General features: G+C 45.8%; 2 protein-coding genes across 5 annotated transcripts in view; both read right to left on the bottom strand.

The window, feature by feature from the left end:
* Positions 1–84,237: 84,237 nt before the first annotated feature.
* On the bottom strand, positions 84,238–201,215 carry Nrp2 (neuropilin 2). Of its 4 annotated transcripts, none has more exons than XM_057753703.1 (17): positions 200,319–201,215; positions 185,905–186,082; positions 165,873–166,054; positions 159,677–159,907; positions 158,562–158,717; positions 156,851–157,020; positions 154,149–154,304; positions 141,802–141,946; positions 139,223–139,572; positions 136,649–136,793; positions 132,725–132,841; positions 129,895–130,035; positions 118,845–119,107; positions 117,241–117,337; positions 116,091–116,111; positions 90,717–90,767; positions 84,238–87,509 (listed from the first exon to the last, which is right to left on the bottom strand). In XM_057753703.1, exons 1-17 carry the CDS (start codon positions 200,389–200,391, stop codon positions 87,205–87,207), a joined length of 2,781 nt encoding a protein of 926 aa, XP_057609686.1. In that variant the 5' UTR covers positions 200,392–201,215; the 3' UTR covers positions 84,238–87,204. The 4 variants fall into 4 exon arrangements, with proteins under 4 accessions (XP_057609686.1, XP_057609676.1, XP_057609694.1 ...); XM_057753693.1 differs by having other exon boundaries at positions 116,076–116,111; XM_057753711.1 differs by lacking the exon at positions 90,717–90,767.
* Positions 201,216–259,033: 57,818 nt separating this feature from the next.
* The window catches only part of Pard3b (par-3 family cell polarity regulator beta), a 1,010,698-nt gene continuing 981,373 nt past the window's right edge, over positions 259,034–288,358 (bottom strand). Inside the window, exon 23 of the mRNA XM_057761958.1 lies at positions 259,034–263,606. Coding sequence (XP_057617941.1) covers positions 263,249–263,606 — 358 coding nt within the window. The 3' untranslated portion in view covers positions 259,034–263,248. The remainder of the gene's footprint in view (positions 263,607–288,358) is intronic.

Genomic DNA, 288,358 nt, shown 5'->3' on the forward strand with positions numbered 1-288,358 from the left:
AACAGCAAATTTAAATTTATTAATTATAAAGTATCATCCTTACAGCACATATTGTACATGGAGCATGCCCTGCTGTCTTTCCTTACCATTCCCCATTAACGTCCCTAGACAAATCTGCTTCTTCTTCCACGCCACATGAGTTTATGTGTTTATGTAGAATCTAGGGACCACAAACGAGAAGAAACATATGACATTTGTCTTCCAGAGACCAGCTTAAATTCATGTAATATAATTGTCTCCAGTTGGATCTATTTTCCTGCAAATGGCACAGCTTCATTTTTTATGGGCAGACAGCATTCCAGTGTGCGTAAGTACCGCATTCTCTCTGTGTGCTCCTCTGCTGTTGGATACCTGGGCTGGTTCCACAAACTAGCTGCTATCAATAGTGCTGCAGGAAACACTGAGGGGCAAGCGTCTCTGTGCTGTGTTGACTTGGAGTTCACTGGGTATATTATGGGGCGTGCTACGGCAGGGTCATATGGTAGACCTGTTCACTGGGTATGACGGCAGGGTCATAGGGTAGACTTGTTCACTGGGTATGACAGCAAGGTCGTAGGGTAGACCTATTTTAGCATCTGGAGGAGCTTCCACACTGGTTTGTGTAGTGGGCACCTCTGTTTGCCCTCCCACCAGCAGGGAATAAGGGCTCCCTGTCTTTCACATCTCCCCAGCACCTAACTGTTTGCTTTTCTGATGACTGCCATTCTGACTGCAGTGAGATGGGATCTCAGTATTGTTTTGAACTGCATTTCTTTGGTGACGAGTGAAGTTGACCTTTTTAACACATTTATTGACTATTGGCATTTCATCTTTTGAGACCTGTCTGTTCATTTCAGTAGCCAATTTAATGGATATTTTTTTATTTCTTGTTTTCTGGTGGAAAACCATGATTTCTGTCCTCCCATGGAGCCCCCAGTCTTCCTGTGCCCCCCCCCCAGGCCTCCTCTAGATCATTCGTATTTCTAAGTATCAACTCCCAATACCAAAAAACCAAAATTTTATGTGGAACCTCCAGTGGCCACGCATATCAGGATGTCAGAAGAACTTCACACCAGGAAACACACAGCCACTACACTCTCCTAAGAACCAGAAAGGGCAGCAGAAAACCAAGGAACAAAATACCCACCCAACAAAGACAAAGAGTCAAAAGCAGGGTTAGGAGTCAACAAACACTGCTCATTGAACCCTATCAATATCAATAGACTTAATTTCTCATCATAAAGACACAGGTGATCAGAATGGATGTGAAAACAGGGTTCATCCTCCTGCTGTATCCAAGAAGCACACCTTATATCAAAGATAGATATCATATCAGGGTAAAAGTATAAAAAAGATATTCCAAGAGAATGGACTTAAGAAGCAAACTGATGTAGCCATTTTAATATCTGACAAAATAGACTCTTAACCAAAACTCATTAGAAAAGATAGGGAAGGAGACTGCACTGACACACAGTATTAGCAAGTTGGCAAGAAAAGCAAGATCTATCCCAGTCCATCAGGTGCAGTCATGCAGAAAGGATACCACCAAAGTCCAACTTGGTGAACCAGTGAGTTTTAGTAGGATTACTCATCAAAGGAAAAATCTACCAAGAGGACATTGCAATTCTTAACATCTATACACCAAACACAAAGGCACTCAAATTTGTATAAGAAGCATCACTGAAACTTAAATCACATATTGACTTTCACACACTGATAGTGGGAGACTTCAATACTCCACTCTCACCAATAGACAAATCATCCAGACAAAATTAAACAGAAAAATGTCGAAGCTAAATGACTTCATAAACCAGATGGACCTAACATATATTTACAGAACATTTCACCCAAACACAAAGAAATATACCTTCTTCTCAGTGTCTCATGGAACATTCCTCCAAAGTTGACCATATATTCTGACACAGAAAAAATCTCAACAGATACAAGAAAATAGGAATAATACTCTGCATCCTATCTGGCCACCGGTTAAAACTTGCTATTAACAACAACAGAAACAACAGAAAGTTTACAGATGCATAGAAACCGAACAATGTACTGCCAGATGAAACAATGCATTACGATAGAATTTAAGAAAGACATTAAAGTCTTTCTAGAATTAAATGAAAATAAATGCACGGCATACTCAAACTTATGGGTCACAATGAAGGTGGTTCTGAGAGGCAAGTTCATAGCACTGAGTGCCTGCATTAAAAATTACATAGATCTTATGCTAGCAACTTGGCAGCATGTAGAAGGAGTGGCGGGCCACTTCCTGCCTCCCAACTCCCTGCCACCTGCTAGCTTTACCCAAAATAATTACACGGAAACTGTATTCTTTTAAATACTGCTTAGCCCATTACTTCCAGCCTCTTATTGGCTAATTCTCACGTTTTGATTAACCCATTTCTATTAATGTGTGTAGCACCACGAGGTGGTGGCTTACCAGGAAGGATCTTAACCTGCATCCATCTTGGAGAGGAGAGCTATAGCATCTGCTTCACTGCCTTCTTCCTCCCTGCATTCAGTGCTGTTTACTCCGCCTACCTAATTTTCTGTCCTATCAAAGGGCCAAGCCAGTTTCTTTATTAACCAATGAAAGTAACACATAGACAGATGACCCTCCTCCATCAGCAGCACACCTGACAGATCTAGAATAGAAAGATGAAATAAGATCCATAACAAGTAGCTATATCAAAGCAATGATCAAATTCAGGGTTAAGTCCAGATAAGATAAGCAATTTAAACATACCTATAAACCCTAGAGAAACAGAAGCAGTAATTAAAAGTCTCCCAGCCCCCTCTCCACCCCACAAAAGCCCAAGACCAGATAGTTTTAGCTCAGAATGCTACTGAATATTCAAAGAAGAGTTTCTCAAATTATTCCACAAAATAGAAACAGAAGGAGCATTGCCAAATTTGTTTTATGATTCCATAGTTACTCTGAATGATACCCAAACCACATAAAGACCAACAAAGAAAAAGAATTACCTTAAGAGATGCACACATGGATCTAATCTACATGGGAAGTAGAAAAAGGCAATATCTCCTGAGTAGATTTGGAGCATGGGGATTATGGGAAAGGGTAGAAGGGGAAGGGGAGGAAGGGAGGGGAGTGGAGATAAAAATAAAAACAATTAAAAATTTAAAAAATGAAACCATGAAATTTGCAGGTAAATTGAAAGGCATAGAAAAAAAAAATCATCCTGAATGAGGTATCTTAGACCCAGAAAGACAAACATGATATATATTTGCTTATATGTAGATATTAGCTATTAAGCAAGCTATAGTCTGTAGAACTAGAGGTTAAGCAAAGAGTAAGGGACTGAGTGGGGGACACATAGATCTCATATGGAAAGTGAAATTGAAAAGATAGTTTTGGATGGATGGAGGTGGCAGTGATGGTAGCTGGAGCAGGAAGATCAAGTTGGGAGAGGGAGAGAAGAAGGGAATAAGGGAGGAAATAGGGGGTGAGACAGCTAAAATTAAGGGCCATCTAGTGGTAATATGGAAGCCTAATACAGCAGAGGCTTCATAAAACATATGCATATATAAAGGTAATTGAAATGAAACAGTGGAGGAGACAGAGTCCCAAGTGGCCATCACTCATCGCCAAATGCAGTTTCCTGTATCAGGATTGGGTTACATCTAATGGAGTTGTTGGCCAAGGGGGTCCCATGGGAATACCTAAACAATCTAGGCTGTTGCCAGTATTCTAGGCTGCTCTCCACAAACTGACAGCAAGGACCTATTGCTGAAGACAGCACCTACACAACTCATTAAGCAAGGAGATGTTGAGCTGGTGCCTACATAGAGCCTTCACTCCTGTGTTTCAGTGTCTTTGATACAGGAAGATGCTCCATGCTCGAAAGGGGAGAAACATAAACACCAGCCCAGTCACGAACCCTCTGAATCACAATAGTGTCCTGCCTTCAAGATATGCTAGTGTCATGGTGGCATAAAGCTTGTAGGAGTAGCCAACCAATATCTGATTTGACTTAAGACCCATTCCACTGGGTGGGACCCATTCCTGACACTGCTTGGGTGATTAAGAATCTGAGACTAGATAGCCCAAGGACCTAGGGTGAAACTACTGTCCTACTAGAAGAATATAGCAATAAAATGACTCCAAATGATATTCTGCTATACTCATAGATTAGTGCCTTATCCAGTCATTGTTGGAGAATCTTCCCCCTGCATCAGATGGGAACAGATGCAGAGATCCAGAGTCAGACATCATGCAGAGGGTAAAAGAGCTTGAAACATCCAGCTCTAAAAATGGTGTGTCTCATCAAATCCCTCTCCTCAGGACTCAGAGAACCCCACAAGAGAGGAGGCAGAAAAAGTGGAAGAGCCAGTGAGGATGGAGGACACCAGGGAAGCAAGGGCCTCTGAATCAACAAAATGAACACACATATGAACTCACAGAGACCGAGGTGGTATGCACAGGACCTGCATGAGTCTGCACCAGACAGGGTCCTAGAGCTGCGAGTAGAAGACACATGCCCTCATCCTAACCCAGAAACAATCTCCAATTAATAACCACTTGCAAATGAAAGATTAGTTTCTCCAAGGGATTCTCACTGGGGAAATAAACTGCTCTTACGTGTGGGCTGCGTGTCCAGCAGTAGATGGCCAATAGAAAGTGAGCTCAGTGGAGCTTGGAGGTTCCTTGTCTCATAATGTCATTAAAATGATATTTAAAAGTTATCTTATTATTTTAAATTTTTATTTTATTTATATGTCATTTTCTTTTCTCTTTTTATTATGGCTTCCAGTCTAATGCATCTGTGGGATACCTGAGTGTGTAAATGAGTGAGGCTCTGCTTCTTGTACCTTCTCTAGGGCTCTTTTCTTTCTGTTTGTTTTGTCCTATTCCAATACATTGGTTTTTGTTTTACTTTATTATATTTTATTATCATCCTTTATAACCCTGTTTGTTTTCTAGTGAGAAAGGGGGTGGATTTAGATGGGAAGGGATATGGGAAGAAACTGGAAAGAGAAAAAGGAGGGAAAGCATAATAGGACATATTATGTGAGAAAAAGGTTTATTTTCAATCAAAGGGGAAAAAACACTCATTTTAACATGAAGGTCTTGTTTAACATGAAACTCACTGGTAGAGGAGGTGGTTAGTATGTATTGGTTTCTAGGTTCTGTCTGTATTACCAAAACATTTTTTATTATAAAATTAAGGATTGCATTTCTCAAAAAAGATTGATTTTTATGTAGGACAAAAGATGGGGGTCTTCTTTTATGCACCCTCATTGAATATTAGGTTGCTGTGCTTGTGTGGGTCTAGAGCTGGGCTCTTATTCTAGACTAACAATCAGTGCCTCTGTGTTTGTTCCAGGGCCATGCTGTTTTTTGTTGCTGTGGCTTAATTAATTGAAATCAGGTATGTTGACACCCCTGGCATTATTATTTTTGCTGAGGATTGCTTAAGCTATTCTGAGTCTTTTGTGTTTCCATGTGGATTTAAAGATTACTTTTCTATTTTTTCTGAAGAATGATGTTATAATTTTTCAGGAATGTTGAATTGAATATGTAGACTGCTTTTGGCAGTATGACCATTTTTATAATATTAATTTTCCAATCCATGAGTATGGGAGGTCTTTGAAATCTCTTGACATTGTCTTCTATTTATTTCTTCAGTGTCAAACAATAACTTTTAAAACCCAGAATTCTAACGCAATGCAATTCAAAGATACACTAATTTGATACTTACATGCTAAGGAATGATGACCATAGGAAAATAATAAGTCTTTGTTTTCTGTAATTAAACCATTGTGCTTCACTAAAAGCAAGAAACTGCATGTGTTCAGTAAAACCACACAGTGTTTGGTGGACAGTTGTCTTGAACTTCAAGGAGGTGTTTCAGGCAGAACTCTTTGGCATTGCATGGTACCGTGAAATACTCTGTGCAAAGTGTGCATGTTACTTGCTTAGAATGAAGGCTGCAGAGGCAGGCCCGGGCAGCGGAGGCACCAGCACGCAGGCAAGTCCTGGCGGCAGAGGCACCGGCGTGCAGGCAGGCCCGGGTGGCGGAGGCACCGGCAGTCAGGCCCGGCAGGCAGGCCTAGGCAGCGGAAGCACCGGCGCACAGACAGGCCCGGGCGGCGGAGGCACCAGCACGCAGGCAAGTCCGGGCGGCAGAGGCACCGGCGTGCAGGCAGGCCCGGGTGGCGGAGACACCGGCAGTCAGGCCCGGCAGGCAGGCCTAGGCAGCGGAAGCACCGGCGCACAGACAGTTCCGGGTGGCGGAGGCACCGGCAGGCAGGCCTAGGCGGCGGAAGCACCGGCGCGCAGGCAGGCCCGGGCGGCAGAGGCACCAGCACGCAGGCAAGTCCGGGCGGCAGAGGCACCAGCGTGCAGGCAGGCCCGGGTGGCGGAGGCACCGGCAGTCAGGCCCGGCAGGCAGGCCTAGGCGGCGGAAGCACCGGCGCACAGACAGTTCCGGGTGGCGGAGGCACCAGCAGGCAGGCCTAGGCGGCGGAAGCACCAGCGCGCAGGCAGGCCCAGGCGGCGGAGGCACCAGCACGCAGGCAAGTCCAGGCGGCAGAGGCACCAGCGTGCAGGCAGGCCCGGGTGGCGGAGGCACCGGCAGGCAGGCCCGGCAGGCAGGCCTAGGCGGTGGAAGCACCGGCGCGCAGGCAGGCACAGGTGGCGGAGGCACCGGCAGGCAGGCCTAGGCGGCGGAAGCACCGGCGCACAGACAGTGCCGGGCGGCGGAGGCACCGGCAGGCAGGCCCGGGCGGCAGAGGCACTGGATGCAGGATAGTGCGGGCAAGAAACAGTGAAGCCTGCACTGAGAACAGATTGCCCCGCTACAATTAAATCAAACCCAATAGATAGCATCGGTAAGAGGAGATGGGCAGACGCCAAGGCAAGAATTCACCCAACAATCTGAAAAACAACATGAAAACACCAGAACCCAATGATCTTACAACACAAGGACTTGAACACCCTATCACAGGAGAAGAGGAAAAAACTGACTTTTTGAAAGCAATAGAGTCCCTTAAACAACATGTAAAAAACGCCCTCATAGAAATGGATGAGAAGTATAACAAAAAGTTTGAAGAAATGAGTAAATACGTAAATGATACCCTGGGAAGCCAAGAAAAAACGATCAAACAGGTAATGGAAACAGTCCAAGAATTGAAAACTGAAATGGAAGCAAGGAAGAAAACACAAACTGAGGACCAGCTGGATATGGCAAATATAGGTCAACGAGCAGAGACTACAGAAACAAGCATAATCAATAGAATACAAGAGATAGAAGAAAGAATCTCAGATTCTGAAGACAACATAGAGAAAATAAACGGACTGATCAAAGAAAACACCAAAACCAACAAATTCTCATCAGAAAACATTCAGGAAATATGGGACACAATAAAAAGACCAAACCTAAGAATAATAGGGATAGAAGAAGGAGAAGAGTCACAGCTCAAAGGTCCAGAAAACATTTTTAACAAAATTATGGAAGAAAACTTCCCCAACATAAAGAAAGATATTCCTTTGAATATTCAAGAAGCATACAGAACACCAAACAGACTGGATCAAAAAAAAAATCCCCTCGCCATATAATAATCAAAACACAAAATATACAGATTAAAGAAAGAATATTAAGAGCTGCAAAGGAAAAAGGCCAAGTAACTTATAAAGGTAAACCGATCAGACTTACACCTGACTTCTCTATGGAAACCATGAAAGCCAGAAGGTCCTGGATAGAGGTACTACAGAAACTAAGAGACCATGGATGCAAACCCAAACTACTATACCCAGCCAAGCTATCGTTCACTATCAATGGAGAAAACAAGACATTCCAGGATAAGAACAAATTTAAACAATACGTTGCCACAAATCCAGCCCTACAGAAAGTAATAGAAGGAAAATCACAACCCAAGGAATCCAACATTGCCAACACTGCCTACAATAACCCAGGCAACTAGTGACCCTTCAACAGCACAACTCAAAGAAGGGAGACACACAAACTCTTCTACCAAAAGCAGTAAGAATAACCGGAGTTAACAACCACTGGTCATTAATATCACTTAATATTAATGGTCTCAATTCACCAATAAAAAGGCACAGGCTAAGAGATTGGATACGGAAACAGGATCCAACAGTCTGCTGTTTGCAAGAAACTCATCTCAACCACAAAGACAGGCATCTACTCAGAGTAAAGGGTTGGAAAAAGGTTTTTCAAGCAAATGGTCCTAAGAAAAAAGCAGGTGTGGCCATACTAATTTCTAACAAAACTGACTTCAAACTAAAATCAATCAGAAGAGATCGACAGGGACACTTTATACTCATAACAGGAACGATTCAGCAGGATGAAGTCTCAATCCTGAATATCTATGCCCCTAATATAAAAGCACCCACTTATGTAAAAGAAATATTGCTAAAACTCAAGGCAGACATCAAATCACACACACTAGTAGTAGGAGACTTCAACACACCTCTCTCACCAATGGACAGGTCAATCAGACAGAAAACTAATAGAGAATTAAGAGAATTGTTGGAGGTAATGAATCAAATGGACTTAACAGACATCTATAGAACACTCCACCCAAATAGGAAAGAATACACCTTCTTCTCTGCAGCTCATGGAACCTTCTCGAAAATTGACCACATACTTGGAAACAAAGGAAACCTCCACAGATACAAAAAAATATCAGTGTCCACCTGTGTCTTATCAGATCACCACGGATTAAAGTTAGAAGCCACCAACAAAGCTACCCCCAGATAGCTGACAAACTCATGGAAACTGAACAGTCAACTACTGAACCACACCTGGGTCAAGGAAGAAATTAAGAAAGAAATTAAAGTCTTCCTTGAATTTAATGAAAACAAAGAGACAACATACTCAAACCTATGGGACACGATGAAAGCAGTGCTAAGAGGAAAGTTCATAGCACTAAGTGCCCACTTAAAGAAAACGGAGAAAGCATACATTGGGGACTTAACAGCACACCTGAAAGCTCTAGAAAAAAAAGAAGCAGACGCACCCAGGAGGAGTAGAAGACTGGAAATAATCAAACTGAGGGCAGAAATCAACAAAATAGAAACACAGAAAACAGTCCAAAGAATCAATGAAACAAAAAGTTGGTTCTTGGAGAAAATCAACAAGATTGACAAACCCCTATCCAAACTAATTAAACGACAGAGAGAGAACACGCAAATAAATAAGATCAGAAATGAAAAGGGGGACATAACCACAGACACAGAGGAAATTCAGAGAATCATTAGATCTTACTACAAAAGCCTGTATGCCACAAAACTGGAAAATGCAAAAGAAATGGACACTTTTTTAGATAAGTACCATATACCAAACCTAAACCAAGACCAGGTGAACGATCTAAATAGACCTGTTAGTCGCGAAGAATTAGAAACAGTTATCAAAAATCTCCCTTCCAAAAAAAGCCCAGGGCCAGATGGTTTCAATGCAGAATTCTACCAGAACTTCCAAGAAGAGCTAATACCTATACTTCTTAATGTATTTCACAATATAGAAACAGAAGAGTCATTGCCAAATTCCTTTTATGAAGCTACAGTTACCCTGATACCAAAACCACACAAAGACCCAACCAAGAAAGAGAATTACAGGCCTATCTCACTCATGAACATCGACGCAAAAATTCTCAATAAAATACTGGCAAACCGAATCCAAGAACACATTAGAAAAGTTATCCATTATGATCAAGTAGGCTTCATTCCAGAGATGCAGGGCTGGTTCAACATACGCAAATCTATCAATGTAATCAACCATATAAATAAACTGAAAGAAAAAAACCATATGATCATTTCATTAGATGCTGAAAAAGCATTCGACAAAATTCAACACTCCTTTATGATAAAGGTCTTGGAGAGATTAGGGATACAAGGGGCATACCTAAATATAATAAAAGCTATTTACAGCAAGCCGACAGCTAACATTAAATTAAATGGAGAAAAACTCAAAGCCATCCCACTAAAATCAGGAACACGACAAGGATGTCCACTCTCTCCATACCTCTTCAATATAGTGCTTGAAGTTCTAGCAATAGCAATAAGACAACATAAGGGGATCAAGGGGATCCGTATTGGAAAGGAAGAAGTTAAGCTTTCATTATTTGCAGATGATATGATAGTATACATAACCGACCCCAAAAACTCTACCAAAGAACTCCTACAGCTGATAAACACCTTTGGTAATGTGGCAGGATACAAAATCAACTCCAAAAAATCAGTTGCCTTCCTATACACTAAGGATAAGGAAGCAGAGAGGGAAATCAGAGAAGCATCACCTTTCACGATAGCCACAAATAGCATAAAATACCTTGGGGTAACTCTGACCAAGGAAGTGAAAGATCTATTTGGCAAGAACTTTAAGTCTTTGAAGAAAGAAATTGAAGAGGACACCAGAAAATGGAAGGACCTCCCTTGCTCTTGGATTGGGAGGATCAACATAGTAAAAATGGCAATTCTACCAAAAGCAATCTATAGATTCAACGCAATCCCCATCAAAATCCCATCAAAATTCTTCACAGATCTGGAGAAGACAATAATCAACTTTATATGGAAAAACAAAAAACCCAGGATAGCCAAAACAATCTTATACAATAAAGGATTGTCTGGAGGCATTACCATCCCTGACTTCAAACTCTATTACAGAGCTACAGTACTGAAAACGGCTTGGTACTGGCATAAAAACAGAGAAGTCGACCAATGGAATAGAATAGAAGACCCTGACTTTAGCCCACAAACCTATGAACACCTGATTTTCGATAAAGGAGCTAAAAGTATACAATGGAAAAAAGAGAGCATCTTCAACAAATTGTGCTGGCAAAACTGGAAGTCAATCTGTAGAAGAATGAAAATAGATCCATATATATCACCATGCACAAAACTCAAGTCCAAATGGATTAAAGACCTCAATATCAGTCCAAACACACTGAATCTGATAGAAGAGAAAGTGGGAAGTACTCTACAACACATGGGCACAGGAGAACACTTCCTACGTACAACCCCAGCAGCACAAACACTAAGGACATCATTGAATAAATGGGACCTCCTGAGACTGAGAAGCTTCTGTAAAGCAAAGGACACTGTCACTAAGACAGAAAGGCAACCCACTGACTGGGAGAAGATCTTCACCAACCCCGCAACTGACAAAGGTCTGATATCCAAAATATACAAAGAACTCAAGAAATTAGACCGTAAAAGGTTAATCAATCCAATTATAAAATGGGGCACTGAGCTGAACAGAGACTTTTCAACAGAAGAAGTTCAAATGGCCAAAAGTCACTTAAGATCATGCTCAACTTCCTTAGCAATCAGGGAAATGCAAATCAAGACAACATTAAGATACCATCTTACACCGGTCAGAATGGCTAAAATCAAAAACACCAATGATAGCCTCTGCTGGAGAGGTTGTGGAGAAAGGGGCACTCTCATCCATTGCTGGTGGGAATGCAAACTTGTGCAACCACTTTGGAAAGCAGTGTGGCGGTTTCTCAGGAAAGTCGGGTTCAACCTACCTCTTGACCCAGCAATACCACTATTGGGAATATACCCAAGAGATGCCCAAACATACAACAAAAGTATATGCTCAACTATGTTCATAGCAGCATTGTTTGTAATTGCCAGAACCTGGAAACAACCTAGATGTCCTTCAATGGAAGAATGGATGAAGAAAGTATGGAATATATACATATTAGAGTACTACTCAGCAGAAAAAAACAATGACTTCTTGAATTTTGCATACAAATGGACGGAAATAGAAAACACTATCCTGAGTGAGATAAGCCAGACCCAAAAAGAGGAACATGGGATGTACTCACTCATATTTGGTTTCTAGCCATAAATAAAGGACATTGAGACTATAAATCGTGACTCTAGAGAAGCTAAATAAGAAGGTGAACCCAAAGAAAAACATATAAGCATCCCCCTGAATATTAACCTTCATCAGGCGATGAAAGAAGACAGAGACAGAGACCAACATTGGAGCACTGGACTGAAGTCTCACGATCCAAAGGAGGAGCAGAAGGAGAGTGAGCACGAGCAAAGAACTCAGGACGGCGAGGGGTGCACCCACACACTGAGGCAATGGGGATGTTCTATCGGGAACTCACCAAGGCCAGCTGGCCGGGGACTGAAAAAGCATGGGACAAAACCGGTCTCGCTGAACATAATGGACAATGAGGACTACTGAGAACTGAAGAACAATGGCAATGGGTTCTTGATCCTATTGCATGTAATGGCTTTGTGGGAGCCCAGGTAGTTTGGATGCTCACCTTAATAGACCTGGATGGAGGTGGGTGGTCCTTGGACCTCCCACAGGGCAGAGAAACCTGCTTGCTCTTTGGGCTGAGGAGGAAGGAAGACTTGATTGGGGGAGGGGGAGGGAATGGGAGGTGGTGGCGGGGAAGAGGCAGAAATCTTTAATAATTAAATTAATTAATTAATAAAAAAAATCAGCAAGAAAAAAAAAAAAAAGAATGAAGGCTGCAGAGAAACGGTGTGATGCAACACTTGGTTGCATGCTGCCAGGAACATTTTGGATTCATTATCTGCTTGACTTTGAATTAAATCTTTGTTGTTGCATACCCCAAAACTTTTAAATTCTTTCTTTCTTCTTTTTTGTGCAACTCTCACATTCAGTATGTGATCCCATGGAGGTTACAATCAATAGTTTAAGACGGTCTCTATGGCCAGAAGATGCTGAAAGATGCTATGGAGGCTGCTGGGGAAGACACCAACAGTCTTATTCAGCTCTACTATTTCCTACCAGTCAAGGTATGTCCCCTGGTGCAATAGAGGCACAACTCTTATGGGGAAACCAAGCACTTCCTTAGAGGATTTAAGATTCATTCCACAGGCAGAGGATTCACGTCTGGCTCTGTAAACCCGTTCAAAAGCCTGTGACTGGAACAGTCATAGTTTCTAGTGGAGAAGATAATTGCTTTTGTTTTGGACAAGTGGACATGTCATTCCTGTCAAATTACTTTCAAAATGTTTATGTTTGCGCACTTAGAGCAGTTCTACTTTCGGCTCTGGTCAGAGAAACGTCTTTCTGCCATGGGCTGTGGAAACAACAGGATGTTTGTCAATGCTGAGAACAAGTAGCTGTCAGTGCTCAATCCTAAATGCTCGTCTCTATCACACCTTTGATGTGCAGAAAGTATCACAAAAGAGAGGGAAGAGAAAACGTAAGAGCTGGAGGGAGGGGAGGGGAGTTGTGGAAGACTGTCTTTGTAGAACATCAACACTGCAACCATGAACTCACAGTATCTGTAATCATGTGGGATCCTAAGGTCGGCCTCTTCAACATCTCATCATGAATAGAGGAGGGGATAAGTAAGACCCCACCTGTAACATGAGGGCCTGCTTGTTGGGGTTTCCATCCTGCCCAGTTAACACAGCCGGCAAGCCCCAAAGAAATTCACACAGAGGTCTCCATAAGATATAATCTGATTGGCCCATTAGCTCAGGCTTCTTATTAACTCTTGTAACTTATATTAACACATTATTCTTATCTATGTTAGCCACATGGCTCAGTACCTTTTTCAGCAGGGCAGGTCATATTCTGCTTCTTTGGTGTCTGGACAGGACTGGGGAGGAATGGGCTTCTTTCTTCCCAGAATTCTCCTGTTCTCATTGATCCGCCTCTACTTCCTGTCTGATTGTCCCGCCTATACTTCCTGGTTGGCTACTGGCCAATCAGCATTTATTTAAAACATAATTGACAGAATATAGACAATTCTCTCACACCACCCACCTACCCCCAAGGATTATAGACAACTAACAGTTACGAGGGTTTGGGCCCCATGATGCAGCACTTCTCCCTGAGCAGCTATTAGCAACTGTTACTAAGGCAGGAGGCAACATTTTCTTCGGTGAGTGTCCCATGCTCCTACAGATAACCTCTTGTTCACACTCATGCTAGCACTCTAATGAACTCGTTAGGTCACAAACTTTGTATGCACACGTACAAAGGCATGAAAGTCAAAGGGTTGGGAAGAGGAAGGGGATCAGAAGAGTATGAAAAAGAAAGAGTATATGTACATGAGATGTCATAATAAAGCCCATTATTATATTAATGCATGCCAATAAAAGTTATAAAGGATGCTAGTTCTAGACAGTGGATGGCAGACACTTGCCCTTGAGGCAAGGTTGAAGTATGCCAAGCTAGATTCTGATAGCTTTTCCCTAGCTTCCCACCAAACTCGAAGTGGGTTCCTGGTGTCTTTGTACTGCTTGCCAGCTATGTGCTCCCTACCATGATTTTCAAACAAAACCTTCAAGCTTTGGGCCATTCTTCTGGCTTGTATTTCCGTAAACTCCTTCTCTGTGTTGGGGTGGATGTGTACGAAGAAGTCAAGCTCATGGCAACCCTTGTCTCATACCCCTTATCCCATCTGCAGCCTCACAAGTAGTTCCCATGGTATTGCTTTCTTCTGGCGCAGGTGTGGTCTCAGAGCGTCTCAGGATAGACCTCCAGCAGCCCCATGAATCTGTCAGCACTGGTTGCTGGATTGAAGTCCTTTTGCAGTCCTGGATGAAGGGGATAGACCACAGTACCTTCATCAGGTATCCTACCTAGACAGTGTTTGCCTTTCAACAAAGTCTTCATTACTCCATTATTCCAGAAAAGAAATTTGGAAATTTCCAATGCTTGGGCAATCCCAGCTGGAGAGAGATGTGAGGTTGGAGACTTTTTCCATTGCTTCTCAAAGGACACCTGGAACCCACTTCTTATTCCTAAAGCTCTACCACCAGCAAGGCTTTATTAAGCACCCACTGTACGTGTGGTGACAAACGAGGTGTTTGGGATTTCTCCTGGGATTATGTTGATTTACAGTCACATGTAGAGAATCCACTCCCTCTTTTTCACTCCTCTCTGTGAGGTTCTCATTCCCCTTGACCACCAGGTTGAGAGGAGAAAGAGTCAGGAAGGGTGACAGAAAGCTTTGGTGGCTCATGAGCATGAATGGAGACAGCCCTCTGGGAGACAGGTTTCGGTGAATCAGCTCAATTTTATTCCAGAATATAAGGAATACGTGGGATTGGGAAGCCTGAGAACCAACTCCAATTTCCATTAAGTGGCATGCTGCTCCTACCACAAGGCCTAGTATGTGGCAGCAGGGTCTATAACAGAGCTTCTAGTGCATTTTCTCTGCAGGAATTGATGTCAAGGGTCAAGCTAAGGATGAATCAGGCATCTGGTTTAGAGAGAGCTTGGGACATTCTCCAGATAAGGGCAGGTAGAGAGGAAGCTTTGCTGGAGGGACGGAGCTCTATGTTGCTGAGCTGCTGAGATTAGTTGCTAGGCCATGGGGAGGCTGCGACCTCTGATCAGCCAGCAATGTCTCACAAGCCCTCCCCTATCTCCATTCTGTTGTATTAGCTCACACTCTGTTTCTTGGGAACAGAATCCTTGATATTGGGTGCTTTACAGAGAAGGAAATGTTTCTTTTGTCTAGAGTTTCAGACTCGGAGCATCGAAGACCTGACGACTGTACCTGTTTGGCCCTGTGGGAGTTGTTCTGGCCGCATCACAGAACCACGGGGAAGGGGAAAAGGAATCAGCTGTGTGCAGGAAAGGACCTCGCAAATGGTGGCCTCATTCTGAGTCAACCAACTCTCATGAGAGTCAAGTGGAGTCCCCCAGGAATCAGACTGTTCTCTTTCAGAGTCATGGAGCTCTCACTTCCCCAGTCAGGATGGCTATTGTCATGCCAGCAAAGAATAAAGACTGCAGCCAGGGACCTAGGGAACAGAAAGCTCAAACTCCGCTAGTGGGGTGTAATGAGCACAGCTATTACACAGACAGTATGAGAACACTTCAAAAGATGGCAGCTGTATCTGCTGTAGGCTCCACGGTCCCATTCTGGGGGTGTGCCCAAAGAAAGTGGACCCACACCTCAGGGCTATCTGCCCTCCTGGGTTGGTTGCAGCACTTTCCACAATAGCCAAGGCATGGGATGAACCTCCGTGACTGCTCCTGCATGCACATTCACACACCCACACACGACGGAGCATCATCGAGCCATAACAATGCATTCTGTCATCTGTGACAAAAATGAATGGGTTAGGGGCTCTTACATTAGGTGAAATGAGCCAGGCACAGAAAGATGTGTTCTCGCCTGTATTTGGAAGCTAAGCAAATTGATGTTAATGTAGAATAATAGAATAGTAAGCTGCTAGAGGCTAAGATGGGGCAGGTCGTGGTGTGCGGATAGAGAGAGGGCAGACACTGGGCACAACCAGACAGGAAGAATGTCCCAGAAGGGAGACTTCAGTTCACAATAACTCATTGTCCATTTTATGAAGAAGTAGAAGAGAGCTCAAAGACAGCTAAAACAAAGAGATTATAAGGAGACAAAAGTACTAATTGGCCCAGGCTGGTGAGCACCGAGTCAGTGAATTGAAACCACCCTGCCATTCCAAATAAGCAGGATTATCATATTTATGAAAAACATCTCATCTGAGGGCAATGTCCTTAGGAACCTCCCGTCATCTGCCCTTAGCCTGAAAGATAGCACCACCTCCCAGCTCTGGGGACCAAGTTTCCAGAATGTGAACCTTCTGGGAGCACTCCTCTCCCTCCTCCCAAAGGGAACTGGCTTTCTTGTCCCCTTGTCTAGGTACCTGGGACGTTTTGGCGATAGTCACTTCCTTATTCCTGCCTGTCCCCAGTTATGCTGAATGAGAGCAGGTCACCGCTGTAGAGTTGGCCTCACTCTCTCCTGTCCACTCCCCGTAGGCTGCAGTGTCCCGGCTGGGCTGCAGACTCCCTCTGCAGGGAGTCCCTCCAGAGGCGCCACTTTCTGCAGATGCTCAGGGAAACACTGCTGGGGCCGAGGAGCAGGAAGATTTATTTGCTTATATTTTATTTCTTTTTAGGGGTAGGGACTTCAGTGGTAGAATGTCTCTTCTGTTTCGTATCCTGCTCTAGATTGAATGGGCAGGTTCATCTGTCAGCTCCTGTAAAACGTGTCTAGTTAGGTGAGTATGGTTGCCACAGCAGAGATGTGGGAGAAAATGATGTGGGTGGGGTGGGGCAGCCTCTGTGACTCAGGGCTGGACACATGTCTCTAGGAGATGAGTGCATGCATGGCTGTCTCTGGACTTGGGAATGCAGTTAGAGAGGTCTGGCGAGGCAGGCAGGCAGGGGGAAATTGCAGCTGTCCAGTGTGGACTACCTGTTGGGTGCTGGAGTCCATATGGCTGTGCTTTAGAGAGAGCAGGGGCTTTGCTGCCTACTGCGCTGGCTGTGGGCACAGTAGGGAGGCTTGCAAATGTATGATTAGCTAATGAAAAGTTGCGTTTTGCAGAAAGCAGCCAAATCTGTGGGAGACTGGCAGCTGCTTCTGTAAGCAGATGCCCTAGGAAGGGTCCCCAAACCTGCAGGATCTGCACATTTTCTTCACTTCTGTCTGGGAGGCCAGCACCGAGCAGTCACTACTGGACTTTCCAGAAGGCATCAGGAAGCCAGGGGCTGTGATTTGTTTAGATTTGTCCGAATCGTTGTGGGCTGCCAAATCACACAGATGGCCGCAGTCAGTTGCTTTGTCCACGCTGCTCAATCGGTGGCCCACACTTTATCAGAGGCATCTCTCCTCCACCCTGGACGTCTTGGGAAATTGTCATGACTTAGCAGAGAGTTGGCCAGGAGTCTGTTTCTTTTTCCGCAACATTGCTGCATTTGCTCAATTGCGTCATTAGCTGGGAGGTGATAGCCGACCACAGCTCCATCCTTTTCTCTGACTTTGACCATTGTTTTCTGAATCCGTGCTGGAGGAGAGCAATAGGTTCCACCCTCTCGCGCTCTCCTTCCAGGACTAATGGTGATGGAAGAGGGGAAATTCAATTTGATATGGATTGGGAATTCACCATAATGGGGATTCTGTAGGCAGCCTGGCTTTGCCTGTCAAGAATTCCTTTGGATAAAGGGGGAGCCCTTTCTCTCCATGAGTCAGGGCGCGAGTGCATGTGTGCATGTATCAACATGATTTCTTCCACGCAGAGCTGTGGGAAAACCTAGGCTCTTGTCTTCGTTCCATCTTTTCCATTCTTGTCAACCTCTTATTAGCATTTTTAGGAGGTTATGAAGTTGGTGGATGGTAGAGTTTGTAAGTTAGACTAGAGGAATGTGCTTTGTGGGTTTTCCATTGTCTGACCAACAAGTTAGCCCAAATCGAATCATTGAATCATACCACGAAATGGAGACTAGAAAATAATCTCCAATCTTCTCCTATTGTGGTTAAGGAAACTGAGCTGTGCAGAGATGACTCCTCTTCTTAAAGATACAGGTCGGGGCAATGGTCTCCAGGTGTGCCAGCCGCCAGGTGTGTGTGCTCAGGTGTGCCAGGTTACATGGAATCTAGATGGACACAACAGAAGCCAACTTTGGAAGAGTCACCCGGAAATTTATTGCAAATATTGGATGATGCAAATTCTCAGAAATCCCAGATGTTGTGAAGGACTAGATCTGGAGATAAGTTGGAAAGAAGACCTTTCTAGAAGGTTAGAGAGGTTGTGTGAGGATGACCCGCTGGCCAGTCTGCCAGGGCAGAAATAGATACCAACACTTTCTGTCTCCGTGCACCTCTGCTGACTGTTGGTGCCCTGGCACTGAGCACCCAGCACTTCTCTCTGCTGTGAGCCCATCACGAGCCCTCAGAGGTCACTGCAGACAGTCCCTGACTCTGGGAGATCCCTAAATCTGCCTGCCTGAGGAAAGTCTGTTCCTGAAATGTGATTGGCTCATGGCAGAGGAGGTTACAGTAATGATGACTCAACGCTCAAGAAAGCACCTCAGTGAGGGGCGGGAGCTGAGGTATAAACACCCAGGCCGCTTCCCTTAGAGCATGTATTTGCCTGAACGACGTTCCAGGACATCCGCAGGGTTCCGAGCAGACTGAGCTTAGCTCATCAGTGTGCGCCTTTTCCCCTCAGGTTTTATTGTTTTTCTGCTTCCACATTACTTCCTAGGATATTGCTGTCATAGTCAGTCTTGAAACCACAAGTGCAAATAAACCCTTCCTTAAGTTGTGGTATTTTATCACAACAGGAAGAAAATAAATCCGTACATCTTCCAAATGCAACACATTCAAATGTTTTAGAGTCTCCTTTTGGGAACCCTAAATTAAGAAAAGTCTCCGGCTGGGTGTGGTGGGACATACATTAGTTCCAGCAGAGGACTGCAGAGATCCCAGGGGCAGGCAGATCCCTGTGGGTTCGAGGCCAGCCTGGTCTACAAAGCGAGTTCTGGGGTTGGGGGACTTTGATGCTTCTCCAAAGGCGCTTTTAGGGAGAAGTCAGGACACATGCCTGCAACCCAACTTACCAACCTTCATGCATTAGCTCTGAGGTGTCTTCTGTGTTCATTTTAGAGCCTTTTCTTTCTTCAAAATACCCCGTGAAGCTATTGTTTCCACCGTCCCCACCTGAGGCAAAGCCTGCCCCATTATTTAACAGCAGCCTTGATTCTTTTGTTCCCAAGTTAGCCACGAACCATCTTGAAGTCATCCAGACACACGACAGTCCCATTGGAGACATTTCGTCTCCCAGCTGAATGAGGCAGGAAACTATGCTTGTGTCCATGGAGTTGGAGAGACAAGTGAAAGTGGCTACGGCTTCGAACGTAAGTCTCTTTAGCAGAAATTGTCTGCTTTCATGCTCGCTTATCCTCTTTTTCTTCATTCTTTCTCTACTCAACCTGACTGAAGTTTACATAATTAGAGTATTTGTAATCCTTCACTGACCCATAAAATGGCAGTCTACCCAGCTATGTTTTTGTGCAATGAACTTACCAGTTGCCTTAGTTACTTTTCTATTGTGATGAAGTAGCACGACCTAAACGATTTATAAAAGAAAGCATTTAATTTTGCTTATGATTTCAGAGAGCTAAAGACCATGACTGAAACAATACCTAAGAGCTCACATCTTGATCCACAATCATGAAGCAAAGAGAGAGAAAGCACTTGAAATCTCAGGAATCTTTTGAAGCCTCAAAGCCTCCTCAGTGATACACCCCCTCAAGCAAGGCCACGCCTCCTACTCCTTCCCAAACAGTTCCACTTACTGGGAACCAAACATTCAAACACAGGAGTGTGGGGGCATTCTTAATCAAACCACTCAATACAAAGGCTAGATTCATGAATAGATTCTACCTACTCTTTGGGACTTTGCCAGTCTAACATGCCTTCTCCTACCTCAAGAACCAGTATCCTGGACCTTATTGTCACATTCCTTTTGTTTTATATTATTTGATCTCCTATCTTTGAGCATAGATACATAATGCCAGGAAAGGTCTATACTATGGTATTTATTAAAGGTTTATTAAGGAGTTTATTAAAGGGAAATAGATCTACCCCACAGTCTCCACACAGTTAAACAGTTGCATGGCTAGTGCCTGCTTGGTTACTGATCCCAGCCTTAGTATCAAAGAGACTGAAGGAGGAGGACCCGCCAGAGCTGAGGAGCTATGAGCCCTAGGAGCTGCACCTACTGGGTCAGAATTGTGAGCTGCCGAATGAGAATGCGAGCTGCTTTGTGTCGGCCCTTGTGTGGCAGGGATCAGCTCCCTGGATTAGCCAGCGGTGTAACCGGTACACAAGTTGTGGCAGGGATCAATTCCCTGGCATCCACCTTCTGAACACACTGCTGAGTACAGTTGCGGTTTGTTCTCCGTTACATCCTGCCCTGTGAATGAAGCATCGTTTATTCAGGTGTTCTCCTGTTGATGGACGTCTGGGTGGCTTCCAGACCTCACTGCTGGGAATAATGCTTCTCTGAGCATTCTTGTAGGTGTCTCCGGGTGTACCGGGGCAAAAGTCCCAGATGGCATTACACCAGGGAAGAAAGGCCCCAGCTCCCAGGAGTGATCAGTAGATCGCCCATCCTCTCTCCACTACAGCTTGTTCACACTTTTCTTTTACAAATAGAAGCCTTAAATTTGGGCAAACTTGTCAGGTTTTAAAATCGTACTTCTCAGTTTAAGAAATTCTATTCTATTTCAAAGCCTAAAAGATATCTGCCTCTGAGTTTAGCTGAGAGTTTTCAAGTTTTATTATTATTATTTATTATTTTTTTTATTGTAGTTTAGCCCTTGATGCATCTGGAAGGAATTTTGGTGTACAGGGCGATGCATGGATCCAGTTTCGTATTTTTCTGTATGGATAACCCCTTTTACCCAGCTGTATTTATTTTCCCACTGATTTGGAAGGCCATTCCTGTCATATACCACAGTTCAATCACGCAAAGGTCTGTTCTGAGCTCTCTATTCTAGTCCATGGTCTGTTTGCCTGTTCCCATGCCAGGACCATCCTGTCTTCATTACTGCAGTTTCACAAAAAAGCATGTTTTCTGGTGGAGCGAGTCTTCCCTCGATGCTCATCCTGGCTAAGTTTCTCCCTTTTACTATTTTAAATGAATTTTAGAGTCAGCTTCGTTGAGTGCCATGAAAACACATTAGCGTTGGCTGGAGATGGGGAGATGCGTGTACCGAGCTGTGGTCTTCTTATTTGCATTGTGCTGAAACCTCCAATTAACTTGGGTCATGCTAGTTTCTATTAATATAGTGCTGTAATTATTTCTGGAGAGGTCAGGAATGCATTTTTATGGTTCTTGATATCTCTCTCAGCCACGATTTTTCTGTTTAATTTTACTTTCTGATTGTTTATCCCAGGCGCACAGAAATGCGACAGAGTTCTGCTTTTTTTTTATCTTGTTCTAATTTGCTTAGCGATCCTTTTTGCTTTTCTGTGCAACGTAACATCATCTAAAAATAATGACAATTTTAATTTTTCCTTCCCTTTCCTTCATTTTTTAAAAAAATCAGTTATTTTAGTTACTGGATGAAATGACAGGCTTCATTCTGACATGGTCATAGACGGACATCATTGCACCTTGTTCCTGTTCACAAGACAATCTCCTCCCTTGCGCCTTCTTGCTAGTGTCTCTTCTCCCCGTTGCTCCCCCTACATCCCCTTGGGGCCATCAATACTGTGCCAGACAAAACTAAGAGCTAACCCTGTCTTCCCAGTCACTGAGTCTGGCCAGGGAGCTCCCTGCGTCCTCCTGTCTCTGTCTTTTAGAGCTGGAATTCCACCAGGCTTTTCATGTGAGTGCTGAGGATTTGAACTCGGGTCCTTATGCTTACTCAGCATGTGTTCTTACCCATGGAGCCATTCCCTAGCTTAGGCTATTAACTACAGACAAAAGAGAAGACACACGCAGCCAACGAGCTAGAGCCCATGCCCCTCTGTAAACAGCCTCCAGCCAACAATAGCTACAAGCACAGACTGTTAGTCTACCAAAATTGTGATGTACTCTAGCAATTCTGGGTGTGAGAGTGAAGAGTGTGCATGTATCACAGAGGTGGAGGTGTTTGGTAGGATAGAGTTACCTTGGTGGAGGTCCAAGGATAATAAATAAATTCCATATTCAATATGGGTCATATAAATCAATAGTAAATAAATTCTAGTAGGACCAGGAATTTAAAATACACGTTATCTACTCATGTGAAAAAAAACTTTAAATATCCAGGAGAAGGAATTTACACTAGCTGCCCTTGGAGAGGTTCTTTAAATTAGTTGCTTTTAAAACAGATGTATTTATGTTTGTTTTTTAAGTTATGTGCATATGTGTGCTTTGTGTAGAGGAATGCCACTTGTGTGTAGGTTCCTGTAGAGGTCAGGAGAGTGTGTCAGAGCCTCTGGAGTGATTTACATGTGTGTTTGTGAGCCTGTCTGGTGATGGGTGTGGGAATCGGTTCTCTGGAAGAGCAGGAAAGACTTTTAACTATTGAGCCTCTGCTCTAGCACCACGCAGCCCCTTTTCATGTTTGACAGACTCAACTAAGAAAAGAAAGGAAGCATCCTCCATCGGACTCCCCAACTTCTAGAGCATACTTGAAGACTCCAGGTAGAAGGATCAGAAGATGGGGTCTCCGAGTTTGGAAAGGAACCGGCAGGAGTGGCAGTGGTGCCGGGGTATCTTGTGACGGGTGAGATAAGGGCCCCTTTTAGGACTCAGCAAGAATTTGGAACTGAGCCCAAGATCTTGGAGGGTTGTCAACATTCGTTGTATTAGTCTATATTTATTCCACAACCCAAACACTGGACCATTCCCCAGTTCTTTTTCTAGAAAGTTTTTTTTTCTCTAGGCCACCTTGCTAAAGTCAAGGAACATTTAAACAGTGTAACACACAATTTAATTTACTTAGTCCCAGACACCCTTTTAGACACTGCAGATATGCCTCTCAGCACCAGGTGACCCTGCTGACTTCTGTTCTTGAAGTATTTGCTTCCCCCGATTTTATTCTTTTCTCTTACTTCTGTGGTTGTCCTTCGTCCTCTTAAGGTTTTTCTGCCCACTCATTAAAGCTGGTGTGAGTTCCCTATGCCACCTTCTCGCTGTATTAAATAGTTTAGTTTCTCGGAATTTCTCGGCTCCCCTCTGGTAGATTGTGTTCCCCCTTCTGTCTTGAATGCTTCCTGTTCAGTACCCCACTTCAGCGGTGAAGTCCACGAAGAAGTGAGTTCCTTCTGGGGGTCCATTAGCAAGGGTGATACTGGTGCTTCTGAAAGCACACAGGCATCCTGAACTCCCAGATGTGATCCCAGCATCCACATGTCTCTCCCAAGCTCCAGAGGCACACGTTCATCTACCAGCAAGCCCACCTCCCTCCAGTTCTCACTTACTAACCCCCATGTGCAGACCAAGTTTATCTTCCATCCAAATGCCCCTCTCTGGAGTGTTCGTATCTGTGAACCATGGAAGTGCGCACTTAGATTTCATGAGTTCACTCTCCCTCAATCCTCATCTCTTTTCCTTCACTGCAGCTGTGCTCTCCTGACTTCTTTTTTATAGAGAACTAGGCTGCAGCTCTATCGCCGTCAGATTGTCTGTCCCCAGTCCAGTGCCTGGCAATGGGTAGCATACAATAAATACTTCTTCATGGACTAGCTGGATGTGCTACTCAATATCCTTTGGGGTATGGGACTCATTTTCAGAAGTGAGCAGGGGCGATGAATGTTGGAATCCCATTTGTGGTTGCTCATTGATTTAAAAACCCGCCTGTGGCCTTTGATTGCTTTAGAGCCTTCAAACGCTAGTATTCAAGAACCTGGTTGCTCCACACAGTCTCAGACCAAGACATGTGTAAGCGAGGAACCACATCAGAAGAGGAGGAAGGCGGTGCCAACTGACAGAGGCAGGGCTGCTGAGTGGCCCACGGTGGGGCTGACTGTGCTCATGCTTGAAAATGATGCTAACTTAACTGGCTTTGGCCCCAACTGGAACCACAATAATAGAGCTGGGGAGGTATCAGGAAATGCCTGCACCCTTTCAGAGAGATGCTCTTGAGGTGTGGTCTAGGTTTCTTGGTGGTCGGTGAGACTGGCCTCCTTTAGGATGAATATATAAATGCTACCCTTCTGTGTCTGGCAAGCATCTACGGTTGCTTCTGAAGATCTTCATGTGGTGTCTCTGTTAAAGAGGGGGCATTCTTTTGAGATTGTGAGCAGGGACTAGAAGGCAGGGTTTTTTTTTTTTTTGTCTCAATAAAGAACACGGGTGTGGATTGAAGTCTGAGAATGGCTGCTCCAAGGGTGGCTTGGCCAACAGAAGAGAAGCTTGGAAATTGTTGCCCTGCAATCACTCCCCATGCGCTGGCTTCCAACCTTTAGCTCCCGGCTGCCTGGAGTGAAAATTGGAGGAGGAAAACTGGAATTACCCAGAAAGAGTGTTTTTTTTCCCAAGGTTGTGCGATGTAGTTAGGTCAGCAGGGAGTTACTGCTGATGACAGTGGCGAAGATGAGGGCAAATGAGAGCTTACATCCATCTCAACAACTCTGGATTAGACTCTAATAGCAGGTGGAGGAGGTGCCTTTCCCCACCTCTTTCTGTCTGGGAAGTTTATTTAATCACTCACTCATCAGAGCTTTTGAGCATCTTTTAAATGGTAGGCACATGGCTAGTCTCTGAGATGACAGCTCTGCCAATGTGGGTTTCGATCTGGCCTCACTGATCATCCAGTCCAGTATGTGTGAGACAGAGATTCCAAAGGGGGCTCAATTGCAATTTGTGACTTGTGCGATGAAGTGGCAATAGTGGCCTCTGGAAACCTTCCTCTGAGGAAAACAGAGATGAGGAGTGCACGCACACGTGCAGGCTCCATGGCAGGAAAGGATTTGAAGTGGACCAAGGGAAGATAAAGCTGCAGTGATGGCTGAAGGAGCCAGAGGTCAGGTAATACATCCATCAAAGGTCATGTAAAGGGCCCAGGAGATGGCTCAGGGGACAGAGGACTTCCACACCAGGATGAGTGCAGAGTTTGGATCTTTAGAATCCACATAAAAGCTGGGCAGGCATGGTGGCTTGTCTGCAATCTCCATGCGTGGGAGGCAGAAGTGGGGGATCCCTAAGGCAAGCTGGGCTAAACTAGCTGAATCTGGCAAGCTCAAAGTTCAGCTGTAGACCTTGCCTCAGTAAATAAAGTGGGGAGTGGCTGAGGGAAACGTCTAACTTCAAACTCTGCCCCCCCCCCACATGTACACATGCTCATATACATCTGCATGGGACTGACCAACACATGAGCATAAAAGTGGTCGTGTATGCACTAGTGCACACAGACACACAATTTTGTTACATTAAGCACTTCTTGCTGTCTTAAGTACAATGAACAGATGATGAAAGTTTTAAATAGGAGATAACTTTTTTTAAACAAGATCACGTTGGGGTCTTTGTAATCCTAGGAGGAGCAAAAGCAGGGGGACAGAGAGGACGGCTGAATATGGGGATCTTGAAGGGATTAGGCTACAGAAGAAAGAAAAATGCCACACACAAGCCTCATATTGAGGATTCCCATTTCTATGGAATGTCTACAATAACAAGGTTTCTAGACACAGGAAGCCAACTAGTGGTCAGCTGTGGCTAGGATAAAGGAGCAGGGGAGTGTCTGCTTTGTGGGTATCAGGTATCATTTAGGAGTGATGAAAACGTTCAACTGCATAGTGTTGATGATGTCACTTGTCTTAGTTAGGGTTTCTATTGCTGTGAAGAAACACCATGACCATGGCAACTCTTATAAAGGAGAAAAACATTTAATTGAGGGTGATTTGCATTTTCAGAGGTTTAGTCCATTATCATCATAGTGCAACATGGTGGCATTCAGGCAGACATGGTGCTGGAGAAGTAGCTAAGTCATCTTGACTTGCAGATAACAGGAAGTGGTCTAAGATACTGGATGTGGCTTGAGCATATATGAGACCTTTTGGGAGTCTGAGGAGCTGGGAACCAAACAAGCAGCCTGCTGCTACAAATGGCACCAAGGTGGAGAACCAAATCCACATAAAACCTGAGAGGGCTTGGAAAGGAATTCAAGACACTATAAAACAAAGTTTAGCTGCATTAATTTTCATGAATGGGCTTTGCTTGTTGGAGGCATGCTGTGGCTCCTTTAAGAGAAGTTTCCCTGACTCAGCAGTAGCAGAAAAACTATGCCATTTTGAAATGTTGGCTTTCTGGTACAACCTCTGGCTCTTTCAGAAGACTGAGAATTTGGATGGGGTTTGTGAGCAGCATGCTACAGCTTACTTGACAGCAATGTGGACAAGCTATGTGCCTGGAAGTGAGGCGGTGTGCATGACTCTTGGAAGCTGAGAGCAGCTCTGCCACGTTGGAATGGGCAAGGCAAGCAGGAGGTGCCATATATACCCTAGCAATGTTGCAGCTTAGATTCTCAAGTACTTAGCATTTTAAGAAGTGCTTCTGGTCAGAAAATAATTACAGATATGCAATAAAGACAAATCCAGATAAGCAGGCCTATAGATGGGTTACAGTATTAGATAAATATATGTAGACTTGGGAGAGAGAAGGGAAAAAAAGGTAAAGTCTTTAAGGAGACAGAGTACAGAAGTCATAGATTAAAAGGAGTAAAGATAAATAAGCCATGTAAAGATGGAAAATTTACAGAGAGTCTGCATTATGTATATTATTGTGTCTTCTTTGAATTTTTTGTATGTGAAGGATCTAAGTACAGAGAGACTTTAATTGTATGGGCTGCTAAGCTAAACCAACATATATATCTTAAAGGTATCTTGATTTCAAAATGTGGATCTAAGCATATGTTGCTTTAGAAAAGAAGTTCTTCTTTTGTTTCCACAGAAGATGAGAACCTGTGGATTGTTTCCAGACTAATATTGTTTGATGTATCAAGAGCCCCTAAAAGGTCACCTTGAACACCCCTCAAAAAATTACTTTGCACAATAAACAGCAGGAAACAGTTTGGAGAAACTATGCCCATATTCCCAATTATTGTTTATAAATATTTCTTTACATTTAAAGGGGGATATGCTATAGAGATTTGCATTGGTATGGATCTTGGTTTATTGGTACATAGTTAAGGTCACATACTGTGTATATATGTTTTTACTCTTGATTAAGGTATTGTGACTGTGCAGTTCATTTTAAAATGTAATGTATCATTAAGAAATATAGGTAAATAGAGAGTCATCTATAATAGTCAAGCTTGTAGTAATGTTAGTTAGGTTTTCTTGAATATAGAGATAAATTTCAGTTAGATTATTCTTCAAATAATCTTTCAGAGATCTTCAGAATATAGCATTTAAAATGTTTTAAAAACTTAGGACTTTTCATGACAGTGAGACACATCTGCTCTTGGCAGCACCAATTACTTCAAGAGGAAGATGGGCAACAAAGAGGCTCCTTATGGAGCTGGCTAGCCATTTGGGCAAGAAATTTCTCTTGCCTGTACTGCCTCATGAACTGGACATGCAGGACCCACAAAGAAATGACTGCTAAACTTGCGTAAAGGTGAGTCCATCCTTCAGGGTTCCTGCTTCATGAAAGAGTCTGCTAGACATTTTGCAGGACACAGAAGAAAGTGACTGACAAACTGCCAATATAGGCAGAACTGTCTCTGAAGTTTCCTATTTCATGGAAAAGTATGCTGGATGCTATGGGCCTGAGGGCTGAAGATTGAATGCCCCAATGGTATAAAAAAACCTTGGGTGATTGTTGAGGTAGTGAGATGCCTCTGTCAAGTCTAGAGATTTGGAAGTTGCTTACAATGAACTTATTGTTTACTTAGGTAATATTATCTCCTTCTGGAGTCTTTGATGGAGATGAAGATTTTATAGTTACAGTTTTCCTTAGTTATGATAAAAGATAAAGTAGCTATAAATATTGTAACTGTAATTCTTGCTTGGTACCTGCTTTGTTATGTGTAATTTTACTATGTTAAAGTTAAAACTTTTTTTCTTATTTAAACAGAAAAGGGAAGGTGATGTGAGATTTCCCTCTGTATGCTGTGATTAATGAATTATGATTAATTATGATTAATGAATAAAGAAACTGCCTTAGCCTATTGATAGGGCAGAACTTAGGTAGGAGGGATAACTAATGGCATGCTGGGAGAAAGGAGGCAGAGGCAGAGAGAAGCCATGGAGCCCCACTGGACCTGGACGGACTTTTACCTGGTAAGCCATAGCTTTGTGGCAATACACAGATTACTAGAAATGGGTTAAATGAAGATGTAAGAATTAGCCAATAAGAAGCTAGAGCTAATGGGCCAAACAGTATTTTATATAATACAGTTTCTGTGTGATTATTTTGGGAGTCTGAGCAGCCAGGAAATAAACAAGCAGCCTGCTGCTACAGAGACCTCAAAGTTCACCTCTACAGTGATCACTTCCTCCAACAGGACCATACCCATACCAACAAAGCCACACCTCCTCGTAGTGCCACTCCCTATGAGCTTATGGGGGGCCAATTACTTTCAAACTACAGACCACCCCGTTATAATTGTATTGTGTGCTGCCAAGTTCCAAGTGACTAGCTTTATGTTATGTGAATTTTGACATACAGAAAGTATGAAGAGTAGATTGTCACCAAGGACCCAATCTAGGTCTATTGCAAAGCGTCTGCACTCTGTAAGAGTTCAGGATGGCATGGTCCTGTGGGAATCCTGCTGTGGAAAATACTGAATGATTACTTAACAATTTGACAATAGAACTAAGAGCGCTCGGGGATGGACTAATGGGAGAGGGGTTGAGGGAGATAGGTGTAGAGGGTCTTTTCCAAGTTTTTAGTTCAAACAACTGACTGGGCTGGAGGCTGGATAGATGGGGGGGATGGAGAAGAGATGTGGGCTTGGTTGCTTGTATTTAGAACTATTGAGGGGTTCAGTGCGAGAGGTCCATGAACCACCGAAGGAGATATGACGTCATCAGCCAGTCTGTCAGGAGAGTCTGGGCTAGAGCTGTGTATTTAGGAGCTTGCAGATGCTTATTAAAATGTTGAGGATGAGAACAGCCAGAGAGACTGGAGGAGAGAAAGCCAAGGACTGGAACAATGCTGAGCAATCCAGAAAAGGAGGAATGCCAAGGAGGTGATTAAAGAGAGGCCAGAGACGAGAGCAGGAAAGCAAGGAGAGTGGAGACAAGTGTGTTGACAAGAACCCATATCTAGGTTGTTTCTGAGCAGAGTTAGTGGGGAGAACAGGATTGCAGTTAAGGACCCAGCGTTTGCCTGATGCCTGCTAATTGTCTTACATGGGTATTCTTGGTTCATCTTTGGAAGGACCCTATACCTGCCTCGTTTTGCAAATGATGAAACTAAGCAGTGTAATAGATGAAATGGCTCAGGGTCACACAGCTGGGAAGGAGTGGAGCCTGGACCCACACCTTCCTCTCATAGGCTCTGGCATCTAACTGCTGCCTTTCCAAACTTGACTCTTGGCCTACACAGACAAGGCTGGGTGTGAGGAGCCTCATCCTAGAGCATCGGAGTTTAGATGGAGAGATCTTACCCTGTGTGCAAATAATGTCTACCTGCTGTGCTCTGTTGACTGTGAACTGATCCTTTCCTGCTGGGGTAACAAGTTCCCTTAGGAACTTCTCGATCAGAGCCCATAATTTTTTCAATCATTTATGCTTGTTAGAACACTTTCATTCTGGTTATTTGAATTCAATCTCATTTATTTTTAAACTTCAACCTCAGAGTCCACCAGAAGCTGTTTGCTCCTTCTGGCTCTGGGGTATTGGTGGCTCCATTGACTTAAGGCAGAGACAGAACATGGGCTTTCTTTGCTGCTCTTTGTCCTCTTTGCTGAGAAGTGCCAGGCTCTGTGTGCATGCGTGCATGTGTGTGTGTGTGTGTGGTGTCTTCCTGTGATTTCCACTGACAAGTTTCTTGTCTCCTTTTGAAAGACCATAACACTGCTGTACCTTGGTCACCTTGAATTTGACCTAGGATGGAAGCCCCAGTGTGTTCATTTCTTTAGTCTCTGTGACACAATGCCTTAAGGGAGAAAGGGCTTATTTTGGTGCCTTATGTCAAGCGTCTCAGTCCATGTTCCCTTGACCTGATGGATTATGAGTCCATGTATGGTGAGGTAGACTGCATGACAGGGAGAATATGGTTGGGCAGGTTTTCACATTGTGGTAGATGAGAGGCAGAGAAATAGACTGGAAGAAGTCAGGGACAAGATACACCCTACTTCCTCCATCCATTTCCCAGCCTACAAATAGTTTTGGCTACTGTTCACATCTTGATTTGAAATTTCTCCCATCTCATCATCGTGAGTTGGTAACCCCAGTCTCTACATTCCACAGCTTTCTTAAGACCCATAGCCAGAAGCAGACCTCTCTAGGCCCACCCTTCACCAGAACATCCCTCCTCCATTCTCGCTAGCTGGGTAGGCTGGGGGCCCAAGAACAAAGACGCCCGTCAGACAAACTTCAGCATTTTTTTGAGTTTCTTCCCCCCAAACTTGAAGAGTGAGTTTTTGAGGGGCCCAGTTGCCCGGCTTTGAGGAAGATACCCTGTCTGTCCTAAGAGCTCCCTTGTATTCCATGGCTTCTTTCTATCACTCATGAGGAACATGCATGGGAAGCCTCTCTATTTCTCCACCAAGTCCCAGTACCTTCTTTGAACTCACTTGTGAAGAAGGCAGATGCATTTGGGTGGTGTGATTTATGTAACCTGCAAAGTCAAGAGGAGACCCCAGCCTGCAGTTCCTATCAGCTTGCTATGGCATACTACATTCCTAGAAGAAAGCAGGTTACCCAGAATCTCATGATGGGTTTTACATTTAGATCAAAACATCCTTTGAGCAATGGAAAGAGCCTGGGAGTTGACCTCTGAGTTTCTTAATTGTTATAACGTTAGCACTTTAAAAAAATATTTTTGCTTAAATTTGGGGATTAGATTAGCTGAAAGATACAAATGCTTAATGCATGTTAGCTTTTATAATTTTACTATTAAGAATATAATTTCCAAGCAGGGCAGCATTCTCTATAACCAAACGAATTAATTTAATTTTTTCTCACATCTCCTCTTTAGAGATGGTATCAGAGTAAAAAGAACTATATCATGTCTCTATCTGCAAAGGGAAATTAACACATAAAATGGTTATATGTTAATAAACTTTGGGAAAGCCACTCACAGTTGATCAGTAGTCAACTATTTAAGGACTTATGCACGCATTTTTAATACATTACCAAGTTAAAAGCCTTTCCTGGTACTCCTCCATTAAGACAACAAAGATTATAGATGGTAAGACAGTAGAAGCCAGTCTGAAACCCCATGCCCTGCAAGCAGCTCTGCCACAGATGTGGAACAGGAGAGGACCCAAGCCTGCTCTGTTCTGAGACTACACATCAGGAAACAACACGAAATAATAATCTCTCTGTCTGCCGCCTCTCTCTCTTATGCCATTTCACGTGGGTTTTTACTCTCCTTTCCTGCCACTGGCAGTCAGCTTGATGTGTGTACATGAGGAAACTAAAGACCTGCAGTAAAGTCTCCAGATTGTGCCAAGCTGAGCTATAAGAACCAACCTAAGGACCAGATTTGTCAAAACTGCAGAAGAACTTCGACCATTTGTTATCATTCAAAAACAAAACAAACAGAATGCACCAAAATGCATCCTCTGCATGGATGGATATTTAGCCAAAGCTTTGCTTTTCTTTCTTTTCTCTTAACTGTAGATGCACTTTTGTTTTTGATGGGACAAAAACCATTAGCAGGATCCTAATGCTCCTTGTGCTCAGGAGGTAAATTACACATTTGACTAGCACAGTGGAACACAGCACCCATACCTGGCTGTCATCAGTGCCTTGAAATTCCTTAGCTGGACTGCACCCAGGTGTGTTAGCTGGAACTCCTGCCGAGTGACAAGAACCTGGGAGAATGCCTTGCAGGAAAGGTCGGTTTACTTCGGTTCACAGTTTCAGACGCTCCACACAGTCTTCATCGTATGCCATCGCTGTGGGACCCAGAGGGAGAGGGAACAGTGTGGATGCCAGAGCGTTGGGGTGGAGCAGTCGCTCAGCTCATGGTGGCTAGGAAGTGGGGAGTGACTGGAAGGGGCTGAAGATAAACAGCATCTTCCCAGGGCCCAGCCCCCAGGATCGGAGTCCTGCAGTTTCCACACCCTGCTCAGTCGCATCACTCTCTAGTAGTCTGTGCAGATTCTGAGTCCATCACTACGTTAACTGTTCGATGAAGTCAGAACTGCACTGATGCCATCACTGCTCCTGAGCCAGCTCCACCTCCGAACCATGTTTGTATCATCTGTGTCCTTTTGGGAGACGCTGCATGTCTAAACTAAACCTGAGACCTAGGAGAGGTTGGCCATCACCACCTGGATGTGAGCCACCAGCAGCAGTCACTTCCCCAGGGGTTCAGTGGTGGCAACAGCTTCAGTTAAGTCATTGAGAGGCCATCTGGAGTTGGTACCTGTTCCTTGGCAAGTGGGGAGGTGGGAGGTAGTGTGTTGTTGGTCTGTGGCATGTTTTGGCTAGTGTGTGTCTGTTATCATGAATGTTTTATACAACTTTTTACATTGATATTGGTTTTCATGTCTCTCAGCAGTATCTCTTCAACTATTTGAAGAACTATGAAAAGTTTTTTTTTTTTTTTAAAGTGGAAATTATTTTACCTTTCCACCAAAAATGCCAGGCTTAAAAATTTTCCACATCCTTGCCAACACTTGTTATAGTCTTGCTTTTTTAGCTTAGTCATCCTAGTGAGAGGGAGGTGGTACTTCATTGTAACTTATCCTGACTGACGAATTTTTATACACTTGTCAATCATTTGTAGACCTCCTTTGGAGGACTGTCTAGTCACATTCTTTCTTCTTAGGTGGGGTTTTTGAGTTGCAAGTGAACCTACTTTTGCCAATTTTTTAAAAGTACAAACATTTTATCAGATGTATAACTTGAAGTTCTTCCTCCAATTCTGTGGATCACCCTGGTAGTATCATTTTTAGCTCAAAATTCTTTTTTAATTGATTTTATTGAGCTCTACATTTTTCTCTGCTCCCCTCCCTGCCTCTTCCCTCCCCTTTAACCCTCTTCAATGATCTCCATGCTCCCAATTTACTCAGGAGATCTTGTCTGTTTCTACTTTCTATGTAGATTAGATCCATGTATCTCTCTCTCTTAGGGTCTTCATTGTTGTCTAGGTTCTCTGGGATTGTGATTTGTGGGTTGATTTTCTTTACTTTATGTTTAAAAGCCACTTATGAGTGAGAATATATAATTGTCTTTCTGGGTCTGGGTTACCTCACTTAATATGATGTTTTCTAGCTCCATCCATTTTCCTGCAAAATTCAAGATGTTGTTATTTTTTTTTCTGCTGTGTAGTACTCCATTGTGTAAATGTACCACATTTTTCTTATCCATTCTTTGGTTGAGGGCCATTTAGGTTGTTTCCAGGTCCTGGCTATGACAAACAATGCTGCTATGAACATAGTTGAGCACATGTCCTTGTGGTAGGATTGAGCATCCTTTGGATATATACCCTAAAGTAGTATTGCTGGGTCTTGAGGCAGGTTGTTTCCTAATTTTCTGAGAAATTGTCACACTGACATCCAAAGTGGCTGTACCAGCTTGCACTCCCACCAGCAATGCAGAAGTGTTCCCTTTACCTCTCCAGCATAAGTTATTAGTGGTTTTGATCTTGGCCATTTTTGCATACACTTTGATATTTTAATAGTTATAAAAGACCCCTATTTGTCTCTAGGAACATCATTAGTTTGTTAGTGTTTTCACAGGTATTGATGTAAACAGTCTTTCATGGCTGCTATCTTCTGAGTATACCTGCTTTGATCCTTTCACTTTTAACCTGGTTGTGAATGTGAATCTTTTCAGTACTTCCTGATGACACCATTGGCTGAGTCTTATTTTCTTAACTAGTGTGCTAATCTCTTTTTTTTTAATTGGCTGGTATAATCCACTCATATTTAGTGTATAACCCAGGCCTATTTAGTGAATCTCCTATAATTTCAGTAGTTAAACGGCACTGGTTTGGAGAGGAAAGTCTGTCGTGTTCCCCACATCTCCATTCAGCACTCAGACTCTATCCGATCGCTTTTTAATCCATTTCATGCAGCAATATTCATTCTCCGAGCACCTCGGGAGCATTTTGAACTGTTTTCTGGCTGAAAAAAAATAGCCAGAAAAGGTAAGTCATTTAATGCTCCACACAGCGGAGTCTCTCTTTCTTTATCTTGTGCCAGCCACTTCAAACAAAATATTTAGAAGCCCAGCCAATATGACATGATGATGCGTGGGTCTGATGGCGCCTTTATGACCACGGCTCTGCAGCGCTACCTGTGTTATGTTCAAAGGCACTGATTTAGCCCTGCTTTGATCTTTGAAATCCATTTTAAAGAACGTTCTGTGATTACTCCTAGCTTTGTGAGTGTTGAGAGGGCTTTTGTCCAACTGCATTAAGGCTCACATTGATGACAAAATTCACATGCGAGGAACAATTAAGAACAACAGCGATCCTCAGCGCGCTGAGGCTCCGCACAGTGAAGATTAGCGAGAAGTCAATGCGGCTGTTGGAGGAGCTGGTTGACATTCCAAACGGATGTGAGCCAGGCCTTGAGGATTTTAGGTTTAGTTCAGCAATGAAAGAGGTAGGAGGATAAATATCCACGCCTGGGGACCACAAAGTCCTTTCTTACATGCCTGGAGAAAATTAATTTCCAATGTATCCCATTGTCAGCTTGATTTAAACAAAAGAAAATCTTGCTGATGCCCGGCAGCCCTTCCTTGTGCCACAGTGGCTTCCTTAAAGGGCCATTTGAAGACCACCAACAGTGGCAGTCTATTCTTAGAATCGTAGCTTCTTGTTATCCAAGACATACTGAATCAAAGTCTCAAGGGGGGGGGCAGAACGTGTTTTTTCATTCTGTTGTTCTTCTGAAGCTGAAGCTGGAGAGCCCTGTTCCTAGGTGTTTTGTCTGGCCACCCTTGTCCCAGGAATCTGGAACCGAGTAGCCAATCTCTACTTCTAGGGCCTTTCAAGATGGGCAGGTACTGAAGCCCACTTAGCAGATCCTGTAAATGGAAATGGCGGGACTGTCCCCAGGCCAGCAGACTAGTTAAACAAACAAACGGAGGGACGGCTGGCTCTCCCAGGCACTGGGCAGCAGAAGTTGTGGGGGTGGTGCCGGCTCCTTCTCTGGCATAAGCAGCCTGGCTATCTGGGGAGAAGGAGTCGCCTGCTAAAGCGCCCTCATGAAAATAACTCACTATCAGCAAGGTTATTAGGCAGTGCATACTCCCCTGACAGGAAATCAGAGCCATAGCCGCACTTGCCAGCGTCCTGTCAGCCTCATTTCATATGCCCCCCAATTCTGTTAGCTCTAGTTTGGGGGAAATTCTCCCCATTCACTGAACCTCCAAACCCACAAGTCATGAAATCTTTGCTCTCACTCCAGATAAGGCCTGGGTGCATAATGAGAACTTCTCGGATACTCTCAAGCTAATATAGAGTTTTTGACAGTCTTCAATGCAATAATGCTAGGAGGAGCTTGGAACAGAAGGCGTCCAGGGAAGGTCGGGTCCCTTTGAGAAAGACCCATCCAGATGGATGGGGTGGACTTTCCAAAGCCTGGCAATTTGGTTTCCAGTGGTGGATGTCAGCTGCCAAGGACTCAAATTAGGGAGGGTTCTGTTGACGGCTCGTAAGAGTACACTCCAAAGCCCTGATTGCCAGCCCCTCACAGAAACAGACATGTTTGCATCCTAGAGAACAGACTTGCGCATGTGAGTGTGTGTGCATACATATGTGTGTGTATATATATATGTATATATGCTGTGTGTTACCAAAATAAATGTGTTTCTCACAATCTCTGCCATGGATCAAATGATCAAAACCAGCTGCTCTATTTAACTCTTCATTGAAAGGAAAGGGGGTGGGGCAGGTGGAGAAGGAGGACCTGCAGGCACACTTTGGCATCAGATTGACTTACCACTTCTCTGCAAACAATTAACACTCCTGGCTCAAGCCGCCAGTCACGTGGAGATGATGTACCTCGGAGCAGCCCTGTGGGCGACAGGTATTGACCTCACCCTCAAATCCGAGGGGTGAAGAATCACATCCTAGAGGAGCTGGTTTATGTCTGAGTCAGTTCATTTGCATTTCTCATTAACCCAGGCTAGACCCTTTTTCAGGTCCCTGTCATAATCTATTCAAAACAGTTCAAATGTTTGACTTGGTTTTGGTTGTGCATTCTCTAATGTGGTCTCTCTTTTATGGTAATCAAATGTTCTGCCAACATTTCTCCCGCTATGTGCACCAGTTAAGAAAACCAGATGCTTTGGGTTGGTCCTTTTCAATGGATCTGAGTATTGTTTTTGTTTAGTATTTCAGAGGCTGGGCTAAAGAGCACTGCTTTATAAATCTGACCTTTAATGCACCCCATTTCCCAGCCTACAAATAGTTTTGGCTACTGTTCACATCTTGATTTGAAATTTCTCCCATCTCATCATCGTGCAGATTAGCATGTGGAGAGACAAGACAAGGTCATTTAACTTACCGGGTTTGATTTCTTTAATTTTCCTGTTGATCATTAATTCCATTCTGCAGGTTAAGGAGGTTGAGAGAACAAATAACAGATTGTATAACCACGCCCTGTATTGTGACTCAACCAATCACAGACAGAGCTGGAATTTTCTTTGATGTGCAAAGTGTTTTTTTCTCCCTCACACCATCAGTGTGGAAAGGAAACAGGCCAGCTCTCGTGGGAGTGTTGGCTTATAATGGCAGGCTGAAAGTGTTTTAGAAAAGTAACTTGGCATTGACTCAAACTAATAAGTGGAACTGCTTGTCTGTATGGGTTGAAAGAAGGCCTGAAGGGCTTGTGGGAAAGAGGAGGGAAGATGACGAAGGCACACTAAGTACACTGTGAGAGAAGGCGCTTTGTGAAATGGGCATCTTGGAATGACCATGCTAGCAAGCATGCCTAAGAGAGTGGACGTGAAAGACGGAAACAAGCTGGGGGCTTTACACTGCTCTAATCGTGGTCCTGTGTTCCTCACAGCTGTTATGATCCTCTGCTCTCCTAGCCTCTCTCATGCTACAGGAAGAAAAACCAGAGACCTGTTTCATCCATCCCAAGGAAACCAAGTAGGACCAGTGTTGCCCCAGGAGTGAGCCTGCCTTCCTGGAGTAGGCAAATGTGGCCAGCATTTGTGATGTGACTGCGCTGAGGGAAACTGAGGAGAAAGGACTGCATCAGTGGCATGAATACCTGGCTCCCTCTCAAGGACCCTTATGATGATCCTGAGACTTGGAATTTAAGGTTTTACAAGAGTCAGAGTGAATAAAATAATAATAAATTGGATCCCATGTCTCCAATGAAGACTGAGGGTCAACTGCTAATGGGTTAAAGCTATTTTAAGACTTTAAGTGTGAAGTCTGGAGAAGTAACTCCAGACACCAGATTTCAGAACAATAGCTACAATCACACACATACACACACACACACACACCCAGAAGAAAGGCAAATTTGAAATCTCCAGGGAAAATGGTTCAAACCAAAGTCTTGGTATTTATTCCAGATGTTCAAAAGACTGTGTGTTCCCACTGAAAGGCTGAGCCTTTGCAAAGCCCATTAGCAAAGGGGTGGCCCACTTGAAATGGCACTCATAACACTACTGTAAAGAACAAATGCTTATTGAATTCCCACTGTGCGCCAGAACGATGTGGGAAAGCCTGGGGAAGAGGAGAACAGTGGGGACGGAGTCCTTGTACTCTAGAAACTGGGTAAACGAGACATAGGGCAGGAGCATGGGCAGAACAGCAAGCGAGGATTAGAAGTTGCTATGGTTTCAGAAGGGGAACAGTTTTGAAGGAGGCAGGGAATCAACCAGAGGAGGTGAGGAGGGATAAGAGAGGACAAAGAAAAGCTAAAGACGAGTGAATACTGTGACGGATATTTATCAACGTGTCTTTAACACATTATTTCGCATGCTAACTGAAATCAATGGATAAAATAAACAATTTGTTATGGTTTAAATATGGGTTGGCACCACCGAAACTCCTGCTGAAGTCTGACTACCAGTGTAACAACGGTGAGAGGCTGTGAGGACATTTAGGGAACACTTAAGTTGTGGTGTCGCCACCAGTAGGAAGAAGCCAACACCTTTGGAAAGAGGCTCGGTTGTGTATGAAGGCACCGAGTCTAGCCTTTTGGGACGAGGTTGGCTACAAGATGGTAGGATGTGTGGATGTCTTTTGTGCTAACCCACTCAGCACTCTTCTACCCTCTTCCGCCGTGATCCTCTCATCATGACGCCCTTCAGACTGGTGCCATGCTTTTAAGAGCCCAGGTCTGTCAGCCTAAACAAACCCTTGGTTCCCCATAGAGATCACCCATCCTCAGATATTCTTGCTGTAGGAATGCAATATAGAATAATACAAGAATAAAAATGAGCAAATTCGTGAAAAATGACTCTATATTTCAGCCCAACTAGGACTTATATCTCAACTGCAAGCCTTTGTTTTAGAAATTACTAAGTTTGAATCTCACAATTTTCATAACATACTTTTGAAAATCCAGGTGCATTTTATTTTAAGCCATAGGCCCTAATTAATTTAACAAGGAGAAAATGATCTTGCTTGAGAAGAGATGATTAATTTTGGCTGTGGCCATATCAACAAGACCTAGATTAATGAGCTTTCCAAGAATTCTGTATGTTTATTTTAAATAGTCAGAGATGAGTGAATACACACAGGAGCGAATGGATGGAAGACATTATTGTGTCGTTTTTAGAGATTTTCAGGATTTGGCTTGATTACAGGGTGTAGTTCAACTGGATTTCAACTATTGAGGCATTTCATTTTGTCTCTCCTTTTCACTCATTTCAGTTTTTAGTACCCACCTTCTGCCTATTCTTTTCTACGGTGAGTATTTAAGATGCAGCCACCAGCCCACGCCTACTCGCAGCGCTTACCGGGGGATATACCCAGAGCAATGAGCTTTGCAAGACGGAGGCGCTGAGTAGGGCATGATGGATCGATGGAAATGCAGCCGTTAGTAGGAGGGTGATCTAAAGTGCTCAGGAAGGATGCAGCAATGCCAGACAATGATGATATTTTGAAGAAGGCTTGAATAATAATTTTAAAGTTTATTGATATGGAGTATAGGGTCTTACATTGTTAATAGTACCAGGAACAAGGACAAGAATGTGGATAGCCTTAGTTGGTTATATATGATGGTAGTGATATTTACATGATGTGGATAGCCTTAGTTGGTTATATATGATGGCAGTGATATTTACATGTTTATTTCAATTATTCTCCTCCTTAAGCATGCATGTGTACAACACATATGCATCCCCCTCTGTCTCTGTGTGTGCTTGTGAACATGTGCACATGTGTGTGGAGGAAAGAGTCCAACCTTGGGTGTTGCTCCTCATGTACAATCTTCCTTGCTATTTTTGATATAGGGTTTCTTGCTGTGGCCTGTGGCTTGTCAACTAGGTTATGCTGGCTAGCCAGAGAGCTCCAGACATCTGCCTGTCTCTGCCTCCTCCGAGCTAGGATTATAACTGCACTCCCCCATGTCTGCCTTTTTACATTGTTGCTGAGGATAGGTCCCAGATCTTCACAGCTGTGTAGCCCCCACTTCACTGGCTAAGCTGCCCCCACAGCCTCGCCTCCCCAAGCGATTGTATTTTTTGAAATATACTTTTGCATCTCCTTCCCTCAGGAAGAAAACCTTTTCCTTAACTCCTTGGATCTGGGTTTATTGTGTGCCTAGGTTTGGTGGGGTAGAAGGACATGCTGGAAGTAGCGGTGTTCCAATTCTGAGGCTGGGCACTGTGTTTATCCTTGTAACCCTGTCATTAGTAAGAGAGTTGGCCCAGGACTACCTGCTGGAAGATAAAGCAGTTCCATGAAGAGGGTCCAGTCATCACACGTGTCCCTGCTGAGGCCATCTGAGATGGCCCCTCCTTCAAATCTACCAAACAGCATAGACACTTGAATACTTACATACCCACAGGCAATAAAAGTTGGTTGCAGCTTTAAATCATTGAATTAGAAGTTAATGTGTTATGCATTATTGTTGTGATAATGGATAACTGGCACAAGAATCTTGGACAGACTCTGCAGTAGAGATCTAAAGGGAATAAGGAATAGATGCTGGAAAGTGTACGCTTAGTGACAGGAAATCTGTGAGTAGATGAGTCACAATCGGGGAAGAGTTAGAAGGATGTCGCTGGGAAGGAAAAGAAATAAGGCTCTGTCAAGGAGTTATCAGGAAGGCTGCTGGTGATCTACTATGTGGAGACATCTCCGATGCTTCACACATAAACCATCACGGCACTAGACAAGGCAGGGAAAGAGCGCTCCTCTGTAGAAAGATTTGTATGTGAGGGAAATATTGAGTTTGACGAACAAAACCTTAAGGGGTGATAGACAGAAGCCAGGATGTGAAGGAGAAGGAAAAGAAGGGTCAAAGCTAACAAGAATCATTTAGCAGCTGTGCTCAGGGTGCTAATGGATGCTGGGCTGGTGTCCTTCATCACGGGTCACAGCAGATGGAAGAGTAATGACCTGGGAGAGAGTGGTGATACCTGGGTTATTAATGGTGGCATGATGACAATGAGGACACAGTTACCCTCTGACTCAAGGTCTCACTGCGCTGCAGATATTCATAACGCTGTAAAATTCCTCTGCGAGATTCAGTTACATGGTCTTGGTTGGAGCTGCCTGAGCGCCAGAAATAACACGGCTATCATATTGTGTTACTCAGGGTACAGATGAGTAACTTTAGATATCCCCAAGTTAAATAACTTGCCCAAAGTCAAACAGGAAGCCTGCTATTGAGCTGTTGAAAGACCAAGTTCTGCAAATAAACTTCTAGCCCACTAACTTTTCACCAAATCAGTTAGAAATAAGGTTAAACCCATTTATATATGGATTAAGGGTCTTAACACCCCCATCACATACACACATAGACACACGGGCACACAGACAGACAGAAACACACACACACATACACATAAACATACACATACACATGGGGGGAGGTAGGCTGGAGCCAGTGCCGGACTTTCCTTATGTCTGAGATTGGAGGTGATGTTTTCTCTTTTGTCTTGTAACTTAATTTTTGCTTTCTGTGCACCTTTGATCTTTGACACAACTTTTTGACTTTTTCACCTATGTTGAGAGGGGCAAGCTGGGATTGAGTCAGAATGGCCAGTTACTCTTGATTTACATGACTTACAAAGACTACAGGGAATACTTAGAAGCATTTACTGAGTTTCAGGGTCTATGAGTCTTCCAGGGAAAGCCCTTAGATTAGCCGGTGAGTCTAGGATGTATGAGTAGCCTCATTTTGGGGAATGCCCTCAGGTGAATTTGCTACTGAAGGCTATAGTGATGTTTTTAACCCAGAAGCTTAAATTTCTCCTGCAAGATCACCTCTCAGCTTCACTCATTCCCATCTCCTTCGTTGGTCCAAGTTGAAAGTTATCAACCACCCGCTGGCTCGATCTACCAGTTTTCAGCGACAGAGAGCTTGATTCTTTAAAATGGGATCTGCTCATCAGTCTGACACATGGGAAGGTAGCATTTCCCACCACTTGTCTTTTACTAGAAGGGAAAGGAGAGAGAGATGACGGGAGCTAATGAATATTAATGGCCATATGTATTCACCTATGAAACAACACTGCACATGAACAAATTTCCTAGGTTCCCAAGCTAGTGGAGAGGTGAGAAATGGCCCAGAATGATGGGGAAGAGGGAGAAGATGAAGTGAGGAAATGGAAGTGAATGGAGATTTGATAAGAAGAGAAAGGCAGCTAGAAAAGGGAAGGAAAGCCGAATATGGAAAGTGAGTAGGGTGGGAAGGAACGAAGACAGACAGAGAAGGTGACTTGGCGTGGCTTCTGCAGCAAGCCGACAGGCTGCATGCAGCTCCCGAGTGGGGTAGAGAACTGCAGTGTGTCAGTACACCGTTGGTGACACGCCATCTCTAGGGACACATATGCAACTACATCAATCTCTGGGCTTTGAAATGTATTGTGATGATAACAATTCAATTAATCCTTTCTTGTTAACTTCTTTTTGACTGAGAGAAACTGAGGCAGAGAAAACCATGTCTCACCCCAGGACTCAGGGTAAGTGGTAAGAACCTTGGCAATCTTGTCCTTCTTCTTGGGTTTGCCCCAGGGAAAGGGCAGTTGAGTCTGGCATTTTAATGATAACTCAAGGTCTGTTATTTCTACTTGCCATTGTTTCGTGTATTTAACATTAATTTTTAACGTATTTCACATGTACCCTGGTGGGGGAAAACTCGAAATCCATAGACAGGAAAAATGATAGAGAAAACCCACCCTGGATGTCCTTGGATGTTTATTTATAGTCTAACCGCTGCATGTTACTGCCTTTCTCAGACCTTGAGTTTCCTGGAGCCTTTTCCACTCTTCCATTTTTTCCTGACCAGGGCCACCTGACATTCGCTGTTGCTTCTAATGTTAGTTTGTACTCTGTGCCTAGCACCCAGCAAGCAAGGTGCTGTTGCCTTTGCAGGGCAGGTTTCAAACCAACCCCCCAGCCGCCGCCAGCCAAAAACGTACTTCTGTGTCTTTGTTGCCGGCCTCTGATAGCCAGGCTCCGCTCTCTCCCACCCCACGATCTGTTGCTCTTTCATTCTTTATTTGCAGCCCCCAGTTTGCCTCTCACCCCCCCCCGCCATGCCTCAGCGGCCTTGCTTCTCTTTTAGTCTAGGTTGGAATTTTTTCATCCCATTGCCTCACCCTGAAAGACACCCCCTCCCCTTGGCTTAGATTTATGGCTCCTGTCAAGCCTTCCTGCCCTGGCCTCTGACAGCCTCTGCCTTTCCCAACGTCAGATTCATTGCCGTTCCTAAGGTCCTTTAAGAGTTTAATGCTAAGTCTATAAATTTGGGTTCTTTTCTGCCTTAACCTTTCTTCAGACCTTCCCATTGTCTGATAGGATGTCCCCAGGCGTTGATTTGCAGCACCAATGAGGCTCTCCAGGCAGTTGGAGGAGGGGGGGTCGGCTGGAAGGATGGAGGGGAGACGGGGAGCAGCCGAGGCATTTAGATTGCCATCAGCTCCAGCGATTTTTCAGGGTTTGATAGGGATTGACATTTTTCCTTCAAAACTGTGATTTGCTGAGGAGTTGTGCTGGCTTTTCATTAAAACAGCATCCAAGAGTGTGTGTATGCATGTGTGTGTGTGTGTGTGTGTTGTGAAGGGTGTTTGTGAGCAGATATTCAGCTTCTCTTAATAAATGCCTCCGAGCTTGCATTTTTCCTCTTGGATGTGTCTGCTGGGGATATTCTTCCATTTTTAACGCACATGGGCACTGCGTAAATCACTCTGATTTCTCCCCTGGGCAGACTTCAACTGGAGAAACTTTTCACACTTTAGGATAATAAAGGCCCCAGTAGAGAGGGGTGGAAATGGCAAGCACCTCGAAATTTCAAGGGAAAAGGTCATCATCATAGGCAAACAGAGAGCTTGCTAGCTCGGGGATGTTAAGGTTTGGAAGTCTGATGCTGGAATCCATTTTGCCTTCTGTTGACTTTTCCTCTGCTGTGGTCCAGGCACAGGTTGTCTTAAGGATGGGGAGAAGAAGGGAAGGAGGTCTTTGTGTCTGAACCACTTTGTTTTCACTGCTTGTTCAATCTTAAATTTATTCCACGTGGCTGTGGATGTTCAGGGAAGAAGTTATTAATGGGACCCTGAAATCTATAGCATCCATGGATGTCTCACTTCCTCAGGCTAGACTTCAGTGAGGTCAAGACTTTCGTCATTTGATGTCACTTGTCTCCATCCCCACCTCCATATAGGAATGGAAGTCATCGGGTCATTGATGTCTCACAGGCCATATTTTTTAAGGTCATGAGTAGCTTTCCATACATTTAAGCTGATTCTAATGATTCTGTCTCCATTGTCCTCAGCCATACTCCTGGGCTCTCTTCTCTCCCTCTATCCTTGAGAGAGGAGTGCTCCAAGTCACCACAAGTCACCACCGACTTCCACCTTTCACTTTTGGAACATGCTGGGAACTAAATCCAGGACCTCAGTCCTGCTAGATAATCCCTGAAGCACTGAGCTGTACCCTTGGCTATCGTACTTAAAAAAAAAAAAAAAGCCACCTTTAGATGGTTTGTCACTCAAGCAATGACAGCTTAGTCTAGAGGGAGGCAGAAGCTGGCAAGCAGCCCTTTTACTGATCTTCTCTTCATGGATGCATTTCCCAGTTTCATTTGGAGCACTGAAAATTGCAATTGCAATGACTGAGTTCCAACCAATAGAACGTAAGTAGGAACGGTGCACACTGCTTCTAGGACTGGCCCGTATAATCCCACATGATCCCCCATTTCCGCTTGCTTCTCTTGACCGGTGTGGTGGGGGAGATAAAAGGCAGCTGGGATGTTGTATGTTAAGGCCTTGTAAATTTCTGGAAACCCATGCACTGCATCGCTCATTTTGATGTGTCTTTTCTTTAATACAATCAACAGTTACCTTGAATGCATCATGCCCCGATCCTAGAAGACCCAAAAAAGTATAATGGAAAGGGTATGGAGGGAATCCTTTCCTGGGGGTTTCAACAGTGCAGAGGCAGAAGAGGCCATCTGTGTGGAGAGAGAGACGAGGAAGGCTGTCTACATCCCAGCAGCTCCTCTCTCCCTTTATCTTTATTCTCTCCCGCCCAGGTGTGCAGCAGCTCTCGGCAGTATTCGGGAGCACTTCCCAACCTTCACTTGGGCCCAGCTGTGTGTCTTGTCCAGGCCAATGAGCTGTTAGAAGACCCATGCAAACCAGGTTATAAATACACTTGTATACTGACCCACCATCTTGCCTTTGGGGTCACCATGAGAAGACCATGCCCTGTAAAGTCTCTTGGCTAAGATGATGACAGGCATGTGAGGTGGCCCTGGGTCAGCTCAGGGTCTTACTATTTGTTTTGGTAACCTTATGCCCACTTAATCCAAGGGTAATTTAAGCAAGTATACTTTTTTCAGTTAAAGGTGTTGGATTAAATGGGAAAAAAAAGGTAGAATTTACATAAAAGTCAACCTTCAAGCCATTTTAAAGGGTACTGTTCATTAGTACTTAGTTAAAATGCTATAAAACCACCAGTACTATCTAGTTCCATAATATTATCTCTACCTCAAAAGGCTACCCCAAACAACTAAGCTGGCAGCCTTCTTATCTCTCTTTCCTGACCCAAGGAACCATCAGCTTTTTGTCTCAAAGGATTTGCCCATTCTGCTGGATCTTTCATATAAATTGAATCACATTTACTTAGTCATTCTTTAAAAAATGTGTGTGTGTGTGTGTGTGTGTATGTGTGTGTTGGGGTGCTATATGCTGTGTGATAATGCTCTTGTAAACTGTAAAGATTTTTCACTTGCCGGGTGGTGGTGGCGCACGCCTTTAATCCCAGCACTTGGGAGGCAGAGGCAGGCAGATCTCTGTGAGTTCGAGACCAGCCTGGTCTACAAGAGCTAGTTCCAGGACAGGCTCCAAAACCACAGAGAAACCCTGTCTCGAAAAACCAAAAAAAAAAAAAAAAAAAAAAAAAAAAAGATTTTTCACTTGTATTGATTTAATAAAACACTGATTAGCCAGTAGCCGGGCAGGAAGAATAGGTGGGGTAACCAACGTAGGAGAATTCTGGGAAGAGGAAAAGCAGAGACAAAGCAGAGATACAGTCACCAGCCAGAGGCAGAGGAAGCAACATGCAAATGCCTTATTGAGAAAAGGTACCAAGCCATGTAGCTAAACATAGGTAAGAATTATGGGTTAATTTAAGTTGTAAGAGCTAGTTAGTAATAAGCCTGAACAATAAGCCGAACCGTTTATAATTGATATAAGCCTCTGTGTGTTTATTTGGGACTGAATGGCTATGGAACCAGGCATGACAGAAACTTCTGTCTATAACTACATGACAGTGCAGAGGTCAGAGGTTGACACCGGGTTTCTTCCTTTAGCCTTCTCTACTTGACTGTTTGAGACAGGGTCTTTCATTTAACCAGACGCTCTCCATTGTGGCTAGACTTGCTAGCCAACAGTCTCCAGGGATACACCTGTCTCTGTTGTGGAGCAGTAGTTGAAGATGTGTTACATTTGTTCATGCTGTGGAACATTTGTTTAATGATGTAAACATGTATTGCATTTTTTTATGTTGTATTTGTTTAAGTCTGTGAAGCTGTGTCATTTTGCCTGTCTAAAACACCCAATTGGTCTAATAAAGAGCTGAACAGCCAATAGCAAGGCAGGAAAAAGGATAGGCAGGGATGGCAGACAGAATAAATAGGAGGAGAAATCTGGAAGGAGAGGATCAAGGAGAAAAAGAAGGAGAAGGAAAAGAGGCTCCAGGAGTCAGCCACCTAGCTACACAGCAAGTCATAGAGTAAGAAGTAAAGAAAGGTATATGGAGAAGAGAAAGATAAAAGACCAGAGGCAAAAGGTAGATAGGATATTTAAGTTAAGAAAAACTGAATAGAAACAAGCCAAAGCCAGGCATTCATAAGAAAAAAAGAATCAGACTCTGTGTATTAATTTGGGAGCTAGGTGGTGGGCCCCCAAAGCAAAAGAGCAAACAGAAAACTGCATGTCTCTCCTTCCTTTTGTTGGAGTCACAGATGTGTGTCTGGCTTACAGGGCGCTGGGGCGCAAGCTCAGGTCGTCATGTCTGCATAGGAGGCATTTAACTAATGAACCCGTCTGCCTTGCTCCAATCGTTTGTGTGTCAGTTATCACCTGGTTTTGAGGTTCACGTATGTTCTTAATTCCATTTCATGCCTGAATAGCATGCCATTATATGGACTTAGCACATTTGTTACCCAGTCAACAGATGTTATAGTTTTTCTATTTTTTTTTTTGCCTGTTGTGAATAGAACTATTATGAACACATTTTGTTTGAACATGTGTCTTCAATTATTTGGGATATATACCTTGGAGTAGAATTTCAAAGTTTTATGAAATTTTTCTATTTAATTTTTGGGCTGCTGACAAACTATTTTTATTTGATTTTACTGAGCTCTACATTTTTCTCTACTCCCCTCCCTGCCTCTCACCTCCCCTTCAACACTCTCCCATGGTCCCCATATTCCCAATTTACTCAGGAGATCTTGTCTTTTTCCACTTCCCATGTAGATTAGATCCATGTATGTCTCTCTTAGAGTCCTCATTGTTGTCTAGGCTCTCTGGGATTGTGATTTGTAGGCTAATTTTCTTTGCTTAATGTTTAGAATCCACTTATGAGTGAGTACATATGATATTTGTCCTTCTGGGTCTGGGTTACCTCATTTAATATGATGTTTTCTAGATCCATCCATTTGCCTACAAATTTCAAGATGTCATTTTTTTCTGCTGTGTAATACTCCATTGTGTAAATGTACCACATTTTCCTTTTCCATTCTTCAGTCGAGGGACATTTAGGTGGTTTCCAGGTTCTGGCTATGACAAACAATGCTGCTATGAACATAGTTGAGCACATGTACTTGTGTACAATTGAGCATCCTTTGGGTATATACCCAAAAGTGGCATTACTGGGTCTTGAGAAAGTTTGTTTCCTAATTTTCTGAGAAATCCCCACACTGACATCCAAAAGGGTTGTACCAGCTTACACTCCCATGAGCAATGCAGGAGTGTTCCCTTTTCCCCACCACCTCTCCAGCATAAGTTATCATCAGTGTCTTTGATCTTGGCCATTCTTACAGGTGTAAGATGGAATCTCAGAGTTGTTTTGATTTGCATTTCTCTGATGACTAAACATGTTGAGCATTGCCTTATGTGTCTTTCAGGCATTTTAGATTCCTCTGTTGAGAGTTTTCTGTTTGGGTCTTACTCTGTTTTTTGTTTTTATTGGATTATTAGCTGTTTTGATGACCAATTTCTTGGGTTCTTTGTATATTTTGGAGATCAGTCCTCAGTCTGATGGCTAACAAACTGTCTCACCCAGGGCTACAGTGTATTCTCTGCCTGTAGCTGTCTAGGCGGCTCCAGTTTCTCCACAGCCTCAGCATCATTTGTTGTTCATTCAGGTTGTCATTCAGTTTCAATTTGCCTTGTCTAAAGACACTAATGTTTGAGATATTTTTCATGTGCTTATTATTAATTTGCATATCTTTGGAGAAAATCTGTTCAAGTTATTGTCCCCTGTAAACAAACAAACAAAAAGTAGAAATTGGTGGGTTATTTGTTTTACTATTGTTAAATTGAAAAAATTCTTTTTATATTTTGACTTTTTGATACTTTATCACGTATATAATTTGCAAATATCCTCTCCCACTCAGTAGGCTGCTATACTAGTGTTTTTCCCCTCCTTTGTTTTGTTTTGTTTTGTTTTGTTTTTGTCTCTATGAAACAATTATCTGCCAAGAAGAAATTTGGGGAAGGAAGAATTGCGTTTGGCTCATGGTTTGAATGGACACAGTTCATCATTGGGAAGAAAGACGTGGTAGAAGGCGGCTCCACAGTGGCATGAGCTGTGGTAGCTGCTTACTCAAATCTCCAAAGATTAGAGAGCAGAGACGAAACAGGAAGTAGGGCCAGGCAAGGGATCTCAAAGCCCACTGTAAGTACTTCCTCCAGCTACACTGCATCTCAAAGTTTCGACATCCTGCCAGAACAGCACCTCCATCTGGGCACTAAGTTTCCAACACATGAGCTTGTTGGGGTCATTTTACATATAAATCATTATAGTTGCCTTAGAACAAAATCTTAAACTTATTGAAATTACTTTTTGATAAATATTTTTTAAGTTTTTTAGTGGAGTCGAACTTAACTTTAAAATCTTATCTTGGTGATCTTTATGAAGTCCAATTATTTTTAAAATATTATCTTCTGTGCCTCTGGTGTATTTAAGACTCCATAGTCAAATTCAGGATTATAAGGAATTGTTCTGTGTTAGTTAGTTAGTTCTGGCAGTGATGAAATACTTGGCATAACTTGAAGGAATGAATTCTTGGTAAGGACTCACAGTGCAGAGACTTTAGCCAATGTTTCTATGCTGTGTGGGAGCAACACATCATGACAAAATGGCATGGTGGGACAAAGTTGCTCACATTATAGAGCCCAGGATGCAGAGAAAGGCAGGTAGGGGGTGGGAGAAAGGATATCTTGTCCCCGGCATGCCATGAAGCCAGTGACCTACTTCCTCCAACTAGGCCCTATTACCCAAGATTGTCATCATAAAACAAATGAATTCATAAAGGGGTTCAACCACTTGTTAGGTCAGAACCCTCAAGATGCAATCACTTTTGTTTCTTTTGCAGAATGTCTTGAGACAGGGTATCTCTACATAGCTCTGGCTGTCCTGGAACTCATGATGTAGACCAGGCTGGCTTTAAACACACAGGTCCCATTTGCCTCTACTTCATGAGTTATAGGATCAAAAGTCTGCTATGCCCAGCAACTTTTCAATAATTGACTCTACTATCTAAGGACTAAGTCTTTGACCCATGAATCCTTTAAGGAATATTTCATATCCAAACCTTAATATACCTACATTTTCCCCTTAAAGTTTTACAGTTTTAGCTCACATCGGCAGGCCTTTGGCCCAACTTGAGTTAATATTTGTAAAGAATGAGACAAGACCATTTTTGTATGGCTACTTGTAGTTGTCTTAACAAAAGCCCTTGAGGTTTGAAGTTTGTGTTGTCATTTCTGAGTTTCTTCCTCATATTGTGTAAATCCTCACTATTAGTCTCTATGGTCTAAAGGACCATGCTGAGTCAGGATTCTGGGGAGCTCATCTCAGCAAAGGAAGGAGAATGTGGTTGTATTGAGAATGATGCCACATTCCCCCTGATAGGTTTTATTAATTGGCATTGAAGAAGACTATTAACTATTTTTTCACTGTGGTTCTCAGTTGGATAAGGTTGAGGTTTGCATGCTAAGCAAATCAAGTCCATCAGAAACCTCAATGCTTCTTATCTAACAAGTTGTTAGGATTTGAAAGCATCTTGGTTCACCCGTAGGCTCAATTTGTAGCTTGTGGCTCTTCCTATACAGTCCTTGCTGAGTCCAGAACAGAACTGAAGAGGTAGCAGCATGAGAAGTTGGCGATGAGCTGAATTCTCCACAGACTTCCTTCACTATAGCTGAGAGAGGCTGGCGTGTTTCTTCATCATTCTGCCTTGGTCCCCTCATCAGAGAGGTGAAGATGTTATATTCAAACTTATTTCCAAAATATGTGAAGATATAAAAATTAATTTTTGATGCCCTTAGGAGAGCAGTTGGCAAAAGCAAACACAATGTAAATGTTTTTAAACTAAGTGATAAAGAAGCTCGCTGTCCAGGGCTATCTCTGTTGGAGCAGCTGAATTGAGCTGAGCCTTGTTCTTTGGGTAAGACTTTTCCCATCTTTAAACTTCTTCCACAGCTATCCTGGATGCTCACAGGAGTGTGGAACAGCTCCTCACCTGGGCTTGAGTCTGGAAACCCTGAGGGTAGAGATTGAATATAGAATGAGCTCTCTGTTTCTTGCCCAAAAGGTTCTTTCTTTTCCTTAGCTTTAGGGTGCCAAGATGGCAGCCTCTTTTCTTTTGATCCCTCCATTGAGCAGGGCAAGTTTGAGAAGGTGCCTGGGTCACACCTGAGAATTGGCAGGTGGCCTTGCAGGAATCCTTAATGGACAAATCAGAAGCACCACGAAGACTGTGCCTGAGGTGAAAGTGAAGATCAGAAACGGAACCGCATCACTGGTCCCTCCGGCCCCTTTCTATTGTGATCTGTTTTGAGAACGACATGGAAGTAAAGTAAATGTTTCATCCAGAGTCTTTCTGTCCCCTTTCAAAGATTGCCTAAGTTTAATTCATCTACTTTGTTTCCATATGCCATCAATGGCATTTGATAACCGCATAGCTGATTTATGGGGGGGGGGGCCTTGAGGTGAATTACCATTCTCCCCTTGTAAAGGATTAGCTATTTCTATTTTAATGGATTTCATTGCAGTGTGTTTACATATTTTAGATGGATTGAGAAGTCCTCTGACCTTTACTATCATATCACATAAGGCTATTTGCAAACCACATGAAATGCCTGTGTTTGAACTGATTAAAGGAAAGAAATGAAGATTTATATTAGTGAATGTGACCCAAGACATTTTTCTTGATGTATAATCTTGTGCCCCAGTAGGAATACATTCATGTAAGAACAGGGCCATAAGTCAACAGGCTACATTAGGCTGGCTAGTCCAAGGCCTAACTCTCAAAGTACCTAAAGGTAGCAGGAAGCCAAGGGGATGGGGGATGAAGCCCCAAGGAGGGAGAAGAGATGTTTGACGTTCAGGAGCATCACAAACAGCTGCACAACACGGATCCCTGAATGAGCTCCTTAGATGATCAGAGGCTATGTTTTTTCTTTCTTGATATGTATCTTCTATCATCTATCTATGAGTCTATCTATTTATTTCTCTATCATCTATCTATCTATCTATCTATCTATCTATCTATCTATCTATCATCTATCTATCTATCATCTATCTATCTATCTATCTATCTATCTATTTATCTATGTATCTATCATCTATCTATCTATTTCTCTATGTATATATGTATGTATGTATGTATGTATGTATCTATCTATCTATCTATCTATCTATCTATCTATCTATCTATCATCATCATTTACCTATTTATATCTACCTATCATCTATCTATCTACCATCTGTCACCTATCTATTTGCCATTTCTTTGACTATCTAAACTCTATTCTCTCCCTCCTCTCTATGTGATCTCTTCTGAGCTGATAATTAGAAATTTCATGGTAAAAGGTATTTCCTTCAACCTTGCCATCCCCTCTCCCCCTGCCTAACTCTCCATTCCCTCCATGATAACCACCTCTCTTAGCCTCTACCATATCTGCTGGAAATTTCTCTCGTTTTTTGTATTTATTTATTTATTAAAGATGTCTGCCTCCTCCCCACCACCGTCTCCCATTTCCCTCCCCCTCCCCCAATCACTTATACATGAAACCTTGTGCTGTTCTTCCAGATTATTTAGGGAACAATTGTAAGAAAACATTTTCACATGCACAGCATAAGCATAACTTTTTTCAAATATTTTGCTCTTTGGCTGACGAATTATTGGTAGGAAAGATCAACTGTATATTCTCAACTGTATTTGACTCCACCCTTTTACATAAAATTTAGAATTCTTTATACATTGTCTTTTGGTACCTAGTTTTTCAACTTAGCCAAACATTTGGGGGGTCACCTCATATAAGAACATAGGGATGTTAACAAAATTCTTTGCTATATCAAATTTGATTCTATGTCGTGGCAATACTTAGTGAGTTCCCCACCCACACACACATTGACACTTCCTTTTGGCTGTTTTGGACAGCAATGTATGGAGGAATGACCTTGTACATGTTGAAGGTCATTTGAGTGTGTGCTGAACTTTAGGGTAGCCTCTCCAGCATGATATGTCAGAATGGAAAGCTTATATGCATGTAATTTGATTAGTTTTGAGTTTTCCTTTGTGAGATTGTGCCCACTCCCATCAGCAATGCATGATAGTTTCATGCCCTGTGTGCTTGTGGGTATGTGTATCTAGGGAGGAGGAGCAAAAAGAGAAAATGAGAGAGTATAAATTTCTTTGAAAGTTGTGATAGGACTTAAGAAAGAGGGACAGAGGGATGAAGTCTAGAAAAGGCTCTTCTGGATTCCTGAACATGAATGAGGAGTGTCAGTGACTCTGGACAATCGTAATACAACAGCTAACAGCTATACAGTCCTTCCTGTGTGCCTACAATGAAAGCCTATTGACAGTTATCAGATTAGATATGGTTTGTCTTCATTTGGTTTTCTTCATATTTTAGAAAACACAAATGTTGAATATTTGCTATGTACTGGACACTACACAAGGTATTGGTTGATGAAGTTTTTGTTGATAAAAATCCTGCCAAATGTCAACAGAATAGGAATTTTTGAAGTAAGCTCTTATACCAACCAAGATCCTGCAGAAAACACCGATAGATTTAACTGCGGTTTTGCTTCCAGTGCTGTATAATGCCCACTGGGGAATGTTTGCCTTGGCAGCTGCCAGGCAAGGTGAATGGCAGACTCAGCTGGTGAGTGCGGAAGCACAAGAGCTCATCACTACACGCATGGTGATGGTGTGCCTGTATTTCATGACTCTTGGTTTAACTATTATAGTTTAAGTTTGACATGGGGTAAGGGAGGAACTTAATTGATTGTGGGGTGTGTGTGTGTGGTGTACTGTAATACTAAGCTAAGAAATAAATCTAACTTAATTACGTATCAAACTTAATCAATAGCTGGCAATCATACTTAGGACATACAATGTTGTACAATGGAGGGATACAGATAAAAGTCTTCCCAAATCTAAAGGATTGTAATGAAAAGTGTCTCTTAGACCTTCAAGTAAATATGCCAGTATCAAGAAGAAAGAGAAATTAGAGGTTAAAACTCTTTGCGCCTGACAATTAGTTTCTCCTATTTCTTCTTTTTCTCCTATGCTTTCTTCTGCCTTAGGCTACCTTCAATTTATTCTAAAATCCTGCAGTCCTTACTACTTCAGTGACTTCTAGAGACTTTCTCTTTACTTAAGATGGCCTTCTATTTGTGTCCCTAATAGTGCTACTGGGACACAATAACTCTTGACATATCTACTCAATTATCCTGGCTCCTATACCATGGAGTCAGAATACGAGCTTCCATTTGAGCTGTTCCCAGGGCTCGTGTGTGGGGGGCTTTGCTGTAGAATATTAGTTGAAGATGTGTTACATTTGTTTATGTTGTGGAGCATTTGTTCAGTGATACAAAGATGTATGGCATACTTTAATGCTGCATTTATTTAACTCTGTGAAACTGTGTTTATAGTAGTGCCTGTCTAAAACACCTTATTTGCCTAAAAAGGAGGTGAAGAGCCAATAGCTAGGCAGGAGAAAGGATAGGTGGGGCTGGCAGGCAAAGGAGAAATCTGGGAAGAGAGATCAAGGAACAAGTAAAGGAGAAGAGGAGAACATAAGGGGCCAGCTACCCAGCTACACAACTATACAACCAGCCATAAAGTAAGAAGTAAAGAAAAGTATATAGAACAGAGAAAGATAAAAGCCCAGAGGCAAAAGGTTCATGAGATAAATTAAGAAAAGCCAGATAGAAACAAGCCAAGCTAAGGCCAGGTCTTCATAAGTAAGATTAAGACTCCTTTTGATTTATTTGGAAGTTGGATGATAAGGTTCCCCAAAAGAGCCAAAGAGCAAAGAATTAAAAAAGAAATAAACAAACAAAGCCCAAAACAACCAACAACAGGGCTGAGTTACCAACTGATATGGTTGGAGGGTGTGATTGGATCCTGAGAGCTCTCACATAATCAATGGATTAATTCCTACTTGGATTCATAATATGCTGTCATTATTGGATATATTAATTATTTTTAACATTGTTGTGAAAAAATACTTGACAAAATCAAGTATTTAAGGAAGGAGAGGTCTATTTGGCTCACGGTTTGAGGGAACAGTCCTTCACGGCAGGAGAGGTCTATTTGGCTCACAGTTTAGGTTTGAGGGAACAATCCTTCACGGCAGGAGAGGTCTATTTGGCTCATGGTTTGAGGGAACAGTCCTTCGTGCAGGAAAGACTAGCAGCAGGAGGGTGAGGCATTCACAGCTGGAAAGCAAAGAGACACAGGTGTGCTCAGCTCACTTCTGCCCTTGTCACTCAATCCAGGCGCCACCCACATTTAACGTGGGTTTCCCCACCTTACTGAATGAAGTCAAGACAAACCCTAGCAGGCATGTCCACCAGCCCTCAGGTCATTCTAGACTCTTCATAGCTGATAATCAACACCACCCATTACCTACTCATTCACACCTTCAGCCACTTCTCTGTTCTGGGTCGCAGTCACATTACATAGTGCCACTCTCTCTGGTGCTTTGAGGGAGGCTTATCTACCATGCCAGCGATGAAGCCAAACAATAGTTCCACGACTTGATTTTCTTTCAGTGTTCCTATTTCTTTTTAATATTCAACTTTTTTAGACAGGTCTAAGTATTTACCCCTGGCTGGCCTGGATTTTGCCATGTAGCCCAGGCTAGCTTTGAATTCATGAACCGTCCTCCTGCCTCTGTATCCAGAGTGCTGGGATTATAGGCACGTGCCACGATGCCCTGTCCTAATAATTCAAGTCAGAAGCCTGCGGGTCACTTGTAAGAAATCACATTTCTTCATGTTGAGTCTGTCGCCTGAACTCTTGATCCCCAAGGTACGCCTCTTTAAACGCGTGACTTCTCTGTTTTATTTCTTAATGCAAGCTGCTGCTCTTGAATTACTAACTTGCCTCCCACCTGGTCTCTCTTCTTTCAGTCTGCCTTCCTTCCCGTATTTCTGTGAAATCTAGAGTGCTCTTGTCAAGGTCTTGTCTCATTGTAACACACCACTCACTCAGGAATGCCTTCTCTGTGCTTATTATCACTTGTCGTGGTGACAATTTTGCATTTTTCTGTGTGATTTCTCAATTATTTCCTGCTTGACCCTATAGATACCAAGTTAGTAGGAGTGGTGATATCATTTATGCTTGCTCATTTTTTTTCACATCTCTCAGCTCTATAACACATAAAGAGGCTGGAAAGTGGTGGCACACACCTTTAATCCCAGCACTTGGAAGGCAGAGGCAGGCGGATCTCTGTGAGTTCAAGGCCAGCCTGGTCTATAAGCTAGTTCCATGACAGGCTCCAAAGCTACACAAAGAAACCCTGTCTCAAACACACACACACACACACACACACGAGAATTTAGCAGATATTGTCTACAATAGTTTTCATAGTGTTTTGCACTTCTATGGTATTAAATAATACTGAACATATTTATCTATTAAGTATTGAGTTAATTGACATTCAGTCTTAGCTAGGGAGTGATAATCAGTTGCTATCCATCTAAATTCACCAAAGGAAGGTTGTGACTTATTTTTCATGGATATAGGTTAACAGCTGCCTAGAATTTTAGTCATAAATGGCAGAAGCTAATTTTGATTTTGTAGAAAATTTTCTTAAAAATAAATGGGAGGGTTTATAAAATTCACTGACAGTGTCGCTACCATGAACTTGACCCTACAGTTTGCTCTGCTGCAATATCTGCACTAGTGTTTAGACTTGGTGACCTGGCAGTGCAGTGGGGTGAGGCTGCAAGGGAGCCCTGTAATATCAGCACAGTGCTTAGACTTGGTGACCCGGCAGTGCAGTGGGGTGAGGCTGCAAGGGAGCCCTGTAATATCAGCACAATGCTTAGGTGTGGTGATCTTTTGGGGACAAAGATTCCAATGGCTGACAGACACGGGAGTTGACAGGATGGTCCTCGGAAAGAAAGAGGTCCCGATAAGCTGGGATCTCATAACTGGGCCGCCTGTCATGGGGTTTGGGGAAAGGTCTGTGTCCCAAAAAACAGTCAGTTCCATAAATTGGGTGGGACTGGATGGAGGCAAAGGAAAGTTCAGGCTTCTGATCCTCCCAGGGTTGTCTGCAAACCTCCTGGGCCAAAATTTGTTAGGACAAATAAATGTCCTTATTACCACTGACCACCTAGCCTTTTATGATTATAAAACTGAGCAAGGTGTCATCAGGCAGACCCCTGACACCTGGATTCACTGCCCTCAGGGTCCCCCCCCCATTAGGTAGACACCTGGTAGGGCCAGTATGGGTGGAGCAGAGACCATTACCTGAACTTAAACTTAAGATACTCAAGGAAATCACCAGAAATCTACTTAAAGAAGGACAGATAAGGCCCTCGATGAGTCCCTGGAATTGCCCTGTGTTTGTGATACATAAGCCTAATGGGACCTGGAGGATGTTACAGGATCTATGAGTAATCAATGTTCATATGGGGCTAGTAGGGACCCCTTTAAGGTGCTTACCTTGGGTCCCAGAAATCCCCTCCCAGTTTCACCTCACTGTAATTGATCTAAAGGACTGCTTCTTCTTAATTCCTCTTCATGAGGAGGATTGCAAAAAGTTCACCTTTTCCATTCCTACAGTTAACTCCTCTTGACCTGATGGGAGATACGAATGGGCTATTCTCCCACAAGGGATGGCCAATAGTCTGGCCTTTTGCCAACAATATTTGTATAGTATCCTCGCTCCTTATTTTGACAAAGACAATACACTCCTATATGTTTATATGGATGATCTAATCATTGGGCATTTGGAAGAATCAGGGCTAGCTCCCTGGGTAACTACTATTGTTGATATCCTCCAACAACATGGCTTTAAAATAGTTCCCAACAAAACACTCCCATTTTATATATTGGGATCCCAACTAACACTTACTCAAGCCAAAATGAATGAACCCAAATTAGTCCTGCCTGAGCCTCTCACTTTATTGGAGTTACAAAAGATACTGGGGGAAATGAACTGGGTAAGGCCCTATGTGGAGATTGGGAAACTAGATGTGTTATATGATCTCCTAAAAGGGGGTAACCTTATGAGATCATTTTCTTGCCCTCTGAAGATTGTCAGGCATTCATTGAATTTGTCAACGAGCTCCATCAGGCTTCTTTGGAGAGATATAATCCTAATATTCCAATCCAAGGCTGGATATTATCAGGGAAAAAGACCATTTGGCTCCCCTTGTTCTGCAGTCACAACCACTAGAATGGGTACATACCACCCTGGGGGACACTCCCAGAGTGTACTCTCTAGTCAATCAAATAGCTGATATGATCATAAAAATCAGGGACATGTCCCTCTGACATTATGGAAAAGATTCATCTAAATTAATAATTCCATTCAAAATTAAGGATTTAGAATGGGCAGCCAGACATTGTTCTTGATTAAGCCTTACCCTGGAGGGATTTTGGGGGACCCTGAATACCCACTTTGGGGAGTCCCAGTTAGGGAAGCTATATCAAGAACTATACTAGAGAGTCCCCTAACTTTTCCTCTAGGCCCCTGTTCCTAGCGTTCACTGTTTGCACGGACGGCAGGAAGAATGGGGCTGCCTTTGTAGTTTTCCCTGCAGGGAGGACCAAGACAGAGATGTAACATGAGGGCTTGCTCGTTGGGGTTTCTGTCCTGCCCGGTTCCCACAGTTGTTAGGTCCCTAAGAATCACACAGAAGGTCTACATAAATTATAAAACTGATTGGCCCATTAGCTCAGGCTTCTTATTAACTCTTATAACTTATATTAACCCATTATTCTTATCTATGTTAGCCACATGGCTCGGTACCTTTTTCAGCAGGGTAGGTCACATCCTGCTTCTTCCATGTCTGGACAGGACTGTGGAGGAATGGGCTTCCTCCTTCCTAGAATTCTCCTGTTCTCATTACCCTACTCTACTTCCTGTCTGGTTGTCCCGCCTATACTTCCTGCCTGTCTACTGGCCAATCAACGTTTATTTAAAACATAATTGTATATAGACAATTCTTCCGTACCACAAAGATTACCAAAATTCTCCCTTGTGGGGGATCTGCTCAATATAAGGAAATGATGGCCACATTTATTGCCCTACAAGAGGTCCCAGAACCCTGCAACCTCTATTCAGACAGCTCTTATGTGGTGAACCTACTGCCACACTTACCCTATGTCTACATCAGATTGGATGCTAATCCTATTTCTGCCTTGATGATACAACTCAGATTGCTCTTAGAAGGTGGAAAAAAATCCCAAATATATATATTTTGGTTTTTCGAGACAGGGTTTCTCTGTAGCTTTGGTGCCTGTCCTGGAACTAGCTCTTGTAGACCAGGCTGGAACTCCCAGAGATCCGCCTGCCTCTGCCTCCCAAGTGCTGGGATTAAAGGCGTGCGCCACCACCACCCGGCTCCAAATATATTTAATATCTCAGAGGTCATCCAAACCTCCCTGGCCTCATTTCCCAAGGGAATGCTGCTGCGGATGCTGCAGCTTCAGGGGCCTGTCTCATAGAGGTCTCAATTCTACCCATACAAAATGCTACCCAAATGTATGACTTAACTCATGTCATCTGGAGAGGACTCAAATACTGATACCCCCAGATCCCTGCATCTGAATTAAAGAGAATTGTTCATACATGCAAGACTTGCCAACAGTTTCTCCACACTTCCCTTTACAAGGGCCAGGGGTGAACCCAAGAGAGTTAGGATCCAATATCATCTGGCAAACAGATGTAACATATTACCCTCCATTTGTCAATTTAAAATATGTGTTTGTGACCATAGACACGTATTCTAAGGCATGCTGGGCTACCACCCACTCAGGGGAAAAGGCAACCCATGCTAAAAGCCACTTCTTACAATATTTTGTTACATTGGGACTACCACAACAGGTCAAGACTAACAATGTCCCCTGTTTTATAAGTAAAACTCTAAAAGAATTCTTCAGAGATGGAATATATCCCATACCACCAGGATCCCATACAACCTTCAGGGTCAAGTGATTGTTGAAAGACATCACCAATATCTCAAAGAGGTCCTTATAAAACAAAAAGGGGGAGAAGTCTCCCCCCATCTACAACTGCAAAAGGCATTATTAACCATAAATATTTTAAATTCTTCAAAAATCATAAGGACAAAATAGATTCTAGAAACTCTGGGGATCCTTATCAACAAGGCCCTGCCTAAAGGTTAGGTGGAAGGATCCTCTCACTAACCAATGGAGGTGCCGAGATCCCTTGTTGACACAGGGCCTAGGGTATGGATGTGTCTTCCCAAACAGAGGGGAAATGCCTATATGGCTACCTGCTCATAACTTTAAATTTCTCCCATCCCCTCAGGACCATGGGGAAGACCAAGAAAGAAAGAAAGAAAGAAAGAAAGAAAGAAAGAAAGAAAGAAAGAAAGAAAGAAGGAAGGAAGGAAGGAAGGAAGGAAGGAAGGAAGGAAGGAAGGAAAGAAAGAAAGAAAGAAAGAAAGAAAGAAAGAAAGAAAGAAAGAAAGAGATTATGGTGGACGACGCTTAAATTCAAACACAAGATAAAAAAAATCACCACTGCCCAAGGGAACTGACTTTTGAGGAAAGTGTTGCCTGTTTATCTATCTAAGATGGCCGGCCAACAGTAATTATGTTAACTCTTCTCATGGGGATCAAGGTCTAGGCAGTAAGCCCTCACCAACCGCAGAAGGTGATGTGGATCTTGTCAAGTGCGGGCACTGAAGGGATCCTATACCAGGCTCCTCAGATGATGACACCCTGGACATGGTGGCCTGACCTGATATTTGACCTCTTTGATTTGGCACATGGGATCTGGGATATGGGAGACTAGATTCTGGGGATCGAAGGGAGACCTAAATGTGGAGGCTCTTGGGTGTGCACCCTACCCCAGGCATCTTACCCTAATGAGCTTGGGTGTTCTCATGTCCTTAGGAGACATGCCCTCCTGCAGACACCCTTTTATGTCTGCCCAGGAAGCAACCAGACTGTCTCCCCTATTAGAAACTGTGTGTGGAGCTCCTGATTACTATTGTTCTTCCTGGGGATGTGAGCAGACTGGGACTGGACATTGGATAAAACAATATGGAGATATAGTGATCGTCAGGGTCTTCCAGGCACCTCTATCCCAGAACCCCCTATATGGAAGATGCACTTGATTTAGATGTAACCCTCTGATATTAAGGTTTACAGATCAGGGGAATAAAAAGAACCCATACTGCTTATCTGAGAAGATGTGGGGATTAAGGCAATACCAAAAAGGGGCATGATCATGGCCTTATATGCATGCTTCGAATGGAGATACTTCCTGAGGACACTCCACGGATGCTGGGGCCTGCTTTCAAGCTAATGCCCATGGGGGACATGTCTGTATACACCTCAACTTTACATACATAAACTTTACATACCTCAATATCCCCATCATCTACCCCTAAGGTATCCTTCACCAAGCCATCTAGAGATGTAGGGGGATTAGAAGCATCATTTTGTTTGATGGAGACTATTAAGATGGTCTTTACAGCCTTAAACCTTACCCACCCTGAAGCCACTGAGGTCTGTTGGCTTTGCTTACAGCCACTACTCCCCTACTTTGAAGCCTTTGGGGTAAATGACTCTTATGAAATACTAGATAAAGCTGATATTTGTAGATGGGAAACGCCCCCAAATGGGGGAGATGTCCAGATTGACTATCCCCTTTTGGCAGATGTTGAACACAACTTGTGTCTTGTACACCAGATATCCTCTTTTTAACCTCACTTGTGATGTGAGTGATGGGTCTATAGCTTCATGAAGGGTGCCCAAAGATTACGGGTATTTTTGAATCTGCCAAGAGATGGGCGTTATTCCCTGCCTGTCTGACCCATTGATCATTCAGTATAATGATACTTGCCTGCTTGTGTTAATTTTCCTTCATGTGTTTTACCACATGGGCAAGAAGAATTCCTGGCCTGAAGGCATAAGACAGAGCCCCTAACAGCCCTGGCTGTCACCACATTGATGGGGCTGGGGTGGCCAGGACTGCCCTGGACACCTCATCCCTGGTGATTTCACAATGAGAAATGGGAATGATTTGCTCACAATTGACAGTGACCTTAGAAAAGACAGAGACTGCATTACATTATTTACAAAAGTCTTTGGATTCCTTAGTAAGGGTAACCTTACAAAATAGGAGAGTTTGCACTTGCTGTTTATGAAACAGGGAGGAATTTTCAGGGCACTTGGGGGAAGAATGTTGCTTCTATGTGGACCATTCTGGGATAGTTACAAGAACCCTAGATGAGTTAAGAACAAATATTAATTCATTTAAGTCAAGGACTCCATATGAGACCTGACTTAATTGGTCCCCATGGCTTACCACATTCATCTCTTCCCTAATTGGGTCAATGGCTATTTGTTTATTGATCTGTCTTTTTGGACCATGTGTTCTCCAAAGGCTGAAACAAGCATTCTAAAAACAAATACAACAGGTACAGCTCATGGCCCTTTGAGTAGTTATGATAGGCTCCGTACATCTTGCCCCATGGATGAACTCTCAATTTGAGGATATCTAGGCTGAAACTCCAGATAGGGGTGGTTCTGACCCATACTCTCTCCCCAGTGGGCTATTCTGGCTTGGTGACCAGGGTAGGGGGTGGGATATAAAACAAAAAAGGGGAGATTTTGGGCAAAAATTATCTCAGAGCCTGTACCTCAAGGCCTGTAAGACAGAGAAAAGCCTGGATCAAGTTTGAAGGATACTCTCAAAGCTACCAAGTGAGGATGAGACAGCAAAACCTAGATAGATGTCCCACCAGTCAGAGGGACGGCTTGGCTGTCTCTCATTGGCTGTGGGTACTCCCACATCACACGATGTCACTTAACCTATATAAGCTGATGTTTGCAGTAATTAACCGTGTTTCTGCTTTGACTTGACTCCCTATTGTGTCTGATTGCCCTGTGTCCTGGGGCTGCAGAATGAGCAGATAATGTACTCAACTTTCCCTGGGGAATAAGGCTAAGGAGGCCTGGCAGACTGGTTGGCCTATTAGCTCAGGCTTTCTTATTAACTAACTCTTACATTTTAAATTAGCTCATAATTCTTGTCTGTGTTAGCTACCTGGCTTGGTACCTTTTATCAGTGGGTCATTCTCACCTTGTTTCCTCTTGGTCTAGGCGAACCTTTCTTCATTCCAGAATTCTCCTATTCTTGTCGCCCCACCTATACTTCCTGCCTGACTACTGGCCAATCAACATTTTATTAAACCAGTACAAGTGACAGATCTCTACAGGGCACAAGACCATTGTACCACAGAAGATGGAGCTGCAAGGGAGCCCTGTAATATCTGCACTTGTGGTTAGGCTTTCCTGGCTCTGACAGTGCAGTGGGATGAAGCTGCAAGGGAGCCTGGGAAGATGAACCCTCAAAATAGAGCAAGCAGATGCAAAAAATAAAAAATAAAAACCAGGAAGCCCCCAACATGATGTCCTCTACAAATAGATAGCCAGAAAGCTGTATTTGTTCTTTGCTCATTCTGCAATTAGGTCTTGACACATACACACTAAGTCTAGCAGTGTGGGTCTAAGGCTCCACCCCCAGTTCTCAAAACAATTTCCCCGACTTTGTGGTTGATTGTTACACTTCATCATCAGATACTTTAACAATCTAGAAAATTAATAGAATGTCATCTACCAAATGCTGAGAATCAGCAGCCAGTCAATAATAATGTATTTCGAAGTCCTTAGATAAAAGGCAATCTCTAAATGCACTGTATTGCTGTTTAAAATAGATGGTTTTTAATGCAAACACTAAGTTCAAAGGGTTTGATGACTTCTCAGGATGCAAAAATGGGCAATGCCTAGAAGATGAGCTTAATAAAACCATCATGAGTTCCTGCCCCATTCTGCTGTGGGCTTTAGAAGGCAGAAATATGCAGATGCGGCAATGGGGGCAATCAGTCAAGGCATGTGATCTTTTTATATCGGCTGCCTTTCACAGTTGGAGTCATCTGAAGCCAATCACAGCCCTTTTGCAGAGTTCACTGGGTTAGCCTGTCTAATCCATCCTCACCCTAGGTAGGGACTCGGAGACACAGAAGAGGAGACCCCCCCAACGGCACCACTTTGCCCCTGAATTTTTCAGGTGAGAGAATCCCTTCTCTGAGTTGTGAGTCCTGCCATTTTGCCCATCAGGGCGAGTATCCCCAAAGGTCCCCACTCATCTCCCTTTACACCTTTCTCTTCTGGCTGATTTCTTTTCCCATACCGGGCTTGGCATTCTTCTGCAATTCTGCCAGTCTATCATTTGTCACTGACTCTCTTGTAGAGGTCTAACCTCAGCCTCTCTTGGAGCTCTCGTCCTCCCAGTACCATCCTCCAGTCCAGGAATGCCTTGTGGACCGTTGCCTTCCCCACAGTATCCCCTTCTCAATTCCATAGCCATTTATCGAGACTCAGGATGCCCGTATCCTTGAGTGGACACCCAAGGATCATTAAAATATGGTCACAAGGCAGCTATGTATGCGACTCTCTCTTTCTGCCTGTTGCTCCCTCTTTTTTCCTCTTTATCAACCAAGACAGATGCTGTCTGCTCTGTGAGCAAGAAACTGCAGTTATGCAAGCAAAATGAGCCATGTGGGTCTCTCTTTAGGTGATCCACATGGACTCCAATGGGGTCTCTCTGTCTGCCAATAAAATGGGCACAGGGAGGGCCAAAGCCTCAGGAAGAGCATCATACTCTACAGTGGATGAGAATTAGCTTGGAAATAATTTTGAAAGTTTCTACTAGCCCTGGGTGCTCAGGCTTGTTTTGTGGCCAGCTTATTGGAAGGGGGGAAGGCGCTAGAAGTCCATGTTTTGAAGGAGTCACTAGATACAGGTCCCTAGAAAGGATTTTTAAAAGCATAATCTGTCTTATGATCACCCAGTGATTGACAGAGAGAGAAAGGGGGGGCATAAAAGCCTCCTGGGACAGCAGACAACTGGGAACAGGTTGGAGGGAGACAGTATTTATTAAAACATCTTTTGTCAGTCAGATTTGTTTTCATCTTTCTTCATAAGGTGTGGTAGTTTTACATCAGTGCATCTAAATGAAATAATTTGCTAAAGGTCACATGCAATTCCCTCCAGCCAGTTTTCATTTACCTTCTAATTAATAACTAAATGTTCATACATACATTAGTCCAAGGCTCATGCATAAAATAATAACTAAGATTTATTGACCATTTATTATATTCCAGGCCTTTTGCAAACCTTCACAAACCTGGAAGGTAGGAATGCCTCTGATAGCTCTGTAATTTGCCCTTGGTCATGCAAATTACCGACTCATGCCAAATGCTCTGAGCTGTCTCATGTCCGGCTGTGAGGCAGCTGCTACTTACAAAGGTTAGATGCCTGGTGCCATCTGCGGCTGTGCTGAGGAAGGAAGTGAGAGTCAGGTGGATGTTAGGTCTCCGGCCTCCCTAGTCAAACATGTCGCAGCGAGGGGATGAGGGGACAGTGAGCTACCCAAAGCTTGTCCCCCTTGATTGTTACGATGTGCATTCTGGGGGATGGGAGGATGGAAGGCTGTCTGAGGTAGGGGTCCGCTTTAGTTCAATCTTCTTCCATAGCTTCCTCATTGCCAGTGAACTGCAGAACATGGTTTGAACTGTTTGACAGATTAGACACAACTTACTCGGCAAGGTGGTGAATGGGGCAGAGATCAGCAGTCACGTGATGACTTCTGGGTCCAGGCATTACACATGGGCTTCAAGTCTGTTGACAGGCATTATTTCCAGAGAGATGCAGTAGAAGACATTAAATATGTTTCTGAGGCCAGATGTGGTGCCACACAGCTGCAACCCTATAACTAGGACGCTGGAGGCAGGAAGACCAGGAGTTCAAGGTTATTCTTAGCTAGATAGAGCATTGGAGCCTAGCCTGGGCTTCATAAAACATTTCAATAGCTTATTGACTCATGACTTGAGTTGTCATGATGAGATATGACTTGTGTAGTATGGCCACTAAGGAGTAGGTTTTGTCTCAATTGACTGATGATTCATGGATTCATCATTTCAACAAGCATTTATTAAAGACTCATTTTTGTGTCTTATAGCTTGGTTTTAGGTTCTGAGACAGAAAGAAATACTGCATCTTTATTAATTGGAAGTGGACATTTCCAATTAATAAAGGACAAGTATAAGACAATGTAGATGGCACTACAATGATATCGATTCTCTTATGTGGTTACTCTTCCTGGTGTTCAGGGCAGCCCTGGAAGAGAGTCACTCAAGGGATCATTGAGATTTGCTTCTACACTTTAAATTTACCTCTGGCCGGTTTGAACCCCATCGTTTTCTTAGTCAAACAATACCAATGTATGCAGCTGAACGTGGACATCTGTGATTTTGTGAGGCTTACTGTGCATGTGTGTATGTATGTTCACATGTGTGGGTTTGCATATAAGTTTGTGTGCACTCGTATGGAGGCCTGAGGTTTAAACTGGTGTCTTCATTCTCCACTTTATATATTGAGGCAGTGTGTTGGCCAGGGTTTTTTTTTTGTTTTGTTTTGTTTTGTTTTGTTTTGTTTTTGGCAGGGAGTCAACTTGACATAATCTGGAGTCATCTGTGAAGAGGGAATGTCAACTGAGAGAATGCCACCATAAGGCTGGTCAGTAGATAAAAGTATGGGAGGGGTTTTCTTGATTGCTAATTGATGAGGAAGGGCCCAGACCACTGTGGGTGGTACCACCCCTGGGCAGGTGGTCCTGAACAGGCCATGGAAAATGGCCAGCAAGCAATGTTCTTCATGGACTTTGCTTCAATGCCTACCTCCATTTCCCCTGATGATGGATTGTAAGTCAAACAAACCCTTTCCTCCCCAAGATGCTTTTGGTCATGATGTTTTGTCACAGCACTAGAAAAGAAAACTAAAATAGGAAGGTTCTTTTGCTAGACTCAGAACTCACAATTGTCAGCTCATCTGGTTGGTTAGCTCGTTTGGGGTTCCCTGTTTTAGCTCTCCACTTACTGGGATTACAGGAGACTATCACATGTACCTGGCTTTATACATGGTTTTTGTGGATTTGAACTCTGGTACTCACGCTTGCCCACAGTAAACACTCTACCCACCAGACCATCTCCCCAGGCCCTGAATTTTCTATTTATTTTATTTTGTTTATTTATTTATTTTGGTGTTTTGAGACAGGGTTTCTCCATGTAGCCTTGGCTGTCCTGGAACTTGCTCTGTAGCCCAGACTGTCCTGTAACTCACAGAGATCCGCCTGCCTCTGCCTCCTGAGTGCTGGGATTAAAGGCATTTGCCACCCCCTCCTGAATTATTTTTTCATTAAAAATTGTGTATGGACGTTTAGCCCATTTGTACGTCTATGCATGATGTGTATGCCTAATGCCGCCAGAGGCCAGAGGCGGGCACTGACTCCCGTGGAACTGCAGTTACAGATGATTGTGAGCTGTCGTGTGGGTGGGAAGTGAACACTGGTCCTCTGGAGAGCAACACACGCCCTCTCCAGACCCTCGATTGCTGTTTTGACTTTTGTACTTTTGGATGTAAACACCCCTAATACTCCTTAACTGGTTTAACCTCTTATTTCCGAGAGCTGTGAAATTGCCATAGTTTTAGAGATATTGTCAAGGAAAAGAGGATTTCGGGCCACACAGAGCGTTTTTGTGGGCCTCAAACAATGGTGAGCTCAGCATTCATCTGACTTGATAGCACAAAAGAATTCATAACTGTGTCTAATCAAGTGAAAATAACCTTACTTCCAAATCAACCCTATTGTGTTCTAGAATGCAGGAGGTTCTGTGCAGTGGAATAGCTGAGAAGACATATTGCATAGCTTGATATTATACCAATTATTTGCATTAAAATAAGGGCTTTGTGGTAAGCTGTTAAGGATGTGGACTTGGCACTAGATATTTTGTTTCAATCTGCCTTTGTCTTCACTTGATGTTGAGCAAGCTTCTCTTCCTCTTTGGGCTTGTTTCCTTAGGGTCTGTGTGGTGGATTGTATTACCTTGTCTCAGGTATTTGAACTGATTCCCAGTTGGTGGCTGTTTACAAAGGATTACAATGTGTGGCCTTATTGGAGAAGGTGTGACACTGGGGGTGACCTTATGGTTTCAAAAGCCTCCATTTATCCCCAGTGAGCTTTCTCTTCCTGTTTGTGGACCACAATGTGAGCTTTTAGCATTATGGCTGCCTCCTGCCTCACTTCTTGCTATAATGATGATGGACTCCTATCCCTCTGGAACTGTAAGCCCCAAATAAACCCTTTCTTCTATTAGTTGCCTTGATCATGGAGTTTTATCACAGGAATAGAAAAGTAACTAACACCGTCAGCCTTTCTGGGGGCTGATGCTTAAACGGGTAATTCTTTTAGCACGTAGTGGATGTTTAGCACAAATACTATGCAGGCTGCTTGCTGTGGTTTATGGGCATGGCCTGTCCAAGTCCTCTTTCCTGGGTTGCACTGTGCTGGAAATGCAGGGGAGTATGTTGACAGTGTAAGCTTGAAGCATCTTATTGTTTCTGAAACGTCCACCCAGTTCCTGCATTTCCTATGAATACAAGTGCAGCCCCTGGGTCCTGAGCCTAGTGAAGTTCATAGGGTGAAGGAAACTTTGTAGACAACAGGGACTAGAGGGAAGGGCAGCACTTTTACTACATCTGCTTCCCAGAAATCTGCATCCATTGGCGAGTGAGTGCTTCCAGGAGAGAGGGCAGTTCTTGCTTTAGCTGCTATAACCTGATGCTCTGTGTTGGGCTTTGTCCGCCCCAGTATATAATCACAGGTAAATGTGACTCTGAGTTCACATATTGTCTAGGGCCTGAGTTGGGTTCTTTGGAGGCCTGGCGACATTTTCTTATTTAGCTTTTCTTTCTTTCTTTCTTTCTTTCTTTCTTGGAATAGCTAATTCATTCACATGGTATAAATGCAAAAAATAAAAAATAAAAAGCAAGTAGCTGTTCAGTGGAAATTCTTCCCCTTTTTGTTGTCATAATCCAAAACTCATTGGTAAACCTTATTATTTATTATTTACATAACAGCTCAGATTTGAAGTAATGAAAGCCAGGAGGCACAGCTTTATAGGAGCTTGAAATGTACTGCTTGGTTAATATTGTCTCCTGAAATTCTCTCTTCCTCTTTCTGAGACAGAATCTGGCTGTATAGATCCCAGGCTGGCCAGGATCTATGTTCTTCCTGTTACCACTTCCCTTGTGCTGGGATTGCAGGAGGATGCCATCACATCTGACTATTAAAATTCTGGATAATTTTAAACATCACAATTTCATTTTGCCTTGAACCGTGCAAATGCATGGCCTATTCTTCCTTTGGATTTTTTGCCTAAGCATGAACCTTAAGAATTCTTTTAATGCACATACATAAAGGATTTTCTTATAATTTGTACTGCTACACAGTCGTCTGTCCTGAGGAATTTGAAAAGCTCCATTCCTAGTTAACTTAGGAATTCATTAGAGATCTCTACCCCAACTTTCAAGCCTTTTGATGCTTCCAAACTTGGGTGAGAGAAAATAAGAGAAAAATAAGGGCTGAATGCCTCATGTGACCTGAAGGGATTGAGATGTCCTCAAATGCCATCTCATCCCCTTTCCAGCTAACTGACTGGCCACACCCCTGCAGGCCATGTCTCTTTCTCCATTGTTCTGCACTGTGGCACTTCTGTCCCCATACTGTGATGCTGGCATGATGTCATCTGGGCTCCGTCACTCACAGCACTGTGATGATGCTGGCATGATGTCATCTGGGCTCTGTCACTCACAGCACTGTGATGATGCTGGCATGATGTCATCTGGGCTCTGTCACTCACAGCACTGTGATGATGCTGGCATGATGTCATCTGGGCTCTGTCACTCACAGCACTGTGATGATGCTGACATGATGTCATCTGGGCTCTGTCACTCACAGCACTTCACTTCTGTCTGCTCCAATCTGGGGGAAAATGCTACAATGGCCACTGGAGACCATCTTAAAGACTCCTTTTTCGTTGCTGTTCATTCCTGCAAATCATCTTTTCTGGGTGAATCTGTGGTCTTCGAGAAGATAGTGGAGCACCTCCCTCCTAAGGAATTTCTGGACTGCTCAGCAGCAGCAGGATAACAATTCTGAAACCTGAAACTCATTTCGAAGCAGCCCCCTCTCTGGCTCTATTACAAAGTCCCTCTTTGTGACATTGGTTCACTCACTCAGGAATCAGTCCTGTTTATTGCGTGCTTGATGGCACCATGGTGTTCTGGGCAGCATTCTTTTGGGAAGGCTAGAACAGATAGTACACATTCCCTAAGAGACTGGTGTTGCATGCCTTAGCATGGGCATGTGACTTGACATGTGACCATGTGCTTAGATTTGGGTGCATACATGCAGAATTTTTGCCCTGACACAGTTGCAGCTGGGGCATGCTTCAGCTAGCAGACCTGACCATTCAACAGCTAAGCTAGGCACCCACAATACTGTGCAGCAGCGCGCGCACACACACACACACACACGCGGTGAGTGAAGTGAACGGAGAGATCAACAGCCCTGTTATGTTAGCGCCTCTGTTCTTTTGCAGGCAAGAGAAACCACAAACCACTCAATGGCTTACATTTCCTTGATTCAATCAAGCCATGCCCTTGGCACCTGAAAAGAAGATTAACTAGATGCTAAAAATGCACTTCTCGAGTCCAATTCCGTTGCCAGGGAAAACTTTCAGGTACCAAGAAAACACTGGGGGAAACAGGCTACAATTCCAATTAAATACCATATTGAGTACTTTGGTCTCAGTACACTCTATTTGTTTAGTTTCTAAGAATATTTGATAAGAGAAGTGCTAGGGTGGCAAAAAATTAATTAAAGTTAGAAAGAATGATCTTAAGAGAGAAAGGGAGGGGGAAGTTAAGAATCTGTAGATGGCTTTGTCCCACACCTGTCAGCAATTAATTAATCACTAATTCTTTCATTATTTGCAACTTAAGAATCTCTGTATCTTGGTCAAAGAAAAAAACCCACACAAACTAGAGTTATTGTTTTTATTTTTTAAATGTCTTCCCACTTCACTATTTGTTCCATGCTGCTCAAGCCAGAGCATCCACTACCTGGATGGAGTGGGCGGGAGCAGTGAGGGAAGAAAGCTACCTGCACAGCCATCCTGGGCGCTGGCCGGTCTATAAATCTGTCATCTATCTATCTATCTATCTATCTATCTATCTATCTATCTATCTATCTATCTATTATCTATCTCTATCTCTCTATCTATCTATCATCTATCTATCTGTCATCTATCTATCTCTATCATCTATCTATCGATCTATCATCTAACTATATATCTATCATCTATCTATCATCTATCTGTCATCTATCTATCATCTATCTATCTATCTATCATCTATCTATCTATCTATCTATCTATCTATCTATCTATCTATATCAATCCATCATTCATCTATCTTACAATGTAATAAATGGTGCATTATATGGATCTTATCTCATTTTAAAATTTATTATAATTATCTTGTGAATATATGATGCATGCGTGCGTGCATGTGTGTGTGTGTGTACTTATTCACCATGGTGTATGTATGGAAGTCAGAGGATAGCTTTCATGGGTTCAGAGATCAAACTCAGGTGACTAGGCTTGCCCAGTAAACACTTTTAGCTGATTAGTCAGAGAACGGATAGGCAAAACTCTAACAGTGTGCCCCGGCCCCAGGTGGAGACCAACACGCTGCCTGCTTGCAGAGTCATGCACTCCTGTTCCACTCTTCCCAGCTTGCCCTTCTCCAAGTGAGAAGCTGAGCATCTTAGCCAAAGTGATTTGTGGTTGTGCTGTGCTGGGCCTGGCCTGACACTGACGGCGTCCCTCATCTCCCGCCCAGGTCCTCCCTGATGATAGCCACCCTCTTAAGTATCAGTCAGAGCATTAGCTCTCTATTACTGGGTGAGGCTGGTGTGTGGGGAGGGGGTGTTGTCACAAATGCATCCTGACTGTCAGCTTCATCTGAGCTTCCTCCTGCCTTGCACAGCTTGACTGGACTTTTCACAACACAGAGGGGAGAAAGGAGCCCCAGGAGACTCACACTACACCTCCAAGCATGCCTTCCATGGCCACAGAGAGTCTGTGTGCTTTCAATAAATTTGGGGAATACGGTTTCTAAAAGGCAGCACAACCTCCCAGTCCCTGTCAGGATTCGATGGGTGTAGTGACAGCCAACCGCGAGGTCCCCTCTCCCTCCAACCCTGTCCCTATAAACATCAATGTATTTTCCTCTTTGCTGGTGCTGTGGCCACACAGAGGTCCAAAGAAGAGGCTGGTGAAGAACACAGTCCTGGAAAGGCACATGAACACAGGGACAGGGGGCTCCTTGGGAGATAAAAACATGGGGGAACCCAGGAGAACGGGACAGAACTCCGTCTGAGCCTGGCTTTTGAACTGGCCCCAGATGAAGTGACATTTTCATTTCTGGCTGCTTTGAAAAAGGAAGAGAGGAGAAAATGTAGCCTGTGACATTAAAGATGGATGGGGCTCAGACAAATGGAACAGCTTTGAAGGCTTCCCCAGCACTGAGCAGGCAGAGGGCAGGTCTCCACGCTTCGCTTCTGGGAGACACAGGCTGTCCTCCCAAGCCCGTGAAAGCCTCGTAATGAAACAGCAGCTTTCGGGCCGGCCCGCTACCGAGGATGTTTAATATTTAACATTGCTCTGGCTGGTGAACGTTCCCGGCCTGGCTCATCTACTTTAGGTTGACATTTCTAGCAGCGATTGGAGGTGAAAGGTTGGGCACCAGGCAAGGCCAGCTCCCGGGCTTTTGGGTCTACTGGGGTCTACCGGCCGAGTCAAGGCATTGTGTCCTGGGCCTAGCTGTGCACCCAGCTTCAGAGAAGGTTGCTACAATTGGCCTCACCGTGTGTGAAAGGCAACCCGAAGGGGTAGAAAATGGTTTAGGAAGAACGGTTGCACTTTCATTTCCCATGGGACCTCTTGGCTAACTGTCTGGGATTCCAGGGTGGAGAGCAGAGGAGAGAAACTCTAAAGAGAGACTAGAATTGAAGACGGGCTCTCAGAAGCAAGGATGTGAAACCCCTTAAACCTTCCAGCTACCTCCAAGATGAAGGTTCTCTCTCCATCACCTTCAAACTTGGTCCAGAACAGAGCCAAGTTTAGTGTGTCTTCCTCATCTTTGACATTCCCCACTTCTCAGCTCAATTTCCATGTTGTGCCTGCTGGGATCTACATCCATGTCGGAGGGGAAAAAGCAACCCCCTGCCCTACATCCCTACAAGAATGGTATCCTCTTGTCCAGATTTAACAGCGAAGAGGTCTCTGCCCTGTGGATGGGAAAGCAAGTTATACAAACAGTTAAAAAAATGTCACTCTGGGGCTGGAGAGATGGCTCAGTGGTTAAGAGCATTGCTTGCTCTTCCAAAGGTCCTGAGTTCAATTCCCGGCAACCACATGGTGGCTCAGAACCATCTGTAATGAGGTCTGGTGCCCTCTTCTGGCCTGCAGGAATACACACAGACAGAACATTGTATACATAATAAATAAATAAATATTTTTTAAAAAGTCACTCTGTGCCTGAAGCTAAGCACGAATGGTTGACTTTAGTGGTCATAGCTGGTACTAGTCAGCAGAAAGATTCCACCTAGTTATAGGTTACATTGCCTTCAAATTGGTGATGGCTACCAGTGACCCCCTATTGACTAATTGACTTCTCTTGTCTGTGGACTCAGATCCCCACAAAGCACCAGAAATTGAAACAGTGGGAAGTAGGGTGGAAAGCAGTGGCATTGGGGTCTGCATTGGGGAGGGAACTTCAGGGACTTTCCTTCTTGTTCATGCAACAACACATCCTTACATGATGGGAGCCAAGAGCTCCCACATAATGAATTTTTCCCTTGGTAATCATTTACCAGTAAGCATTAAGACCTGTGTAGTTTTGCTGTGCATTTCCAGACTTCCACAGTGACTTGTCAGCACCTAGGAAAAAAGAAATGGATGTGACCCATCTCTTTAAGACATGCCCTCCCCAGCTGCCTTTCATATCTTGGTGGAGAGAAAGAGTAGGTGGGACTGGTATGACAATGGGGTGGGGGCGGGCAGTGATGTGACTTTAGGTCCGTCTCCCAGGCAGATTGGCATGGGCTTGCTAAGCCTGTCACATTCTTGTTGTGTTAAGCCCCAGCGTTGGGTTCAATGGCTCCACAGTGGCCTCTGCCTTCTGCACCTGTTGTTTCCTGTAGCAGAGTGAGCTGTGCAGCAGTTCTTTCCTTCTTGAAGGCATGGGTGCAAATGAGGGTACCATTAGACATCTGGACACTCCATGGGCTCCTGCCGACTCCGGGGTGATGGCAGGGCAGAAGACTATCGTCTGAGTCACGTGTCTGAGTGTCGCCATCTGCAGCTGTAATTCTAACCACATGGTCAATTGTAAGAAGGGTTTCTCACCAGCTTTTACTGCATTTGCGGATCACGATGACTGAACAACAGATGGGAAAACAACCGAGATTTCCGATCTCTACTTCTTCACTGAGAGAGTTGCTGGGTGGCCTCTCTGCGGTTGTCTATAATTAGGGCAAACACTACCCGCCCCGTTTTCTGCTCTGGTTTTATGCATTTATTCTACACAAACGCTATTTTGTTTGTTTGTTTGAATACTATGGATCTTGAATTCAAGAGAAATCCTTGGCAGAACAGAAACTCCTTAACCAACGCTGCCAGATAAAATGCAGAATACTCAGTTAAATACGAATTTTCCATAGTCAAGGAATACGATTAACTGAGATACATCTAAGTGTTACAGTTTTTGAGGTAAGATGCTTAGAGAAAATGTGAGGGGCTGGCTTGGCAGCTCGTGGGTAACAGAGCCTGACCATCTGAGTGTCTTCTCTGTCCTCCGATTTCCAACCTGCATTGTGCCACACAGGCATGAATGTACACATGCACACGCACACACACACACACACAATACATGTATGCAATACACTGTATACATACACAACAATAATAAAAAGACTTAAATGTGATAAAATGTACATGATGCATTATTTTTGCATTGTTTTAACCATTTTGAAATAAACAATTCAATTGTACTAAGTACCCTCCCCGTGTTGGGTAACCACTACCCATTTCCAGAACTTTCTCATAGCAAAACCTATATCTTTAACAGTAACTGCAAGTTCGTCTCTCCTTCTTGCCTTTGGAGGTCTCTAACCGACTTTCTGTCTGTATGAATTTGTCTATTCTACATACTTTATATAAGTGAACTCATTGACATTTGTCCTATTGTGTCTGGCACAATTTTACTTAGCACAATGCTTTAAAAACCCATTCATGTGATTAATGTGTGTCAGAATATGTCATTGCATATAGTAGACATTTTTGTTTACCTTTAAACTGGTTACGGGCATCTGTGTGTCCCCCCCCCCTTTGCCCATAGAGAATGATCCTGTTCTGAGCAGAGCTGCCAAGGGATCTGCTTGAGTCTGGACTTTCAATTGCCCTGGGTCGACAGACCCAGGAGGGGAACTGCTGAATCGTATGGTGACTCTATTTACCATCTTGAGGAACTGCTGTAGTGTTTTCCTTAGTGGTTGGGTTCATCATTTAAAAATATTAATTAAAATATAATTATACCATTAAGCCCCCCTTTTCTTCTTGCCCCTCACAAGTCTCCTCCTCAAATTACCTCCCTAATTCATGGTCGCCTCTTCTTTAACCATTGACACAAATACATGTAAGTGAATAAATACAGATAGAATCCTCTGAGTCTGCTCAGTGCTGTCTGCATGTGTATGCTTCTGGGGGTGACCACTTGATATTGAATAACCAACCAGGAAGACTCACTGGTTTGGCAGTTGTTAATTGCTTGTACTTCTTCATCTATGGTTGGCTCCTATGGGTTTTTCTCCACCTTTTTGGGGGATGCCAACTAATGTTGGACTTGTGAAGGTCTTGTTTAGGCAGCCATGTTGTCGAGATTTCATTGGTATAGCTTCCCTGTCATAGCTACAAAGACTTCCTGGTCCTCTGGCTCTCACGGTCTTCCGGCCCCCTCTTCCTTGACCTTTCCTGAGCCGTACATGAAGGAAGTGTCTAGGAAGTGTCGTAGATGTCCCAGCTGGAGTCGGGCACCCCACTGTCCATTGTTCTCCGCACTTTGACTAGTAGTGGTTTTCCGTGATCCTTTCCTTCTGCAGCACAAAAAGGTTTGCTGATGAGGGTGAGGTCTGCATTTGTCTGTGTGTGCTGACTAGGTCCCTGGAAAGAAGCAAGTCTGGGCCGTAGGACAATTTTATTGGCTAACTCTGAAAACATTCCAACCATTTCAATAGAATTTTAATTTGAATTTTTTATTTAACCTAAAATACCAAAGTTAAATAGAAGCCAGGAGTGCCAACATCCTCGTTGGGACTTGTGAACATGGTTTCTCTGCCCAGACAATTAGAGGTTATAGGCAGTGTCATTGGAGCTTGGTCCTCACTATTTGTATAGCACAGAACAGAAGTCAGAGATCAAAATGCACTTAGCCAGAGTCACGGCTTCCCAAGGTCACAGAATTTGAGGAAGAACTGTATCTTGAACCCTGGTCTCTTAAGATCCCAGGAACATCATTTTTCTTTTTTACCCTCTCAGCATGTCCAAGTTCAAGGAAAGTGGAGGACTGGGAACTTCAAAACCTTATGAATGTCCTTTGAACTGCCACGGGTCTTAAATACAGTTGGCTCCAAAGAGAAGCAGGAACTCTCAAGGAGGGCTGAGGTGAGGAGGGCAGGGAGAAGAGAAGGGGAAGGCAAGCCCAGGTGGCCAAGCTGAATTGCCTGGGTAACAGTGCTGACGATGGCCACCTGCACACCAAGTCAGCAAGGCAGAGAAGAGAGAAGGGCAAAACTGTGGTTCAAGGCAGAAGCAGTCGAGGCTTCTTTCTGCAGAAAGTTCTGGGAGGCGTGTGGAGCTGTGGAGCTCACAGGCTGCCTCACAGACAGAACCACATTTCCGGGCTAGGCTGAACCTGGGAGTGGAGGTGTGGTCACAGTCCGTGCCTGCTGGTTCAACGGGGAGCACGGTGAAGCCCTTCCAAGGGGTCACTGTCCAGATTCTCACGTCTTCAATGCCTGACCAAGGGCTTTCTGCAGATGCCTGAGCTCCTGTGTGTGCATGGAATCAGACACGGCCTGAGTCTGGGCTCGTGGACTCTGGCGCTGCCCTGTGGGGTCTCTCTTGAAAGTTGAATGTGAGCATTGCTGTACCTGGGGCCCTAGAAGGAGGGAATGGCTCCACCCACATTTCTTTAGCAAAGTAGCCTCTTTTTTTGTTTGTTTGTTTACTTGTATGGCCCTTGAAAACTGGTGGGGACTGGAAAAATGCTCCTCTACTCACGCACATGCACACATACACACACTTGCACACACATGATCTCCAGGTTTGTTCCTAGCAGGGAAGGGAGAGGAAGCAGGTGCCTCTCTGGATAAACTACAGAAGCAATTTGGATCATGGCTCCCCCTGGGGTTTGTTGCTGGGGTCTCCAGGGAGGGCTTGGAAGGAATATCCTTCTTCCAAGAGCATCTTCTCATAGTCACAGAGAGAGCCCGGAATAAGGGAGGACTAGCCTAGTTCATGTGGTGGGACCCGTGTGCGCGCGCCTGTGCGCGCGCGCGCGTGTGTGTGTGTGTGTGTGTGTGTGTGTGTGTGTGTGTGTTTCAGCGGTGCTGAGCAGCAAAGCTCAGGGCCAAGCTCTGCTTCCTCTCAGCTCTTAGGACCCTATCCAATAAGTTGCTGATGCTAATGGGGTCTGAAATTACTGCGAGGCCCTAGGGGGAGCAGGGTAGCTCTGAGGACCCAGGACAGGTAGCAGGTTCTCGGCTGCCCTGTTCCTAATCCCACCTCACACAGGTAGCCTGAGGCCTGAGAGAATGGAAACACAGTCAGGGCTCTGCTGTTTCTAGGTCCCCTCCCCCACCCCATCCCCACCATCATGTGGTAGGAAAGAGACAGCCTCAGCCTCCAGATGGGCCCTGTTCCCTGAAGCATAGGCCTTTCCAACTGCATTTCACTGGCCTGCCTCCTCTGAGGAGCTCATAAACATTTCCAGAAGGATACAGATAAGAAAAAAATAAAAAATAAAATGTTCTTATGTAAACATTAGATGGCTAGCAACCAGGAGATGTTATTAGTTTATTAAGATTTTAAAAATACCCAAAGCTCAACAAGAGGAAGGAAGAGATGCTCTCTCCTTTCCCCCTGTTCCTGCTGCGGAGTCAGTAACACGCTAGAAGCCCATGACTCAGGAGACTTGTGAAGTCCACGAAGATTACAGGAGGGGCCAAGAGCAAAGTTGTAGATTTGACTATGGTGACCTTCTAAGGCCTGGGAGGACTGTGACGTAGCTGCTCTTTCTGAAAATAAAGGGAAGCCACAGACCCGTGCAGATGAGAGCGAGCCTCCTCACACTGACCTTCAGGCACAAGTGTGACCTTTGCCCTCTGTGGCCGCAGTCTTAATGGCTGCTTTGTGTCCTGGGAAGGCATGACCTCTTTTTTGCAGGATCTACAGATCTTCCTTGGGCGCATCTTTCTTAGCACCTCCGGCTCCTGTCAGGGGATAGAGCAAACAGCATTATCTTGGAGACTCTTCCTTGATGAGTTGTTTAGAGACCACCGTAATCCTGATGGCTCCTGCTAGAGGCAACTGCTAATTGCCACACTGCATTTCCAGTAACCAGCCCTGATCCATGTGTTTGGCTATTGGTTTTCTGTTCTCCCACTGGAGTGTAAGAAGTCAGGAAGTGCTCAAAAACATTTCTCAAATGAAACAATGTGGTCAAATTTCCTTTTTGGGGTGTAAGTAAAGTCCCAGGATGAAGCAAAATCAGCTCTGGTTTGTAGCTTCCGCAGGGAGGGGGTCATCTTAAGGTTCTACCTGGCTTTCCTTGATGGAAAGTCCCCTGTGGGAACTTAGCAGTACTTCCTTGGAGTGTATCTGGCTTCCTTTTGCCTTCATCGTCCAGAAAGCAAAGAATCCTGAATCCATTCGTGAAGGCAGGCATTTGCCTGTGGTAAACAAAGAAATGTGACGTCTGCCTGACTGGAAGTTGACATGGAGGAACAGACAATCTAGCAGTTGGTTGGAGAGCCCTTAGTTCAAGGGCAGGGCCAGGTCCACCACCTGAATGTGGACCATACTAACCTTGAGGTAAAGCCTCTTTGCTGGTCACATGTTCTTCCTTTGCTGCAGACTGTGGCTCCCCACAAGGGATGCCCTGTGGACCCATTTGAATAAAGTGTCTTCTGTCTGAAAACGGGATGCAGGGGTTAGAAACCCAAGGACCAGATCAAGGTTCAGACAGCATGGTGCTGTCCAGGATGATGTAGTTAAGATGACATCTGCTGAATATGTAGAACAGCAAGTAATCAATACCCATGGCTGTTATGTCATTAGTTCTGGTAATAAGTCACTTTTGGTCTATATAAATGTCCTTGGGGTGAAGGGTGTGTGCTCCTGTCCAGAATGAACAAAGGATGCCACCACATCTGCCCTTGGGTCTGAGCTGCTTCTCTAATTCCCTACCTCCACAACCCTCCTCCATCTCTAGACTCATGGTGTTCATTTCCCTTTGGTCTTTTTTCCCCCCATATATTGGTATTTTATTCCCCTTTTGGCCAAGCCATATGCCATTGCATGAATTTTTAACATAACTTTTATTGATTTCTTTGGGAATTTCACATCTTGTACTCCAATCCCACTCACTTCCCAGTCCCTCCAGATCCTCCCCTTGCTCCCATAGCCTCTTCCCAAAAAAAAAATTTAAAAAATATTACCCACTTCACTCCTCCATCTTTCCCGCCTCTCGACACCTCTTCATTCATCTTGGTGGCACTGGAAGCTGCAGAGTGTCACACAGTAGATACCTTTGTCTACCCTCGTTGGCCTGGTGCAAGGCTTCTGGCTTCTGGCACACCATCCTCACTGGATCCTTACCAAAACTCATCCTGGATATCCTGCTCTCTTAGTTAGGGTTTCTATTGCTATGAAAAGACACCATGACCACAGCAACTCTTTTTTTTTATTATTATTATTTTAATTAATTGATTTTATTAAAGATTTCTGCCTCCTCCCCGCCACCACCTCCCAATTCCCTCCCCCTCTCTCAATCAAGTCCCCCTCCATCGTCAGCCCGAAGAGCAATCAGGGTTCCCTGCCCTGTGGGAAGTTCAAGGACCACCCACCTACATTCCGGTCTAGTAAGGTGAGCATCCAAACTGCCCAGGCTCCCACAAAGCCAGTACGGACCACAGCAACTCTTATAAAGGAAAACATTTAATTGGGGCTGGCTTACAGTTTCAGAGTTTCAGTCCATCATCATCATGATGGGGAACATGGAGACATGCAGGCAGACATGGCTACATCTTGATCAGAAGGCAGAAAGAAGTGGACTGAGAGTCACACTGAGGGAAGCTTGAGCAAAAGAGACCTCAAAGCCTACTCCTACAGTGACTCACTTTCTCCAACAAGGCCACAATTTCTAAAACTGCCATTCCCTTTTGGGGCCATTTTCTTTCAAACTACCACACCTGCCATTGCCCCTAGTCATGGAGATCCCAGGGCTCTGGTTCCACAGGACCAGTCAGTCCCTTCATGCATTCTAGCAGGTCATAGATGGTGTAGATGCTGGAGTAGCCAACTCAAAGTCCTGGAAGTGGGTCTGAGTGTGTCTGGTTGGTCAGTCTGGACCCCTGAGGATCCCCTCTCAGGTAAGGGGCAGAGCTAGCTCTTCTACACTCATGGTTAGGGATGGGACCAACTCTGCAGGGTGTGTGTCCAGCTCTCCCATGAGGGCTGGGGCCAGTTCTTTTGCTACAGTGGCCAGTGAAGGGCAGGCCCAGCTCTCCCAGGGCCAGCATAGTGTGGTGCTGGCTCAGCATGGCCCCTAGAGTTCAACAAACATGGCTTTCTGTGATCCCCTGTGGTACCTTGGATCACAGAGATCAACACAGACCCCAACTGCAGCAGGACCATGGACCCAAACATGGTTTTCTCTAGCAGTTTGGGCCTGGATGTCACCATGGCCCCAAGGTCACTGCAGGCCATCCAGGTCAGTATGACTCCAGGGGGCAGTAAGACCCTAGGACACCATCATGACCTCAGATGGCTGACCAGACTCCAGGCATCTGCATGTTCCTTGGTGGTAACCAGAACCATGGACATAAAATCAGACCCTGACTGCTACAGGACCACAGACACAGACAAGGCCCGGATGACACCATGACCCCAGGTGGCAGCACAGGACACTAAGATCTGCATGGCCCCAGCTGCTCATGACCCTCAGACACCAACACGTCCACAGTCAGTGGCCCAGATCCCGAGCATCTGTGGAACCATTGGTGGGAACATGGGCTGCATCAATGCAGACCCCAAATGCAGTAGGACCACGGACCCAAACCTGGCCCTTGGCAGCAGTCTGGGCTCAGACAACACCGTGGCCTCACGTAGCAGTACAGGTCACTCAGATTAGCTTGGCCCCAGTGACAGCAGAGCTTTGGGACACCAACATAGACTCATATAGGTGTCCAGACCCCAGGCATCCACGTCAGGGGTAACTGAAGCCATGCAAATCAACACAGACCCTGGCTGAGGTAGGACCACGAACAGATATGGCCCTCGATGACGTCACCATGTCCCCTGGTGGCAGCACAGGTTACTCACATCAGTACGGTACAGCGTGGCTCTTGGACACCAGCATGGCCTCGGGTGGCAGGTCAGACTCCAGGTATCTGCGTGGCCTCTGGTGGTAACAGGAGTAACGGATATCAACACAGATCCTGTCTGCGGTAGGGCCTTGAACTCAGACATGACCCTTAGGTGCAGCTCAGGGCACCTTGTGGCACCGCAGGCCATTCAGATCCAAGTGGCCTCTGCAGCGGCACAGCCCTTGGACACCAATACAGCCACAGGTGACGGCCCAGACCCTGCTGGAATAGGACCACAGACCCAGACGTGGCCCTCAGCGTGGCCCTGGTGATGGGCAGGCCTCCCACATCAGCCTGCTTGCTTTTTCAGCTCCGCCTCTCTCCACAGCACACGGACCTCTCTGTTTCTCTTTCTCTTCCATTTCTCCACGACATATTTGCTGATCTTAATGGTGTCTACCTGCCTGGTGCTACAAGGTACCAAGCAGACGGGTAGCTGTCCTCAGCCAGCCTGGGCTGTGAAAACTCAGGTGGCCTGTGGCTGTCTTTACCCCTCTTGCACCGTGAGTTCCATTGTATGAATATTTCTATTTATTCAATTGAACATCAGGATTTCATTCGCTTTTAAAGATTTGTTTTTATTATTTTATGTGTATGGGGATATGTCTCTGTATAGTCATACATGCAGGTGTCTGTGGATGCCCGAAGAGGAAGTGTCAACACCTCATCAAAGAAACATCTCTGAGCTCTTAAGGTCCAAATGAGGAGCAGAAGGAGGGAGAACATGAGCAAGGAAATCAGGACCACGAGGCGTGCACCCACCCACTGTGACAGTGGAACTGATCTATTGGGAGCTCTTCAAGGCCAGCTGGACTGGGACTGAATAAGCATGGGTTGAAACTGGACTCTCTGAACATGGCGGACAATGAAGGCTGATGAGAAGCCAAGGACAATGGCACTAGGTTTCGATCCTAATACATGAACTGGCTTTGTGGGAGCTTAGCCTGTTTGGATGCTCACCTTCCTGGACCTAGATAGAAGTGGGAGGACCTTGGTCATCCTGTAGGGCAGGGAATTTGGACTGCTCTTCAGTATCGAGAGGGAGGGGGAATGGACTGGGGGGAGGAGAAGAGGAGTGGGGATGGGGGAGGGGAGTGGGGGGAGGGGGCAATGTGTGGGAGGAGGGGAGGGAAATGGGAAACGGGGAGCAGTTGGAAATTTTAATTAAAAAAGAATAAAAAAAATAATAAAAAAAAAGAATAGAAAAAAAAAAAAGAAACATCTCTTTGTAACTGACAGACACCATTATAGAAAACCACAATCAGAGCTGTAAGTCGAGGGCTTAGAAAACACTCCTGCTCCTAAAGCTCAGGAACACTGTGCAAAAGTTGGCAGAAAGACTGTATGAGCCAGAGGGGTAAGGGTTTGCTGGGAGACTGTGCTCCTAGCGATGTCAGAAGCTACATCCATTGAGCCTCACCAACGTGGCTTCCTAAAAATGACGTCAGCAAGGACAACACCAATAGACATGTTAAAGAGGACAGGGTAAAGAATACAAGGCCTAGAGCCTATGCAGAGAGAGCTACAGGCAACCTAGGAATGTTGAGAGCAGAAGAAAAGAGCTTCACCAGGGAAGAGCACACCAACTGGTTATCCTGTACCAAACAGTCAGCCCTGAAAACATACATACAAGTCACAGTATACAGACAGGCAATTATATTTGGTAGCATATATGTACAAACATATACACATAGGCATATAACAACAATTAATGAAAAAAGAGACCATAAATTTAAAAGTGAGCTAGAGGGGTATATGGGAGGGTTTGGGGGGAGGAAAGGGAAGGAGGAGATGATGGAGCTATAATCTCAAAAATAAAAGAAACAATCGGAAAGATAAAAAATTAAATGAAAACATAACTGAAATAATGGAAGAAAACATCTGGAAATCACATATCAACTTAGGGACTAATACTCAGACTATAGACTTCAGTGATTCTTAGAACAGAAAAACAACCCGGTTCTCTGGTGGGCCTTTTTGAAACAGAAAACCCTCTGCCCTGTCCCCAGAGCTTCTGATTTAGTAGATCTGGGATGGAACCCAAAATATGCATCTCCAGCAAGCTCCCAACTGATGCCAGTGCTCCTCGCCTGGGACCATGCCTGGAGCACTCTCCCAGGCCTTGAAGCCACTGGAGAGGTGGAGAAGCAAGAGTCGGAGAAAACAGCAAACAGCAAGGAATCTGAAGCGGCAGAGGCAAGAGAGAAGAGACAGTGAGAGGGGTCCCAGCTTCTGAGGACTGTCAGGTAAGGTCTACAGGTAGTCAGGTATTCCACCCAGCCAGATGAGCCATTGCTGACTTCAGGATATAAATGCCATAAAATGCCAACAAGTTGTACAAGCTCCAAAGCTGAGTCATATGGTCTCAAGAGAATGACAAACCACCTCAGTTGATTCAGAATGAAGGGTATTTGGTATTCTCTCCAAATTCATATGTTGAAAGTCTATACCTCTGAGATGGTATAGAGGCCATGGGGTCTTTGGGCAGTAACTAGGTTTATGTTAGACTGCAAGGATGAGGTTAATACTCTCACAGGAAGAGACAGTCAAAGAAACTCACCCAGGAAAGGCGAGACAGCGCATGGAGGGAAAGAAGTTGTCTACAAACTAAAACATTGCCAAATGTGCTGGCTCCTTGATATTGGACTTCTCAGCTTCCAGAATAAAAAGCATTAAATGGTTAAGTCACCTGACCAATGTATCCTGTTGCAGCAGTCCAAGATGGCTAACATGGAGTATTTCCCGGGACACACAAGTGTGAGTGGTAAAATCCGGAAAAGTTCCCAAGACATGGAACAATCTGGTTACTGAAATCCCAGTTTTTTTGTCTCCAATAAAGACAATGCAGTTCTGGCATAATGTTTATTTAAATAGTAATCTTAAAAAGGCTTTATACAAATAATATAAACACAGTTTGACATTGTTTATTTTTTACATTGTAGAATCACAGTAAAATCTCTCGAGTTTCCATGATCTGGCTCAGCCAGCAAATGGTCAAAAACTGCACATCCTGGAAAAGCTTAACTTCCCCCCCGCCCGCTTTCTTGTCATTCATGCTCATTCCTTGGACCCTCATCCCTGTGAACTCCCCATCCCCACCAAAGAGAGAAAGCAACCCTGTGGTCCTGTGGACCGCCTAGTCCGGGAGAGCGTGGAGGTAATGTGTCATTCAGTACAAGGCAAAAAGGACATCAATACTGTGAGTTAGGTTTCCCAAAGGGAACAATTCAAGGAGATGGGCCAGTTAGCCTATCTGCAGATAAAGATAACCAATGCACCAAGGGGTCCCCTGGTCAAGCCAGAATCAGACCCAGCCATCTTTCTTTGCATCTTATGACAGATCAGCCTCCAGCCTTGGTGAGGTATCTACTTGTAGCCCTGGGGACCCTGTTTCTGTTTAGCCCTCAGGGACCACTCAGAGCCTCAAATCAGCCAACGTGAAATGGATGCAGGACTTGTAGAGGGATGCAGGTTAAGTTGCACATAACTTAGAACTGCAGGCTTTAAACAGGGCTGGTCTTTGGGGAATTAGAGTAAAATGGTCACGAGAGGGCCAGGGCTCCCAGAGTGGGCCTTTGAACTTCTCTTCTCCCCACAGCTCTCAATGTTCTGAATTCTAGCTGCATTGGGGGCAGCGGGGGTAAAGAGGAGAATGAGCTAACACAGACTTTCTTCTACTGTGTGCCCAGCTCAGAGGGCATCTAACACTAAGCCCCCAGGGCTTAAAAGCTTCACTTTTCACCTCTACCACTGTGCCAATGAGTGCCAAGATCAGCGGTGACACTCAGGCTCTGGGTCAAAGTCACAACACCATCACTGAGATCCACGTGACCATTCACATAAACAGTAGATACAGAGAACCCAAAGGCGCGCACAGACACACACATGTGGATAAATAGCTGTCGCTATGACTGTTCCCTCTCTGCATACAAAACACTGTGACATCACCATCTGAACTAGCATTTTCATAAGTTAACATTTAAAGGAACCAGCCAGTCCCATCCACCCTTCTTCATTTGTGTGGGTTCGAGACAAATGAAATCGTGGGTGACCACAGCAGCAGAAATAGTGAGACAGTTTCCCACTTATATGCAACAGTCTGGGCAGGCTGGCAGGGCCTGCAATGTATTTCTAGGGCACAGACACTCTTTAGGCATTTGAACACAAAGTTAAGATTTGGATCTTGAGGACAATCTTTTCTTTCACACAGTTCCATTCTGTTCTTCATACCTCCCTTTCAGGAGTCATCTAGGGTCTGATTTTCCCCAGGTAGCAGGATTCATCCCGCTGTGGGTCAGCGGTGGGTAGGGGAGCTGGGAATGGAGTCACCGGGGTGAGAGAGAGGAATGCCTTAACTTGTGAGAGAGTCGTCATTCCTACCCAGAGGGAAAATAGGTTTGTCTTCATTGTTTTTCAAGGCACTTAATAAAAAACATATAAACTGCTGTGTGTATATATGTGTGTGTGTGAGTGCGTGCACGTGTGTGTGTCTGTATTCATGGCACGTTACGTGTACGAATAAGAACTGGTCTTTCTGAGGCTGAAGCAGTGTGGTGACAAATTCATCCACAGCACTTGTGGACTTGTGGGTAGCAGTGACTCATGGTGCCGCTGAGCTCACACCCCTGCCAGGATGGAGTCTCCCCACAAGAAATCAGTGCCATCAACCTAGCAAGGAGACCGAGTTGACAAAAGCTCTCTGTCCACATTGCTCAGTCTTCCCAACACAGCTGGGGTTCTCGTTCCTTCTCCTTTGCTCTTATGTCCGTCTAGTGGCCAGGAGGAGACAACTGACAGCTTGATTTCCCACCCCGCTCTGAGGCCAGAGAATAGAGAAAAATCTCTCTCCATCTCTCACTCTGTGTGTGTGTGCTGTGCGTGTGTGTGTGTGCTGTGCGTGTGTGTGTGTGCTGTGTGCATATGTGAATATACGTATATGTTGTAGAAGAACTAATAGGAAAAAGAAAAGGCAAAGCCACCAGCAGAGGCCCCACAAAGGGACACCCCACAGTCACAAACTCTGGGTCTAGATTAAGGAATGGCCCCCAGTCATCAAAGCATTTTAAGGCTTGTCTGTGTCTAACCATAGAGGTGTGTCTATGGATTCTGGCGTGTGAAGTTTCGGTTCTGGTTTATTTTAAATTGTATATAAGAAAGAATTGTTCAGGCTGACCCTAAAATGGCAATCTTCCCCTGGATTAAAAAAAGCTAAAGGCAATAACATCCTACTTCAATATGCTAGGACTGGACATGGCAGCTCCTTGGGCGGTTGGCAGAATCTGAAAACAGCCCAACAAGTCTCTTCAACTGTGAGACCATCGGAGGACGAGCTAAACTGATGGCTTTTGTTTAAGTTTCCTTTCTCAAGATGGAAGGGCTGGAAAGGTCTTTCGCTTTTCAGGTGTTGATTAGAGAGAGGAGGGGATCCCAACCCTCTCTCCACTTCCCCACTGGATAAGTCATTCTCTTCTGCCTCTTTGAGTTGCTCACAAACCAAAAAGATAAAATGTAACAATGCAATCATAATCATAATGAACCCACAAATGAATAGCACTGTGACTCCAAAGAGATGCGTTCCTGTCCGTCCCCACAGCGGACCCAGCCCGATTCCTGCATTAACTTGGCCACCACAGTCCCTGGTGGGCGACAATCTCCCTCCTGGCTGCATCTCACTCACTCCTTAGTCTGTCCTGTCCATACCTTCAGTATTCTGCATCAGTTTGATTGAAATTATGGCATTCAGTTTCCAAATGGGGAAAAATGTACTCTTCCCTAGCTCCTCTCACTGGGACGAAGCGTCAGACGCGGTTCAGGTGCCGTCCGTCAAGCCTCAGAGCAGCACTTCTGGTGGTTCATCTTGACCTTGTGCTTGAGGCCGTCGTAGAGCTCAAAGTTGTAGTTCTCCAGTGTGGTGCAGCTGCGCGAGCTCAGGCCCGAGTAGGAGCAGGTGCAGTACAGCAGGAGCCCTGCGCAGGTGGCCCCTAGCAGGACGCCCAGCGAGCTCATGGCGATGATGGTGATGAGGATGGGATCCAGGGTGTACAGCCAGCTCTTCTCTTTGCCGGATGAAGGGCCACCAGCCCCTGAGGTAGGGGAAGAAGAGTTGCTCCAGTCTCCCTCATACTCGTCTATGGCACAAAACACACAAGATTATAGGCATGGAGACATCGTAACTGAGGTTCCCCAACCCCGAGTCTCTTTGGGGCTTAGCAGTGAGCAGCAGGCACTTGGGAAGCTTCTACGTCCCTGCTGTATCTTTTGGGACCTGGGACCTAACCTCTTCCCTGGCTCCATTCTCTTATCTATAAAATGGAGACATTAATAAAACAAATCTGGGTTTTAGGATTTAGTGAACCAATAATTTGCCAAGTGCTTGCAGCCTGGCACATGGTAACTACAGCCTCACCCTATCTATCTATCTATCTATCTATCTATCTATCTATCTATCTATCTATCTATCTATCTATCTATCTATCATCTATCTGTGTGTATGTATGTATGTATCTACATGTATGTATGTATCTGTCTATGTGTATGTATGTATGTATCTATCTGTATGAATGTATGTATCTATCTATATGTATGTATGATCTATCTAGGTGTATGTATGAATGTTTGTATCTGTCTGTCTGTCTGGATCTATCTATCTATCTATTTATCTATCTATCATCTACCTATTTATGTGTATGTATGTATGTTTGTATCTGTCTGCCTGTCTGTCTGGATCTATCTATCTATCTATCTATCTATCTATCTATCTATCTATCTATCTATCTACCTACCTACCTACCTATGTATATGTAGTGTATGTATGTATGTTTGTATCTGTCTGCCTGTCTGTCTGGATCTATCTATCTGTCTATCTATCTACCTACCTACCTATGTATATGTATGGTTCTATCTATCTATCTATCTATCTATCTATCTATCTATCTATCTATCTATCTATCTATGTGTATGGATGTATGTTTGTATCTATCTACCTACCTATCTATCTTTCTTTCTATGGTATCATTGTATTTATTTATAAAGGGCCTACCAGGCTGACCTTGAACCTGCCTCTACTTCATGAGATTACAGGCATGTACCACCACGCCCAGTTTTATGTATGTTAGGGATCAAACTCAGGGCTTCCCACAGCTAGGAAAGTTCTTTGCCAACTGAGCTAGAGTCTCAGCTCCTACATGTTTGTTCTTTAAGGACTGGTGATATATTTGGTGATAGAGCACTTGCCTCAGATGCCTGAGGTTTTAAATTCAATCCCTAATACTACAGAAGAAAGAAAGAAATAGATACATAGCGGATGTTTAAGTAAACCGACTTCCATTACTTAGTTCAGGTTTTTTTTTTTTTTTTTTTTTTTTGGTTTTTCGAGACAGGGTTTCTCTGTGGCTTTGGAGCCTGTCCTGGAACTAGCTCTTGTAGACCAGGCTGGTCTCGAACTCACAGAGATCCGCCTGCCTCTGCCTCCCGAGTGCTGGGATTAAAGGCGTGCGCCACCATCGCCCGGCTAGTTCAGGTTTTGTTGTCTTGTTTGTTTTGCTGGTGACAATCAAACCCAGGGCACCATGCACACTAGGCAGGTGTGTCGCCCCTTCGTTGTGTCTCCAGCACTCAGGGTTTAGCAGACTACTTGGGGGACAGTGCAATGCCCAGGATGGATCATGTGCTGTGGGCTCATTTCTTTATCTATCTCATGCCTCACTTCCAACTTCCTCAAGTTAAATCAAAGCACAGCCTGAGACTGTTTTTATATCCTGAGTTTCCCCACTTAGCATTCCTGGCCATGTAAGTAGCACACTTCCTTTCTAGCCCTCAGCCCTCCCTTGACAGCTAAACTACATTGGTACAGGTTAAACTGGCTGACTGTTCATGTTTAAGCTCAAACCCTTAGCACATTATTAGGATTCGATCTTACTGGGAGTCAAGGCCTTTGCTGAGGCAACAAGAAGAGGCCATTAGGTTGAGCCCTAACCCAATCTGACTGGTACTTCACAGAAAGGAGGAATGTAGACATAAGCAAATTCAGAAATGGTCATGTACAAACCAGGGAGAGAGAGGGAGATGGGGGAGTGATGGGGGAGAGAACCTCACAGCTTTCAGAAAGAACCAGCCTTGTCCATACCTTCACCTAGGACAAGCCTCCAAAGTGGGAAGAAAATAAATTCTGTAGGTGAAATACACAGTTTGTGGCCTTGCCATCAACTCAGGAAAAGACGTCCTTAGGAACTGCGTGCAGGACCCAGCTCCTCAGGGTCCCCCAAAAAGTCCACGAGGGAAGAGAGAGGTAGTACATTTTTGTTAGTAGGTGCTGCAACCAAGGTTTAAAGGACCTGAGTGACCAGGTAACTCACTCCGGTTTGCCACAGAGGAGTTAAAGGGCCAGGAGACAGCTCCCTGCACACACCTCCTCTCGCTTTAGACTATAGCGCTTCTCCTTGATCTACTCAGACTCCCATGTCAGCCACTTGAGCTCTTTTGCCCATAAAAGGAGAGTTGGAGTGGTTTGTGCAGGGAGCTCCCGCAGCCAGCTGACAAGGTGCTGTTTGGGTTTGTCGCTCCAGTTTCTACAACTATGCTTGACGTTTCTGACTAAGGTCAAGTTAAAAGCAACTGCTCTAGAAACTTCTAAATGTTCAGTCTTGACCTGACGTTGTTCTGTGAGTGTGGAGGCTCCGGGTCATCAGACTTGGCGCTCACAAAAGTCCTGGAGGACCTCACTACTGAGTTCAAGGTAGAAATTACATCTACGTGTTTGCCTCCCCTTCCCCAGGACTCTTGAATTAGCCTCTAGAAGTATGTGCATTTGAAATGCCAAGATAGAGCTTGGAATAAGTGTGAAAAAAAAAATGAGGTGGCCAGCGTGAAGCAAAGCCTTAAGTCTTCAATAAGCAATACCTGGCATCTTGAACAAGATTCCCTGTAAGTGGTGGAGTGCACTGCCCATGCTAGCTGGAGAGGTTCACGGTCAGACAACTCACTCAGGCCTCTCTGTGGAGGATGTCATTGGGGTCAGGCACTGACAGCAAAGAGGAGCGCACTTTACACCTCTAAAGGGTTTATCCAGACTTGAAGTCCACCGATAAAGGAAGTTGCCTGACATGGGGCCTATTTCGGATTAGGCCAAGAAAATCTGATAAACTTTCTAAACCTAGAGATTTGACCTTGGCAAGTAATTAGTGGTTTCTTTGTTCTCCTCTGGGCTCTTTTCACTTATATTTCTGACTGATAGTTCTAAATGCTGGTCTTCCAATAGCCAGAACATTATTTTTTTGTTGGTGTTTTAAGCAAAAGTTGAATTTCATGATTATCTGTTAAATCATAGTGATACCCACCATCAATTTCATCTTCATAGCCCTCTCCCCCATGGATTTCTGGAATGTCCACTATTAAAATAAAGAAAAAAAAAAACAAACACACCAAATTATCAGTTCTGTCATTGCAACCAAAAGGCAAAGACTCAACCATTTTTGAGCCTGGTTCCCCATTGTGGTGGGCTTCTAGAGAACCCCACGCTTTTAGATCATTTAGCATGCATGTTGCTAGGGTATTTCTCCTGCAAAAGAGCTTTCTTCCTACAATAACGAGAAAAACAAAGAAAGATCACATCTTCAGTAATAAGTAACCTCTGTCCCTTGTGTTTTCATGACTGCCCTTCATTACTAGCTGAGTGTGGGTTTCAGTGAAGTCCCTTGACTTCTATGTGTATCCCCAGCCGCCATTGCAATGACAAATACTTAACGTAGCAAACTAAATCTCCCCATGTGCAGGAATCTCAGTAGACACAAAGTGCTAAGTCATAGATTCGGTAACCACAGGGCAGCTGAAGGAGGTCATGCATCATCATCAGATGCCTCAATGTAAAAGGATTGGAAAGATGGTCTTGATGTCTTCTTCCCTTCCACCTGTGCTGCTGTTTCTTACCTTCCCCACCCCAGGCTATTTTTATGGTTTGTTTGTTTACTGCTTAGACTAGATCAAACATAGGCACCCAACCTAACTAGTTCAGGCTTGAATAGAGCTACTAAATTCATTTACCCTGAAATTTTCCAGTATTATCAATGCCTATCTTTTTCTTTTATATGATAATTTGAAGGTGTTTTATGCACAACACTGTCCAATTTACAGAAATCCGAACCAAAGAAAATTACCTGTCTAAAATGTTAAACCATTTAAAAAGAGATTCAAATGTGTGATAGTAAACAGAGTCTTCTCATTTCTGCCCATGTCTCCAGCTAATTAGGACACTCAAAACCTCAAACAGCTGAAGTAACAAGAAAGAACTTTAGACCACACGCAATGTCTTGCTCGTCAGCATTTGTGTATCTGGGGACCATCACCTTGACCATGGACTGAACTGAGAGATCTATCACTGTCATTCTTTAAAAAAATCTACTCATTTCTAATCATATTAAAAGTCTCCTTCTCTCCTGGCTGAGTGCTAAAGCGTCTCCACATCCCACAGCCTCTAGAAAAGGCCGCACAGAACAACCTGCCAAGATCCACTCAAAGGACCACTGCCTTGTGGCACTGGTCCTCTACGTCTCCAGCCCAGTCCCAGCATGCTTTAGCGTAGCAACTGGCATCTGCAGGCCATGCCAGCTTTCCTACCTTGATGCCCATCTCCTGCATTACCCTCCAGGCCCCCACAAAGCAGGCTGTTTCTTTGAAATGAAGATGTGAACATGATTCTACAAGAGGCAGGTGGTGTCTGTCACAGGGATCACACTGAGCTTGTGAAAGTCAACCCAGACTTTTGTAAAAATAGGATATGTATTTTTAAAAATAAGAACCTGGAAAAAGCTCACATTTCTGACAATTAATTAGTTTGATGGGATGCTCAAATGTCTTAGCATCTTCAAGGCTAGAAGATACAGAATATTGTATATATGTAATATGTGAGTCACACTACGGCAAGAACCACGGGCTCTTAACAGTGACCTCTGGGTAAAACCCTGCACTTGCTTTAGGTATTTGGTCTTTATCAAAGATAAGAAAATTTCTCAGAGGCTGGAGTGTTCCCTTGCTCCATCTCACACTCCAGAGAAGAAGACCGAGTTCACCACTGATCACTGACTAGAGAGGGAAGGCTGTGCCTTTGATCTTGAAAGGAAAGGGGTAAATGGATGGCAGTGACTGTGGGGACTTTTTTCCTAGGCCTGCTGGCTCTAGAAGCAATGAACTGGACAAGATGGCTTCCTAAGAATTGGCCCGTTGCTAAGTTTCAGTGGAATTGATTGCTCAGGCCCAGCTGAGATTCTGCACCTGGACAATCAAAGGCCACTTAAGGTAAGGAACACTTCAGTGGCTCCGGTCCGCTCTTGGAATAAACACTGATCCCAGGAATTTGTGTGAGTGGGAAGGGGTCAAGAAAAGAATAAGTTAATCAACCTTTTCAAAAGCGCATCTGCTCGCCAAGCCTGAAGAGAGAATAGCACACTGGGGAAAACCCAAATAAAAGGAACATTTGTGCAAAAAGCAATTCACTTTGATAGCAATTTCTCTAGTCCCTTTGCTCATGTTCTTGATATCTGTATTTGATTAAGAGATTTTTCTCTTGGAAGCTCCTTTGCTTTTCACTGGCCTCTTGTTTTTTCAGTTGAGCCCACAAGATAAACCTAAGGATGCTTTTATTTGTTTGTTTCTTTCTTTTTAGGATGCAGGCAAGAAGGTAGTTGATACCTGGGGAGGGAGGTGTTCTGGAGTTCTGGCAAAGACAAGTAAGAAAGGGAGGGGCAGTTGCTACCATGAAGTCCAGAAGGAGGGGTCCTGGCTCCCATATGAGACAGGAAGAAGGATGAGTTGGAGCTCCAGGCAGGGAGTGAGGTGGCAGCTGTGTGGGAGGGGAAATGTCAGCCTGAAGATGCTGTGCCAGCTGGGGAACCGAGGACAGGTTGGCGATGACAGAATTCAACTGCAGCGGGGGCAACACTGGGAGAGGAGGACTCAAAATTGTGTTAGTGGTAAGGTGTGTTTGTGAGTGTGAGCGAGGCTGGGGCGTGAAATGAGTCAACCTCACAGCAGTCCAGGTCAGGAAGAGACCTCAACACCCACAGGACTCCTACTTGACCCTTTGTGCTCCCATGACCCCGTTTTCTTCTTGGTCCTTGTGTGAATTCAGTCTCAGACCAGTCTGACTACAAAGCCTGACTACTGATCCTCAGGGCCTAATGCAATAGCTTCCCTGCCCGCTTGGTTACTCAGACTGTACTGGACTCAGTGGGCTGCTGAGATTTGTTCACTTCCATTGGGTATGCAGGACACTGCACTGCAACCACATCTCCATTACGCTGTCCTTATGTGTGTGTGTGTGTGTGTGTGTGTGTGTGTGTGAGAGAGAGAGAGAGAGAGAGAGAGAGAGAGAGAGAGAGAAGTCTGTGGTGTGTGGTGTGTGTGTGAGAGAGAAGTGTGTGGTGGTGTGGTGTGTATGGTGTGTGTGTGAGAGAGAGGTGTGTGGTATGTGTGAAGTGTATATGTGTGTGTGAGAGGTGTATGTGGTGTGTGTGATGTATGTGTGTGAGGTATGTATATGAGAGGTGTGTGTGGTATGTGTGAAGTACGTGTGTGTGTGAGAAAGAGAGGTATGTGTTTGTGGTGTATGGTGTGTGTATATATGGTGTGTGTGGGGGGGGTATGGTGTGGTGTGTATGTGGTGTGTATGATGTGTGTGGTGTGTGTGCATGGTGTGTTGTGTTGTGTGTGTATTGTGTGTGTATGCATAGGGAAGCAAAAGGACAACATGAAATATTGTCCTCAGATGCTATCTATCCACCTTATTTTTTTGTTTCTGTTTTTTCAGACAGTTGGTCTAGAACTTGCCAATTCAGCAAGCCTGGCTGGCCCTATGGCTGGCCAGTGAGCCCTATAGCTGGCCAGTGAACCCTACGGTTGGCCAGTGAGCCCTACGGTTGGCCAGTGAGCCCTACGGTTGGCCAGTGAGCTGTATGGCTGGCCAGAGAGCCCCAGAGATCTGCTACTACCCATCCAGGCAGCAGGATGGGCATCCTCTACCACTTGACTGGATCACTGACTCATCACTTTGCTGGTAGCTTCTAAACACTTCTTATTTGTCACCTGAAGTTTGGAGTTTCAAGATTTCCCTGGTAGGCATTACCAAGAAAGGGGAGGCTGTATCACATCATGCTTCAAAGCAGTCTTGACTAACAAGTTAAGCAAATGTCACTTATAAAGAGGGTGTACTTGGTGCCCAGAGAACACACTGGAATTTGGGTAATACAGGTGCATAGAATTGGGTGTCTACCATTGAGACTCTCAGCCCCAGAACAGCATAGGGGAAAAGAAAGCATGTATAAAGGGGACTCCACAGTGCAGCCGGAGTCCAGGGAGGGAATTAGGCAAAATAAAGCTGGGCAACTGTCAGCAAGGAAGACGCAGGCATAGGAAAGGGGATACTTCAGCATCCCGCCTACTGTGAGGTGGGCTTGGGGACATTCTTCTGTTCCCCATCTGCTCGACTGTCAGGATCAGCAGCTGAGCCTTTTCCCCACACTCTCATCTCTTGGCTTTTTGGCCTGTATCCCCAATGACTCACAAATATCCTACTGTGTCTTCCTCTACCTGTGAGGCAGACTGGTACCTGCTGTCAGCTGCTGAAGACCAGGCCAGTGAGTGGCTGAGACGAGCTCAGGTGCCTGAAAGGGGTTAGCTGTAGCTTGAACAACTGAGCCAGCAGAGTTGCCCCCATCCCAAAATGAAAACCAGTAACTAACAAAACCCTGGCCACTTTCATGTGGAAACGGTAATCTGAGGTCCAAGAGTCACCTTGTTCCCTCAGGCGTCCCTTTCTTTTTGCAGGATCAAGAGACAGTAGGCACAAGAAGTGTCTCAGGTTGTTGCCTGTCTCCTGCTATGCTGTGTTTTCGGAATGAGAGACACAGAAGCTAGTTACACAAACATCTCTGGACGTCTCCATAACTCCCTCACCCTAGAAGCATCAACATGGTGGTGTCCTGGTCAGCAGATCATAGCACTGTAGCACCAATGGTGAGTATCCACGCCTACTCACTAATGTGAGTGCTTCTCCCCTAAGGGGCCTGGAATACTGCCTGGGACTGCCGGACCACACATGCTAATGAGGGGAAACACCCCTTGACATGACAACCTGCAGCTGGGAAACCCCACCAACCTTGATTTTCAGCTCTCCAGATAGAATTCTTGCTCTGGCTTTCTTCCTATCCCTGGCCCCTCCCCTTTCTGCAGTCTCTGTCAGGAGATTCTCAGCCTTCACTCTCCCCACTTGGTATGCTGTGGTCTACTGTGAGTGCGGTGGCCTTGCCAGTGTACTATGTACTCTCTGCATTGTAAGAGAACTTCACAAGCTTGCCAGGGTAATGGGCAGTCTGCTTCAAACCACTGGCTGCTTTTAAATAATTTAAGACAGCCCATCCCCGGGTCACTTGCGTGTGATCATTTCAGAACACTGATGCGCTGATTTTTTCCGATGAGCCCCTCCCGTGGCAACACTGAGCAGGGGTGTGAGAGACCAAGCTTGCCACTCAGAGCATAGGGAAGACACTCAGAGGGACGCTTGGCTTAGCGTTGCTCTGATCCTGAGCAGAGGCGGCACAGGGCATAGAGGAGCGCAGGCTCAGTAGCAGGCGTCCATTTCTCAGTTTGGTCCTAGACATCAGAGCCCTGCCTGTCCTGGGTCCAGTCTGAGCTTCTCTGCTCTGGAACCCATCTTAGCATTTACCGTTTCTTCCTTACAAAACACTGATTCTATTTTGTTCTAAAGTGTGTTTGTGTGAGTGTGCATGTCCTGCGTGAGTGCCCACAGAAGCCAGAAGAGGGTGCTGGAGTCCCTGGAGCTGGAGTTACAGGTGGCTGTGAGCTGGTTGTCTACAAGAATAGTATACAATCTTAACAGCTGAGCTGTCTCTCCATGCTCCACCAATCTGCTCTTCTGATGAGGGCTGACATACAGAAGGAGACTTCTAAACACAAGGGCCCTGCCATCCCATAGTACTCACCGACCATCCCTCACCCTAGCCCTGTCCTCTCTGAAGTCAGTGAGAAGAACATGAAAAGCATGGAGCCTTGTGAGTCACAAAGTTCCACTTTTTCAACACTTGCATGTTCAACTTAGAAACCAGTGCTGTTAATTGTAGACTCGGTGACAAAATGGCTACTGTGTGGCCCTCGCCTCACAACTTAACTGGAACTGGGCTAATAACATCTCAGAGAAAGCTAGTCTCCATGCCTACAGAAACCACTAAAATTTAACCACCTTTGAAAGAAGTCAAGAGCCTATTACAGGGAACCTCTGACCGCGTTCGTTTCTGCAGGTGCCAAGTGTCTTCACTTCTCTTGTGGAGAGGAAGTTGAGGGAGGGAGGTCGAACGCAGGAAGACACTGAACTCAAGCTACAGATTTTCAGCACCTTGTTCACAGCCCGTGACTGATTTGGGATATGCTCTTGGCTGCTTAGAACCGTTATTGGATTTGATTCCACGTTCTGGAAGCCCCCAAGCCAGCTGAATCTACGGGTCACCCAGGTGGAAGTCGCCTTCAGAAAATTCTCTCAGCCATTCTGTTTTCTTTTATTTTCCCAGCAGGAGACACGACACTGAGATCTCAATAAACCAGAAATAATGGAGGGCTAAGGAGATATTTCTTGGCACTTCAAAATGTTTAATTTGGTTTAGCGTTTAGTACTGGCTGAGGATTCTTCCTCCCAACCACACTTAATTTCCCTAATTCAGCTTGTTCATCCCCAGCTACAGAGAGGAGCCAGCAGTTCAGATGTTGATATAGACCCTGCCAAGTCTGCATTTGAGAGTCAGGCTACTTGAGAGCTGTTCTCCCTTGCTGGGTTTGGCCTGAGTTTTGCAGCCCCCCAGAAGATCCTTTAGCATGGATTTCTCCCTTTCAGGGGATAATCAAATGGATGGAGGGGCATGGAAAAAACAATTTTTGGAATTTTTCCATGTGGCTTCCATTAGGAAAAGACAAAGAAGGTTGGTATGAGATTACTGGGGGAGTCTGATCTTGCATGCAGTCATTATTTTCTATTATTTTTAGTTAAAAACTAGGAAGAACCCCTAAAAACATGTGGAAACATTAACGGCAAACAAGAAGGCTGTAAGATGACCTAGTAATATGTTCAAGCATGGAGGGAGGGGAGCAGCTGGGACCAGGAATTCTGCACTGAGCCTCATCTATTGCATGAAAGGAAGAACACAGCCAGAGACATGTTTAGCTATGATATAGATGAGCTTACAAGGCAGGGCAGAAAGTTATGGGATCTCTCCATCTCCCAAAGTAGGTGTGTCAACAAGCAACTGGCTCTCTGTCCTTTCTGTTGGCTAGCTTTTATTAAGGAGTGATGGAGGGGACGACACAGAGACTCTCCAGAGAAGGCACTCTACCTCTCTCCCTGCATTCCCAGAGATGTAAAGAAAAAGGGAATTCTTCTAAATGTATATGCCAGAGATTCTTCTTTTCCTGGTGGGACTTTTGCCATTTCTTCCATCCTAAAGTCCCAGTAATCAAGCAGACTGTGCCAGTACGTTTGTCATCACAGGGACCAAAATGCCTGAGGGGACAAACAAAGGGGGGCTGTTCGCTTTGCCAGAGGTTTCATAGTCAGCATCACGTAGTCCCCTTACTGCGGGCTCTCACGGAGGCAGAGCAAGAAGGGAAGGGCAGAGCAAAACTGTTCCCTTCACGGTGAGCTTTGGGAAGGAGGGAGAGAAAAGGGGGGATGACAAGGCGCACCCTCAGTGCCACGCTTTCTCCAGCCACATCCCACATTCTGCTAGGCTGTTTCATGTTTATCTATCAATGTCTTGACCCACTGATTAAGCCAGTGCCCTTGGGACACAGTCAGATCTCTACCAACTCTGGATTAAGTCTTTGGGGACATTTTATTACCCAAGCCATAAAAGTTACAAGAAACATCCCTCCGAAGCAGGGTTTTGCACAACCTTGATCAACAAGAGGGAAGACAGACTTGAAGAATCAAAACGGACACTAACTTCTCGTGTGAAAGTGGGCATTTTCTAGAAGGCTAAAAAACTCCACCACTCTGTTCCCATTAATGGCACCAAGAAAATTCACAATACTTAGGAGTGGGCTCTGCTTATACATTGTGATAAGAACGGGTTTCTAATAATATAATTAATTTTACCGAGGCCAGAATGGTATCATTCTCAATCCATTCACAAGATAAATTTCTCCTGCTTCTTGCTGGTGGTTGAGGATTATAATTCCAATAGAAAGGTTCTGTTGGCTTTAGATTTCTCTTCTCACAAGAGCTTTCTTTTTGGAGGAAATATCAAGCATTGAGTGAAGGACCCTTCTCTTTGATTTTTTTCCAAGAGAAGGCATTGGCAAAGGATGGTAGAGAGAATGTAAAGACACCAGAAAAGGAAAGAGACTACCCAGAGGGAGCGGGTGAACTCTGAAGATGAACTGTACCTGACACAAGGGTAGAGGTGATGATTTGGTCTTCCTTGAGCGAATGCAGGACAGACAGGTGCAGTGGCCCCATCTGGAATCTCAGACCCTGGAAATGATGCTGGGCCCAACGCTTCCCATGAACATTATTGATTGGATCACACTTTTTGTCCACACTTTGCTCGGGCTATGGTGACCCCTCTGAGCTCTTAGGACATACCCATGTTAGCTTTGATTTATCTTCTCGTTCTCAATTCCATATGATGAGCTATTCCTAGAGAAGCAATTGAGAGGCACAATAGCCTCTCCAAATCATTATAATACTCCTTCTAGCCTTTGATAGTATGAGGAAATACAAAAGACAAAAAGGTCCTTGGGGCTAAAATGTGTTTCCATGGCTAGCAGACACTCAGCAAATAGGATTTTGGTCAGGGACATGTCAGTTCAAAGTGCTTTGCACACTCCTGTTATGACTGGATCTAAAAGATACCCGCAAGTTGCCGAAGGTACTTAAGTCAGACTGGAGTCTTTGTCTTGGGTAGCGATACTAAAAGGGATCAAGTGTGTAACACTGAACAGAGAAGACAAGAGAATACTGTGTGCAAGGCTTGGCATGTTGGCATTTGGAACCTGCCAGGTCTCACTCTGGGCCTTCTTTATTTCCAGAGTCATGTGCACAGTTTGAAGGCCCAAGAGGAAGGGACCCTAGTTCTTTTGCAGATTAAGAGAAAGCCCACAAGGCACATACATGGCCCTAGACGCTCTTCCCTGTGCTCAGAGCTAATGTGCTAATACTGTGACCCTCTTGTCTCACATACAATGGAGCACAAGGCAGTGCTCTTCTTAGAAATAGTGTATTAGACTCAGGACTCTTTGTTTCTCCTCCTGCCGCCATTCCTTGCTTGAGTTCTGTGGGATAAATAGATTTGCCTACATTTTGAGACATCCCATCAAACAACAGCCCTGCTGCCAATGTCTTTCCTTTATTGCCAAAGCCCCAAGCCTCCTTGGAAGAAAGATTGGTGCCCCCTCTCAGCCCACAAACACTGTTTCTCTCCAGGTCCTCCTTTGGGGGCCTCTAGCATTTCAGACTTCCTCTTGGCACATGGGTCTACCTGAAGTTGCTGGAATCATCTGGTCTGCAGTACAATGCTGTGCAATGGCCTTGAAGGATATTTTTACATAAATTTTTTAGTAGAAAACATAAATAAATAACAACAAGGCACAGCACAGTCGCTCTTTGCAGAAACCAAGCAGAACTCATTAATCACGGACAACAGGACTCCTTGCTGAACCCAGGGACAAAATCAACCTGGGCTACAGATGCCACTTTCAGACAGGACTGTATTCTCTACAAACCTGGCAGTTAAAAAATATTTTCAGGTTCTAGAGAAGAACTGCCTGAGTTGTAAATTTTCTAAAACTGTCCAGAGTCTTCTGTGGCAAGGGCTGTGCCTACTTTAGAGAGTGTCACAGAGATTGTTTTTTGAAAATGCACAAAGGGATCCATACCCAGGGGTTCCCCTAGTTTCTACAATTCTCCCACATGAAAACAAGTTCCTTCATGGTAAACCTTTGCTATTTATTTGCATTGTTTATTAAAAATGCAAACAGAAAAAGAAGCAAACTTCAACAGTGTTCATTGTAGTATCAGCTGCAACAGTGGAAAACACAACAAAAGGAACAACAGAGGAAAACTAGGTGCAGTCCACACAGCCACAAATGGGGGGGGGGGGTTAATAAACCACGACATAGCCACACAATATGGCCGAAACAGGGGAGGGGTAAAACCTGGCCATGGGTACTGAAGAATCTTCAGGAGGTCACATGAAAAGAAGTAGATTATCCAGGCAAGAGAAGAAGTACCATGATAGCACGGCGGAAAACAAAAGGAACTCCAGCTAAACCAAACTACATAATCTGACATGAACTTGTGTGCTTATAAAGATATAAAGAGATGGCTTCAAATCATCTTTGTGGTCACTTCTGGGGAGGAGATGGGGTGGGTCAAGCCAAAAGGGAATAATTGCTTTTTCTGTAGTATTGTACTTCTTTTTGAAATGTAATCATATACACTTGCAAACTGAGAGAGAGAGAGAGAGAGAGAGAGAGAGAGAGAGAGAGAGAGAGAGAGAAGGTGTTTTCCCACCCAACGCCCAGCCCTCCCTCCAGGCCTTCTGTTCTTAGTCCGTCTGGAGATGTTTCTCATTTCGCGGTCCAATGCCCATGGGAATTTACATTAGATTATCATTAACTATTTATAATTACTTCTTGTGGCTCTTTAAGGTCATGGCAGGCAATTCCCAAGAGCAATGACATTACCCAGAAGAGAGATATTTGTGGGTCCTTTGTCCATAGGATTTGGGGCAGAAATGACTTCTGCAGGTTATCCCCCACATCTTGCTAACTAGGGCTCTGCTCTGTGGAGAGCTCTGAAATCTGTAGCATTCCAGTTAGCAGGGCTCCAGGGGTCAGCGCACACTTACTCCAGCTGCAGCGATGGCCCCTGACTCCTAAGGGAGCAGTTTCTGGTTCCAGTTGACCTCAGCAAACTCCTGTGCACCTGACCTAGGTGAAGCTTAATTAAATCCTCCACCACCTCCAGCTTCTAACTTCTTTGTATAGGACAATCCCCACCCCCTACCCCCCTCTCTCTTCCTTTTTCTCTGGCTGGAGTTGGTTTGTGTTGTCTTTGGGCCATCAGTGAAGTGGATGAAAGGCAAATTACAGCTGCTCCAGAGCCCCAGCATTCTGCACAATTAAGGAGAAAAACAACAGCAGCAACCAAACCAAGCCCACACCTATGGGTCTGCAGTTGGCCTCAGATGTGCGGCCACAATGCAGACAAATCAAAACTTCAAAATGAGCTTCTTTTCATCACAGATTTTAAAAAGACCGCAATGTCTGTGTGGAACAACCACACAGTTGGTGAAGAGCAGAGGGGAAAACAAGCTCCACGCACGCTGGCTTGGCTAGGCTTTGGTGGTCTGGGCTAGGATCCTAGGGCAGTGTTGAAGCAAGAATGTGCCTTTAAGTCATAGGAAAAGCCAGGTAGGAGTAAGCACAGAGTAAGCTGGGCTTTCACATCTGCACTCTGTGATTCATGGAAACATAATTTACACTTGGGTTAAATCTGAAATACATGCAGGAATGTTTACTGGTCAAAATGTTGTGAATGACGGGTAAAATTGACTCCTGGTGGCTGTTACCCTTCTTGGGGAGAAAGAGTACCCCCTAAATAAGTCTTGGCCCCAGTGTCAAGGTAGAATACTCCCCAAAAGTTGCCCCAAAACTGTGATCAATGCCAACAAAACATGCGCTCTGACTAATTCAATTCATCCTGGCATGTGTGGTTCTAGGTCATGGCAAGTGAATGTGGACCGAGTCTGGGTCTTTGCTAGAAATAAACACGTTGAGATGCTTCCATTTTGCCCTTTGTTAGCGGTAACAAACAGTTTTAGGCTAGCCAAATGTTACTTAGACAGAATGGGTAATTGCGCTTGGCACAGGAAAAACAGGCCCTGCTCTAATCATGGACGTTCAGCTTTGCGTTCCTGCAGAAGACAGATAATGACATCTGCCCTGAGCCATCTGTACTGACAGTTTCCTGTGCGATCTGAAAAGCCAGGCTCCCTTGTGCAGTGTTAGGACAGCCTTCAGATTTGAGAAGTGCCCAAGGAAAGTGCCCAAGGAAGTGCCTTGGGTCTAGTACCCAAGGAAAATCAGGACCCTGGCAGACACAGGGTCCGCTGGGCAGGTCTCTCTCTGCAAGACCATCTAGAATGAACATTCCGCCTCTTAGAGAGGACTCTGGGGTGATGTGAATCCTCTTGTGACCAATTCTTGCCTCCTGCTGAGGGACTCAAAGCCACTAGGAAGTTACCTTTCCTATGTATTTTTTTCCCTCGGGAATCACCTTCAGATTCAGCTGTCTCCCACAACCATATCATTAACTATTCACGGAGGTGGACCAAGCCAAACCAAACCATGCAAAAACCACTTGTTGAAGAAGATCAGACTCTCGAGTAAGTCTCTTTCAGCTTACACCTTTTATAGACTGCTCATTTTATGAATGTCCACTCAGACAACCTCAGGTACACGTCTATCCCATAATCTTCATCATCTCTCCAAAATCTAGACCATCTCTGAGCCCTGAACACGCTAGACGTTCCTGTTCTTCTTGCTCCAGGAAAATCACTCATAAATTGGAGATCAATGTCCCCCAGAAAGTAATAATTTGATAGGCGTGGGACAAAAGGTCATCATTTCTTTTCCAGAAGAAGGACTGTATGTCTTCGGAGCTGAGTGCAGCATACACAAGAGCTGCACCCACTCCCCTAGGGCAGTTTGAAAGGAGATGCCAGTCTCCATGGATTTGCCATCGAGACACATTTTGTGGAATTACATTGAGCAATTTAGCACTTAGCAACTTTCACAAAAATCCCATACCAATCATAAAAGTTGGCTCAGCTGCACAAATTGGATAAAACTCCTAACAAGCAGCGATGAAAATTGAAAGAAAGGAGTGCTGGCCTTCAGCTTCAAGGAGAGTATATCTCTCCCTTCCACACGAATGCCCCATAGCTCAGAAGGCAAAGTGTAAACTTTGGAGACATCAATTTTTTTCAAGGCTTATACGTCAAACTTTGTTCTTACAGGCAAAGGATGGGGGAAAGAAACCCAGATGTTTGTATAAAAATATCATCATTTTATTACATTCCACACAATACATTTTCAAATAGTTTTCAACATCCACAAGTTATTTTGACACACAGGCAACTGAGCAATGCAGGGGACATCACAGTTATAGGGAGAGGGGATAAGAACAGGAAGTAAAAATCTTTAGGTTTTCTTGTTTTGTTATTCTTTGGTAATTTTTGACCTTTTAAGTGTTTGCTTGCCTGCTCGTTTTTATTTTAAAGATGGAGTCTTTTAAAAGATGGGATATCAACCTCAAAAATATCACTGGATTGCCTATTCTGGTTTTAATCAAGAGGAGTGGGACAAGGGAAAGGAGGAGTTTATTTTCGGGATCGTGTTTTGTCAATGGCAATGCTACATTTGTTTTGTTTTTCTTTTTCTGCGTTTGCCAGCAATAGGCAGGGCAGCTGCTAGCGTGCTCTCAAGGAAGGGTTCTTGTGAGACCTCTCGTAAGGCAAATGCTTTCCAGCCCCAGCTGGCCCTTCACCTCCTTCATGCCCTCTTTCACATTTTAACAGTCGGTATCAGCGCTCTGTCCTCTGGGAGGCAATGCTACACTGGAGCATGCGTTCATCTGTCCAGTCCAGTTTCCTTAGAAGAGAGTGACACTTTCCTCCCCAACCGGATAGGGAGTTTTGCTTTTTAAAGCAGCGCATGGCATTTTACATGAGCTACCCTTTTAGAAAATACTATCAAAGATGCTGGAGTGGGGGAGCAGGAAAGAGAGAGAGAGGGGAAGTGAGAAAGCAAAAGAGAGGAGAGAGAACACTTAAGCACGAATCACAGCTGATGGGTATCATGGGATTCACCGTCTATAACATGTACATGAAGATGGTGCTGCCTGCCTAGAGCATTGGATGAGCATAGAACAAGCTCACAAAGTGTCTGCCATCTTGCTTTTGCTACATTGGATAGATTTTCTAGCTATGGTCTTCTGATGCCTCCACAGGATACCTGTAGGAATGTCAATCATTTGCAAAGAATGCCTGTCCCTAAGTACTCAGCTAGAGGTGAACAATCTTAAAAAAATAAATAAATAAACCTTTAGTGACTGGCAGAATTTTCTTAGCGCCCAGGGCTGCTGCCCACCTCCTGCTCATGCTTCCTTCCTTCTCCATCTTCAGTTGAGGTCGGACAACTCAAAGCAGCCACACTCTAGCCTTTCATCTTTTCTTATTATTTAAGACTTGAGACAGAATAGGTCTTTGAAACAAAGTAAGAGTGGGAGACCACATCCTTTAAGCAAGATGAAAGGAACCAGATACAGAAGCTGAGAATCTGCTTGAGGGACCTCTCTGGCTACTCTGCAAGAATGTCTTGTGGCTCTAGCCCAAGCAATTAAAAAAAAAGAATCATTAGTATTTTGTTCTTAGAGGGTGTCTGGAGATGTTCTGATCAGTAAAGCATCCTGAGAGAATTTTACACTTCCCAAAAGACTTTCTGGGGGGGAGCAGAAAACAAACACCTCCAAACTGAGCCCTGGTATATCCAAATTTTCAAATACACACTTTCTTACAATGAAGCTGACCTTGTCATTTCATCCATCCTTTGCACAGCATCATTGGGCACAGCTCACTAACATCCCTCCCTGTCCGTTGTTGGGGAGGAAGAGCAGGCAGTGATGGGTGTGCTTTTTACATGCACCTTCTCTTTGCCCATGCTGTGGCATCTGCAGATGTCAGCCAGTCCACCAGCCTAGATGCCGTAAATGCTTTAAGAGGCAGCACACTGGTACATTTCAGCGAATGATTCCTTTTTGTGTTCTCATAGTATCTGAATAAGTCAGGTGGACAGCCTTATGCTTCACACATTAACACCACAAAAAGAAAGCAATAACACCCTCTCCCTCGTAGTTTACAAATGCTGTTACAATGGCCAAAATAATACCAAAGAATACCTTTCTAACCAACCCCATCCCATGCTAGGCTCAATGCAGTGATGCCCCGGGCTGAGGAGACTTTGCCAAGACAACATTTGAATCCTTCCATCTTCTCTCTCTCTCTTCCCCTCTTGCTCTCAGTTTAAACAGATGACTGCACTGCCATCACCCCAGGTGCGTTAGTCGTTAGGACCTAGTCCATGGCTGAACCACCAGAGCTAAACATTCAATATAAACTTTCTTTTTCTTCTTTTCCTTTTATAAGGCAACGTGAGACACATTTGCTTCAGGACTGGAAGTGAGGATGGCTCCATGAACCCAATGGCTGTTATCTTGTGATTTCAAAGACACAGGAGACATAACAAAAGGGACCAGGTCTGAGTGCCCTGGAGGAAACATCCTCTTGGGTCAGGTGGGTTGGGGATGGGGGTACTGATGGGTACAGCCACATTGTATTCCATGTGGCCTCTAGTTTTCTAGGTACCTAGAGATGACAATGACAGCCAACAAAACCCCAGCCAGACAGAGCTAGATAAGGCAACAAAAAAGCTTCAGTTTCTTCTCCAAGTAAACAAAATGTGTACAGTATATTATTTTCTTGTAAAATGTCCCCCAGGAGAAGTAACGCAAGAGAGAAGGGCCCTCTCTACACACACCCACACTCGCCCCCACAGTGAGTCAGTCTCTCCCTCGCACACCCACCACACACATACACACACACACACACCTCTTCACATGGGAGTGTACTGTGTACATACATACAGAACCAGGCTCCCTTCAAGACACCTGGCAACCTGCCCAGGAGAGGAGGGATGGGATAAGGCAAGGAGAGGAGAAAACAAGAGGGCCTGTCTCTGGAACAAAACCAACTGAGCCGTGGGTTGTGGAGTGCTTAGGGGTGATCTCTTCTGGGGTTCCAGATGCAGCATTAGAGTTGGGTTTTGTTGGTTTAGAATCATGAAAAAAAGAAAGAACAAAAGAAGAAAGAAGGAAAGAAAGAAAGACAGAAGAAAGGAAGGAAGAAAGAAAGAAGGAAGAAAGGTAAGAAAAGAGGGAAGAAGAAAGGAAAGAAAAGCATGAAGATTAAAAGGAAAGAAGAAAAGGAAAAATGATAAGGAAAACAAAAATATCAGAGCAAAGAAACAGGAACCAAGGACCACAGAGAACGGTTGGGGCAGATAAGAGCGCTCAGGGTTGGGGACCCTGGAGAGAGCTGTCTGCGGGTTCACGCAGAGACTAGGCGAGGAGAAAAAAGTGCAAAATCGAGGCAACATGTTTGCAGTCTTTCTTGTTTGTTTGGGCGCTGTTCCTGCTTCGGCCCTCAGCAGTGTGAGCCCCGCTCTTGCTCTAGCTTAATGGTTAGGGTGGGCTCCACCGCCAGAGGGGCCCCGTTGGAGTAGTGGGAGGTTTTGTAGGTGATGGAGTGATCGGTCTTCTTGGCCGCATAGCGGAACCGGTGGTAGTGGAGCACCAAGGCCAGCACGACGGAGACCAGCACCAGCACTGCGCCCCCGGCTGCCATAACGTAATACCAGTAGGCTGGGATGGGCTGCACGGGCACCGTGTCCACTGTGGGCTCGGTCCCTGGCGGGAGGGTGCCCCCTGGGGGAAAGACACAGAGAGTGTTGCTAGGGCTGAGAGCATGCGGACTCATAAAAAAAAAAATCAATTTAAAAAATAAATAACGAAAAAAGAAAAGAAAGAAATTGAGAAACACACATGCTTTGGAATATACAGCACTCCGCCTTCATATATACCAAGCAGTTTATAATGCTGCAATTTCTCCATTGGTCCCTGTATATGTCAGGTACCCATCCCACAGACGAGGAAACAGGCTCAGAGACGGTCAGTCAGCAAATAAGCTTCAGCCAAGCGTGCTACCCTTACAAATCTTTCTTTGCTATTTAACCAGAATTATTTTATTATGTGTAAAAGTGTTAATTTTCTCTCTCATCTGTCCTCTCTCTTCTCTCTCTCTTCTTCTCTCTCTCTCTCTCTCTCTCTCTCTCCCCTCTTTCGCTCATGTGCACGCGCGCGTGCACACACACACACACACACACACAATGATGCTACAGTGACTGCTGGGATTTAGCTAGGTGAATTCTCCAAGTGAGTGGAAATGCCATATTTGGTGTGGCTGGCCAGAATTCTCAAACAATGTATTAATTAGGCTGGCTAGACTTGAAGGTAAATTCCACTTAGGTTTGCCAAGGCTTCTGTGCCCATTGAAATCAGCTTGGTCTTGTCTAAACAGGTCAATTACTACTGTCAAGCAATGACTAACCCGTCTAATTTTTTTTTAATTGGATGGAGGATTTTAAAAGCAGGTTGGATGAGTACTTGTAAGAAAAAAAATCTGAGTAGAAAACGCTAAAGGAATGTGAGAGCGAGGGACGTTGAGCGAGCGAGTGAGGGCAAAAGAGGCTCCTTCTTAACTGTGGAAAAAAGGAGGGAGGAGAAGCTGGGGTGGGAGATTTAGAAGGCATCTGAGTTTACTGGCCAGCCTCTGGTTGCCATGGAGACACTGTAGTAGAGTTAAGCTTAGGGTAACTCAGGGGAAAGACTGGCTTGACTCCCACTCCATGCAAAACAGTGCTACAACTTGATTCTCCCAAAGATTTACATCAGATGAGAATCTGGCCCAGAAAGGGACTAAGGCGCTTTAGAGCTTGCCAAAGGCAGACATGATCTTTACTTCTGAAAGATGATATATGCTTAACCTATGAGAAAAGCTTCCCAAGCTGCTTGTGTCCCGTGCTGGTGACCACAAAGATGCTTCCTGTACTTACAGGGTGTGGGGGGGAGGGGTGCTGCATATCCCCTGCTTCCGCTCTGTGGCAGCACCTCTGCGGCGGCTCAGGCTGGACCTGGCTACCCTTCTTGTTTTCCCCGTGAGACTTCAAGCTGCCCGACATGGACCCCACCGAAGAGCGAGCAGAGAGGTGTCCCGCAAATGCCTTAGCAAGCGACTGCTGACCCTACATCAGTTCTCAGTGTTTGCCGGTTCCCACAGCCTGATCCCCAGACTGCCCTTTTCCATTTGGGGAATAGCCCAGAGGTGGTCAGACCTTCTCGCATATTCTCAGAAATGAGAGAAAAATTAGAGAATTTTTCTTGGAAAATCTAATGAAGCCTGCCCATCTTGGTAGCTGGGAGTCATTGCTTCCTTCAGTTTGGGGGTCCCCTTCTATCGGGGTGCAGTTTTACAGGTCCATGTAGGTCTCCGGAAGTCTCACAGTGTTGGAGCGGCTTTGACAAAGGCTTACAGCTTGATGACTGCATCTATATTCTTGGGGTGAAAATTATTCCAGGACCCCTCAAGGCTGCTTCCTGTATCCTTCCCACATGACTACCTACTTTTCCTTTTCGGTTAACCATTCCCATCTTGTTTTGTTTGTTTGTTGTCTCGAGACAGGTTTTCACTTTGTGGCAGAGGCTAATCTGAAACTCATCATTTAGCCAAGGCTAGACTTGACCAGCGCCTCCCCCATCCCACCTTAGCAAGTGGTTGGATTACAGGTGTGAGGCACCACACCCAGCTTTGACTTGCATCTTTAATACCTTCATTCCTATGACTTAAGAGAAAAATATTTGTCTCCTCCCTTTTTCTCTTTATCTCTCAGTAGTCAAACTGAGAATTTTGCATAGAAACCAAGATACAAAGAATGCAAGGTGCTCAAAGAGGCCAGCTTGCCAGTAAGGGCCAGTTGATATCAGCTCGTGATTGCAGTCCATGAGCATCTGCTGCTTGGCAACGGCTCCGATTCTGGATTTTCATGTGAGCTCAAGGCGATGCTGAGAAATGCCTAAGAGTACCAGTGGGCCCAGAGTTCACCACAGCCACCTTTCTTTCTCCTGTTCCGTTGCTGTGCCTTAGATTCTGTCTGCTGCATTATGAGAGCCATCCTCGAATGAGGTTGCAGCTCACCCATCAGAGAAAAGGCAGGTGGCAAATTCAGTGATTAAGGCCTCCCTGAAGTGCCAGAGCACAGTGGCAGCCGCTTTGTTCCCTCTACCACCTCCTGGCCTCAGTACAGAAGTTCACTGCTCAGGGAGCTAGGAGTGGGGAAGAAGGAAGCCTTAACACCACCTGGAAAGTGTGTCTGATGATAGAAATAACTTGGGACACAGCAGGAAGATCTTTCTTCCTGCCAGAAGAGGTTAACTGTAATGTGGGGTTTAGTATTCAGTATCTGATATGTGAGCCATCACCTCAGAGTTAGCCTTTGGAAGATAGACTGCTCTGTATGTTAAAAACTGCCCCCTCCCACTAAAGCCCTCCTGGCTGAAGTTATCAACATGTAGAACATGTGTTAATGTGAGTGACATGAGTCATTTGGAGACATTGTCTTGACCTCTCAAACATTTTTTTCTTAGAAAAATGAGAAAACATACTACACAAATGTGTGCTTTTAATGATAAAGGAGTTAGGAAAAAGGTTAACAATACCTTCCCTATGCCCCACCAAGCAATTTAGGGGTGGCTTGTAAGGACTAGAAGTTTCTCAGAACTTCCTCCAGCTTGAGGTTTGATTCCAAAGAGCAGTGATTGCGCAGGTTTGGAATCTACCTCCGCCACAGCCTTGAAGGGTTGTGTGCTCACTAGACTGTGGTTTGCAAGTTACAGAAAAGGAAGGCAGTAAATTAGTCAGGCTTAAATCTCTACTCAAAAAGTTTTCCTAGGGGGCTGGAGAGATGGCTCAGCGGTTAAGAGCATTGCCTGCTCTTCCAAAGGTCCTGAATTCAATTCCCAGCAACCACATGGTGGCTCACAACCATCTGTAATGAGGTCTGGTGCCCTCTTCTGGCCTGTAGGCATACATGTAGACAGAATATTGTATACATAATAAATAAATAAATATTTTTTAAAAAGTTTTCCTAGCAAAGCAGAAATCCAATAAATACTAGATGGATGGGTGGGTGGGTAGGTGGATGTATGTATGTTTGTATGTATGTATGTATGTATGTACTGACGGATGGATAGACAGACAGACAGACAATAGATGAGGGGTAGAGGAATGCATTCTGGATCAATGTTCAGGCTTCCTGGGAAATGCTGATTTCCCACTGGGCCTCACAGAACTGCTCTGAGAAAGTTACTAGAACCACTTCCCACTCACAATGCTTCTACAGGAAGGGAAAAAGAGCCTTGTAACACAAGCAGCTAGATAACAACCTTATTCAGCACCTTTTTCTGATGGGTGACTGGGCCATTACTTCACAAATAAAATGTCTTGGGCCAGCTACATCAATGTGGGAGCAAAAATTGGAGGTGAGACATCAGCCTTGCCCAGAGCTGACGATGTCTGTCCCTATTTCCCCTCGACTATTCTCTTACCACTCAGTCACAGATCTTTTTTTCTTTTCAGTTGGAAAAATGTTTTCAATTCCTCAACCATTTTTTTATTAATTTCCACCCCCAATTCTCCACAAAGTTTTCTCATTGTTCAAGATAATGAGAAACAGATACTTAAAAAGTCAATAACTCCAAAGTGTATTTCCAAGGTTGAGCAGGCTCCCATCTGCAAAAGTTCTGAACTCCCTGGGGAAGAGACATGTGGATGCAAAGAATTCAGATTTTGAGAAACCAGTTCTGAGAAGTCACATATGGGAAAAATGAAAAGAAATTACCTGTTAGGTAGCAAGCCTTCTATGCCTGTTAATAGTGTCACCGATTTAATGAATTAGGTTTTAATGATTTAGGAAGTGTGGCTGTAAGAGCAGTGATAGAGTAGCTGTGTTCAGTGTGGTAGCCCTTGATCCATGGCTGCACCTGAGCTGCCTGACATGGGGGATGCGAGGGCCTAAGAGGACGAGCAGTCGGAAAGCAAAGGAAGAGGGCAAGGCAGCAAACACATAGGGAAACCCAAGGGATGACTCAGCGCTCGGAAGAATTGCTTACTGCTGCTTAGTGATGAAGTCAGACGTGAAACCAGGCATACAGAATTCTCAGCTAACTGCAGTACATTGTCTTTTTAAGTAAAGTTTTATTTGAACACTGCCATCCTCATTGTTTACACACTACTGTGGTTGCCTCTTTGCTTCAGTGGCAGAGCAGAGAGCTTTCCGAAAGGCTGTATGTCCTCCAAAGCCTGGGATATTTATTATGTGGTCTTTCATAGCACAATTTTGCAGATTTTGCTCTAAAAAAAAGTAAGGCAGGAACAGAAAGCAGCCCTCTCTCCCTTCCTGCCTTCCACGCTGTCTGAAGCTGTCAGAGAATCGGCATGGCAGCGTCTCACCATGAACACAGCAAGCATCTTTCACTGTCATGTTTATAAAACCTGGAATGTCTCTCTTTGTACCTAAAGGTTGTTTTAGGTGCTGGCATGGGGCCTTTCTATCCAGCTCAGAATGAGCACAGCTGAAGGGACAGCGTGGGGGGGGGGGATGGTTTGTTTCATTTGTGGGATTAAGCAAACAAAAGAAAAGGCTTGGATCCACTAGAAAAATTTATGGAAGGTGGGTGGAAGGATGTGGCCAGGTCTCCTGTGCTGTTTAAAGGTTGCTGAAATCCAAAGCACCCCGAGAATAACTTTCCTCTTGTTGGACGAGTAAGTACATAGAGGTAGATTCATCAGAGGTGAATGGGCAGAAACCTGGGGGACTCCCCACTCTTCCCCTTCCCCGTGTCTATCTGAAATACCTCTAAATTCAGCCCCTCATCTGACTGAAGCAGGCATTTCTCATCTCCTTCTGGAGCTTAGGCTACATCATAAAACTGAAGCCTGCCACTTTGTGCTGTTGGAGAGAGGGGCTGGGGAGGAGCATTTTCTCCTGCCCTTTCTCAGGTTGTCCTGGCAGCTAGCTGCCTTAGATGCAGGTATGGGAAGGGGACTGCATCTAGCTTCGGTGACAGGAGAGGCTGAGTAAGCACGTAAACTTCATAAACAACGTCTCGGGGTCCTGTGGACAGAGATGGCAGTGGAGCATCACATGTTTCACACATTTCTCTGCATCCTCTCTGCTTGCAATACCCCAGCCTCTACTTGGCAGCTGGAGATGGGGGCGGGGCTACAGAGGCAGGGAAACCCAATGAGAAAGGCACTCAAATGGGGCCATCCTGTCTCTTGCCCAGGGACTGGGGTGCTGTATTGGCAGAGCTTCTGGGTGGGAGGCGGGTCATGGGAGTGAGGGTGGGAATGGAAAAAGAGATGCGGCTATAAATTGGCAGATTGTCCTGTAGGGCCCAAATAAATTGGCTCCAAATCTGAGACATGGAGTCGGGTGCCAGTCACCTCAGATTTCACCCTTAAAATGGTTCCCAGCCATGCCCAGGGGACAACCTTTGATCATCATTTTCTCCTGGTTATACCCTGATGGAAATTGTGGGGGGGCAGCAGGAAGGCAAAAGATGGAGTACAACACCCTTAGAAATGGTTGGAGACACAGTCACAACCATTGGACTCTCAGGACATACATAGACTCCTTTTAGGGCGCTTAGTAAGAAGGCAGTTCAGGGTACCTCAGTTCAAGATCACCTTCACAGTGTGACCCTGACTGGGTCTCTATCTCTCGCCAGGTACAGCCTGCTCCTGCCTGGGTCTCCATCTCTCGCCAGGTACAGCCTGCTCCTGCCTGGGTCTCCATCTCTCACCAGGTACAGCCTGCTCCTGCCTGGGTCTCCATCTCTCGCCAGGTACAGCCTGCTCCTGCCTGGGTCTCCATCTCTCGCCAGGTACAGCCTGCTCCTGCCTGGGTCTCCATCTCTCGCCAGGTACAGCCTGCTCCTGCCTGGGTCTCCATCTCTCGCCAGGTACAGCCTGCTCCTGCCTGGGTCTCCATCTCTCGCCAGGTACAGCCTGCTCCTGCCTGGGTCTCCATCTCTCGCCAGGTACAGCCCGCTCCTGCTGCAGGAGCAGCAACAGTTCTTGCCTCCGCTACAAGCTGCTCAAAATATCCAGCTGGTCAACAGGCACAGGACTCTGAATATGGGCATTATATATTTTTACTGGCTCCTTGCTTGATTTTTTTTCTCTTATTGAGCACTGATTTTGAGGAAACAACCCATCACCTTAATTATAGCACTTTTCAGTCTCCCCGCTTCCCTTTGTAAGCAGTTTTTCATTTTTTAAAGCTCAAGCCTTAAGAACAAAGATACACAACCATACCATGTTTATAGCCACTGCTTATGCAAGCAAGCGAGCACACTCATGTTACATTGTTTAAAATACGACTTGCGTCAACAACAAAAGAATCTTTTTAAGAATGGCATGCCGATACAGTGTTTCCCATCTCCTGGTTTCCTTTTTCTCTACACAGTTTATCTTCAACACTAACTCACAGGCAGGTACACAACCCACGTGCAGGTAATGAGGCAGAAAGCACAATGCAATTAGAATAAAAAGACAGAGGTTCGTGGCAAGAAACCAGCTAAAGGCAGAAAATAAAAAACCCTTCAAACTGAGAAAGATCAAGAGCAGCCACCAGCACAGGTCCAAAGACCACTTTTTATTGCACTTCCCTAAAGATCCACCAAGAGCACACCGATCTCCCCGAATGAATGGGATAACTTCTGCTGCATGGAAAAGAAAACAGCCTCATTCTAAAGGCCCAGAAGCAATGCAAATGGCAGCTGTAAGCAGTGTTCCCACATCTCCTCTCTGTACCTTGCTTGCCCAAATCCCATTTCATTCTGCTTCTCTGCTTTGAGGAAAATGACTGATTTTCCGTCGTAAGCAAGAGGCCCCTACTTTCCTGCCCAGAAAGAGAACAAAAGGCATGTCTTCCAAATGGAGAGGCATTTGTTTGAGTAAAGACAGAGGCCTGAGGGAAGGTCCTAACGCCTGCTTCCAGGTTCATCACAACCAGGAGCATCAAGGAACATGTCAATGTGGTTGAAACTTCCAAGTCACGCTCTCAACTCTATGTTCTTAAGCCAAGTCTCGACCCACTAAGACTTGGTTGCCTCTTTGCCATCATCAACGCTTGCAACTCGAGGCTTGTCTGCACAGCCCCAAAGTATCATAAGCTACTGGAAAGTCTTCCCTTCCAGTCACAAGCCCTGTGTTTATTTAGCCTGGGTGCACATTTGCCACTCAAATGAGACTTTATTTATACATCTTTGTGCAGGCGAACAGGCCTAGGGTGTGCAGCCTCGTGCTGCACATGACTTCAAGGAAAGTGCATGTGCTTGGTTTGTTTATTCTCTTACAGAAGTGAAGCCCTCAGCCACTCTACTTGTCAGTCATGACCAGACAGGGTATGTGCACAGCTGTTAGAGCAGTTATTGACCAGGCTTGAACTGGCCTTTCTGAGAGCTTGGAGGCTCAACAAGCCACTGAGAGTCAGGAATGGGATGCACAAGAATTATCCTGCATCCTGGAGGTTAGACCCCAACTGTGATCCGGGCTGTTCAGTCTGGACCTCGGTTTTCCTTACAGTGCCTTACATTTGCAGCCCCGTCCCCAGGGAGCAGTAAAATATGCACACGGAAATTCAATACTTTCAAATGCGGGGACACGGCAGAGAGGGTAAGAAAGAAAACATATACTGGCCCTCTGTTCTACCTCTTCCCCAGTGCTGCTCGTCCTAGAGCAGGGACAAATGGCAAATTAGGCAGGATGACTTGTATTCAGGAAGACTGTCTAGGTGTCAAGGCAAGAATTCATCTCTTTCTAGTCGGGAGCTGGACAGATTAATGAGAGCGAGGATAGCAAGTGGAGACGTGGGGTGTGAAGTGGTGAAGCTTATCTCTAAAATGCTATCACCTAGAAGGGTACGTCTAGCCAGCACAAACAGGGCATGACAGCTCTCACATGGCTGGCACCAAGCAGGCCCCCGAGACCCCGCATCAGGTGAGGATCTGTGAACATGCTGCGGTCGGGTGGCTGCAGGGGGGCACTTAGCCTTTGCAGCACCACTGAGTGCTCAGTATTAGAAACCTGTGTGGAAACTGAGGTGGCCGCATCAGCAGCCAGGCTGGAGAGAGAGTAAACCGGCTGCATCTGAGCAGCGCAAGCAGAACCTTTGCTCTGGGAGGGCATTCCTTTCTTCTTTCCTGGGATGAGACGAGCATCCCAATTTCCCTCTGCTTTGCTTTGTTCTCCACTTGCTTTCTTAGGAAGAAAGTGACCCTTCCTGCTCCCAGCCTTCCAATGCAAGGGCTCGGCCTTCAGTCAGGGAAGACACTCCCTGGTTTCTATTTCTAGCTTCTGAATCCAGCACCACTCCTCCCATCACAGCCGTCCTCCCTAGAACGCCTGCCTCCACACCTCACTGTGGTATAATTGACACCTCGGCCTTGTCTCCCTGGAGCAGGAAAAACACCATCTTCAGTCTAAAACCAAGCATTGCCACTTTGTTTCACTTTTAATTTACTATGGATTTTTTCCCCTCACAGGTTTTGTGTGTGTGTGTGTGGGGGGGGGGGGTGTTGATCTTCCCACCGCCTCTCCTTTCTCACCACTCCTGAATTTTCAACCTCATTGCTCCCGGTTGGACAATGCAAGGCTCAAAGGTTTATCTGTAACCTATTTGTCTCTATTACAGGTTTCTAAACTTTAATTAAGTGAGAGACATTGACAATCTCAATCCCCAGTAACTATGGGTGTCGCTGCCGCCACCTAGTGGTGAGAAAGTGGAGCATCCTTTTTTTTCTTCTGCAAGCTTTGTCAAACTGGGCATTGCTCCCTTCACCAAATTCACATCACATGGAAAGAGAAAAAGCCATACAAAACGAGCATATTTTTTTTTACCTTTAAAATCCTCACCTGCAAAAGCTGAGATGGGTTCTGAAAGAAAAAAAGACAACTTTGAGTTAGAGAAAGGGAAGAAATACTTGAACAAACAAAGATGGCGTCTGTAAGGTCACTTGGTAACTACAGAAAGTGGCCCATTTCTTGTATGTTTTCTAGACTGTGTCCAATATCACTGGGCAAGGGTGACTAGAGAGGATTCTCAAGTTGCTTTGGATCAAAAAAATCCTCATAGAACAACGGGTCCCAACGGCATTGTTGTAATCAGTAACTTAGTACTGATTACTTTCTCAGACCTGGGATTACTTTTAGATGCCCAAGCCCTGAGAGTTGCCTGGAGGACTGGGGAAGTCTCAGTTGCTTCTTACATCACTAGGAACAGGCACCTAGGACCCAAGGTCCAAGAAAAGCACTTGGTAATTTACTACAGCAACTCTGCTGGCTGGAGTCAAGCCTTTTCCTTCTCGGGATCCTTTTCTGTTTGGGGGAAAATCCGTGGCTCTGATGGGAGGTGGTCAGTGTCCCCTTAGGGAAACCCCTGCTTCAGGATGAAGCCTTGAGCAAAACTATGTGCATTTCAGAAGGGCTGGTTCGTAGGACTTCTGACCAGAAAGCTAGTTAGGGGTGTCCTTTCTAAACAGGTCCCGTGGTATGTCACACTTAACCCTACAACTCCAGACTCTTGGGCATTAGAATTAACTTAAAAGCAAAATGTAACATTTTATTTCTTATGCCATAATTTTCCCTGCAGTTCATTCAGGTGAAAGAACGACGTGGGTAATTGTGTTATCATTCTTATATAGCATGTGTACCATTTTTTGTCCACCACTGAAGGCTTCCATTAAGTCCATCAACCCTTTCCAGCATGTAATTCTGACTGGCAGGTACTCTTGGCCTGTAGCATTTTCTTTGTTAAAAACTGGAGTCTGATGAAACTCTGAGTTTTCATATATTTAATGCACATCTATTTCTGATTGGGAGATGGATATAAACCTTCACTTCATATCATACCCCTCGCAGCCTCAGCCCAAGACACAACCGTGTCCACCCTTCACCTCCTCTACAGACAAGCGCAGCCCTACCTACTACTGTTTTAAGCCCTACCTACTGTGTTTAAAAAAAGCAGTTGCTGCCTTTTGCCACCAAGAGAGAGGTAGTCACATACCCATGCAGTTCTCCAGCGGGACATCAGTGCTTATCCGAATGTCATCGATGGCAATCTCTCCCGATCGTCCTTTCCCTATCACTCCCTCGAACACAATCTAGAGTCAGAAGGACAAGAGCCATGGTTAGTGTAAAGACTCCCAGTTTCTGCTAAGAGCCGTGTGTGTGTGTGTGTGTGTGTGTGTGTGCGTGAGTCATTGCACCTGGTACACATCTGTGGACCACATGGCTAGATCTCTTGAGATCTTAATTTAAAAAGAGTTGGTTCAAATCAAGTGCATATTTGAGAGGATAAGAAAATATAGCAAGTTGATGGATATTGCTGTCCAATAACAAGAATATACTGATTAAAAGGACCACAATTGGAGCACACATAAGAGGGGGGGATGTTAAAATTTCCCTAGTTATTTCTGAGGTTCCTTTCTCATAAATCCTTCAAATTCTCAACCTAGGTTATTTGAAAACTTAGAGGCCATGAGCAGGTGAGGGTAAAGAGGAACATGAGACACCTAGGTTTGCATTGCCTTCTAAGTGACTTCTCCCTGCACACTGACTTAGAGATCCATTAATACAACAAGAAAACTGCTTTCTGAACATCTACTATGTTTTAGGCACACAGGTGAGAGAGTAACAAAATCTATTAAGACAAGAGCTCTGCCTGGAGAAGCCCATCCTACAGGGGGTGAGACAAAAACTCCAAGGGTCTTCTAATCCCAGCACTGATGTTAGCAAGTAGGGACCCAGGTTGCAAACCGAGGGTCTCAGGATGCTTCAGCCTGCGCATGGAAGCCCCTCAGCTCTGTGGTCTTTAATCATTCCTCATTCTCACCCTCCCCAGGTTCTTTCTGCAAACGAGCACATGTCCTCTGGCAAGCTGAAGGAGCAGTTGGCTGCCTGACCAGCCATCTGTTGCTGCTCTTCATCGGGGGAGGAGCAGGTTAATGCCTTGGCTGCTTCTCAGTCACCTCATCCACAGTGTGTCTGTCTACCCCTGCCCAAGATGCGGCTACAGATGTGTGTGCCCATCGGGGCCACAGTCTCCTGTTCCATGGGATAGAGATAACAGAAAGCAATTCCTGGAGCTGAGACAGACAGAGAGTGAGAGAAGCCACTTGTTTTGGGCTCTCCCGGGTCCACTGGCCACAGAGTTTAATGTTTATCCATCTGAGGCCCTTCCTGGATTCCTGCTCTCTGGAGCAGGTATGGGGGGGGGCACGGTCCAGCCTCCCCCATTCTGAAAGCCTCACTGCCGCGGATGTAGAGAGGCTGTTTGTGTTTATTTCCCTGGCCTGTGAATCCCTTTGTCAGTCCACCTGATAGCAGTCTAAAATAAAATGAAGAGAAGAAACATTTGTCGGAGAAAATTTCAGCAATATAAAAGGCAATAGGAGGAACAAAGAACCAAGTCTGGGTGTTGAGATAGGCTCATTCTGAATAACAAATAAGAGTGTCATTTAGTTGCCATAGCAACATAGGAAACACAATGAAAACAGTGGAGCTTAACCGCGTCCCTTAATGATGAATGGGCAAGGCTCTTTGAAATACTGAAAGAGGAATCACAATGATTCCCTTGCGTCTTGAGCCCTTTTCTTTCCCCTGATTCACCTGATACTCCATGTCATAGCTGGGCAGGATAATGCGGCCATGTTTCCACTCACTGCCCTGGTCCTCACGGATGACCCAGAGGAGTTTGCTTTCCTGGCTGGCTTCCCGAACCACCTGCAGCGCCACCCCGTGGCCGCCTGTAGCTTGGTACTGGAACTCCATGCACACAGGGTTTCGGGGCAAGTGCACTGGTGGGCTGATGAGCCGCCCATACTGGCCCTCTTGCCGGCTGTCACTCTGTAGTCTCAAGAAGTTCTTGTCATCTGAGGAAGACAAATCCAAATACAGGTGGTAAGTGCTTGGGAAACACACCACTTTGTAACTGCGGCCCCTCCATCAGAAGGTCGGGCTGGAGTTGGGGTGTTTTTGGTGTTTTGAAACGTGTTGGGTCTTGCTATGTAGGTCAGATTGGCCTTGAACTTACAACCTTCCTGCTTCTGCCTCTTGAGTGCTCTTACTACAGGTGTGTGCCACCATGTGGGGCCTGCTGAGCTTTTTTCTAAGGCTCCCTCAGAGTCCTGATTCAAATGTTGCGTCTCCTTGAAGCTCTTTCTTCCTTCTTCAAGTCACATGGGTCCCTGTTCCCGTTCTCTGGATCATTTGGGTCACGTCTTTTTCATATATAGTCCCTGCCAGGGTCAACTTGAAACCTTGCCTGTGTACAAGCTTGTCTCTTCTCTCTAGATTCTAAGAGGCCTGACCCATGTCTTATCCATCTCTGGCTTACCCAAAGGGTCAATGCTGTCTATTGAACTGAATTATAAGGGGACAGTTTATAGGGGTGAAGCGGCTGCTGGATTGGAGGGTGACTCTGGCCAGGTGGCTTATGCTTCGAGCCTTTGTTGTCTGGCTGGGCACTGTCCAAATGGAAGACATTAAAAACCTTCTGCCTCTGCCAGATGATGCCAAGGCCTCAGTAACTGTCACCCAGACACTCATTTCAACCTAAAGCAGATCGGGGTGGGGGTGGCCGGACATCCCACTTTCTTCCTGAACTTGGCTTTTCCCATGCACACACAGCACCAGCGGTTTAAGAGGTATGGCCATTTTCATAACGAAGGCTGTGTGTTTAGCAGAGAATATACATGTCCCGGGAAATTAAGGTTCACTGTCCAAATGCTTCAAGAATGGCCTTTTTGGCAAATTGGTTTTAAACCCATCTGAACTTATGCAGAAGGCTGAGCTCTCGTTACGGTTGGCAGCCCCTAGGCCTTGCAGACACGTGTGCAGAGATGGGCAACTCCAGCCTGCGAGCAGAGAGCAAATGTGCAGAGGAGAAAGGGGAGGTCTCACAATCTGCCTTGGGCACTGAGACATGCATGGGTCATGGTCTGCTAAATTCCTCTGCCAGGCGGGCAAGGGGGGCAGGGACATATTTCCAGTATGTAACCAGCTTGGGTTGTGAGTGGGTCAGACACTTCCGGTTCTTCTTAACATGATGTCACATTAGCCTGAGACGTGGGCACAGAGCTTTTCCAGTCAATATTGATGGTGGGACCTTTGGTTTGCTGTGGAAGGACAGGCTCTCATCCCAGAAGCCTGGGCGAGCACCCTCTCTGGGATGGGGATGTCTGATTTGCGGCTGTCACATCTGGGGGCATCATCTTGCTAGGTGAGGACTAAGCCTATAGCAGACCTTCCAGCAGCAGGCCTGTTCCAGGTACAGATAAGGGAGAGGGGCCGCCTCCAGAGCGCGACGTTAATGGTGGGGTCTGCCGAGGAAGGGTTGCTGATAGCATCACCAGACACTCAGTGGTCCCCCAGCCCTCTGTTTCCCCATCAGATCTTTCTGCTACCAATATTAATGATAATAATTACAACTCAAGACTGCTTTGCAGGTTACAAAGCACACGAGCGTATATTATCCCATCTCATGCTCGCTCTACGCTTGCAAGCTAAGACATCTAATTTTACTTTGCACACAATGGAGAAACCAAGAAAGGTTAACGGATCTGGCCAAGGAGGAAATGATTGTCCATAGGTAGAGCCCGGACTTAACTGAGGGATACCCCACTTTTCTGCAGTAAACTCTTTATTTCAGCTGTCTGCATGGCTCTTGCCCCAAATCCTTTCAGTCACTCTCTGTTTGAGGAAAACCAGCTTCCCCCTAGGTCTGCTGCCTCGCTGTCTCAGCCTGCCTACACCTCTTGGTTCTTCCTCTTCTCCACATGGCCCAGCTCTTGGCACATGTAATACTCACCCCCACTTTTTCAGCAACTCAAGTATTTGTTGGCTATACCATTGATCTTGCACCTTTAAAAGGAGCTGAGGTCACTTTCCATGGTAACTACCCACCACCTGATACTCTTAACTGGGTCATATGTGTCTTTGTACCATCTAAGATTTTTTTTTAAATATTTTTTATTTACGTAATGTATATGTATGTGCATATGTTTACATGTGTGCATGTGTTTGTGCATATGAGCATACCTCAGTGCACACATGGAGGTCAGAGGAGTATTTGCGGGAGTTGGTTCCTTCTTTCTACAATGTGGGTTCAAGGGCTGAAGTCCAGCCATTAGGTTTGGTGGACAGAGGAGTATTTGTGGGAGCTGGTTCTTTCTTTCTATCATGTGGGTACAGGGGCTGAAGTCCAGCCATCAGGTTTGGGGCAAGCCCATTCTCCTGCTGGGTCACTCCACACTCTCCCGTCCCAGATTGTCTTGCACATATAAGGTTTAATACTGTGTGCCTCGCCTTTTCTTAGTCCATGTATATCACACTACTCAGGGAAATTTGATTTCATGAATGAATAAATGAATGAATGAGAAACACACAGAGGAAGAAAGAATGAGGACAGAGGGAGAATCTGCTAGACTCTGCCAAGCCTTCAGATTCACGCAATCCTTTTGCCATTGCCTCTGTTTTCTTGAGCCAACAGCCCCCTTTTAAAGGTGAGGCAACCTCACACCAGGGTAACCTGTGTAGGCACCCAGTAGACTGGCAGGCCAGTGAGGGTCCCCCGATCCTCTGTGCTCCAGTAACTTCTAAGTCCTTCCTTTCCCCACCCCATCTACAAAGGAAAGCACGTTTGAGAGACTTCTAATTCAGCCTTCTCCCTTCACAGTTTCACAAATAAGACCCGCTTGCTGCCTGAGAATTGCTTGGCGGAAATTCTGTCACTTGTGTGAATTTGCATTCTTAAGCAAAGGAATCATAGCAGAATGCTTACAACTGGGAAAGCCAAGAGCTTGCGGGATGTGGAATGGCTGGCTGCGAGGATTTATCCGGGTCTATCTTAGCTAGCCACCCTGTCATTAGAACTGAGCCAGGCCAAAGGCTTCCCAGTCAGCTGGTCCGGAGCCTCCGAGCCCCCTCCTTTCTTCTCCCCCCTCCCCTCACAGTAGGCTGATAATCAGTATGCATGATTTACAGGACCACGGCAAGAACCGAGTTAATGCTAGTGGCGTGCTAAGCACGAGCAGCCGAAGGATCATAATTCAGCGCTGACGTCTGAGCTAATCCACGCATTTGTAGAGTCTCCAGACAAGCAGGCCTCTGGATTTCACTCGGTTAAATCATTTGTGCCCCACTTGTCTGTTAAGTGCTATGAGCTCCAGGGAAGAAAGATGATATGTAAATTTAAGGAATTAACAGGCGACATCAGTCAGAGGGACGCTGAGCTGCAAAACATCCCTGCCTGTCATGAAGAGAGGCTTGATTAGAACCAGGGACACTGTGAAGGGAGAGGCTCCGACCAGGAAAAGCTCAAGGAACGGGAGAGAGAGAGAAAAAGGTAGAGACTGGGGATGATGGAACTGAACAGATACTGTGTGAGACTGGAGTTTCTCCCTCAGGTACCATCCCTGCGCAACAGAAGTCAGTATTCCCAACTCCTGCTCAGGTCCTGCAAAGGAGCTCAGACTGGCCCTGAACTCAAGATCCTCCTGCCTGCTCCTCTCAAATCCTGGCATTGGAAATGTGTCTCCCACTCCATAGCAAGCTTATCTTCTCCATTTCTAGAAGGAAACTGAGGCTCGGAGATGTGAGGCCATATTTCCAGGACTGATGAAAACAGGATCTGAACGGAGATGGGCCTGAGGAAACTCGCTGGCTCGTCGTCACCTGGGGTGGAATCCTGGCCTGAGGCTCTAAACCTTTGAAAGCCTTAGTCTTCCCATCTGTACAATGGATATAAAAGGGTTGTAAGAATGGAGCCTGTACAGCTCTTGAGTGGTAACAAGGCTGTAGCAAGAGATTAGCTGAGCTACTGATACCTCTTCACACACTGTTGCCCGCAGGCCAAAGACCAGCAACCTGGGGAAGCCAGTGCAAGATGCAAAGGTATGGGTTATCTCAAAGAGGGCTTTGACATTCTTTGAAATAAGATGATTTCTCAGACTGTCTCAACTATGGGAGCCAGCCAACTCCCTTCTGTGAGCATCTATAGAAGATGGGACAAAATGGGATACTGTCTTAGATCTTGACTGGGGACACCCCCCTCTCTCTTTCTCTCTCTTACACACACACACACACACACACACACACACACACACGACTACTAGCATAGGCCAGAGGAAGTATGCAGGGACATCCTGACACCATGCCATCCATCCATCCCTTCAGAAAGGTCTTTTCCAGCCACAGCCCCAACTGTCAGGAACATCTCAAATTCAGCTTACACTTCCTGCTGTCCTGTGGACACACTTCCTCCATCCAGTGGAGGATGCAGCCAGTTTCTATCCTCTGACTTAGAAATATCTTCACTCATAAAGTATTAAGAAGTCCAGGGGACTGGGAATATGGCTAAATAAATAAGGTATTTGACTCACAAGCTTGATGGCCCACGTTCAGGTGCCCAGAACTGAGGCAAAATCTCTCTATAATGTACCTCTACGTGGAAATGGGTGGAAGACATAGGGAAAGCAAAGGAAGCTTCTTGGCTGGTCTGAGGTGTATTAGTGAACAAACACGCACTGTTCAAACAAGACGCAAGGTAAAGACTGACACCAGAAGGCACACACACACTCATGGGGGGAGGGAGGGCAAAGAGAGGGGGGAGGGTGGAAAGAGAGAGGGAGAGTTAGAGAGAGAGAGAATTAAGACCTTTAGTCTGTGCTTCTCCAGGAAACACAACCTTAGCTCCTTTTAACGTCTCCTCTCTGGGTCTTCATGGGTCTCCTTGACCCCTCTTTGGAGTTAAATGCTTCATCTCTCATTCAGTTCTGGCACTCCTGCATTCTCAAAGTGAAGACCGTTCTGAAATATTCCTTGTGGCCTACCTCTGCTAGATGCTAAGCAAGTTCCCAGAGGCTGGCAGTTACCTGGTAGAAAGAAGGGTTGGCATGGCATGGGACAGGGTTGCTTTATGACTTGCCTTGCCATTAGGGAGAACCCTTTGAACTGTCAAGGATTTGCTCTAATATGACAAGTGGCTAGCTAGGACCCGACCCTGCCTTCCGGAAGTTTCCTTCTTGCTCTGTGTTTGATGGCTAGGAAACTGGCAATGGATAGCATCCAACAAAAAGACAATGGAAAGGAAGTGCACTCAGTTGTCCAAAGAGAAGGAAGAAATAAGGTCCCCGAGATTCAGTTCCTGTCCTCCTGAAGGACATATTTGGGAGGCATTTGCTGCATTCTTGACTCAGTTGTCACCAACGACACAGAGCAAGCGACCACATGGGAATGAACAACACAAATTCAATAGGGCAGCGAGGAAGTGCAGAGGTCAGTCATTCAGGCACTTCTCCCGATGCTGTCTAAAGAAGGGTCGCTTGATATTTCACCTGGCGATTTATGACCCCATCTGGCTTCAGCAGCTTAAGTGTCCTATGGCCACGTGACTGAGGCTGCGCCAATCGCAATGAATTCAATTGTGTCTACTCCCCTTTAACAAACCCGGGAATAAATCACCAGCTTGATCCTCCTGGCTATCGCAAAGCCAAACACGCCATCTGTCCCTCACACACATCTCCTGGCTAGCATCTTGCCCTCCTACTAGAACAGCCATCTGAAAGAATATTTGGCAAAGCAGGAGACAGAGCCTCTTAGTATAGGTCATACTGAAAACATGAGTCAGCCCCTCAGCCGGCCTCCCAAGGTCAGCCTATCTCTGCTAAGGTCCTCAAATTAACAAGCAGTTAAGGGAAACATTGACTTTGGATGAACTCGGCAGGATGTTTTCAAGGTTTATGATAGAACATTCCACGGACATTTAAGTCTTCAGCCTGGCCAGTCCTTGCAGGCAGCTACCTGGAGATACTTTTTGGATGTGTCAGCTTCCACAGAAAGTTCTGCCGTGTAGATAGCTCTGTTCTCATTCTGACACTTGCTTATCAAGTCGGTCCTTCGTGGTTTTCAGGAAACGGGGATAGCAGCTTCTCTCTCGTCATCTTTTCCACACAAGGAATGTATTTCTCCCATCGTACAAGAGGCCTCTATTCTTTGTCTAGCTGAAATTATCCCTTGACTATTGTTTATTTTTAGCTCATCTCTCCCTGTCCTTTAGTAATCTATTACGGGTCCATAGCCCCAGTTTTCTGTCCTCCAGCAACCCCCTTTGAAGGTGATTCAATCGGAGGTAGTGGTTCTCAACTTGTTGACCCATTTGTGTGTGTGTGTGGGGGGGGGGAGTCAAATGATCCTATCACAGGGTGGCAAATCAGATATTTACATTGCGATTCATAACAGTAGCAAAATTACAGTTATGAAGTAACAACGAAATAATTTTATGATTGGGGCTCGTCACAACATGAGAAACTGTATTAAGGGGTTGCTGCTTTGGGAAGATTGAGAACCACTGTACTGAGGCCATTCAAGGGTCTGAATTTGCCAGCTGATACCTGATTTTTTTGAGCTCAGAGAGAGATTTTTAGATTCAGAATTTCAAATGCATGGCTAGCTTACTGTCAAAACTCAAGCTTACTGTGAGCTCATCCTTCCGCTGTTTCCTTTGATTTCTGCATAAACTTGTACCAGCCACATTCAGGCACAGTTCCCTTTTATCCTCTCCCTTGCACATACACGGTGCATCAGAGCTCTGGTCCCCCACTCTGCTGGAGCTCATAGCAACCAAATCTGCATCCAAACAACTCCAGTGAGCAATCAGCAGGGTCTACTTCTGATATTTGAAGGGCAGCCAACATGTGTAAACTCGAACGTTTGGATTCTTGGCTTACTCCCACTAGAGCTTTCTTCGAACCCGAGCGGAGGCACAGTTGCCTCGGCTCCTTCCCTGAGCTGGGCAGAGATCCTTCATAAGGGTGTCCTAGTCCAAGCAGGCTTTGCCTGTTTTCTTTAGATGCTTTCATGGCTCTTGGTCCGTGAAGCAAAGTAACATTGTAATCGCACTTCACAAGGTCAAACAGTGTTTAAAAGAGCATACATTCCAGATCCCAGTGGATCACCCAGGAAGCTGTGGGGGAGGATCCTGTAATCTATGGTCTTACCTCCTCTCCTCTCGCTCCCTTTCCCCCCAGTGGAGCTGGGAATTGAACCCAGATACTCCCAGACATGAGGCAAACACTCTGGCCACTGAGCGACAACCTCAGCTCTCCTTTTTTTTTCTCCTTTTCAGACAGGGTCTTGCAAAACTTCCTAAACTGGTTTTGAACGCTGCAGCCCAGGCGAACCTTAAACTTTCAGTCTTGCTACCTCAGTTTCTCAAGTAGCTGAGATTACACGACAACACCACAACTCCCAGGTCTTACCTCATTCTTGACAGTCATAATGATCACAGAAACAACAACTATCAATACTATTGGTATTACTGTTTACTTAGAATACTGTTTCTGTGTGACCCCCAAATAGTCCTTAATGCTATGTCCCTTGGAAATTTCCCACGGCTGCGGAGGGAGACAGAGTGGCATACATAGGAAAGTCAAAATAGTGGCTACCAAGTACAACACTTCAAGAACCAGCTCAGGCAAATTCATCCCCCTAACTCATTGCTTCTTGGTTTTCACTAAACCAACTTACAGAAGCAACAACAAGGATGTTGCCCTGCTTATGTCCAAGGTGCTGGAGCAGTACTGTTTAATACAGTATTGATGATGACGTGGTTCACGTATAGACAATGTAGTCCCTGCATCCCTGAAAAAGGACCAGCGCCACGGCAGGACTGAAGAGTCAGCAGAAACCATTTTAAAATTATGAAACTCTTTAAACTTATGATATAAATAGCCACAAACAGTCGGGGACTCCTTACCCAACACTGGAGAACTGGATACCAGACCCACCCTATCACCTCAAGGGGTGCTTGTATCCTTCCTTATAGACCCAGCTCTCATCATTCTTGGAACTGTTTATATCAAAGCGTCAGAGCATGTCTGTAGAAAATACGTCTGTTCTGCTAAGCACACGCTGCCGCTGCCTTTGTAGCTTCAGAGGAAGGCAAATGACTTGTCAGAGAGGCTGGACAGGCTCCTCGGCTACCACCAGGGGGGTCACTGAGTTTGGAACACATCCTCCCCCCCCTCAGCGGGAGGGGCATTGGTATGAACACACTTTAGGGAGCTCAGCCACAAGAGCTAAAAAAAGAAATTCTGAGTGGCTTGAAAGACTGATGTTGGAAAACAAAAACAGTGGAATGAAACCAGTGAGTGTCTTGTCAGCCTGGAGCAACCATTACCACTAGACAAAGGGACAGAGCTAACTGCGGGCTTAAAAGGGAGCAGAAAAAGGAAAGAGACCGAGAAGACAACTCAATCAGAAAACATCTGAGCAATGTAAGTAGTTTCCACGGACACTTGTGTAGTGTTTCAACATGGCCATACTGCCCCGCCCCGTTTCCCTTCATCCTTCCTTCTCTCAGCCATGGCGTCTGTTTACCTCCTTATGAAGTGAAGCCTGTTGTGCGCATCCAGAGAACAATGGCTCTGGCCTCTCTTTGTGGAATAGCACAGGCGGGTGACACTGTGGCTCTCAGGTTTGGGGACAGGCGCCAGGCCTTCTGCACCCATCAGCGTCGTCCCCGCCCTGAGCCCAGCACAGCTGTTTCCTTTCTCACTGCTAGAAAGGGTTCTATCGTCTGCTTACAGTGTGATTTGGAGTTTTGTAAGCAGGACAGTCGGAAACAGAGAAGATGGGTGTTCTAATCATCCGAGGATAAAGGGAAGGATTCCGAAAACAAAACTGTGACTTTGTTTCCTGGGGTCAGGTCACAAGTCGCTTTCCTAAACTCCAGTGGTTCCTCTACAGGAGAACAAGCGTTTTCCTTCTCAACGTTAGATCCAGCACTTCCGTATCGCCCTACTTTTCTTTCTGTCCCCATCTATCCTATTCATCAAAGGTTGGAACATTGCCCATTCCTTAGCCTGCTCCCAGAAGCCCTCTCCAACTGCAGGGCGGAATGAATCAGCTAAAACGAAGACAAAGACTATAATTTCCCAACCAGTAGTGAAGCAAGGGTCAAGGGACCAGGTACTGAGGTGAGGGTGGGGTCTAAGAAAGTGGGTAGAGGTGCAGACTATGGCAGAGGGGAGGCGACAGAACTGCTGCCTGCTTGCTGGTGGCCTTGTAGTCTAGGGCTAGCCTCAGGCCTCAGACATTCCCAGAGGAAACCTTTTTAGAAGTATGCGGGGGGGGGGGGGGGGGGGGGGGGGGGGGGGAGTCAGAGGATTAGAAAGGACTAAAAGCAGGGCCTGGATAAGAAATGATCAATCCTCCTACTACACAGAGTCCATGTGTACAACCTTAGTCAGAGTGCCCCAGCCAAGCTGCACCTTAGAACCCTCCCCTCCTCAATCCCTATCTCGCCTTCAGACAAAATATAAACACATGCACACATATACCTCATTCACCTTCCTTACATTCAGATAAAGATGGGGGCTGGGAAAAACCACCAATTAATTGGACCCAGTCTCAAAGGAGAGGAAATGAAACGAAAAATCCTGGTTGGGTTATAAAAATAAGTATTTTTCTTCCCGACATGCAGGAGGCTCATTATATTAATTAAACATTATTGCCGAGAACAGGACCGGGAGGGGAGTAGAGCTGGGGCTGGGGTAAGTGCTCTCTCTCCTGTGCCTGAGGCTGTGGTGATCCTCAGATACAATCTCTCTGAGCCGGCACTCAAAGGCTGAAGAGATAAACACTTGAAATAGGAAAATGTTTTTCTTCAGAGCAGATGCTGTGACCCTCTGGGAAAGCAACTGTGGGCTATGGTGGAAGACTGGCCCCAAGTGTTCTTCTAAGCCTTCCTCCCTCCTGGAACTCCTAGGGACCGGGCACCATCAGCGCTTGGGTGAGGGCAGCTCTGAAGAAGCCGGGAGAGGGGAGCCCCTCCCCTTCTCATTTTCTAGTCTTTTCCCAGTGATCCTCATCAACATTTAGCCTGCTAAGTTTCCAGAATTAACCCCCTTTTCTCCCAAAGGCTTGTTTATGGGCATCTGAGAGCCAGGCAGGAGGTGGATGAAAATTGAAAGCTAATCAGAGTGTTTTGGACCAACGCATACTGGCTTGTGAACACTACTTGTTAAATTTTCTGAAACTTTACTAGCCAATTAAATATAATCATTATTAAAAATTACATAAGCTATATTAAATTATATTAAAAAGGAGAATAATAAATACCCTCAACTCAATATCTCCTGATCATTTCAGTATATTCGTCTCCAGAGGTAACTTAGGTTCCTTGCATCTGTAGAGTGAAAATACACTCCCTGAGCCCCGTCATTGCATGTCCCGGCCCCACCCCGTGTTTGTGACCCATGAACTGTGGGGAGAGTATTTTTACCACTGAATGTGTGTGCACCTTATCATACAAGTTTGGGGTTTTGTTTCAATCCCTGGAAAGCCTATTATTAAGACATTTCCAGAAGGCACCAGAGCTGGCTGAGGGAACAAGAGGACACTGGAGGATGTCTACCATCTCCTCAGAATCTCCCAAGGCTGTTTTCTCTCACTTATCCTGGTTTCTCTTTCTCTTTAGCAACTTCAGACTGGCCTGAAATCCTGAGTAGGCTAGGAGCCATCGACCAGCCAGGCATGTGCGGATGGATGTCTGTGGGAAAACTACCCCGTGGTGGGAAGCTAGGAAGCTTGCAAGGGAGTCAGGATGATGATGGAAGGCTGGCCTTCCATCTTTCATAGGATGTCTCAGCTGCCTTACCTGGAAATGTTCGGTCATTGGGGCTGGCACTGCCGATCCAGGTGCTTCTGAGCCACTTGGCATGGTCGTACATCCAACCACAGGGCTCCTCGGGGAAATCAAAGTTGCAGTTGAATCCAGAAGGGAGTTGTAAATCTTTGTCTAAAAGGAGAATAAAAGTAACCAAAAGGCCAGCAAGCAAAGGGGCCCAGCATGCAGCCACAGCGACACCCTTCAATGGTTGGCAAGGCCTCAACATGAAGCACAGAGAGAAGGGGTTCTCTTTGCTCATTTATTTCTCTCGTCTTGGCGATTGCTGACTTTTGGGTTAGGCTTTGGTCTCATCCTTCCCAGCATGAAAACCAAGTCGGCCAGTGGTTCCCATAGTAGGCAATTATAAAGAGACCCCCAAATGGCTTCAGGGTCTAATCAGCCCCATCTGTCTACCTCATACAGGTGACAAGTGGGGAAATTGCTACTCCCTACGATGCCAGGGAAGAATGTCTTCAGCGGACTGCTGGCTCCTGAGAGGATCATCTCAAGTCCTGCCAGTCGGGCTCTCAGAAGTGATGGGGAGACCTCAATGCCAGGGAACTTCTGGCTGAGACAAAGACACAGCCCTTATTCCGGAGGGATGGGATAGTTTGGCGTTGTCAGGAGGGAAATCTAATATGTTAGGAGTGAGAATGATGGGCTGGGGCACCCTTGGAGCCGCCCAGCTCAGAGCTGAGTAGGATGGGGCGTGTTTTTATCTGCTAGGTTGGGGGCTCAGGCCTGTCATGCCAGTTACTGCACAGTACACGTGGGGAGCCCCTGAGAGCTGAGAGGGAAGAAAGTGTTCTCTTGCAGCCCCACAAAGTGACCACAATAGCTCACCCTGGCTGCTCTAGAGAGTTACCTACTTGAGTCCAAAGGTGGAACCAAGTGGGTTTTCTCTGGGGTTCCACCCAGATCTATAAACCCAGTATGAGTTAATGCTAACCTTGGAATTAATAGGGGGTGGTACAAAGGTGGTGAAAGAGAAAATGGGAACCCAAACCTGGATACTTGCCAGGACAGGGGATGGGGGGTCTTTGGCCTTCTCACTTCCCTTCCTAAGTTCCCAGAGAAGAATTTCCTTGGGGAAGGTTAAGAATGGTCCAAAGGCAACAGCAGCTGGGTAGAGACAAATTTGCCCACCATGGGGTGGAGGATGCTGGGCTTTAGAGGCAAGGGTACTGCTGATCTCAGCAGCAGGACGCAGATTGCCCGCAGACCCTACCGTGTCCCGCCTGCCCACGAGGGAACATTTAATGTTGGCCCACCCTTAGCCAAAGTCAGCTGGCGTGGAAAGGAAACACATGGAACCCATCACAGAAACATCAACCTGTGGCTTGGGAAAGTCAGGCTCTAGCCCTCACCACTCCTTCTCTCCAAACTTCTCCACATGCCTATTTTTCCATTCAAAAATACAGGGTAATTCAATATACCATAATTCCTCTGCAATGTTTATATGCATACTATATCTTAGGAACTAAATTCCACAAAAAGATCTTTTACTAAAAAGAAGGGAGGGACCATCAAAGAAACCTCAAATCAAACAAACCACTGTAAACGGTAAAATTATATTAAAAATAAACTTCTGAAATTTTGCAGCAGAACCCTTAAATTTTCCTTTGGATTGCCGTTCAGCTAGACTCCCCATTCCCGTGCTCCTGCCACGCTAACTCTGAATCTAATACCATGCGTTAACTCCATGTGTTTCTTTTTCAGCTCTCTGTCTTGAACATATCTTGGAAGATTCTCCACTTCTCATTATGAAACTAAAAAAGTTCATTAAAATGTCAAGGTTTTGTGTTCAGCTAACCCTGACCAACGGTGTCCCCTACCCACACAATATACCAGAGCACACTCCCTAAAACACATGCATTCGATTCTCAGTTTTCAGCCCCACAGTTTCAGCATTAATTTTTGGCTTTCACCCCACTCTTCTTCCTGAATAATTTCTGGAGCCCTGCATACCATCCGGGTAGCTCCCCATGCTGCCCTCCGGCTGTGAGCAGGTTCCCTGGCTCCATCAGCTAAGGACATCTTTAAGTCCCTTCTCAAGCTTCTTTGCTAATCTTTCCTCATTATGTTTAATGAACATTTAATAATAAGCAGCAATTTAATGTAAACTGAATTTGTCAAACTTAAAAAGTGCAACCCCAAATGCCAGGTGCTATAATAAGTTGTGACTTATTCGGAGTGTCCTAATCCATGGTGACCTGAACAGTAGGAATAAAAACAGCACTTGCTTTTCAGATCTTCCAATCATTGGCTTTATCTACCTTGGATATGTTTCGAAGACAAAAAGCAAAAAGGGGAATAAAGATTTCCCATGTGAAAAGATGATCCAAATACTAGCATCTTGGGTTTTTGAGAACTGGCTGAGGGTCCCTCACATCCTGCCTTTGTCCCAGGCCTGTGAGATGTGACACGCAGTCTGGCAGAATCATCCTGCTACAGTTTTGTAAATCAAGGCTATTGCAAGACACAGGGAAGTGCCTTGGTTCTGGCTAATTGGTGGGCTAAGGACACCAGGTCTTCATACGGCTGAGACACAAGCTAACAGGAGAAGCTCTTCCTGCTCTTAATTCTTGGGCTGGGGCTGCTTTTACTTTAATCAAGGCAGCGAGGACGCGAGCCTTTGCCTTAGCAGCAGGTTTGTATCTATAGGGCTATACCAGTTGGTACAACATCTGAGTGTTCCTAGCAGCCACGGCCTCAGGCCTGTGAGTGTTTGCACCTCCGTGAACCCTCTTGTAAGTCCAAGCTCTTGCTGGATCCCGGGCCACTCCAGGCGAACTGTGAGGAGCATGGCCGTGCTTACCGTCCTCAAAGCTGCAGCTCTCCCCACACTCCGTGACGTCCTCGTCCATGGGGTATGGAGTGGTAGTCTCCTCAGTCTTCATGGTGGGGCCCAGTGTCTCCACCGTGGGCTTTGAGTCTGCGCGAAGGGGAAGGGAGAAAAGAAAAATGTTCCAGCAGGATGTTCTGTGACCCGGCAGGGGAAGAAGCCAAAAACTAAAATCTTCTTTCTAGGTGTGAACTTGTGAGCAGGAAAGGGAAGACACAGATGTGCACACAACCTGAGCTCACCCTTGGGAACTGTCAGCGGAGCCATGACGGTCACTGCAGTTGATAACAGTCCAGAACTCCTGGAGAAGCTGCAACAGGCGTGGGCACAGAGCCATGGGCTCCTGACCCCACTGTGGAGGCTCTAAGGGCGGCACAATAGTGGCAGCCATGGGGGCGGATGACACTGACCCCAAAGTGGCGTAGGGCACACGATCAAAATGCTGCACACCAAAATCGATTGAAAAATCTCCATGCTTACTGAGATTACATGAGAAATGGGCCCCAAGCTCTCTGCTGTTTCATGACTGCTGGTGGGCCTCGCTGCTTGGCTCTGCTTTCTTACAAAACACATTTTCACTATGCTAGACAGGATTTATTTGGACTCAAAACTAACTCCATAAAACAATTTGGCCTGTGGGGCCCACCTACAATAAAATAATCAGAAGCACTTGTCACCAAAGTTGTAAGCAAAATAGCAGCTTAGGAAGCCCAAATCCAGGCTCTGGTGGTGTTTCATGGCCATGGACAGATGGGAAAATAGATTTAAAGAGACTCGGGCTAGGTGAAGTAATTTGGGCTACACCTTCTTGTCAAGGTATGGCAAGTTAAAACACCCACTGGATACAGTTACTGTTCTGCAGGGAGCTGACTGGGGTGGGAAGAGTCGGGTGTGGTGCAGATAGTGGCTGCAGGCAAAGGGACACCAAGGCACCACGACTTGATTCAAAAGACAGAGGCCCAAAGAAGAGATAACCAAGTCTGTCTAGTTCTTCTAAAATCCCCCACCCCCACCGCCAGAGAAGCCTACCAACCCTTAGTAAAATCTCCAGGCTTCCAAATGCTGGCAACTTATAACAAATGTTATAATAAGGAGCACACAATTACCCTGACTAGGTCAGAGCATGCTGTAGGCCGCGGGTTTTCACCTGGGCCAGAGGTGACTCACACACCCATCCGATCACTTGTTTATTTGCTCACCCGGCGGTCATTCATCAACTATTTCGGGAATGAATGAGGTTGTGAGTCAGGTCATGGGTGGGGCGGGAGGGCCTGGAAACCTGTGTGTTGTGCAGTGGTGGTGAGTATACCCAAGAGTTCCTCTAAGTAGATGCCCTGAAGAAGTGAGGGCATTGTTCCTCCTGCCTTTGTACAAGCTCCTTAGTGCTAGTGCATGTGATTAGGTGTCTTTGTGGTGTACCCTTCAGGATACTATTTAATAAAGTCAGGAGCTGAGGGAATGGGTAAAAATCCTGAAAAGACTTTTCACGGTCGACTTCCCACCTTTCTGCTATTAAATACTACGCACGTAACCTTTCCAGTTCCCCACTACCGTGTCTGCCTTTTGCTCAAAGTAAATAGCAAATAGCCTCGAAGTGTCCTAATTCGTGAGTTCAAATTTGTCACCATGTCACTGAATCTCAGACTCAATTGTAAAGCAAACTATGAGTGGCAGGGTGAGAAGTGATCATTTGAAACCCAAACGCACTGGCTAACAGGTGGAGCAGCCCTGTCAAACTATTTACCAAACCCGCTCAGTCAAGCCCTTCAGTTTTTCTGTTTTCCTTTGGGGGGATAAAAGAAAAACAAGAAGTGAAACAAGGGCCAGTTGCAGGCAGAGATGGAAATGTTAAAAACAAGAAGAATATGTATTAAGAACTATTTCAGAGTCAGCTGGTGGGGAGAGATAAAGTGAAACCCAGGGGCAGTGAGGGGCCAGTGAGATGACCGGAGGGCAGGGTGTGTGAGGGAAAGTGGAGAAACAGGGGACAGCTTCTGTGCCCACTGTTTCTACTGGGTGCTCCGAGGTAACTGCCCACAAACAGCAGCGTTCCTCCAAAATTAAAACCAGATGTCAGAGACTTCAAAGACTCAGAGCCTGGGCAGAAGCTAACACGCCTCTACTCTGATCTTCCAAGAGCAGGGCTGGACTTTGAAATGGGAAACCTGCGGTTGTCACCAGGGCAATCTGGGGCAAGTTGTGGCTGGAGGGACAATCAGAGGAGGAGGACATTAGCAAATGTCCAGCTGGCCATAAGTCTAGGAGGCGCATGGGACAGGAGAGAAGGGGCCAGAGAGAAATGGGACTTAGTTCCCAACTGGCTGGGTGACCTTCCTGGGACTCTTTCCCAGTCTGTGAAAGGGCGGTAGGTCATGGAATGGGTTTAATGGGTTACGACGCCTTTGAGAAGTCTGAGCTGCAATCTATCAGGGTGTCTTGCCTAGTAAGGTTGAGTACCGCCTGGTGTGTGAGAGAAACTCCTTCCGTTGTGTTTGCCAGTGTTGGGCAGCAGTCTAAATGTCCTGCCACCCTCACGACAGCTGTGGGGCTTCGAGACGGACCGGTGCCATCCCCGCTTTCCAGGCAAGAGAGGAAGGAATTTGTCCTAGGTTCTGCACCTACTGCCAGGGAAGGACTTGAGCTTAGTAATCTGTTTCTGGCATCCAAGAAAACTTTCCACGTGTGCACATGTATGTGCGTGCTTGTCAATGAAGGTGATGTTTCAGTGGAAATTCAGCTTAACTTGAGGCACATGGTCAAACATGTTTGGAAACCACTATCCTAGACGTTTCTGGATCCTCTGTAGCTTTAATTCTGGAGTCTCAGGTAGGTAAAGGAAACTAGTTTGTGTCTGAGGTAGGTTTTTAGTATCTACGAGGCAAAGGTGATAAGCATTCAGGCTTTGGGGGGCCTAGTCTTACCCTTACAGGTGTGTGTGTGTGTGTGTGTGTGTATGGAACTGGAAGACAATGAGTCTTCCTCCTAGTATGGATTCCAAGCCTAGAGGTGAACTGGGGCCCCACTCCTGGCCTGCGCTTCTGCACAGGATTCCCCTGTGTGTTTGCAGCCGGCACACAGGCAGCACTTTTCTCCCCGGGAGCCAAAAGCACTCCCCTGATATGCCCTTATTAATCCTTCACGCCTTCCTGTCGCCTGAGCCAGTGACAGGTACAGCAGACAGGAAAATGGGAATACCTGGGGCCCTGGTGAGGAGAAGCAGGAGAGCCATGGCCTGCTAGGGGTTCCTGATTGTACTGGGTGGGGCCTGAGCTCATTTTGCCAGGCTGTCAGTAGCCAGAGGCAAGGTAGGACCTGACTCAGAAGGGTAGGTAAGGTCTTCCATCCTTCAGCAACCAGCAGGGGTAAGGGTGAGCTCTGGGGCCTCACCCTCACAGGGAGAAGTCATGGAGGCATGTGCCCCAGCCTGTGCTACCTAGCAGGGTTACATACTGGGAAGATACACCGTGCACCAGTGTCTTTCCTGAGCAAACAAGCCTTTTACAGATGTAGCTTTGAAAGGAAAATGCAGTCTGAGTCTCTGACATCTGGAGGCCAGATTCAGACATAAACGATTACTTTATTGTCATGAGAGGGTTTTTCTTTCCTAAATCAACAGCCACTGTCCCCGGCCTGAAGAGCTGGGGTCTAATTGAATTTGGGTAGGCGGTGGGTAGTTAAGACTTGTCTTCCTAGAGACTCCTGTTGAGGAACTGAAGTGATCCTTGACAAAGGACAAAACGCTTCCCTTGAGGGATTTCTCCAAGTTCAGAGGTGGCCCGAGAATGCAGCAGGGACCAGACAGTAGGTATGCAGTGAAGACTGACTGCCCTGTCCCCTGCCAAGATGCCAAGACCACAAGACCAAGTGAGCAAGACATGAAGAAGAAATCCCCCTTACCTGTCCAGTCACAGCCCAGGACCTCCAGCCTCATCCCAATGCCTGCTGGTGACCATCTCTCTGGGTACACCCGCACATACTGCGCAGGAACTGGATCGAACCTTCTGATGTCGGGAGTGTCATAGTGCATGTTCCCTTCAAACAGCTGCAGGGAGACAGGTTGCTCAGCCCTCCTCCTGGGGGTTTCCTCTCCACTCACCTCTCCCCACCACCGCAGCTAACCCAAAAGTCAGCTTTCTGGTTGATTCATGGAGCATTACCATGTGACTTCATTTCAAACCAAGGTCTTTGTTCATTTGGAAAGTCCAGGAGGGACCTTGCAATATGGAAATTGGGGAGCATTAGAGTGGCCGTAGTCAGGGGAGGTCTAAGCTCCAAATGTGATTTAAGCTGACCTTGGCCAGGAAGAACAGAAGGCAGGAATGGCTGTGTTTAACAGTCCAGATTCCTTGCCTTATTTTTAAAAAAAGTGTTTTCTTTTTCTAATGCTTTGAAGAATGAGATGGGAATATAGCTCTAGATGGAGACTGAGCTTTTTGTTTTGGCCCAGATCCAAATAATCACACAGAAACTATATTAATGACAACACTATTTGGCTTATTAGCTCAGGCTTATTAGTAACTTGCTCTTACAATTGAAATTAACCCATAAATTTAATCTGTGTTTAGCCATGTGGCTTGGTAGCTTTCCCCAGTAAGGCATTCTCATCTTGCTTCCTCTGTTTCTGGCTGGTGACTACATCTCTGCCTTTCCTTTTCCCAGAATTCTCTTAGTCTGGTCTCCCCGCCTATACTTCCTGCCTGGCTATTGGCCAATCAGTGTTTTATTAAACCAGTATGAGTGACAAATCTTTACAGTGTACAAAAGAACTATCCCATGGCATTTCCCTTTCAAAACAAGACTTTGAGTCTAATCTCCTTTGTTAAGCTTCTTCTTCTGACCATTGTCCATAACAATTTGCAACCAACACACTGGATAAAGACAAGATCCATAATCCACTTTTTGGGATTGTGGGCGTGGTTTTCTAGGCTACTTCCTGATGATTTGGGGGCCATGATAATCTTATGGGGACCCAAAGAAAATTTAGGATTATGATCAAGTCCTGACTGGGATATTCTCTGAAGCTGGATCATCTCAGCTCGCAGTCTTGAGGCTGTTCTGGATGTAGAACTCAGAGGAAACTCCAACATGTAGCTCATGCTTGCCTGCATGAATGAGGCCCTATGGGTTATTTAATCCCCAGAAGCATGAGGACAAAAGGATCCCAGTGACCAATAGTTCCCAACTCGCTGATAGTCTGAAAGATAAATGAGCACTGCCTCTTTAGGGTAATAACACCATTCTCTTGGTTACAAATTGATGGCCCGAGATTGTCTTCTAGACCTCGATTTATCAGAAGCAATTTTACCAAAAGAAACCTCTCCTAGATTGACAATGCATAAAATTGCTGATAGAAATTGGAACTGTGTGGGAACTCCACTTAGAACCACCTCAGAGTCCTTCACATAGGAAGAGTCCAGGTGCTGAGGTGGCTATGTCCAGGAATGCCTGGGGAATCAAGACATCTGCAGGTACTCAGGATGCATCATCTGCCTTAGGCAGGACGTGCTCTGAAACTGCCCCAAATCATTTCTTTCCCCAAAAGAGCCACGATTAGCTGTCACCAGGGAACTTGTGGTCCAGTTTCTGCTCTATTGGTTGGAGGTTCTGGTTTCCAAACCCCAAGTCTTTCCAAGTCCCTAGATTTGTGAGCTGGAAGTACACATCAGTACTGTAAAACCTCCAACCTAGCCCTAGTCTCTGCATTCAAAAAGCAAAGCCTTGCTTATCACAGGGATGACTCCTTCCCTTGTTAAAAATACTGTACTTCTACAGAAATGAGGACCAGGTAGCCTGGCCTACCAGAAGATGAATTGGAAAAGGGAAGAGACAGGAAGTGCTCTTCCTTCTGGGACTCCTAGTGTGCTAAGGTGAAGAAGGCCAGCCTTCCCTTCTCTCATGGCAGGGGTAGGCTGCACTGGCCTGGTACTTCTGGCTCACCATCATTCTCTTTCTTTCTTTTATACTCAGGGTAAGTGGCACGAAAGATCTGAGCAATCAAGACTAAGAAAATTCAAAGGAAAAAACAGTTATTTTTGGAAGTAACTCGCAGTTTCTATAGCTTGGCCTCCAAGAACCACATCCCCTTGGGACGTCTGGCCCATTTCAAAGAAACTCTATCCAGAAGAGGATGAGAAGAGCACCAGACTTCATAAGCAGGCAGTGTTGAGCACTGGTTAAGTGTCTGGGTTTTGAAGACTGACTTTTTGGTTTCAGGCACTAGTAAACAATGTGGACCTGGATAGAACATAAGCCTCAGTTCTGTCATCTCCAAAATGTGAATGACCAAATAATAAACTTTGTAGAAAATTAAAAAACCAGGTCTGGCACAACATAGTCTCTTGGTTGATACTTGTTTTATTGGGCTGATGGGGTTTGATGGTGACTGCTAGAAGGGAAATCAGCTCCCTAACTCCCTGCACCCTACTTAACGCCCCTTTAGAATGGCATTAGAGTTCTCTGAGAATGGCCTACCTTTGGCTGCTGAGTCCTGGGATCCTGGATGTATTCCCAATCCTTGCCATTTAGGCTGTACGAGACTTTGAACTTTCGAACAAATGCCCTGGCTTCCATGGCAGAGATGCTGTCCCCTCCACGGGCTCCCTGGATGATGACACCTTTCACTGTCTTGGGTGTCCCCAAGTCCACCTGAAGCCACTCTTCACCTGGTTGGGCTTGAGGGTTCCGCGGGAACCAGCCAGAACGGCTGCTAACCAGGCGGGCAGCACTGGAAGTCCAGAGGTACTCTCGGGTGGAGGAGGCGGAGATCTGGGTATCAGCGATGAGGCCTGAGAGCATCCCCAGCATGTCGGAGCAGGGAGCATCTAGGAGAGACAAGGAAAAGACCACAAGTCATGGCTGAGGCCCACTCATTAAACAGATCATCAGATCTCAGGCCACGTGCTTACTGTTTTAGTTTGCATTCTGAAGCTGTATAGCATTGTGACTCAGAGTCTGAACTTGGACCCCAAATGCCTGGTTTTGTGTTCACTCTGCTTGTTGACCTTGGTCAGGTGATTTAATTACTCCGTGCATCAAGTTTCCCAAGTCTAAATGGGCTCCCTCAACAGTGCCTACCTCTTGAGGGCTATGGTGGGGACTCTGTTAGTCACCTCAGAGCAGGTCTTAGGCTAGAGCCTGGTGTGCCTAAGGACTCTGTGACTGTTAGCCGTTTGCACTCACTGCTCTGACCAGGGCTTCTGAGAATGTATGTCGCCAAGTCCATCTGTGACACCAGTTTTGACCGACCCTCAATGAGTGCAGTGGCGCTCAGGAGGAAAGAATCGAATTATTTCCTGGAAGATTATTTTACCTAAAAGATGGGAACCTTCCTGGGCTCAGAAACAAGTCCTCCACGTGTGTGACCAGAGCTTTTTACTGCCTTGGATTCTCCCTAAACCCTCTCCATCACCGTATTCACTATCAGACTAACCTCTGCTCACCTGGGGTATAAGGCCCACATTCGGCTCTGGCAAATCTTTCATTCCACTCCTCAGAGCACCTGTAAGCTAGCTCATAATTATGCCTTCTTGTATTGGTTTTCTATCCATCTTGGCCACTAACTTGAAAGTTCTTTGACACCTGAGACCTCATTCTGTTCACTTCTCTATCTCAAGTCTCAGTGCAGGGTCTTTATAGAGTGACTGAGGGAACAGGGAATGAGTGGATCACAAGTGCTAAGTAAATCCTTGCTCATTGTCGCCAACAGCACAGAAGGGACAGAAGACTATCCTTTTGGGATAACATGTCTCCACAAGGAGAAAGCCAGGTCTTTGTCTGAACGTGACAAGGGATTTGTACTGAGGAACAATGGATACAGATCGTGACTCTGTTGCCTCAGGAATGGATGATGGTCTGGGTCAAACTGTTGCCTTTCTAACTTCTTCACCAGCATCACCTTAGGCGTTATGAAGATCTGCCCGTCCTTTCTAACTGCAGGTAAATTACAGGGCAGAGTCATGAGAGATGGAGAGAAAGTGCAGCCACGGGGTACGTGAACCAGAAACCATAAGCAGCATTACACCATGGTGCAGGGGCAGAGATGGGATGGCAAGTAGGCAGGTAGGAGATGGGCAATGAAGACCCTTGCAGGTCAAAGGAGCAACTGCCTTCCTAGATGGAGTTCAAAGAGTGGAAATGACCTGTATACAGTCATACTATTGCCAGTCCAACTGCCAAGGTGCTAGACCATGGTACCAGCCTACAAAGGCTCCGTCTCCCACTCCGGGGATCACCAACACACAGTCCTTGGGTTACAACCATTCGAGCACCATTTTTCCTTCAGATACTATCCTCAAACACTGTTCTCAGTTCTCTTGCTACAATGCCAACAAACAAGCAGGGATTTGCTTTCCAATCTTTCTTCAGGAAGTAGTGTCTCGTTTGCCTTTGACCTCAGTATGACCCATCCTCAAGGAAGTCTTTCTTGACCTGCCAGGCAAGCACACTGTAGAACACTTTGAGGGCCACAAGGCCCTGTCCTCAGATAGTCTTCAGAGTTTTTTTAATTTATATTTATTTATCATCTTTCTGGTTATTAATTTGTCCATCCAACTTTTCAATAAGGCCACACAGGACTGGGTCTGTCACGCCCCCATTGTGTCTACAGTACCATGTCTAGACCTTGGTCTCCACATGAGACAGGAGAGGGCACTATTTGAGACGCAAGTTATCTAGGTTCAAACCCTGGTGCCATCACTTGCTGGGATTTAGTTCCTTAACTCTGGTTTCCTATTGTGTAAAGTGAGGAAAATGACAAGACTTATGCCACTGAGTTCTACTAAGAATAATCGATAGCACACTTATAGTAGGACGAGAGTTGGGTATCAAATTATCCTTCAGTTTATTTTATTAAGCAGAACTAGCTCTAGCATAATAAAAACACATTAGATGAATGGAGGGTTGAATAAATGAATGAAAGGATTAAGTCTGATGGGAGTTGACCTTTTAGGCATTCCTTTTGGGAAGGTCACACGGTACAATCTTGTCGATTCAGAAAGAGGCGGAGAAGCTTAGAATTGTTTCTCCGGTCTCACCGGAACCCCTCAACTCACCTGTGACTCGGCAGCCAAAAAGTTCCAGTCGGAGGGCGATGCCCAGGTGCCATGTCTGTGGGCGGATCCTGACGAACCTTGTCAGCAGGGGCGTGTGGAGCTTGTTTAGAACCACCTCAGTCGCATCATTGTTAGCTTGGAACACCTGCAAGGTGAGATGAAGAGCGGAACCAGTGAAACTCCTGTTTCTGAGGGCCACGCTGCAGCAGTCAGAGAGGGCCACGCTGCAGCAGTCAGAGAGGGCCACGCTGCAGCAGTCAGAGAGGGCCACGCTGCAGCAGTCAGAGAGGGCCACGCTGCAGCAGTCAGAGAGCCACCAGCCTGGAAACCACCAGGGGCTTTGTCACGTTGAGCTTTTTAGAATAGCTGTGGGAAAAAAAAGTCCATTTCTCATTCTGCTCTAACTTGAAAACAAAAAAAGCAAACTTTGCAAAAAGTTTTGGAAGGAAGGAATATTTTGCTTCTGGGCTGAGAGCAAACAGAGGAAGGAGCTTTCAAAAAGCAAACACTTCAGAAGCTAAGAAAGAGAAAAAAGAGCATTCACTACAAAGGAGGTAGACTTGTCATCTGTCAGGGCCGCAGACCTCACACTCCAGCCTGAACTTGACACTCCCTCGTCCTCACGGTGTGGGCACACGGGGGTGGGGGCTTGCAGGGACTTTTCTAACTGCACAACACTTCACTGTTGTTTTTGTTAACTCCTTAGACACTTCCCCATTCTGAGTGGGCGAGGGGTGAGGGGTGCCGTCTACCCTGTACCTTCTGTCAGTCAACACTTTTCTGGGTTCTCTCTCCTCTTTGTTGGAGGCAGCCTCTTAAGAGTCATGCTCCAGCTTCCTCCTACTTTAGCCTGCAGTCTGTAATGAAATCCATCCCTGTCCCCAGCTGACCGGGGCCTCTCGTATGGGCGGAAAGGCTTTTGGGAGTGGCTTCTGACCTAACATGGTAGGCACAAGCCCCAGCTTACCAGATGGCCCACATCAACAGTGGCCATATGGACTCTTATGTATTTGTGTGTTTCCCCTTAAAAATAAGTAACTCGAGCGAGAGTATGGGGGTTTCTTTCCTTTCCCTGGATAATGGTGGATGGAAGAAACAAGCAGCCAACTGTCATTTCCAATTCATGCCTGTCATACATATAGCAACCACAGGACCTTGTAGATTTGCTCATGGCCAGTCTTCCTGGTCCAACATTGCTTCCTGCACAGGGAAACTATGCTCTCTAGTTCTTAACACTCAGTACCCTCCAGGTGTTTAGGCCACAGACAGATAGAGGGACAAGAGAAATGGAAACCTAGTGTATTTGAACACCTATGAAGCCAGCCACTGTCAACATGATGTCTGAATACCACACTCACAACCTCTACTTTACTGATGGGAAAACTGAGGCTCACACATCCCTGTGTGGACCCATGACATTCAAGTCTGTTTTCCTTTGTGAACTCTTATCTCTTCTGACGAATTTACAACAGTCTAGCTGGCAGTTAGAAGTCCTACCGCGGGCTAAAGAGAAGTAAAGTCACAGGAGTGATGTGATCCCATGTGGAGTTTACAGTCCCACTACAGAATGGTTTTGGGAACAGTGGAGACGGGGGCAAGCTTACAGGCAGCCAACAATGCAGGCTTTTCTTCTCGATAAACTGTGAGCCCTGCCATTTGGCAACCCCGAACTCTCCATATTTTCCATTTGTTGAGGCCAAAAGTAGAGGCAGTTAAGAACACTCCACAGAGGACAGGAGAAAGGGCAAGAGGCCTCACACCTTCTGCAACCAAATGAAGTGGGGAAGAAGCTTGTTTCACGTGGGAAAAAAGGAAACAAATGTCGTCAGTCCGCTGAGCTTAACCCACAGTGCGAAACCCTGTCTGACAGAACCCTACTCAACCATCCTGCTCGCTGGTCTCTCTACCCCTTAGGTAGTTCTCCCATGCAGGATCCTAATGCAACTGGGGTTCCCTCTGCAGCTTTGTGACCCAGGGACAGAAGAAGAACCACTCCTCTTGCCCAGGCTTACCCCTGCTGCTGCTCCTACATTGCCTGCAGACAGGGGATGGGGGGGGGGAGGCGAGAAGAGCAGGCTAGAGAAGGGAGAGGAAGGATTTAGAGGGAGATGCGCCAGAGTCAGCACCTGGAAGAGGCCTGTGAGGAGAGCTGCCTGACCCCTTGATATTCTAATCTTTGAGAGGAGCATGCGGTCCAGGGAAGAGCTAGCCTCGCCTTTCCCATTTCTTGCTTCCTGGGTCTGACAATGATTCTACATCACTGGGGAAAGGGCTGGAGAAATGGAACCCATGTTCAAACCATGAGTCAGTCCTTCTAGGGTTCAGCATGCAACAGAGGCAATTTTGGGTTTTTTTGTTTTGGCAAGGGAGCAGCAAATGACACACTTTGCTGATTTCGGGCGGGTGTTGTGAGCATTGGGGACCACCTCTGGATCTTCCCTGTGGATTGTGATGGTGACTGTGTGTGGCCTCCATCAGGAGACACCAAGCAGTTCCTACTGGAGGTGGCTTCCGTTGGCACATAAATACATAATTGGAGAGCTGAAAGGATTTGAACTCACACACAGCTGTTAATCCACTACACATACACCATGCTGGTACCATTTAGGAACACAGCATGCTCTATGTGTTTTTAATATCCAATTTTATCCTATCTGACCCCCTTCATTTCTCAGCCTTGGCAGACAGTCCTAGGAAGCCTTTTCTTTCCTCCTCCTTCTCCCTCTGCCTTTTCTGGTACAGGGTCTTACTTTATAGCCCAAGTTGGCCCAGAACTCCTGATGTAGTTTAGTCTGGCTTTGAACTTGAAATCTTCCTGCCTTAGCTGCATGAGTGATGGGATCACAGGCACATACTACTCTCACATACCGCCGTGCCTGACTCCCGAGCATCCCTTCTTAAGGAAGTGATTGCATAGCTGGAGTATCCTTGGGAGTGGGCAGCACAGGAGTAAGTGTGCCGCATGTGGGCACTGGGGTGAACATGTCCAGACGCACCAGTCAGAGAGGGGTTTTCTCCCTATGAATGCACGTGACCACGAACTTTGGGTGGAGGGCCTCATGCTCCACCTATCGTAGCGTCAGGCAGGATGGGAGACAAGCAAACCATCTCCCATGGAATTCTATTCTGCTGTTCAGTTTTGCTCATTCTTCTCCAGTTTCAGGGAGCAAACAATGCCTCTTTTGAACTTAGGTTCAAATTATTCTCCATGTTTCCAAGTTTAGGTCCTTACTGCTTATGTTTTGGCTTTTGACCGTGTATCTGTGTCTGCCCCATTTCCAGACTCTCTGCAGAAAAAAAAACAAAAAAACCCAGCACCTTTCTGGAACTTTCTGCACGCCTCTCACTCTGAGTGCAGCAGAGAAAACAAAACGGACCCCACCACTTCGTCAGAACCCTGGAGCCATACTCTGTTGCCATTGGAGCACAAGGTGGGCAAATGTCTCTGTCTCCCTCGGGCCACATTGTCCTTCACTGTGAGTGAGGACTCTGCAGAAGTCGACTTGTTGGTTCCCTCTCTGGCCCACAAACTCTAAGCTTTCTCCACAAGAGTCTTCACGGTTTGAGCTCCTCTAAGAACATCCACTTTGTAAAAGGGCACTTGAATGACCCATTGTTCCTTATAATCTAAGTGCTGTTGTGGGCAATTGCTGCGGCTATTTAATTCACTTCAGATGGTGCCCAGAACACATGGTGAGTGTTCCATTCATAGGCAGGATATACCTTGTTGATGTGTTGGTTCAATAACAGTTCAAATTATTAATAACCAAGAGTAATGAATAAGAACACCCTAGTCCTTATCTACTGTGTTTTGTCCAAAGATGTCAAAGTGCAATTTATGAAAATCCATTTTAATGAAATATTAAGCAGTTTCTATTTCTCCTGACCCAGTAGATTTACAAGGTCTCTATTTTTCTCCCTGCATCTCCCATCTCTCCTATTTATAGCTGGTAAATGCTATCATATATTATACATCTTTATGACTTTCTCAATGCTCTGTGGTTTTAGAATCACCTGTCATTTATTTTCTGATCAAATTCCCTAAGATGGATTTTTGGCTTGCAGTTCAGGCATCACAAGGCAGTATGCCTGGGAAATAATGCCAGGAAATTGGTTTTATTCCCCATTCTCTGCCGACTCACTAAATCACAATAGGCTGATCAATAAACCTTAGATACTTTAATTTTCCTTTAGGAAGATAAAGTCATTGTAAGCTTGTGGGTAGACACTGCACCCCAGCAGCCCTTGTGACCTGCTCCAGTGCCTGAGACCTGACCTGCTCCTAGGCCAGATGTTGGAGTGGGAACTAAGTTCCAAGTCATCACTGGGCCTTTGGGCAATCAGGAGAGTTCCAGTTTGGAAGGCCATTCACTTCTAGGTCCTGCTGTGGTTAAAAACGTCAAGCCGAACTTTGGCAGTGAGGTGTCCGAAATGGTGGGGAAAATCAATAGATTGCTCATATGTCTTATGCCAAGATGGGAACATACCAAACACAGTGATAGAATTTTCACAATTGCTTTAAAAGCTAGATGTCGAAGAGGATATACATTTTATTCTTTTTAAAAGAAAAATAGGATACAGCTACTTTACTACCCGAAAGAAGGCCAGGAGTGTGTTCAAACTGACCTTAGCTTTCTGGGGGTCATTGATTAAATATGTATATGTATATTATATTTTAAAAAGCTATGATGAACAAAGAGCTTTCTTTGAGTGCGTCTGTTCTGTGCAAATTAGGTTCAAAAACCAATTCAGGGCTCAGAGTGACTTGGTAACCACTTGGTGTCTTGCTGAATTCTGAACATAATCCAACATTTTCCCATTGATTCTCGAGGCCTTTGCTTTATTTTCAGTAGGACAGAATCGGAAACTGGGCAGCATAAAATGGATTTCTGATTCTCACCTCTGCCATGTGAGTCAGCTGCTGTCCAGCGCCTCAGTCCCTTGTCATCTAACACCCCCAGGAAGAAACAGTCTGCACAGGTTCACCAGGCCCATGACCCCCAGGCTTGGGTTTTATGGACTATATAATATCATGCAGAAGAAAAAAATCCATTTATCTAGCAAGATGAGATCACTGATGATTTTTTAAGCTCCTTTCCCTGTTTCTTGCCCATTCCTAGTCTTGGCCACATTGCCTTTGCTGGCCTTCCTTATGTATTTTTTAAAGTACAGATAGGAGCTTTGGCCTGGCTTGGATGGTACACTCTTCCCGGCCCCTACAAGTGAGATGTGCTGCCTACTCTAAGACCCTCTCCTATGTCCTATTCATCTGTTGCTACATCCATATGTCTGGGATAATGTAGATGCTATAGGTCATTATGCCTGCTTCAAGGACTAAGGAAAATATTCTGGAAAAGTTGTGGAGCTCTTGAGAGCAGAGACCTTTTCAGGCCTAGTAGCTGTGTGAGCTTCCTAAGTTTGGAAAGCCCTTTGATAGGCAAGCTGCTTGTCACATGAATGTGGTGTCCAAGGAGGGAAAAATTCAGAATCTACCTATCTCTTTTCTACATATGGATCGAGTCTGCTGTTTACTTCTAGGTGGCTGTAAACATCTGAACTCTATCAGCTCCAGGGACTGCAAAGAAAGCAGAAGCAAGTTTCAAAGATGATTCTATGCTCGACTCTGAGGTAGAATTTATACAGATGACTTCTTTCTTAAAAATGATTTCTCCCCATTAATAAATGTTTCATTGCATCCAAAGTTCTCCTTTTCACTATGTTTGGTGCAGATCTAAGAGAAGAGCAGAGCAGGCCAGGAAAGAAGAGTGGGGGAACTGGGAAGCCACTGCCACCTCAGGAAGTGCAGCAACTTATCCTGATGTGGGGCCAGGAGCCTTCCTCCTCTCTTGTCCTGTTGTCTCGCATTTTCTCCTAAACCACTCATCACATCTGCACATAAAACTAAATGGTTATTCAATGAATGGCATTCTATTTAATTAATTTGCTGTACCAAACAGGCAAGGTGGAAGGAGGGGCCGTGGCACTGAGGGAAGTAATGGTAAAGCTTTGTTGTTTCCCTTTCTGTTTGCAGATCACAGCCTTGACATTTCTCTCTTAAGACTCCTCCTTAAAGACCATAACCAAAATTTTAAAACAAGCTGCCTTAATTCCAATGGACGTGGGAACTTAGCCAGATGCAGTCAAAAGGAATGTGCTTGTGTGTGTATGTGTGTTGCGCGCGTACATGTGTGTGCAGACATTGTCTGTCTATCTATCATCTATCTATTATCTAACTATCAATCTATCATCTATCTATTATCTATCTATTATCTATCTATCATCCATCTATCTATCATCTATCTACCATCTATCTATCTATCTATCTATCTATCTATCTATCTATCTATCATCCATCTATCTATCTATCTATCATCTATCTATCTATCTATCTATCTATCTATCTATCATCTATCTACCATCTATCTATCTATCATCTATCTATCTATCTATCTATCTATCTATCTATCTATCTATCTATTTATCTACTATCCATCCATCTATCTATCTATTCCATCTAAGGGAGGGCTGGGAAGGCTGGGAGTGGGAGGGTAAAGGAGCTCTTTAATAACCAAATGTTCATTTGTGACTGTGATGACCTCTGCTCTCCTCCTCCCCTACTGTAAGGCTGTTTTTGTCATCAGACTGCTTTCTTCTGGGGGTGAGTGGAGGTGGGTGGTTTGTGCACATCCCCATCTGTGTGTGCCTTGTGGGGCCTCTGCATTTAATGCAAGATCATGTTACTCCCATGGAGACGCTGAGCCCTGGAACACAGCCTACTAACAGGATTAAGGTTTCAGGATTTGAGACAGGAAAGCATCAGAGAAAAGAGGACAGGAGAGGAGAGGAGGACACATGGGGACCCAGGCTGGAGGAATGATTTGAGGAACAGGCTGGAAAAGAATCATACACCTTTATGAAAGATGCAGGGAGGGACGAAGGCAGACACTTCATCAGGGGTGAAGTCCCTCAACATCTGAGAGCGTTCTGACACCACCAGTCATTGTGTCCATTCTTTCTTTAAAGTGGGCAGGAGAAAGTCACACACATACACACACATACACATGAGAGAGAGAGAAAGAGAGAGAGAGAGAGAGAGAGAGAGAGAGAGCCCAAAACAAAAACAATCAAAAACAAAACAAAAACAAAGCAAAATAAACAAACAACCCAAACCTTACCAAGGACTGAGCTCAAACAGCAATCACTACCCACATGTCACTTCCAGGACCAGTTTCCACAGCCACAGAGCAGTGAACAGAGGGCAAAGAATCCACCAGATGAAGCCTTCCCCTTCCTGCCTATGTAGGTTCACCAGAAATGGCCAACTACAGTCAGTCCCAGATCCCAGGCACTTCTTTCCCAGAACCTGTGTGCACATTCTTGGCCTAGGAGCACAAGGAAGCCAGCAGCAAGTCTGGCAGTGTCCGGGAGGCTGGCCTCAGCTCTGAGACAGTTCAGCACCCAGGGGACCTGGATGAAGTTGGCTAGTAGCAGCCTGACAGAGAACCGTTCCAGCGCATGTATAATGAAATTTTCCCTTGAGCTTCCTAAGTAGAGAGGCTAAAGGTCTGAGCTCATCCCCTGACAAATGGATGAAGGACAAACTGAATTATCAAGCACACTGGACTCCTCTCAGCCGTAATGGAGGGGACGCACAAATTGGGGACCTGAACTCGGAGAGGGCACCTGCCTCTTCAGAGTACATATCACCGACCGTGTTTAGATCATGCACTCAGACCCACAGTTTCTGGAAGCTGATGTTCTTAGCTTGAGGTTTGAGTCACAGTCTTGTCTTTATAGAAGAACAACATCAAGAAGACAAACCACAAAAGGAATAAAGACAAGTATTCATGAAGAGGCTTTTTAAAAAAATCCTCAAAATTATTAATTGGAGGAAATAATTGCAACCCAGATAAAGAACGAAGCTGGGAGGAGACATTTATTTGAGGCAGCAAGGCCTGGATGACTTCTCGCGGCCCTTCCCGTCTGTGTTTTAAAAGAGGCAGAGATATATCCCATGGGAATCTGTTACATTTTAAATTGACAGCTTGCTCAAGGGAGCTCTGTGTTCTGATTGCATCTGTGGTGCACCTTCCCTCTGCAGATGGTCAGGTGCTCCTCCTATACCAGTGCCTCTGCCACTGCATGGGGCGGCTGTGAACACTAAGACAGCCAAGGCCCACTGCCCACCACCTCAGAGATCCACGGCAGATGCCCTGAGCTTGGGGTGTGACCTTCGAACACTCCCCTTTCCAAGTCTCTGATTTACAAAATGATTTGTTTTCATTAAGAAAATAATACAGGACAGAAGAGTTTAGAAGCGGCAGCACTTGTTTTGAAGGGAAGTGGCCAAATCAAATAAATAGCAACTTCTTTAAACTCCATCTTCAGGATCCTGTGGTGGAGCCCCAATTCTCCACACAATGCTTAGCTTTGAATCCTGAACTGCACAGACTAGTTTTAGACTCTGTTAGTCAACAGGGACTCCAGGCTGCGCATATCTCTTGGGCCTCCTGGCTGCCAGGAACGGACGGAAGGCAAGGACAAGTCCTGGGACAGACTGCGAGAGCATCTGCTTCCATGCCGAAGCCTGGTGACCAGGACTGCCTTTCCTGGGGACTCCAAGATCCTCCTGTCCCTGGGGCAAGCTGCTTAGGTTCAGAGCTACAACTTCACCTGGGAAACGTCATGAACTTCTGAGCAACTAAGTCGGTGCCTGAGCGTTTGCAGAACCTCCTAGCATTTGTTCTTGCATTAATGTGAATTTGGCGTGTCTCTGCCACTTATTACTGGGTCATTCTGCAGAACCGCAGGCCCAAGGCTTATTCTACCTTATCTTTTCTATCGTCAAACCTGGACATCAGGGATTAGAACATCTCTTTTGTGTTGCTTCCCCACCTCCAAATAGAAAAAAGCTGCCGAGCATACATAAGGGGATGGTAACCAAAACTATGACAATATGAGCTGCCTACACTGGCAATAGAAAGGGCAGCTAAAAGGACAGTCACGACTCCACCCCTTCCACAGGCTTAGCTTTCTGGTAAATTTGTGGGTTCAGAGTCCTAGCGGAGGGAAGGACGATGACCAAACATTGATGCCTTTGAGCTGTTCCCGCCGTTCTCTGTGCACCTTTCTTGTTGTGTATGCATGAAACTGCGCCTGTAATTATACACACTTGCACATGGACACACGAAGTTTCTTACCACTGTATTGACAGCTCTGTGCCTGTATCTGGGATGCTACTCACACAGCTGGGAAAACTAAAGGCGGTAGTTTCTGCTGTGGTTTCTGAAGGGACATATGTGAAGTAATTTGTATAATCTGAAGGAGCACACGGGTTGGTTGTGGGCTCTCTGCTTTGTGGTTGCACCCTAAATATGCATAAGGAGGACCTGCCTATATAAAGTCCTGGGTTCCTTACTTCTGGCATGTGGAGCAGGGTGAGGATGGGGGGGGGGGGGGTTCTGCACTTGGTCTGCGTAAGCAGGCTGCATTTTGCCAGCAACATGGACCAGACATTTTGTGGTGAGCCTCCTGAATACCTGTTGAACATAAAGAGACAGAAAAGAGGCTGCTCGCCGCCGACTAGGGAGGCTGGAAGAGGGTTCTTTGGTCTTCTGCACCTCCCGGCAGGCAGAAGAAAGGCACCACGCATCCGTTTAGACCCTGCCTTGCCCCGGCAGGGTGAAAATCGCAGTGACACAGCACAGCCTTCTGCCACCAACTGGAGGGCTCATTAATCTTGTTTTTCTCTGCTTTGTCCAGTTCCCTGGTCTTTGATATGCTGCATTGGTGTTGACGGTGGTCAGGGAACTGAAACTGAGCTTCCAAATTTGTGCCCTCTCTACTTCCTACGCACAGAGAAGGGAGGTGGTGTCCAACCCTCCTTCTGCACTCTCAAGCCCAGCTCGCTGCAGCATCCTTCCCTGTTCTGCTTTTCTGTTAAGTCCTGCTGTCTGAATTGTACTTTCAAACCCACCACAGAACACCAGAGGGCTTGGCACAGTGCCCAGCATCCAGAAACCACAAAGAGAAACTCGGTGGTAATACCAGCCGTGGATGAGCTCCTCCCTGCAGCCTCCCTGCTCTCCGGGCCCCGCCTTCCTCCTGCCTCCCTGTCATGGCATCAAATCAAACTACGGCAGACTTGACAAATCTATTTGGCATGGTTCACTCCACTATTTCAACCCCAGCAGCCCAGGGAACTGCACAGTAAACACAGCTATCTGGGGGAGACCTGCTAATGCAGAGGCTGCTGAGAGCACCCTTGCCGGGGAAGAGGAGGGAAAGGCCTCCTGGCCTCCCACTACAGGCACAATGGGGTGAGCCTAACTGGCAGGCTTTCCGTTTCCTTCCTCATTTTAAGTACCAGGAGAATGTGTTTCTAATGGAAAGAGAAAGGGCTTTTCCTCTGCCCCAACTCCTTTTATGTGGGCAAAACTGATCCTCTAACGCAAAACCAAAAACAAGACCCTCAAGTTACCCACTGCCTACTGGGGAGAGACATTTTGCCAAAGGTGGGAGGAGGATGTAGAAGATAGTGAGAATGTATTCAACCTGGAAACATTGAAAAGGATGAGTCTGAAGAACTTGAAGGCTCAATTCAGGCTCAGGAATATCTTCCCTGCAAAATTGAATAGCCGGGATAAAGCCAGGAGGATGGCATCCTATCAAAATGTGCAGTGCTAAGGTATTTCCAAAAGCAGATTTCCTACAAATGGTGTTTTAAATAGCATCTCGGTCCATCTGTGTGCTTTTAAAATCAGCTTATGCTACAGCGTCCCTCTGGCCAGCACTGCTTAGTCATTGAACCTGGCCAAGGAGACTGTCAGGGAGCCTCATGCCTCTCCCCTGGACCCACTCCTACCTGGCTGCTGGCCCTCACCTGCTAGCTGAATTCCCAGGTTTTAGCATTCTCTTATTGAAAATGTGGGTGGAGAGAGAGAAAGTGGGAGGAAAGGAATGGGGTGAGATGAGGACTCAGCTCTGGGCTCCTGTGGCCTCCAGTGCTGACTCAGTCCCTTCTGACTGGTACCCAGCCTCTGCAAGCTACAGACCTAGCTCACAGGTAAGGAGAGGGTGTCTTTCCAGTGCTAAATGTTTCACTTTCCTTACTAGTCACATGAAGTATGAGGTCACATGCAGTCTGTATGTAAGAGAGATAGCCGGAAATGTCTAGAAACCATGCTTTCATATGAATGGTGCCATGTTACTATGGCGATTTTTGATTTTAAAAAAAGCCAACAAAAACTACTCCTTTAAAAACTCACATTTCCTGTGTGAGAGATCGCAACATCATAGGGCTGAATTTTCTGGGTCCGAGGATTCTAGTTGTATGTGTAAGTTGGAGAGCATGGTGCTTTGGGACAGTGACAGGGACCAAAGAGATGCCCTTTTGGTCGCAGATGCCTTATTTTGATATTTTATACCTTTGCAGACCTGCACCTGGCGGGACTGCAGCAAAGGCTGAGAAACAGACCTGTGTTTTCAGCACTCTGATTCCCTTCCGTGGGAGGGTCAGCCATCTCTGGGAGTTCCCAGTATGCCTCCCCCACCTGCCTGATGTGAGACTCAACCAGCCGACAGGGATCACCTGAGCTCACTTCCAGTACAGAGGCTCCTGACCCCTCTTAGGTGAAGACAGAGCGTTTCCACTAAGCCCTCCGTATGCCAAATGTAGCTCATTTGCCAGCTGCAGACACAGAATGCCACGTGTTTTCAGAGTGCCGAGTACCAGACACTCATCCCCACTACAACAAAAGCCTCATCTTGGTCACACGGACAGCATGCCTGGGAGCCCCAGACACTGAAGGCACCAGCAGGGAGGGTTCAATGCTTCCCCGATAATCACAATTGCCAGTTCAGATCCAAACCCCAACAAATAGGATTTCTCCTCATTATTTATTGTCCTGGTTCTTCTCAGGGACACGGGGACTCCCTCTTAGAGCTTCGTGTCCTTTCATTTTCAGACCCCAGTAACTCCTGAACTGTAGGTTCATGCAGCTTTGTGGTTGTTAGCCCAGCGTGTGGAAGAGACTCAGGCCGTAAATGCTCACTGAGTACTGTGCAGTGTGGGGAAGCTTGAGCGGGGGAGGCGTTTTCTCCTTCATTTGCACTTAGGTAACATTCTATAGGTCCCCCTCCTCTCTCCCTCTCTGCTGTGCAAAACGCAACAGCAGCCAGGCTGCTGGAGAAATGGAGTTTTCCAATCACTTTAACATAAAAAAGGAAAATCTCAGGAACAGTGTATCCTTTGCCTCCATGAGTTCTCTGAGCCTCACTAAGCCAAAGCTCCTCATGGGGTCAGCCTGAAACTCCCCGGAGGCCCACTCTGGGGGAAGCCGACCTACCTTGTGGTTTTTGCCATGCCGGTAGACCATCCAGTCCTCCCCATTCGTGCTGACCTCCAGCTTGTACGATTTGACATAGTAGCCTCTCTGGGTCTCTCTGGAAATAGCTCCCTGTGTTGCAATGGCAGTGAGCATGGTTAGGAAGCGCAGGTCCACCTGGAAAGAGAAGTCAGAAGGTAAGGGGCCCAGTACTCCCAAACACATTGGCTTTTCCTGCAGAGGACGTGGTTGTCATGCTAAGTTCACAAACCGGTCTGTATTTGGAACGGCAATTATGTACTTCCACGGGACAATTAAAGTCAATTGACTCTTACCAGGGTAGATGTTTTTCCTTGAAAAATAGTACTTGACTTTTTTCCACTTGCAAAACTGATTGGATAATATTCATTTTCTTCTAACTAGCGGACACTTAGACTTATGACCCCTTCATTAACTAACCGACAGTCTGTTTCAGACCATGAAGGCAAAAGAGTCCTATAGGAACCTTGAATGGCAAAAAACTACACTACTCCTGTTGACAGATGTTTCTGTCCCTCCAGGTCCCACAGCCATTTAGTCCCAAATAAACACACAGAGGTCTACATTAATCATAAACTGATTGGCCCAGTAGCTCAGGCTTCTTATTGATTAATTCTTATAACTTATATTAGCCCATAACTCTTGTCTGTGTTAGCCATGTGGTTTGGTACCTTTTTTTCATGAGTCAGTCACATCTTGTGTTTTCTGTGGCTGCGTCACAACTGCAGATTTAAACTTCCCTCTTCCCGGAATTCTCATTGCCCTGCCTCTACTTCCTGCCTGGTCGTCCTGCCTATACTTCCTACCTAGCTACTGGCCAATCAATGTTTTATTAAGAATAATAGAAATGACAGGATAAAAGGCCATTGTCCCACAGCATACTCCAAAGCAGTCGACTGTAACTCTCTAGAAGTGACAATCCATAGCAGTCTTCTCTCCCTTTATTCCCACACTCCGTTGTGTCTGTAATCACTCAGGTCACCAAGGGGTCAAAGGGCATGCAGAGTCTGCCCAACTAATTAGGCTTATGCACCAAGTCTTGACCTTTTACCCTGTGAGGAGGTAGTTCCCCTCTGACAATGCCAAAACCACTTGGAAATTACTGGATGTTGTCAGTGTGGTCTTTGGTGTTTCTTAGTGGCAGTCTCTATGTGCGTTAGTGTTTGTGAACTGATGAAAGACAATTTAGTAAGCACTTCTTGGCTACTCAGTGTGTGCAAGGCATCATGAAACATTCAAGAGACATGTGCAGGAACTTTTTTGTACATAGAAAAGGTAGATTGCTATAATGAAAACCTAGACGATTAAAGGGGTGAAAACAGGAGTATAGTATATAGACTGTAACAACAAAGAACTTGCTAGAAGCTTTGCAGGATGAAAGGATTTTTTGAGAGGCAGAAGGAGAGACAGTGACAAATGACCCGAGAGTTGTGTTGTTAGAGCCCCGTGGCCCCCTGGAGTTTCTAAGTGCTCTTCCTCCCTTCCCTGCTATCTGCACTGCAGTATCTGTCTCAGAGCAGAGGTTACCGAGTCGCATCAGAGCTAGGACAGGCTTGTCCCTGGGTCACAAGGCTGTCTCTGTGTGTCATAAATGCAGACGTCGCTCTGGTATAGAACTGGCAGTTTGTTCTCCCCCTGTTTACTTCTTCCCAGGGGATCAGAGCTGAGCCCGTGTGCAGGGCAGGAAGATTACTCAACATGAGCTGCAAGACTTTCTCAGGAAGACAGCAAACAATAGTCTGAAAAGACGCTGCCGAGCATCTGGGGAGCGAGTTCTCGTTCTCCATAGTGACATTTTCCCATGTGTTCTCTGATAGCTATGTGTAAAACCTCCCTGGCAGTCTCCCTCCAGATAGCAAAGATCAGAAGAAGTTGCCATATTCAGCTAGCGCCCAACAAACCTGCCTTTAGGAAAATGCTCTTCCCACATCTCTGATGCCTTCCTGTGCCAAGAATGAGGAAGATCTGGAACTATTTTGGGAACATTCCTTTGATGCTGATAGGGTAAGCAGTATCATGGCCAAACAACTCTCCTCGGGCCCATTAATCCGCACAAGGGCAAGTGCAGTGGTCCTCTTAAACTTATCCCAGCACACAGCACAATGCTTGGCATAGCACAGGGCCATTGGGACAGGTGACTGAACAGATGGATGGATGCAATTCTCGTACATTCTGTGTTTATTTTTTAGCATCCTCTTTTGACTCTAGCTGAGGGGACCACACCACCGTCCCATCAACACACACATCACATTCTCTCTCACCCCCAACACACACGCATGCACACACACACCACACACATACACCACACACACACACATACACACATGCACGCACGCATGCACACACACCACACACGCACACACACGCACGCACACACGTACACACACTCACACACACCACACACACGCACACACACACGCATGCACGCACGCACGCATGCATACACCACACACACACACCACACACACATGCACACACACCACACACACGCACATACACACACACACGCACACATGCACGCACACATGCACACACACCACACACACGCACACATGCACACACGCATGCACACACACCACACACACGCACGCACACACGTACACACTCACACACACACCACACACACGTGCACACACACACACGCACGCACACATGCACACACACACCAGTATCTGGGTAAGCACCTGGAGATATTCCTTGTTGGAATCCAAGTTGGGTGTCCAGCCATTGTCATCACCATGGAGCCGGCTCTGTTGAGGAGTCCACCTCCCGTCAGAGAAAGTGGATGAGGCACTGATTTGTTCATTAGCAATCCGTCCGGACTCCATTCCCAGAGGAACATTGCACTGAAAGTCTGGGGAGTGGAGATTGGTCAAGGGCAGAGTTAGGTATCTTAACCTCAGATGCCGCCGCCTCACCCCCCCCCCACTGTCTCCTTCTAGGGACAAGTCCTTGCAGGCACTCCCTCATCCTGAATCTAATTACACGCTCACATTTGAAAAACAACTACACCAAGTCACAGAGTTAACAACCCCTCTGGGTCTTCAAGGAACTAAATTGGACCTAAAAGAAATTAGGCGATAGATAAATAAGAATCATCATATAAATTAAAAATACCATCTCAAACACAAGTGCTGCAGGCTATGGAAGCTCTCGGGTGCCAGATGCACCAGCCATGGGGTACAGGTGAACACGGCAATTTGGGTGGGCTCAGCCATCGTGGGAAGCCTGCACACACCCAGAGGCACTTTCGCACGTCTCTCTCTTTCACACAAGTGTTTTCTGATTTCTGGCATGGAAGACAGACACTACAAAGTATAAACACCCGTCTTTAGGAAACTTCTCTGTGAGCACATACAAGCCCCCGTCTGGGCTGACAGACCTAGGAGACTCGGATTCTGGTCTTGTGCTATCAGCAAAACTGCCGTCCTTCACCTGGATGCCGTGGACACTGATCAGTGCTTGCCCAGACACGGGTTCAATAAATACTGGACACTCTTCTGAGGTACCAGAGTTTTCTGAGGCTGCACTGGCCATTTGCTGAACCTGCTACAGCTGGCTGCACTCTTTCTCGTGCAGCCCTCCGGACCTCTGAAGAAGAAACCAAGACTAGGGCAGAGCAGAGCCCGCTTGTTTTCAGGCAGGCCAGGCTGCTGCACCCGCAGTGAACATAGGCTGTAAGCTGTCCACGGCAGAGACACGGGTTTCTCAGTCTCATCATCTCAGAGTGCTTCTCTTTGTCCTCCAGGAGACCATTTGGATCTCTAAGTGTAGGGCCAAGAAGTAGATAGTTTGAAAATGGGCCTCAGGATGAGAGACCAGTGGTTTAGGTGGCAGGTTCCAAACAGGCCCTCAGCAGAATTTTATAATGCTATGCACAGTGCCCAGCACTCAGTCTCTCAAAGCTGTATTTCTTGCCTGTGTGAAGTTGAAGTCTAACCAGGGAATCTCTACTGAGAGCTACAGGACTTTTGTCAAGATACATACGGCTGTTTCGCCATGATGGTCTTGATACTTTTGAGGTCTGGGGACAAAAGGACTGGTGCAGGTCTGAGGAGGGTTAGCCTCCACAAACATCATTCCACCGTTATCCTAACAACCCTTTTCCATCCATAGATGGGCGGAAGGAGGCTTGAGATGGTCCACAGTTTTCTCCGGGAACAACACATACTTGTTTATTTGTTTGTTTTTTCCTAAGGAAAAGAGCACCAGATGGACACTGGTCCTTCCTCGTTCATCTCGGCTGGGAAAGAAGGCATGGCTCTTGAACTCAGAAGCCACCACAAAGTCTGAAGCCTCTCTGTCTACTGTTTTCACAGAGGTCAGCCCTTCACCTGTACCCTCTCATGTCCCTAGTGAGAAGACAGGACAGGGACTCCCAAATGACCAACTCACTCTCAGGAGGCTCTTGGTGGACCAAGTAGTAGCGCGCAGAGAAGCCATCCTTAGCCACTGCCATGTCCGTGTGAAAGGTCAGGGAGAGGACCCCTGTGGATGAGCGGAGTTTCGAGGGGGTTTTGGTCCCGCAGTACTTGCCAATCAGAGGGCCAACTAGATACGGAGGAAAAATGTGGACAGAGGAAGTGAAAATCTAAAACTGGCTTTCAATGCTTTCTCTCTTCTCACCATTGTGAACCTCACTGCCAATACATTGACATAAAAACCAAAGGAGTGCTTCAAGAATAATGTCTGATATTTTCCCTGTACATTAAAAAGTGCTTTCCCTAAGCTGGCTACATTCTCCCATCCCCGAGTGATGAACCAGAATACATCCTACAGTTGCTGCTCTACAGAGGAAAAAACGGAGTTTCAGCATGTCAGGAGTCCCAGTACAGGGTTCCGGTTCACACTACTAGGAAATTGCAGAGCTGGCACCCAGACCCTACTTGCCTGCCTAAGTTTTATGCTTTTCCCAAGATGAAATTGCTCCTGCAGAGCTACCAAGTATACTTTATATCAGAAAACACTTAGAACAACCACAAAGATGAACAAATTATTTCCTTTCCAATACTGATTACACCTAAGCTCTGTGTGGTCTTCACCCCATCTATATCGGCTCTTCTTGGCTGTGAATGGCTGCCTTTTCAACATCTATGACTATATTAATAGTATGAATGAAATAATGGAACTCATGATAACAGTGATGACAGATCATTTCAAAGCCAAGATACTGAGAGGATGAATAACTCGCCAGGATTGCACAGCAGAGACATTCAAGTAGTCAGCCTGGCTTTAAGTCCTTCTATGTGGTCACAGCATTTGACTTTTATCCCAATAACTTGGTTGGAATGGGACATCACCTCGAGTTTTGTCACCTCTGAGGGTTAATGTCGATCATCAACTTGATGAAATCTGGAATCACCTCGGAGACAGCGCTCTGTGTTTATCTGTGGGTGATTACCTTGGTTAGTTAACTGAAGGGGGAAGACCTTGGGTGCTACCATTCCCTGGACTAGGATCCTGAACTTTTTAAAAACGAGAAAGTGAGCTGAGCAGAAGCACTCACTCACCGTGTGGAATGCCGTCCCAAATGTCCAGCCAGTCATATTTGCAGTCTCCTTCTCCCACTTGTAGAGGGTCATGCTCCAGGTCAAAGGTCAGGAACTGCAGGATGATCTCCATCCTGGGTTTGGCCAGGATGGTGAAGGTGCAGTCCAGATTGTGCGGATACTTCTCTGGAAAGCCAGGAGATTCGATGGTCCCATTGGGGCTTGTGAAGTTCTTGGAACAATCTTCAGAGCCTATGTACCAGAGAGAGGAGTAGGGAGGGAGTGGGGAAGGAAAGAGATGGAGCATTAGGGAGCAGCTTCTCCCTGCTGCCTCCTCTGCTTCTGGGTTATTTAAATGTTTGGGTCCATATTCCTCTATTCACAAGGTTTTTGTTTCTGCTCAAGTGGCCCTTGGAGCAACACACCCGTCCCATCTATGTTTCAAACCCTCAAGCTAGCCTCCCTTTTAAACAGAAATTAGGGAGCTGAGGCTGATTGCTTTGTATACCAGAATGAGACCAGCCATCGAGGGACTGGAGGCTAAGAGATAGAGGGAGAGAGAAAGTGAAAAGAGAGAGAAAGAACAGAGTCTTCTTTCAATTACTCAGCTGCTCACTCCAGAAATGTAAGTTATTTCAATCCTTAAGGAAGGCTTGCTGGTTGCCATCAGGGAAAACAATGTTATCCCTTATTTATGGCTGACCTCAACACTAGCCTCTATTGTACCCCAGCCAGCTAAATGCCCCTTCTCCCTCAGAGCTCCAAGGTGCCTCAGGGGAGGGGCAAAGGGGAGCCCAAGCCTCATTCATGTCCTGACTGTATTAAAACGGGCTGCTCTGTAGTAGCGGGACAATTAACAATTGAGGTTTTTAGCCGGTGGATCACAGTGGGGCGTTGAGGATGTTAAAGGCCGCTTGGACGGCGAGTTTGGAAAAATGCAGCAGTGTATTGACATTTGGAAGGCTTCTGGTGCCTTTGTGGTGGGATGGCCTTGTGTTTCTCTCCTAAGCTCTTGGGTTTGCTTTCTGGGGATGTGTCCTGATGAACCGTGACACACAGCACAGCCTGCTGCAAGCTGGGACGGCAGCAGGAGCACTAAGAGGATTACAGCGCCAGTCTCCTGCTGCCTCTAGGTAGAGTCCTCTCAGAAGAGCCCTGGTGCCTTAACCCAGCAACTGCTCCTCTGGGCAGAGCCAGCAAAGGAGCCTGGAAGCTAGAGACCCCGCATATACAGAGAAAGCAAGGAGAGCTACAAGTTAATGACAGGGAGGTAAATGCTGGTAATTACAATAGATTTCCCTCACCGCATTTGGATTCTAAAATAAGAAAAGGAAGCAGGATTTATGAAGGGGATAATAGACACTCTTAAGCATGAAGAAAAACACCACCACCAACACAGAAATCCTCAATAAACCAGGTGTTTACTGGCAAGAAGTGTCCTCTGGGGATCACACTGATATAGAACTATGGGATGTCAATATGCCGTTCTTAGCCTGCAGCGATATCTTTATCTGCGGCTCCCATAGCAGTGCCCTCTGCAAGTCTCCCGATCGATAGCTACAAAAATGTGATTTGGAAAAGGTACCATGCAAATAAGTATGCGTACATTTGGGGTAGGCTCGTAACTTCCTGTAGCTCAGGCGACAAAGAAAATTCCAGAATCTCCACCTACCCATCGGAGATCTTCTCACTGCTGGCAGTGCTTCCCCTTGGGGCTGGGTTGTGCGTAGAATGAGGACCAGAAGCAAGAGCAAATTTCCCTGCCTTATTTGGAGGTCTGGGTACCACATCTCAGAGGCTTTGCACTTCACTCCCTGATCCAGCTGCAGCAGGGCAGGGCTGGAGCTGCCGGTGGGCAACAGGGTTGGACGGGAGGAGCTGGGGTGGCCTCCCCTCCCCCCTCAGCTTTGTTTACCATCAGGCCTCCAACTCCTGAGGGCTTCCTCAGTGGCCTGGGGTGATGCAATTTGGGAAAGCCAGGCCAGCTGGCCCTCTGTCTTCAGGGGGCCAAGAAGAATTTTGAAAAGGTTAGAGTTTAAGGATGCTAAGCAGGCTTCTTCACGGGGTTCTCAGGGAGCCTCTCGGGGCGCTGGCTGGAAATCAATTCTCTATTCACAAGGGACTTGGGAGTCAGCCGAGGCCTCTTGAGAGCCCCTTCCTAGAGTGGGCACCATTGTCACCCTGGGAGTGGGGAATTACGGTAGTATCTTTGATCCTTCTCATCCAGGGGGACAAGTGTTTCAACAATGGACATTTAGAGCCCAAGATGGGCCCCAGAGAACATGAGATCCTAAACTATTCAGTTTCAGGATCCCCAGGTCTTGCATGAAACCGAAAGGAATTTTTCAGCTTTAAGTACTTACAGCCAAACAAACAAACAAAGAAACCAACAACGTGTACGTCTGATAAATGGTTAGAAATGAGTACATTCTCTGGCTTATTTTGAAGGAGGTGAGAAAGCATTACTGTTTTATCCTTTGCAAGCAGAAAAATCTGGTACCTATTAAAATTATGTATTTGTCTCCTCTACTGCAATGGTCCAAGCACCAGAATGACAACTGAATAAAGGGATCCTGGAAACAGACACAAAATTTGCATCTTCTAGAATTCGACTGATCCACAACCCATTTCTGCATCAGGTTAAAAGGACAAAAAAATTAAAATACCAGTTGACAAATATTCCTGTCAATTCACTATTGAGATTACTCATACAAGCTAGAGGTTTGGAAGTGGTTTATACCTGTCATCACCCACTGTAATCTAGGAGACTGAGGCAGGGGGACTACCAGGAGTTCCAGGCAAGCCTGAGTTACATATTGAATTCTAGGACAACTATCTCATAAAACTGCAAAACAACACAAAACTGAAATGGCGGGGGAGGGGGAAGGCTGTAGTAACCAATTCCATTCTCAAGGACTTTGGCACACAGGATGCCAACCCCAGGTGCTCAGACTTTGGCATGCAGGATGTCAACTCCATGTCCCTGGACGGTCTGGTCTATAACCTGCAAGTTGAAGAGGACCCTATACATACGAAGATACAAAAATACAATGGCCTTATCTGAAGTCGAGTTTGACTTGACCACAGGCGAGGGAATCAGGCCTTTATTTAGGGGCTCAGAGTTTCCTCTGCCTGTGAGCAAGTCCTACAATTTTACTATCAGAAATGCCACCAAGTAATTGACACAGGAGAGAAATGTGGATCTTGAATTTCTGCTAAAAACATCACAAAAAAAAGAGAAGAAAAATAAACATGATTCTGCTTCCCATGCCCCTTTCCTTTAAAGTTTTTCTTTCTCTAATCTGCTTTGAATTTGGCGACTTTGGGTTGCTTAGGTTTGCAATCTTTTTCTGCCTTACCCTATTCCAGGTGAGACAGTTTGGTGATGTCAACAATATTTTGTCCTTGCTGTAGGGCAGCCAAGACCTTCCACTCCAGCCGTGTGCTCTGTTTGCCTTAGCCCTGTGGGAGTGTGCCCCTAGGTGTAATTCTGCGGGACTGTGCCCCTCGGTGTAACTCTGCGGGAGTGTGCCCCTCGGTGTAACTCTGCGGGAGTGTGCCCCTCGGTGTAACTCTGCGGACTGTGCCCCTCGGTGTAACTCTGCGGACTGTGCCCCTCGGTGTAACTCTGCGGGAGTGTGCCCCTCGGTGTAACTCTGCGGGAGTGTGCCCCTCGGTGTAACTCTGTGGGACTGTGCCCCTCGGTGTAACTCTGCGGGAGTGTGCCTCTCGGTGTAACTCTGCGGGACTGTGCCTGTAGGTGTAACTGCAGGACTGTGCCCCTCGGTGTAACTCTGCAGGAGTGTGCCCCTCGGTGTACCCTGTGGCGGAGCCTGGGGAAAGCCAAGCTTCCAGGGCCTTCTGTGTGGTTGTTTGTGTATCTGTGTTTACAGTTTCCCGCTTTCTTTTTATGAATCTAACTGGCAAACATGGCTGTGTGTGTTTGGATTTCTTTCATGTTCTGTGGATGATGTAAACTGTGTATTTCCTCCCAGGACTGCAGCTCTGGAAACTGGGACAGGAGACAAGGCTCCTACCTGGAAGAACGTCTACCGTCCTAAGCATCTCACTTGTGACGCTTTGCTCCCTTGTGTATTCCTGTGTTTTATTTTTACTGGACTGACCTTCATACCAATAGCCAACCTTGCTGATGGGCCAGATGGCCCCAAGGAGGCTCTTGGGCTCTCTCCTTTTATCCACTCCCAGCCATGTGGTTTTTGGCAGGGCTGTCCCTAGAGCATCTCTTCCAGGGGTGATCCTAATCCTGAAAATTGGCTGCCCCACTGCTCCACGATCAAGCAACCCATGTTTCCTGATGGGTACAATTGTTTAAGGCTCTTCACAAACTTGCTGCCTTATTTAAAATTCTCCTTCTGCATGCCTCTAAACAGCAGGCTGAATCATGCTACCCTCATGTGTTTTATCTCTTAATGCTCACATCTGTATGATGGATGGAGTGAACGTTCTCCATTTCTGTCACTTTCTGGAGAGTGTGGCTTCATGCTTTGGGAAACACTGCGGTAAGAGCCATGAGACCAGAGATGAGTTTAAGGGCCTTGCTCACTCTTGTTCTGACTCCCTTGGCCAGCTCCCTGGAAGGTCTTGTGTGAACTGATTTCCTTCTGAGGTTGAGGCAGTAGAACTGAGTAGTGGGTTCAGCACTTAGGCCTGTTTTTTTGTTAGGTTACAGAGTTCCTCAATTGCATTTCCAGAACAGTAACAATTGACATGTGTCTTCACATAACATTTAGTCATAGTACAATCTTCCTTTAAATATCGCCAATAATACTGATGGAGCACCTGTGTGGGGAGGATTTGTATGCCTGCATTTCCCACAAGCCAAGGACAAGGAAAGCTTCTCATCCCTTCTTTCCAGAACAGCAGAGAATGCTCCCTGGAGCTGGTGCATTGGTCTGCATCTTGCACTGGGACTCAAAGAGCTGTGGATCCAGATATGCAGGGGGCTCACACCAGCCCCAGCCAAGGACACACAGATCAGTTCCTGAGTCCTTACTGTGGCCAGAAACATGAAAATGCATGGCAGATGGGCCATCATAGACCATAGCGTAGGGCCCCCACCCTGGCACAATACAGTTCTGCTAACCACACCCCTTCATTTGATTCTTCCTTCGAAGGCAGAGAAGTCCATCAAATATTTAGACAGAGTAGATATAAAAAGTACTTTCAACAGGCACCACTTCCTTCCAAGAACTATTTAATGAAAAAAAAGAAAAAAAATACAGATGAATGTCTCCCTTTGCACTGAATTTAACAGGTGCCAGACTTGGGTTTCTCAGTGGCAGGGTGACAACATCACCTGGACTCAGACACCACGTAGGAGTTATACAATTTGGACTCCTAAAGAAAGAAAATGCGCAAAGATGGGGGCAGAGCTGTTGAGGTAAGGAGTGGTCAGAAATGGAGGACATTCCGTCCTCAGCCATTGTGGGAAATAACACGAGACAGAAGCCAAGGGAGAGGGAAGTGGGCCTAATGTGGCACCTTCAGGTGAGAGCAGTCCTAGCGACCCGCAGAAGTTAGGACTGCCCATAGCGGACGGCCTTGAGACAGATTGGGTCCAGCAGTCAACCCCAAGCAGTGTTATGTTTTCTGCCCCGATTTCCAATATCTTTCATTAGCTCTTCAGACTCCCTGGCATATGGAAAAAATAGGAGTTCAGTGTATAGGGGAGGTAAATGGATGGCCAAGGAGAATGTCTTGGAATCATAATTTAAAAGCAATGACTGACCTCATTCTAGGGGTCATGGTGAGATCTTCAGAAACCCTAAACAGTGAAAAGATTATGTCCTCCTGCACCATGTAACTCCAAATAAAGACAGTATTAAACCATGAAGGAGTTGGAATAAAGTTCAACCAAGTTCAGCCATGAAGAACAGCCTGATTTTAAAAACACAAAAATCCAATTCTTTCAAGAGATGTTCTTGTATTTACCCCTCCCCGCCTCCAGTACCCTCTGGATTGGTGCCTCATCTCTCCCCTCAAGTTGGAAGTCACCTGACCTGCCTTTTCATACGAGGCATTTCCAGGTTCTTGTCAGACCTTCCTAGGTTCACCTTAGACATCTCTTCACCGGCTACTTAGTGAAGCCAGATGTCTGAAGTCCTCCCACGTGATGCCGTCCGCAGACCAGGTCTCCCCGCTATGTCCCACCTTCCCGAGATGCCCATCTCTGACCTCTATTCCCGACCCCACTGACCTGTTTTGAAGATCTCGTAGCGTAGGGAGAAACCTGCCCCCTGCCGGGCATAGTCTGACGTGAACTTGATATATAACACGGAGCCAGAGGAGATGATGGTGGGCGGGGCGATGTTCCCACAGTGTTTGCCTAGGAGGTCAGCTGACTCACTGTCCCCATCCCGAATCTCAATGAAGTCATACCTAGGTGGGGACAGATGAACAAAAAGATCATTCTGAAGATCTGGGAAGGACCATTATCCCCATTCTTTCAGCCACTCAGGTGCTGCAGTGATTCACAAAGGGCACGCTGCTTGCTTTGGTACACTGGCAAACACAGACGCGGGAAGTTGCTTTCAAGCTACACCGAGTGAGTGCATGGGTGGGAGGCCTTATCTCTTGTTCACGGAAGAGCATTGCCTCGTTCTCTCAGGATCTCAGAGCAAGCATTGTTTGTCCCAGCACATACTTTTATTTCCATTGTGACCTCTCTAAATCTTTGTCTCTCCTTAACTCTGTCATTGCCTTGAACGTGAGAGTCGATGAGTGTGGCAGGCAGAGGAAACAGCTGCTGCTCCAGCGTGCGAGAGAAGATGGGATGGAAATTGCACATCAGGACCGGCACCCTGGGGATGCTTCAGCGGTGTTTTCTCTCCTGCCCCCTGCCCTGATTTCGTGTTCTCCTGGGCCATCGCCTCCTGTTCTTATTTGGCAGTGTCCCCATCTGCAGGCTACCTCCTTCCCTGAGATATGCCTACAAAGGTCCTGTCAACACTATCTAGTCAACATGGTTTCAAAGAAGATTGGAGCTAACTCAGATAAAAACTTCCCCCAAAGTCGGCAACTCTCTAGCGACTGTGTCTGTGCACCCACAATGCCTGGCTGGTCTTCCCCAATCAGTGGCCTGTGCTCCTTTCAGACTGAGTCAGATGGGCCTGGTGTGGACATAGATGCCTCACAGTCTTTCTTGGCCAGGTTCATAGACCGATGCCCATCTTGACCGACACATTTTTCCAGCTGGGGTGCATGGCCAGCAAAGATCCTCCAGCTTCTCTGCACTTGTACGTTTCCAGTTACTACTTAACTCCCACAGCCCAAGTGGGACTCTTCTTCAAAACCCGGCTCCCCCTCTTCCCCTCCCCCCCATCAACACATAAGAAATTCCCTCCGTGTGGGTAAGGAAAGATGCTGACAATGAAGCCCTTCTGGGGTGTGGCCTACAGCTCTCCTGTCACACAGATCTGTGGGAGCTGGTGGCCTGCACAAGGGGTTGGAACCTCAGCCTCCAGGGGCCATACTTCAGGTTGCTCAGCCGTTTCTGAAAGAATAGGGCTGTAAAGGAGGAAGAAGGAGTCTGTTACCAGGGCCAGTTTCTCCTGAGGCCCTGGAGGGATGGACTCCTGCAACCACAGCAAGGCTGGTGCTGGGTTCCTCCAAAGAGGTGGAGCTGGTGAGGTAGGGGCGTCCACCTGAGCTGTGGTGAGACAGCCAGATTTCAAAGGCCCCAGGGTGTGGTGAGGTGGAGGAGCTACTCAAATCTGGGATTTTTTTCAATGTGGGAGATAGTACTGATTTTGAAAGTAAGCTTCCTCAATTCCAAAACAAAAGCGAAAAGACACTTGTTTGCTCTTAGGGGAAATTCCCAACCCCTCTGGAAAATCCCTCCTTGCTGTTCCTCTCCTAGTTAAGCCAGAGGTGTCAGCTGAGCAGAGGCGCACCAAGCTGTGTGAACACAAGTCAAGCAGCCCTTACTGCTCACGAACTCCCTCTCTGGGTGCCAGGTCCCAGACCTGGGGTCAGACTTGGGGGGATGGGGGGGTTGCATTCCATTTCTTAGCCCAAATTACAGTTCTTTAATAAGCCATCCTTTTGTAAAATAAAGCTATATCCACTAAAAACTTCTTTTTCAAAGCAGAAGAACTGAATCTTTCTGAGCCTCAAAAAAATAGGGGGAATAGGGCTGAGGAGACGGCTTAGAGGGAAAAGTGCTTGGGGTCCAAGCATGAGGACCTGACCAGGAGCCTCTTAAACCAGCTAAGTCTGGATACAGTGGAGCCCAAGATTGCCCTCTGGCTTCACAAGGTACCCGGACACTGGCACACACACTGAGCAGATACTTTTCAAATGAAGGCTGCAACCGTAAAAGAGAGCTATTAGGAGCCATCTCCTTCAGTCCTGAGCTTTGCCTGACTGAACCTAATCTGCATGAAGAATGGCTGTGTGGTCCGGCACTCTGCTTAAGAAAGCTAACCAGTCTGTCGAATTCTCCCACCGATTGCCCAGGAGCAGAGAGGTTGAGGCCTATACATAGACGCCGCCTGTGTGAAGAGAAAGAGGTCTTGGGGATATTGGCACAGTGAAGGTGGAGATCTAAATCGCTTTAAACATCTGGAAAGTACTTTTGGGGCAAATGCTACGAAAGTTACTTTATTTGTAGCCTTTAAACCAGAATCCTTAGGACATTTTTCCGCCAAGAAAACAATCAAAGGGTCATGTATGGATGTATAGGCATCGTCGTGAATTTTTTAAAGTATATTATAAATGAGAAGATACTCCTTTATAGATAGCATTGTGTTGAAAAATCCAACCAGACAGGGAGATTAAACTAATTCTGCTATATTTATAAGGTGAAATATTCAGTTGCTATAGAAAATAGTATGGCAGGACTGGGTTGTTTTTTATACAAAGATTGCATTATATACTATTAATGCAAAAAGAACAGATTTTTAAAGTCCATTTTAAAATGTACACATTATCTTCTTGCATAAGAATGCAGAAAGCATTTGAAAAACTACACTAAAATACTGGCAGAGACACGTCATTGACAGGCTGATTGAGCCTTCTTTGTTTCCTTCTGTTATCTGAATTATTACAAGTTCACATTTCTTTAATAAGACACATAAAAATAAAGCTACATTCCTTACGTTTTTAAAGCAGAAATGTTGAGAAAAACAAGCCATTAGGATTTAGCAGGGATGAACATAATGGAATTTGTCAAAAATCCCGGCACTTGGGGGCTGAAGCAGGAGGATCAGAGTTCAAGGTCAATGTGGACCACATAACAGTCTGTCTCAAAGACCCAATAAGTGGAAACGAAGTTAGCAGACACAGGTGTGGGTTCTTTTCCACTGTCGCCTTATTGCCCTTCTCTCAGAGTTGGGGTGTGCAGAATGAGGGCCTTGTGAGACGTGGCATGTCCCAAAACCCAGGAATAGAATTTCACATAGCCTACTCAGTAAATAATATTTAAAAATAGAATAAAAAACATAAACAAAAGTCTGGTTTTGTGTTGGTGGTTTTTCTACAAAGGACAGAGAGGCCCTGCCACCATACTGGCTAGTCCTTAGAAGTGGGTGGGGTCATTTATTGACAGAATCAGCCAGGAGGCAGGGCTACCAACAACCAACAGCCATTGCTCAGAGCTTGCCTCAATTTACTTAGTGATCAGGCCTCCCTCAGGCTTTGTGTGTGTGTGTGTGTGAGTGTGTGTGTGTGTGTGCGCGAGAGAGACTTGCCCAGCAACAACTCCATGTTTACACACACACACACACAACAACAACAACACCTACCTACAGTGAAGGCCATACAATTTGAATAAAGGTTCCTCTAAGCCAGTAACTAATTCTCTGTGTGTGTGTGCTTGTGAATTAAAGGGAACCCCTCATCTCCCCCCCACCTCCTCCTCTATGAGTCTCTTTGTGAAGCAAATAACCTTGAACTTGAACTTCTTAGGAAACTGGATTTTTCTATCAAGTACACAGGAGAGAGAGACAGGAGTTACAAGTCGGCAGGCAAGTTTCTTCTCCCTCCAGGGTCCTGGCTGCACCCTGTGGACAAGTCCACTTAACCATGTGACCTTCTGGCTGGTCTTTTGCTATAAAGGGCACACTTCAAGTGACACGCTGACTTCATCCAGAATATCTCATTTACCTCCCATGTGACAGACCCATTTGGGGAAATTTTTTATTATTGGGGATTTGCTGCAGCTGGAGCAAATCTCCTCAGAAATTTCCATGTTGTCAGGTTCTTTTGTGAAGGGCTCTGAGGAGGCTCAGGAAGTTTGTGGCTTTGGAATAAATACAAGCTTTGTGCGCAGCCTTGAATCTCCAGTGTTTGTTTGAGCAAGAAATCTGGGGTACAGACTTGAGCTTCACCCCAAGGACAGTGAAACGGGCCGACTTGAAAGCTGCCCTCTCACCCAGCCCATTACTGCCTCCCAGAAGCCAACACGAGCAGCTAACAGACATCTTAACTACAGTGTTTGTATTTCATTATCCATAATCTCTCTCAAATGAAAAAATTCCTTTCGAAGCTTTAACACTACCTCTTATTATTTTGGTTATTTATTTCTTCCCCTGAGCCAAAGTAGCCACCTCTACCTCACTCTTGATCTTTCTCTATGGTCCTCGAGTCCTTTCTTGTTCTGTACAGCTGCTGACATCTGCACGGGCGGGGCTTGTCTAGAGAATGCCTCCTCTGCTTTCTCCTTTAGCCTCGAAGTCTTCATTGTGACTCCTCAAATCCACATGGGTGGGGGGTGGCATGGAAATCTAGACAGTGGAATTAATTTTCTGAGTCCAAGGGGAGAGAGAAAAAGGGAGAGAGAAGGGAAACAGCAGCTTCATCTCTCCCACCCATCCCTGGCAAACATGGAAACAGGTTCTCTGGCATCCATCTCTCATTCTCCCAGGTTGTCACCCTTGGAGACCACTGCTGAGGGTGTCAAAGATCTCCCTGGCAAAGGCCCTTGTTCAGAGTCGTTTAAGGTCTAGCCTGGGTCTTGTCTGCCTTTCTGGGTACACAGATGTCTGTGGGGGAATGGAGTATACCAAAGGCAGAATTCTTAGGTCCTATAAGGGTGTCACACCCAACTTCGGGATTTGGATCTGAACACAGGTATGCCTGCACCAAGAGAAATTGGATTCTTTGGTAGGCAGGTCCTTCCTCCCTTCATGCTGCTGATGTTTATGACACAGATCGAGGGTGTTCCCAATCTTCGGGCCCTTGCCCCTTTTTTTCTTGTGTCTGCCATACTCATTACTCTGCCTGTGGCCCATTCCCTTCTCTCAGGCCTGCCCTGCCCTTCTCTTTCAGGTGGCGGACCCTTCCTCTGCTTATCTCCTTATGGAAAGGTTTACCTGCATCTTGTCTATTTCTTTAACTCTGTCTCTTGCACAAGGGAGGAAGCAGGGGAAGGCTACAGTGGGATATTTTGGGGTCCGCGACACAAACAGGGATCCCACATATTGAAGAAGGGATTTGCAGTCGGTGCTGTATCAGAATATGCTTTCTCCGGGCGTGGTGGGTCTGCCCCTGCTGTATCTTCTGACTTTGCACCCCAGCGCGTCTCCTGAGCTATTCTGGTGGTATGTGGAAACCTAAATGCTGCTTCGTGCCACAAAGACACGAAATATAACATTTTGTGGAGAAGAAACATCTCAAATCCTGCTGACAGCATTTTCACTATTAGCGGCAAACAAATCAACTATAATTAAAATGCTGTCAAAGTGATTGGAGATTTTTCTCACACTTTCAAAGTTCCATATTTCATGAGTGGATTATCCAGGCCAGAGAATTTGCCACCTCCCGGAGTGCCTTTCTTCCAGAAAGCTCAAAGACAGCTACAAACACTGTCTTATTAATCCTTACATTAAAACCTGCAGGGAAAATCGGAGGAAATGCCATCACAGCCGCTTGCAGCGCCTAAAAACTCCCAACAAAGAAGCCGCCCGAGACACATGGAGCTGCCGGGTGGGTCGGCACAGTGTCGAGGTCTCTGGCCAACACAGGCCCAGAGCCAGGCCACCTGCTTCTTGGTTCCAGCCTATACGGAGAAATCGCCTTGCTGTAGGACTAACTCTTTATAAAGAAATACATTTCATTTCCTTGAATTTCTGCTTTCTATTGTTGCTCATTTAGTAAGCATATCAATGGAATGTCAGCATATTTTTGTTGAGTAGTTACTATGGGGAAAGACCCATCAGTTTAAATATTATTTCATTTAATCCTAACTTGATACAGACTAGGCTGGTCATGGTTACCACTCATCTACAGAAGCAAAAATGGATACTCAGGTTGACAACCCAAACTCAAAATGAGGAAGGGTCAGAGGTGAGATTTGAACCCTTGGCACACAGACCTCACTTCCTTTCCTTTGCTTCGTTGTCTGGATACATCAGATTGCTGCAGCACAAAGGCATGAGAGAAGCCTTCTATCCTTAGGTTTCTATAAAGTGGGCAGAAGTAGAAAGCAACTTCACAGAACCTTGCTCTTTTTACTTAGCCATCCCTATTAAACTAAGCCTGCAGGACGTGCCAAAATTAATAGACAGGTCACCAGTGAGAACAGCGACAGACAGGTCACCAGTGAGAACAGCGATCAATAGACAGGTCCCCAGTGAGAACAGCAACAGACAGGTCCCCAGTGAGAACAGCGACAGACAGGTCACCAGTGAAAACAGCGATAGACAGGTCACCAGTGAGAACAGCAACAGACAGGTCCCCAGTGAGAACAGCGATGATAGACAGGTCCCCAGTGAGAACAGCAACAGACAGGTCCCCAGTGAGAACAGCAACAGACAGGTCACCAGTGAGAACAGCGATAGACAGGTCTCCAGTGAGAACAGCAACAGACAGGTCACCAGTGAGAACAGCGATAGACAGGTCACCAGTGAGAACAGCGATAGACAGGTCTCCAGTGAGAACAGCGATAGACAGACAGGTCACCAGTGAGAACAGCGACAGACAGGTCCCCAGTGAGAACAGCGACAGACAGGTCCCCAGTGAGAACAGCGACAGACAGGTCACCAGTGAGAACAGCGATAGACAGGTCACCAGTGAGAACAGCAACAGACAGGTCCCCAGTGAGAACAGCGACAGACAGGTCCCCAGTGAGAACAGCGACAGACAGGTCCCCAGTGAGAACAGCGACAGACAGGTCACCAGTGAGAACAGCGACAGACAGGTCACCAGTGAGAACAGCAATAGACAGACAGGTCCCCAGTGAGAACAGCGACAGACAGGTCACCAGTGAGAACAGCGACAGACAGGTCCCCAGTGAGAACAGCGACAGACAGGTCACCAGTGAGAACAGCGACAGACAGGTCACCAGTGAGAACAGCAATAGACAGGTCACCAGTGAGAACAGCGATAGACAGGTCACCAGTGAGAACAGCGATAGACAGACAGGTCACCAGTGAGAACAGCAATAGACAGGTCTCCAGTGAGAACAGCGAGCAGGTTTGAAATGTGTGGCTGTAAGATTTGCCCAGTGGTAATGGTGGAAATATAGCTCCAGTGTTCAGATGGAATAACATATTAATTTCTGTAAGCGCAGTATTTTTATAAGCACGTGTACACTCGAATGCAAACATATGGCCCAGCGAGTGAGAAAATAGGATGCAGTGTATTTAGAAGAGCTTCAAGTGCCATCCACATATTCTAAGTCCACAAATCTCCAATATGGTCCATGCAGGAATTTCAATGGGCTGGGGAGCCCTTACAATCACACACTGAAGCTTTGTGTCTTCCCATGCAGGTGTATTTTTCTAGGGACGGGATCTGTGACAAGACCAAGGTGAAATAACTATTACACAGATCCATGTCTAAGAAGCCATGATGTACTCTGGGGAAAAGGCACAAGAAGTGGACTTTGTGAACAGTTCGTCTGTGATTAGCCACTGGCAAAGCTGGAGATAAGACACCCACCTTCACCCGGTCTCAGTTGTTCATCTACAAAATGAGATAACAACAGCCCCACTCAGGTCCAGCAAAGCCCCCATGCCTGAGAGAGAGCATATTACAGCCACCATGTTAACAAGACACGGTGGTAAGGGTGGGTGAGAGATGAGCTGCGTTTGTGTACACACACACACACACACACAGCAGCCGAAAGGTAGAAAAGATACCATGAACAACCCTAGCTACAGCATAGCTAACAGTCCCAGCGCTGCCAACCTTGGGGGTGGATTTCCACAGATTTACCTTTTGCACAAATCCATGTACTTGAGTTTGGAGATTTATTTCAGTCTTGAAGTTCTGAGCCTGGGATTTGGGTCCAGGCTGCCAGGGACGGGTTCAAAGCTACTTATTTCCCATTTGCTGGGTTTTGTTTGTTTTTAAACAGGGTTGTAGGTAGCTTAGGTTGACCTTTCTTTGTTATTGAGAATGGCCTTGAACTCCTGCCTGCTCTCTTTTATCTCCTGAGCGTGTGTGTGTGTGTGTGTGTGTGTGTGTGTGTGTGTGGTGGATGGGGGATGGGGATTGGAGCAGTGGAGGGCTGGTAGAGAGGTATATACCGTGTCTACTTTATGTAGCACTGGGAAGTGAACCCAGGGATTTGTGTATTCTGGGCAAACATTCTATCAACTGGGCTACATTTCCAGTCTGGAAAGTTCTTTAATCTATCTGTCTGTCTGTCTGTCTGTCTGTCTGTCTGTCTGTCTGTCTGTCTATCTATCTATCTATCTATCTATCTATCTATCTATCTATCTTTCTATCTATAAATCTCTCTGTCTTTAAATGGTGCTGGGTTGAACCTAGGGCCTGAGGGCCTGTATGCTAAGACACCCCACTGCCACTGGTTCATACTTCCAGTCTCTTTTGCTGTGTTTTGAGCAATGGGGCTCCCATTCTGCCCTCAGTCAACTGAGCTGAGGCGCACGAGTAGCTCAGTATCCCAGTTGACATACAGTCCATCCTCACTGAGTAGAAGTGGCCACCACTGCTGGTATCATCATCATTATTCATGCATCTCTGCTTCCCAGCACTCTAGGATTGTTTGTGTGTTTGCATCAGGACCCAGTGCTGTTTCCACAGCAGCTGTTTGCAGTTCATTCTCTTCCTTCATTTCTTCAAAGCACAAATCTCTGATGTTTGCAGGTTTTCGTTTGCAGTCCCTCCCAGCCAGGGTCACCATGCTTGTTAGAAAAGAGGAAATCTGACCACCCAGCAAAGGAAGTATGCACAGAGAATAACCCAAAACAAACTGGAGGAATTATTCTAAAAAACCTTGAAGGCAAGAAAGTGGAAACTGCAAATACCATCTATTTATAATTGCTGCTTGTTTTTCCGCAGAAGCCCTGGGATGATGTAGAGGCCGCAGAATCTCATTGTTCCTCAGGTTGCAGGCTGCCAAGAACACTCTCAACGTGAGGAAGCAGGCTGCTCCAGATGCAGCTCTGAGAAGCCTTGCTGTGGATAACTTTCAGAAAGTGAAGGGTGCACAACAAAGCCTTCAACACTTCTGCCCTGACCCCGTAGGTGCATACTATTTCCCTCTGCTCTGGCTTCCCAGCAAAGTGCATTCCTGAGGCCACAAAGCTACTCCTCTGCTGGACTTCTGCACTCAGGAGGCTGCTGGGATGGAACACTTACGTAAGGGATGGTTTTTAGGCAACTGGTGAAGCTGAAGGATGGAGGCTCACTCTTTTGGGCACGATTGCTCAGACTTCCTTTAGTCTGTTCCTTTAGTCTGTTCTGTGACTATAGAACCTCTGTCCTTTGGTGTCAACTTCAAGAATCCCTTGCTAGCATTTTATAATAATGCCAGAGTACTTACTAAGAAGATAAGAAGAGCCCCCACGGTTCACAGTCACTTCTTTCTTTTGAGACGCAGCAGTAACAACTCATGCTCTGATGTTGAAAGTGGTACCCGACAGAGTCAAGACTTGTTGAGTTGTCTCATGCTAGCCCGGGGCCAACATGTTGTTCTGCCTTGGTTTGCCTCACCTCATAAATGGGCACAGGGCTCGTACCTCATCACCTCTTGGGACTGACTAGGGGCATAAGGCAACTGGTAGTCATTGAGGGGAAATGAGAGCACGTCACCCTGGGGCCCTGGTGTGCTGGCAGCACCCCTTCACTTGGCTGAGAGAACAGCTCCCTCTGGGTAAGTAGTTCACTCACTCTGCCTCCCGGTGGAGCCAATTGTAAGAGAGAAATCATAACCTCCCATCTGTCCGAAAAATGGAAGCCTGCTGGGAACAAGAGAGCTAGGCACCAGGGAACCAATCACCGTGTCAGAGTTCATTTGCATTTTCTGGGGATGGGTTTCCAGTTATTTTAATATCCTCCTAGGCTCTGTGTAACAAAACTTGGGAGACTTAAAACTTGTCTGAAAAATGTGCTCTGAAGAATTCCAGAACAGGGGCACCCTGGCCTCTGGGAGCGGGTGGCAGGTGTGCCAGCCTGCTTTGGGATCCTGTTCTCTTGGCGCTTCAGGTTGCAGAGGTGTGGAAATAACAGTCACACACTAATGTCCAGGAGGAAGCGGCTGTCGTCACGCCAGGGTGCAGATTCTGAATGTAGCCCTTGGTGGCCAGTCATCTGGAACTACTTCCTCCTCGGGAAGAGCCACTTGGACCCTGCGCCCTGATGTGTGTCCTGACTGCACTGGGTAAAGTCAGTCTGGTCAGGAATGTACGACACAGCCCTGGCCTTGCTCCTCTGGATTGAAGCCCAGGGTTGGTTGGACATGGACAGCACTCTGGACCGTGGGTGCTGTGAGACAGTCCCACTGAACCATCAAGAATATGTCTGGAGGCCGGGCGGTGGTGGCACACGCCTTTAATCCCAGCACTTGGGAGGCAGAGGCAGGCAGATCTCTGTGAGTTCGAGACCAGCCTGGTCTACAAGAGCTAGTTCCAGGACAGGCTCCAAAACCACAGAGAAACCCTGTCTCGAAAAACCAAAAAAAAAAAAAAAAAAAAAAAAAATGTCTAGAAAGTACACAGCTTCTATCTACAAGAGAAGCAGGTTACTGGAAGTCTCCGAGCTGGATGGAAAGAAACAGTATGGGTTGGACTTAATGGACTTGTATTTATCCCAAAGTTATAAACAGGTCATTTGTGCATGGATCTGTTGGCTGTCTGGGCACCATATTAGAGCGACCAGTGGGAATCCCATGGCATAGGGAAGGCACTGAGCTGCATGTTGATAAGAGGCCCGCTGGGAGGGTGTCATAGTGGAGACCCCAGAAGAGAAGTTCATTTCCCAGCACTTAACCCAGCTGCTGTTCTAAGGTTGGGCAGAGTCTTGTATCTGGCAGGATCTCAGTTTCCTGAGGAGACCCCCCCAAATAATAATAATAATGATAGTAATAGTAATAATAGTAATGATAATAATAATACTTTCTCACCCTCCTACAGTTCTCAGAGGCTGACACACAGATAAATCACTTTGAACTTTCAGATGAAAGGTGCTCCGTAAACCAGAGGGCTCATCAACTGTAATTGTTACGGTAATTATTTTAATGATGATAATGGGAGAATGGGGGTGGGGCAGGAAGGAAACCTCCCACCTTGAGACAAAGAAAACCTCTTCCAGTCAAACCTGGGCCGCGCTTCCTTCTGTCCCTACTGTCTTCATCCCTCTTGAACGGCCAATCCCTGGGTTGAAATATTATTTACTGCTTTCTTTCCCAATAAAACAATTATGTGTTCCGGGGTTCCCCTCCCACTCACTCTCCGCGGTGTTGGGCTCGGCCCTGACAGCTCAGCCATGAACTGTTTACACGGCTCTCTCACCCGCCCAGAACCTGGTTCAGCTCCACTGACACTAAAGTCAGGAGCATTCTCTGTGTGTGAGGAATCAATTACTTCCGCTGACACTCCATTACTGGCCTTCACATCTTCAGATTCCAGATGGAAAGAAAAGGTGGTGGTGGAGACCCAAAGAGGGTGGTGAGCATGTGTGCTTATGCGTGGGGGTGTGCCTGTCAGGGGTGGGTTTATGGTGTGTGTTGTATACGGTGTATGTGTGCTGTGTGTGTTGTACGTGTGCATGTGAGTATGTGTGGTGTATGTGTGTATGTGCATAGTATGTGGTGTGTGGGTGTGTGTGTGTGAGAAAGAGAGAGAGTGCGAGAGAGAGCATGTGTGTGCCTGTGTGAGGTGTGTGTATGGTGTATGTATGTGTGTGTGGTATGGGTATGGTGCGTATATGTGTGGTGTGTGTGCCTGTGTGGCGTATGTGTATGGTGTGTGTATATTGTGTGCAGATGTGTGGTGCGTATGGTATGGTACATGGTGTGTGTATATTGTGTGCAGATGTGTGGTGCGTATGGTATGGTACATGGTATGTGTATATTGTGTAAGATGTGTGGTGCGTATGGTATGGTACATGGTGTGTGTATATTGTGTGCAGATGTGTGGTGCGTATGGTATGGTACATGGTGTGTGTATATTGTGTGCAGATGTGTGGTGCGTATGGTATGGTACATGGTGTGTGTATATTGTGTGCAGATGTGTGGTGCGTATGGTGTAGGAATTCAGAGGAGTAGGAGGCAGATGGAGACTATTGACTGAATCTGGTTTCCAGCTTGTCCTTTAAGCTCTAGAAAGACTTCTCTTTCCTCGAGTGCCTTGCGGCATCCACAAGTGACCAAGCAGCAGGAAGAGACTGAGCAAGGCTATAAAAAGAGGACAGTATCTAAAGGAGTCAGGCCAGCGTTGACAAAGGCACACAGAAGCAGCGCAGGGTGTACAGGGTGTGCTCTCCCAAGGCCTCAGTATTTCTTTCTGGTCAGTGGGACTAATACCGGTGCTGGGTGCAGAGCTTGCTCTGGGAGGTAACGTGGACACTGATGTCTCCGGGAACGCCATCGGTGTTTGCTGTCGTTTTACTGATCATCTTCCCCCACGACCGTATGTCTGGGCCTCTAACGTACAGAGCTGAAAGAGTCAGAAAACTGCCGAGATGCCAGGTACAAAGCCACGAAAACAGGACATTAAGGAATCGTGTGCTTTTTCTTTTATCATGGGATCCCTTCAAACCTAAGTCAAACCTGGATCTATTTCTTTCTCCTTTTTCTTAGTTTCTTAGAATTTAATTTTGACCCCTCTAACTTTTTTTCATGAATTTTTCCTTCTAGGAAAAAATTTTGATTATGTAAATTGAATACAGCCATTTATTCTGCAATCAACTGGGGTGGGTTGTGAGCCAAAAGGTCTCATAATGAAGGGCGATTATGAAGTTCTTTTTCTACTCTGAAAGGCAAGACAAGGCCTGTGTGTGCATGGTGATTTATCTAGGCAGAATTAGAAAAATGGAATTAAGTTATCTCTTGAGGGTCTCCCATCGAGGTCTAGATTCCTTACTTCTAAAACAAACAAAAAGAGCAGATTTTCCCCCTATGGGACTCATGGTCATAGGGAAGCACAAATCCCTCTGTCGAGAAGTCTGAGGTCTTGATGTGTTATCTTCCTCCCCTGCCTTACCGCCTCCACACCTTTATCGGCTCCCTGTCCCTCTGAATTTCTTGAGACAGCCTGCGCTGTAATTAGATAGGAGAATTACATGGAGTTACATGGGGCGAGGTGCTGTTCCTCTGGGATCTCCAGCTTTCAAGAAAGTGCCAAGGTTGAGAGGCAGAGCAAGGGGGATCGTGTATGACAAAATCTCAAGTGATTTTCTCAATCAGAAGATAAAACACATTGTTAAGAAAGACAGCCATAGTGAAGATCGCTTGCATGGAGAGAGTTAGGATTGCAACATCAAATGTTTAAAAACAAACAGCCAAAAATAACTCTTGTCCCAACTGCTCCTTAACCTTGGTGAGAGAAGGAGAACAGTCTGTGTGTTGCTGTTTTCCCCTTCTTGAGTGAGCTGAAGTTGCTGGGCAGAGGGAGTCCTTGGTCAAGGATGTGACGGACGGACGGGTCAGCTGGTAGCTGGGCCCTGGCTCACGGGGTTAGTCCCATTATTGCACCATGCTCCCAGAGGTGGGTCTGTTTCTGTCATTAGGAGGGTTGTTGCAATATAGAAAAATATTAATGCTCACTGGAGCCTCAGAGAATGGGGACATTTTTGTGGTGGGTAGGCAGTAAATCTGTCACAATGTCATGAGTAACCAACCCAAGGGTGTCTCCCGAGCCAGCATGTGGCATGCTCTTGCACCACAGAGACTGGCTCTGTTCTGACTTCAGGCAACCCCTACTGAAGCCACATCTCCAAATGGATAATTTGGTTTCTCTCTCAAAGAAAAGAAAAGAGATCGAAAGTCTGTGTAAGACCAAGTTGATGAGGACTTGATCCAGCTTGTTACCTGGACTTTCCCAGAGCAAGGCACACTCTCAGGCATTGCACTGAGGACATCTGGACACAGGGAACACAGTCTGAAAAGAGACACTACAATAGCAGGGAGGGTGGGGCACAGAGGCCCCATAATCTCAGCTTTTCCTGCTTCCTGCCCTAGGCCTCTCTCCTGAGGAGGAGGTGGAAGTGGCCTGGCCAGGAAGTGGAGTTAAGTAACATCATCGGGCACCTTTTGCCAGGAAGAAGGTTTATGGCAACAAGTCAAAAGGGCGGCCTTCTTTTCTCCTGCCCTTACAATCTTCATAGTGAGGGAAATGGGGGTCAGTAATGTTGATGATTGTGCTTCCCAGAGCGACCGCCTGCCCCTCTTCAGGTTGTTCAGTGTGCCACCCTCTGCTGAGGCCATTATACGTACACCCTCCCCCGCTTGCCTAGAAGACTGCTCTAGGGTCAGTATAGGAAATGCCTCTTCCAGGGAGCCCCCCTAGGCTGGATCTGGGCGCTGTGCACTCATGTACCAGGTTCCCATCATGCCGTAGTCATAATACGTAGCATAGGGGAGGGAAGGCAGACACCCTAAGAGTAAAGAATGCAGACTGAAAAGTAGGGTTCAAATCCCGCCCCACCAGCTCTTTCAGAGGGCCGGGTCTAAGGCCACTTGCCTGAGCCCTGCAAGGCTATGTTTCTTCACTGCAAGCAGGAAAGAGGGCAGCCACTTCATGTGCCTTCCTGCCACTGTTAATTGGGACAGAGACTGTGAAGTGCCAATCCACGGCCAGGCTCAGAAGTTCTATGCCAGCTGGGGCAACATGACCTCATTACCTCCTACTCTGGAACCCCAAGGTCTACCAGGTCAAAGGGTACGGTATACCAACCTCTATATTTCAAAAACGGGCCCTCAAGCTTGGTACTAAGTAGTTAGTTATTCAGAACTTTCTGGGCGTAGAGTGAATGGCCTGGATCATTTTGTTGGTGACAGACACAAGTTAGAGTAGTTAGCAACATTTATAGTCTAGATTTTATGATCTTTTTGTAATCTCTGATGGGAGAATGGAAAAACAGCCCTGTCTGCCTACCAACACAGTTCAAACCACACTTACCTATGCCCTGGTGCAATCAATGGTAAAATATCAATCAATCAAACATTGGCACACAACCACTCCATGGCTACATGTTGTGGTTCAGAGATGAAGTAGGAGGCCCGTGCCCTTGGAGAGTTTGCCCACTCAGACCAAGAGCTAAGGCGGTTTGGAGTAGGGGCCAATAAAAAACAAGAAGATGGAGAGAGGAGCCCAGGGGAAGAGTGGGCAGGGAAGGAGGGACAGTGTGTGCAGTCAGAGCTCAGGCGTCCTCACAGAGGGAAGGCTGTGCTCAGTTCCTGGAGGCATTGGCTGTTTACTGGGCATGGGAAAACACTAATTGTTCAGCAGGGAGGGACAAGATTATCGAGATCTGGTTTCTTTCCTCTGTTTAGCAGATTGTTAATTTAGTAGCCGAGGAATCTGCTATTTGTTTTAAAATATAGCCTCCTACTGTGAGAGGGACAGACACGTCTTCTAAGACTTACAGGGCCCCTCAGCAGGTAAGTAAACACAGGAGCACCTTGTTTAGCTAGGACACTTGGCCAGAGGTCAAATACCCATACCCAGAATGTAGCAGACTGGGGAGAGCAGAAGCCTCGAGAACTATGGGTGCTGTATTGTGCTCAGTCAGGGTGGAGTCAACTTTACTCCGATGTGACCTTGGCCGAAAGAAGCAAATGAGAAATGTTGATCTTGAATTTTCACTGGCTTAGGGTTGAAATCTTGAGTCCCAGGACCTAATTTTTAGCACGGACAGCAAGGATTTCTATAGCAAATTTGATACATAGGAAAAATAAATAAATAAAAGTCAGAAGAGGAAAGCTGTAAGAGAAAGGCTCCTCATAAGAAGAACTGATGGCAAGGGTACCAGGAGAAGGGGCTGAGAGATGACTCAGCAGTTCAGAGCTGATCTTCCAGAGGTCCTGAGTTCAGTTCCCAGCAACCACATGGTGGCTCACGACCATCTGTAAGAGGATCTGATGCCCTCTCCTGGCCTGCGGGTACATATGTAGAGCTTCTCATACATAAAATATAAACAAATAAAAAAGTTTAAAAAGAAAAATACCGGGAGAAAATAGTCTCAAGTTTTCCATGACAGTGCAAAGGCATTTAACATGCTTGTTAACTTACTGTGATGACATCAACAAGAGACAACAAAGCAGTTGTTTTCATGGTTTTGAGAAAGGGGTAAACTGATGACTTAAAGTTTAAAAGCTCAACAAGAACCCCAATGTGGACTGAAGAGGTGGCTCAGGGTTTAAGGGCGCACACTGCTCTTGAAGAGGCCATGAGCTCTGCTCACAGCACCAACATTAGGGAGTTCACGATGGGGTCTTGTGCCCTCTCCCGGCCTCTGCCAGTACTGCATTCAAGTGCTCACATCCCTAAGTGTGAGTCACATCCAAAGAGGACATTACTTGGACTCCATTGCTCAGGAAGAAGTGAGCAATTACTATTTTGAATTATCAAGAATGAAAAATTACTCTTCTTAACTGTTGGATTTAAGAAAACAGGGTAGTGTGGCATGTAATTTAAGACATTCTGGGACTTTTCACCAAGGAACTCCACCCAGAAAACCACTGTTCCTCAACAATGCTCATTTTGATATGAATGAGGTCATTTTGTTCTGAGTCTGTGTAGACTTACATGTGAGGCCGCTGGGCTAAGAAACGTACTTTCATGGCTTCCTAGTGGCTTTAGAACTTCCTAAAAATATTTTCAAGATACCTATTTGGTAAGTACTTGTTCTTTCAAGGAACTAGCTCTTGATTTTAGTTACCCCTGGTTGGGCCTCTGCAATGGTGTGTGTGTGTGCACGTGTGTGCATGCCTGCTTGAAGATTGGTGCTTGTAGGATGGCATGTTGGTAAGTGCTTTAAAAAATACATACAGTTCAAACTTTAGAAATGGAAAAATACTCAGCCTTGTGTGTGTGTTTCTCAAACCATAACATTGAACCCTCTGGCTGATGACTCAAGCAATTGGCCTCTCTGTCTGCCGAGGCAGCAGCCTCCTGGTATCTTCTGCTCCCAGGGGGGATGAATTGGATTCTCTCTTGTTTGCCCAGACAGCACTGAGTCCTGTCTTTCTGTCCCTTGACACAGGCAGCTGGCAATGCCACAGCAGCCTTTGCTTCTGCCTGTGGCTGTTACCAGGTCCCCAGGACAGCATGCTGGTGCTCGGGGTTTGTCTCTCTGTGGATAGCCTGAGGGAGGAGGCAGGCAAAGCTAACAGAGAGGGTGGCTTTGGATTGCACTGGCACAGAACGGCTGACGCTCGTGAGCGAAATTTTCCGAGAAGACAGCAAGCTTCGGTGGAACAAAATGAACAAGCAGTGGTCAGGAAAAGATCTGTCTGGGGTTTGCTCAGTAACAGTATGACCTTTGGGGTAAAGACTCCAAGCTACAGAAAGACAAAGGTTTAGGTACCACACACCAGAATAATCCTTCCTGTCAGGCAGGGCCCTGGTCTTTGGTCAAAGGGCAATTTCTGTAGTTAATTGCATGAATGGAAGGCAGAAGAGAAGACGTGGGCAGTCATGAAGGTGTTCGTTTCCCCTTTCTGCAAAGAGCTATTGCCCAGCTGCAGAAGGGCAACTGAGGCAGATTTCTGTTGGGCGAGGGAGCTACTGCTTCAATTTTGAGGTAGACAGTTGAACATGTCCTCAAGATGCAAAGAATTGTAGTTTGATATCTTCTGATAGCAAATGCTATCAGAAACTCTTCGGAGGAAAAAAAATGCAGTGTTTGGGGAGGAGTCAAGGAGTGTGGAGCAGAACAACATTGCGGGATTTAGTGAAGTGCTCTTTCCCAGGAGAGCAAAGGAAGGCAATGGGAGGGGAAAGCCCCTTATTCTGCATGCAAATGATCATGAGTAAAAGACTGAGACCAGATATGGTCTTCTAACTATGAGAACTAACGAGAGAGACAGAAATTGGGAACTGGAGAAGTGGGGGGTACCGAGAGCAAGACTAAGTGGAAGAAGCTTAACCCTAGAGGAGCCTTGCAGACAATTTGGCACTTGGGGAAAAAGATTCCAGAAAGAGCTTTTTCTGACCTCTTCGACCTTTTAGGTTGAAGCCAGCAGCACGGATGGGGAGTACAGAGGAAAACAGGAAGCTGCTTAGGAAGGCGGAGAAGCTGGGAGATAGCCTGTAACTTGCCTGTTTCCTCTCTTCAGGCTCCGGCAAGCGTGAGGTTTGTGTCCCTTCTGCTGACCAAGGTTCCATATCAGGCTCTCCCAGCCCTGGGGGATGGTCCTGGGGCTGGAGTGTGCTTCCTTAGTTTTTCAGTCTTTCCAGTGTATTTGGAACTTTGCTCCTTGACATCTGGGACCAACCATCTTAAAAAACCGGGCCCTTTCCCTCTGTCATCGTGAATATCCATAAAATAGTCTCTTAGCAATTTCCCCCAGAGATTCTGCTGGTGTCAGCAGGACCAAATTTGGCCCTCCATCCAGAGAGATGCTTAGTCAAATTTCTCGGCGCTCCTTCTCAGGCAGCCTGTACCCTATGCTTCAGCTGGTGCCAGCCTTCTGCAGCCTAGCCAAAGGTTCCCGGACCCAAAATACCTTTTCCAGAAACTGTACTAACCCCAAGGCTTTGTAAAGTCCACTGTTAGGGAAGTGGGAGCCCAGGGATGCTGAGTCAATGTGTCCGGCGTGTCTGTGTAACACAGACAACGGGGAATTCACATGCTGTGTCATCCCGGCAGCCAGCCTGGAAACCCCATCCCATCCTGTGACTCTTGATCACATGCAGCCTCCATCCGGGAAACTTTTGGTTTTCGACAGGGACTACGTCCTGTGAGAAGGAAACCATTCTGTAGGTGCAAAGTGGTCCTGAGAGGCTAATAAGGACAGCAGCTCGCCAGGCCTAGAGTTTAGCACTAGTTACAGACAGGCCTCGTTTCCTAAGGAGGAAGTGCTGGCCTGGACCGAAGCCTGTTCTGTGATGGAGGCCAGGAGTGTCACCTGCTCTCTTATACCTGTCCCACAAATTGTCCCTTTATTGATTATTCAGGACGTACAAGTTCTTGGCCACAGTAATGCTTAGAATGCTTATCCAAAACATAAACACAGAACATTTACTGGGGCTTATGGTACAAAGACCAAAACTGTCACCGGTACCTTCTCTCACCTTTATGGTGAAGCTTTGATGAGGACTCTGTCATCTCTGTTCTCACACAACTACCCTGCTTGCTCTGCCACCCCGCCCTGCAGCACAGCGTCTCCAAAGATGATATCCTGTGCTAAGATCATCTGAGTCTCCTTGAGTGGCTGACCTAACCACTCTTGTGTTTTAGTGTGTTGGTGTTAAAACAGAGATCATGTTGACACTGACTTCCCAGGGCCACAGTGAGGACCAAGTGGCTTAGTTATTTGTAAAGCAATTGGAACTGTGTTTGTAGAACAAATCCATACCCACATCTCTCCTAGTAACCTGGGCAGCGTAGACATCAAGAATCAATTGGAGTCTCAAACCTGCCTCCATCAAGTCAGTATTTCTTACTCTTTTAAAGTAACGAGCAGCCCCTTCAGAAGCCAATCCCCAATGCTGGATATATTGAGGACCAGCTACTATTTTATTTGGGAAGCTGGCAGGGCTCCCTAATAAGGCAACGGTTGAAATGGAGGAGCTTTCCAAGGAAACGTAAATCATAAAGCCAGTAAGTAGGATTTTGTAGCCCACTTCCCGCCCTCATGAAAACTCTATCCACTGCCAACTTCTCCTTACAGGGCACCACTGTTTTCTGTACCTTATTCCACAAAGTTTTCACAATACCATAGAATCAACTCCACCCTATTTCTCCTAAAAGGTAATGTCATCTTTATGTGTCCCATTGCGGCTGGGATCCACGATTGCCCTTCATGGACAAAAAGACAAAATATAAGGATAGTGGCCGATGTATATGTCCCCAGACAGAAGGCTTGCACTTACTTGCAGTCATGCTTCTCGATTTCAAAGTGAGGGTTGAAGTTGAGGACGATCTTCTGGTTGGGTTCGGGGGCATACACAACCCACTCACAGTTCTGGTGAGAGGGATAGTCCTGGGGATAACCTGGGGAGGTGATGTAGCCAGCATCCTTGGAGTTCAGTCGACCTCCGCAGGGCGGGTCTGGAAGAGAGAGCAGCACCACCGAAGAACATGAGATAAGCTCCAGCAGCCTCCCTCCCGGGGAGACCATCACTGCTATTTTACGAACCTTTTATGGTAGCCCAGGAGAGACTAACCTATTTATTCATTCAGTGGGAGAGATTAGTTCAACTCTTCACTCCTTGTAGCCACCCAGCCACACACACACACACACACACACACACGCACACACACACACACGCATAATCAAGAAAATGGTCATAAATATTCCAATTACAATTACAAGGCTGGATATCGTAAAAACACGAGTGTACTCTTAAGAACTCTCCCTGCCTTTTCCTGTCTCCCTTTCTTGGCTATTTTCCTCTCTTCCTTCAAGCCTCCCATATCTATCTTTGTCTCATAAATCCTTCATTTAATTCGGTGTCTCCGGTGTCTCCTAGCCCAGCACAGTCAGCCAGCAGCCAGGCTCCAGAAACTGACGGTGGTGGTTTTGTGGTACCAACCCACAAGCAAGCCTGGCAACAATTACAAGAGGTGCAGGGCGGCACTTTCAGCTTTGGGCCAAAACAGGCTCTGGAGAGTGATTAAAGCTTATTTTAAAGACCTCCCCAAACACTGAATTCCACACACCCCACAGATTTGATTTATTATTTCAATATACACCCAGTGGAAGAATCTCTATCAGAGAATCTGCTGGCTCCAATCTCAGCATTTCCACAACGGTGCTTTGTGTTGGGTGAACAGACGCCTTAGCTTTCTCTGTGCTTTCTGCCTACCGTCCCTCTGGCTCCGTGGCCACCAGAGTGTGCTGGTGCTTCTGGAAAGGCAGAGGCAGGGGTAGAACTGGCTCCCCCTCTCCTCAGTGCCTGGCTGGCGATAAACAAGGGTCAGAAGGGAAGGGACAACCTTCAAAGGCAGAAAAGGTAGGTGATGACATTTCAAGATTCTCATCTATCCAGGAGGGAACTTCTGCAGTCCTTAGCAGGGGTTCTTGGGAAATAGTGGGGTTTGCTTAATACCACAGTTAGAGCAGAAGGGCACAAGAGACACAGAAATATTCCGAAGCCTCTTGGAGCCCTTGGTGAACGTTGTTTGTCTCTGAGCATCAATCACGATTTAATACTGCCATCTGCATGGAGCAGCACGGGCCCGTGAATTATGTATTACATCTCAGCAGACACTGGCCAGGACAGGGGTCTCTCTCCTGTGTTCCCTCAAAGAGCGAATGGGTCATGCATTTTTAACTCTACAGGTGCACTTTACCAACCACCGTGTCTGTTGGCATTACCGTCTTCCAGCCCTCTGCTGCACACTGCCAGCCTGACAGGCTTTAAACGCATAAATGATAGGCGTGCTGCACAATGGTGGTGGGGCACAAATCCACACAAGTAGCCTTTTTGGCATCTAGTTTCCAAGGGCTCAAACTGTGCCGGGTTGAACTGCCCAGAATCTAATGGATTCAGGTCCATTTCCTACTGGGTGGAAAACAAAAGTGAGCCGTTTCCTCGGGCTAACAGCTACAGAATCACCCTCTACCTAATGACCCTGCATCCTCCCCAGGCCTGGAGGACAATGGGGTCCATCCCTCCCACCCAGATGTAGCCAGCTCCCCTCCCTTGCCTCTGCAGTCCATGCCTGCAGGCCTTGCAGGCGCCCCAAAGCACTCTACCAACACGGGCACCAGTATCTTCCAGCTGGTCATACGGTGGCCCATTAGTCTTGGCTTCTGTGGGGGGAAGAGGCTGGTAGAAGCCTCTGAAAAGGCAGACAAGCAGGTATTAGATCGCTAGCTCTTTCGCCAAAGGAGCAGAAGAAAGAATGTTTACTGGGCTAGCTCCCTGCCAGTTATTTTGGAAGAAAACTGACTGGCCTCACCCCGAAACCATGCTTTCTGTCTTGGAACTCACTCACGGGGGAAACCTGAGCAGAGCTCCCGTTTAGCAACCTTATGGTTTCCCCAATTATGCAAGCCCCGCCCCTGCTTCTGTCAATTACTCTTAAAAGAAGACTTTCTCCCCCTCAGCTTTCAGTAATTAGACCATACACACAGATGGGCAACGGAGTCGGAGCAAAACTTCCTCGCAGAAAGGTTTCATTTCCTATCTGTACTCAGCGTAACTACTGCCCCACAAAAGGAATTTTGTTTAACTCCACCATGCTCTGTAGCCAGTATTCTGCACTCCTGCTGTTGAAATTTATTAACTGAAAGCAAAAAGGAAAACCCTACTGCTTTCCTCTGTCTTCCCCCTCCCCTCATCATTTCTTTATCAGAAGAAAATCAAGACACTCAATGAAATACCCGTGGACTTGTTAGCATCTGCCTAATTGTGTGCTGGGGACCTTTCCAACAGCCATGCATTCATAAATGGGCATTCTTGCTGAGGCTGCATTCACACTCAGAAACACACATAGATACTCCCATCAACTGCATACACATGTCAGTTATTCACACTTCAGTCCTGTACACATGTTTGCACCCACTCATAAAATATCACACGTCATTGGCACAGACGTAGATCCACAAAGACAAATACTAGAGTTTCTGTCTCTATTTTTCTTGGAGAGAACGGAATTCTTGAAAGACAGCAGTAAAAACTGTAAAGAAAACACACTAAATCCTTCTACATCTCTTCTTGATAATTGATCTTTTTATTTCTAGTTGGGGGGGGGCTTGCATGTCCCAATAAGAATTAGCTAGTTTCTTGTGAAGAGCTAGATCGCCCATTACTTTGTAGGCCTTTATTGTGCTCTGAAAGAGCTTTATAAATGCTTTCTGTCTTGTTTCAGAGGCATCAAACCAAGTGGAGAGAAAGTTGAACTCAAGGGCAAACCCCTTAAGGCCAGTCTCACACATGGAGGGACCCAGATCCTGATGAAGACCAAGCCACTGAGCCTGTTTGGTGAGTTGACAAGATATTTCATTTTGCAACTATTTTGTGCATACCTTTCACCTCGGGCAAATTCATTTCCCAAAGAGAAGGGCCAAGATCCATGTGGGTGAGAAGCCTGAGGGGTGAGCCCGGCAGGAGAGGGGTCAGTGCGTGAGAGGGACCCATGAAAGACCTCTACGCCACACAACTTCTAGGAAAGGGAAAGCTAATGCAGAGTTTAGACTTTTCCCTCATAGTAAATACTTACGCACTTTTATTTGAAAAGTAAAATGTCAAATATATTTTTTTCTAAATTTCTACGTTCCTGCTCATATCACCTTAGTCAAACACCATCTGACTCTGCCAATGGGTTTTCTGTCACCACACCCATCCCCTACCTCCCCCCTTCCACCTCTCCCTACCTCCTCCCCTCAACCTCCCCCACCCTTCTACCTCACCTCCACTCCCATCCCCTACCTCCCCTCCCTTCCACCTCTCCCTACCTCCTCCCCCAACCTCCCCCCACCCCTCTAAAACCCCAGTCCTCTACCTGACCCCCACTCCTCTACCCCACAATCCGCACCACTGAAGATGAAAGAATTTCCTACCTTTCCACTTAGGCCCTCCTAGAGAGTCTGAACTAGACAGAGCTCCTTGGTAATAGTTGATTTCTAGGACTTATTAGAAAATGGCAGAAGAACCCTACAAATTAGTCTGACATCTAGGAAATTTAATTGGAGTTGTTTTAGAGGAAAAGGGTATTGCCTGAATTTGATGATAAGACGTAGAGCAGGCTGTGAGGAGAATTTTGCCTTTTTTTAGATTTATTTATTTTATATGTGTTATATGTGTAAGAGCTTTGCCTATATGTATGCAGGCTCTCTCTCTCTCTCTCTCTCTCTCTCTCTCTCTCTCTCTCATAGAGATATATAGTACTCATATATATAGTAATGATATATAGTACTCATAGAGAGAGAGAGAGAGAGAGAGATGGGATTCTTGGAGGTCAGAGAGGGCACTGGATCTCCCGGAACTCTCCTGGAGCTATAGATGGTTGTGAGTCACCATGTGGTGCTGGGAACTGAACCTGAACCCTCTCTGTAAGAGCACCAAGTCTTCTTAACTAGTCATCTCTCCAGGCCCCTGTGGTGAGGACTTTTAAATAATCCGAATTCTGATGGTTGGCTTCAGCAACCGGCGTCCTGTGACCACAGGTGAAGACCATATAGTCAGTCCCCCAGGTTAGTGGAGCTGAAAGCATGAGCAGGAACACTTGGTACCTGAACGACTCTGGGAGTAGTGAGGTGCGCGTGCCTATGTGTGCAAGCGTGTATGCGTCTGTGCATGTGTGTGCTTACCATGAAAAGTGAAGGTGGACGCTTGACATTGGCCAAACAAGGGGAGAAGCTTATTTTTTACTTGAGTGGAGCCTTTCGGGGTCTCACCTTTATACATTTAATTCAAGGTGTGGACTGTATTAGGTGTGTAGTTGTCATGTTCTTTCCCTTTGGATAAAAACTCTGCCCACAATACCAAAGAACAACAGAGGTGAAAAAGAAACTCACCTTGGTTGTTCCAAGGAAAGGAACCAGAAAGCTAAGAAAGTCACTTTGGCTTCTAGGCTCTACCCCATTTCTCATGGGGTTCTCTGGGACCTCCTGGGTATGCTTGAAACCCACTGAGCTTGGATCTCTGTGCTTTTAACACGGCATGGAGACAAGAGGGCAGATTGGAGACATCTATTCCTCATGTAGACAGATGATGGTAGGTAGGTAGATAGATAATAGATAGGTAGGCTACATCCTCATAACTTTTATTGTGGCATGCAATTGTAATTGCTAGACTTTATTATTAGCTATTGTTAATCTTTTACTGTGCTTCATTTTTAGATTAAACTTTGTCACAAGTACATATGCATAGCAAAAGGTGTAGTCCATTAAGCTGGACACTATTCATGGTTTCAAGCATCTGCTGGGAGTGTAGAACTATTCCTTGCAGGCATATAGGGTTGCTATCTACCTGAGGGCCACTGTATCACTTCCCTTGGAAACTTTTTACAACTCAGTCTTTACTCACAACATAATTCCATCCTGCCCTGAATCCCACAACATTGTTTCCACCTAATTACTCATAGCTCTTCTTCCCCTACTTAAACAGGAGGTTGCAACCTTCTCGTATCACTTGCTGTTTCTGGGTGGTTAACTGGAATCGTAATCAAACCTAGTTTCACCACTCTCCAGCTGGGGGGGCTTGGGTAAATGAGCGGACCATGCTGAGACTCTCCTCTGAAAGGTTATTTCTACTTCTAAAATTCAAAGGCTGTGCCATGAGTTGAGGGAAAGTTCTTATAACCTGTAAAGCAACCTCAAAATCAAAGGAGTTACTTCCTTCCAAGACAACAAGTCACTGTTTGAGGTGTTACAAGGTGTTACCTTTTGCTCCATTTACTTGGTAAAGCTGAAACAAACGCTGGGACCTCCACTTGAGCATAGCTAAGCTGCATTATGGAGAGTTGATTGTCTCTCTTCATCATGTTAACTGTGTCGACTGGAGTTTCCTAACTGGCTCTCTGGTTGCTTGTTTATAAATATTACGGAGACACAGTTCCTTGTGTGAGCATGTCAACAACAGAGATGCACAAAGACTCAGACCAAGAGCATCAGCAGCAAATCCTTCATCCAGATCATCTACGTCCTTTGCTTGGGCTTTTAGCCAAATTCTGCCCACTGACTCAGGATAAGCTTCGTGGAGATGCTGCTTTATTCAAAGTGACTTCAGCCTGTCACAAAACAGTCTCATAAAATCCATGTCTTGGCTTAAGCTGGGAAGAAATGAGCCAATCCATCAGCCCAGGAATGTGGCCGGCCGTTTGACCACTTCCTCAGGCAACTAGGAGGGAGTGTAATCTACTCAATTTATGGGGCGGTGGCAGTGAGCAATGCACTCCTGAAGGCACAGCAAATGAGAATCCCCTGGAACCTTTGCCATGATAAAGTTCACAATCTGAATAAAAGGACCATCTGGGAAGGGAGGGAGACACGGAGCCAGAAGCAGGAGAGGAAGCAAGCCTGTGTGTATGGAAGGCAGGGAGAAAGAGAGCAAATCCTCTTGTTCCACACTCTCAGCTTGCCTTGGACACAATTGGGAGACAGGGCTGAAGCAGGGCCTTTGGCACGCCTCTTCCCCTTCAATCTGGATGCTAAAAATGACCAGGCACTTAGTCGGGAAAATGTGGGTTTGACGTGATTGCCTCCCCTGACCTCGAATCATGCCACCTATGGTAACCTTGTTATATGTCACCTTATATCATAAACAAATGCAATTCCAATAGGGCAGCAGATTTAACATCATTAGTTTGTCTTTATGTCTGCTCTTTTCCAGACCTCATTGCAAATGCAGGTTTGATGCCATTGATGAGAGATCTGGGATTACAAATCCCGACCATTTTAACAGACATTTGGGAAGGGAAACAGAAGAAGAAGAATTTTGAGGTATCTCCAATAACCAAAGGAAGGGAGGGAGAGCTAATAAAAATATATTTTCAGTTATTTGGATGAACTAAAGCTTAGGTTGAAATGTCAACTGCTCCCCCTTGGTTACCACATGAAACTTGAACTCTTGGCCTTGCAAATTGGGTCTTGAATTAAGCCCAAGCCACCATTTCTAACTTTATTGGCAACCATTTCTAACCATGTATTCTAAGCTACAGCTTCCCTAAACAAACACAGTGAGCATGTCTCTGCTGCCACTTGCTTCTTCCCCTGAATGCTTTTTTGGCTGGAAATCTCACCTGTATTGGACCCTTATTCACTTCCACACCAGGAGTGCCAGGGACTGCCCCTCCCTTCTCTACCTCAAAAGCCAAAGTCATGAGCATCTTCTAAGGAACTTAAAAGTTCAGATGACCTCATCCACTTTGCTGCGCCACCAGCTACCCAAAGCCAAGGATCCTTCCTTCCCCACCCATCCTTGGCAAGCCCTATGTGATCAAATCCACAGTTTTCCCAACAGTCAGATTCAATGAACTTTTGCCAACTAAGGGATTAAGATGGAAGTAGAACTATATTTTATCACAATAGAGCATCACCAGATATCAAAAATTCATTTTACCACAAATTATAAAACACCAGCCACTACCCTTCCTTTTCTAATATCAACTGCTGTTAAATACAGATTTTAAAGTGGCAGATTAATCATCTGGGATAATAGCATACAGGCATAGATCAAGGAGGACTTGATGTGAACTACATCTTAAGGACACCCTAACCTTAGGTAACGAGGAAGTTCAGTGGCAACGCACATTATATCTGGCAATAGCAAACACAATATTTTCCTGATTGTTTATCGTTAGCTGTCCCTTCTCATTCGAAAAGATAACTCCCAAATATTTGTTTATCAGTTGTATCAGCAAGATGCGAAACCACAACGTCATCCGTGAGCCACTGCGGGTAGTCTCGGATGTGTCTTCAACTGGCCTCTCACCACTAAATCTGGCCTGTGCCTTTATCGCTGGCTCCTCCTCTGCCTTCAGGGTACATCTGCTTTACTTTCCCTCCATTTATTCTCACAATTATGATCGTTTGGTCCAGTAATTTGCAATTCCTTTTATCTTCTTCGAGGACTAGCTCTCTCCAGAACCCAACACTACTTATCAGAACATCTTTGGGGGCTGGGAGCAGGGTACCAGAGACACATTCTCTCTCTCTCTCTCTCTCTCTCTCTCTCTCTCTCTCTCTCTCTCTCTCTCAGATGGGAAGAGCTTTCCTTTCATTGTCACTTATCCCCTCTTTTTTTTTCTGGATTAGATCTTGCCTCTTTTATAAAGGCCCAGAGGGAAATGGGATTATTGAGGGTCTTGCTGGGTAAAAGCTATTTTGTTTTTCTGATGACTTTCTTCTTTTTACTTCAGTTATTGAAGGGACTTAAAGCCTGAGAATAAGTTATTACAAATTTGAAACAGTGCCTTAAACACAGCATTCCCTGCTGAGCACACTTCCAGTCAGGAAGGATGGAAGGGGTGGGGATGGGGGATAGAACGAAAAAAAGACAGATTTGAAGCAAGAACATGGAAAATAGAATTCGGAAGAAAAAGAATGCAAAGAGAAGATGACCCTTTGTGGAGATGAAATCCAGCAGGAGCGACTGGCCTGTGAAGAACGTTGTGAACGAGAGAAACTGGTGCTTACAACACACACACATACACACACACACACACACACACACACACAGAGGGTCAGTGACCCCCCAGAGTTGTTGGAGAGTGCTGTGTGTGAGCATGAGATGGCTAACCCCACTGTAGCTGTCTCCAAAGACTGACAGCAGAACAGGTTCATCAAGCATCCGTTCTACGTGATATCATGCGGTACAGCATCCTGGGTAGGCACTGTTATCAAACACACCCTTCACAGATAAGGAAACTGAGGCAAAAACCAATTAAGCGCTCCTCTAGTGGCACAGAGTTCTTAAAATACAGTGCCGGCTACCAATTATGGAGAAGCTAAGCGATCCAACGCCAGCACTCTCAAACTCCAATGACACTTATTGGTGGCATGTAGGGAAAGATAAATGTTTTGCCCCATTCAATACCCCTTTTCTCTGCCCATGCCAGTAACCAGCCAGTGTGAACAATGAGGGATGTGTTCAAGACTGGGTGTGAGCGGGCTGGAAGCACTTAGCACCTTCTCCATCGCCTGCATACGCACAGGCCCCTGGCTCCCTGTTTGGCTAGTACTCTTTCCTGTATTCTGGAAGTCCTCCCATGGGAGAGGGTGGTAGGACGCTCAGGTCTGGTAGTCACGTTTCATAGCATCACAGACTTCTTATTTTTTTTTTTTTGTCAACACCCATTCCTCCCCTTTCTTCTCCAGCCTGCGCATCTCTGTCCCAACTGCCACGTTGTTATTGTTCTACTGGAGAGAAACAGCATTTTCAGAAATGGGGGATTTATTTTTATAGCACAGCTGGTCTGCCAAAGGTCACATAATTTGGCAACATTCCCAGTGGTTAAAAATTAATTTCTCCTTATTAATACAACCAAGGTCCCATAGGATAAGGGCTCAGTCTTATCTAAACTTGACAGCTTCCTAGACCTTTAGAAGCTTTCTCCTGGGCCAGCCACAGGAGAAGGCCAGTGTGTCCTGGAATCCAACTCCACTACACCTTGCTTGGGAATGAAACCGTTAAATGCTGGGCCCTTTCTCTACAAGACAGATAGTCTTGGGAAATGCAGTAGGAACTCAGAGTTGGGGGAGAAAGAGGGCATGGAACACACACAACTTTTGTAGTGTCTTCCAGAAATGGGTTAATTATCCTTTTCAAAAGCTAGCAGTAAGCAAGTCCTCTTTCCTGGAAGGAACAGAACAATGGCTAACTCCAGGGGCTCAGAAAACACATCTGCCACTCAAGGTGGATACCTCATCTGGCAAATGATAGCCCAATGAGAAAATACCTCAAATATGTTCATGCTACTATGAACTCCTCTGAGGTCACTTTTTTGTACTCCTTTGTTCAATGAATTTCGAATGTGTTATGCTTGTCAAAAAACAAAATAACAGTAAATTTGATTCTGGGTAATCTGGCTTTTCTATTTGATTCACAGTCTTGCAATTTGTCTTTCTATAGAAAGAGCAATACTCCTATCAGAAGGGGGGGGGGTTTACAGAAGAGGCCTGAGGAAGCAAGGACTGGCCAGGTTACTTTCCTTACCTGCTTGAGGCCAAGAGGACTCAAATTCAACTGTTCAGATAACAAAGCCACCTTCTCCTTGGTGGCTGTGACTCGGCCCCATCCATTTAATGTCACATGCTTCGTGCTCTCTGCACAGCAAACTCCCACCTCTGTATCTTCCCAGACTGGATCTTTGGGGAACATGTTCTGAAACCATCACTAAGCCTGGCTCTGGAATCTCCCTCACTTGGTCGGTTCACTCTTTTAATTGCTTTAATGAAGAGTTGAATGAGATGAAAAACATCTGGGACCTCGGTTTCTTCCCCCACTGCCTCCCCCTCCCCAGTTACTGCTGCTTGCCTTCATGCCTCATTGCCTAGGAATTGGTCTTTGCACTCTTCCCCTAGACCTAGAAGGTAGAAGCAGAAGAGTACCCACTATCCGCTGAACAGCAGGGGGCTGGAGCCCTTTGGTAGACAACAGGGGCCCTTTCCGGAGAGCCCAGTCTCCAGTCCTGACAGCTTTCCAATCTCACACTTTGCCATGAATGCTTGACGGCTCCATGGGCTGACATAAAACCTCACACTGGAGGTGCTGCTGGGCCCTCACTACTCTACCTGGCGCATCCTGGACAAGTAAGGGCCTGCCTTGAAGCCCCGTGGGGCGCTCTCCTCGCTTTTATACCGTGTACTCAGTTGGCAACTGGTTACAGTCTCACCACCTCCAGCGCTTGCTTCTGGGGAAAAGGTGACTGGGCACTTACTCAATGAGGGCAGGAGACCGTCCCCAGAGCTCGGAGTAGACTGTCTGTCATCGTCGGCAATCCGGGAGTTTACTGTTTATTGTAAATGATTATACCCATCCGTGGCCATGGAACATTCTGGGGGAGACAGTCTAAAACACTCATCAAACCCCGCATCAAGCCCTTGGACTATCATTGCTTCTCTTAGTGGATTTATTTGAACTCGGACCTGTCTCCCACAGCCAATTTACACCTCTTATCTGATCACTCAGCTCAGACTGAAGGTTGAATTGACCGAGTCAGCCCGTGTCCATGGCAATGGTGTTAAAGGCCATCACAGATCAAAGCTCTCCTGGAGTAAGAAGGAAAGGGGGATAGTTATGGGGTCTGGCTTCTTTTGGCCCCAAGCCATGGGTCTCGCGGAGCTGCGGGGGGGCGTAGTCCGGGAGTTGCCACCTTCTGAAGAACCCAAAGCAGAGACCGAGCCATTTCCTGGTAGAATTAAATCCCCAGCGGATCCATTCAACCACAGCAATTTCGTGGAGCGGAGCTGCTGGGGAATGGCTAGCGCCAGGGGGCTCTCCTCTCTGTTAGAAACTGAAGAGAAGGGAGGCAGGGGGAGCGAGCCAAGCTGGCAGTCCAGGCCAATAAACCCTGCGTCCACTTCCTTCCCTTCCAGAAGAAATTTAGCCAGAGCCGCAGAAGCTGCGGCAAGGGTGGGAGGATCGGTTAAGCGATCTGGAAAGCAGATTCCAGTGCCCCGAGCCCGGAGATTCCCAGAGTGTCGCCTAATCCTCCGCCTCCTCACACACGCAACGCCCACCTTGGGACAGTCTTTACTTGAATCCTCCACTCTGATGCTGCCTAGGTGCTGGTGGGACTTACTAGGGGCCCAGTCAGTCCGAGGCGAAGGGTGGGGGCAGCCGTTTAATCATAACGCGCCTCGTCACCATTAACTTGTGTCGATATTAAAAAGAAATCAATCAGGGAAACTAAAGCATCGGTCGTGAACACCGTTTTTTTTTTCCCCACGTGTACACGGGCAGCCAGGAGCGGGGGGTGGGCACAATTCACCAGTAGGCGACTGCAGTGCCTGCTCTGGAGGAGGACAGCCGCAGCCACGACCTAACTTTTTGGCACTGGGCAGCATCAGGGAAATGCCGCAGGCTCCTACCCGGGGGTGTCCTTAGTCTGGAGGAGAAGGGGACCGGCTTGGAGGCAAATTTAGTAGAGGCTGTAGTCTTGGTTCTGCTTTTGCTGGAAATAGAATGTTTATGGATTATTCAGCTTTGTTTCTGCTGCGTAGCCCAAACAAATCGATGCGGCGGTAGGGACGGCTCTGGGGGATGGGGGTGTGTGTGTGGGAGCGCTGGGGGGCGCCCACGTCTCGGCCACGTGGATTCCCGCGCCGCGTGCTCTTCACCTGTTCGTGTGTTCAGGCGGGCGCTAGCCGCACTGTGCTCCCGCAGGCTGTGCGGCTGTGAGAGTTGCGCGCATTCCTGCGGCTTAGGCTGCCTAGCTGCTTCCCGCTCTCTCCGCCCTCGGTGCTGCAATCCCACCCCGGCTTCCTGCCGCCCCGCCTGGCTAGCGCGGGGACCTTTCGGCCTCAGACCCTCAGCTTCTACAAGCCAGTTCTCCGGGGGCTGCGGCAAGCTTGCAGCGCCTAGTGCAGCGTGGGGGGCAGGAGGGGGCGCACCGAACCGGCCCAGCCCGGCTCCCCAGAGTTCGCCAGCTCCGGGCGGGCTGGAGGCTACGCGTCTGGGAGCCGGGTGCACGGTACCCACTTCGCCTTCCAGCTGCCAGGGACTGCCCGGGTATTTGCTCAGTTGCCCCCACGTGTGCTCGCCACCTTCTTTCCTGACTTCCTTCTCGGAATAGGTTCCCGCTGCCGCCCGTAGTGCCGGGGACCAACCCAACTCCTGGCGGGCGCACATAGGGTGAGTCAGAGGTCTAGTTTGGCCTCGCCCTTGGCCACCAGGGCTAGGTCTCCGGGTACCAGTCAGTTGCTCGATTGATACTGTGACCGGTGATCGATCACCTTTTCGGGGTGCGGGATAATATCTACTCTGGGCGGATCCCATCCCGGGTCCGAGGCTGCCCACGGTCTTTTAGTGGGTGACCTGCTTCGCACTCGTCGCTTTAGAGCTTCTCTGGAAATGACGCAGCGAGACCAGGGATTGGGATGGGAGGGGGCTCTGCAGAGAGCGCGGGAGGCAGGTGGCAGAGCAGGAGTGGGTCCGAGCTGGTATTGTACACACACATGTACACATGCTCCATGCTGCGCTCTGGGACAGATGTGAGAACATCTGGAATAGGAGATGGTCCCCGAGTCCTCACAACCCCTTCCGCTCCGCACATTACAGGGAACCCGAAGTTGTCTGTGTGGTGTGTGTGCCAGTGTGCTCCCACTCGCACACCCGGGCCTACCGGAGTCCGCTTCTGAATACATAATATACCTTGGGTATTCTCAAGGAGCGCGCGCGAGCGCGCGCGCGCGCGCGTGTGTGTGCACGCACACACACACACACACATAATTTACGCAGCATTCAGGTCCGTGGGAGGTAATTTAATTTCAATTCAAGCTGGGAATTCAGAGTTAAGGCAAGACCGAATGCGAGGCCCAGAAATTTTCCCAGGACGGACCTGCACCCATCCCTTAGCTCATGCCTGTAGAACCAATTACCGCAGGGAAGAAACTGCAAAGGCTTGAATTTGAGTCTCAAAGGCACCCCCCAAAACAAACAAACCTAAAAGATAGCAAAAATAAAACCCACATACCTCCCACATAAGTGGTTGTAGGTGTGTGTTGGGGAAGGGACAAGAAGCCTGGCAAAGCATTTAACTTTCTCCTCAGGACCGGCTAAGCACGGTGCGGGATTGCGGGGTGGCTGTGGAGCGTGAGTTCCGTCACTGCGGCTGGTTGTCACTTCCCAAGCGCCTCGAGGAAAAACACTTCTCCAAGTGTCTTTGCCTTTCCTCCTTCCTCCTCTCATCATTTCCCTGTAGATGGAATCCCATCCACAGTCACCTGTAGCCTCGATTGCTAAGAGTTTTGTCAGTTCCTGATACTGTCTCAGAGCAGAGAAAGGCATCCCCCACCCCACCCCCGGAGCAATTTCAGGGAGGAAGAACCGCATTCCCTGAGACCAGAGACCTGTTTTCAGGGAGGTATCCCTTGTCGCACTCCACAAAAGCCGGCCCTGGACTCTCCTAGGCCCCACTGTGCTTATCTCTGCAGCCTGTGTCCACACACCCTTTTTGGCAGTGCTTGGGAACAAATTCCACTCAAAAGTTTCTAACCACTTCACAAGAAGGAGAGACCTTCCAGGATCATGCAGTTTCTTTCATCTTTTAGTAAATTTTTTAAAGAACATGATTTGCTTGCCGGGAAAACACATGGATTCCGGAGAGAGTGGGGACCACCAACTGCCCACAGGAAAGCCCCATCTTAGCTGTAAGCTAACTTCAGTCCTCTGATTCCGAGAGGTACCCACCCATCCTGAAAAGAATCCACACATCTGAAAACCAAAGCTAGAGTCCCGCTTTCCCTCCAAGCCCTTCAGCCAACATTGCTCAATGTAGCTAAGTGGAGGGAATGCAAATGATTTATATTTCACTGTCTAGGTTGAAGAAACTCAAGGGAGATGTGTTCTGCTTCAAGACAGGAAAAAAAAATCCCCAAAACTGTAATGCAAAGGCTTTGTAGTATTTTTAAACCTTTGATTCAGTCCATATGTGACATCTGAACACCGCCAAAATGTTACAAAACACACACACACACACACACACACACACACACTCCTAGCAAGAGAGAAAAGTTGAGGTTTGCAGCCCTGGTGGTGTAAAGATCTCCCTTTAAATTATTGAGCATTGAGGGAGCCTCCTCCAGAGCGGTTTTGCGTGGCTTCTCTGCATTACCAGTCGCCTTTAAAGCAGAACCACATAAAAATATAGAAAAAAACTTTGAAGGGCTTACCTGGTTGACTTCTCACTTTGTGTCCTGAAAAGTACAGAGCTAAGAAAACCCAGGTAAGAGGGAGCATATCCATTTTTTGAAAGAGAGGCTTTCTCCGTGGCCAGGTTTGTGGAATCTCGTATAATTATGTCTTTGTGTTTTTCCTCTCTCTAATTTTCTTCCTTGTGGTGTCTTCTGCAAAGGTCTCTTAATGATCAGCGTTTCCCTCCTTGGTCCTGGTGGCCAGTCTGTCTTCACCTTTAATTCTTGCTGGAATCCGCACCTCACTGGGTGATAGCTCCCGAAATCAGCAAAGAGGGAGCAAGCTGGGGGAAGCGGGACCGGTTTCCTCTTCAAACCCAGAAGCCTGTATGTTCTCTCCAGTTCCTCAAAGTGTCATTTCCTTTATCCTACAACATCACGAGGGTTTCCCGAAAGCCAAGCGTAAGATAGTAATATAATAAAAATGAAAGCCAAGACTTGCCCTGTGCATTACACGGCGCCTAGGCAGCTGTGTGATCTCAGTGGCGCAAACTGACACAGGTCCCCCCAGCACCCGGGACACACACGCGGGCAGAGACACCGACCGCTGGACAGGCGGAGTGGGTGGCAGCTAGCCTGCCTGCTCTTGTCCTCGCCCGGTTCCCTTAGCGGGAGCCACCCCAGGCAGCTACACCCGCTTGGCCAGTCTCTCGAGGGGAGTGCGAGGCAGGAAGCGGCGGCGGCCGGTGCTGCTGGTACTGCTGCGGGTGCGGCGGCGGCAGGGATCGCCCGCGAGTGTGCGCGCGGCTCTCCGAGTTCGCTGGCGCCCGCCCTCACCTCCACCTCGCCCAGCGGCTGGCCGAGTGTCTGCTCTTCAGAGGATGTGCCGGGGGCGGGCTGCGGGCTGATGCCTCGCTCGCCTCCTCTGCCTCCCCTCCCGCTCCCCCCTCGCCTTTTCAGGCCGAGCAGCATGTGGATGTCAGAGCCGCGGCTGAGAGATCCGATTACGCGCCGGCTCAGGGCCCGCCCCTTCTGTGTTCCTGATTAAAGAGGCAGCGGCGGAGGCGCGCGGCGCAGAGCCGAGGGCCGCGGCACCCAGATCGGGCGGGGCGGTGGTGGCTCACAACCCCGCGGCCACGCGATCAAAGTTAAGGTGCTTCGCACACCGCCGCACCTCTCCCACCCCGCGTCTCCTCCCCACCCCGCGCACCTCTGTGCAGGGCTGCGGGTGTGTCACACCCCGAGGAAGGAGCGCCCTCCCTTCAGGGCGCGCTACCCCTGCCGGGTGGGAAACTCCGCAGAGCCCAGGAAATGCTTGTTCCTCCTAAATTCCTAAACTCTGATGCCACACATGCAGAATTCAACACAATGCCACCTGCAATGGCGTTACAGGAGGAGTTTGGATGGCGGACTGTGTTTGGGGTATGGGATCAGTTCGCGGCTCAGCCTTGTGGTCCCAGAGGCAGCAGTGCGTGGAGGCGACACACACTGTCAGCCCTAGCTGAAGCAAACCCCAAACACTCCTGTGTTTACTACTCAGATCCTTTGTTGTGTCCCAAACAGACTCCTCTGCTACCTGGGTAAGGATTTACTTACCCCTGCGCCCTTAACTTGTAGTTATCTTAAGATGCGGAACGATTTTATTCAATAAAAATTTTCTCCAGGCAATAAAATTGTTCCCCCCAACACACCCCCAAGCTTCAGCACATAGTACAGGTAGATGAAGGCCTCTGGAAATGCCACTGTAACTACTTCTGCTCATGTTTCCCCAAGGAAATGTGGTCACCGTGATGACAGAAAGAAAATAGCATTATGGTAACTATTTTTAAGTGGAGGCATGAAAACTGTCTAATCGTGTGCTTGTAAGCTAACAGTTGGGGGAAACACTCGCATCTTTATTTCTAAGGGTGGTTTGGTGATCCCCGACTGTCACCCTCACCAGGCACACCTGGCTGACATTGCCATCCCTTCCCTAGTAGCCTGCAGGTTAAGAAATATAAAGTCTGGGTGTCAAAAAACACGCACATCTAACTATACCATTTTCTCCCTGGTTTGCACTTGAGGATTCTTCTGGGTGATTTCTTTCCTTATCAGGACTTGCCATTAGTTTTGTTGATCACATCCAGGTACCTCGCACTTCACTGTTATTTACATGGAGATAAACCCACACAAAATCGAATCAGAAGTGGCTTGCCACTGGTTGAGTGATGCCATAGAGGGAATTTTACAATGGGAGTCCGCAGACTGAGTGTCACAGGGCAGTAATCTTAGATACCTGAAGACAAAGGCAGGTGTCAGAGGCCCCCCGAGTTCTGCCAGAGAGCAACACACACACACACACACACACACACACACCTTTTGATTTTCTTCTTTCTCCCTTTCCCTGTTTGCTTTTCTAGGTTTACGAGAAAAATCCGTATCACTAAAAGCTCCAGATTTACTTTCCTGGTTTAAAGTCCAATTGTAAAGACGACTCCTAGTCCCAATTATTTGTTGAAGGGAGGGGGAAGCCTGGATTTTGGACCTCAAACACAGATCCCAGTTTGAGCTGCTGCCAAAATTCTAATCTAAGGACAAATAACGCTATCTGCACTCAGAGGGCCTGCAAGGAAAGAGTTACTTAGTGTCACCGCCCGCACTGCTCTCCAGATATACCAAACCAGTCCAGCCCCGACTACAAAGAGGGTGTAGGTAAGGGGAATGGACAAGACGGGAAAGAAAGAAAACCAAAGTGCGTTGGGAAACCGTCAGGACGACAGCCCTGGACTGCTGGTCTTGGGGCCTCAGGCTTGAGGACCCCCATCTGGCTACTTCCAGGGTTCTCCAGGCTTCTTGGAAAAGTCAGAGTAATTTTAAGTGCTCCATTCCAGGATCATGTTTCCGTCATTAAGAAGCTTCGTTTTTTTCAGAGGTGTCCTAAAGGGGGCGCTAACTTGCTTTCTGGGAGCCTCCGTGTGTCTTCAAGTAAGACCTCACTGCAGCCCTCTGGAATGAAGGCCTCATTTTCTGCAGATGGCCTCAGGGAGAAAGCCTTGGTTCCCCGCTCTGGGGACTCCAAGTGGCCAGGTCTTTTCCAATCCTCTAGGGGGCAGCACTCAATAAATAATGCCCATGCCACCAAAGGCCTCTACACGTGGTGATGAGTTCCTGCCTTTTCAAAGGGATTCGGCAGAGCAGGGAAAGTTCAAGAATCAGGCTGCTCTCCTCTGGCCCACTCTGAGCAACATTTCAATGGTCTCTGGACGGCTTAGAACTGCTTTCGCTTCGGATTCCGGAGCAGAACCCATGTGGCTGTGGCTGGCTGGGGCCTGTCTACACTGCTTTTATCTAGGGTAGAATCTCTGCTGCCTTGGGTATGGCTTTAACTAGAGGTGGTTGAAGAACCAGGTTCCAGAGTTCTCCGTGTGCATTCGCATCCCCGATTCTAGATTACGAAAAGTCCTGGATAGTTTTGTAAACAGAAACACAGAACTGGGCCCAAACAGCTAATAGTGAAGCCGGGATTCCTCACCACGTCTCTCACTCACCTGGGACGCTCATATGATTTTCCTTAATTGTGGAAAATAATAGAGAGCCATAGCATACATTCCTTTGGTGGAGAGGGTGGATTGGGGGAACACAAAGAAAATTTCAAGATGATGCTAAAGAAAGCTGCCACCGGCTGTCCCTTAAGGGACATTAGGGTATTCCCAGCCATACAGTCCCAAACTGGGGGGCGTCAGACTCACAGAAGGCAGGTGTTAAAACTTCAGGTCCTTGGGCATGAGCTTCCTGCAGCTGGGATTCCCTTAGTCTGGAAGGCTTTCTGGGCATATGGATTTTTCCCCCACACACATTTTAGGTGATTCTGTTTCCAAGACCCATAGGCCAACTGAACAATAATTCTGATGTATGACATTTACTGAACAGCCTTCAATATATCCTCTATTGAAGGATATTTGGAGAATTATTCCCTTCACACTTCCTCTTTGAACACTTTTCAGATGGGGTCTGATGTTTCGGATTTCTGGAGAGCCCCACCAAGAACATATCCACTGAAGTGCTCGAATGGCAGGGGTGTCCTGGCTTTCCTTGTGACTTTGAGAAGCCATGGATCTAGACTACTTGGAAACCACCTGAAAGTTGACCTGGGGTAGGGCCGGCCCATCAGTGGAGCTCTCTCGCCACACAGCCCTTGGTTGCTGCTAGCTGCCTCTCAGGGTATGGTTTTCGGTTTGTGTTCATCAGATCGTATTAACTGTTCAGAGATGTGTGACTATGCAGGGGGCATGAAAGCAGACAGGCATGGATTCTGCCTCCTGGGAACGCGGCATCTAAAGGCTCCAGAAGTCTCATGCTTCCACAATAGACACCACCTGTCACATGGTGCTCCCTTATTGGAGCCCTCATTTCGACAAGCTCTCACCCTGAAACGGGGAGATAGGAGGCATAATTGCATCTTAATCTGTAATTTACTGCTCTGTCCCAGTTAATGTTTAGCTGCAGCTGTCCCAGAAGCAAACCTTTGGTTAAAATGTAATAGATGCTCATTTTGTATTCTCTCTCTTGTTTAACGTTGAACTCTGGGTTCTGATCGATAGGAGCCCCCCCCCACACACACACTCAACACACTTACTTGGAAAACAAAACAATCATTTGTCTTTCTTAACATTTTTGAGCACCACCAAGTTGTTTCTTTTTCGATACTGTATTTGGTGAGTTCCCGGAATCCTTGCAGGTTTTCATGAAGTATTGAAATCTTCTCTGTTCCTAATTGTTGTGTTTATGTATCTTGGGTCTTCTTCAGTATAGACCTAAATCTGATAGGAGGGAACTTTGTAAATGAAAACAAGAACAAGAAAGAGACAACAAAATGCAAAATGTATCCCAATATCCCTTGGCAAGCTGAGTTCTTGAAGCCAGCCTGCTTCCTCCCCTCTCCTTAGCTTCCTCAAAATGCAAGTTTCCCTCTGCTATGATAATTTATGTACATTTGGAGCTTTGGAACATCAAAAAGGCCCAGCCCACCTACCCTGTCCTTTAAAGGAGGATTTTTCCAAAGCAACTCCCCACCATACTGGAGAACCTGTGCTTTTCATCTGTGTTGTGTAATGGTTCCCTCTGAGATCAAATCGTGCTGGCTGGGAAGTTCTTTAAACCAGAAGGGAACAACTCAAAACAGCTTCCGGAAGCCCCTGAAACTGACCAGATTTGCTAGGATTCTCCCTGCCAGAGTAAACAAAAGGACCCTGGGAGAGGCCTTCTAAGACAGCAGGAAGCTGAGCTGCAGTGAAGACTCCAAAATCAGACAGTGTTCCTGGAAGAGGTTTAGGCCAGAGCCACTTGGAAAAGCCCCTTGCCAACCTGTTGAACAGCCTGCAGGCTGCGCAATGAGCTCCGGGTTCCCAGTTTTGTGAGCTGTCACATGCTGGAGTGAGCTTTGATGCCACAGCTGTCTGAGTCATTTCTGGTCCTGTAAGTAAGCCCTCACCAATACTCCCGTAAGAAAACCTGCTAAAACTCATTGGTTCACCAAGATAAACTTGGTTGGTGTCCTTACTTTGTATCCTTATCTACTGTGGGGTCCCTGTCGTGGGTAAGTATACCTGTGTGTTTCCTCTTCCCAGTGTGTTTTGTCACACACTATTCGGCTCTTCTGTATACGAACTGCAGCTAGTGTGACCAAGGGACTAGGTCAACTGTAGCTAGTGTGACCAAGGGACTAGGTCAACCGCAGCTAGTGTGACCAAGGGACTAGGTCAACCGTAGCTAGTGTGACCAAGGGACTAGGTCAACCGCGGCTAGTGTGACCAAGGGACTAGGTCAACCGCGGCTAGTGTGACCAAGGGACTAGGTCAACCGCGGCTAGTGTGACCAAGGGACTAGGTCAACCGCGGCTAGTGTGACCAAGGGACTAGGTCAACCGCGGCTAGTGTGACCAAGGGACTAGGTCAACCGCGGCTAGTGTGACCAAGGGACTAGGTCAACCGCGGCTAGTGTGACCAAGGGACTAGGTCAACCGCGGCTAGTGTGACCAAGGGACTAGGTCAACCGCGGCTAGTGTGACCAAGGGACTAGGTCAACCGCGGCTAGTGTGACCAAGGGACTAGGTCAACCGCGGCTAGTGTGACCAAGGGACTAGGTCAACCGCGGCTAGTGTGACCAAGGGACTAGGTCAACCGCGGCTAGTGTGACCAAGGGACTAGGTCAACCGCGGCTAGTGTGACCAAGGGACTAGGTCAACCGCGGCTAGTGTGACCAAGGGACTAGGTCAACCGCGGCTAGTGTGACCAAGGGACTAGGTCAACCGCGGCTAGTGTGACCAAGGGACTAGGTCAACCGCGGCTAGTGTGACCAAGGGACTAGGTCAACCGCGGCTAGTGTGACCAAGGGACTAGGTCAACCGCGGCTAGTGTGACCAAGGGACTAGGTCAACCGCGGCTAGTGTGACCAAGGGACTAGGTCAACCGCGGCTAGTGTGACCAAGGGACTAGGTCAACCGCGGCTAGTGTGACCAAGGGACTAGGTCAACCGCGGCTAGTGTGACCAAGGGACTAGGTCAACCGCGGCTAGTGTGACCAAGGGACTAGGTCAACCGCGGCTAGTGTGACCAAGGGACTAAGTCAACTGCGGCTAGTGTGACCAAGGGACTAGGTCAACTGCAGCTAGTGTGACCAAGGGACTAGGTCAATCGTAGGTTGTATTCCATCCTGCGAATCTACATTTGTGTCTACCACCTACCGTGTGGACAGAGCAGCCTTTGATGGGGAATCTCAGCACCTGTGGAAGTTCAGCTGCCAAGGCATGGGTTGAAAATGCAAGGAGGGGTCTATTTGACCAGAGAAGGCGCGGCTCATATTATGTAATATGTGCTTTTGTTCAGCTTTCTTAGATCAGTTTTCTAGAACATTCATAAGAAATCAGGGTTATCCCAGTACTCTGTGACTTCCTCACTGGAACTCCAGCCCATGGAGACACTGTAGGAAGCAGGTAGGGCAGCAGAATCCTGGGGAAACTCCATAAGTTACTATTTGTCCCTAATACTGAAATGTATGAACTGGGGCATTATGCAAGCATTATAAAGTTGAATGTGCTTGCAATTTCACAGTGTGTATATGATTGGAGATGTTAAGGTTACAATCTCAAATACATACATGCACACTTACATACATACATACACACATTTATTTCATACACACACATAGACACACACACACATATTTCGGTAACCTTGTTCGGAGTTGAAAGTTCTCCTTCTCTTATTAAACCCGCGGGCTATTTTTCTCTGGGAGTTTGACGCCTGCCTCCCTGAGAGCGCTTTGCCTTTCTCTTGCTGGCGTGCAGGCGCACCCTATCGATCCCCCACAGAACTGTAAAGGAGTTTGTTGTCGTTGTTGTTTAGTATTGCTGTTTTCAAATGTGTAACCCGTGATTTCCGGTGCCTTAATTAAGCATCTACACATTCCATCATGGTGGCAAGAGCTGCTAATTTGAGCATGGGAGTCTGGATGGAAAGGCAGGAGCCAGGGAGCTGACCTTTTGCTACTGAGGGTACTCCAGGGTGGGTTATTCCACACCCACCGTAGTCGTTAGTTCTCACTCTCCTCCTTCATATCTATTCCTACACAGTTTACCCAATTGCCAATCAACCCTTAGGATTGGGTGAGCGCACTGACCAGGAAGGGGCTTGGAACAGGCTGGCTTTCTGCAAGAATCAGGGAAGCATAGACAGAGGCAACCTCTTTTCAGTTACTTATTCTATACTATGATTCTATTTTGTTTCTAAATTTGCAAAAAAAAAAGTACATTTTACATACACATTCTTAAATAAATCCAAATAGCATAAAAAGATAATTAATAAAAACGTCACCCTCCCCATTTTGTCCATTGCTCTAAGTTGCTGGAACCGTTCCATGGTTATTGAGAGGATATTCCAAGTGGAAAGTAAAGGCATTGCAGATGTTTTCCCCAGTTCCCCCCTCCAGCTCTTTCCCTCTCATCCTCACACAGCAGTAATGGGCTTGAAAACCATTAGGGGGCAGCTGTGACCAAAAAAGAAAACCTCAAGGAAAAGTGACGCGCTAAAATCTTTAGGGTGCAAAAGGAAAAGGAAGGAATGCTAAGGACAGAAATCAGCTACCGAAGAAAGGAAAAAAGGAGAAAATTAGCGGAAGCATCACAAAATCAAAGGAAACAGGAGATGAGGTATTAGCCTTAAAAAGCAAAAGGAAGTGTGTGCGTGTGAGTGTGTGTGGTGTGTGTGTGTGGTGTGTGCATAATGACTGTGTGCGGTGTGTGCGTGTGTGTGTGTGGTGTGCATGAAGGGTGTGTGTGTGGTGTGCATGATGGATGTGTGCAGGGTGTGTGTGTGTGTATGTGTGTGGTGTGCATGATGGATGTGTGCGGGGTGTGTGTTTGTGGTGTGCATGATGGATGTGTGCGGTGTGTGTGTGTGTGTATGTGTGTGGTGTGCATGATGGATGTGTGCGGGTGTGTGTGTGTGGTGTGCATGATGGATGTTTGCAGGGTGTGTGTGTGGTGTGCATGATGGGTGTGTGTGGTGTGCATGATGGATGTGTGCAGAGTGTGTGTGTGTGGTGTGTGCATAATGGCTGTGTGCAGTGTGTGTGTGTGTGTGGTGTGGTGTGCATGATGGATGTGTGCGGGGGGGTGTATGTGTGTGGTGTGCAAGATGGATGTGTGCGGGATGTGTGTGTATGTGTGTGGTGTGCATGATGGATGTGTGCGGGGTGTGTGTGTATGTGTGTGGTGTGCATGATGTATGTGTGCTGGGGGTGTGTGTATGTGTGTGGTGTGCATGATGGATGTGTGTTGGGGGTGTGTATGTGTGTGTGGTGTGCATGATGGATGTGTGCGTGGTGTGTGTGTGTGGTGTGCATGATGGATGTGTGCGGGGTGTGTGTGTGTATATGTGTGGTGTGCATGATGGATGTGTGCAGGGTGTGTGTGTGTGGTGTGCATGATGGATGTGTGCGGGGTGTGTGTGTATGTGTGTGGTGTGCAAGATGGATGTGTGCGGGGTGTGTGTGTATGTGTGTGGTGTGCATGATGGATGTGTGTGGGGTGTGTGTGTATGTGTGTGGTGTGCATGATGTATGTGTGCTGGGGGTGTGTGTATGTGTGTGGTGTGCATGATGGATGTGTGCGGGGTGTGTGTGTATGTGTCTGGTGTGCATGATGGATATGTGCGGGGTGTGTGTGTATGTGTGTGGTGTGGATGATGGGTGTGTGTGGTGTGCATGATGGATGTGTGTGGGGTGTGTGTGGTTTGCATGATGGGTGTGTGCGATGTGTGTGTGTGTGGTGTGCATGATGGATGTGTGCAGAGTGTGTGTGTGTATGGTGTGCATGATGGGTGTGTGCGATGTGTGTGTGTGTGGTTTGCATGATGGGTGTGTGCGGTGTGTGTGTGGTGTGCACGATGGATGTGTGCGGTGTGTGTGTGTGTGTGTGTGTGGTGTGTGGTGTTTAAAACAAATCTGTGTAACCTGAACCAGTTTACTGTTAGCAGAAAGCAGGGCCTCATCTCTTTCTGAACCTGAAGGCATTTGTTAAGACCTTACATTCTTAGAACTTCTAAGCATCTTCTGTCCTTTGGGTTTGTGATGTGGAGGGGTCAGGGGGAAAGGAGCATCACCCTCCCTTACTTCTCTAGAATGCTTTCCGCCCTCAGCAAGGCCATGGAATTAGCCTGAATGTGAAGGTGTAATTCTGTTTCTCAGTGCGGCCGAGCTCAGACACCGGAACGGTTTCTTTTGAAGCTGATGCCATAATCAAAGCGCTTTCAGGTACACTTCGGGCAAACCTCCCTGGCTTTGCCAGGTTAACTTCATTAACGCTCTTAGCTTGTGCTTTAATGTTCCGGAGTCCCAACCCCCACCTCCGGGTACATTAAACAGAAACAAACCCTCATGGGAGTTCTGTTCCCTGATGTTTTGCATTGTGGAATGGAATGCAGGGGTGACGGGGTAAACGGAGACTTGCTTCTAGAGCCCAATGAATTCTATCACTTTAGTTAATGTTTTTGTGTCTTTAATCCAAATGTCCCGACCCCAACTTTAAAAGAGACAAAAACTCTAGGAAGCTCCTGTCTAGAGGACCCAGATAAAGCCAGCAATGCTTGGGCTGCCTCTGCCTAGGGTTTGCTACACATGATCCAGAAAGGTCACGGCTCCACGCTAGGCTGAACTTTCCACCTAGCGCTGTTCTTCAAAACCAGAACAAACACCCTCTCTGGGCACCGTCTTGGTTCTCAACCACCTCAACATGGTGGGACTCAGCTTTTGGGAACTGGTCATTTTGCGGAATTCCGAGCTTCCGCTGGAACGTGGGATGAGAAATTCTCTCCAACCTTTCTGTAGATTCCCTTATTTGGTGTCCCATACATTCTTGAGAGTTTAATTCCTAAGAAATTTTCCAATTCATATTTGGCCAAACAACAATAACAAAAAAAACCCCTTAAACGAGGTCCCCGCTTAATTACAAGTTGACTTAATTTTTATGTCTCTCTTTTCGACTCTGGCGAGGATGCTGGTTGCAAACATGAAACATATTTGATCTCCCATTCATTTCATCATAATGCAGAAGTCAGTGTCATTTTGTCTTTGCAGCAGCACAACTGGAAGTATGTTTCCCTTTGGCTGTGGCTGATGGAAATGGAGTATCTTGGCGAAAATAACGTGGCCTCTGCCACATGGAGCCCCAGCCCCTCCCCCCCCCCCGACAATAGGGCCAGTGATATTTAGGGTAAAGGAGTATTCTAGATGCCCCGTCTAGTCACGTTATGTTTAGGTTAGCACCGTGAAAACATAGATCATGGGGCACCCAGAACCCAATCGCCTAGTGTCTGCTTCTGGCTTCGTGGTAACTTGGGTCAAATCCTTTCTTAGAATTCTGTCTCCTCACTCTAAAAGGCACCCTTCAGCAATGGCTCCCCAACACCCCTTAACTGAATCTACACTCAGTGGAAGCAGGGTCCAGTTTAGAGGTTTCACCCATTAAAAACATACATTTATTGAGCATGTATTATATGCCAAACTCTGCAGGGGTAGAGAAACATCTGGAAGTAGCCTAGAGACAATGTTGTCAGGGACATTACTTCCTAGCAGAGGGACAGATAAGAATCTGGGCAGAAAGCTGGATTAGCATAGCTGGAGACAGTGAATTCTAAGAAGAAAATATCACAAGAGAATGTGCCAGAGACTGGTAAACTCTCAGGCAGGAAGCCTGCTTGGGCCTTTCTGCTCACCAAGGCTGTAAAACAAGTAAGGAACCTCTATCTTTACGATTCGGATTTCTGACGTAATCCTGTGTGTCAAAGTTTAAACTGAGACCCATCAATAGATTATAAAGTCAGTTTAGAGGAACAAGATCTACGTTTAAAAACCACAATTAATCAGGAGAAGGGTGTTGATTTTTGAGTTAATTTCCACACATACACACATGTAGAAACTCACATGTGTATTTTATATACACATAAACACCCATGAGTTTATGTAGAAAATGTGTCCCTCCTCACGGGTTGTCATGGTTTATATGGCCTTTGTGATAGTAAGCTTTTTTCTGATTCTATTAATTTTTATAGCAAGAGTCAAATATAGTATCATTTTTGTTTGATTTTACTATCATTAAATAAAGAGTATTGCCCACCAGAGATCCAACTGTTGAACTTAGTTTCAGGCACTATGACTGATGACACTTGATAAATGTTTCTAGAATTAATGAGAATTAGATTTACATACTAGACATTTTAATAAATCCAGCGACCTAATGTGAATCATTAAAAACCTTACGAGTTGACATAACAAAGTAATTTGTTTTAGTTTTTCCAAATACCAGCCACATGAAGCAAACTCAGAATTACAGTGGCCTACCATCTCATGATACTAGGAACTATCTTTTCTTGGAATTTTCAGAGACGGTATTAATATTAGAAAGGGGGACTTCAAGTGTTTCCCCCAAATAGATCAAACTACCTTCTTATAACTCTAGCCCCCAAACACTTTGGATTGTCTCAAAAAAGAAAAGAATCACTAGGTTTTTTTTTCTTTCTTCTGTTTCTTGTCCTTGGGGGCCCAAGTAATTCTGCCTTCTGGAAAATTCTTCTGATCTCCTGAACTATAATTTCTTAAGTCATCTTTCTCAGAGCAGTTGTAATCTTTTTCTCACCCCCCAACCCCTGTTCTAGCTCTTTCATCTTAGAATCATTTTCCTAAATTACTCATTTGATTAGAAATAGATGACCCACGCCTTCCATCTCTCTCTTGGGAACCCTTGTTGACTCCACTGGGAAGGGAGAACTGAACCGTGCGGATCCCATTGAAGAACCAACGATACATTATACTCAAGAAAGACAAGAGGCAATGGACCCCGCTGAGAGCCCAACCAACATCTCTGTGAGTTAATTTTCAAGTCCATTTCCTTAATTGCCTGAAAATCCATGACCAGGCAAATTGTCTCAGAGTTAGGATTGCTGCACCCAATAATCACACTTTCCTGCCTTTCCCGAAGAAGGGCAGAGATACCCATGCCATGAGGAGGCATCAGCCAGCCAGCTGCACAACATCTTCTCACCCAGTACACGCTGATACTGCAGTCCTGTTTGCATTACAGCCCACCTTGTTTCTCACATAAACGTGCTCATACTCAGGATTTAGTTTTGGTTTTTTTTTTTTTAAGTTTTTCGAGACAGGGTTTCTCTGTGGTCTTGGAGCCTGTCCTGGAACTAGCTCTTGTAGACCAGGCTGGTCTCGAACTCACAGAGATCCACCTGCCTCTGCCTCCCAAGTGCTGGGATTAAAGGCGTGCGCCACCACCGCCCGGCTCATACTCAGGATTTAATATGGGAGATCACATTCACGTAAATCAAAGTATATTTGAATTGGAAGCCTATAATTTAAAGTGAATATGGAGTCTACAGTTGATCTGCCTTCTGAGTTTAGATTGACAGAAAATGAAATAAAGTATATATTCTCAGAATTGGTTCTAAAGCCACTGTTTAGATCAAACCTGTAGAGCTGTGAAAGACTCTTGCATGATGATATTGCCTATATTGCTTTTGTTTCTGTTATTTCTGTTAACAAGGCAAATTTGCTCAGGTCAGGGGAATTCAATACAGTCATATTTTATTTATTTTAGTACATTACCCACAGAAAGGCATGTGAAATGAAAACTCGTCCCAGGTCCTTCCCTAAGTCATTCCAGCTTTCGGAGGTTGTGTTTTTCATCTCAGAATCTTGTATAGAACCGAGTTATCAGTCACATTCTGGTGAAGTATACTAAAATCAAAGGGGAGCTAAAGCTGACTGTCCTCACTCCGAGCACATCACTCGACAGCTTGCAGGCCAGCGAATTCCCCGGAAGCTGTACTCGGGCTTCTTTGCAACAGCATGACCGTGTTTGCTAGCATGAAATGTAAAAGTCTTAGGATGCCCTTAAAAGGCAGTGGTAGCGGGTTTGTTTAAAGGCTTGTACGGTCAGTGGGATGAGTGTCAAGTCTGGAATCCCAACTAAAAGCTCCAGACAAGACCCTTTACCTTTTGTTAATTGCAAAATAAACAGATCTCCCCTGTTCTGGAGTAGTTTAGACAATCTGTCTGCCACAGGTACAGGGACGTCAGTTTATTTACCACACGAGGAGCTGCTGGCTGAGCAGGAAATTAAACTCTAAACGTCTGACACCAAGTTCTGTGCTCTCACCACCGGACAATGTTCCAATTCCAGCTCTGCCCCTCCCCACATTTTTCTGCAGGTCTCTTTACATACACACCGATAAAAGAACTTGGTAATAGACTTGAAAAGAAATCTTGTAACATAACCACAAATAATCATCAACTGATCAAGTTGGGATCTTTCGCCAGAATGTTGATTCAAAAAAGAAAGAAAAAGAGAGAGACACAGAAGTTATCAGCACCATAATACAAATATGTCACCTGACAATAAGCCCCCATATGTTCCACAGATGGCATATGTATATCACAAACATCTCTAGACACAGCAGGGAGCAAGTGTCAGATAGTCTGGCCATGGTTAGTCTCTGGAGTTGTAGCATGTCTGCTGGTCTACTGGAAGATCTCATCCAAAATCAAACAGAGGATGTGCTTGGTCGTGGAGAGAAGCACTGATTGTCATCTCTGCTGGTTGCTGTGGGAGCTAAGTGAGGTAAACTCATAATAGTGGGGAAAGTTGCCATTGTTTATCATGCAGCGTTCAGAATTAGGATATCTCAGGTATTTCCTCATGGACAGCTATTCCCTCAGGTATTTCCTCATGGACAGCTATTTCCTCAGGTATTTCCTTATGGATAGCTATTCCCTCAGGTTTAAATTTTTTAAATTTTATTTTTCTGTGCTTAGCTATAAAGGGGCTTGGCAATTAGAAAGATTATCATTCATTCACCAGCAACCTGTTTTAGTTTAGACTTGACATGTCCTCCAAAGGGTCACATGCTAAGGGCTTGGTGGCCAGCCTGCTACTGGAAGGTGGGGTCCAGAGGAGATATGTAGAACCACCGGGGAAATGCCTGTGGCGACGTGGGACCCTGGCAATTCTCCTATTTCTCTTTGTTTTCTGAATGCTCCCTCTGCACTTTGCTCTTACCATGAGAACCACTATCTCCACAGGCCCGAAGTGATGAGGCCATGCAACTGGGGGCTGAAGCACAGTACACCCTCCTTTTGGATGGACTTGCTCTGGTATTTTGTCACAGTCATGGGAAGGCAAGCGGCATACTTTGTGTAACTCTTTGGGTTTCTGTTTCTATAAAATGGGGAGCATGGGTTGGTCTTCTTGGACAACTGCTGTCTTCACTTCACAGTTCTCCAAATGTTCTGGACCTCTGGCTCAATAGCCTTCTCTCAGGGCATGGTTTTTCATTGTTCAAAGTGCTTGCTTTGTCCATCTTTTAGAAGAAAGAGCCTGGCAATTTATAGGTGAGCATCTTTTATCCTAAAGATGCAGGATTAGGCACAAGGATAGGCATGCAAGCATCATGAGAGTCAAAAGGTCAAAACATTTTTGGGTGGAAACCAAGACAAGTGCATACCTGAGCTTTTGTAGGTTCTTGAGCTGGGCCAATGGCAACATTCCTTATGACTATAGTACTCTGTGAGTCATATGCTGCGGACTTTTAAGAGAGGGTGTGTTTAAAAGAGTCCAGACTGGATTTCTTTATGTGACTAGAGGAAGACGGTTAGTACACAGGAGCAAGTCCTGGAACATGTAAGTTTTTATTAGGCGGATCTAGGAGTGTTGTTGTATGACAACAACTCCATGCTAATCCTCTGAAATTCATGGCCTTACGGGACTTGGGGTCGGGGTACACAGTGATCTGAAGTAATCAGTCAATGCTAAGGAAGAGCGCAACACTGGGAGCAGAATCTAAGAGTGTTCTCTGAACCAGCTTCTCCGGGAAGAAGGATGGCCCTAAGAACTATGCTGAAGTAGTGGTACTTTAGGGGTTGAAGGGAAAGTGTGGAGGAGAAATGGGGAAGGTGAGATGAGTCAGTCAGCTCAGTGGATTGGAATGGTACCCTTCTGAGCATGCAAGGGAGCACATGTGGAAACTAGCTGCCCTACCCACTGAGGTCAAAGCAAAGACAAGTACAGAACACACGAGAGAGAGAGAGAGAGAGAGAGAGAGAGAGAGAGAGAGAGAGAGAGAGAGAGAGAGAAAGAGGGAAAGAGTGAGAGAGAGAGTCAGAGGGAAAGAGAGAGTCAGAGGGAATGAGAGAGAGAGAGAGAGAGAGAGAGAGAGAGAGAGGGAGAGTCAGAGGGAAAGAGAGAGAGAGAGTAAGAGGGAAAGAGTGAGAGAGAGAGTCAGAGGGAAAGAGGAGAGAGGGAGAGAGAGAGAGTCAGAGGGAAAGAGAGAGAGAGAGAGAGAGAGAGAGAGAGAGAGAGAGAGAGAGAGAGAGAGAGGGAGAGTCAGAGGGAAAGAGAGAGAGTAAGAGGGAAAGAGTGAGAGAGAGTCAGAGGGAAAGAGGAGAGAGGGAGAGAGAGAGAGAGAGAGAGAGAGAGAGAGAGAGAGAGAGAGAGAGAGAGAGAAGTAAAGTGCCCCCTGAAGTCCAGACCATTTGGTCTTTGTTTTCCCTTTCACCAAGAGGCCTTGAGGCTTCCCCAGCAGAGGACGTGCAAGCTGGCAAGATTGTAAGAATATCACCACTTCTTCCTTTCAGCATTAGAGCAAGCCTTTGAGGGCAGGCAGGTAGCACACAGGAAAACCTGGCAATGAGGGCTCAGGTGCTGAGAAATGCAGGGCTGGGGAGGCAGAAGGGGATGGTATGGCGTGAAGAAGAAGAAATGGAAGTAAGTCAGCGTTCCAACAATCTAGTCAGAGAAACTCAATAGCTTGTGTACACTTGATATAAACAAGTTAGGTCCTCAGTGGCAGCCCTAAAGCTGGAAGGTCACCAATGGAGATGGATTGCATTATTGCTGTATGTGCACCACATGTCCTCCCAGGAGTAGTCTCAATGTCTACACCTTTGACATCAGAAATGGCCATATGAGAAGTTAGTGGGATGTGAGTGGAGGTAGCATTGCCGACATTCGTGGATGCCTGGAAAGCATCATGGAGTCTGGTTATTGCTCTGTGCTGTCTCCACAGAAGTGGCACACTCCAAACCAAGGCTGCCCCAATGCTGGCCAGCAGGGCCTGGCTGTAGGTGAGCCATGCGAGACCTCTGTGGTGAGAGCCTCTGGGATTCAGGAGTCAGTGTCTCCAGCGAGCAAATCACACCCCTCCAGTTTTGCGTTCTGGTGGCCGGGGATGAAGTGACAGGTGCCGTTCGCTAGAAGTCTGAAGCAGACCAGCAGCAGAAGGTGCTCTTGACCTCACCTCACCTCCATGTGTATAGGGAGAGATCAGTTGTGTCTGGCTCAGGATGTCAGCTAAGCTAAGCTGCTAGCCAAGTGTCCTGGACCACATCTTCGCCCTTCTCAAAGGACAACGATAGTCAACTCCTAGGGACCCAAGAGAAGGTTTTCTATAGCATTGTTCACTTAAAAAGCAGAAATAAGTGGAAATAGACGACAACAAAGGAAGTTTGAGGGCTGGAGATCCTGTGGACTGGCTCCAGAAAATCCCACTGATTCAGAGAGTGAGTGATAAAGAATGAGAAGCTTTCATCTCAAGGTGGGGAAGTGGTATCAAGTTGGGTCCAGAGAGCAAACTCCTGCTGCTGCCGCAAGCACAGACAAGCTGAAAGAGAAGCTGGAAATGCCTCAGGTCTCGGGGAAATAAATTTCTTTTTTCTGTTAGCAGTGGGGAATGACCGAGGTATAGGTGAGAGTCTTCCCAGTGATGTGAACTTTTCTTTGCCTACTGAGAAACTCAATGGCTTTGTTTTCAGTGAGGACATCTCATGGGCCAGTCCACAAAGGAAGCTCTATGCAGCCTCTCAGGAAGTCATTTCAAGCCAGGTAAGAATGGCTGTTTCCAGGAATGGGGATGGTAGGAGCTGAATTGGGTGTGATATAGACGTCATGACCTCTCATGCTCTTCCAAAAAAAAAAAAAAAAAAATTGAAATTTAGTATTTAGGGCTCATGATCTTAAAATGTGGAAATGACTGAATTAGGTCAAATAAATAGGCTTAGGCCTGAAATGCATGGAAAATGAAACCCAGATATCCCATTTTAGCCTGTCAGCCACATCACATTATCTCTGAAATGAAGTGGGGTAGAAGTGAGTGAGTGAGTGCCAGGTCATGCTCCAGACAAAAGCCACCCTTGGCCAATATGGGTGAGCAATGGCAAGCCCTGTGAGGTGCAAGAACACAGACCTGGGACTCCCACTCATTAGGAAATCCTACAAGACATGAGGGGGGATAGAAGGTGCTAGTAAGGACTATGAGTTCTGACATTTCTTCTCAATGCTACAGATGACTGAGGTGAGAGGTCAAGTCTGTGCTCCCACAAGTCTGTGCTCCCAACTGTCTCCAGCGTTTTCCAAGGAGAGAGTGCCAATGCGATAGCTTTTTCTTAATTTCCTTTCATCCAAAATGTTCATTTTTTTAAATCTCCTGTGAGGATTCTTCCCTCCAGTGTGACAAATTTTACAATTTTGTAATGGAAGCCAAGAGAAATGGAATTCTCTTTTATAGAAATCCATTTTGTAGCCAACTTTCTTGAGATGCATCTATCCCCTGAAAGCAATTTCCTTCCTCTGTGTGGATTCGACTGAGGTGTTTAGAGCCTGCTAAGTGGATGGCTGACAATGTGCTCTTTCAGTTTGTGGAGATTAACAGCAAGGCCTAGGGGGAAATGGGGCAAGGGTTCCTCTTCAGCTCTTCTCAAGCTGTGCTGAGCTCTGTTCTTGGAACAGTGGTTTTGCTAGAATAGGTATGGTGTAGGGGTTGGGATAGGTCTGGACACCTTAGGGCATCAATGTCAATTATCCCTCACATATCCTTCCCAACATGCTTGGAAGCTGCCTCACCAGACAATTAGAGGGAAGATGAGCCATCTGACAAGAGAGGCCTCTCAGCATGACCCTGTCCCAGGTCTGAAAGGCCGCTGAGGATTTGTAGGAACATGGTAGGCCCAGTTCCATAAGAGGACTAGAACTCACGTCTGGCTGGCTGCTTGCCCTGGCTTACATTCTAATGGCTCCTCTTTGGGGCACATTTATGATTATGTAATGGCAAAACAAAGGCGCTTGTTAGTAAATGAAATCAGTTTTATACTTTGTGGGTGACTTGCTGGCGGTGTGTACCGCCAGGCATTGACACATTCCAACGTGGGAAATGTACTTGAAGCGCAACAACTGGCTCTCCTCCATCTGTTCATGTTCCCCATTTGACTCGTCTCTGCTCTGTAAATATTCTCCGACTTGTTAGCAAGCTGAACAAATTTCAAAGCTCTAGGAATAGAGTGCATGTAGGTCAGAAGGTACCTTGAGGGAGACCCCCAAGGACACATAAACTCGCCTTACTAGGAGAAACCTTTCATCCATTTGACACTCACATCAAACTATGTTTCTCAAGCAGGCAAAAGGGATGTGAGGAAAGATTAAATGAAGGCTGGTGGGGAAGGTGACTGGGTGAAAGGGAAAGTGTGTGCCCAAAAATGGAGACCTAAAATCAACCATGGGAGCGTGGTAAGGCAAAGCAAATGTTCACAAAATAGAAAGCCAGAGGGGATTATTGGCAAACACACACACACACACACACACACACACACACACAGAGAGAGAGAGAGAAGAAAGAAGAAGAAAAGAGCACTGTGATTCTTAATGGGAGCTTCATGAGCAGTGCCAATTTCATCCTGAGGGCTCCCATTTGGTGTGCACCTCAGGGTGCCATCTGGAACTTGCCATTGGTGGTCATACAAAATGATCACCTTATGTGAGCATGCCACTTGCTGCCCAACTCCATAGGACAGTGGTTCAGTGTGTAGAAACAGTATCTGGATTTCTTGGCCAAAGAATAAAGAAAAAATATGAAGTGTATCTTGAGTGGTAGAGAACTGCTGATTGATTCATGTATATACTTAGAGCTGGAAGTGTTCTGAAGGCTGGATGTCATTCATAATAACACCAGCTTACATCAGTTGAGAATTTGCTACAATCCAGGCACTGTTCCAATACTCTACTAGAGCAGTCTATTTAATTTTCATACTAATGATGTTGGAGTTTTTAGTTTTGCCTTCCCCTTTACAGATAAGAAGAGTCGAGCACACCGAGCTATTACTTAGCCCAAAGTCACGCAGTTTGCTAGTATTAAAACCCAAGCCATTGGGCATGGGCAGGGCATAGCCATGTACTCTTGTATATACATATCCCAATCCAGTCAAGAAAAATCTGTGAGTCAACACACACACACACACACACACACACACACGGAGAGAAAGAGAGGGAGAGAGAGAGAGACACAGAGAGAGAGATTCCTTTGTGCTTAGCTTTCCCTTCAATATAGTAAGTAACATGTCACAACCAATGACAGTTTAACACATGCACAACTCCCACAATGGATCAGGTTTTCATTGGATACAAGATGGATACAAGATGTCCGCCAAGGCTCATCTGTTGAAGGCTCCACCTGCAGCTGGTGACAATGGGAGGGGATTGGGTTGCAGGGGTGTTAGCATTGGCTAGTGAGTTAATCCTTAATTAAGTTCATGGCTAAACAGGGGCTTGGGAGGTAGAACTGGTTAAGAAAATGAGTCACTGAGGCTGTCTTGAGGGTGCTCTCTTATGCCAAAAATGGTTCATCTCTATCTGCTTTCTGACTTTCAGAAGGCAAACAGCTTCCCTCCACCCTGCCCTTTTGCCATAATGTCTTTGTTTCATCACATGCACTCACGGTTGCCAGCTGACAATGCATTGGCACATCTGAAACTATAGACCCCCATCCCCAAAGGAAAACCCTTTGGGCACTTTTCTCAGGTGTTTTACCACAGCAACAAGCTGGCATAACCAAGTAGGGGACTAAGTATTCGGGATTTCTGACCTTGTATTTAAAGAGTTTCTATTCTGCAGATGGAACAGTGCTGAATCCTATTCAGAATCCTGATGCAAGAGGATGTGAAGAGACTTCTGATGGGGTGGGAGCAGAAGAGAGGACCCAAATGAAAGCACTCATATAAGAAGGGTTAGTAGTTGGCAATAGGGATTAAGTAGAAGAAGCAGACTGGAAGAATGCATCTCAGGATGTGTGTGTGTGTGTGTGTGTGTGTGTGTGTGTGTGTGTTTGTTTCTGACAGGGTCTCACTGTGAAGCCTTGGTTGAACTGGTACTTACTGTGTAGATCAGGTTACCCTTGAACTCACAGAGATCTGTCTGCCTCTACCTCTCTAGTGCAGGGATTAAAAGTGTTTACCATCATATCCTGCCGATCTCCAGCTGCTAATGAAACTCCAGCAAATGAGGAGGTCTATTATATTATAGCCTTTGAAAAACAGGCTGATTTCAAATCGTCTTTTCTTTCTGCTTCATAGGAATTGGGAAGCCATTCAGAAAGCTGTCTCCTCCAGTCAGAAGTTGGGGTTCTATGGCTTGCTTTCTCCCTAAAGCAAGCTGGTAAGTCTTATCTGTTGTTCACTGATTTGTGACAGTGTTAGTTAAGCCTTTCACTATTGGGAGGAACAGATATTTAACTGAAGTCACCTTAAGTAGAGGGGAATTCATTGATTCTTATGAGAACCGGGAGTTAAAGCACAGCTTATCCAGGAACATAAATGATGTCAAAGGACTGAACTAGTGTCCCCGAGCACACGTGTGTTCTAAATGACTGTCTCCTTCCTTGGCGTGCCTTTGCTTGGTGGCATTCTGTAGTTTTGTTTTTACTCTTTTCTCTTTGGGGGGGGTGTCCATCATCCAGCTTCCAAATAATCATCCATACTGGGGCTTATTCTTAGCTTGGTTTATTTCTATCCAGCTTTTCTTACATCATTCTGTCTGCCTTTTTCCTCTGGGCTTTTGTCTTTCTGCATGCCTTTCCTTTACTTCTGTCTCCATGACTTGCTGCGTAGCTGGTTGGCTGCCCCTGGAATCCTCCTCTCCATCTTCTTCACTCCCAGATCTCTCTTCCCAGATTTCTCCTCCTGTTTATACTCTCTGCCTGCCAGTCCCACCTAGCTGTTGGTTTTTCTTCTGCCTGGCTGTTGGCCGTTCAGCTCTTCATTAGACCTATCAGACGTTTTATGATGCAAAACTGTATGATGTAACACAGCTTCACAGAGTTAAATAAATGCAAAATTAAGAATGTGGCCCACCTTTGCATCATTAAACAAATATTCCACAGCATAAATGAATGTAACACATCTTAAAATAATATTCCACAACAGCATTCCCAACCAGGTTTTGTTCAAGTGACAAGCCAATCACACCCTCTCAGTTTAGCAATATATTGAAAATGGGACTTCTTTCTACTCACACTTACACATAAATCATTAAAAAAAATCTAAATGGCTATGCTTGGGTTAATACCCAGCCCTTAGACCAAAGAACAGAATAGTGTGATTGGCTCACCTGGGTCTCCTACTCACTCTGTTTGCAGGAGTAGGTGAGACACCATGTATGAAAGCCCAACCACATTATATGGTGTGAGTGGAGAATTCCTGAACAGAATTAGGAGACTAAATAGGGTGGGGTGTGGGAAGTTAGACCAATAAGACCACAACCAGCAACTCAGCTTTTCAGTCTTGATTTTCCTTCTCAGCGCTGGCCAGTGTACATGATAAGCACATCTTATGAGGTTGGCGCTGCAGTGTGAGTCAGAGCTATGACCAGGGGGCCTTACAGTGCTGTGACTCCAGCTGTCGTCAGCTATCTACACCTGGAGAGCTTCCATGCTATACAAAAGGCTCCTACACAAAAATGATTGCATTCTATTTACATAGCAACATGGAAAATCATAGGGCTGCCGCCATCATTCCCGTTCCCAGGTGAGGGAATGGGATCTCAAGGAGGCTAGTGATTTCTCCAGGTACCATGATTGGGAAACGGTCGCCTTCACTGGAAAGCCAGGCCTCCCAGCTCCAAGATCTGGACAAGAAGAAGGTGGAGCCTCAAGGACCTTAGGGGATGATGCTGATACCATGCGGCGGCTCCATCACTAAGGTAGGAGTAGAGTTGGAAACTGTGATTTTCTATGATTATTATTATTATTATTTTATTACTTAAAAAATACCAATCCAAATTCCTACTCCCTCCCCTCCTCCCACTCCCCTCCCACCCCCTCCGTAGACCCTCCCACCCCACCTCCCTCCAATCTTAAGAGAGAGCCATGCACCCCACCCTGTGGAAAGTCCAAGGCCCTCCATACTACATCTAGATTGAACAAGGCTTACATCTGAAGAGAATAGGATCCCAAGAAGCCAGTACGTGCCATAGAGACAAATCCCAGTGTTACTATCAGTGGCCTCCCAGTCTGCCCCAAGTGTCAATTCCCTTCAGAGTTGACTTCCAGTCCAGTTGGAGTTGGTGAGTTCAAGCAAACTGTCTCAGTAGATGAACCCCTCATGGTCTTGGATTCCTTGCTCATATTCTCACTCCTTCCACTCTTCAACTGGATTTTGGGAGCTCAGTCCAGTGCTCTGATGTGGGTCGTTGCCTCTGTTCCCATCTGTTGTTGGATGAAGGTTCTCCTATGTACCCTCAAGTTCCCCAAGTTTGGGTGCAGGATGTATGGCAGGGTTCCACGGAGCTCTCAGGGAATGGGAAACTGTGATTTTCTTCCCGAGTTTTCATGACTAGCTAGTCAGCTTCCCAAAGAGATTCCTACCCAGGAATCTCCTGTTAAGAAACAATGTCGAAAGGTTCTGTTTTGAAACGCATTTTGTAAAGGCTGTGCAGCTGAGTTGTCTCCAGCACAACTACACCCTGGAATGCTACACATGCTCACTTGATTTCCAGGCTCCATTTAAAGGAGTCAATACAAGGGATTTGTGTTTATGAATTACTGCACTTGCCTTGATAAGAGAATTACTATACCTACTTGAGCTGCTCCCATGTGAGGCAGACATGCTTGTCCCAAATTGCAAACACATACCCAAATGTTCGTTCTGTTTATAAGGCCATAAAAATGTTGGGAAAGGTAAGTTAACTCCTTTGGAGAGGTATGAATAGTGAGGGAAGGGATGAAGTGTATGCCTGGAGTTTCAGATGCTGAAGAAAAGGATTAGAAGGTGTCTTTAGTACAATATAACTGGTTATATTGGTTAATTGGGCTCTCATTCAACAAACACCTTATTGCTTTACAGGGAGGGAGAAAAATGAAACAAGTAGTCCAAACAATTAAAGATTAAACAAAATGAAACAAGTTCTTACAGTCATGGTATCAGCCTATAGCATTTTGCCTTGCATTGTTAGTGACGGTGCCTTATGAAGCACTTAGGGGTCGTTGCTAATGGAGCCTCACTCCCTCTTTTGGAAAGTGACTTGAACATTAGGCCCTGTGACTCAGGTGCAGATGCTGCCTGTATTAGTGAGGGCAGAATGATGCTTAACTGTCTCACAGGGGTGTAGTGAGGCTTAATTAATTGTTGGGGAGGCACTTTGAGATTCTGGGATGAAAGGCACTATATAATGATAATAATTTGCATCGACAAGGTACATTTCTTCAGTGGAATTCCAAGCACTTTACAAACATTAATTAATCCTCATAACACTCCAGCAAGGCAGGTATGTTTTCCCAGGATACACTAAACAAATCCACAACATTATGAGTGGGAAGGAGGCTACTGAGATGAACTAACTTTAATATTTATTCTTGGTGGGAACTTCCAGAAAGGTTGATGTGAACCCTGCTTCCCATTACTCCAAACTATCTGCCGTTCACTTTTGATTATCCACAAATATCGTATTCTGCTGGAGCGCTAATCATTTTGCTTGGGGGACACGTGTCCTGAGCAAAGCTAGTCATAAGCAGCTGTCATTCCAATGGATATTAATGCCTATTGTCTCCCATTCAGGAACTCTGCGCCTCCTCTATGCAGAAAGAATGGTGCAGAGGGGGTAGGGGAAAGGCAGACGACATCTGTCTCAAAGACAGTCTGCAGCCATACTGGAGAGAATGCACCTGGCTTCCACTTTCAAACCCCTGTAACCAGTGGCTTCCTGGCCTCTCTTTGTTACCAGCAGATTTCACATTTTATATTCTGGCTTTTCATCTCCATGCAGCGCTGGGGAAACAGAATTGGGGATGGGTAAGTAAGGAGTCTGAGATGCATACAAAAAGGCAACCAGCATTTCCAGCATGAAGGGGCTGTTATAAGTCAGCAATGCAGAAGCAGCGTAGGTGTCAGGACCCAAACAGTTCCCCGGAACCCCGGCCATTCCACATCTGAAATAAACTGAAAGGAGAAAAATGATCCTCCGATTAGACAGATGACTTCAACCTGCTGATGGCTGGCTTGTCTGTTCTGAATGGCGCTCTGAGGATGTTCCTGTCCCCAAATCCTGGCTTTAATTCCGCATATGCTCATTCACTGCAGCTTTCCCAGATTGAAGAGGAAGAAAGCGACTTGCCTGCTGTCACTCCCCACAGGCGCTTGTGCTCCAAGACAGCTGTCTTTTGGCCAGCCTCCTGGGCTGCAAGAGTGTGGCGCCAATGAATCAATGTGTCATCCGTGGGGATGGAAGCCTGACAGGGATGGGAGTGTTCTCTCTCATGACTGCCTGTGATCAAGAAGAAGGCTGGCAGCCTCTGGACCTTGCATCTGATTATGACTGAAGGCGATGGCTCATACCAATTTGGTATGTTCTGAGTGAGCTATTGCACCTGGATAGCCTCAGTTTCTTCTGTGCAGTGAGAAGATTGAAGCATGTTGTTTCCTGTTAGCTCTACTTTGTAATTAGAGACTGGTTTGACACAAATTTCCCAACTTGCTCTTTTTGCTCAGTCCTCAACCAGCAGGCCTTGAAAGCAAGGTAAGTGTGTGTGGTAGTGATCGGCTCTTCTCTTGAGATGGATGAAGCACCCGAGACGGTCATGTTTCTCTTTGAATGTTCTACAGCTGCTTTCACCTTCTCTGTGTGTCTTGATATGAAAAAGTTGGAAAACACTGTTCTACTGACTGGTCAGCAGATGAGTAAGCAGGGTAAGAAACACTGAAGTCACGACCTGCTCATTATTGTGCAGCCTATGAGCCTGAGTCTGAAGACTTCATCTTCATCACTGTACACAGAGGTAAGGCTGCTGTCATGACAGAAGACCTCTTCTGGTCTCGGTGGGCATCAGGCACATGTATGGTACACAGACATGCGTGAGATAAAATACCCATACACATACAATAAAAAAAATAAAGAGAAAAAAATTAAAATACCCACATCCCTAGGCAGATTCTGGTCTAAAGGGAGGTAGGATCTTGGCACTGATGTTTCTTCAGGCTCAGCGTTCACTGGCGCTGAGTAACAAAGAGCAGGGGTGGGGGCGGCTGTTGCTAAGCTGCTCTCATCCAGGAAGTCAGTGCCAAGCCTACAACCAGGTGGTGGTTTCTCTCAGCAAAGACAAGAAGGGAGATGTGGGCAGGGCACAGAATTGTCCACTGTCACTTCAAGGTCCTTTCCAATAGGACTTTGAAAACTTACAGCCCTCCCTAAACACCAAATTCACTATCTCCAGTTTAGAGTTTAAATAAATAACCTGCCTATTTGGTAAAGAAATGGGCCCATGTTACACAGCTAATGATAAGTAGAAGAGTTGAGGCCTGAATTGGGTCATTGGACCTCCATGTCAGTTGCCGTGTATCTGAACTTGGCCTGATATACTGGAAGGAGTGCACACGTCAGGTGGTATCTGCATGGCCCTGAATGAGGTCCTTGAGGTTAGAGAGGTGGCATGACACATTTGCAGAGGTGTCCACCACGTGGCCTTGCTGGATGTGCTAGGCGTGGTGGGGTAGCGGTGGGAGAGGTGATAGCCAGAGAGATGTGATGTCTTGGCTCTTAGGAAGTTAGTTGAGAGTCAAGGAAGAGCTACACCATTTTGCTCAAGTTCACCCTCTGTCCTCAAGCAGAAACTGAAACAGATTTAAGGCAGAAAAAAATCAGCAAGCAAGCAAACAAACAAAACTCAGAAATAACAAATAAGGTAAGAGTTTGTCTTCAGCTCTTTGGTTGATTCATGAACAGTTCTTCCTCATGACTGATCGATCACCTTCGGGTCTCCGGTAGCTAATGCTGCAAATGATGATTCTAAATGGATCAGAAACCCATTGCTCAAAAATCTAGCCGATTTGCAGTCATTTGGTGGACAGCTTACACATCCATGTCTGACGCCCCACACTGCTTTTTTGTTTGTGCTTGACCTAGGCAGGCTAAGGACACGCTTCTGTCCAGGGATTCTGCCCAGTCTCTCACCTAAGAAAATGAGAAGGTGATGACAGGCAGAAACCGTGGCTGATGTTCAGTATGGAGTCCTAATGGGACCACGCTATGGATGCTTTAAAATCTACACACTGAAAATTCATCTCAGCTTCAATGTGCAGAATAGACTGAATAAACCAAACAAATCAGGTGGCTTTAATGTGATCTTTGAGTCAGGTCCAACAGAAGCTCAGAAGAATGACTGTGTAAGTGTGCTATTACCTTTCCAAGCACATGCTGGCCTTCAGGCTCACTCCCTCAGGTTCCCAGAGTGGCTCCTCTCAGTGCTTCTCATCCCACTCCCTACCCTAAACTTCTCCAGTTCAGAACTTCTCATTCTTATATAACCCGGCTGTTTCGGCCATGCACTCTCTTGGTTCTTTTGGTCCACACAAACTCAGTCTCCTTTGCTCCCTTTCTCCTCTCTTCCTTTTTCATTCATTCCTTTCATGGCCTGGTTCAGTCCACTGGCCATGTTTAGTCTACTATTTTCTCTCCCTGCTCTGGACTTTTCCAGATGCCTCTGACTATACTCTCTCTCATAGCTACAATAAAAACCTCCCCTTCAATATACCTTGGAGTGGTCATGTCCCTGTTTCAATCACTCTGTCGTCAGCAGGAGCGTAAGTCACGTTGGCACCTGGTTTGTGGAAGAGACCCTTCTTAGGTATGTATGCTATAGGAAATAGGCCTCTAACCAGGAGGGGCAAGAAGAAGGGAAAATCCAGGAGCTGGGCCAGGGATTGACTTCTGGTTCTCAAGACCCAAAGGAAGCTCAAGTCAGCAGCCTTGTTGTTTGTGCTGCTCCAAGGGGACCCTCCACAGAGCAGGAGGGTGTGTCAGAGCTGCAGAGGAGTTCTGCCTTGAAGCCAGGATGGAAGGATCCCAAAAGGGAAGGCTCACCGCAGAGTGGAGTGCTCTGATGAGCAGTTGGCAACTCCGCGGGCAGGAGCAGAGCCCGAGGAGCACCAGGGGTGGTGGACTCACACTTTCCTTCTGCCCCCACTGCTGAGTGAGAGACCTGCTATGTCCAGAAATCAAAGTGGGCCCTAGCACTTTGAAATCTCTTTCCTTCCGAGGTTTTGGTGCTTGGAATAAGGAGGGGGTAAAAGGCCCCTTGAACTAGCAGGGTGGAGAACAGAGCAGGCCTTTGGATGACTCTGCCCCCAGCGCTAGCCCTGGAAACTATGAGTGAGTGAAGGGGCACCAAGGGGAAGGAAGGAGGGACAAGGATGTCCTCCCAGACTGGTGACTCAGCTGCTCAGTTTCTGTGCTTTAAAGTGTGACCGCTAAGGACAATAGAGAGTGTGAGCTCGGGGAAGCAGGCCGAGTCCGGAAAGCAATGAGAAACCTTTATCTCCCCATGTATGAATAAAAGTCCATGATGCTGTTTGGGGCTCTGACGCTGTCTCTCAGATCCGCGGGACTTTAGGGTCCTCTAAAACTCTGCTTCCTGTCCCTAGTCTTCCTGGACTCCTTATTGTTGAAGGACCTCCCCCTTTTCTTCTGCGCTTTACTGAAGGGTGCTGGGTGTCCACTGTCTTTGAGATACATTCTCTTAGGGCACAGTTGGTGACCCCCGAGTGAGATCTGTGAAGTTCACATCCGGTTTAAACATGGAGTTCTATTTCATTAGTTTGTTAAGATGCTAGAGCCTGAACATGAGGCTTTGTACATGCTAGGTGAATGCCCTGCCGCTGAGCTGAGTCCCCAGCCCCGTGGCAGTGCTTATTAATAACAGGCAGACCTCACATTTCAAAAAGGATCCTAATTCAGAAGCTCGGCTGGTACCCAGTCCTGCATTGTTACAGCAGGCACAAGTTGAGTCTGGGCTGTGCCTTGAGATGTTCAGATAGGGCAGGGACATTTTTGCAGTCTAAATGCAAACTCTGTTAGTCTGTCCCCCATCATTTCTTAGACCCTAAATTTGCTCACTGCTATGCTATAAATTCAACATGCTTGTACTCTTGTATCCAAGTGTTCCCGTGCGTTTCTCCAGGTGAGGCTATTTAGGGAGCCAGACGCCTCATCTTTTTCCTTTCGTGTGGCGAAACCTTCATGTAACACTCCTAGCCTCGTTTCTTCCCTTGACGTCCTAGATTGAGAAGCAGCATCAGAGATGCTCAGCTTAGCCCTTCCGCCTTCAGTCTTGCCAGCCTGTGGGAGCATTCGTAGATGTAAGGACCCCTCTCTGTGGCACCACTCAGGCTGTCCTTTTCATCACTGTGACAAAGTTTATTCTGGCTTATGTATTTCAGAGGATTCAATCCATGGTCATTTGGCTCCATGGCTATCAGCCTGTGACAGCACAATCATGGAAGAAGAATGCGGGTGAGCACGGCCTTTACCACATGGTGGTCAGAAGCAGAAAGAGAAAGCAACAGGAAGAAGGCAGGGAAAGACGGATCCCCAGTGCTCCCAGCAACCTCCTTCTTCCATCCAGACACTACTTCCTAATAGCACATTCATCTCTAAAATCATGAATAGATTTAACTTTTTTGAGATTATAACTAGGTCATTTACCCATTCCCTTTCCTCCTTCTAAACCTCCCTTTCAAATCCATGACCTCTTTTACAATTGTCGTTACATACATATAAAATATATATACATAAGTGTAAAAAATATAGATATATATTCTTAAAAACATAAATACAATCTGCTCACTTGTATAATGTTTTTTGTCAGTGAAAACAACAGATGTTAACATCTGCATGGTTCAGTCACCCCTTAATAGTGCTGTGGACCAAGACATTAACACGAGTTTGGGAGTGCCTTTTTATACCCACACTCCAACACTACTTACTCATACTTAGTTAAGGGGTGGAGCAAGCTGAGTGGGCTATGATGTCAAAGCCCTGTGTTCTACGTGGACTTACCAGGCATCCATGAGGAACCTGCCGATGTGTTTCAGAGGTGGAGTTTCTGGTCTTGATAATGTGTGCAATGTACATCTAGGCTTGAGATGAGCAGCTGCTCTTTACTTCTAGGTGCTACCCAAGTTAGAGTGCTACCCGACTCCCTGGTATACCCATGGTCACAGTATTTCAGCATCCAAATTTCATCAGCCAATTCTGTCCGAAATGATGGAGGGCTTCTCATTCTCCTCCTCCTCCTCCTCCTCTTCCTCCTCCTCCTTCCTCTTCTTTTTCCTCTCCCTCCTCCTCCTCCTTCCTCTTCTTCTCCTTCTTCAGTTTTTTGAGACAGGATTTCTCTGTGTAGCTCTGGCCATCCTAGAACTCACTCTGCAGACCAGGTTGACCTCTAATTCACAGAGATTTGCCTGCCTCTGCCTCTTATGTGCAGGGACTAAAGGCATTCATTATGGTTGCCCAGCTGCAATGGAGGGCTCATTCCTGGTGTAAAATGACATCTTCCTGGCTAAAGAGACCCCAAGAGGCAACTCTCTTGTTCTTCTTTATGGCCTGTCTACTTAAAACTTTCATCCACCTGATGGTGTTCACTGCTTAAACAGTTTCCTAGTGCTAACCATGGGTATGGAATGCCCTCAGAAGGCTGATGTCGGGGCCCAGAATTCCAGCTCTTGGTGTCCCTCATCTTCATCTTTATTGGCATCTAAAGTTGGTAGGCTTCCTAAGGGGCTAACTACAAAGATTTTATCCTGGGCCTTGGGCAGAAGCAACAGGGAGATCTCTACTTTCCGCCCTAAATGATGGTTTATTACCCAGAAAGTCATTTAAAGTCATTCTGTCCTTCCAGACCATCTTTCTCCACAGGCTCCCATCCTGCTGACTGAGAGATGCAACCTAGCACTAATGTTTGACTGTCTTCTTATCTCAGAGTGCTGCTCTTGTCCCATCTTAGGCTCCTTCAACTAGAATGTCTCACAAATTTTTTCATACAAGTTGGTTCCTCATGGCCAGCCTTGTGGTCATGTCAGATAAAGAGAATGCTAAGAGCCAACATTTACTGACCCTGACTACTGAACAACTTAATCTGAATGAAGCCAGGGGATTCTCCCAAGAATTCTGTAACATAGGAGTTTATGTCTTAGTTGACAGTTCATGGCCAGGCTATGACCTCTATAGCTTTAGAGTCAGACACAGAACTGCCTTCAGATCCAGGTGATCTGGGCCCTGCTGACCCTCTTCATCCCACCTGGACTGATATGGGGAAGAGAAGAGGGGAGGAAAAACAAGAGAAGTTGAAAAGGACAGAAAAACAAAAGAAAAGTTAAATGCATGTCGTTGCCCCCAAAATCACGTGTTGACGTCCTACCTGCCAGTGATTCAGTATTGTGACTGATGAGAGGCAGAACTTCCTAGAAATCACAAGGAAAAATGAGGACTGGATGAATGTGCTGGAATCCAGTATAACTGGTGTCCTGTTAAGGACGGTTTAGGACGCACAGAGTACAGAGTAGAAACAGAGTAGAAATGACAATGCAGTGGCCGTGAGAAGGTAAGCATGTCAAGCAGAGGAGAGAGTCCTCAGAAGAAACCAGTCTGCCCCAAGCCTTGACTTTGGACCTCTAACCGTCAGAACCGCAGCAACGTAATTCTGTCATTCACACTGTTTCGTGTGGCAATGCGGGGTCTGCTATGAGAAGACCAAGCCAGGCCCTCAGAGTCCAGTATTTACGGGCGAATTCACTTAGGCACAAGAACTTGAATCATGAATCCACCCTTCTCATTTCATAAGGAGACAAACTGGGCCTGGGAGAGGTGAAGCACCTGCATGGGATGAAAGTAGGCGTATCCTGAGAGGATAAAGGAAGGCGAACACAAAGACTCTCCAGAACCGAGACTCGCACATCTTTATTTTGCTTGATAAACAAAAATATACAATTTAGAGGGATGAAATAATCTGCCAAATTAAAATCTGCGCATATCAGAGGCTAAGAAAGGGAAGCTAGAAAGGTCAGTTTATGAGAACTTTGCAAATAGAAAGGGTCCCTCTGTGCTCTAACCTAAGACATTTGCTTTCCGCCAAATAAAGGTAGTCCGTTAAATACAGTCCGTGCTGCTGCTGGGGCATGCTGCAAACAGAAGGCTTCCTTATTGATCCCTTTGAGTGTCCTGCAAAATAAAGACTCCTTTTTTTTCCTGGATAGAATCTACTAGAACTTGGGCTAACTGCCCTCACATTTCATTAATTAAAAGGGGCTCTGATTGTTCATCTCAACTGGGCTCAACAGTACCCTCAGGGAGATGGTGTCTCAGGAGAGGTTCATTAGTCCCCAGCCGTTGCACCAAGTATGAGGACAAAGGTATGCAGGATGCAGGGCGGGTGTGAGATCCATCTGCGCTTCAGCTTCAGGGCAGATCGATGCACAGAGAGCACTAACATCGCTAACGTTAGGCACATGTTTAAACATGAATCAGCGTGGTAGCCCGAGGTTAAAGTGGACACTTTCCCTTTTCCTAATAGGAAATGGAGCCAACCCGCACCTCCGTCCACAGACTCAGTGATGGCTGGGCGGTTAACGTGTGGTCAGAAGCATCAGTTGGGGTCTTGTCCATATCTATTAGGAGGGAAGAAGCCCATTTAGCAAATTAAAATTGTTTTTATTCCCCTGGCTAATTGTTTTCTAATTGTTTAAGTAAAAGGTTTTGGTTTTGATTAGAGGCTTTTAGTAAATGAAATCTGTTCGCATTTTACAAGTCAAATATTTGGATCATAGTGCGGCAGTCATGGTGAGAGAGGCTGGCTGGGGCAGGGTTCTGAAATATAAGTGTTGATGCTGAATAGGCTCAAGGTGATCTGGCCCCGTGCTTTTCACACTGAGGAAATGGAGACCTGGGAAGCTCACACAAACTGAGAGGGAGCGAAGCCAGGCAAGAACAGCAAGATTTGACATCCCAGGCTAAGTAGACATCTGTACTAGGTATACCTATGGTCAAAACAGAAGGCTTTAATTAAACATTTAGCCTCCAAAACAGCCGATGCACAGATTAAATGGGGCATGAAGAAACATTAATTAATGTGTGTACAACTAAATGTAAGTTGTATATTTTATATCTTTGTGTAAAGGAGTCAGCTCTTAAAATCTCACTAAGCAGCTGACATGTGAACATCTGGCACACCACTGAGCTGGGCGGCCTTTAGGTACACACGTGAGTGTGCTCACACTCCTTCAAAGAAAGTCAATATATTCCTCTCTGGGTTTGAAAGACAAATAAGAGGAAAAACACATAAATGTTGCTGTGTGTTCCTTAGAACCTCAGACAATTCGCTGGGATGGTGAAAGGCTTTACAAGAGAGAGAAGGACCTCATGGTCAAATAAAGTTGGAAAATACCAGGTTAGGCAGGGTCCCTCCCTCCCTCCCTCCCTCCCTCCCTCCCTCCCTCCCTCCCTCCCTCCCTCCCTCTCCTTTTGACATCAGAAACTTAAGACTTGTGAACCACCAAGTTTGGGAATGGGGGGAAAACAGAATGTCTTCCTGTATATATATTTTTAATTATGGAAATTTTGTCTGCTAGAGAAATGGAAATTTCCCAACAATGTAGCACTGGTGGTCAATCTATTTTCAACAGCAATTTGTCAATTTTTTTTTTGAAAGTTGAAGTGAGCCATAGAACCTCTTTCCTGTGATCACTGCTGTAGGTGGTGCCATGGGTCTCGTTCTGCGGGCGCTGTGAGCGGTCGATGTGAGCTAGAAAGCTCGTCCAAGTGAGTTCGGCTTGTAAGTGGGCAGCCAGGCTTGAAACCAGAGGTAGCAGCTGGGATCCTAGGCTCTGCTTTTTCCCTTGGCCCTAGACTCCCTTCTGTGGGAGGAATATGTGATCTCAGTTTACTAAGAGTTGTTGGGAAACAGAGAGGAGGGTAAGACTAGCTTGTATGGGTGGAGAGGGGCAAGGTTTTGAAGAGACAGTGTAATTATTCAGCCACAAATAAGGCTGCACTTCCGGTTCTAGAGCGTGCATGTGCAGACAAGACCTCAGGCAGAAGTGCCTGAATGTTAAAGGGCCCATGTGACCCACGTGCACGCATACGTGGTTACATTCATGCAGGACTCAGCTAAGCTCTTACGCACATGCATGAGCCCTGTCATCTGCATATGACAGAGCCATGTCAAGCCCCTGTGCGCGTGCACTAGGCAGGTTTTAAACACTGAACGCACCATCTTCCTCTCTCTCTCTCTCTGCACACTGACTTCCCAGCCTGTGCAAGCCCCCTCTAATAAACTCCTAAGCGGGTTTGTTATGTGTTTTGTGGTTCCTTCTCACTCGTGCCAGGTAATTTCAGACAGGACATTATGATAAGCATGGTGACTAATAAGTGTTCCACTGGGAATCCTATCCTAAATGCCTCAAATTCTCTGATTCGAGGATGGGTCTGTGAGAGGCCTGTGGTAGAAGCAAGCTTCCCCTTCTTGTACATTCACGTTTTTTATTAACCTCCTTGTAGGAATAAACTTCCTTGCCTTGAAATATGGACGGACTGAGAACGTCAGAGCACCTTGGATTTATGGCCCTGCACAGCATGCAGACATAATTTCTACTTGGCTGCTGTGTTGACGAGATTCAGTAAGACATTAGACAAGCAGGTCTGTATTACTCATCTAAAATATGGAATGTCCCTGGACTCGCAGGCCCTCTGAGAAGACACCTGAGCAGCCTTGACCTCTCTCGGGGACGGCAATGTTTGGACTCTGATGTTCACTTGGCTGTCTCAGTAAGGAAAGAACCAGTTTGCCTAAGTTTCTCTCAGGGTCTTTTTGAAGGAAGCCATGAAAAACTGAGGACAGTCAATGACTGGGGGTTTAGATGGGAACCCCCTCCGTTTGTATTGTCTGCCTCAGTTAACCTCTGCCTTGTTCTCTTTCATTTCCTCTGGATTGGGGGTGTGGGAAGTGGGGAGTGGAAGGAACGGAAGGAATTCTCTTCAGGCATTTAACCACTTTGGTTCATGTCTGTCCATTTAGCCTGCCTGAGCTACTCCTAAATTCTCCATTCTCTGCATGGGGCACGGTCCGGAGTTTCCCTGGAAGCAACTTTACTGAAAAGATCAGATCCTTTAGCTTTTTCGTCTCCTCCCATTTGACTTGGCCCCAACGTCACCCACTGACATTTGAAATGTGTCTATTTGAAAAGAGAAGGAGAAAAGAGGACAAAAAAGAAGGAAAATAGCCGGAGGTGTTGCATCCTGCTGGGCAAAAGGAAAGAGTGTCTGGCCTCGCAGAGACGAGGGTGTGGTGTGCTGGTTTGTGCCCTCTTCCCTTTTGTCTTGGCCTTTTCCCGTTACTGTCCTCATAGGGCCACATTTGCTAGTGTGACGATAAGGATGATTTAAATTGTCTGAGTTTATCCAGGATGCTAGAGGGAGGGGCCTGGGAAATGAATGGACGGAGCCCATCCCCGGCTCAGCCACAGGGCAAGGCTTTGATGGGTGTCTCCGGACTTGGTGAGCTGGCTGATTGGGCAAAGAAAGCCACTGGAGGAAGTTGCTGGTCGAGACAGACAACAGACACATCCACACGGGAAGGATGCCCTTGACCTGGCCTTCAGACCTCAGCTGGGGGAGAGGGGCTGCGGCTTGCCCTGTGGTCAGGGAGCGTGGGAGGTATGGGAACAAGTCTCTTCACAGGGCTTTCTGAAAAAGACCTCTCTGGGGAGTTTGTAACCCGGCATTGCCATGACAGTAAATCTCCATCGCCAACCGACTCAGGTGATGTGGCTGCTGCAGTCTGAGACCACACTTTGGACTGAAGCATTTAGCTCAAAAGCAGAAGTGCATACATGAGATTCAGGGGCGTCAGGCATGGGCAGTATCGTTTTGTTCTTTGGAGACAGCAAAAGTTAACATTTGGTTTTCTTTTCTTGATTTGACATCTAACCTTTATTAACTTAACTTTAAATTGGCACATAGAAACATGTGATGCTAATGGGCTGTATGTGAAGTATTGATATACTTCATGTATTTATTATATAATGTTTAAATCAGGGTTTCCTCAATAGCCTCAAATATTTATTATTTATTTACAGTAAGACCATTCAAAAATCCTTTCTTCTAGCTTTTTTTTAAAAAAGATTTTATTTATTTATTATGTATACAACATTCTGCCTCCATGTAAGCCTGCATGCCAGAAGAGGACACCAGATCTCATTACAGATGGTTGTGAGCCACCATGTGGTTGCTGGGAATTGAACTCAGCCAGTGCTTTTAACCACTGAGCCATCTCTCCAGCCCCTCTTCTAGTTTTTTGAGATACGTGGTACATTACAATCTACAATTAGCCTGCTTTACAACTAAACACCAGCATTCTTGCTTCTACCTATGAGTTAACTCATTCAGCGTTCTTTGCACCTGATCCCTGCTTTCCCTAGCCTCTGGTAACCGCCACTTTGTTTCCTATATTCACTCATGGTCAACACACTAGGTATTTTGTAACCATAGAGATAGATTTCTTGTCGGCATGGAGTGGTGCTTGTCAAGTGACTCCTCAAAATGTTACCCCTGGATTGGTTTATGAAAGAGTCACGTTGGGAGTGTGTTAGAGATGGATGGTCTGAGGTTTCACCCAGTTCTGTTAATTCAGGAGGGTGAGCATGGTCTATGTTTCCTATCTTGGATAAACTTACTTTAAGTCATCCTTATCTCCACCCCACCTCATGTGACCTCTGATGTCGGCAGTCGAGGCAGAGAGTGATGGAGGGACTGAACACTGTTAACTTTCCCGGGGATTCTCGTGCTCATTGAAGTAGACAAAACATTAGATCCTTAGGTCTCAATGTTCTTTCTTGATTCTTACCAGAGCAATAAAGACTACCAGGAAATAATTTTTATACACACACACATGCACGCAAGCATGCATGGAGCACATACGTCAGCAGAGAAACTGAGAGCAGGAAGAAGCAAAATCAGAATAGAATTCACTCAGTAAGTTCAATGTCAATGTTCCCTATGCTTTTAGAAATGAAGGTGGAGCCCAATAGGAATTGTACTTTAATCCTTTTATAGTCTGTGGTGCATTAAGAAACTCTTTAATGTGAATCTCATGTCATACTCACGTATTTTTCTCTTTAAAATCTACTGTTCATGAGTATTTCTCTTTTTACTTCAAGTAAAGTATAAAACACTCTCCCCTTCTCAATCCTTTCTCCCACAAACCGGGTGTGAGTGTTTTAGACCGCATGTTCCCAGAACACGCCTTACATGGTGACTAGCTGAGCCATGGGGGAGCAGCTCAACCTTCCTCCAACTTTTGTTTCTTTACATACCATGAGGCCACTAATGCTTGTCATAATCCCTCAGAGAGATATTTCCAGGGTTATAGTAGAATAAAATCGTGAATTTCTTTGGATTAATAGTAGAATGATCAAAACCAAAAAAAAAAAAAAAAAAAATCCACGACTTCATTGTCATCTCCTCAGTACTTACCACAGAAGTCCAAGCTACTGTCCAAGGCGGATTTTAACAGTTAGTCACTGTCAAGGTGAGGAGAGAGTGTCTTTCTAAACATTGTCCGTGCTTCTTTGGAGCTGTATCTTTTGTCATTTCTTTTAGACACTATGGTGACTTGACACTGGCTGTAAAGAGGGCAGGAGACAGAGACAACCAGTAATTGTCATATAATTCTCTTGTATACTCACTCATGTGGTTTCACTCACGACAAAGATACTAGGTATGGATTGCTATGTACTGTATTATAGGTTTGCCAGGTCAACAGGAAAGGAAAATTATGGGCAAGTTAGAAGCCCACAGGCACAGGCTTGAACTCCCCTCCCCCATCTTAGAAAAGCTTCAAAGCTAGCTTTTAGGACCGTCTACTTGGCCACCCAGGGCCAGCAGGGCAAACTCTAAGTTCAAGCCATTGATCAGGACCTCAGTTACATTGTGTACTGCCCTTTAACAGTGACACTTAAGTTAGTGTTCAAATGAGTGGAGACTACAACATAGTTAAGTTGACATATCAAAATGCTGTCATGGTTCACTTCTTGATTATTTATTACCCATTCAAATCTCTTTAGAACATACTTGGTCTCGGACTGAGTGGTGGTGTCACATGCACTCATTCCAGCACTCGGGAGGAAGAGGCAGGCGGATCTCTGTGAGTTTGAGGCCAACCTGGTCTACAAAGCAAGTTCCAGGACAGGCTCCAAAGCTAAACAGAGAGACCCTGTCTCAGAAAAAGGAAAAGAAAAGAAAAAAAAAATACAACACACACACAAAAAACAGAACTATACTTGGTCTCCAAGTAAGGACTAAGGCATGTTCCTACCTAGCACAACACAACTGTCCAGAATCCAATGAGAACAATTATGAATTTCTTCTCAATTTACTGCAACATTTTATAGGCTATCATATCTTTACCTTCTCTTATTTGTTTACTTTCATTTTCCTCAAGTTTTGACCTAAGATCATCCTAATATTTTTCTTGGTTTATTTCTATTATTCATTTACAATTCTTGTATTAGTCACTTTTCTTATCATGGTGACACCATACCTTCCATAGGCAACTTAGGAAAGATTTCTCTTAGTCCGCGCTTTAAGAGCCTCAGTCTGGCACAGTGGACAAGGTAGCAGGTGTGTGTGGTAGAGGCTTGTTCACACTGTGGCTGTAGAACAGGACCAAATGATTGCAAACTTCAGTGGCTGGACTCTAGAAGCCGTCTCTGTCAGCTAGGCTCTGAGTCTGGAAGGTTCTACAACCTGCCCAAACAGCACCACCACCAGGTGAACAGGTGTTCACACCCAATGATCCTGCGGGAGGCATTTAGACTTAAGCCTGTTAGGAATTTTTCCTTTTTTAAAAAAATTTATTTATTTATTTCTTTATTAAAGATTTCTGCCTCCTCCCCACCACCGCCTCCCATTTCCCTCCCCCTCCCCCATTCAAGTCCCCCTCCCTCGTCAGCCCTAAGAGCAATCAGGGTTCCCTGCCCTGTGGGAAGTCCAAGGACCACCCACCTCCATCCAGGTCTATTAAGGTGAGCATCCAAACTGCCTAGGCTCCCACAAAGCCCGTATGTGCAGTAGGATCAAAGACCCATTGCCATTGTTCTTGAGTTCTCAGTAGTCCTCATTGTCAGCTATGTTCAGCGAGTCCGGTTTTATCCCATGCTTTTTCAGACCCAGGCCAGCTGGCCTTGGTGAGTTCCCGATAGAACATCCCCATTGTCTCAGTGTGTGGGTGCACCCCTCGCAGTCCTGAATTCCTTGCTTGTGCTCTCTCTCTCCTTCTGTTCCTCATTTGGACCTTGAGATTTCAGTCCGGTGCTCCAATGTGGGTCTCTGTCTCTGTCTCCTTTCATCACCTGATGAAGGTTAATACTCAGGAGGATGCCTATATGTTTTTCTTTGGGTTCACCTTCTTATTTAGCTTCTCTAGGATCACGAATTATAGTCTCAATGTCCTTTATTTATGGCTAGAAACCAAATATGAGTAAGTACATCCCATGTTCCTATTTTTGGGTCTGGCTTACCTCACTCAGGATAGTGTTTTCTATTTCCGTTCATTTACATGCAAAATTCAAGAAGTCATTGTTTTTTACTGCTGAGTAGTACTCTAATATGTATATATTCCATACTTTCTTCATCCATTCTTCCATTGAAGGGCATCTAGGTTGTTTCCAGGTTCTGGCTATTACAAACAATGCTGCTATGAACATAGTTGAGCATATACTTTTGTTGTATGATAGGGCATTTCTTGGGTATATTCCCAAGAGTGGTATTGCTGGGTCCAGGGGTAGGTTGATCCCGAATTTCCTGAGAAACCGCCACACTGCTTTCCAAAGTGGTTGCACAAGTTTGCATTCCCACCAGCAATGGATGAGTGTACCCCTTTCTCCACAACCTCTCCAGCAAAGGCTATCATTGGTGTTTTTGATTTTAGCCATTCTGACAGGTGTAAGATGGTATCTTAAAGTTGTCTTGATTTGCATTTCCCTGATTGCTAAGAAAGTTGAGCATGATCTTAAGTGTCTTTTGGTCATTTGAACTTCTTCTGTTGAGAATTCTCTGTTCAGCTCAGTGCCCCATTTTATAATTGGGTTGATTAGCCTTTGGATTGGGAGGATCAACATAGTAAAAACGGCAATTCTACCAAAAGCACTCTATAGATTCAATGCAATCCCCATCAAAATTCTTCACAGATCTGGAGAAGACAATAATCAACTTTATATATGGAAAAACAAAAAACCCAGGATAGCCAAAACAATCTTATACAATAAAGGATCGTCTGGAGGCATTACCATCCCTGACTTCAAACTCTATTACAGAGCTACAGTATTGAAAACAGCTTGGTATTGGAATAAAAACAGAGAAGTCAACCAATGGAATCGAATAGAAGACCTGGACTTTAACCCACAAACCTATGAACACCTGATTTTTGGTAAAGGAGCTAAAAGTAAACAATGGAAAAAAGAGAGCACCTTCAACAAATTGAGATGGCAAAACTGGATGTCAATCTGTAGAAGAATGAAAATAGATCCACATCTATCACCATGCACAAAACTCAAGTCCAAATGGATTAAAGACCTCAATATCAGTCTGAACACACTGAACCTGATAGAAGAGAAAGTGGGAAGTACTCTACAACACATGGGCATAGGAGACCACTTCCTATGTATAACCCCAGCAGCACAGACATTAAGGGCAACATTGAATAAATGGGACCTCCTGAGACTGAGAAGCTTCTGTAAAGCAAAGGACACTGTCACTAAGACAAAAAGGCAACCCACTGACTGGGAGAAGATCTTCACCAACCCCACAACTGACAAAGGTCTGATCTCCAAAATATATAAAGAATCAAGAAACTAGACCGTAAAAGGAATTTTTCCTAATGCGAGCTCTCTGCCAATGCAAAAATTCCAATCAAGTCAAATCACAACAAGCCAAATTAAAAAAATATCCAGGTTTAACGGGATTCCTGCGCTCTCGGGTGGCCCCAAAGGGGAACTGGGAGGCCGCAAAGGCGACCACTGGGGCAGGGTAGGGAAGAGGAAAGAGACCATGAGGGGACCTTCTGGGGAAGCAGTTTAAGTAGATGGGAGGACAAGACTTTGGGGGGCTGTCTTGACACTCCTCTGGGGAGGGGGTCAAGGCTTGGTGGGCACAGGGACATGGTCTCCAAAGATGGAGGCCAGAGATGGGGACTTGGGACTTACACTCCCTTCTCTGAAGCTTATTTTGACTTCAGGAATATTTACCTAGATGTGGGATATGTAAATACCAAGCACAGCACTAAACAAAGTTTTTAGAATTTAAATAACCTTAACAACCACACGACATAGGTGTCTTGGAGTCGTTTTCAATAGTAGGAAACCAAGTTTACAGCGGATGACTTCCCAGGATCACAGGGCTTGTTCTTGGCAGGGCTTGGATTTGGGTTTAGACTTCATTTCAGAAACAGTGATTTGAGTCACACTGAGACGTTTCGAAGGTTCCTGCTGGGCTTCTTCTCAAGAGTGATATCTAGCTTACCTGTATAGGATGCTATCTAGCTTACCTGTATAGGATCACTTGCTGTCAATGCAGATTCCTGGGCCCAGCTCCAGCCTTAGTGACTGAATGATTGGAGACAGACTCAGGAATCACCATTTTCCAAAAACAGAGATGTATTTATTGTTATTTCATGTGAATGAGTATTTTACTTGGATGTATGTGTGCTGTGGGTGCATTTGGTGCTTACGGAGGCCAATGGAAGGAGTCAGTTCTCTTGAACCTGGAGCTACAGACATTTGTGGGCTGCCATGAGAGGGCTGGACCAGTATCTGGATCCTCTCCAAAGAGTATTATCGGCTTTTAACAGCTGAACCATCTCTCAGCCCCCAGAACCAGAATTTTAATGCATTTCTTAGGTTACCTTTACAGCTGGAGTGGATCTGAAGTAGAGAATGAAAGAAAGATGGACTATCTTGCTGGGTTGCAGTTATTTGAGTTGCTAGCAGCATCGTCAAAGGCTAAAAATCAGTTTCTAGGTAAGCTGGTGCCAAAAAGCAGGGAGACACTTGGAGACATACGTGTGACATGTAGGAAAGTTTATTTTCCCGGCAGGAGAAATTCCCCATTTTCTCTAGACACCGAAGGAATGGTCTCTGCCGGTGCCACATGTGGAGTGCTCAGAGGACCTGTTGTAGCACATACGCCACTGTCTAGTTATAGCCGTGAAACATTGCTAGTATGGCCCCCAGCGATACAAACAGCGCAGAGTACAGTGCGACTTTTGGTAACCAGTCTATACACCAGAGGTTACAAGACCTTTCATTATCTTGGTTTCGTTTGTAAAGGTGAAGATGGGGGAGGAAGGACAGCCAGAGGGACCTGGAAGGCTGACTGAGACAAGAAGGGAAGTGCCTAGCTCTCTCCCTAGCCAGCTCCATCATTATTCCAAAGCGATCTCTAATCAAAACCCAGCATATGGTTTTTATTAATTTGGGGCAATTCCCCTGCCATCTAGTGTAATAAAAAGAGTATCACAAAAGATTGATATCATAAAAGATCGTGGCATTCCTTGTCAAGCTACCAAACATGAAGTGTAAAATCTAAGGTAATGAAATAAGTTGAGTTGCTTCTCTTGTGTTTATTTTTATTATTTTTATTGCCGCAGGTTCTGAGAGGGTGAGATGCGGAGCCAGCTTATAAACAGACTTGAAATCAATTTCACTTTCAGTGTGAAGCTAATACCAAGGGTCCAAACTTCTCAACTGTCTCAGCAGGCAGAGAGCGAAGTCCTCACTCTCTTTAAGCCAAGTTACCTACAACCAACTTTCTGTTTTCCAAGGACAGCAAAACCTCTGCCCTCATGAATTCGTAATAGTTGTCGTCAGTGTGTGTGCTTATCTGTTTACTCTGAGGCAGGGCCTTGCTGTATATCCAGACTGGTCCTCCGGTCTCAGTTTCTGACTACTTAGATTACAGGTGAACTTGGTGGTGCCTGGTTGTGCGCTGATCCCCTCTTGTTCCCTCTAGTGTCGTATTTATTGTTTATGCTGCGTTCTCTTGAGCGAAATCTCAGGAGAGTGGAGCCAGGATATCTTCCCATGAATGTCCCACCAAGCAACAATCAACTTTTCCCTCAGGGGAGCTGCTGTCTCTCTACGTCTGAACTTCTGACGCACAGCTTAGAAAGACTGGTGGAGGCAACACAGGGAGAGTGTAATTTCGGCCACAAATAAGGCTGAACTTCTGCGTTCTAGAGCCACGCACATGCAGACAAGCCCTCAGGCAGAAGCGCCTGAATGTTAAAGGGCCCTGCGACCTACATGAGTGGTTATATCCAGAGATGACACAGCTAAGTGCATGCGTGAGCCCTTCATCTGCATATGATGTAGCAACGTCAACCTCCTGTGCGCATGCCCTAGGCAGGTTTTAAAAGCTGGACGCACCATCTTCCTTCCTCTCTCTCCACACTGACTTCCCAGGCCTGTGCTCTCACCTTCTAATAAACTAAGCGGGTTTGTTGCAAGTTTTGTGGTTCCTTCTCACTCACACCAGGTAATTTGAGAAAGACCCTAGCTGCCACCTCTGGGAGCTGCTAGGCTGTTCAGAAGGAGGCCCAAAAGAGGAGGGGAGAGGCTGGAGACTTGCTGGACGCTCTGTCAGGTGAACTTACATAGACAGCTCTTAAACATATTCTTTAAAAGCTAGCATATAGAGTAACGGATTTCAGTATGGCATTTTTAAACTTATACGTGTTATAAGTTTATGTTATCCCTCTCCCATAGTGTTCCCCAAATAGTAACTGTATACTCCCCTCCCCCTTCCTGGGGACCGAACTTTGGGCCTCAAGAGCGTGGGAGGCTAGTCCTTAAAAAGATATCATTCACCTTCTTAAACATGCCCTTAGGCAGAAATTAACACCTTCGCATAAATGAGGACATTGCAGCTCAAAAGGTTCAATTATTCATTCAGCTCACAAAGCAGATGGTAGCATAAGGAGGATTCCACCCCCTTTCCCTCCCCCAGTGCCAGCTGCAGGGGTTTTCCTCTGGGCACTGTCAGAGAGGTCTTTCTGTTCCATAGAGAGGTCTTTCTGTTCCATTTCTTTGCTTCCAGCCTTTGGTGCAGCTGAATTTCATGGACAGAGAAGTACCAGAGGATCTGAGTCTGGGTTCCCAACACCTACATAAGAAGCCAGGTGGGCAGGGCGGTGGTGACGCAGGCCTTTCATCCCGGTACTCAGGAGGCAGAGGCAGGCAGATAGATCTCTGTGAGTTTGAGGGCAGCTAGTTCCAGGACAGGCTCCAAAGCTACAGGGAAACCCTGTCTGGGGGCAGGGGGAGAAGAGAAGCAAGATGGATATGGGGGAGCCCAACATTGGGGAGGTAGGGACAGGATGATTCCTGATGCTTGGCTAGTCGTTCTTTTCTGATTGGTGGGTTGTAGGCCAATGAGAGACCCTGTCTTAAATCAGGTAGATGACATTCCTGAAGATGGTACCCAATGCTGCTTTCTGGTCTACACACACACACACACACACACACAAAATATAACAAGTCTCCTTTTCTGTCCTTCTTCATTTCCAACCTTGATGCTGAGGACAGAGAAATTTCCTCGTAACCTCAAAACTGTAAAAGCAGAGAAGCATCTTGAGGCGAGTTCCTGGAATGCCCCGGAGAGGGATAGGTGGTGCATGAAGGAACATTTATACTGGAAGGACATTCCTAAGATTAAAGAGCAAGAGAACTGTTTAGAAAGAAACAGACACCAGAGATAGAGTTTGGCAGACAGAGGTGTCTCTGTAACTGGGCTAACAGTTTAGAGGAGAGCGCCATCAATTGCAAAAGAGGTTTACTTTTCATCTAATGAATTTTAATGGCTGCTTTTGCCATTACCTCCAGGAATTTATGAGAAACAGAAAAAAAACCTGCCTGGGAACTTCCTTTATAGTCACAGAAGCAAAGTCCCTGGTATTATCTCAGCTCCATTTTGAAAACGCATTCTTTTCTTCACAAAACATTTGAATACAGCACCAGAAATATTCATTTCCCCTGCTTGTAATCACTGTGACCTGAATACAAATTCTCTTTGAGGAGTCTTATTTTCTTTTGCATATCTTATTTTGTTATTCAAATGATGAAGCAGGTTTTGCACGGAGTTACACCTTTTAGAGGTAGATTTGGTTCTGGAAAATTGGTGCGGCATCTCCATTTCTCGCATCTTTACATTTACTGGTTTCTTGTCAGCAGATGTAGCTGTGTTTGACAAACCAGCTCTGTAATCTATATCGCTGCAGGTCACAGCGTCTGTAGCTTTCCAAATCTCTAATTAGAATGATGCTTGCCCTAAGAAGCATGTTAACGATGGACAGCCATTTCTCTTGAGATCTGGAATATTTCTGTTATCAAATTTTGATTCAAAATACAGGCAGACCCTTGTCACCTCAAAGTCAACTTTGTCCTCAATTTAACCTTCAGACTGAAACCTGACTGGCTTGCTGATTAGCCTTGAGAGAGACAGCACTGGGCCCCACAATGTCCACAGTGACCCCAACTTACTCACTGCAGAGGCTGAGTGGAAGAGAGAACCACACGGAGCTTTCTTTTTCTTCTCTTTTTAAATGGAGTTTCTGACATTAGATGGTGGCATTTTGTACTCATTATCAAATACCAGCATCACTGGGGTGAAGTCGGGTGCTTTCCAAGAGGCCACTGTGGACACCCGCACAGACATTTGCCCAGTTTAACCCCAGCCCTCCCAGCTCCAGCCAGCTTTCCCACTGTGGTCTGCATCCCTGCTACCTAGCAACGCTCTTGTCTCCTACAGTACTGGGCTGGACTGGCTGGTCAGCAATGCCCAGCGAGTCCCCTGTCTTCTTCTCTCCAATGCATGAAGCCCTGTTTCCAATCTGATTGTGGTTCCTCTGGGGTGAGGTGAATGGGATGTTCAAAGAGCCTGCACTTGGCCTTAAAACAAGATGAACTACAGCATTGTACCCCAAACCTTGTCGCCTTATGCTAAGCTTCCAAAAAACTCTTAAATTTCTGGATCGTGTCTGATTGGTTTCAGGTTTCTTTCTATTGTAACCATAATATAATAGCATAGACTTAAAGGCTTAAACTATTGAAATACCCCGTCACAATTTAGGTCAGAAGTCCAGCGTGGCTCTGTGAGGTTCAGACAGGGCTTGCCCTTTTCCTTGGACCCTAGCTGAGAGTGAAGAGTTAGTTCCTCCTCCTACTCAATTGTTAGCAGAACTCAGCTCTGGCAATGGAGGCACTGCACACTCCACACTCCTTTTTTTTTTTTTTTTTTTTTTTTGCTGATTGCCTACTCCTGAGACCTCTCTGGTCCTACACTCAGCCTCCTCACTACAGCTCCGGACCAGCAGCAGCAAGTTTCTCTTACTGCAACCTTGCTAAGTGACTGCCGTTAATTCTCCCTCATTGGAGTTGGGGGGTGGTGGGAGAGGGCTGTGTGTGTTTTCCTGGATTTTAGGACCCCCGTGATTGGAATGGGCTCACTTGGTTAATCCAAACTCAATTCTCTATCTTCAGGTCAATAAACTTCACCATAGCTACAGGGTCTCCTCTGCCAGGTAACAAGGACACATTCACAGGTTCCTAGGATGTGGGTATCTTTGTGATGATGCTATCTGCCTGCCACATTATTCATTTAACTGGCCTGCTTCTTGAAATGGTTAAACATTAAACCCAGGTATTTGCAGAGAACCATTGGAGTTTAAATGTTCTTAATTGACTGCCATCATTTTCCTTCCTCTGTATTATCGCATCAACTCCTCTTGATGTAATATCCATATGTCAGCCAAGAATGAAATCAGCTGCAAATATTCATACCAACCAAATAAAAATGAGCCGTCTAACATTTAAATGGTGCCACCAGGACCCCAGGTTCCTTTCTCCAGTGCAGCAGTATGAAAATAATGTTATGGTTAGGGGTGATTATCACATGGGGAACTGTATCAAAGGGTTGCAGCACTGGGAAGGTTGAGAACCACTTCTCTAGAGGCTAATAGCATGGACCCTGAGAGCACTTAAGTTTCATTTTTTGGATTGCAGGCATGAATGAGTATACTACTGTATATGGCTAATACATTTCCTGTGCCCATAACTGTACCTGTTGCATATCACATGCTTAATATTTGCCCTTTAACTTATCTTTATTTTTATGCATGTTTGTGTGTGTGTGCAAGTGTGTGGGTTTACACGCACATGTATAGATTTGTTGGTGGAGAGGTTGACAGTCAGTCTTTCTTCATCACTGTCTTTCCTTGTGCTGGGATCCGTGCTGTGTGCTGCCGTGTGCAACCATTTTATGTAGGTGCTGGGAGCAAAGTGCAGATCTTTATGCTCCTGTCTCAGGTGTTGTAATAAGAGCGGCGGGGCTGCGTCCCCGGCACCCAGCCGCCCGCATAGCTTATGCCCCAAAATAATTACACGGAAACTGTATTCTTTTGAACACTGCCTAGCCCATTAGTTCCAGCCTCTTATTGGCTAGCTCTTACATATTGATCTAACCCATTTCTAATATTCTGTGTAGCACCATGAGCTGGCTGACCAGGAAAGATCTTAACCTGCGTCTGTCTGGAGTGGGAGAATCATGGCGACTCACTGACTCAGCTTCTTTCTCCCAGCTTTCTGTTCTGTTTACTCCACCCACCTAAGGGTTGGCCTATCAAATGGGCCTAGGCAGTTTCTTTATTAATTAACCAATGAAAGCAACAGATTAATACAAGACCCACCTCCATCACTCAGGCGCTTGACTCACCGAGCTGCTCTCTCAGCAGATGCTGACTGCTTTCAGTGTTCTTTTTGCTTCAGCATGCTTAGCGTGCCGGGCTTGGCCTCTGCACACAAGGTAGTTGTTGTTCTTGTAGCTATCCTGTGGAGACTGTAGGTGGGAAAGGACACAGAGAAGGAAGAAGCAAGAAGCAAGTTTGCTATCTGCATCAGGAATTCAGAAACTTCCCAGAAACCCTCAGTCTCTTCTGCTGCGTGATTTTGTGTTGTCTGGAAGGGAGAGCAAATATCTTGTTTCTGCACAAGCAAGGGTTTGGGAGGGTAGACATGCATTGCACCCAGTTTCTTCATGATTCTCTCCAGCACCCACTAAAGAACTATTATTTCTTTTTCTGTAAAGGAGAACAAGCAACCACACCCAGCCCCGCCCCTGACCTTGAGAAGACACCAATAGGTTGTGCAAATCAGTCTCTGGGAGTTCAACCTGCAAGAGTCTTTGCTGCACCCTAGGCAAAGACTTTGAGGGAGGGACAGGCGCAAGGTACATACAACAGGGTGATTCTCTGAATATTAGCTACTGTTTGGTTGGTAATGTTTTGTCCCAAAGGTTATTATTATTTTTATTGGTTTTTCGAGACAGGGTTTCACTGAAGTTATTTTTAAGACCTAACTGCTGGCATTTGTAAATGTAACTGTTAAGCTGGGAGTGTAGACCTCAGTTTCTCCCATCTATCCCAGCTCCCAGGCCTGAGAGTTGTATTGGTCTGGACTCCAAATTCCAGCATGCCAGGACCACTCCCACACGGTATTTAAGTGAACTCCCAAAAGAGGAACACATGGTCTCTTTTCCTTCCTCCTGGTGGTCACGTTTGTGGCGTCCCAGTTCCCCCTTGGGGCCACCCGAAAGCGCAGGAATCCCATTAAACCTGGATATTTCTTAATTTGGCTTGTTTTGATTTGGCTTGATTGGGATTTTGCGTTGGCAGAAAGCTCGCGTTAGGAAAAATTCCTAACAGTAACCCCATTTAGAAATCAGGTCTTTGCCAATATAATTCAGTTAAAATGAAGTTGTATTGGGGTTGTGGGGAGGAGGTTGAACCAGTGTCTCTGATAGCCTTAGCTAGGTTTGATCTCACTATATAGTGAAGTTGATCTTGAACTCCTGATCTCCCTTCTTCTCCCTTCCAAGACCCCTGCTTACAGGTGTGCTGAGCTTAGCAGCTTTATAAAAAGGGGATTTTTGAACACAATGACAGAATGTTACTTAGTGGTAGAGGTAAGGATCAGAATGGAGTGTTTTAAAACCAAGAAATGTCAAAGATCATCAAATGTAGGAGAGATACGTAGACTAGATCCCCCAATAAGGGGAATCATGACTACTGACACCCAACTTCCTTCTTCTATTATCTATGGGTGTGGCCAGTATGTTGTTTAAGTTTTAGGCTACCTAGCATTTGGTATTTTGTATGGTAACCCTTGATAATTTTGATGCCAGTTAGTTGGATGACTTTAAGCAAATCATGTCATGTGGCGGGGGGGGGGACTTACTTTTTAACATTCTGAGTTTCAATTCATACAGGTCACAAGAACCTTTTTATGGGGTATTTTTGATGAAAAAGAAGCGGAATATAGAATGACACAAGTCAGTACTATTTTATGAACCTGATTTTTAATGCATAAATGTACATATGTAATAGGTTGAGATGTAACTTGTATGTCTTAGTCTGGGCCAAGGTCAAAATCTACTTGAAAGACACTAGAAGGGGGTGAACTTTGCGGTCTGTTCTGATGCTAATGCAATTCTCGGGCTTTGGGAAAGGACCATGGGAGCGATCACTTTTGCTGCCCTTCCTCTTTGCTTACAGTCGGGTTTGTCTTTGGGGCTTCCAGGAGAACCATCAGAGCCAAGGACCCATGGGCAGGTGGAAGCTGGGACCAAGCCAGCCCTCCTTGTAGAGCAAACCTAGAACATAGCATGTCAGACTAAGAACGTCCTGACCCTGTTTCACACACCGGCCCAGCCCCACCTCCACTGTACTTGCAGTTCTAGCATTCATGTACACAACAGGCATCTCTCAGGAGTGGCTCTACCTGCAAGAAGCCACAGAGACTCGCAGAAATCACACTGTAATTATTCCTGCGTCCGTTTGTGCGGGCATTCACTTATATTTATCTGTATATTTTATTTTTAATTAAGATTCACTGCAGTACCTGGGAAAAAATCAAGATCATTTTGTTCTAAGGTAATACGATTAGCACAGAAAGCAAAGCTGAGGCAGTGAAACACAGGGAGGAGGTGCAGTCTGGATGCTGATTGGCTCAGGCTCTAAACATCTCCTGACAATGCACTGGGCTACTCAGGATCATAACTTTCAGCCAGTATGCACACACACGCCTCTCCTGACAATACATCTGGCAACCTGGGATTCCACGTGTTTCAAAGTGCGTGGACATTCCTTCCCCACTGACAAACCATCAAAAATTTTCTTTCCTGGGCAGTTTTTATTCAAACATATTCCTAGTTAGAACCAGGTAGGAGAACAAGGAGGCTGATCTGTGCTGAGCTGGGTTGGGGTATGTGCACAATGAAGTTATTTGTATCTCCCAGAGAACTTTTAGAGAGAATCTATTGTCACTATCCTACGCCTATGCATACTTAGGCATGTGTATGCTGGGGAAGGACACAGGTTGATATGTAGGGAGCAAAGGCTTAATTCAAGTCTGTGAACAACAACAACAAAAGACCACTGTGCTGTGTATGCCCTGTGGCAACCAAAGTCCCCTTTCTCTTGAACTCCATCAAAGGAAGCCCCAGCAATAATCGGGGCCCTTGAGTACCTTAACTTGTGTGGTTTTCCTGATCTGCCTGTTGTCATGTCCGTGTCCCCCTTCCCTCCCCGCCCTTTGCTTTGCTTTTGAAGCAAATTTCCTTTCTACCTTTTATTCTCTGCAAGCCTTTACTTCAATTCCTCGAAGAGGCCAAAACTAGAAACAGTAGACAGAGGCTGAGACCTCCTGTAACAAAGTAACGAAAAGATGGAGACCACACAGTCAGAGGCCTGCTCACTAATGTAGAAGAAATATGCCAGCTGCATGTTTGCATAGCTAGGTGTTGAAGAAACCTGACTGAGTCCTAGTTAGTGGTAGGGCCAGGTTATCTGGGCTGACCAATGCTCATCGTGCTGCGGTAAGTAGAATATCGAGAGGAAATTGCGTTCTCCTGGCAATTGCATGCTGTCGGCACTCTCATTCAGATTCTTTGTGAAAACCGAACATGGAGTCCTCCTTGGCTGCAGTGCTAAAGGCTTCCTGTGGTCTTCACTGGACCCTCGATGTCACCATGATTGTCAGCACTTTACAGATAGGTAGTAGTTAGCAGAGGCTGGCAGATGGTCAGTCACTAGCTGGGTCGTCCAGCTCTTCTGTGCCAGAGTTTCTTGCAAACTCATTCAGCTGCGTGCCCCGATTGGCTCTTCCTCAACTGTAATGAGAAAAAGCGGAGGCTCTCTCTGCTAGGGATTCCTGCTCCATATTGGCCCAAGCTGGCCAGGCTTCTCTGCCCTGCTGCACGGAATTCCCTGGAGTGACAAAGAGGAGGGGAATCTTAGGGAAGCACTTGGTAAGAGTGGGGGCACTGATCCTGGCCGTCATCTATAGTGAATACTGTCCCTTCTCAGCCTCCCCTGCACAGGCCCAGGCTGTGTGTTGCGGGAAGAGGTAAGACAACAGCACCAGCGAAGTTCCCATGCTCATAACATGCGTCGCACACTTGAGACCCTCAAATGACTGTTCACCGACGGGCGTGTAAATGCCCTTTGATCTAACGGTTCCCTTTATTGGGGGCAGGAGGTCCTCCATCCTTCCACTTGGTTTCTCAAAAACAGTTCAGAGAGCAAGTGCCTTTGAAAGCAGGTCCCAAAGCCGGGTGTCTGCTTCTCTCCGAGACTTCCCCTTTAAAGACTGAATGGGCAACAGAGAAAAAGAAATCCACCATGAAGAGGTATAGCCTCAGGCCAAACACTGCCATACTGAGAAGGTCAAGATGGGGTCAGAAAACGGATATTGAGAGGCCAGTTGATGAGGAAGGCTGGGCCTGTGCTTAGCCTGCCTCCTCTGGAACCCCCTGCTCACACCTGGAAGGTCAAGGGAGGTAAGACTGTGGGCGGGCCGAAAGCGGTCGCTGTGCGTGCGATCACCCAGAATGCTGCATATCAAAGGGACATTGACTGTGGGGTATTGGAGCTCCTGGGAGCCTGGAAGCTGGGGAGGCTTAATGCTGAGTAAAAGCTGCTTTAATAAAGCGGAGGGCTGGTTTGAGCTCCTCTCGCCATAAATCAAAGGGCGTCGCCACAGCTCTCACTGAAGATCAGCAAGGCTGCGCATTGTGGCTGGGACGGCCCTTAAATCTAATCCACAACTCTTTGAGCAAAAATACCACTGTGATTGCAGGGACAGAGGTGGCCGCCTGCTGGAAAATATCCCAGGGAGCGAGCATTTCCCAGGTGATAAGAATGCTGAATGGGTCTGAGCTGGGAAGCCTTGGAAAACAATTAGCTGTGGAAGCAGATAACCTGTTGAAATTATGGCCTTGCACTTTATGACTCTTAATAAATTTTCTGGCAGCCTCTTTGCTGCACGGGGCCCTGGTCTGCTTACACCTTTAATCGCTGGAGGGATTAAGTCATCAACGTTTCATCTACCTGTCTGACTTCAACCAGAAGTGCAACTTACTTGCCTGGATACCATTCAAAACTGCTGTCTATGTAGATTATAATTTAATATATAGGGGAACTAACATGAAGCTGACTTTGCCCAAGACAGAAATGTCAAAACCTGCATTTGCACGTTCAGAATTACGTTGCACACACTTGAAATGGTAATCGTCATGGAAGATGTGAATAATTAAAAGAAAAGACAGTGGGATTCACCTTTAATCCCCGCTGTCTTTCCATCACTGCGGAGAGAATACAGGGTGTACGCCAGGTGGTGGTGCTCACCTTTAATCCCAGCACTCAGGAGGCAGAGGTAGGTGGGTCTCTGTGAGTTTGAGACTAGCCTGGTCTACAGAGAGAGTTCCAGGACAGCTAGGGCTGTTATTCAGAGAAACTCTGTCTCAAAAAACAAAACAACAACAACAACAACAAAAGAGAATATAGGGTATAGGTCACAGTTGGGTTCAAAAGTCATGTGACCCTGCACTAGCATGCTTCATTCACTGACTCCTACAGCCTCAGTCTTCTCATCTGTAGAAAGGGGTTGTGTCCACCGAGTGAACATGGAAACTATCATCAGCTTGACACACTGACTGAGCAGGCTCTCTTTCCTTTCTAGGACAATCTGGCTTTGGCATTTTTCCAGCTCTATGTGCACAGTGCTTTTACAAGGCCACTATTTTTTAAGCATTCATTTGTGTGAGGGATTCCTTCAAGAAACTCAGTAGCTTGTTTTTGTTGGATCTGAAATCCTAAAGGCAAGTTGCCTTCAATTATGGCTCTGATATATACATCGTAAATCTGGGGATCTGATGGGTAAGTTAGGAAAAAGCATTCAGGCTCCGATTCAGACCTGGAAGCTATTGACTACCAACAACTACAAACCTCCTCCCGCCTCTTGCTCACATCTATTTGGGAGCTTCCTGGCCCCACCTAGACATCCCCATTCTGCTGTTTATCTGGAAAGACGATGTCCCCCTTTGTTAGCCCTGTTTTTATTCTCCTGTCCTTTAGGGTGGTTCCAACTCTTTGGTCAGAGTTGATTCCTTCTGGGCCCTGTCATTCCCTCAACCGCACTTCACCTTCAGTCCTGTCTCGGCTTGTGTCTCTTGCGAGCGTGGCTTTCTCCTCCCAGAGCCTGCCAGTTCGAACTCGAGGCTGTCTTTCTGGGACCTGTTGGTCTACCATTGTCATTTTATTGTTGTATTTCTTATGAGAGACGGAGTGGGCAGAAGGGCTCCGAAATTAAGCAAGGGTTGACAGGATTCAGTTAACAGTAACAGTGTCGCATACATTAGCTCTTCTTCAGTAAACCTGAGTATTTAGGCTTGTGTAGGGAGGGTTGTTCTGAAGTAACCAAAGGTTCAAGTTCAATGGGCGATTTTTAAAATGGTGCGATGGTGAATCCTCATGTCAGCTGTTCAGGATTTGGAGTCATGGAGAACACAGCTCTGGGGATGTCTGGAGGGCATTTTCAGAGACGTTTACTGGAGCAGAGAAGACCCACTTTGCACAAATGAAGAGCATCGTCCCATGATCTGGAATAGAATGGGAAAAGCAGGAAGACAACTAGGAGCCAGCATCTATTTCTCTCTGCCTGGCTGCCTCATAGTTTCGCTACCTCTGCTGCCACGATGGACTCTGTCCCCTTAGAGTGAGGAAAACCACCATCAAAACGAGCAAAGCAGAATTCTCCTTCCTTTAGGTGCTCTTGTCACAGCAGCAAGAGTAGCCAACACAACAGTTATGGAAATGGCAACAACAGAAGCCTTTCACCATGACCTGTGTGACCTCTGAGAGTCCAGTGAGGAGGGAAGGACACATGGGAAGCGTGGATGGCCGGTGTTTCATGGCCGGTGTTTCAGAGGATCATTTTTAAGAAGTGTGGTGGGGTGCCCACTCAAGCTGCAGAGAGAGTGCCTAGCACAGTGCCCACAACATAGAAGGCTCTCAGAAAGAGGAGGGATGGAGCCGACTCAGCTTTCCCATCTTCCTTTGCAGCCCCAGGTAACGAGTTGCTTACTATTGGATGCCTTGGTTTCCTCGTGTGGAAAGTAAGAACCTGATATACTTTGACTACACGAGAAGCCAAATTTCTGTGATCATAAAATATTCAGCAGGAGATGTAAACAATAATTAGTCAGAAAAAGCATGGCCACTAAAAGAAAATTTCAGTTGCTAAGACAAAGTAACCTATGGCTTCTCCGGATGTGTTCAAACAGCTTCCATTAAGCCTTTATTTTAGTAACATTGTATGTAGTACTTGGCTTCTGTGTGGAAGGTCGGAGAGTTGTTCCATCTCACCATCCAGGACTGTTGAAAGGAACAAGCAATGCGAGTGACTGCAAAGATCTTGCTAACATCCAGGCATTATACAATAATAATACTAATCATGTGTGACTAACAGTCTTTCCATCTCAGTCGCTCGTAAGTAGTGCACTTCCTCTACGTAAGTCTCCTTTACGCTCTAAATAATGTGCGCACCACCGCTTGCGTTCACATCTCCCGGCCTGCTTTTCCGTGTTTTAAATTAGGCTCCGGCATGCCCACGTGAGCTAACACCCTTCCCTTCAAGAATACTGCCAGGTGACCTTTAACAACAGAGCTTAGAGATTTATGGTCTGGGCTTCGAGGAGGAATGTCAGCTTCCTAGAAATTCAGGGAAAGAGCCTCACACCTCATTTCTTCATTCAAATGAATTCAACAAATATTTCTAGAGCGTAAAGCCAGAGCCAGGCAATGTGCTACAAACACGGTACACCTTAGATGGCCACACAGACTTGGAAACTAATCACCGTAATAGAGTCATAAAAGTTTTATTGAGGATCTGCACAAGGTATCTCAGTAACGTACAGTGTGGAATTACCCACTCTGTGCTGGGAGGAGGGGCTCGGACCATGTCTTGTTCTGTTCAATGGCAGATAACTGAGCTCCTTGTACCTCTGTGGGAAAAGGTACAGGAATAAGGTCACAGTAACAGATCTAGCCCTCTGGGGGCTGCTATTCTTGGGATGACCAGAAAGTCAGAGACTCCAGTGTGCAGGAATGAATTACCTTCCCTCAGGTGGCACCCATGCTAACCCCATGATTACCCCCCATGCAGCTGCGTTCTGTGCGTTCCTGCAGCACAGCCCAGTGGCTCTGTGACCAGGTTTGGAGCAGAAGCATGGCTAACCTGCTTGTCTCTTTCAGCTGTGTAGCCTGCCTTGTCAAAGCTGGGCCCTGTGTAGAAGCCAGGTTGTGAGGAAATGTGTTCTCCAGCACCAGGTCATCTAGCTGGTAGGACTCTCTGATTTCGAAGGTGAGATATAGGTCAGGGAAGCATTCGCTCAGCTATAACTTCCAGACTTTTAGAGAAACAGCTGCCTGCCCTGGGAATTCAGGGCCTAGGAAAAGTCCATTCTAGGGCATGTAAGCAGAGCGAGCCATGCTTCTGCTGTCAAGCCATGGCGCAGTATGGCCAGACTAGATTTAAGACATCATAATAATAGTAGCATGAGCAACAGTGAGAGACAGGGAGGAAGGATGGGGCTGCTTACAGCATAAGCTTGCAAGTGGTCCAGAGAGGTTTGAAGATGTAAGTTTGTATGCGCATACCTGTGTATACAAGCAGGAAGAGATTGTGTTTTTGGTGATGGTGATGATGATGATGATGATTTAGTTTTTTGAGACAGGATTCTCTGTACAGCATTGGAGCCTGTCCTGGAACTGGCTTTTGTAGACCAGGCTAGCCTCCAGCTCAAACCCAAGAGCTTGAATTAAAGGCATGTGCCACCACCGCCCAGCGGTGAATATTTTGAATATTTTTTAGAAGTTTTACTGTGTATGTGTGTGTGTGTGCACGTGTGCGCGTATGCACGCATACATGCTCATGTACTTGTCACAGTAGACTTGTGGAGGTTTGATGGTGACGTTGGGAGTCATTTTCTAAGCCCGCTGTGGATTCCAGGGATTGAGCTTAGGTAATCAGGCTTGCTTGGCAAGTGTTTTTACCCACTGATGATAAAGCCTTGCCAGCCCTCTCTGGAGGGTTATTACCACAGCATTCTGATAAAGTCTGATACCTTTTTCTCCAGACTAGAAGACACTCGAGTACACCACTTACATCCGTTACCTGTGGTTTAAATACTTCCAACTTGATCCGTCTTAGGCTGCTAACACCCGTCACTCAGAGCAGTGCTGGGAGGAGCTGCACACAGTGAGCTCCTCTGTGAGATATGGAGTTCATTTCACAGGAAATGCCAGAGAGAGGAGTATTTTGCCCAGGGTTACACAGTGAATTAGTAGCTAACACCTAATCAATGTTTTAAATCCATGTCTACCAATTTTCAATATTTTTTTCTTAAAAGACTTTGCTGCCTTAAGCTGGGTAGTATGGCCAGTTCTTTGTTTCAGAAAAATAAACCAAAACAAAAACAACAAACACCCTGCGAAGAATAGAGTTAGAGGTGGGTGACAGTGTGTGAAAGAATTCTAAACCACTATGAAAATGAGCAGGCGTGGAGGTGTTCTGGGAAGCTGTATTCACGAAAGCAGGTTTCAGGCCTTGGAGAACGAAGGTGGGCTGTAGAGAGTAAGCTCAGAGATGAAGGAGACACTACAGACGGCTATGGAAGAGGCTGAGGAGAGAAAGCGACCAGGTTGAGCCTAGCTATGCCACAACACCGGGGAGTGTGGGCATGTCTGAGGACTGATGTGCAGTGTCTACAGAGTGTATACGGTGCATGCGTGTGGATGGGTGGCAAGTTCCGGATTTCTGCCCTGTAACTGGCAGTAGTACACAAACAGAATTGTGAGAACAGGTATATCGGGAGAAAGTTTGTGCACGCTGAGCTTAGAGGTCTTGTGGGGTCGGTCATTGGGTCATTACTGTCTTGATGCCCAGACAGAAAAAAAGGGATGTTCAGAATAAGATGTGGGTTACAGCAGATAGCCTAGAAAGACCCGAGAGACTAATGAAACCTTGCTGAACTTGCCAAGTAGATGAACTTCCTAGAAATATGGAAAGGGCTGAAAATAAGTGTGTGAGAGACAGGCAGTGATGTTGTTGAAGATGACCTTCTGCAGATGAGGGGAGAGTGGTTCTAGAATGTGTTGAATGATGTGGATACCATGATGGTGGCCTTTGGTCTTCCTCCATAAAAGAAAAACCTTCTCAGCCTGTCAGGAGCCATTTCCCCCCAAAATTATTGCAGGGACCATTGCCCTGGGGAATTTGCAGAGAGCCCCACACCCCAACGGTATTTAGAACTGTTTTATTGGCAGAGCCTATCCCACACCCAATTATCTGGTTAACAGAGAGCTACCTATTAGCGGAATCCGCCTCACATCCCAACTATCTAGAGAACTAGGTGTGTCAACTCGTGACTTCCTGACTGAGGAATCGTGACCTGACCCATTGTAACCTCCTGGTCAACGACCTCATGACTGGCTTGGACCATCCCAGCAAGATCCCTTCCTGCCTCTGCCCCCATCCCAACCCAAATTCCTCATCCAGGGGCTATATAAGCCACAACCATGATGCTAATAAATGGAGGCTTTGACAAGAACTCTGCTTGGCCTCCTTCCTCTCTCTTGCCCATGTCTTTTCAGATAGCACCTCTCCGGGACACTGGAATAACTGACCTGCCAGGCGGGTTACAACCCCTAGACTAACTGACCCGTCAAGGCGGGTCTACATCAGCCGTTGTGAGAACCAACCAAAAATGGTCCCAGCTGCTAAGACTCTCTGGGGGTGCCTCTGATGTGGGTGCCCCTCTGTTTAGCATTGATTAATATGATTAGCATTGATTAATAAAGAACTGCTTTGAGCCTATGGCAGGGTATAACAGAACTAGGTGGGGAAAGCTAGGCTGAATGCTGGGAGAAAGAAGGCGGAGTCAAGGAGAAGCCATGTAGCCCCGCTGGAGACAAATACAGGAACTTTACCTGGTAAGCCACAGCCTTGTGGCAATACACAGATTAATGGAGATGGGTTAATTTAAGATATGAGTTAGCCAGAAATACGCTTAAGCTATTGACCAAACAGCATTGCAAATAATATGGTTTCTGTGTGATTATTTCGGGACTGAGCCTTGTTATAACATGCCTGAGCCTAAGAAAATTGCCTGACCTTAGGTTTTTCTCTTCCTAGAGTAGCCATGTGGCATAAAGACCTCTCTCATCTTCACTCAAGGAAGCTCTGAGTGTCCAGTGTTCTCCAGAGTCTCCTGTGGACTTGGATGGCACTAGTACTGTGAGTACATTGCAGCTCAGCCTCTCTCTGTCCACTCTCGTCTGTGTGCAGAGAAGTCCCTGTGCCCTGATGCTCTTCTTACGTGTCACTGTGCAGCCCTTAACTATTAGATCAGTGTCTGCCATGTGTGCGTCTCCACTTCTTTGACAAACCTCCAAAAATATTTACACAACTATTCTTAACTGCAGCGAAATTACAGTTACGAAGTGGCAATGGAAATAATTTTTTTATGGTTGGTGTCACCACAATTTGAGAAACGCGACTAAAGGGTCTCAGCATTAGAAAGTTCGAGAACCGCTGCATTAGATTTGCTGCTGCAGAGTGAGCAGGCACAAGCCCACCTAACCATTCATCAGATGCCCCAAACAAATCAGATACTGATGTATCACTGATTGAATAAAGCTTTATTTTAATGCAAAATAAAACATGAAAAATTTATATACTCATATACAATAACATCCAAAATGTCTTCAGTGATATAAATGGAATCATATTAAAAAGTTTGCAAAGAATTCACTCTCCATCCCGGTATGCCAAAATATGATTTCACATAATTTATCTTTAGAATGTGTGAACAGGTGACTTGGTGATCACAGAAGAACGGGAGAGACTAGAGAAAGTGAGGGCATAAAGAACAGGGTTCATGCTGTGTTCCAGCCATCACCAGCATTGCAGATGGAATGGAACACTTTCTGAAGAGCAGCCAAGGCCTTTGGGAATGGTTCACTTCCCACTTGGGCTTAGTAGCCAAACCCGACTTCAAAAGCCAGGCTGTGGGTGGCTGCATGTCTATTTAAGGAGAGGAGGGAGAAAGTTACACTTAGAAGCCATAGTTTCATGTGAGAGTCCTGGCTTATTTTTAGATTTCTAACTTTTTTGCCCTCCCTTTTACTAGAAAGGTGACTCTGTAGGGGTGACTTATGAAGAATCTCCTTCCCCATCTCACTGTAGCCGCCTCTCTGTGCACGGCTGGAATGAACTGAGAATGGAGAAACACCATTATGGACTTTTCCGAATGGAACTCCCTCCTGCCTCACCGTGTGAAACTCAGTCTTTCTGTTCACACAGACTGAGGAGGCGGTGGGATGTCTACCCAATTTAACACCAGTTTGAAAGTTGCCCTCAGTGCATCTCGTGATAAAGGAATGCGACACATTCCTGTATCAACTACTTTTCAATTCCTTCCGTAGGCCTGAAACTCAGTAACATTGCTCAAACACTAAACAGCAAGCACACAAAACCGAATGCTGGACCAGGGAACAGAGGAGCCAGCTCTCAGATCCTTAAGTTGCAGGAGCATCTCTTTCACAAGGTAGTTTTAGCTAAGAAAATTCAAGGCAGTGGATCTTGTTTTAACTTTATTCTGTCGGCAGCGGAAATAAGGCTCCAACGGAGCCCCCAAGGCTCTGTTTCTCTAGGATTCTATTGAATACATCAGACTTTTTCTCCATGGGGTGCTGTGGGCTCAACACAGATGTTCTGAAAAGTCTAAGAATAAAGAGTTTTAGGATAATTTTTTCCCCTAGGCTTTGTTTACTCTGAAATCATGATTGAAGAAAATGTTCCTTTGTCCACTGATTCAATTCTGGAGGGAAACTGTATTAAGCCAAGAGGGATGATTGCCTCAGTCCAGGGATGTGATAGACCAGTGAGCTGTCTCTCTCTCTCTTGGAGAAGACTGAATTCTAGGGACTAAAAGTTTTTGGTGGTCTCTCTCTCTCTTGACTTTCTAGTCATAGAAGAAAGGGAGGAAAGAGGACCCATGAAGCTGGGTGGCCCAGTGGCAGGTTTACAGGTCTTGATAAGCCCTCTCTCAGTTTCCAACTACAGAGAGATACCCAAGTGAGTTTTCCCAAGGTTGTAAATATCCTGGAGCTCTTTCCTTCTTCAGGGGACCTTCTGATCATAATAGCATGGACTTCCAGATAACCACCTGCTCTCCCAGAGCACTGGAAAATGGTCCTGATGATGTGGAGAGGAGACAGTTGGAGGGATGGTACTCAGGCATCTCTAAAGCTTACTGTCCGAGCTGTTCTTAATCATTGCCCGGCTTGGTGCAGCCTCTGTCACAAATAGAATGTTAGTTCTTTAGGACAGGATCAAACGCAGAGATTGCTATACTTTTAAGCAAGAAAAGAAAGCTGTTACCATTTCTTGTTTTGTTTTGTTTTCTTTAATAATACCTTTGAGCCTCCGGGGGCCTCTCAGGAACAGTGACTATTGGATAGACTGTGTACACAGCACAAAGCCAAGGTCTGAAGCAGCTTTTCTGAAGCCTGCATATAGGGTGCTGTGTGCCTAAGGTGTCAGTGCCGGAGCTGGAAACACAAGCAGTCATCTGCAGGTGCCCTTCTCCACAGCACACCACTGTCACCTACCCATGGCCCACTAAGCGGTCCAGCCATCCTGCCAGGGGAAACTTCAGTCTTGGACAGAATCAGTGCTTTACCAAAATTTGAGTAAAATATAGACCACATTAAAGAGTATCTTAAAAAAAAAATCAACAACCCTCCCCCCACAAACCACAGGGTCTTGTTATATAGTCTAGGCTGGTCTCAAACCCACCCTGCAGTCCAGGCTAGCCTCCACCTTGAAGTCTGCCTGCTGGGATTTTAGACATGTGCTACCATATCTGGATGAAGCTTGGTCTAATTCTCGCCCCGCCCCCAAAGCTGCATTTCCTTCACTGTGTCTTTTCTCCCAAAGCAAAGGCCCTTTCAGCCTGGTGGCCAGGGACCCTGTGGTGTAGCTGCAGCACCTTTCTGGGGATTCTGAGCTCCCCCACCCCACTGAACAAATTACATATGATGTAAGGGTTCTGGCTGAAGAGAGATGGCAGGGGACAAAAAGCAACTTGACAGTCAATTTTTCAGAGGGCCACGATAATTGTGGTTTAGATAATGATCTCTCTTGAAGTCCAGCAAATGACACTATTTACGGCTAAAACCAGTGGTTGCATCATTCTTGGTAACAAAACTATTTAAGAAAAAAATAAAAAGACTAAATTGGGCCAGATGGCTACTCTATGTATTTTAGAATACCATAATGCAATAAATTCTGCCGGTCAGTGGTATTCTACTCTCAGCCAAAATATGCCTATATTGAACTAAAGACCTTTTGGGGACAGGTGAAGAGGGAATGTGAACGGCTTAGCAGACACCGAGAAATCCAGAGAGCCGGCTGTGCCTGCCATTTCGCAGTCTTTTGCTTGTGTTCCCATTTGGATCAGTTTGGAAGCCTCAGATGCTCTGTTGTGAAGAAAAGCTCAAAGGGAGCAAGAGTGGCTTTTCAGTTTCTTGCACCAGAGCCAGATACTTTTTCTGTTTTTGTCTTTTAAATCAGGTGGAGCCCTTGGCTTGGCCCTGACATATGTTAATGAGATAGAGCAGATGCAGACTGATTTAATCTTATGCAGCTTCTCCTTTTACTTCCTCTGATTTCTTCCTCATCAAACTTCCAGAAGGCAATTTTCTCTTTTACTCTCCATACTGGTAATCACATGTGTTTGGAAACACACACACACACACACACACACACACACACACACTTCCACCTACTTTCTGGTGACCAGCTTCCTCACTGACCCTGCGGCAGAGGCAGATGGGTACTGTTTGGCACTGAGTCTGGACCTGACATCCCTAGGACATTGCTCTCTATGTGGCCTGACCAGCAGGCTCCCTTTTCTTTAACCACGCTACTCACATGTATACTTCCCCCCTTACGTGGGAGTCTAAAAGTAGAGGTCTCGGTGAAGCTAATGACTGGCATTTGGGGAGGACTCTGAAATCAGCTGTCTGTCCAAGCATGCAGGCCAGGGCCTGGGAGAGAGGCCAGAAAGGACCACAGGACAGCCAGCCCTCTTCAGCTGCTCACTCTGGTGCTTGGCTGGAATGAGTTCCTTCTGGAAGCTCTGATAACTTTGAACATCCTCCCAGGACGCTAATGCTGCACTCAGATTCTACTGGCTTTTACATCAAAAGCAAGGAAATGTGAATGCTTTGTATCAAACAAGCAGTACCAGGTAGCCAAGGTGGACTCTAAATAAGGAAACACAGTCTTCCTTCAGGTCCAGAGTCTCACAGAGGTCACCGTCAGGATTATTGTTACTTGGTTCTCAGTGAAAACACCGTTCTTATGAAGACGCCCATGTTCACAGCCTCTCTACTTTGTCACTGTGTAGACCTCACAGCTCCATCTCTGAAAGGATGATTAGGCCTGGCCAAGACAGCCACCTCTGTGCTGCTTCCTCTACTGTGTGGTGATGAGGTTGGGGGGGGGAGGGTTATAACCAGCTCTGGTTTTCTAACCAGGGTTTACTATAGTGTAACTCCATTGATTGTTAATCAATTCCCACTCTCCTTCAATCAACCAGCCTTTCAAGTATCAGGAAGTACTATTTTTTATGACCCCTCCCCTTTTTCCTTTTGAGCCCACATCCCCAAACCCCGCCCCCTTTTCCCTCTTCTGATTAGCGATCAAGTGTCAACATCCTCAGTGAGCAAGGGCCGCTCTGTACCGGAGCACCTTAAACTAGAGAAGGCCTTAGGGTCTAGCAAGGGCGAAGGTGGTGTTAGATAGCTTCCTTTCTTGGAAGATCTCTGCGATGTTCAGCTATACGGCCGCAGTCATGGGGTTTTTCTGCCTGGGATCCTGGTTATGATAATGGTGCCGGTCAGGGCTGCCCACTCGGGGCCCTGCTCTGCCCATCTCCTGATAGACCGGAACTCTGTGGAGCTGCGGTGGGGAAGGTGGAACATCTTGTCTGAAGGGTCCTCTGTGCTGATGCGCTGGTGGGCGTGGGTAGTACTGAGGACGCTGGAGATCTGCCACCCTCAGATCTGAGGGGCGGGGATAGCCCCCTCTTGGGGGGAGTACAGGATGAGGCCCGGGGTAGTATGGAAGCTCTCTTTCATTGTAGCGCCCTCGGGGTGCTGCCATCAGGTAGTCCACAGGATCTGCGGAGCCTCCCCTAGGAAGAAAAGCAGAGAGATGCATCAGGACTTTGCTCCCAGCTGAAGACCCCATGCTTCTGCCCTGACTGCATCGGCTGTGACCATACCCCAGGCCCGGGCCAGGGTGTATGAGCAGATGTGATGTGTGCTCTTAAACAATGGGAGAGGGGACCTTCTTTGCCACCGTAGACTTCAAGGTGAAAACCATGTGCGGGGAAGGCAGAGCAACGAGAATACAAGAACGCAGCTACCATGCCACCTAGGGCAGCTTACACTCACACTGGTACACGAGAAGAAATACATTCCTGTGTTGCTTAGGCCTTTTTATATTCACGTTCATTACAGCAATCAAACGAGTTTCCCCTACCGAGGGATGCTTGGACCCGTTAAGCCTGTGGCTGTGAGAGCCCGAGTCTGTAAGAGAGACAGCAGCACTAATACTCTGGGCCGGGGTCCTCAGAAACCACACTCATTTCCCTCCTCGATGGCAGGGGTGCTTGCCGAAAGGGCTGTGTGTGGCCCTGGCTAGGTAGCTGCTGTCACATCCCTGTATGAATTAGTGTGCCTCCCTCTACTGTTCCCCAAAGAACTCTCGACTTGGAGCTGGAAAATTGCCCACCTGGAACTGTAATAAAAGTAATTCGGTCTACCACAAAGTCAGTAGCAAAAACCAAGGTGCCCCGCATAAGAGGCTGCATACAGAAAGGTCCAGGGCAAGAACACACACTAATGGAGAACAAGCCTGTCTGGAACTTTCTACTGAAGACAAGCATTATCTGATCTGCTCGCCATAACAGAAACAATACGTCTCCAGACAATATACAGATGAAGGCATCTTGGTGAGCCTGGGCTGAGACAGTGTCTTATGTTGCAGCCCTTGAAATCCCAGTAGAGCTTCTGCGCATGCGCACGTATTGGCCAGTAGCACTCAGCACGCCACCAGATCCCTCCCTTCTTATTTCTCTACTCCTCGTGATTTTTACTTTAAAGGAGAAACAGCAACTATAATGACCACTGAAAAGCTCGCCAATGTCAGAGTACAGACTGCTTGTACACTTGACAGCAATGGCAGGGCTGTACGAATACCATACCTGTGGTTAATCAGACATCGTCAATGAGGGCCCAAATCACCCTGTAACCTGTGGAGTTAGATGTTAAAATAACCCTGTTCCCCCAAATCAATGAAGACTTGACAAGCTCTGAGCACCTGGAACCGAGAGAAGCCACCTGTGAATGCAGTCCTAAGGATGAACAATCCAGTCTTCCGTCTACAATTATCTGTGGAGGTGTGTGCGCCCTAAGTTTGCTATGTATAATAATGAACGATGGATTCCTGAATTTCGGGTAATTTAGTTAGTGAGAATTTTCAGATCAAAAATTAAATTGTTTGCCGGGCGGTGGTGGTGCACGCCTTTAATCCCAGCACTCAGGAGGCAGAGGCAGGCGGATCTCTGTGAGTTCGAGACCAGCCTGGTCTACAGAGCGAGTTCCAGGTCAGGCTCCAAAACCACAGAGAAACCCTGTCTCGAAAAACCAAAAAAAAAAAAAAAAATTAAATTGTTTGCGTACAAATTGTTCATAGCCATCAGCGGTTCCTATTCAGTTTGGGCCGCTTTGCTCTATGCTAAATTGCCATGACAAATAGAGCAGGCATACATCGCTGTCACTAGGACCTTGCGAAATAAAGGACCCATTTGTCACCATCCCTTTCCTTGACAATTTCATCTTTTTATTTAGAAACTTTCCAGCACTCGTTGTATCTTTTACTGTAAAAAAAAAGAAGAAAAAGAAAAGAAAAGAAAAAAAATTAAAGACCTCGTCTTTCAACCACCATGCTCATTTCTGTTTCCTTTGGCTCAAGCTGTAGATTGCAGAAACACTTAAGAAAATTCCTTAACCTGTGTTTCCTTTCAAAAGCGACCAGAGGTATTTCTCTGCATGAAGTGGAACATGTGGTTTCTCTGCCCTCATTTTAAGTCCTTAGGATAAATCACTGACATTTGCAACACACAAACATTATCTGCCTTCAACCCAGCACACAACCAACGCTCCCTCTGGACTCTCTTAGCAGGAATGTTTCCTGTTTTAAATGGAAAGAGAGAAGGGAGAAATTCCAGGCCCTTTTTTTTTTCCTGTGGTCCTGGTCTCTCTCTAAAGATTTCTTGCTTTTAAAACAGAACATTATGAAAGACAGAATGCCTTAGGGTTTGCTTTTTCTTTCTTTCTTTCTTTTTTAAGTTGTGGAGAAAATCCAGAGCAAGTGGTGATGGGAGAGAAGCCACCCTGTGTGCCTGGCTGCATGTGGGGTCAGAGAGGAGACTATCTCCTCCCTCACACCTCACTCTGCCACTAGCCAGCACTCACTGCAAGGAGGAGGGAGGGGTCCAAGGGCAGAGAGGGAGACCCCAAGATAGCAGCATGGTCCCAGAGGACTTCTCTGTAGGAGGATTATAAATTGGGAGGCTTGCTTACATGTGGCAGACACCGAGTGAGGTGCTGCTCTTTGTCAAGCAGGGGTGGCATGGACATTGTCATTTTCTTTGGAACTCATCATAGCAGTTATTGTTTGTAATTTTTTCAGGGAGAAGAAAAACAATGAGCTGCCCTGTAAAAACACGACTGAAGGTTCAGAGACTGCTGGGAGACCTCAGAGACTGCTGGGAGACCTCAGAGACTGCTGGGAGACCTCAGAGACTGCTGGGAGACTTCTCCTCCCAGGCTGCTGTTTATGACACCCACCCCCCCTCCGCCCTGAAAGCCTATCATTTTCTACAGACTTTCACCAGACCCACTTCTAAACTATTGCTAATATTATCACATGAGCATGCTCATGTCAACATTTAAAAGAACCATTTTTGGGGACTGAAGAGATGGCTCAGAGGTTAAGGGTGCACTTGCAGGGGACCAGAGTTCTATTCCTAGAGCCCACATGGGTGGCCAAACATCCTCTTGTAGCTCTAGTTCCATAAAATCTAAGTTATACTCATGTACACATGTGAACACACACTCTAAGTTACACTCATGTACACATGTGTACACACACACTCTAAGTTACACTCATGTACACATGTGTACACACACACTCTAAGTTACACTCATGTACACATGTGTACACACACACTCTAAGTTACACTCATGTACACATGTGTACACACACACTCTAAGTTACATTCATGTACACATGTGTACACACACACACACTTAAAAAGTAGCAATTTTTAAGTAGGAAAAAACCCCTCCTCTATGAGTCCCTCCCCTAGCCCTGACCACCACAGAGAAGTGGGCCAGAAGCAACTGGAATGGTGGGAGAGGGAGCTCATTCTGGCTCACAGTTTCAAAGGGAACAGTGACCCTGATGGAGATGTCAGGCAGGGCAGCCCTGTGAACTGGAGTGTAGGGCTAAGCTCCTCACATGGATGCGGGGATCAGTAAGCTAATGGGAACCAGAAGTGGACATTACCTTCAAGGTCCACTCCAGGCTAACCTATTTCCTTTAGACAGGTCACATAGACCAAAAGTTCCACAGCTCTCCCAAATAGTGCCATTGGTTGGGTACCAAATATTTAAACCCAATGATCCTGTGAGGGGAACATTCCCTTTAAGTTTCTGTTTTCCCACTGAGTAGGCTCATTTCTGGAGGCCAGAGGATTAAGGTTTTGCTTGGAAGCTGGTAGGGATGGTTTCAGGCATGGTCCAAATCACAGTGATGCAAGCAGCTATGAAAAAGATGAACGTTAATTATTTTCCTCAAACATGATAAAGTCATAGGTTCAAACCATAAAACATCCTCTTTAGCCATGTAACTGAATAAGGAAAAAAGAGCTGAGTTATTGTTGCTTTGTTAGTCTTTAGTGTCTTCTTCTATAGGGTCTCTCTGTGAGACTGAGTGTTGGTGAGGAGAGGAGAAATTCAGTCTGTTTTGGAGAAGACCTGTCAGAGGGGCTGGCATGACCCGCCTTGAGCCAATCCTGAGACATCCAGGGCAGCTTCCTCAGGAGACTCTGATTAAAACAAGGACCCAACGTGCCAGTGTGGGACTCAGGACCTCAGGACTCCAGATTTGTCATGTGACCCTATGAGGCTTGCTTGCATGTATTATTAATTTCTTTAAAATAAAGAAGACGCTGCCCAATTTTAAAATCTTACTACACAGAAATCAAATTTACTGTAGGAAAGAGAAACATTACCGTATTTGTTTTTCTTATAACTCTGAGTGAACTTGTGAGAAAATTCACTTCAAATTTCTGTTTTCTTTCTGAGTAGGCTCATTTCTGGAATCCGGAGACTTAGGGCTTGCTTGGAAACTCACAGCAATGGTTCCAGGTATGTTTTAAACCACACATGCATGCAACAGTGCAAATAAAAACAAAACATGACAAAGACGGGTTATTTACATGTGAAGTAACAAATAGATCGTGTGCTTTCCAAGGAAACTTCCTTTTTGTGGCATCTTACAATATAACTAGTTTACGTTTCATGGAAAGGACTTGGAAATGAGAGCCCACACTGGGGCCAGTCATCATCATATATGGAAGGATGGAAGATATGCTTCTGTTTGGTTAAACAATTATGCTTGGGAAGGGGATGATATTGGAAGGACAGATCCCTATATTCTATTTATGAAGAAGTGGAGTAGAGAGAGGTACAAGGCAAGTGTCCATCCCCCTATCATTGTACCCTTTTTACAGAGAAAATCTCCATCCCCAGTGTTCAGTGGAGAGAAAATTTGAAAGAAAATGGCCCCTAAAGGAAGTGTCACTATAAGGAGGTGTGGCCTTGATGGAGTAGGTGTGGTTTTGTTGGAAGAAGTATGTCACTGTGGAGCAGGCTTTGAGGATTCATATATGCTCAAGCCACACCCAGTGAGACAGACTACTTCCTGTTGCCTGCAAGCTGTAGGACTCTCAGCTGTTTCTCCAGCACCATGTCTGCCTGTCTGCCACATGTCACACCATGATGATAATGGACTGAACCTCTGAACTATAAAACACTCAAGTACATGTTTTCCTTTGTAAGAGTTGCCATGGTCATGGTGTCTCTTCACAGCAATAGAAATCCTAACTAATTTTGGTAAGTGATATTTATCCAGAAAGTTGTCCATTTCCTTTAAGCTTTCAAATTTTGTGGAGTACAGGTTTTCGAAATATGACTTAATGATTCTCTAGATTTCCTCTGTGTCTGTTGTTATGGCCCCCTTTCATTTCTGATTTTGTTAATTTGGATAGTCTCTCTCTGTCTTTTGGTTAGTTTGGCTAAAGGTTTGTCTGTTTATTTTCTCAAAGAACCAACTCTTTGTCTCATTGATTCTTTATATTGTTTTCTTTGTTTCGATTTTGTTGATTTCAGCTCTCAATTTGATTATTTCCTGCAGTCTAGTTCTCCTGGGTGAGTTTACTTTTTTTTTTGTTGTTGTTGTTCTAAAGTTTTCAAATGTTCTGTTAATTCCCTAGTGTGGGATTTATTCAGCTTCTTTATGTAGATATTTAATGCCATGAACTTTCCTCTTAACATTGCTTTCATTGTGTCCCATAAATTTGGATATCTTATGTGGTCATTTTCATTAAACTGAAAAGCTTCTGTAAAGCGAAGGACACGGTCAACAAGACAAACTGACAGCCTACAGAAGGGTAAAAGATCAAACAGAGGTTTGATCTCCAAAATATACAAAGAACTCAAGAAATTGGTCATCAAAACAACAAATAATCCAATAATAAAAAATAAAAAACAAACAACAACAAAAAAAAACGGAGAACAGACCTAAACAGAGGAATCTAAAATGGCTGAAAGACACTTAAGGCAATACGCAATATCTTTAGCCATCAGAGAAATGGAAATCAAAACAACTCTGAGATTCCATCTTATACCTGTAAGAATGGCCAAGATCAAAACACTGATCACAACATATGCTGGAGAGTTTGTGGGGTAAAGAGAACACTCCTGCATAGCTGGTGGGAGTGCAAACTGGTACAGCCCCTTTGGGTGTCAGTCTGGCGATTTCTCAGAAAATTAGGAAACAGCCTGCCTCAAGACCTAGCAATACCACTTTTGGGTATATACACAAAGGATGTTCAATCATGCCACAAGGACACGTGCTCAACTATGTTCATAGCAGGATTGTTTGTCATAGCCAGAACCTGGAAACAACCTAAATGCCCCTCAACTGAAGAATGGATAAGAAAATCGTGGTACATTTACACAATGGAGTACTACACAGCAGAATAAATAATGATATCTTGAAATTTGAAGGCAATTGGATGGATCTAGAAAACATCATATTGAGTGAGGTAACCCAGACCCAGAATGACAATTATCACATGTACTCACTCATAAGTGGCTTTTAGACATAAAACAAAGAAAGCCAGCCTACAATTCACAATCCCAGAGAACCTAGACAACAATGAGGACCTTAAGAGAGACATACATGGATCTAATCTATGTGGGAAGTGGAAAAAGACAATATTTCCTGAGTAAATTGGGAGCATGGGGACCATGGGAGAGGGCTGAAGGGAAGGGAGAGGAAGAGAGGGGAGCAGAGAAAAATGCAGAGCTCAGTAAGAGCAATAAAACAAATCCTAACTGAGACCCTACAGTTAGTTGTCCTCACTGCTCTTGTCTTTCCTTTGGCCTTGAGGAACTTACACAGTGGGTATCTGGAAGTTGCCACTGACTCTTATGTCTCTGGCAATCACCTTGGAGCTCAGCACAGGGCTTCTGTCTCATAGTGCTCCCTAAGTGTATACTGAGGGTTTCAAGGAAAGATGCCCAGATGGACCTGGTAAGCAGGGAGCAGTAGGTGTGGCTCGGTGAGTGATGGGTCCCGGGGAGAGCTGAGGAATAAGAAAGAGCAGGCTCACCTGGAGCCAAGGATCGATGATGCCTGAAGTAAGAGTGATTCCTAATGTTTCCGGAGGAAAGAAGGTAGGGGTAAGGAAAGTGTCCAGTCAGATCCAACATAGAAAGACTGTTTTCCAGGCACAACAGGGCGGATGCACATTTGAACTCAGCAATTGTAACAACACACATCAGACCTGTGCAAGCTCTAGCTAGTCAGAGCTCCAGCATAGATGAGGCAAGATGGGCAGGAAAGCCCAACACCTACCAAGAAGCTATCAGCATTTTGTCCTTATGGCTGAGGGGAAGTCAATTTCCTAAAGATGGGATCCTTAGGAGGTCGGTCATATTCCCAAGAGCAGTTGGGGTAGCACAAACTGAACTCAGTGGTAAAAGAAAAAGAAAAGAAGAAAGTTAAAAATTGGGTGGGAAGGGATGGTTATTGAGAGGAGTTGATGGGGTGAATATGTTCAAAATGCATTATAATGAAATCCTTGGTGAATTAGTTAAAATTGTGTTTTAAATGATCTGGTTTATTTTTATTTTATTATTGCTTTAAATGATGGGTTTACTAGGTACAGGTTATATGCAATTATTTAAGAATCAATTAAGGAATGTTTTCACAATAGTCTGGCGAGGAACTTTTCTTTATTTCTGTCATAAACACAAGAATGTAGGAACATCTTGATTCCTGTTCAGGATCAGCCTACAGATAAGGGATTGGAGGAAGACTGTTGAGCTCACGTGCAATGTGCATGGCTTCAAGCACCGAGTTTCATGGTTGATTGATGAAGATAAACCAGAGGTGGAGGTGATGTCCACTGCCCCTCGGACCCAGCACTAACCCACTTTTCTCCACAGAAACACACATGATGGATGACTTTCATATAAACCACACATGCCCAAGAGAGGCAGGAATTAGGATTATGCAAACCTGTCTACCACCTGCTGTAAGTCAATGTCCTTTCCTCCCAGCAAAGAGAGAACAGAGGCGTTGGGGAGAGTTGGGCCTGCTCTGCTGAGGGACGATGGGAACTATTCGCAGCCTTCTGTTCTGCTAATGGCACTGAGCTGCCTTGCTGACAGAGACACGCATGTGTCAGGTCTGGGCCTGAGGACCATGTCTGCATCTCATCCAACAGCTCTTGTAGGGCGAGGAAAGTGCACTGAAGCTGAGTGTGTGTGTGGGGGGGGTAACTAAGGAACAAGCCAGTGTGAAGACAAAGAACTAAGGTTTGCAGCACAAAGTGTGAAGCCACAGGAATTTATAAGCAAGGACTATGCCCACCTTAGACATAGATAATGGATTTCTTTCCTTTTCTATTTTCAGTTTTGGATAAACTTCCAAAGACCAAATTCTTGTCCCTGTTAATTTTTATAAGATACCATGTGTGTTAGTAGCCTAAACAAAAGACAATTTAAAAAGCAAAACAAAACAAAACAACCAAAGTAAAGCCAACCCCCTCTTTCCTTTATGGCAGTGGTTCTCGACTTGTGGGTCGTCACCCCTTTGGCAAACCTCTACGTCCAAAAACTATTTACATTGAAGTCTAGAGCAGTAGCAAAATTACAGTTACGGAGCAGCAATGAAAACAGTTGTATGGTTAGGGTCACCACAGCATGAGGAACTGCACTCAAGAGTGGCAGCGTCAGGAAGAACCACTGCTTTATGGGTTTTCTTTTTTAATTTCTTGGTAATAATTGATTGTAACCAAATTTGGGGTTCAAGTGGAGTCAAGTCCTATGGTGCAAGCCTCCTGGTGGTGTGTGACTAACAAGCGTGTTCTTGTTGGCAGGATGCAGACACTGGTGAAGCCATGCTCTTTCTCAATGTGCCATACAGACTGGGTCTCTGCCCCAGTATTTGTAAAGTATCCAAAGCTTAAAAAAAAAAAAAAGGCTGTGCAAATGAATATGCTCTTCAGCTGCCCATGTTATGTGGACAGACGCTTTTAGTCTGTGTTTGGAATTCCTTCAGGGTCAGGTTTCCAGTTACCAAGCCTCCATCCGTGGTCCAGGCACGAATGCGGTTGGCCTGGATTAGCGGAGCCCTCTGCAAAGCATATTACATAGCTTTGATTTCAGCAGATTTTACAGAGCCATAAACTATAATGACCATTTGATGACCTACGACACAGGAATGATTGTGGAAAAGAATTCCTGCTTTCATCACTCACATCGCCCATCGCATTATGAGGAGAGGCCCTTGCTGGTCTTTGCAGGGAACGGAAAGCAGAAGTGAGTGTCACCACAGATGCTTCTGGTCCCTCTTACACACCGAGGGGATGTTTCCAGAGAAAATGGAAGAGATCTGGCAGTGGAGTGCGGGGAAGACAAACACCACTTCCATCACCCCTGTTTGATTTCTCCCTCAGTGTCTTTCATCAACCACCACAAATAGAATGCATTTACGAACAAATGACACGCACAGGGAGTCTCAGCTTCTCCATCAGCCTGGCAGAGAGCTATGGAAAATGGCCCTTAGAGTACTTCATCCTGTCAGGTAACAGTGGTCCTGCTTAAATAACCTCTTTTATGAGGAGCTGAGAGTTTTCGAAAGTATCCTGTCAAGGACATTTAGAAAGGACAAGTGTGAGGACACAGGTGGAGAAGGAATTCTTTGACTGCAAAACCAGTCATGGAATCCATTTCAGAGACAAACTAGCAGATAATTCCCCTGTTGTTTCTGGAGTCAGAGAGGCGCTTTATGTAAAGAGAATGGTGACCAAAGAAAGGAATCGTAACTTGACCAACCATGTCAGTAAGTCACCTTCCTTTCTCCCTATTGTATCAGGAGTTCTGGAATGTCATTATCTAAGCATGGAGGATTCCATCTGCTCGTCACGTCACGCAGGAGAGTACGGTAACATTTCAAGGGCAGACTTAAGGGGCTGACAGGTCAGGGCCTCCTCTGCCCCTCAGGGGAAGCACTGTAGAACTCCTGCCCAAGGTTACTTCCTGTAGACAGGATATTCCTGAGGTAAAACACAGATTCACAAAAGCTGCCTTTCCCTGCTCTATGTTTAGATTATATATATAATCTACAGTTTGGTAATACCTACAGTTCTCGGAGAAGATATTCACGTCCACCTCTTTATTCCTTTGACTGATTTCTAAATTAATATAAATTAAATGAGTCATGTTCCCTTTCCCCTCCTCCCATCAATTTCCAAAGCCTGAGAATTTGATGTGAATCACCTATAATCATTACAATCCCTTCTCACCCTGGGCAAGAAGTACAGCAAGAGAGGAGAGAGAGAGAGAGAGAGGGAGAGAGAGAGACAGAGAGAGAGAGACAGAGAGAGAGAGACGGAGAGAGGGAGGGAGGGAGGGAGGGAGAGGGAGAGAGGGGGGGATGGAGGGAGGGAGGGAGGGAGAAGGAGGGAGAGAGGGAGGGAGGGAGGGAGGGAGAGAGGGAGGGAGGGAGGGAGGGAGGGAGGGAGAGAGGGAGGGAGGGAGGGAGGGAGGGAGGGAGGGAGGGAGGGAGAGAAGATCTTTCACTTCATGGTTTTATTAGGACACAGAAAGACGATACAGGAAGATTCTGGCACTGAAAATACATTACTTAAATCCAGAAACAGAAATGTTAAGAGCTAGGCCCAATGCCTCTGCGCTCCATGAGCTCTGTAACTAGCATCAGAAGGTGGTTTAGAATTGCAAAGATTCAAAGGAAGCTGAGCAGAATAGTTCTCTTGCAAGTGCCCAAGGCAAACCAAACCCCATCCTAAGCATTTTTTCCACGTTAACCTCCTTATTCCTCATAATAGTGTGATAGGGCAGACACCATTATTATCCGTGGCTTGAGACCAGGAAAGGCAGAACAAAGATGTCAAGTAAGTTGATTGAAAGCCCACAGGCAGTGGGGGCAGTAGAAAGGGCCCAGGGTCTGTCCAGGCAGGCAGATCAGGCGCCTCCTGCTTGACTGCCAGTCCTGTCCTCACTTGCTTCGTGCCAGCTTTCAGGGTCCTGGTGCTGGGTGAAAAAAGCCTTTATGCTTAGAAACACACTTTAGAAATGACTCTAAGGGTGGAAAGAGGCAAAGGAGAGTTTTCCTGTAAGTGTTTTGGCTTTGGGGAACTCGAAGCTAGACACTCTGGAGGTTTTGGTATGATGCCAAAGAAAAACCCAGAATTCCAAGTTAGAAGTCCTGTTCAGATACTCAGAGCTGCCAGCAGTGCAGGAAGGTAGACTTTCCTGGTCCCTTTTAGGAAAGCCAGAACAGATATTTGTATAGTTCTGTCTGCATGGTCCTGTGTTCAAGGTCCAATATATTGAATACTGGTGTCCATACCCAAGGATGTATTTACTCAGCAAACACCTTTCTCTAGAACCTGTGCAGACTTGATGGGGCTACAAAACACCATTCCTCCCAGTGGCCCTGAAGGTACTGATGCAGGTTAGACAGGGCTCCGAGGAACTCCACCGTGACTGTGAGGTTTGTAGGACACACAGCCGCCTGCCATGGCCTTTCTGGAGAATGCCATGATAACCTGTGGACCACAAGAAAAGCAGACTACTCTCTCACTCCCTCTCCGGCCCAGCCATTGTGTTTGAGCCAATGTCCTCACATCTGTGGCTCTCTGCGCTCGCTGCTGTGGTTTTATTTTAGTTATGACAGCACTAGTCACTTGGACTCACAGACAAGCAGGGCAAGCTGGAGTCCACTTCAGGAAGTGCAGCTCTATAGCCCAGCACTGGAAAAGGTGCGTCTGTGGGCCTAAAGGGCAGCTGGACAGCGGTCACCAGCTCTGAAGCAATTTTGAACATACTAAACTCTCAAGTGAGAACATGGTATGACTTCTAAGGCGGGCGACTTTGACCTTTTGGGGGGACTTCATGAATATTTACACTGCTTGAATGTGATGTTCTCGGGTTTTGAAGTCTTGTCAATTTTCGTGTGTGCTTCAATATGTAAAATGCCCTGAGCCCCTCCTACTTTCACATCTAGTAAAAAGAATTAGATCAAATAAAGCTTTTCGACTATTTTGCGAACTTCTAGGCTCCCTTCTGTTCTAATAAGTGGGCATGCAGTTTAAGGGGAACGAGGTAGCTAAAAGGCAGGTAGACCTGGGACCCATGGGATTTGCTATTAGCACTTCTTAGTACCGCCTCTGTCTCTTTTTCTTTGCAGGGTTTCCCCAGAAAGCAGCTTCCAGTATCCTTTTCACAATAGTAGCCTGAGCTTCTTGGTGCCACCTTCAAGTGTAGGGGCGTGGCTTCTAGGGCAGCACTGTGTGGACTCCGATCTCCTGGGAGAAATTTAGGTGGTGAAACTTACTCTTCCACAAACATGGCGAGGTGAACGCCAGGGTTATCCATTGAACAGCTGGCCTGACACCCCACACGAAGGCAGAGCGCCCACCTCCCGCCCCCACTCTCCGGTTTCCACGAGGTGACGGAAGCGGAAGTATGTTAGCCTCTCTGGGCTAACTTTGATGTAGACGCTCAGTATCCCGTGGTGTTTTTCACTGTGACATACAGGACGGTTCTCAGCCTTCTTTTCCTGTCTGTACTAAGCAGGTTCTGTGGTGTCAGGGTGGGTTCCGTATGCACACCTGCGGTTGAGTTGTTGGCCCACTAAGTCTGGAATCCTCACTATTTAGTGTAGTGCTTAGGAACAGGCATTTTCGGATGAAGGTGATTAAGGGATTCAAAGGTCCTGGTGACTTGGGCTGGGCTCCCCATCCTGCTGAGGTCTCTAAATTCTCTGGCTGATCTTTGCGTGGCTGGCAAGAGTAGCTATTAATGTCATTACTAACCTTTAACTTTCAATTTATCTTTTATTAAAATAAGATTTGTTGGGCTTGCATTCCCTTCTGTTGTAGTATTGCACATCAGCCTGGCTTCTTTGGGCCCCTCCTTGCTTTGGTGCTGACAAAAAAAGAGCACCTAGCAAATTAAGGCTTATAATCCCTCAAACTGATGGATGGACTATGAAATCACCCTATACTCAGCATCATTTTCTTTTCTTTGTCCTCCTCCCCCTCATTGCCCTCCTCGTTCATTTCTAGTGCTCTGTAGAGTCAATTACTGTCCCAAGATCTCCACACCCACCTGTAGCCCGGCACAGCCGCACTGATGTGCAGCCAGAGTCACTGAGAAGCACATGCCGCAGACGGACAGAAAGACAAGCTTTTATTGTAAAAGGGCTCCTCCCTTTGCTATCCCAGCCTACATTTTCTCCCTAATGCCTTGGGTTATTGATTTATTCCTCAAACAAGTCAAAGAAAACTGAAAACCCACCCTGAATCATATTGCTTTGAATGTTGCTTTGCTCTTGGCCATGTCTGGTATGGGTGTGTGTACCAGCGCAAGATGGTTTTCTCTCCTTCTATACTACATGCATTATGTCTGAGCAGTGGCAACCTCAATCCTTAAAATCAGGCATGAAACCATGGCATTAATAATTTAAATAAAAGCTTATCTCAGGAAAGCAAATATTTACAAGTATGATTTATCTAATTTAAAGAAATTAATTAAAAGTAAATGCTGAAGTAATTTAAAACTAAAGAGCCATTACCAAATAAAATGTCATTTCCCATATATCCACACCAGTTTGTCTGGGGGTCTAAGAGAGACAGTGCTCCTCCTCCTCCTTCTAAACCCACTGACCCACCGAGTCTCTGTGGCCCCGTTGCGTGCACAGGTACTCTCAACCTGTCTGAGGGACTTCAAGATGTCCCTACCCATCGGTGCATGGTGGGATGGGGCTGAGGAACAGGAGAGGCAGAGGTGTCAGCTACTGTGTAGGGTAGTGGTTCTCATTCTGTGGGTCACGACCCCCCCTTTCACAAGGGTCGCCGAAGACCATCAGAAAGCACAGATATTCACATTATGATTCATAACAGTAGCAAAATTACAGTTATGAAGTTGCAACAAAAGTAATTTTATGATTGGGGGTCAGCACAGCAGGAGGAAATGTATTAGAGGTTGAGAGTTCAGGGTATGATCCAGAGGGCTCAGTGTCCTATGTAAAGTGGAGATTTTTTTTTTTTTTTTCGAGACAGGGTTTTTCTGTGGTTTTGGAGCCTGTCCTGGAACTAGCTCTTGTAGACCAGGCTGGTCTCGAACTCACAGAGATCCGCCTGCCTCTGCCTCCCGAGTGCTGGGATTAAAGCCATGCGCCACCACCGTCCGGCGTAAATTGGAGATCTTGACAAGTTCCCTCTTCCCTTTCTACAGTGATGGGCTCCGATGCAGACAAAGCAAACGGAAAGAGTGCTTTTACTGAGGGTCTCACTCCGGATGAATTTGAACTCACAGTTCATTTTATTTTGAAGTATAATTGTATTTATGATGTAGAGTCAAATGTTATTGACCAAAGATTTAGGATAAAGTGCAAACAAATCTCACCCTTACACCCAAGTGGCACAGTCTCTCTGTCTTCCTCATGCTGTGTACAGAAGTCAGGACAGAGGCTGCAACCTGCAGGACTGCTTTATAGCAGCATGCACATGCCCACTGCACATTGCAGACAGAGCTATGTGGTGCTTTATAGCAGCATGCACATGCCCACTGCACATTGCAGACAGAGCTATGTGGTGCTTTATAGCAGCATGCACATGTATATGCACATTGCAGACAGAGCTATGTGGTGCTTTATAGCAGCACGCACATGCCCACTGCACACTGCAGACAGAGCTATGTGGTGCTTTATAGCAGCATGCACATGTATATGCACATGCCCACTGCACACTGTAGATAGGGCTATGTGGTGCTTTATAGCAGCATGCACATGTGTATGTACATGCCCACTGCAGACAGAGCTATGTGGTGCTGGATTTTCTTTTTCAGCTGGCTCCTAATATTTGAAATTCAAGTGATTTCACAAAAGAAATAGTCTTTCATGTAAAAACTCAGCTTTTCCGCTTTTCTTGAAATTGAAGACTTTCCACAGTCAGCTGGAGTTTTCTCTCCTCTCCAGGCAAGGTCTTTGTCTTTTGAGACTCTGCTTCTTCTTGCTTTCCACAGCATTTCCCACAAGCCTCCACTGTAACTTAGGCGCAGGGTCTCTGCTTCGTGTGATGAAATCTCACTCTCTGTATTCCCACACCATCAGATCTAGTTTGCATCTCCCCCTTGAAGGTGTGCTCCAGTCATGCTTTCTCATTTAAAGAGTGAGGCTTCTGTGAGGAGCCCTGCGATTTCCACTTTACCCAGTCCACTTTAAATCATTAGAAATGTATTTTTCATCCAGTCTTCAGATAGTGGCTCCAAAGAGTGGCTCATATTTGGGGAGTTTCAGACGAGACATTTTATTTTCTCAGACAGTATGTTCAGCTCTGCAAAGTGTAGGCAACACCGGCTGAGTTGTGGGAGGTTACCATTTCATGACCCCCGCAGGAACCACATAGGCGCTTCAAGGTGACCTCAGCTCATGTTGCTGCCTTTCAGCCTGACCCGTGCAAACTCAACTCTGACTGGACCCCTTTACTTCTCTGTGCCTTGGTCTCGCCATTGGTAAAGTAATATGTGCTTTTCTTTTTAGAAGAAATGAAAAGATATAGATAAAAGCATTTTGGAGGAAAGTTGGGATAAAAGGAGTCTGAGATCTTATATTACTCTTGTGCAATAATTACGAAGGGAAGCCTGCCTTGCCTAATGGGATGAACGGGTCAGAATTTGAAGCCCCTTGAGAGGCCTCATGCCCATCATCTTCACAGACAACAAGGTAGATTGTAGATTTGTATCTCCGCTCTCAGCAGGGTAGAGCAGAAGGGCAAAGGTGGCCCACTTCTGAGGTGCTGGGCTCTAATTTACCTCCTGGTTCCTTTACTTTATGAGGAATGTATGTGGGTAACTGTTATCAGGCTGTTAAGCCATTTGATGAGGTGTGAAGTAGCCCTTTAATTGTTTTATTTACAACATACAGTTCACTAACATCCCATTGGGGGATTCTCTACTTAGGTGATTAATACAAGACTAGTTTAGTGAAGTACAGCTTGGTAAAACCAGAAGCTAAAAAATAGCAACTCAAATTTTAGCAGTCTAAAGCCATTTGTTAATTTACTCAGTTGAGGTTAAATAATATCTTGGCAATAATGAAAACATTTAAAAAATAATAGGGGGAATCAAGTTGGGGGAAAATTAACTGAAGTTAAATCTATTACTTGGTGTGCTGCAGAGTTCCCTTTAATTGCCAGGGATAGGTGGTTAGCATTGCTTTTAGATGTCAAATTTCCTTAAAACATTTCCCCGCATCTCTCTTTGGTGGTTCTAAATCTGGACTGATGAAGCTCCTACCGTTAGCCTGTTCTAGAAGGCCATCTGGCTGATTGGACAGCAAAGTGATAAACCAATCTCCAGATCTCACCAAACAGCTGAAAGGAAAAAAAGAGCCCAAGACCCATCTCAAAGATTGTACTGCCCACCTGGACTGCAGTGGGGTGAGGAGCAAAACAACATGGAAGCTGGAAGCTGAGTGAGGCTGAGGAACCTGGTGTCTTAGGGTTCCTGTTGCTGTGAAGAGACACCATGGCCATGGCAACTCTTGTAAGGAGAACATCTAATTGTAGTGGCTCGCTGACAGTTCAGAGGTTCAGTTCATTATCATCATGGTGGGACATGGTGCAGGCAGATGTGCTGGAGACGTAGCTGAGAGTCCTACATCTTACAGACAACAGGAAGCAGACTGTCTTACTGGGCATGGCTTGAGCATGTATTAAAGCCTACCACCAAGCCTGCCTCCATAGTAAAGTACTTCCTTTGACAAGGCCACACCTACTCCAACAAGGCCACGCCTTTTAAAAGTACCACTCCCCTTGGGGGCATTTTCTTTCAAACTGCCACACCTGGTATAAACAATGGACTTCCTATAAGGGTGTTGCTCAAACAGAGAAAGGGCATCTTGGGGATGGAACCAAAAGGCAATACTGGGGGGTAAGGTCAAAGGCCAAGTGAAATGCTCTTGCATCCGGTCCTTTGTTCCCTGAACCAGACTCCCTTTCTGTGAGTTTCAGCCCTGCAGTAGATGGAAAGTTAAGCTATGCTCTGCTTAAAGCTCTTTGGTGTGACCATAAAAGGTCACACAAACACTTTAACATTATGAGGACTCAATACTATTTAAATAAAATCCTGCCTTTATGGGATGACTAGTCATATTTATTTGTTTTCTTGTGTGACATCAGCAGTCTTAGGGGTTCATGACAGCCAGGGCCTCTCCTGAGTTCTTGTAACCCACCCGGAGCCAGCATAAGACACGTGGCCTAGTATCTGGTAGTGGATATTATCTGCCAAGTTCTCTTTTCTTTGAACTGAAATCTCATTGGGTTTCAGATGGGGAACTTCATTTCCCAGTTGGCATCCCAGATGCTGTCTAGTGCTAAAGCTCCCATCTCAGGAATTCCTGGTCTATCCTTGGCTACACAGTCAGATTCTGCCCGAAAAAGTAAGATTCTGAGAAAGAAACGACAACAGTGAAGTATGGATTGGTGTGTACAGTATACTGAGCTGTTAGGAGACAAAATTAGAGAAACACGGGATAGTACAAGGTAGCCAATCAAGCACTATCCAATTATAAACTGCCATTCCACTTTCTGAGATTCATCCTGTCCATCAGCATCCTTCAAGCCATGACGTCCTTTCCCTGATTTGCTGTTGGATATTCTGAGAGCAACAGAAAACTGCCTTTGTCCCTTAAAGACCCCCTGAGAATACACTGCTCTCTGCCAATTGAGATCTTAGATTTTTGTCCAAACTGCATAGATTTTATTTTCTCTCAGGACTCAAACCACCAGACTTTAAAAAATCTGGTACCCAGGTGTTTCTCCTGAACTCATGCTTCCACGTTTTCATCCCAGGCTTGACACACCTCGAGTGGAGCTGAACAGCCCCGTCTGCCAACACAGGGCCTTCCCTGATTACTGAAAGCATGAAATTAGGAGTGCTTAGCATGGGGGCCGAGCATGGTAAGTGAGCAATAAGGCTATGTCATTTTTATCATCATTCTCCGTGCTCTAACTTGTTATTTACTTATTTGTTATTCCATAACTTCTTACGTGCTTTTCCCAGTCTTACAAATATTTTCATATGTTCTGAAGTCTGTTTCTTCTTTAAAAAATCTGTTTCCTCCAGATGGAAGCGAGGCAAGTTATCACCACTCTCCCAAAATTTATGGACTATGTGCATTTAAGAAATGTATACAAAAACACTACAGCGTATACTCTGAACAGTTGCTCTTTTCTCCCCTGCTTACATCGTGTATTTTCAATTGCTTCTTATGTCTGGGTCCTCATTGATATCGCTGCCTACAGAATTGCTGATGGACTTGAGTTTGCAATTGTTCGGAGTCACGGAGAAAAGACAAGTTCCTTTGTGCAACTTTGCAGTGAGTTGTGTGCTCACGTATTTAAACGCAAAGGAAGCTGGCCAGCAGCCAAAAGACTAGCAAGTATGGCCTAGGGAGAGACAAAACATCCCGTCTCCTTGTCTTTTCTTTTACATGGGACTATCTGGGTGGCTGAGGCAGCGAGGAAGCATTATGTGGGTAGATGACAATCAGACCTGGAAGAAGAGAAGGGTCTGGTCTGCTGCTTTGCACGATTCAGGTAGATTTTACGCACCCACTCTACTTTTTATGAGCATGGGACAAGGTTGTAGGGGACAGCAGTTCCTCTTGGCCTCCGTCTTTGCTACTGCCTTTCCTTTTGCCTTGTCATCACAGTTGCGATGGTCGAAAGTTGTTGTGTTTTGTCTGTCTTCATTTTGCCCTACTTGATCCTGGTGGTGGCACCCAGTTTTTCTGAGAATCAGTTGATGCCTCCCTTCAGTCATGTGCTTCAGATGGAGTCACACCACCTTCCACTCCAGAACTGGCTTGTGATGCACCTAGTCAGCTGGAATTTTCCATCCCCTTGAGCACAGTGGTTGTTGGTGGTTAAGGACATACACCAATAAAAACAAACCAAAGAAAAAGTCCCTGACCACGGACTGCTGGGTAAAGTGAAGTAGGAGAATCCCTCCGCTGTGAATGGTTGAGAGGAAAACAGATACACTGGTTGCCATGAGTGTCCCTGTTGACACCAGGGTTAAAGAGCCACTTTGGGATAAAAGTCAACACAAAAAGAGTCAACAGGTGAGGAGGAGAAAGGCAAATGCTGATGATGGCGTTTCAGAGGTCCTAGGAAACTGAGCGTGAAGATAATCTGTCTGGGGGCTTATTTAACAGCTATATTTGCTAGTCAATTTCTTTTTCTGTATTAGGGGTATACAAATGTCCATATAATGTATGCAGTGACCAGTGATAGTTTCTAACTGTTTGTTGTGGAGAAGAGTTTGTTGCGGATACAAGTACCATAGAACGAGCTACTTGGAACAGATATCATTCTCCTTGGAAACCACTCAGGGAGAACAAAGGATCTGTCACAGCCCATATTGTCTCAGCTTCCAGCATCCCCAGAGTAGAGAAGGGGAAAAGCAAAAAAGGCTTAGGATAATCCTTCCTGGTGTGATAAAATTGTGTTGGATGGGTAATGAGGCTTGGTGTTTAAATTAGGCTGGTGCCTGGTAGAGTTTTAGTACTCGGATACATTTCCCTGGTCACAGATAGGAGCCTGTGACTAACCTCCATAACACAAGCAATTGTGGTGGTCTATTTCTAGGAAAGTGAATGCTCTCAAACACTCACTTCAGCGGTTCTGTAGGTCACACCAGTAGGAGTGTGCATGTAATTCACAATTAGGTGTATAACTGTGAATGGTAGCAGGGAAATTCCTACCTGCTCACAGCAGGAAGAATAAACACAAAGGAAGTTAGCAGAATGGTCTCCTCCTTACACCCATCTCTTGAGTTGCAGGACCTCGAAGACTTAATCAGGTCCTCATCTCCGTCTGCCACTCTGTTTATGTTCACCATTTGAGATGGGTTTGGATCTGGAGTTGCTGTGGGAACGGAGGTCTGGGGAGCCTGACTTGTGTGAGATTGTAATCTCATCTTGCGGCATACTGATTTTATAAAAAGAGTAATAAGGCTCGTGATGTTTATTTGAATGGCAAACAGACTGTTCCACTGCCTAAGAACATGGAAACTTGTTTCTAAGGAGAAGTACAAAGCAGCCAACTTTCCGGGGCTCTTTGCTGTATGCTTTTGAAAGAGGATAGAGCCAGGGCTTCCTGGGGGTCTCCAAGAGTGGGAGTTTTCTCTGGAGCAAGTTGGGGCCATAGTACTAGGTGATTCCCCAAAGGCTGGAGCCCAACCATGACAGGGCTTGGCAAGTCCACCCTTGGAAAACATGGACCTTTCTTTTATTTGAATTTATAGTAAATATCCAAGTAGGATTTACAGACATTGGGTGTATGCATCTTAAATATCAGGTTTTCTATGAGTGCACATCTGAATCTCCAGAATCAAGGACAAGGGTGACTGTTAATTCTACTTTGCTACTTGGTCCTTTTCTTATTTTTATTTTTTATTTATTTAATTTATTTTTTTGCTAACCCTTAGGCATTTCCCGACTCCAGAGAAAACATAATTTGTCTGAAAAGACTCCAGTTACTCATGTTTGATAAAAATTGATGAATGTAGTTTTAAAATTTCAGGTCTGGATGTAAAACAAAAATGAGAAATTGAGCTTTGGAAGGAAAATTTTTTGGGATAGATACAAACTATTGAAACTTGGACATGTCATGTCATCTCAGTCACAATTATTTGATTGCTTTATTGCTTTTAAAGAAAAATAACAAAAATACAAAGTCCCCCCCCCCAAAGAATTTGTTCTCAGTGAAACAATTTTCACAGCTTAACAAGAAAGTCCACGAAATGTACAGGGACAGAATGTGCACTCAGCATAGTAAGAAACTGAGAGCTGTCCTTTCTGATGGCTTCCACTAGAAACTCTGGAATATTCGCCACCATTTGCATAGTCTTTCTTGTGTTCTAGTCTACCCACTATGTGCTGAGTGCTACGCCACACTGAAGTCGCCAGGGTGACAAGGCAAAGTCCTGCTCTCAAGGCCTTGCCGCCTTCGCTTTATAGGTCATAAACTCTCTTTAATCCCATCCCACTTACGTAGTAACACTTGCCCTCTCTGCATGGATGGCTCTACATGGGGAACTGGGAAAGAGAACCAGAAACAAAGGAGATAAAAACAGCTGACTGACTATTTTCTGTTTCATGAATAGTAACGATTCCATCCATTTTCCCATCATTTGTCAAGGTTGAGGTTCACAGTGAAGAGGACATTAACAACATAAATTAATGAAAAGGAAAACATTAATAGCCCAACAGACAGGCATTAGTCCAGCACCTGAGTCTGAATGAACATACAAAGCCCCCCTCAGCCTTTTCCACATTACAGGAAGTAAAGGGTGCAGACAGGAAGTAGAGTCGAGGTCAACACAATGAGCTGCCGTGAATGGCCATTAATGCATCTTGTGCATGTCATGGATTTGCAGAAGAACATGAAGTTTCTGATGGCCAGGGAATTACTATGCAGAACATTTGTAGATCCACTGACTAAATACAGATGCACATCATAGGATAGTCCACTGTAGGTACAAGGTACCCTAGCATGCATGGCTGTCAGTAGGAGGTGGCAGAATAGGCTTTCTGCATCCTTCCCATTGAAGTAATTTTTTTTTCCTTTTTCTTTTTTTTTTCATGAAAGCATGAAGAAGTAAAACCAAGTCTCCACCACAAACATAATTGTGGCTTATAAAAAATGAAAAAATTCCAGAAGAGTTGAACTATGCACTTATCTTCTGAACAATGCCGTCTGTGATTTTTCCAGTACACAGTAGTTCATTCCAAAACCACTCTGGGTCTTTGAGACCTAGATCTGTGTTAGATTAGAGCCTAGACTTCAGGCACCTGGCAGTCCTCGGGGCTCTCTGATGAACTGTGTTGGAAATGTGGTTCCTGAGAATACTGAGATACACTAGTGTGAGGATTCCCCTTGAGACCCAAGGGTGGAAGTAGACATCTTGGCAGTGAAGTTCTTATTGTTGACTTCTTAGAAGAGACTCAAGGAATTTGAGAGATGAAGGGCTCAGCTGGGTAACTGCTGCATGCTCTTGGTATCAAAGTTTACAACTTGTTAAAAACATTGTAAGTAATAAGAAAGTACAGGTTTGCTCGACCCAGACTAAAAATTTGTGACTGTCCGTGTATATGAGAAAAATCATCACCCATGATGGTCCCATCCAGAGCTAAATTGTTCCATTAAATCAGCATCGAATTCTAGGCAACATGTCAAATAGAAGAAAACCGTGACTTGGAATTTATAAAATTGTGAAATCTAAATCATTTTTTATCTTTATGCCAAACTCCTAAATAAATTACATATATTTTATGTATATTTCAAGGCAATGTATAAAAAAGAAGTTGATAATAGGAAACAGAACATTTTCCACTGCCCTTTAAAATAAGGAAAGGAAGAAGATGGAATATCTGAGATGGAGAAAATTCCCCAGTAATCTCTCACCAACAGAGCCTCTGTGGATATTAGGTGACAAAAGAGAAAATCATAATAGAATAATAGCCTTTCACATAAAAGAATTATGGTAAGTTGACATTAGATTGAGCTGCAGTCCAGTCAAAATGAAAGCAGCTCTGAGCTGAGCCTGTCATGGAGTCTCTGAAGAAGGACAATCAATATGTGTTTTCAGGCTGTTTTGCTCATATGCAGCCCACAGTAGCTTGAATTGAAAATTGGCTTTCTATGGAGATTTATTACAATAGCATTGCCATTCAAGAATAGGCAGCTATCATCATAAATAAAGAACAGACATAAAAGGACGTGAAGCTCCAAGAAAGAGGGAGACTCTGTCAAGGTAGGTAAATCTTGTGCTTACTTATATTGCAAATAAATACACACCACTAACGGCAATCACTCATTAGCAAACAAAAGAAAACAAAACTTTTTTTTTTTTTTTTATGTTCTTAAGAAACTAAGCTAAGCTGCTATGGTTTGAGTTTCCCAACATGCTCTAAGAGATTTATAACCTTCCCGGAGCTCAAAAAAACAATGCTCAGACCAGTGATTATGACACATGGCGTCATCTCTGAGAAAAAAAAAATTCATGGTCGCCAATCCTGATACGGCCTGGGGCCATATGATTCTTAGGATCAACAGTGCTGATTAGTAAAGCTACTGAAATCGGGTTGTTGAAGTCTCCCTTCACGGACTTAGCATGAAGTCCAGGAGGGAAGGGCCTAAGTGCCTGCCCACATTTCCTCTAGACACTGGGATCTGTGTAAGAGGACATGTTTCCATGTCCAGCCTTGTTGTTTCAGCTGTAGGCAGAGCTGGGGGTATCAATTACTCCTCACATGGGGATGCTGACCTCCCTCTTCCCTCTGTGCTCCATGCCTAAATCCTTGCCCATGATTCTTCCTGAGGCTACCACTCTGACTTTCTCATCCTCACTAAATGATTCATTAAGTTGGATTAACCCTTTAAAATCTACCGTTTACCCAAGAGTCCCTGAGGATTCTTATATGTATGTATACACTTGATCTTTTAGTTATTAAAAACAGCGAGGCCCAGCAGGTGGGCTCCATCTACTTCTAAAGCTACTCAAATTGATAGTGTAGGTTTGTGTGCCCCAATTACTTAAAAGTCCAAGAAAGCATTGATTTAGTGAGGTGGGGCACATACATACATTTTTATCACCCAGTCTCCACAAGGCAAACATATCTCGTGTCACAGACACCTATGTGGGCACCTCACAAAAAAGGCTGAGCTTTAAAGGAAGATCTTTATCAAGACTGTGGACCTACCCTTGACCTATGTCATGCCTCTGTAGACCTACCCTTGACTTATGTCATGTCTCTGTGGACCTATACTTGACCTATGTCACACCTCTATGGACCTACCCTTGACCTATTAATGCCTCTGTAGACCTATGCCGACCTATGTCATCCCTCTGTGGACCTACCCTTGACCTATTAATGCCTCTGTAGACCTACCCTTGACCTATGTCATCCCTCTGTGGACCTACCCTTGATGTATGTCATCCCTCTGTGGACCTACCCTTGACCTATGTCATGCCTCTGTAGACCTACCCTTGACCTATGTCATGTCTCTGTAGACCTACCCTTGACCTATGTTATGCCTCTGTGGACCTACCCTTGACCTATGTTATGCCTCTGTAGACCTACCCTTGACCTATGTCATGTCTCTGTGGACCTACCCTTGACCTATTAATGCCTCTGTAGACCTACCCTTGACCTATGTCATGCCTCTGTAGACCTACCCTTGACCTATGTCATGCCTCTGTGGACCTACCCTTGACCTATTAAAGCCTCTGTGAACCTACCATTTACCTATGTCATGTCTCTGTGGACCTACCCTTGACCTATTAATGCCTCTGTGAACTTACCCTTGACCTATTAATGCCTCTGTAGACCTACCCTTGACCTATTAATGCCTCTGCCAAGGGTGTGTTGGTTGGAGCCATTTTCTGCCTATAATCAGCTGTGTGCACAATTGGTGCCTGCCAAATGGCCATTTGTGGGCACAATTAGACATCTGCACTGTCAAACAGGTTGCAAGCCCCTAATTGTGTCTGCAAGTAGTCATTTGTGGGTGCAATTATCAGAAATCCAGGTGTGCCTGGTATTATGCACAATTTAGGGGAGAAAAAGTGTCCTTCCAAAAAGATGGTTTGGGATAAACACAGCCACTTCAATCTTTCAACTGGGCGACTCATCAGAAGCCACCAGAAATAAATATACCTGGATCCTAACTACTCTAGATCCAAGCAGTTCTGTGCAAGAGAAAGTAAGGCAAGCCACACAAACAGCCTGAATGTTTCTGTGGTCACATTCAAAAGAATAATAAACCACATAAAGGTAATTGAAATATCCTTCATTTAACTCAATGTATCCAAAACATTAGCACTTCAACCTGGTGTCAGTATAATTTATAATTTTCCTAGTGTTGAGTTTTAGAGCATGGGACATTTTACACTGCAAGAATTTCACAGTTTGGACGAGTCA

This window comes from Chionomys nivalis, chromosome 2 (assembly GCF_950005125.1).
Source record: "Chionomys nivalis chromosome 2, mChiNiv1.1, whole genome shotgun sequence".
Taxonomy (NCBI): Eukaryota; Metazoa; Chordata; class Mammalia; order Rodentia; family Cricetidae; genus Chionomys; species Chionomys nivalis.

Coding starts and splice junctions, on each gene's coding strand:
- Nrp2 (XM_057753693.1), bottom strand. CDS start 200,391: ATGGATATGCTCCCTCTTACCTGGGTTTTCTTAGCTCTGTACTTTTCA. Junction 117,338..118,844: donor GCTATGACATGGAGTATCAG/GTGAATCAGGGG, acceptor TTCTGACTCTAG/ATTGTGTTCGAGGGAGTGAT. Junction 90,768..116,075: donor TGCAGGTGAGGATTTTAAAG/GTAAAAAAAAAT, acceptor TTATTTTAATAG/TGGACATTCCAGAAATCCAT.